The sequence below is a fragment of the Ursus arctos genome, unplaced genomic scaffold, assembly GCF_023065955.2.
Source record: "Ursus arctos isolate Adak ecotype North America unplaced genomic scaffold, UrsArc2.0 scaffold_19, whole genome shotgun sequence".
NCBI lineage: Eukaryota > Metazoa > Chordata > Mammalia > Carnivora > Ursidae > Ursus > Ursus arctos.
Window position 1 is genome coordinate 30164297 of NW_026622863.1, and position 288358 is coordinate 30452654.

The window sequence follows — 288358 nt, forward strand, 5'->3', positions numbered from 1 at the left end:
GACTTCTTGCCCTCTGTAACGTCCAGGGAGAATCCCCATAAGACTCATGGTGGTGGCCCTTCTCATGTCCATCAGGCACACCAGTGTCTAAATTGCAGTAAATAGTTTGGGGGTGATGCTGGAAGCAATTTCAATCAGGTACAGCAGAGGTGACAAACAGGGACAACTCCACCATAGAGGTCAGCAGGAGAATGTGTTCTTCTGGGACATAAAACGCACAAGTGAGAGGTAAATTGCAATTGTCTCACAGAAAAACTCCTCCCACCCACTAATGTCTGAGAAAGGATAGATTCTGTAAAAACATCTATCATCCTTGATCTCCATGGCGCTGAGGGAACAGAATGTTTCACCAGGGATTAATGGCAGAGAACACACCGAGTTCCTACCTGCCTTTGCCAGTTTGGAAGGTTCTGCAGGAAGCCAGAGTTTAAGAGTAGATAGTGAACCTCAGGATAGCCTGTGAGCCACACTTCCACTCCCACTCTTTAAACCTTCTTGAGATCAAGCCTCTGGCCATCTACCAGAGTGGGAAGCAGGAAATGAGTGACAGTAGCTGGGACTTGATCAGACTTTCAAATTATCCTCTTTTATTAGCTACATGCACCCTTACTTCCAAAAGGATCACCTATAACACTATTCATCTTTCCTTCCATGGGCACCATTCTTGGCATGGGATCCCGCAGCACGCCTTGGGAAGTCAAGTAAGAAACAGGAAAATATCAAATCCCATGGCAGCCACTTGCAAAGGGAAGGAAAGGAAATTTGACCCTTTTAGTGATGACAGTAAACCCTAGCCATATCATGGATCAATATACACCAAATGTAGGTATTCTGTGTCTTCCTTCAGGCAGAAAACTTGAGGCAGGTAAGGCAGGTAGGGAGCAGGAATCAAGCCTGAGGACAGAGGGAGCCATCATTCATTTACTCAGGACCAGGGATTATGTTTTTTTCCTAAACTTTTTCCTGTTTAATTTTACTTAGACTCTCAGCCTGATTTATAGGAAAATCAGATGCCAATTGAAGATAACTGAATCTTCTATGAGCATTTGATGTGCATGCCGGCCATTTTCAGTTCCTGTGTCCTGATCGACTTTTATATGACCCTGCTGACCTCACCATCACGAATGCATCGATCTAATATTGACAGAACATGAAAACACATATTTGAGATTCCTCAAAAGTTTTCCTTTAATTGCCCTGTGAAAAACAATGTTGAAATGAGTAAAGCCAGCCTCAAACTACCCTAGGATCCAATCCAAGACGTGTTTCTTCCAGGCTATGACATCTCAGAGCGGAACATTTATCATCTCTGTTCCTCAAAATACAGTGTTAAAATGAAAACAAGTAAAGCCCATGGAGGAGCATGTGGCACACATGAACAACTCAATATATGTTGCTGGTTTTGTTTTTATAAATCTTTGAAATAATTACGTATTACCTCCTCTTACTGCTGTTAAAAGGCCCTACAATCTTTGCAGTTTAAAATACCACAAATGTATTATCCTACAGTTCTGTAGGTCAGAAGTCCAAAACAGGTCCAACCAGGCTAAAACCAAGGTGTCCACAGGGCAGCTTTCCCTCTGGAGATCCTAGAGAAGAATGTTTCCTTGTTTTGGGGGATTCTATAGGACACTGTCATTTCTTGACTCTTGGAACTCTTCTCCATCTTCAAAACAAGCAACAGAGCATCTCTTTCATGTCCTTATTCCATTGTTTTTTTTAAGAGGTATTTAGTTATTTTAGAGAGAAAGCGAAAGCACAAGCAGAAGAGGCCAAAGGAGAGGGAGACAATCTCAAGCAGACTGCACTGAGAGCATGGAGCCCAGCGTGGGCTCGATCTCACCACCCTAAATTCAGGACCTGAGCTGAAACCAAGAGTTGGAGACCCAACCGACTGCACCATCCAGGCCCCCACCTTCTTCCACTGTTAAACCTCATTTTGAGTACAGCCAGGAAAGGTGGTTTGTTTTGTTTTGTTTTGTTTTGTTTTTTAGGATTCATATTTTCAGATTGGACCAACCTTCATAGTCCAGAGAAATTCCTCCTTTTAAAGATCCCCTTCTAAAGAACCTAATCACACATGCAAAATCCCATCTGCCGTGTAAGGTAACACTGACAGGTTTCAGGGGAAAAAAGTAGACATTGTTACAGGTTACTGTTCTTATTTTCAGACATTTTTTTCATGACAATTTATTAGGAATAAAATTGCAGCAGTCATGAACACTGCCTTCCAAATGAAATTCGGACTCATTTTTATTTATGTTTTTATTTTTTTATTTTTTTAAATTTCAAGTTGATTAACATATAGTGTATTATGAGTTTCAGACGTGGAGTTTTGTGATGCATCAATTGCATGTAACACCCAGTGCTCATCACATCAAGTGCCCTCCTTAAATGCCCATCACCCGGTTACCCCATCCCCCACCCACCACCCCTCCAGCAACCCCTCAGTTTGTTCCCTATAGTTCAGTCTCTTATGGTTTGCCTCCCTCTCTGTTTTTATCTTACTTTATTTTTCCTTCCCTTCTCTTATGTTCATCTGTTTTGTTTCTTAAATTCCACATATGAGTGAGATCATAGTATTTGTCTTTTTCTTACTGACCCATTTCACTTAGCATAATACATACAGTCTAGTTCCATCCACATCGTTGCAAATGGCAAGATTTCATTCTTTTTGATGGTCGAGTAATATTCCATTGTGTATATACACCACATCTTCTTTATCTGTTCATCCATTGATGGAGATCTGGGCTCTTCCCGTATTCTGATTCATTTTTTAAAAAACCTCCAAAGTATGAATTGTCTAATGCTACTTTACAAGAACATCTATATTTTTAAAGCACATCAATATTTTTAATTGCAATTATATAAATAAAAAGAATGAGGTGGGGAGAGGAATTGAATGAAGGTATAGATAGAATCTGTCAACAGGATGAGGTGTTGACATTCTTTGTAGCTTATTAATATTTGAACTTCCTTGAGTTTATTGATACATAATCCAGATAAAGAGTTGTGTGCCCATTTACACAGTTCAACAAGCCACCTCTCATTCATTGCAGCACTCAGACCAAGAGAAAGTCACGGGGAACACCCATACAGATAATATTTGAAGGGCTTCAGGTGGTTCGTGGGCTGTATGACTAAGTGCTCTTTGGGAGTGTCATGGTCTTAGACCTTCGGATATGCATGAGATGGCATGACACAAAAGAACTGGAAGATACATTCAGGCCTGAGACCAGGAGATGCAAGTGCTGGTCTCTTCCATGTGTGGGGGCACAGCAAGCCTCCAGGGAGGATGCTGACCGAAGGCATGTAAGCACCATAATAATCTGGGAGTGGAGTAACCTCAGCAAAGCTAACCCCTAACCCTCCTTCCCTGAGTCCTACTCCATTCGGAGTAGAGCGATGTGGTGAGTGTAAGCATACGGCACTGGGCCAAGAACAGAGAGAGGGAACGTTGTTCAGGTTAAGGGGTCAAGATACAGGGAAATAGGAAATAAAACCAACCCCAGGGCCTGGCTGCAGAAACTGGAGAGGCTACTCAGACTAGAAGATGTAACTCCTTCTTCTCTCACAAACTGCTTTCTGGACTTTGTTGACCTCTCTGCGAGGAATCATATTGTGCTTGGTCAAGTGCAATTTATTACTATCCAAATCACCACTCAGGAACAGACGCTATAGCGAAAGGGTCAGTACAGTGTGTCCAGATGTCCACTGACAAGCACATACTGCTCGGAGGTCATAGGTGGTCAGTCTCGGAGGCTCAGGAGCCCTGAAGCAGGAACAGACAGAGCCAAGAGCTGCCAGATTCATGACCACAGCCACCAGGGAGTGACTCAGTGGGTCGAATGCCTGGAGTGAGGGGCATTCTGGATGACTCGGTGCATGCGTGGGGTGCAAGATGCAGGGCTCCGTTGTGTGAGATAATATGACAAAAAACCTGGCAGAGGTCAACATACCCCGTGTGAGCAAATCTCTGTTGGAAAGCCAACCTCACTGGTCTTAGAATACAGAGTCACTGACTTAGCTCATTTGAAGATATCGTTTGTCCCTCAGGCCTTTTGATCATCTATAAGGAGAAAGTGTGTGGAAAAGAAAGTAAAGAACTTTGGGGGGGTAGGGAAAAAGATACTTCACTAGGACCTGTTGGATGCCAGGGGATCCCCTCTCCGCCAGCCACAGCAACCGAGGGGGTGCGTGTGGGGGATGAGGAAAGTGTTGATGGCATTATCCTGAAGCTGCATTTTTCACCCATTCTCCGATGTCAATATTTATTGATATATCGACACCAGCAGTGTATCAATGTAATGTGGACAAAATATAGACACTAGAGACTTGTAACAAGTTTCCATTTAATCACCCTGGGAAGAACAGTGGAGACAAGAATGGAGCTAGGCCTCAAACCACCCTAGAACCAAATCTATGTTATGTTCCTTCTGGGATCTTTCCTCAGGACAGGACATTCATCCCCTCTGTCCCTCAGATTCTTTAATGCAATATGAGAATAATTTTTCTTCCAAGATCATTGGGAATACAGTGTTAAATAACTTAAAGCACCTATAACACACAGAGCTGTGCCTGGTACATGTTAATCCCTCAGTGTGTGTTGCTATTATGATTGTTTTTATGAATTTCTTCCTATTATGTATTAGTTCACTCTTGTTATGTATATAACATACCACCGCAGCCTTAGCCACATATTTAATGCAAATTTGATCTCTTGCATTTCTGTATGTCAGAACCTCAACCAGACTATAATCAACATATCAGCAATGCTGTTTTCCCTTCTGGCGGCTCTACAGGCATATCTATGTCTTGCTTTGTGAAATTCAGAGGCTTACAGCTTTCCTTAGCCCTTGGCCTCCTGTGTTCATACTCGAAGCCAACCATATAGAATCTCTCTGACTCATTCCATTTTCATAACTATTTACGATTCAATTTGGGAAATGTTCTCTGCTTTTAAGGACTCACATCATAACACTGAGCCACTGGATAATCCAGGGTAAATCTCCTCAACTCAAGTACCGTCACCTAATTACATCTGCAAAGTTCCATTTACCATGTAGGCCATCTAGTCACAGGTTCAGGGGATTGAGATTGAGATGTAGGCATTTTTAGGGAACCATTATTCTCAATACTAGACATTATTAGCAAGTTTAGCATATTCGTTAGGAATAAAATTGTAGTGATAGGTGCGCCTGGGTGGCTCGGTCAGTTAAACATCCGACTCTTGATTTTGGCCCAGGTCATGATCTCAGGGTCTTGAGATTGATCCCTGCATCGGGCTTCACACTGGGGTGTGGAGTCTGCTGGAGATTCTCTCTCCCTCTCCCCCATCCCTCCCCTGCTCTTTAAAATAAATAAATAAATTTTTATTTAAAAAGGAATAAAATTGAGGGATAAATAACAAGAGTGAGAGTTTTGGTGACACTGGTGGGTGAAGATGGGGTTTAGGAGAGTTTATCAGATGGGGGGCATAGTGTTTGGGGAGGTTTTGGAATTGGAGACATTGAATGTTTTATGGAGGTTGATGACTTAAGCTGTGTTTAAGGGTTTGGTTAAATTGGTAAATTTGTATTTTAGAAATTTGAAGAAATTGGCTTGTGGAGGATGGTAAGCCTGGAAATGGGGCTAGACCTCTGTCAGGTGAAATAGAGAAGGCTATGAATTTTTGGTGCCATTTACATTGATTAGTTACATAGGGTAGGCCAATCTTGTTCAATTTTTGCACTTGATGGATGCAGGGCAGGGGGTGTTCCATTCAAAACTGTGTTTCTAGGAGAGCAACCAACACTTTCCTTATGGAAGAATGTGGTGACTGTAGCTAAGATCATCATTCCTCTTCTCCCTAGTCCTGTTCCCAACCCAGTGTGGGGGAGATAATAAGATCAGGGGATCAAGGTAGAAAAAGAAGAGGCAAAGAAGAGTGACAAGGTAGAGAAAGAAGAGGGAAAGAACTGGGTGAGGGAACAGGACCAAGGAAACAGAGCAGAGAACAGCATGATGGGGCAGGGAACAAAAAGTAGGAGCAGGGAGCAGTGGTACAAATCAGAGAAGAGAGCATCAAAGGGGATAAGAGGGCAGCGAAAAGAGAGAAGAAACAAGGAACAGGAGAGTGACAGGTAACAGGGAAACAAAGGCCACAAATGTTCCTGCACTGTGGGTACAACTGAGGGAGCCAATCACAGCACAAATACACTACAAGTTGCCTTGTTTCTACTCACAACTGTGTTCTTCTTCCCACTCCAATTTGCACTGTGTATATTCAAGTTCAATTTTCTAGCATTAAGGAAATCTAGAAAGAAAAGAACCCATGGCAGGAGGGTCATCACAATGTATCCAGATAGGCACAGGCAAGTTCCTAGTGTGGTTTACGAATTCAAAGCCTCAGTTCCAGAGGCTCTATCCATCTTGGGGCAAGTACAGAAGTAGGCATGGTTGTGCAGACCTGGGAAATATGTTCTCGTGACCTCATGAAATAAAAAAGTCCTTAGAAAGGGATGCTTTCCTGGGCTTGTGGGTGGAGTCCAGTATGGAAGTGTTTGTGCTGAGGATGAGAGGGCAAGTATCTTGAGATTGATCAACTCACCCCAAACGCAGAATTTCCCAGCAGAGATGTAAGCACATATTCTCCTTCGCAGTCATATAAATAAACTCAAACACCCTTCAGCTCCCTTGATCCTCTGTAATGAGAATTGAAGTTATTTGTATGAGCCCAGGGTCTTACCGTGTCTTCAAGATTCACTGGACTCCAGAAATTTACTCCCCTCTTGGCAGAGCTGTTTTTTAATACCTTGTATGTCGGTGGGAATAGGGATATGGGAAGAGTTGGTTTGTTTACCTGGTGATGTAGATTCATGAAAAAGCATATTCCAGCTGACGTGACAAGAAACTTGGAATTGGGCACATCACGCCGAGGGAAAGCGAGTCACAATTAGGGAACCCTTATGGGGAAGGGATGGAAGAGTTTACCCTTCAATTTCCTAAGGAGATAGTGATCAGAGATGGAGTCTGTTTCTCCTAAGATTCCCCAACGTAAATGGAAATCCTGCGGGCAATGGAGCTGGGGACTCCACTCCGCCGGTCCTCAAAAGCTTTGCCCTGTCGTGCTCTGGCCCAAGGAAAGAACAAACCCAGCTCCCGCACTTTCTGGGAGGACACCCTCCAGGGGGTGTGACCCCAGCGACGGAGGCGTTGCGCCTCCCCTGGCCCAGCCAATGGTGGCGCGCAGAAGCCGAAGGGGCATTTTCCTCAACCAACCAGGGCTCCTATGCCTTTCAAAGCCACGCCTGCATGCCCCTCCCTTAAGCCCGGACTCCTAAACCGCCTAGCTCGGTCCACAGAGCTGTTTCGGAAGTGAGGTCTACCCGGCCTTTGGCGGATCTGGGCAAACCCTGGGCAGCCTGCACAGCGCCTTCGTAAGCTCACTCCCCCCTCTCCATGAGCATGCCCACGGCTCGCGCTTCCCTTTTTCCAGAGGCTGTCGAGCCCTTTGCCTGACTGTAGAGAGATAACACGAATACGTCCTACTTCTGAGAAGCCCGCCTCTCGCCTCTATAGCAACCGAGCTCCAGAGGCTGGCCAGGCGGCGCACAGAGCTCTGATTGGAAGCGGGGACTGTCCGTCAGACATTTCCTCTCTGCCCAGACTACTCCATTTCACCGTCATCCCGTCTCATTTTCAGGTGGATTAGGGAGGGTGAAGGTGCCTCAATTCTGAGGGAGCACGCCTATTGAGCGGGCATCGGTATCTATCAGGACCGAGGCTGTGAGAGTCCTCGAGACTTCGATTGGGTCCGGGGATATGTCAGTCAAGATGGGCGGGTGCGATCGCAATGCAGCGCACAGTATTGGTGGAGATACCGCGCTACCAGAGTGGGTGCGAACCGCTGGAGGAGGGCCGCCTTCTCTTGATTGGGCCATCAGGAAGGCCCTCCGACTTCGGATTGGCTGAACGCGAGCCGCGCCCCCGTCACGCCGACAGGCGGCTGTAAGGGAAGCTGCCCGGCTCGCCTGTGTTAGCCTGGCGAGCCAGTGGGGTGAAGGAGTGCATAGGCGGCTGGCCGGGTCCCCAACCAGACCGACGTAAATCCGGGAGTGGCGCGCGTCATCTCAACGGTGAAGGGACACCAGTGGGCGGCGGGAGATAGGGCTCCGGTGCGGCGGAGAGCGAATAAAGCTCCGCAGCCGGAAGTGTCTTCAGAGCGGCGTCGTACCCGGAAGTGTGGCAAGACGGCAGCCGCACCCGGAAGTGTGATGCTACCGCTGATCGGAAAGTGATGGTACCCGGCCAGTTGGGATACGGGGTTAAAACAGGTGTTTATGTCTCTTTTTCTGCTGAAGCTTATTAGAACCTCCCTTTTCGGGAAATGTTGGAGGGTGCAAGTAGTTGGTCATGTTTTTGCTTGTCTCATCCTGTTGAAACCCGAGGGGAAACGAACACTAGGAATGTGTCCAAGGGGGCCAGGCTCTGTACAGGCTTTTAAGAAGTTTCCTTTGCTGCCTGTCACCCTCAATTCCCTTACCCCACAGGGATGTGCAGATGGAGGCTGGAGGAGACATTACTGCCCCAGCCCCTGGGGACGCGGAGGACTTGGAGGACACTCGGTTCCCCAGTGAGGAGGCTGGTGAGGATGGAGGGGTTCACGAGGACCCGCCAGATTCTGGAGACGGGGACCTGGAGAAAACAGGTATGCCTTCCCCTCACTAGGGTATTGGTAAGAATGCCTGGAAGTGTCACTGTTGGGGGAGGTCCCAGGGGGACCAGCGAGGAGTCTTTTGGGACTCAGGAGTTTAAACCATAGCAGGATCAGTAGAAGGCAGTTGTGGACACACAGTGTAGTTTAAATCGTTGAGGAATGGAAAGGAAATCAGTGGGTGTCAATGGATGTTCCCTGGGGCCTTGGTTTGAGTTCAGGTCTTTGAGGAATCAAAGAGATCAGTTGGGGTCAACGAGGGGCATTGGGGATTTAGGATGTTTAGGTCAATGAATGACCAAAGGAAAGGTAATACAGTCAAAGGGGAACTATTTAGAAGTCAGTGTCTTTTGAGGCTAGGGCGTTATTTAAGTCATTGAAGTGGGAAAGGGGATCAGTAGGGACCAATGCGCACTCAGTGTTTACATCATTGAGGAGTCAGTGGTGAGTTGTTGGTGGCAGTCTTTAAGGAACCAGAAATTAGTAGATGTTAATAGTGATCATTGGTGAAGAGGCAGTGGACATCAGTGAGATTATCTGGAGAGTCAGAGGACTAGTAGGAGGGTCTTTGAAGTCCTAGGTGGTTGTGTAAAGGTATTTGGTGGAGACTCAATGGAAGTCATTGGGGAATCAATGCTCTCTGATCACTTTGGAATGAGTGGATGTTGGTGGCATCATCGGGAAGGATGAGTGGACATCACTGAGAATAAAGGGTGGACGTGGAGGTTGTCTTTGAGAATTGGGAATTATTGGCAAGTAATGGCAGATTTTGGGAGGGAAATTGGGAGGACATGGGGGATCAGTGAATGTCAATCAGAGAATGAAGGAATATGAGGTCATTGGGATTTTATGGGAAAATTGTTGAAGTAAGGGTTGTCATTGGGGAATCAATGGACATTGGAATAAATGGGAGGGATGTCAAGGGAATCAGTAGGGGGCAGTGAAGTCGTGGGTTTTATTGCTGATTGTTAATGATAGTTATGAGGAAGGGAGGTAGAGTTCATTATTATAGTTCTGTGTGTTAGTGTATATTATGGTGCGTATTGTAAGGAAGGGAATGGATTATCAATGAGAATAAAAGGTCAAGGAAGTTAGAGGAGGTCACTGAAGTCCTGGATATTAGTAGAAATTAATAGTAGTCATTGGGAAGAAGGGAGAATGAAATAAAAGAGGGTCAGGGGAATCAGGAGATGTTACTTGCAGTCTTGGATGTTAGTAGACATTAATGGTAGTCATGGTGGGGATGGAGCGCACATGGGGTAAAACAGATTGTGTGTCAGCACAGTCATTGGAGGTCATCGAAGACCCAGGTATTAGTGATATTAATGTGGGGTCTTTGGAATGTTAGTGAACAGCAGTGCGAGTAAATAGGGCGTTAGGGGAGGCTTAAAGATCTGGGTGCTAGTGGATATTCATGGCAATCATTGGGAGAATTAGTGGTTATCACCAAAAATATACACAGGTGACCAGGAGAGTCAATGAGGTCATTAGGGATCAGTGAACATCCATGAGAATAAATAAGGGATTAGAGAGGGGTGGGGCAGGGGGAAGGATTTAAATGAGAGACTGTAGAGATAGTAGTGGATGTCATGATGGCCAATGAGGGGTGAGTAGATACTAGGAGAATACATGAGGGATCAGAGGTGTTAATGGGGGATCATTGAAGATGAAGATATTAATAATGGTCATTCAGAAGCAATAGGGTCCTTTGAAGACTTGGAAGTGGCAGTTGTTGAAAGGAAAATAAATAGTCTTTAAGGACATAGGGAGTTCAGTAATGACAGTGAGAGATTGGATTGTTGAGGTTTTAGGGGATCACATGGAGGTCATTGAGGGGCAGAGGAGATGCCTGGAGGTCTGGGTCAGCGCCAGGGGTTATTAGGGAGGGCTGGTAGAGATTTGGTAAGTCCTTGGGCACATGGGGTTAATGGGGAATCCACAGCCAGAATGACCCACCAGGAGTTCCCTTTCAGAATCCGAGACGAAGGATCAGCCACCTGGCCTGTTGTCACCACTGCCCCAGTCAGAGGCCCCATCATGCACCTGTGGGCTTTGGGATCCTGCAGCCTCCGAGAATAGTCCCATGGGGGGTCCCGAGACTGGCTCTGGGGGCCAGGGTGGGGACCCCAGTGATGAGGACTGGCGCAGCAAGCGAAAGCACGTGTTTGTGCTGAGCGAGGCAGGCAAGCCCATCTACTCAAGGTATGGTAGTGTGGAGGCACTGTCGACGACCATGGGCGTGATGACAGCCCTCGTGTCCTTCGTGCAGAGTGCAGGAGATGCCATCCGTGCCATCTACGCTGGTGAGCAAAGGAGGAGGAGGTAGAGCAGGGGATGGTGACAGGGAAAATGGCTGGCTGGCCGGCTGGCTGCCTGGGACACTATCCAGACATCCAGGGGTGAAGTCCGTGTATGTGGATGGCTGGCCAGGCATCTGTCTGTTGTCTGTCGCTTTGGCCTGCTGGGTTCTGAGTGATTAACCCGCCTGGATCTGAGTCACTGGCTGGATACTTCCTTGTTTATCTGAAAGCGTGACTTTGGGGGCTCTGTGGCTGAGTCGGGTGTCTCTGGGTTCTGTGTCAGTCCTTGCTGTGTCTTCTCCTATCCATGCTGTGTGTCTAACCTGCTTCCTTGACCATCCCATTATGTCTCTACAAATAACCCAAACTCCCCATGCTGGCCTTAGCCTTGTCCAAGTGTACCATGGAGTGACCATGTGAGCTTGGGCCAGGGGTGTGTGTGTTCAGGGAAAGAGCAGAAGAGCCCCGCCTGAGCCCTCCAGTCGCTGCTGACTCATCTCTACCCCTAATCCCCCTTGCCTCCCCCAGAGGACCACAAGCTGGTGTTCCTACAGCAGGGCCCACTGCTATTGGTAGCTGTGTCAAGGACTCCTCAGTCAGCAGCCCAGCTTCGGGGGGAGCTGCTAGCCGTGCACGCACAGATCGTGAGCACACTGACGCGTGCAAGTGTGGCCCGCATCTTTGCGCGCAAGCAGAACTACGACCTCCGCCGCCTGCTGGCCGGTTCGGAGCGCACATTAGACCGGCTTCTAGACAGCGTGGAGCGGGACCCTGGTGCCCTGCTGCTGGGCGCTGTGCGGTGTGTGCCTCTGGCTCGCCCCCTGCGGGAAGCACTGGGTGCACTGCTGCGACGGTGCACGGCGCCTGGCCTGGCACTCTCGGTACTGGCGATCGGAGGTCGACTGGTGACGGCAGCCCAGGAGCGGACTGTGTTAGCCGAGTGCCGGCTGGATCCAGCCGACCTGCAGCTGCTGCTCGACTGGGTGGGGGCCCCGGCCTTTGCGGCAGGCGAGGCATGGGCACCTGTGTGCCTGCCCCGCTTCAACCCCGATGGTTTCTTCTACGCCTACGTGGCTCGCCTGGACGCCATGCCGGTCTGTCTGCTGCTGCTCGGCACTGACCCTGAGGCCTTCCATGACATGGCCACCTGCCGGCGCCTGGTTGAAGAGGGCATGCACACCCTTGGTGCCATGCGGGCCCTGGGGGAGGCTGCCAGCTTCTCTAATGCCCTGTCAGCCGGTGCTCCTGCCTACAGCGTGCAGGCTGTGGGGGCACCCGGCCTCCGACACTTCCTCTATAAGCCGCTGGATATCCCTGACCACCACCGCCAGCTGCCCCAGTTTACCAGGTAGGCCTTGACCCTGGGGGCAGTTGGCTGGGCAGAAACGCATGAGATTCAGCATCCCATAGACATGAAGTGGGAGAAGCAGGCATTCTCTAGAAGGATAGAATAGAATGGGTGTCTGTCTAATGAGGGAGGCTCAGCCACCAACCTCAAGGAATCCCTTACTCTGATGAAGAAGAGGGCCCCAGTACCCAAGAAATCCCCTCGGTTGTTGGGCCAGCCAGGCCTCCAACCATCGAGAAACCTCAAGTCTAATGGGGGCCGCTGGGCTGCCTCATTTAATTGAACTCCCTAGACTGAGGGGAGGAGGGCCAGCCAAGCAAGCCTCTGACTGACCTTGGCCTCACCCCCCTCCCTCACTGCAGCCCTGAGCTGGAGGCCCCATACAGCAGAGAGGAGGAACGGCAGCGGCTGTCGGACCTGTACCACCGTCTGCACGCGCGCCTCCACAGCTCCTCTAGGCCCCTGCGCCTCATTTACCATGTGGCTGAGAGAGAGACGCTGCTGGCCTGGGTGAGTCTGCTAGGGTCTGTAAGAGTTCATTCCTGACTTCAAGCCTCCTCTCCCTCCACTCTATCCCCTCTGACCGTAACAGCCTCCATAAGGCACACCATGCCTTTGCCTGTGTTGCTGTTCCTGCTATGACCCATGTGTCTTTGAAACCTGAAAGGATTGCTCAGTCTACAACCCTCCGGTACCACTGTTCTTTTCATTGTTCCATTAGCTATCAGTACGGTGTCTTCGACTTAGAAAAGTCAAACCATCAGTGTGCCTGTTGCTTTCCCAGTAGCCCTGCCCGTGTGTGTCTGTCCGTTCAGTTTTCGCTCTGCGAGTCCCCAGCACTCTTGAACACTACAGGCTTGGTCCCAGGCTGTGCTTTCTACCTGGGGTGTTCTTCCCTGGGGTCTTCAGGGCTCCTCTTCTCACTTCCCATGGGTCGATTCAGGGTCAGCTATTCAGGGAGTTTGGCCAAGGTGACCGCATTGAAAATGGCACCTTCCCCCAGGCTCTGCCATTTGGCACACACGTATTAAATCATTCATTGTACGCTTACTGGGTATGGGGCATTGTACTCTCCCGAGGATTTTATTATTTTTAAATTTTTTTAACTTTCATTTCCAGGCAATTTTAGGCTTACAAAGAAGGTGCAATATAGTACAAATAATTACTATAAATAGGTCCTTCACCTGGTTTCTCCAGATGTTAACCACAGGAGCTTAATAAAATCAGGAAATTAACATCAATACAACAACATCTAATCCGCAGACTTCATTCGGATCTCACCAGTTGTCCCACTAATGTCTTTTTACTGGTCCAGAATCCAGCCCAGGATCATATGTTGGTTTATTTATTGTTACCTTCTTAGTCTCGTTTATTCTAGAGTCCTTTCTCCGTCTTTTTTTTTTCTTGCATGTCCTTGACACTTAAAGAGTACCAGCTAGTTAGTTTGTAGGATGTCCCTCAGCTTGGGTTTTTCTAATATTTTATTATGACTGAATTAAGGTCATGCCTTTTTGGCAAGAATGTCCCAAAAGTGAATGCTGTACTCCTCTCTGCACCTATCAAGAGATCCACAATGTCAGTTTGTCCCACTATTGATACAACTGAGATCTCTTTTTCCAAAAAAAAGAAAAACAAACAAACAACTTAGATCTCTTGGTTAAGATGGTATCTCCCAGATTTCTCCACTATAAAGTTAGTGTTTTCCCCCTTTTTAATTAGTAAGTATCTTGTGGGGATTATGTCAGGTTTCTGTTTTTCATCACACTTTCATCCACTGATTTTAATAGCCATTTCCGATTCTTGTCTGCAATAGTTCCTGGTCGGGCGTTTGCCAGGTAGTGAGTTTTGAACCCCACCATCCCTCCTACAGTTATTGGCTGAGGTTCCACTACTGTATGGAAGAACTTTTCCTCCCCCTCTTTATTTGTTGAATTTTAAATTTTATATCCATATGGTCTCGTGGGTTTTTCTTTAAATCAGTGGGCTACAAGCCTTTCTGTCATTTATTTTGGTGCTCAGACTATCTCAGTTTAGCCGGGCTGGGCCTCTGTCTTTTTATACGTCACCATCGCTGTTTAAGCATTCTTGTTTTCTGGCACACACTGTTCCAGGCTCATCATGTACTCTCTGCGCCAGTCCTGGAATCAGCCATTTGTCCAGGGAGCCCTTGTACCTTTTAGTGGAGAACAGCATTTCAAAACCAAGATATGGTAGGCCCAGGATTTTAAATTGGGTTGTCAGAGGATGACTCACTGAAGAGATGGCGTCTGAGGGGGAGGTGGCAGGCCATGTGAGTATCTAGATGGAGAGAGTACACCTGGCAGAGGGAAAGGACCGTGCAAATGCTGTGAGGTGAGGCAGAACGTGGTTACATTGAGGAGGAGCAGGGAGAGGTGAGAGTGGCTGGAACAGAGTGAGCGAGCGAGCAGTGAGAGGTAACACAGAAAGGTATAGTGACCTGGGCAGGTTAGGTCTCTCTGGTTGGTATAAGGATTAAATTGAATTAATCCTCCTATTATGCCCTATTAGGCTACAAAGGATGAAAACTGGTATGTGGAGCTTAGAACAGAACCTTGTATACAGTAACTGCTCAGTAAATGTTAAGCATTGTTGTTGTTATACCCGGTCCACAGATGAGCAAACTGAGATCCGGGAAGTACACGTGTGCACGCACACACACACACAACACTGCCAGCATTACCCAGTTGAAGCCACTAGATCAGCAGGTTCCTTGGCCCTACTGAAAACCCCTGGCCCACCATGACACAATATTAGTTTACCTGTTTTAGCCCAGTGACCATGTAGCAGCCGGTGGGAACCCTTGCCAGGTCGGTTTTCCAAACAAGAGACAGGCATGGGGCTAGGGTGGGGTGGACAGGACTGGGCATGGCCAGCTCTGGCCTAACTGACTCTGTCTCCTCTCAAACCTGCAGGTGACTTCCAAATTTGAACTCTATACCTGCCTCAGCCCCTTGGTGACAAAGGCAGGTGCCATCTTGGTAGTGACCAAACTCCTGCGCTGGGTGAAGAAAGAGGAGGATCGACTCTTCATTCGTTACCCACCCAAGTACTCCACACCTCCAGCAGCCCCAGCTGCCTCTACAGACCAACCTTCCCATAACGGCTTGTTCACTGGACCTTGAAAGGCAGAGTTCTCAGACTGGGCAATGCTGAGAACCACCACCTTTGGTTTTTACCTTCTGTCTCCACTCTGGAAATGAGGCAGGAGGGACTGAGGAAAGGCTGCTTCCCCAGCCCTGGCATGCTCCTCCACCTCTGGGGAAATCCTTAGACCACTCTGCCTCCCTCTCCCTCTGCCTCACCTCTTCCACTTGGATGATGTTCCTCTGCCAGGGGCTGTCTCCTCCAGTCCTGGGCACCACACCTTCTGTCCTGCATCAGGAGTCTGCCTCCTTGATGGGCTCTGAGCCCTGAGTGTCCAGGGTTGGCCAAGGTCCCTTTGGGTGGTCCACAGGGGCTCTAGAATTGGGAATGCACGGCCAGCCTTTATGAAAGGCTCTAAGAAAGAATCAGTACATAAAAGACCTAAAAGCAGTTCCCACAAGGACATTGCTTTGCCCTTCATGTACTTCATCCTCACCCGGTCCAAAGTGGCCACCAGTGTTCGCTGCTGCTGCTATCGGTGAGCAGGTGGTCTCCAGGGCAGAACACCTGACTTCACAGGTGGCTGAGATCCAGACTTTTTGCATGGGAGGTGCACTTGGCTTCTAAGGCTCATTGAACTCATCTGTGAAGTGCAGAAAACCTCGCATAGGCTGTTACGCGAGCATTTGTGAACGGAAGGGGACTCAAGTACCACCGCACAGCTCATGTATATTTGTCTCAGACTCCCACAGTCTGCACCACACAGCAACCTCGAGAGGGAAAGGCCTCCCTAAGTTCATATGCGTGTGCACAGCCCTCCCTCCTCAACCAACCAAGACCCAGTTCTGCGCTTGTTTTCCCTGCACTGGAGTTGGCGGACCTCGGGGTGTACGCATGCGCGCTAACTGTCGTTCAGGGGCTTGGGTCAGTGCTTGGTTAGAGCGGAAACCTCGTTGCTCCTCCGCTCTGGTTAACTGACGGGCAGACGCGCAGTGCACGCATGCGCGCTGCAGAGCCTGCGGCCCCTACGTAGTTTTTTGTTTTTTTTTTTGTTTTGTTCTTTTTAACTATTCGTCAATAGTTAAAGGCGCTCGCAAGCACAAACCCCGCGTTGGAAAATGGCAGCCAAGTTGGAGCCTTTGAAAATTGAGCCCTCCAAAGTCGTAGAGGAGGCTGAGGAGGCTGAAGGTAGGGAGGGCGAGCCAGCCTCTCCCTGGCCAGGGCAGAAGGGAGGGAGCCTTGTCCCATTACAGTAATGAAATATTAATAGCGGTACTAAAAAAGGTAAAAATTTAAGCTTTTTATAAAAACTTCACCAAAGGGGAGAAAAATAACGTGCTTATTCTCATCGTCTAGATTAACTCGGCTTTATCGGGTATATTGGTTTAAGTGTTTCGAAGAAACAACAGACTAAATATTTCAATATGCATCTCTTCAAACAAAAAACGGGGATGGATATCGTCTCAAAAATCACCGTGCTCCTGCCACACCGAGGAAAAGCAACAATGATTCCCCAGTGTCATTTCACAGCCAACCCATATCACACTTCACACGGACTTTTAAGTCTGAATCGAGAGTGGCCTCTCCCACGGACAGCTTCTTTTCTCTGGGGCACTTTGTCGATAATGACACCCCACACCCTAGTGCGGGGGAGGGGATTGCCCTAGAGAGAGAAATTGCCGCGTACCCTGAACTAAAAACTTCCCAACTTGGTGATCCACCGCTATGCCACTAACATTTTTGAAATGTACCAAAGTACAGCAAATAACATGGTGAAGGCCCCTGTACCCATCACTCTTGTTTCAATAGCTCTGGACTTTATGCCCTGTGATTTTTGTCCCCCTTCCTGCACACTCTTTAAACCACTGTATTAATAACATTTGGACTGCATCTTTCCAGATCTATCTATGCAGACATCAACAATAATTATGATTGTTCAGTAGTGTATTGTTATTTCTCCAGCACCTAAAACAAAGCCTGCTTGGCACATAGTAGGTGCTCATTTAAAAAAAAATTTTTTTTTTTTTTTTTTTTTTAATTGTATGAATAGTAACTTTAACACGAAGAGTTCCCTTAGGTTAGGGCTACGCATCCAGGGCCAGCTTTCAAAAGGACAGTCAGAAAGAAGACAGATGCATATAGATACTCATTTATTAAGCACTTACTATAGCACTTAAAATAGTAGCAACTGTGCTAAAAACTATTTTAGTATCAAGCTTTCAAATTAGTCAAAATTAGAATTATGATTAACTTCACCAGCAATGGAGAAAATTGAAAAACATATGTTATCATTTCTAGCCCATTGAAAATGGCTTTAAAAAGAGAGGGATAAATCTAGTATTGATTGCTCTGTGGGGAAGTAGGCTCTCTCTTGCCTCACTCAACTGACCAGTAAAGGCTTTGCTACAAGCAATTTGGCAGAGTATTTTTAGCATCTAAAATGCTATTCCATATCTTTAGTCACCATGGTTGGTAATCATAGAATATGCAGATGTGTGGACCATGAAGGATTATCAGAGTGTTGTTGATGGAAGCAAAACACCAAGAGCAATCAGGGAAATGTCTAGATTTAAATATATCCATGCCTATTGTGGAATTCCTATGTGGTGGACATTTTTTTAAGCAGTAGGAAAAAAGATATTAAAAATTAATTTTTAAAAGAGTAAGGTCATGGCTTATTGACACAACTTCAAAGGTGATCATACTTTTATGAAAGAAAAGCAAGTTGGGATTTAAAAAAAAAAAAAAAAAGAGGGGCAGTGTCAACTAGAGCCCTGGGTATGTTGCACGGTGTCTGAAGGCTTAAAAGCCTACCTAATGACTTTCAACAGGGGACTTAAATTTTTAGGAGTGTGCAAAGGTGGAGGCATTTTTGTGATTTTTTTTCTTTTATTTTTCTTTCAGGAAAATGTAGTGCTATATAATTTTAAAATAGAGAAAGGGGGAAATTTTTATTGGTATCCAAGGATCATATATTAATATTGATCAATATTAACATCCCAGTTTTGATGGTTATAACTGTGGTTACCTGGTAGAGTCCCCTTGTATATAAGAAATATACACTGGAATATTAAGGAATAATGGGCCATGGTGCCTGCAATATATGGTACAGAAATGCTCACAAATGAGAAATCTAATACAAAGGCAAACAGCACTGTGGCCTTTTTCTACCACTTTATGTACATCTGAAATTATTTCAAAATAAAATGTTAAAAGGGACTCATGCTGTACAGGCTGTTTTGTAATATAGGTTTCTCAGAAATTTTTATCAAGATGTTAGTCGGGTTATTTAAGAGATTTATTGATCACTCATGACTCGGACTAGAAATGAAGTGGAGAGGAAAAATACAGATGGAGCTTTTGCAGAAATGGTTACAAAAGCCAGCTGTAAAAGACATGGGGATAATCGAGAAATCACATTGGGCACTGGATGATATTACATGACGATTGTTAATCTTCTCAGTGTGATTACAGGATTGGAGTTATTTCAGAAAATGGCCTCAAGTAGTTGAAACCCTTAATGAAATATTTGGGGATGATATGTCATAAAGCATAGGGCTTGCTTGAAAATACCTCAGCACAGGAAAAACAGCTGAAGCAAATATGGATGAATATTAATGGTTGTCAGAACTTGGTGATGCATAATCAGTGTTCATCATGGTGTCCTCTCTATTTTCATGTGTGTTTGGAAATTTTCTACAAAGAAATAATTAAAATACTTCCCCTTGTTAAGAAAGTAGCTTTAATTTTTTTGTTTCATTTCCAAATATTAAGAATATTGTAAAAATGAAAAAGTCTCAAGAGGAGACATACCCATTATTGATTATTGGAGAAAGGCAGTAAGATTAAGGGCCAACGACAGAAGGGGAAGTTTCATTTTTAACTTTACATATTTTGTAGTGTTTGAATGTTTTTTGGGTAACAAAGTAAAAATTAAAACAATACATGAAACACATTACCTCTGGGAAGGGGAGTGACTCATTGAAGAAGGGACTGTTCCTGAGAGGAAGCTGTTACTTTTTCGTCTATGTTTTTCTACATTTGTTTATTAAATAGTTAAAAATTCAAATGCAAAATTAAATTAATGCATACTAATTTGTAAATGATTTGAGACAAGACATGTAAAGAAAGTGAACATACCACCAAACATTTTAACAAAACTTAATAAGCTCAGGTTAAAAACCCCTGATTTACAACATGATTTTTTAAAAAGATTTTTTTTTTTTTTAAAATTTTTGAGAAAGTGAGAGAGCGGTTGGGGGTGGGGGGAGAGGGAGAGAAAGTCTCAAGCAGGCTCTGCACTGAGTGTGGAACCCGAATGGGGCTCAATTTCATGGTCCTGAGATCACAATCCAAGCCAAAACCAAGAGTTGGACGCTTAACTGACTGCACCACCCAGGCATCCCTACAACATGATTTTTAATGGCTACAAAGGATTTCATCCTATGAATGTGCTATAATTAAAATATCTTTGGGTTGCTTCCGTTTTTTAAAATTAGAAACAATGAACAACTTGCCCACTGTCATTTATTTCCTTGAGATAGATTCCTAGATACTGAATTTCTGATCTAGAGGATTTGAGTAATTTTTTTGATATTTACTACCAAAAAGATTGAAATGTAATACTGGTTTTGCCTATCAGATTGGCAAAGATGAAGAAGTTGGAAAACATACTTGGCTGCTAAGAATACAGGGAAGGAATCTTTTATGGGCCTGCTTGAAACAAGTAGCAATTTCATAAAAGCAATCAAATTTAGTAATACACGTGTTCTTTGATCCAAGAGGTGGCCTAGTAGGAATCTATCCAGTAAATATACTCCCATACATGCACCAAAAGAATGTATTGGGATGGTCTTCTGGTTGAATTGTGTCCCTCCCCAAAATTTATGTCTATCAGAACCTAAAAATGTGACCTTATTTGGAAATAGGGTCTTTGTAGGTATAACTAGTTCCGATGAAGTCATCTTGGTTTAGGATGGGCCCTAATCCAATGACTGGTATCCCTATAAGAAGAGGGAAACTTGTGCATACAGAAATACACAGAATGCCAGGTGAAGACACACACACACACACAAAAGGAAGACCCATTTTGTGGTACTTTGTTATGGCCGCCCAAGAAAATTAATACAGATGGTCACTGTGGCATTGTTTATAACAGCAAAAGAAGGGAAACAACTGGAATATCCATCAGTAGGGGACTTCTCTTAAATTATGGTCTGTCCGTTCAGCAGACCACTATGAAGCCATTAAAAAGAATAAAAATATCACCAGTATACACTGTCAAATGAAAAATACAAGATGTAGAGCACCATTTATGACACAACACCCCTTAAAAAGCAAACGAGTGGTCTTGTGCTTGTATGTGAATTATACTATCTCCAACTACACAACAGATAGCTTGTAATACTAGTGATCTCTGTGAAGGGGAAGTGAGGAGCGTGGGGTCTGAGGAGGAGGGATTTTGCACTGTAACTGTGAGTAAGCATTTCTTCCTTTATCCTGGGGCTATCACATGCGTTTTGTGAGCTGCCTTTCATTCTCTCTGCCCAGTGTTCTTGGAGAGGAGTGGGCCAATGGACTTTGACCTGTGATCATTGATTTCAAGAGTTTAAAATGTTAACATTTTTCCTGTGTTTTGTTGTTGTTGTTACTGTTGTTACAATTTTAAAAGTAACACAGGTTCACGTTAAATACACGTAGAAGTACATATGGCGAAAAGTGTCTTTGAATCATGATCCAGTCCTTACAATTGAATGATACATGTGTCAAGTCTCTTTTAATTAATAGAGTTTCCCCTCTCCCTCTTTTTTTTTTCTTTGCAATTTATTTTTGAAGAAATCAAATTGTCCTTTGGAGTTTTCCAGCATTTGCATCCCCATGGTGTCATTTGACATGTTTCTCTGGCCCTTTTATTTCTTCTGACTTGGTATTTAGGTATAGAAACCTGGTAAGATTCCTGGGTTGTTTTGGTTTGGTTTGGTTTTTGGCAAGAATCCTTTATAAGTGGTGGTGTGTTCTTCCATGAGGAGGCTCATAATATCTGGTTGTCTTTTTTTTTATTTTAGCAGTCATTAATAACCATTTCCTGCACCCATCAGTTCTTAAGAATTTGGAAATTGTGACCCATAATGATTTTTAAAGAATTCATATGCAGTCTCTCTGCCCTACTACATCAGTTAGAACTTCATAGTGATTTTAAACAGCAGCAGCTGCAGCAGCAAAAGTGCAACCCCCTCTCTTACCCCGAGTTTTTTTCATTAAGAGGATGCCTGTGGTGTCCTTTGACCTCTTAGGAGAAGCTGACCATTAAGAGTCCTGATTTATCCAGCACACATCAGAAAGCTCCAGGGCAAGGGACAGGATCTGGCAGGAACCCTGCTCTGGCTGGAAACCTGCCCCCCCCCCCCCCAGCCTGTCCTCAGTTCCAGCTCAGGGGTTCCGTAGAACTCACTGCGCCTTTCTTCCTCCCTTCCCAGGTAGGCCTGGACCTTTCCTCCTGTAATTCTGGTTTTCATCTCCACAGGGCAGACCAAGTCTTTGAAGATGACTGAAGACCTGCTGGCAATGGTGAAAAAGCTGCAGAAAGGTCATGCGTCTCTTTATGTCAGAGGCTCAGCCTGGGGTTTTGAGGCGGGCAGATGTGGTTCAAACCCAGCCCCGTCAGCTCACAACCCTGGGAAATTATCCCATTGCGTTTTCTCCCTTTTATTCAATTTAATTCTTTGAACCAAAAGTACAGTTTCAAAATTCCAGAAGTATAAGGGGATGGAAAACCCTACTCTCTTACACACACAAACACTCACACACACCAGCCATCCATGTCCCTGGCTCAAGGGCTAGCAGCAACTATTTTGAAATTTATTTATATAAAATAGCAAATAGCAATGCGAATGACTGCACCTTGCTTCACTTGTTGAGGGGGCCTAGGAGTCAGTGTATGTCCCGGCTGGGGCAGAGTGCTGGCCAGGTTTGAGTTTCAACCCCCAGCCCACGCCATCTGCAACTTAAAATACTATGCCCCATTGGTCTGTTTGGTCTGTTTGAAATAAAAGAGAACCTCTTCTACCTCCAGCCGTGCACACCCTGTCCTCCGTGGCCACCTGCAGAAGTGCATTGGGGCTGCTGCCCAGGCTAAAATTAGGTAGAGAAATTACAGGGCTGGAAATGCAGAGTGACGGTGACTGTCTCCAGTAAAATGAAGACCCTCAGGAATGTGTTAAGTCATAATCAGCACCTTGGAGAGCATTCACTCTCCTAGAAGTCTAAGGAGATGCAATTGGTGGCCTCCGAAAATCAAGGGCTTGAGTTTATTAACTCCAGAACTCCAGAGCGTCAGGGGTTGGTAGTGAGACCCAGCAAGTGTTGGGAAGCTTTTGCCCCAACTCTGTGCTGCTGACCTTGACCAGAGAGGAATGACAAGGAAGTCTTCTCCATCTTCAGGAGCCCTGAAATTGGGACTGTGAGAAGTTAGATACAGTTCTCTAAAGAGAGAATGATCTCTCTGCCACTGGAAAGCTTTAAAGCTGCCGCCCACAAGATGAAAGAAGCATTTTCTCCCATTTCTCAAATGAGGCCAATACCAGAATCAGATGGACAGAAGTGACTGCTAGGCTTTTAACAGGGTGGAGCAGGTGGGAGATCTCTACCGGCTCCCACCACACTCGAAATTACATCTAAAGGCATCCACCATGTCCCAGGAGGCCCTGTGTGATCTGCCAACTCCACTTTCCCCCACCTTGCCTCCTGGTACTTTCAACTTGCTCACTAGACTCACATCAGCCACACCAGCCCTTTAGCCATGACCTCGGGCATGTGTCTCACTCACTCCCACTGCTGGGGCTCTGTACTTGTCCCTCTGCCCAGCATGGTTCTTCCCTTCATACTCCCCACCCCACAGAACTGCAGGATTCCCTCTCCTCACTTCAGGTGGGGCCCTTCCATATCAAGAAGCACCTTCTACCCTTTCACCCTTCAACCCCTTGTTCACTTTCTTTCCACCCGCAGCAGTTACTGCCAGCCACATTGATAGCATGTATCTTCGTTCAATGTCTATCTCATCCATGCAGAATGCAGACCCTGCAAGGGCCTCTTACAGAGCCCAGCAAACAGCAGGCACTCAATAAATGTGTTTTGATTGCTAATACCAGAGAACTGTACCAACACCCACCATCTCTGTCTGCCTTAGACAGCCAGCCATCTGTCTTCTCTGGCTCAATCTTTCTTTTGTTCTGCAGAGGGAAGCCTGGAGCCACAGATTGAAGACCTGATTAACCGGATTAATGAGCTTCAGCAAGGTAAATTCCAGGACCTAGACTTCCTAGCTAGCCCGGAATAACCTGGACTTTGAATGCCTCCACTTCCTCATCTATAAAATCCAGGCACTTCCAGGTTGTTGAAAGATGAGTGTGCAGTGTCACGGTGTGCAAGAGAATAGCAAGGTTAGAGGCAGCACTCACACAGTGTCCTCTTCTTTGGCCCAGCAAAGAAGAAATCCAGTGAGGAACTAGGAGAAGCCCAAGATCTCTGGGATACCCTGCATAAGGAATTGGACTCCTGTAAGTAGGACCAAAAGAGGGACCCACAGATCTTATGAGCACTGCTGATGTTCTCTGCACACTTCAGGGTCTTTGCATGGGCTGTTACCTTCACCTGCAATGCTCTTATCTGTATGATACCGATTGCCTTTTGCTCTCTCAAGTGACCTTTCAGCTCTCAGCCCAAACTTCATTCTAACAGATCTGTCTTGGTGGCCCCATCTAAATATGGGCTACCACCGTCCCTCTGTCACTCTGACTCCCCTGATTGGTTTGTTTCTTCACAGCCTTTATTTCCACTTGACATAGTGTATTTTTTCTTAGTCCTCTCTCCCATTGGTATAAACCCTGTGCATTCTTCAGGGTCTTCACTCCTTTGGCACTTCCAGAGAATGTGGACACTGAAGGGGAGAAACTGAATCAGGATGATCCCTAGTGGGAAATGGGTGCGGGTAGCAAGAAGGTACTTCCCCTGCCCTGGCACTGTGCTGTACCTTCTGTGGCTTTGATATGCCTTTCCATGAAGTTGCTATGTGGACACAGGATATGGCCTCTGGAGGCTCAAAGTGTCACTGTGTTTTCCAGTGAATGGAGAGAAAGCGCACCTAGAGGAGGTCTTGAGCAAAAAGCAAGGTATTTATCAGTTGCTCTGTCTTCATTTTTCTACCCCATTCTACCCACAAAAGCCCAGAGTTCCCAGAACAGCTAGAGGAATCCCACTGAAACCTGAGTCAGCATGCTTCCCTCTCTTCTCAGACCTTTCCCTGAGCTGCCACCTGACTTGAAGTAGACACTAAAGACCTCCAAGTGCCCTCCAATGTGTGATATGATGTGGGGCCCATTATCTCCACCCAATCCTGACTCCCCAGGAGGTCACACAGGGTTCCCTTGGTTCCTCTCCCCACAGAGGCACTGAGGATCCTCCAGCTGCACTGCCAAAGGAAGGAAAGTGGAGCTCAGAAGTAAGAGGTCCTGCTCAACTCTTCCCCACCTTACTCCCCAACCTGAAGGAGGAGGGATCAAGAGCTCGGGAAAATACACCTTGGACACACACTCCTTATTTTTCCTTTCTGTAAAATAGAGTAGCTAGACAAGAGACTTCCCTGCTCATCTTTGATATCAGATGGTGGTGTTGAGATTAACTCACTCGTTTGATCATTCATTGCTAGTTTCTTTATTAAATAAATTTCACTCACTGTTGTTATTCTAAATCTTCTTTTATTTGCTACCCAGCTCTTCCACCATCCATTCATTCATTTATATATCTGCCCATTTAGGCCTCCAGTCATCCACTTACCCATTTGTTCACCCACTCACCCATTAATCCATTCATCCACACATCTATGAAATCCTTTTCCAGCCAGCCAGACAGCCATTATGTCTCCAGCTTTCCATCTAGTCATCTTCCATCCATCCAATCATCCATTCACCCTCTCTCCATCTTTCCTATTACCCATTCATCTAACTATTCATTTTTTCACCCTGCCATCCATCCAGACATCTGTCCATCCTTCCAGCAATCCTTCCTTTATTTCACTGTCTAGCCATCATCCCTCCACTCATCATTTCTCCAACCAGCCATCATCTCTTCAGCCAGCCATTCACCCATCCAGTTACTGTCCATCCAACCTCCCCATCCATCCATTCATCTCTCCATCCTTTGAATCTTTCCCTAACATGTTCTTATGAACAGAGGTCTCACACCCTGGTGTACCATGATTTTAACTGTGTAGAAAAGCTTGATGATAAAGTGGGTGTATGCTTAACCACATCACACATACTGTCTGATGAGCAGTTCATGTCCATTTTTCTACCTGATCCTCACAATGACAATTATAGGAGTTAAGGGCTACTGTCACCTGTCCAGCACTATTACCATTTTACATATGAGGAAATGGACCCAGACTGGCTAAGTAATTTGTCCAAGGTCACAGTGGAATAGCAGATCTAGGACTCAAGCTGGGACTTTAGAATCTATTAAGCTACACTACCATGCCCCTCCCAGGTTTCTTGGGAAGGCATGGTTTGATGAGGGACAGGATGGACAAGGTGATCTCAAAACAGGCCCATAAAGTTGCACATTCTGTCACAGAAGAAGGGAGAACGATGACGGTTGTGAACAGACCACCACCATCCCCCAATGCTGCTGAGGGAAGTGGGGGCTTATTCAGAGAATATGACTAAGAGTTGTCTTTCTCCTTCCAGGAAGAACATGTTGCAGGAGTGCACGGAGAAAATTTCCGTCTATAACTCTCAGGTTGCAGAGAATTACAGACAGAAGAAGCTGGGGTAACTGCTGGGGGTAACCCCAGGTCTAAGGCCCAGTATGGTGCTGGTCAGGCATGGGAGTGGGGCTTGCATCAGAGAGTTTGTTGGAAGAGGAGCTATTGGAACCAAGGCTTGGAGGAGAAAGCCCATAAAAGGGCTCCTAATAGAGGGAGCACTGGGCAAAGATCCAAAAGCCCTCCAGAGGAATCCTTAGACTGGGCCAGGCTGGATGTCAGTCCTACCATGTATTCTCTCATTCCTGGGTGTTGGCCCTAGGTTGCACGTTGAAGAACAGCTGGAGAATTTGATGGGCCAACACAAGGACCTCTGGGAATTCCACGTGAGCCATCCTCATTGCCTCCAACCACAGCCCCTTCTCTCCTGGTTTCAGTGTCTCCACTGACTGGCTCAGTGTCCACCCGCTGCTCACCCCAACTCCATGGGATAGTCTTTGACTCCTTTCTTCCTCTTACCTACCTACTCAGCCCTTCAGTTTTTACCTTAAATTTAGCCACCTCTTACCATTGCCCCCATTGCCACACGCAGCATCTATTGCTCAGACTGTTACAGTAACCATTCCTGAGCATCCCACTTCCTTCCTGCTTACCTAGAGTTTGCTCCCCTTGCAGTGGCAAATAGGAACCCCGAAAAGGCCATGGTCTGATCATTCCTTCATTCAACTAATGTTGCTGGATATATCCAGGCAGGAGGAGACAGTGGGAAGACAAAGGGATCAAATATTTGCTTGTCCCCAGGATAGTTGGGTGCAGGGGAAGGCATACTCAGACTCAAAACAAAAAAAGCAGATAGATCATGGAATGTCAGTGGGGAAGGCCTCTCTGAGGAGGTGACATCTGAACGCAAACAGAGTAAGGGAGGAAAACATGCAGGTATCTTGGTACCAATGTCCTGGAAGAAGGAAAGGCCAATGCAAAGGCCCTGAGACTGAAGGGTGCCTGGGGTATTTGAAGAAGAGGAAGGGGAGGCGGATGGAAGATGGAGGTGGCGAGAAGAGATGAGATTTGAGAGGTATACGGGGAGGTGGGGAGCTTTTGGAGAGTAAATGCATCCCCACCCACAGCTGGAATTGCAGGTCAAGTTAATAGTTGAATGAATGAATGAATGAATGAATGAATGACATAATTCGGGTGAGGACTTGCTGAGGGGGGTGAGAGAACACAGACGAGTAGGTCTCATTTCTCGCAGATGTTGAAGCAGCGCCTGGCCTGGGAGATACGTGCCCTGCAGAGCAGCAAGGAGCAGTTGCTCACTGAAGGTGGGATGCTCCGTGCAGTTTTGGGGCTGAGGGGGCGGGGCCTAGCCCTCTGGGGCTCCTGGCCCCGCCCATAACGCCCCGCCCACCCGCAGAGAAACTGGCGCGGGCCAAGCTAGAGGAGGTGGAGCGGCAGCTGAGCTTGCCACCCGAGGTCGGGGGCGCCCGGGCGGTGAACGATGGGTGAGAGGGGCAGAGAGCATGGGGCGAAGGGGAAGGAGCAAGGAGGAGGGCAATGGGCCGACTCCCCCCACCCCAGGCACTGCCTCCAGCCTCGTCTCCAGCCTCCTCTCCCGCAAGGCCTGGTCCTGGAGCGGATCCGCGGGGCCCCTGCGGTGCCGCGCGCCTTGCACCCCAGCGGTTCGCACCCCGGCCGCGTGGCGTCTGAGGTCTATGTCAGGACCTTGGTGGCCTCCTCCCTGCGCTGCTCCATTCTCGTTCTCTTCTTCCTTTCTGCATCCTCTGTCCTCCAGGCTGAAGGCGGAGCTGGAGAAATTCGGGGGACAGGGTCCTGCCCAAATCCATTGCATCCCAAAGGACGAGGCCGGCAAAGTAGAGGTAGGCAGCCCGGCCATGCGGCGAGGGGGCAGAGACAGCGGGCAGGGGTACCCTGGGAGTCTCTTGGAGAGAACGTCAGTGGGGAGCAGGGCGGCCCCCCGGGACGTGCCCGACAGGGTAAAGGCAGCCACCGGGCCCCGTGCGCGGACGCCAGCGCCCTCGGGAGCCGGGGCCGGCAGCCTGACTCGCGGCTCCCGCAGGCTGACCCCGAGCTCCCTGGCGCTATCAGTGAGGACCTGGAGCCGCCCCCAGAGCAATAGGACCCGCCCGGAGACCCCCGCCCCCACCCTCTTCGAGGCGGGCCGAGAAATAAAGAGGATTTCGGACCTTCCTCCACCTCCTGCCTGACTCTGTGCTCCCCACTCCCCCCGGTGGGGAGCGGGGCCTTTGCGCTGGGGTCGGGGGGCGTGTCCAGGCACTCCGGGCGGGGCTTCGGCCGGGCTCCGCCTACCAGTCGGTGGAGGGCTTAGGAAGCTCAATGAATGTTCCTGAGCATCACGAAGGACACGTGGGTGTCGAATCCACTCCATCTCCTCGTCCTCACCTCCCTCCGGTTCTTAACTGTCGGTGTTACCAACAAGGGCTAGAGGGAACGTGTTAAAAACCCATGTGAAGTCCTGTCTGTCTCCTGTGGTTCAGAATAAATCCCAGCCTCCCAAGAGCCCCTGCATTCCCCACAGACTCCCACTGACCTTTTGGCCTTCCCCTGCTCCGCCTCACATGTTAGGTACCAGCCAGCTACTTTTGCACCCTTTCCAAGCACTTTTTCCTCTCAGGGATTTTGTCCTGCTGGGTCCTCATGAGGGGCGCCCTTCCCTTCCTCGGGGCAGCTAACAACCGCAAGTCTGTTAGGTATGTCAGAGGCCTTGGAGGCTGGCCCCGGGGACCCTATTTCAAAAGGCACCTGGCACCAGGGTGCTGTCATTTACTAAACACGTCTTCATAAAATGTCTGTGCTGCTTGTCTGCTGTGTGCCAGGCACTAGTGTAGGCCCTGAATTGAAATAGCATGGTCAGGGGATGTCTCACTGAGGGAGTGGTGCCAGAGCAGGGAGGTGAGGGGGCAGGTGAGGAAGGGAGCCCTGTGGGCATCTGGGGAAAGGTGCCCTGGCAGAGGGAATGGCTCCTGCAAAGGCTGTGAGGTGGGATTGAGCTTTGTTGTGTTTGAGGAACATCTGGAGGGAGCCAGTGTGGTGGAGCCCAGTGAGGTAAAGAGGGAGGGGGGATAACGCTGGAGAACTGCTGGGGACCCAGTTAAGTCAGGCTGAGTCTGCCTAGTCTTTGTAGTGTTTTGAGAAGGGGCCCTGGCCCCCAGCAAACACTCAGTATACGTTAACTATCACTTAGATCCCCTGGCCCACTGCCCGCCTGCCTTAGGCCAGCCTCCAAGGATCTTTAGGGAGCCTTGGTGTCTCTGTGTTACACAGATGGACAGCCTGGATATTCTGCTGACTTACCGTTTTCCTCCTAGGATTCAAATCCTGGTTTCCCTGCTCACTGGCTGAGTAACCTCAGCAAATTGATTAACGTCTCCCAAACTCAATTGCCAGATTTGCAAAATGATACCAACTGCACAGAAATTACGATAAACCTAGCCAACTCTTGCTCCTCTAGGAAATCTCCCAGATAAGGTAAACTGCCTCATGTGGGTACAGTATAAGGAGATGGTTGATTGTCTCCCAAACCAAACTCTGAAGAGTGAAGACTGACTGGCCTTACTTTGTCTCCCTGGGTTCCAGTAAAAGGCCTGAAAAACACCGCTGAAGACAGAACCCCCTTTCAGTTGTTGCCTTGATATTTTTGTACAAGCATGAAATCCACTGAAATTCCTTGGATCTCAAGGCTAGTGATGATTAATTGTTAATTGTTCCCGTGTGCCAGTAGTTATTATTCTTAACCATTTTTCTTCTCTCATATAAAATAAATAATGGCTTATTCCACATTCCTGGAGTTTCCCCAAAAGCTCATACGTTGAGGTTGCTTCTTTACTCTCACATACTTCCCTTTCTCATCTGCTTGTAAGTTAAGGGCAGTTGTCAAATTATTCCCCGAGGAGGAAAGGATCAAATGGTGTTCCTAGTCAGGGAGTTCTGTTAGTTTTTCCATCTTCGTTCTGTTGGGATTGTGGGTTTGAAAGGGGAGACTAAAAGGACAGGAGACTGGGACTGGGGAGTGTTGAACAGCAGCATGGAAAGTGCACCTTTATAAGATGGAGGGAGTCCTAGATGGGAGCTATGCTGACCAGCGTGACAACGTCGGGCCACAAGGGGCCGCAAGGGGCTGCCGAGCACTTGCAGTGCAGCTGCTCCAGAGACATGCCCCAAGTACAAAATCCACCCTGGATTTCAAAAACCTGGAACAAGAAAAAAAATTAAATGCATCATTAATAATTCTTATGTTTATTACCTATGTAAATGATACTATTTTGTGAATAGTTGTAGTAATATTTAATGAATACATTGGCTTAAATAAAATATTAAGGTTAAGTTCACCCTGTTTTTCCTTGTTTAATTTTTTTAATGTGGCTAGTAGAACATTTTAAGTTACATATGTCGCTCCCATTATATTTCTATTTCTATAGGACAGCACTATTTTATTAGAGGGTGTGGAAGGGGACTGGGCCATCTGCTGCGCCCCTGGCCCCTTTGTAACTGTTAACTGCATAACATAGCTGCTGGTCTCCCGGTGTCTTGGTCTCGCTTGGTGCCTTTGGTGCCAGGAGCTCAACACTGAGGACTGGAACAGTGTTTCACATGGGATGGGCATGCATGCAGGGCCCACACCCAGCCATCTGCATCCAGATCCCTTCTCTGTGTGTACATCTCAGTTTGTGGATGAACAGATCCCATAGTCTTGCATCTCAGAGAACATTGTGGTGCATTTGAAGGACATAATCTTGATGTACCAGATGTCCTTGCTCACTCAGGTGAAAATGCTGATTTTATCTCCTGAACACCTACATGAATATAACATTTCTTCTAATGCCATTAGCAAGAGGCTCAAAATGGCTGCACTACAAAATTACCAGGCTTCAGGAATGCATTTTACACAATTGTCATGCCATCAAAACTGTCAAATGGCTGGTGAGGAGCAGGATAATCACGTGTTCTTAAAATTTTATCCCACGGTTTATGTCTAACTCCAAAGGGGAATGTGCCTTTACAGTGGGGAGAGAGAACCGTCTGAACCAAGGGCCAAGTTGTGGGACCAGATGAGTGGGAGACACACATCATCACCCATGTGGGGTTCTTGATGAAAATGTTTAACTTCAGTTTAATCAGTTGGAAACTGCAGAGTGAGAAGTTCTGTAGGACAAACCGCCTTGGACATCTGGAACGGGTCAGTGTCATGAAGAATGGAGAAGCTCTGATGTATTAGTTACCTATCACTGTGGTGACAAACTACCACAAACTTGATGACTAAACAGTACAAATTTGTTACCTCGCAGTTCTGGAGGTCAGAAGGCCCAGTTCTGGAGGACTAAAATCAAGGTGTCATAGGTGCTGTGTTCCTTCTGGGGGCTCTTAGAATCTATTCCTTACCTTTTCTAGCTTCTCAAGGTTGCCTTCAATACTTGACTCCCACACTCAGACCTCTGCTTCTATCATCACATTTCTTCTGACCCTCCTGCCTCTGTCTTAAAAGGACCCCTGTGATGCCATTAGGTAATCCAGGAAAATCCCCTAACTCAAGGCCCTTAACTGAACCATGTCTGCAAAGCCCCTCTAGCCACGTTAGGTCACACACTCTCAGGTTCTGTGGATTAATGCACATCTTTGGGGGCCATTACTCTGCCCACCGCTCTGGAGGACTGTTCTGGAATGGGAGAGACCAAAGAGACCAAAGGTAATTCAAGAAACTTGATTGGACCCTGAATCAAGGCTGGGAGAAAACATGGTGGGGCCCTTTGGGGAATTAAAGAAATAGAGTGAAATTTGGATGGCACTGTGGAATTAATGTTGATTTCTAGCAATGGTACTGGCAGGTGGTTGGTCAGGCCAGTCCTACTGACGTGTGTTCTTATATTGGGGAGATGAGGGCTGAAATAGGTTCTAAGTTTCATAATGTCTGCCACCAATGCTTGGATGGTTGGGCAGAGTGGAAGTGTGTACATGTGTATGAGGGGGAGGATGAGGTGGGTGCGGAAAGGTAGTAGTCAGTCTAGGGGTTTATCATATGGTTCTTTTTCAAGGATTTGAAATCCTTTAATAAACCGAATAAGAGGAAAATTGGGGCTCCATTTCCATAGTCCCTTCCTGTGTCCTAAATGTCCCAATGAGAAGTCCCTGAGATGGCAGACTTTGTATTTTGCATGAACATACGTAAAACCAGACTTGATCTATCCCGAATGCCTAGGAGTGCACCCCTCTCCGTTCGGCCTCTGACTTTTTCCAAGGTGACTGCAGGTTTATGGTGTTCTTATTAGGTCCCAGCTCAACTCTGCCTTCTTAATGAAATTTCTTTATTGGTGTTTAGTCCCTTGGAAATGAGAAGTGCATCTCAGGCTCTTTCTCGAGGTCTTTTCATCTCCACCCAACCACCACTGCTCATTGGGAGATGTTTTGACCCTCTCCTTGGCCAGGATTTCAGGAATTACAAAGCGGGACGAAGCCTTCCTAGCCTACAGCAGCCTGCATAAAGAGGTGACAGCTCTCACACTGGTGGCCTTTCCTGGTTAACAACAAATCTGTGTCCTTTGGATTTTGATTTGCCATTTGTTTTCCTGGCCCAACTGACCTCCCTCTGCCCCTGCCCCCACCTCCTCTGTCCGCAGGGCGTGTTTATTTCCCGTAATTTGTTCTCAGAACTTTGCTTTGTCTTTCAGGTTCACAAGCGAATGACCCTGGGGGAGCTCACTGTTGCCAAAGGCTGAAGAACATCTTCAAGAACTGAGCTAGAAAGCAGCCAAGTGTGGAAAGCAAGCAGAAGAGCCAGAGGGACTTGAGGGGTTCCCACAGAGGGGAGGGAGAGGGAGTGGCCAGGTGACCTCAGTAGATTGGGGGGGGGGGGGGGCTTATTCCTTCCTCTGCCCAGGCAATGGGGCAGGCCTGGTGCCTGACCTACCTGGCTCCTGGGGCCAGACTGCCTCTCTAAGCAGCCCAGCTCTGCCACACACACCAGCTCTGTGATGTCACCCAGCTACTTAGCTTCTCTGAGCCTCAGTCTCCTCCCCTGTAAAGCACAGGGTTGTTGTGAGGGCTAAGTAAATGGATAATATAGAGAAAGTTCCTGAGACACGACTTGGCATGGCATGAGCACTCTTTTGGAAATAGCCGGCATCATCATGACAGAGAATTTTCACCGTCACATTTGGTCACAACCAAGCCGTCCTGCAGTGATCCTCATTAACACCATAGGTCTATGTCGGGGAAAGGAAACTGATGGTGGCTTAACAACCAGGAGAGAGCTCCTATTCAATCCCAGGTCTTCCTGAGTGGAGTCTAGAACTCTTACTTCTCTGCACTCCACAGCACTTTCCCAGTCTGCCCAGCTTTGTTTGCCTTTTTTTTTTTTTTTTTTGGCTTCATCTTTTAAAAAAACAGAATTCACCTGAATAAAATTCGAAGATCATACTGGCTTTGTTCAATGATTCCTGAATGGGGCAGCATCCAATCTAGCAGATAGAAAGTTGCCCCGAGGAGCTGTACAAAGGAAAGACTTGCAGGCAGAGGGGAGCAGGAAGGAGGAAGTTACACCAGGTAACAAAGCTGGTTGGTTATGCAAGGTCACTTTCCTTTAGGAGATGGCAGGGGTCTACCAGGAAGATTATCTAACCAGGGCTGATTTGCAACTGTCTTTTTGGTGGGTGCTCGATAAGCTCTTACTAATTACTACTTTAGTGATATGTTGATTTAACTTGATTTTTTATGGACTTTTGACGCCGGCATCAGCCAGTTTTCCCAGAATCCCTTTTCAGGCTCTGGAATGAGTGGGGGTGTCCCCGGGCTCTCAACCTTGTCACGAAAAACGGTAAAGAGGAAAAATAATTTTCCCTCTTCCCTTTATGGTGAGTGTTCGGCCGAGACCCCTTTCCTCTACGGTGCCGCATAAATGGTTAAGCTCACCTGTGGCTCCACTGTGGCCACTGTAACTCAAGGTTATCTTTGATATGTTTAACTGGCTTGTTTTCAGCCTTAAAATTTTATTCACCTGAGGCCTCACACTGGCCCCACTCCAGCTGAAGTAAGATCCAGTCCGCTTTTTAAGTCAGACCCGGCTCAATTCCTGTCCGGTTCCGGTTCCGGTTCTGGTTCCAGACCTTCTGGAAAAAGAGGTGCTCAAATAGGCAGCAGGCTCCTAACGCGAAGTCCCGGGGACCCAGGACCCCGGACCTGAGAGGGGCGCGCCCATCACCTCCAGAGACGGCGGAGCAGCGAGCCCAAAGGACCCAGCAGGTACCCTTCCTGGTTGCTCTTGCTCCTGGGGGACGTCAGGGGTCGCCTTTGGTTCCTTCTCCGACACCAGAACTGTTGAAAGATAAACTGAGGCACTTTCACAATTTGGAGTTTATTTGGGCGAAAATCATTTCGAATTGGGCAGCATCCAATTCAGTGGGTCGGCGGGCGCTCGGAGGAGGAGCCGTAAGACTGGAAGGACGTTTATAGGCGGGCGGGAGTGGGAACGAGGGAGTTTTTCTAGGCCAAAAAGCTGGTTGGTTATCGCGAGGTTATTTTGCGTTAGGGAAGAGCAGGGTCTAGCACGCAGATTACTGACTGGTGCCGGTCAGGTGACTGACTGGTTCGCGATCGCGTCTCTGAGAGCCCGAAGTGTAACCAAGCCTCAGTTTTGTGACATGGGGCTTAGCATCACGATTCCATTTGGGGCCTGTTGCCTTGTTTTCACAAAGGGTAGGGGCATTATCCTTGCTAAAAAGAGGGTGCGGGAGACATCCGGGCATTTGACATGGCAGAGGCCACGTTTTCTAAGTCACCTGGGCGCGTGTGGGTGCCACGTGTTCCTGCCGACCTGGTGAGAAATCCCGCTGGTTATTGCTTTCCTGCTGCACCTGAAGTAAGTTCTTGTTGACCATCAATACTTAAAGTACTGCTTTCATTTAGAAAGAAGCTCAAATCAAACGTGGTAGCTCTTTCCTGTTCAGAGAAGCCTCAGAGAGTCTAGTGTACGTGGGCGCATAAACACATCCCGCGGAAAGTCTTGGCTCAGCTAGGAGCAAGAATTTGTTATATTTGCCTCCTCAGTACTTCACAGAATTTATGACTAGCTTATGAATGGATACCGTGGGCACCTGGTGCACATTGTAAAGATGTTAAAAAGTTGCAATTATTATCTCATGGCCTCTGGCCAAAGAAACAAGTGTGTAGAACTGAGTAAAGGTGCTGCTCCCTTTCTGTTGCTAAACTCTGGATGGCTTTGTTCTTTCATATGCGTTTCTAAGTGTGTTAGTAAAAGAAATGGAAGGAAAGAAAGGGGGAGTAAGGGAGGAAGAGGGAGAGGAAAAGAGAGGGAGTGGAACAGGGAGGGAAATGAATGGAGAGGAGGGAAGGAAGGAAGAATGGGAAGTCTTGCGTTTGAGAAAGGGAAGGAAGGGCATTTGCTAGACACCCGGTGAAGGGTTCCCGTATTACTCCTGCTCTTAGGCCCCATACTATGGCTGGGCTCAGTAATCTCTTCAGGGTGACTTGGAAGAAGTACAAAACCAAAGCGGGGTCAAAGACCTCCCTCCCTCCTGGATTCTGAACTAGGACCTGCAAGGGAAGTCTCTTACCAAGGATTTAAGTGTATGAATTTGAAAAGCTGTAGAGGTCAATAACGCTTTGGACTTGAGAGAACTTTTTAACTCGCAAGACTTTATATGGTAGTAAGGTGCTTCTTATATCTAGGATCTCATTAAATTCTCCATAATGTAAATAGAAGAGGTGGATATGACAGAAACTACGAGGTCCTCTCCTCGGTGGAAGAACTCAAGGATGACTGCAGGGATCCAAGACCATGTGTAACTGATCCTTTTGATTGGGGGGACCGAGAACTATGACAGGCTATCACTTTGTAATCAGAGCATACCTCATGACACAGCTGACCTCAACAAAGGGCGATTATCTTCAGTAGGTCTGGCCTGACCTATACAGGGCGGCCCTTAGAACGGACTGGGTGCTTCCTGGCCAAGGAGACTCAAAGGATGGGAGGGATTCGACACATGGGATCTTCTCCCTTGCTGGCTTTGAAGCTAGAGGGGCCACATGGCAAGGAATGAGGTGCTTCTGTAGGCCCAGCTGACAGCCAACAAGGACGCTGTCCAGGTTCATTTGCATTATTAATATTTTCCATCAGTTCAGGAACACTTCTTATAAAGGGCCTGCTAGTATGTAGTTCAGGTTTTCCATCCACATACAGTCTGTCGCTGACCCAATTTCTTTATTCCTTCCTCCTCTATTTTAAAATGTAAAAAATGCTTAGATTAAGGACTGAACCAAGACAGGTGTGAGCTGGTTGGCCAGCTGCTGGTCTAAAGAATCAACAAAACAATGAATTGAGGCCTGAATTGCAGAGTTTGCCAATTTCTGTAGTGTAAATACACCCACTGTGATTGATTTCACGCCACCCACGCGAAGTTTCTTTACTGTCAGGAAAACATATGCAGTAGCATATCATTATAGAATATTTGCACACATTAACAATGGGAGTAAATAACCAACTGTAAGAGCGTAGACAGTAGTAAAATATAGTTATTTGGAAGGGTTGAGTTTTGAGTATCTGTGCCCTTGTTTCTAATATAAATTGTTGTGAATTTCTGTAATTGAATTTTAATGAAGGCTGTGTTTCACAACCAACTCATGTGATTGCTGAAAAGTTAAGAGCTGGCTCTGGGGCTGGTACTGGCCCCCTCGAGCACAACACTGCTTGTGCCCATCAGACAGGGGGGTATGTGTTCCAAGCCTTAGGATTCCCTCCCAACAGCTGACTCGGGGGCCATCTCTGCCCTGAAGACAAGGGGGGCCAGGGGAGAACAATAAGAAAGGAGGGGCCTGAGTCCCTGGCCCTTAGAGCTGCCAACCTAGGTGTCCCCTCTTATCCTAGTGTGAGGCAGAGAAGAAATCAGTTGCAACCTTGCTCAAACCCCTCCTGTTGGGGGTTTTGGTACAACTCATGGCTCCATATTCTAATGCAGCCTGCGAATTCCCTTGTTTGAGTGAGGAAACCAGTCCTGAGAGAGGTACCTTCCCAGCAACAGGGGGCTGTAAGTCCCATACTCAGCATTTTAAGCCACACCTTCTACCTGCAAGTGCATGGTGGTTTGTGTCATCCTGTTACAAATCCAGTCCCTCAGTCATTAATCAATACAGCACCAGCTCAGCTCAGACACGCCAAGAGGCACCAGACTGTGCTTGCCTGGCTTGTGGTCTCATTTTTGGTGGTGGTTTATTGTGAAGTACACGATGTCCTTTGGGGGAGGTCAACCATGAAGCCTGAGAGAAGGGCCTTCCTGGAGGTTGGGGAGGGGGACAGAGGTGGCAGCAGGGCCTTCTTGTATCTGAAACTGCGCTGAACACAAACGAGCTCATTGCCGTGCTACATGCCACGGGGCTTAGAGAAATACAGAGGGAAAGTAATCTGCTGTCCAGATAGTTGCGTATCCCACACGTATCCGCTGTGATGTCCTCCTATTGATATACTTGAGGACCGCTTTTGATGATGAGGGTCTTACAAGAGCACGTGTGCTCCAGGACCTGATTCATTCATAACAGACTGACCTGTAAACTCACTTTGTAATCATTTTCCAATTGAGATTCTCTAAGTTCTCGTAACACACACGTATTAATTAAAATACTGATATTCATACTATGCAGTTAAACAGGTGACCATTGTGGCCGCTCATTTAGCAGGGCTCTTCCCTGAAAGAAGCTCTTTCCTCATCCTGTGTGTAGGAATACCTTTCTATGTCAAAGGCTATCGTTAACTTTTCCCTCAAACTAACTACTTTTAGGCATTCGAAAGGTCTTACGTTCTCTATATTTTGTCTTAGTCCTGGCCAGCCTAACTTCAGTCCTTACTCTGAGGGGGTAGATGGACTTGATGTTCACTGCTGCTTCTCTGTACCGACACCAGCTGAAGACACATGGTTTGGGGGTTGCTGGTATTAAATATTTGGATTTTCATCTACTCTGTTGGGAGGACAGGTGGCTGTATATTCCAATAGCATAGATTCTGGGGTACCACAGCTTTCTCGTTGCAGGTGTGCAGGGTTATTTATCTTTTTCAGGATGTTTTATTGTGCTGCCACTTCAGTTGTCAGAACCTTCCCGTGTGACACAGATAAGGGTCCCTGGTCTCTTGGTCTCATTGTGTCTTGGGCTTTTGACTCCTTGTTTATGGACAGAGTTGCTGCTTTTCTGTCACCTCCAGACCACGGCCCCTGTGCAGTCCCCCACGAGCAGCGTGGGCTGTGTGGCCTTCCCCTCCATGGTGAATGCAGCCATGTGGATGGGGGACCCCGAAGCTCCAGCAGGCAGCTCCGGCCTGATAGACCTGCCAAGGCTCCGCTTGGTCCTGCCGCTCCTGCGCAAGCACGACGTGCTGCCATATGGTGCAGCCCAGTGTGCCGTCTGGCTTCACCGGTCAGTGTCCACAAGGCTCAGGTGACAAGAGCTGCAAATGGTAAGCCCTAGTAGGGAGAATCTTGACCAATGAAAGATGGGCGACGAGAAGGCGCCAGAGACACTGTCTCTGTCCTGATGTTCTGGTCTGAGGTGGGCTTGGCTGTCCACCAGCCAGCAATGTCCTGTGTGGCCCAGCGACCAGCTGCTTCTCCTGGCAACGCGGCAGGCTCCCGAGTAACGCACTGCTTCGTCTTTGCTTCCCCGCATCCCTGCCTCTCCTCTTCCCCCTCCCAGGCTTTTCTGTGTGATTACAGTGCCTCCTAAAATATGAGCATGTGTTGTTTGTTTGTTTTTTAAGCCTTGATTTTTAAGGCACAGATAACAGTGTGATCAGGAAATAATTCCTGAGTTTTCCATGTGAACATGGCACAAACTGAAAATAAGCATTTAATCCTTACATGATTCTATTTCCATTCATAGCGTATTGGCCTTTCTGATAGACTGGAATCCACACAGATTAGTAGAAATAAAAATACAAGCAAGAATTAAAGGAGAGAATCTAATAAAATGAATCAGGTGTATTACACATCGTAGGAATCAAGTGGCCCCATACGGGCATTTATAACGTGGGATTACGAGCACAGAGTGTGTGTTGAGAGACGGACTCGTTACTGTACAGGCCCAAGTTCCTGAACAGAAGCAGCCCCCCGAAGGCAGGAGCAGCAGAGCTGGCGTTCGTGCGTGTGGGACCGTCACACGCAGTCTCAGGTGCCGGTCAAGCAGGGGCGGTGCTCCTCGCTCCCGGTGGAACTGAGTGCAGCCCCACCCGGGTGGGAACAGGCAGAACCCACTGACTCACCATCTGCAGCAGGGGGGTCAGCGCCATCGTCTGCCTTTCAGAGGCTCCCAGGCAGACAGCAGAGGAGAAAAGCTCCAGGTGCAAACACCCCAAAACGTCTGGGGCCGTGGCTGGAGGCTGTGGGGCCTGGGAGGCTGTGGTGGGGGCTGACCCCCGGGGAGCACCCTCTGTATGAGGGGGGCTGCTTCCTCCTGTTGCTGCGGTGAAGCCTCTGTCCTGTGGGTCCTGAGTTGGAAGTGAGGGCAAAAATGAGGAAAATGGGCAGTTAAGCATCCAGTCCTGGGTGTTTGGGGACAGTTGCCGAAGGAATTGCTGTTTGGCTTCCTGGTGGGTTGTGGTGGATCGTGGGTGTGGTTCTTGGCCTTCCTGCAGTCGGTCCCTGCCACGGGTGTCCCGGGCTCCCGTGAGCTCCGGCTGTGGTCCCCCCCCCCCAACCCCTGTGCACTGTAAAGCAGACGTCCCAGAGAGAGACGGTATTGTGTTTAAGGGCTGTACGAATGGACGGATTCTAAATATTACAGCTGGGGCTGACCCCGGGTCTTAACCATTGTTTCTCTGGAGAATGATGTCCTGGATACCAGCGAACGTGGGTTTTAGGAAGAGGCTCTCTTGATACGATCTTAAATAAAAGGGAAGCGATGGGCACGGTTGCAGCGGCCAGGTGAAAAGATGAGAAGTCACCAGGATCATCCATCGGATGGAGTCTAATGGCTGCATGGTTGACAAGACAAAGGAAGATCCCATCTGAGATAAGACCCGGGGTCATGTGGTCTGACAGGCAGCTGCTCGGCCTTGAAGATACTGGAGAACTTCAGATAAGGCGCTGTCGTCCTCAGCCCGGGGAAGTCTGTGCTCGTGGTGCTGTCCTGTCGGGTTCAGAGGCTGGAGATCGGGGGGCCAGTGTAACTCCCTCCAGGGGTTTGGTTTGATAGGAAGGCAGGGAATGGTGTTTGAGGTGTTCAGTCCAACGGGTAACCCGCTCAGTGTGTACAAACGTGAGTTTTGCCCTCCATGAGTGTGCAATTCAGTTATTTTGAAAAAGGAGTGTTTGAATACAAATATTAAGGAGATAAATCAAGGTCAGGAGAGAAATTCTAGAAAGCGACTGCACACTGCAAACACAAGCAGCCTGCACACTGCAAACACAAGCAGCCGTAACCTCCGCTGTTCTGTTCACAGTTCCAGATGGGAGAGCGAGTTAATGCGAACACTATCCATGATCCTGCTCTCTCAGATTCTAGACTCACCACAGAGCAGTTTACGTGACCTGGATCGAGACACGAGGCCATTGGGCTTCGTGAGGAAAATGGTGTTCATGAGTACATAACACATTCTCTTCTAAACTGCGGGGGCGCTAGCTGCCTGGGCGGCTGTGACAACACACCCCAGCCCGGGCGGCTCAGCGCCGGGGCACCTGCTCCTTTACCATTCTGGAGCCGACAGGTCTGAAACCAAGGTGCGGGCAGGGTTAGGTCTTCAGGGGGCTCTGCGGGAGACACGGCCCCCGTGCTTCCCTCCTGGCTTCCGGTGGTGGTAGCAAATGCTTGGTGTGGCTTGCTGTGTGGACGCCTCCCTCCAGTCTGTCTCCTCCGCCTTCACGCTGCCTTCTTCCCTGTGCTTCTGGGCGTCCTCTGATGCCTCTTCTGCGGACAGCCTCACCGGATTTGGAACCTATTCTAATCTAGTATGGTCTTATTTCAACTCTTAACTAATTCTGCAAAGACCCTATGTCTAAATAAAGTCACATTGAGATATTCGGGATAGACATGAATTTGGGGGCACACTGTTGAACCCACTGCAGATGGATTCTCTAAATTATTTCAGAAAAAGAGCAGAGCGAGGCACAGCCAGGTTTATAGTTTGAAATCTGGCACGTTGCCTAATTGGAAATGGGACCTTAATCAAACTTGCAAAATGCCATGTCTAGATTTATTCACTTGTAAAATAAGTATAATATTGATCTATCAAAAAGTGTGGTTATGAGCTTTGAGTGAAATACTGATTATAAAAATTGGTGGCTTGGTTTTGTTGTTTCTTATCTCTGGCTCACTATCTCCCACTTTCAAATTGGTTTGCGACTTTAGAGCATTAGATTTTTAAAAACTGAAGCCTCTCTTCAAATCTGTAGGGCTTGTGTAAGCATTGTTGGAGATCAGTGGAGCAGATGATAATTTATTTTTGTTGGAAATGTTGTAAAGAAATAAGTATCAGCAAGTTTCTCAATTCATCAAAAACCTTGGTGATTTTAAGTCCACATTCAAGAGCTTAGTAAGGGACAGTGACATATTCTCATCCATCCTCCTCAGAGATAGTACATTCTAGATTTCTAATTTCGACAGTTCTAAGGCATAACATTCTGCTTCAAGATGATCCAGAGTTTATTACATCCGTACAAAACACCAGCAAGACATCAGAATGACCACAACAGAATCAAACACACCTGAAGAAAAGGTTTCCGTAAAGTAAGGCAAACAGAAAAAAAAAATGTTAATTCCCAAAATGATAGCTTCTTTCTTTATTTTATTTCTCTTTTTTTTGAGAAAGAGACAACAGGAGCGGGGTGGGAGGGGGTAGAGAGGGAAAAGCAGAGTCCCCTCTGAGCAGGGACCTGGTGGGACACAACCCCCCGGGGCTCCATCCCAGAGCCCTGGGATCATGACCTGAGCCGAAGGCAGACAGTTAACTGACTGAGCCACCAAGGTGCCCCCTTCTTCCTTTTTCTTTTTCTTTTTTTTTTTTTAAGATTGTGAAGTTTATACACACATGTACTAGTGCACAGTAATGGCTGTGTGCGTGCACAGGCGAAGGGTCGTCACAAACAGGCCACGGAAGACAAGGGCAAGCAGCGTTTTGTGCTGGGCACATAAGGAAGGAGATGGGAAGGCAAAAGGACATCGAGAGGACAGAAATACGAGGCCACTTGGCCTGGTCCACTCACTCTTGCTGTATCGCTCTGCGACTTTGACTGAGGGCAGTTGTTCACAGCCCTTTCCATGCGGTTTATTAAAACCCAGAAACCTCTCCATATTCTGCAGTGCGGCTGGGAGAGCTGTTTAGCTAGCAGTCTCATGCTCTCATTTCGTTAATGGAGACACATTCTTAGTGCTCTTTGCATTTCAGTTTCCGGAAACTGCTTTATTTCAGTGGCGGCTCTCTTCCATTCTAGACTCCACGATGGCACGTGATTGCCCTGTGTGTCCGCCCAAGGTGAATGTGACGCGTCCCAGCCTGGGGATGGCTTTGGCTTCATTTCCTAAAATGGGCTTTAGATAGGTGGATCATTTGGGTGATGATAACACAAAAACTCTGTAAAACTGACTTAAAATGTTGGCTCAGGAAAAGCAAGAATGCAGGGTAAAATTTTATAAAGGATTAGTAACAAAAGATTGTGTTTGATGATGTTGATTCATTTATTCAAGAGTATTTCTGATTGCCCTCCGTGTTCTAGGCACCACCTTATGCTTGGGTATAAGTGGACAAGTTTAAAAAAAAAAAAAAAAAAGGACCACTGCCCCAGGAACTCAAAATTTAATCTGGGAGGGAGTTCAATAAATCAGTGGACAAGTAAAAATTTGAATTTTATGTTGCATACAATGCTATTTGAGTGCTGTGCTAGAGAATCATTTCGTTGGGCTCCTATTCAAAAGGTACAGTTACGGAAAGTCCCTCAAGGAATTCCTATTTAAACCAAGACTCCATGACGGCCGGTCTGCCATGTGAAAAATGAGCAGTGTCTTTCCAGGGGAAGGAAGCAACCTGAGGAGAAGACTAGCGGTGGTCAAAGTTTTGCAAATTCAAGAAATGGAAAGGGAGTCAGGGTGCTGAGAGGGAGGCAGAATTAAAGCCTGGGAAGATGTAGTTGAGATGATTTAGGGCTTTGTAAATCCCGGTAAGGTGTTTGAAATAGATGCCCAAAATGGGTCAGTCTGTAATGCCATGCCTTCTTTAGTATTACTCCTGTTAGTCAATATAAGTTACTGAATAAAATACTATTATTATTCTGTATACATTAATGGGCGCCTACTTTAATGATGAACACAAACCATCCCAGACCCTCCAATGGAAAAGAACGGACATTGTGACAGGCCCGACGTGCTGAAGGGAAGGACAGGGACTTTGAAATGACAGGAACTGAGATTAAGTGGTGGAAGCAGATGTGGATCTCCGTTCATGTCTTATCTGTAACATGAATCTGTTGAGTTTCAGTGGATTAGAAAATAAATCGTGGATTTGATCATGTCTTAGGATATGATGTGACCCGATAAGCTGTTGGAGAAGATGGTATGTCAAGCAGGACTCGGGGATCGACGATGTCATGGAGATGGACTGGTGTTCCAGTCTGGATCTCTGTACTTCCAAAAGAAGATGGAAATGAGCAGAAACTTAAAATCTTGTAAAATGCATATGCTGTCACCCATGCAGGTGTCAAGAATGTCCCCAGTCTGCAGAGCATTTGCTTTACTAGAAAGGGTAGGGGAAACGCATGCAGGCAATATAGTCAATGTAGTAGATAGAGTTGCCCTTGAAAACGTATATCTGTAATTATTTGCTTGCTCCATCTTCAGCCTCAAAATGTATTTTTCCCTTCATGTCTTCCTGTCCCCTAGGCCCTTCCCTGTGTTTGAGTCCTTCCGACAGCAGGCAGTGTGGTATTACCCGCCCCCCCAACTTCACTCTTTCCTCTAATCGTGGAACACCCACCATGCTGGGCATAGAGGAAGGAAGACACTGTCCTTCCTCGTAAAATACGGAAACTAGATTCGTGGGAAGAAATTATATGGATAATTAGAATGCAGGTTACAGTTGGTGTGAGAGCCATTGGAAACATCTAAGGGAATTCGGAAGAGAGAGTAACATTGGGTTGGGAGGGAAGGTTGAACACATTTATGGAGGCAGCAGAATTTGAGCAGATACTTGAAAAATGGGCATTATTTTGCAGGCTGGGTAGGGACGTCTAGGTGTGGAATATGCTGAGCAGGGGAGAGGCGTGCTCCCTCTAATCTTGGGGAAGATGGAATGGTGGCTGCAAAGGGATTGTTTCGACACAAGCCGGTATTGACACAAGCCGTTCATTTGTGCCCTTTATTCATCCTCTTGGCACCATATGACTGTTGGTTATCATCAGAAATGAAGCCTACCTAGTAAGATAATGATATTGTTCTGATATGGCTCATTTATGTCTTACTGTGGGAGCCAGGCTCCCAGTGACTCACGCCTTTTTGCAGTTCACTCCCACCTTGCACCAAGGTTGGTGTCTGGGACCAATCTAATTCAGATGAGAGGATGGTGTGTCACTTCTGAGATGAAGTTATAAATAACTGCTGCTTGGTTGTGCACTTGCTCTCTCTCGGATTGCTCGCTCAAGGAAAAAGTTAACTGCCATGTCGTGGATAGCTCTAGGGAGGGGCATACACAGTGAGGAACTGAGGCCTCCAGCCAAGTCACATGAGTGGCCTTAGTAGGACATCCTAAAAGCCCAGGGCAGCCTTCAGATGACCAAAGTCGTGGCTGCCATCTTGCTGCCAACCCCATGGGAGACCCAGAGTCAGAACGCCCCAGCGACACTGCTCCTGGACTCCTGATCTTCAGAAACTGTTCGTCTGTGTTTTCTGTTTTCAGCTGCTGAGTTTTGGGGTTATTTTGTTAAGCATCAATAAATAAGTAGTGCAATTTCCGATACTTAGAATAATGCCCAATATATATAAATGATTCTCAGTAAAGGTTTAAAATACTTAAATGAACGAATGGGAGTATTCACTAACTTTTTATACTATGGACTATTTAAAACATTTTTAGATCTAAATATATAAGCCTCTATATAGAAATCCATTTATGTTAGAAGATTTTTTAAAATATTAATTTGCAGTCTTTGAATGAAGTATATACTTGTTTGCTCCCCAAGTTAGTCCCTGAGATTCAAATATCACTGTTGGCTGCAGGCTAAGATTGAATTTTGAGCAGCTGCTCCATCCCATATAAAAGGCCAGGATTCTATTTTTGTTTATCCCATATGATTTTTATTTTACTGTCCAGAAGCAAATTAGGAAAAAAAAAAAAAGGTTCATGAAAGGTTGATTCTTAAACGCAAAGTTCCTAGATAAATGTAGTAACATAATCAGGGACCTTAATTTTTTAAAAAATTATCTTTATTTTCATTGTATTTAAAGCCTCTTGTTAGGATACCTGATTTAAGAACTTGACATCTGTATAGGATCATAGTGAAATGGGGACTTGAGGTATTATCCTCCATAAGTCTCGATCAGTCCTTTAATGTTTTAAAAAATTATTTTAAAGAATGTTAAGTTTCATAGTGAAATTGAAGGGAAGGTATAGAGATTTCCTATGTAGTTTCTACTCCACATGTGCATGGCTTCCCCCATTGTTGACATCCCCCTATAATGGTACATGTGTTATAATTGATGAACCCATATTGACACATCGTAATGACTCATAGGTGGAAGGTGACATTAGAGTTCACTCCTGGTGTTGGGCGTTCTGTGATTTGAACAAGGGTAGTGACCTGTATCCCTCATCATGGTACCATACAGAGTATATTCACTACCCTGAAAATCCTCTGAGCTCCACCTCTTCATCCCTACCCCACGTGACCCCCTGGCAACCACTGATCCTTTAACTGATTCCATAGTTTTGCCTTTTCCGGGATGCCTTAGTTCGTCATACAATGGCTTTTCAGATGGGCTCCTTTCACTTAGACATACCCAATTAAGATTCCTCTGTGTCTCCTCATGGCTTGATAGTGCATGGCTTTTTAGCACTGAGTAATATGCCATGGTCTGGAGGGACCACACCTAGTGGAGGATGTCCTGGTGACATAACAAGCTTCGGCAGTTATGGATAAAGCTGTTACCACATCCGTGTGCAGGTTTTGTGTGGATATACATTTTCAACTCCTTTTGGGGGAAATTTCAAGGAGGGTAATTGCTGGATCCTATTGCAAGAGGAGGTTTAGTTTCCTAAGCTGCTGCCAAGTTGTCTTCTCAAGTGGCTGCCCTGTGTTCCCTCCCGCACCCCTGCCCCAGCGACCACTGGCACTCCTGTTGCTCCACACGCTTGCCAGCATTTGCTGTTGTCAGTGTTCGGGATTGTCCCCATTCTCACAGGTGTGGAGTTGTATCTCGTTTTATTTATTTATTTTCAATTATGGGTCCTTTGAATTTATTTTGTTATAATTTTAAATTATGTTAGTCACCATACAGTACATCCCTAGTTTTCGATGTAAAGTTCCATGATTCATTACTTGTGTATAACAACCAGTGCACCATGCAATACGTGCCCTCCTTAATACCCATCACCAGCCTATCCCAAATCCCCACCCCCCTCCCCTCTAAAGCCCTCAGTTTGTTTCCCAGAGTCTCTCATGGTTCATTCCCCCTTCTATTTACCCCCCCCCCCCTTCATTCTTCCCTTCCTTCTCCTACGGATCTTCCTATTTCTTATGTTCCATAAATGAGTGAAACCATATGATAGTTGTCTTTCTCTGCTTGACTTCTTTCACTTAGCATTATCTTCTCCAGTTCTGTCCATGTTGCTGCAAATGTTGTGTAATCATTCCTTCTGATGGCTGAGTAATATTCCATTGTATACATGGACCATATCTTCTTAATCCAGTCATCTGTTGAAGGGCATCTCGGCTCCTTCCACAATTTAACTATTGTGGACAATTCTGCTATGAACATTGGGGTGCATATGGCCCTTCTCTTCACTATGTCTGTATCTTTGTGGTAAATACCCAGTAGTGCAATGCTGCATCATAGGATAGCTCAATTTTTAACTTTTTAATGGACCTCCACCCTGTTTTCCAGAGTGGCTGTACCAACTTGCATTCCCGCCAACAATGTAAGAGGGATCCCCTTTCTCCACATCCTCTCCAACATTTGTTGTTTCCTGCCTTGTCATTTTTTGCCATTCTAACTGGTGTAAGGTGGTATCTCAAGGTGGCTTTGATTTGAATTTCCCTGATGGCTAATGATTTTGAACATTTTTTCATATATCTGTTAGCCATTTGTATGTCTTCATTGGAAAAGTGTCTGTTCATATCTTATGCCCATTTTTTGGATTGATTATTTGTTTCTCGCATATTGAGTTTGAGAAGTTCTTTGTAGATCTTGGATACTAGTCTTTTATCTGTAGTGTCATTTGCAAGTATCTTCTCCCATTCTGTGGGCTGCCTCTTAGTTTTTTTGACTGTTTCCTTGGCTGTGCAGAAGCTTTTTATCTTGATGAAGTCCCACAAGTTCATTTTTTTCTTTTGTTTCTCTTGCCTTTGGAGATGTGTCATGAGAAAAGTTGCTGTGGCCGATGTCAAAGAGGTTGCTGCCTATGTTCTCCTCTAGGATTTGATGGATTCCTGTCTCACATCGAGGGTTTTTTTTATTTTATTTTAATGTTTTTTATTATATTATGTTAGTCACCATACAGTACATCCCTGGTTTCTGATGTAAAGTTCGATTCATTAGTTGCGTATAACACCCAGTGCACCATGCAATAGGTGCCCTCCTTACTACCCATCACCAGTCTATCCCATTCCCCCACCCCCTCCCCTCTGAAGCCCTCAGTTTGTTTCTCATAGTCCATAATCTCTCATGCTTCATTCCCCCTTCTGATTACCCCCCCTTTCTTTATCCCTTTCTTCCCCTACCGATCTTCCTAGTTCTTATGTTCCATAGATGAGAGAAATCATATGATAATTGTCTTTCTCTACTTCTTTCACTTAGCATTATCTCCTCCACTGCCGTCCATGTTGCAGCAAATGTTGAGAACTCGTTCTTTCTGATAGCTGAGTAATATTCCATTGTATATGTGGACCACAACTTCTTAATCCATTCATCTGTTGAAGGGCATCTCGGTTCCTTCCATGATTTGGCTCTTGTGGACAATGCTGCTATGAACATTGGGGTGCATATGGCCCTTCTCTTCACTACATCTGTATCTTTGGGGTAAACACCCAGTAGTGCAATGGCTAGGTCATAGGGTAGCTCAATTTTTAACTTTTTAAGGGACCTCCACACTGTTTTCCGGGGTGGCTGTACCAACTTGCATTCCCACCAACAATGTAGGAGGGATCCCCTTTCTTCACATCCTTTCCAGCAATTGTTGTTTCTTGCCTTGTCAATTTTTGCCATTCTAACTGGCGTAAGGTGGTATCTTAGTGTGGCTTTGATTCGGATTTCCCTGATGGCTAATGATTTTGAACATTTTTTCATGTGTCTGTTAGCCATTTGTATGTCATCATTGGAAAAGTGTCTGTTCATATCTTCTGCCCATTTTATGATTTGTTTATTTGTTTCTCATGTATTGAGTTTGAGAAGTTCTTTGTAGATCTTGGATACCAGTCTTTTATCTGTAGCATCATTTGCAAATATATTCTCCCATTCCGTGGGCTGCCTCTTAGTTTTTTTGACTGTTTCCTTGGCTGTGCAGAAGCTTTTTATCTTGATGAAGTCCCACAAGTTCATTTTTTCTTTTGTTTCTCTTGCCTTTGGAGATGTGTCATGAAAAAGGTTGCTTTGGCTGATGTCGTAGAGGTTGCTGCCTATGTTCTCCTCTAGGATTTTGATGGATTCCTGTCTCACATCGAGGTCTTTCATCCATTTGGAGTTTATCTTTGTGTATGGTGTGAGAGAGTGGTCAAGTTTCATTCTTTTGCATGTAGCTGTCCAATTTTCCCAGCACCATTTATTGAAGAGACTGTCTTTTTTCCACTGGATGTTTTTTCCTGCTTTATCAAAGATTAGTTGCCCAAAGAGCCGAGGGTCCATTTCTGGTTTTTCTATTCTGTTCCATTGGTCTATGTGTCTGTTTTTGTGCCAGTAGCATGCTGTCTTTGTGATCACAGCTTTGTAGTACAGCTCGAAATCTGGCATTGTGATGCCCCCAGCTTTGTTTTTCCTTTTCAACAGTTCCTTGGAGATTCAGGGCCTTTTCTGGTTCCATACGAATTTAAGGACTACTTGTTCCAGTTCTTTGAAAAAATGTCATTGGTACTTTGATCGGGATAGCATTGAAAGTGTAGATTGCTCTGGGTAGCATGGACATTTTAACTATGTTAATTCTTCCGATTCATGAAGCATGGAATATGTTTCCATCTTTTTGTGTCTTCCTCAATGTCTTTCAAAAGTGATTTATAGTTTGTAGAATATAGATCCTTTATGTCTCTGGTTAAGTTAATTCCAAGGTAATGTATGGTTTTTGGTGCTATTGTAAATGGGATGGATTCCCTAATTTCTCTTTCTTCAGTGTCATTATTCATGTATAGAAATGCAACTGATTTCTGAGCATTGATTTTTGTATCCCGCCACATTACTGAATTGCTCTATAACTTCTAATAGTTTGGGCGTGGATTCTTTTAGGTTTTCCATATAGAGTATCATGTCATCTGCAAAGAGAGACATTTTGACTTCTTCTTTGCCGATTTGAATACCTTTGATCCCTTTTTGTCATCTGATTGCTGTTGCAAGGACTTCTAGTACTATGTTGAATAATAGTGGCGAGAGTGGGCATCCTTGTCATGTTCCTGATCTTAAGGGAAAGGCTTCCAGCTTTTCCCCATTGAGAATGATATTTGCTGTAGGCTTTTCATAGATGGTTTTTATGAGATTGAGGAATGTGCCCTCTATCCCTACACTCTGAAGGGTTTTAATCAGGAAAGGATGCTGTATTTTGTCAAATGCTTTTTCGGCATCAATTGAGAGGATCATATGGTTCCTGAGTCTTTTCTTGTTGATACGATGTATCACGCTGATCGATTTGTGAATGTTGAACCACCCTTACATCCCAGGTATGAATCCCACTTGGCCATGATGGATAATCCTTTTAATGTACTGTTTCATCCTGTTAGCTAGGATCTTGTTGAGAATTTTGGCATCCATATTCATCAGGGATATCGGTCTGTAATTCTCCTTTTTGATGGGATCTTTGCCTGATTTGGGGATCAAGGTAATATTGGCCTCATAGAATGAGTTTGGTAGTTTTCCTTCTGTTTCTGTTTTTTGAAACAGCTTCAAGGGAATAGGTATTATTTCTTCTTTGAAGAAATTCTTCTTTGAATGTTTGGTAGAATTCCCCGGGGAATCTATCAGGCCCTGGACTCTTGTTTGTGGGGAGGTTTTTGATCACTGCTTCAATCTCTTCATAATTAATCGGTCTGTTAAATAATCAATTTCTTCCTGTTTCAGTCTTGATAGTTTATAGGTTTCCAAGAAGGCATCCATTTCTTCCAGGTTTTTTAATTTATTGGCATAAAGCTGTTGATGAAAGTTTCTAATGAACCTTCCTATTTCATTGGTGTTGTTTGTGATCTCTACCCTTTCATTCATAATTTTATTAATTTGGGTCCTTTCTCTATTCTTTTGAATAAGTCTGGCCAGTGGCTTATCGATCTTATTTATTCTTTCAAAGAACCAGCTTCTAGTTCTGTTGATCTGCTCTACTGTGCTCCTGGTTTCTAATTCATTGATCTCTGCTCTAATCTTGATTCCCTGCTTTCTCGTGCATGGGTTAGGCCTGTTCTGTTCCAGCTCCGCCTTCTTGAGGTGAGAATATAAAAAAAAACTGCATTTTAGATTTTTCTATTCTTTTAGTGAGGCTTGGATGGCTATGTATTTTCCCCTTAGGACCATCTTTGCAGTGTCCCATAGGTTTTGGACTGTTGTGTTTTCATTCTCGTGGTCTCCATAAATTGTTTAAATTGATTTTTAATTATCTGGTTTACGCGATCATTCTTGAGCAGGATGGTTCTTAGTTTCCAAGTGTTTGAGTTTCTTCCAAATTTTTCCTTGTGATTGAGTTTCAATTTCAAAGCATTGTGGTCTGAGAATATGCAGGGAATAATTTCATTCTTTTGGTATTGGTTGACACCTGTTTTGTGACCCAATATATGGTCTGTTCTGGAGAAAGTTCCATGTGCATTCAAAAAGAATGAGTATTCTGTTGTTCTGTTGTATATAGTGTTCTGTATATATCTATGAGGTCCATCTGGTCTAGTATGTCATTCAAAGCTCTTGTTTCTTTGTTAATTTTCTGCTTAGGTGATCTGTCTGTTGCTGATAATGGAGTGTTGAGGTCTCCTACTATTAACGTGTTATTATCTATGTCTCTTTATTCTGGTTAAGAGTTGGCTTGTGTATCTAGCCATTCCCCTGTTGGGGGCATAAGTATTTATAATTGTCATATCCACTTATTGGATACATCCTTTAAGAATAATGTAGTGTCCTTCTGTATCTGTAACTACAGTCTTTAGTTTAAAATCTTATCTGTCTGATATGAGAATTGCTACCCCAGCTTTCTTTTGAGGTCCATTGGCATGAAAAATGGTTTTCCATCCCTTCATTTTCAGTCTGGATGTATCTTTAGGTTCAAGATGAGTCTCTTGTAGACAGCAAATGGATGGGTCATGTCTTTTTATCCAATCTGCAACCCTGTGGCGTTTATGGGAGCATTTAGGCCATTCACATTGAGAGTGATTATTGAGAGATACGATTTTAATGATGGTTGCCTGTAAAGTCTTTGTTTCTATAGATTGTAAATTTCTGTTCTGTATCACTCTTGGGGCCTTTTTACTTTTATAGAACCCCCGCCCCCTTAATATCTCCTGTAGGGTTGGTTTGGTGGTTACGAATTCCTTCAGTTTCTGCCGATCCTGGAAGCTCCTTATCTCTCCATCAATTCTGAATGACAGCCTTGCTGGATAAAGGATTCTTGGCTGCATGTTCTTCTCGGCTAGTGCTTTGAAAATACCCTGCCAACCCTTCCTATCTTGCCAGGTCTGTGTAGACAGGTCTGACGTTATTCTGATAGTTTTACTTCTGTACTTAAGGAATCTCTTCACCCTGGCTGCTTTCAATACTATATTCTTGGATCTAATATTTGCAAATTGCAGTATGAAGTGACGTGGTGTAAGTGTGCTGTGATTGACCTTGGGAGGGGTCTCTGCCTCTTGGACATGAATGCTTGTTTCCTTTGCCAGATTAGGGAAGTTTTCAGCTACAATTTGTTCAAATATCTCTTGTAGACCTCTCTCTTTCTCCACCCCCTTGGGGATGCCGATGATTCTGACTTTGGAACGTTTCATTGAGTCAGTAATCTCCTGTATTCTACATTCTTGAGCTTGGATTTTTTTGAGGCAAGTTTCTGTTTTAACTTTCTCTTCTACCATCCCATCCTCCAATTCACTAATTCATCTTCTGCCTCATTTACCCTGGCCGTCAGAGCGTCTAGTTTAGACTGCAATTGATTCATAGCATTTTTAATTTCTGCCGGATTCGCTCTCATTTCTGCCCTTACAGATTCTATATTCTTGTTAATATTTTCACTAATATTTTTTTCAAGCCTACACATCATCTTGACCATTGATACTCTGAACTCCATTTCTGACAATTTGGTTATATCCATATCCATCATTTCTGTGGCAGAGGCCACAGTCTCTGTCTCCTTTCTTTGCTGAGGGTTTCTCCTCCTCATTCTGATGAGGAGAGGTTGTGGGGATGCCCAGAGCCCAGATTATTGACCAGGAGCTAGGCAGTGTGCACTTGTTTTATCAGGATCTTAGGGGTGTGGGCTTCTTGATTTTTCAGCCTGCCTTCTGGGGGAGGGGCCTGCCGTACTGATACTCAGGCAACCCTGTTTGGGTAGAGTCTCCCTGTCCCCTGTGAGGGGGGTGGGGATGGGCACAATGTGAGCCAGTATTTCCAGGCTTTTGTTCTCTGGCAGCTTTCCCTGGCGGTTTGCTGTGGCTCTTCTGAGAGTCAGAGCAGCAGTGGCCAAATTCTAGCCTCTGTCTCAGAACAGAGAGATCGCAGTCCTCTATCCACTGAGCTCTTGGCCACTTTAACTGTTTCTGTTGGTGCTGCTAAAAACCCTGCAGCGTCCCGGGTTATGCACCCCACAGCCGGTGTCCCAGCCCTCACTTCCAGGGCCGGCATGTCTCTGTCCTTTGTGTTTCTAACACCGCCAGCCGCCCCCGGTTTCCATGCGCGCTCCCGAGCTCCTTGTTTCAGTATGGTTCGCGTGCACTCCGGAGCGCCGGTTTTCAGTCTGGATGCGCGCCCGCGCCCGAGCTCCCGGTTTTAGTCTGGTTCCAGTGAGCGCTCTGGAGCTCCGGTTTTCAGTCCAGTCCCACGTGCGTTCCCAGGCTCACGGTCTCAGTCTGCTCTCGCGTGTGTCGGTCTGGGAGTCTGGCCCGCTCCCCAGTGCAAGTGGCTACTGCTTCCCGGTGCCCGACTGCGGCAGCTCCTTCCCCCTTCCGTTTATCTTCCGATATCTGTGCGCCGATTCATGGCTCCCCGCTTCGTACCTCAATACTCAGCGCTGGAGATGTTCATTTGTAGAGATCCAGATGTATCTTCCTGCGTCTCAGGCTGGTTCCATGGTTGTTCAGGATGGTCTGGTAGATATCCAGCTCGACTCAGGGGACCAGCTGAAAAAGGGGTCCCCTACTCCTCCACCATCTTTTCTCCCCCCTGTATCTCATTTTAATTTGCGTTTCCCTGATAACCTATGATAGGGAGCGTTTTTCCATATGCTTATTTTCCATCTGTGTCTCTTCTTTGGTGAGGTGTCAGTTAGGGTCTGTGGCCCGTTTTTTAATCACGTTGAGTTTTAAGAGTTCTTTGTCTATTTTGGCTAAAGTCCTTTATCACCTGTGTCTTCGGTCAGTGTTTTTCCTCATCTGTGGTTGGTCTTCTCCTTGTCTGGACATTGTCCCAGAACAGAAGTTTTCAATTTTAATGAAGTCTAGCTTATCCATCATTTCTTAAACCCTTTAATTTTAGATACGGAGATAATGGCTACAGATGTGTTGTTGCAGGTTATCCACATAAGTTCATGCAGCAGACAGACCCTAAGAGTGATTCCCAAAGAGCCCCAATCCCCGGTGTTTGTGCCTTTGTGCGGTGCCCTCTTCTCGAGTGTAGGCAGGGCCTGTGCTGTGTTTCTGACCCGGAGACGCGGCAGACACAGTGGGACGTCGTTCCCGTGATGACATTAGCTTGTAGAAGGGTCTGTCGGAGCAGCCTGGGGCTACAGCCTCCCCTCGAGAAGCTGAGGGAATAGGTGGCCACGTGTGAGCGGGCCCTGAGGTGGGGACGTGCGAGAGGCTTCTGGGACCCGTGGGCCACCCCTGGCACCGAGGCAGCGTCCAGCCGCCAGCCCGCAGCGACCAGGCTCTCAGGCCGCGGCGCGGTGTGGCATTCGGACAACCACCCGAGTGAGCACCATGCAGGTTCTTCCCAGGGGGGGTCTCCGGATGAGCGCGCAGGCCCTCCGGTGCTGTGCTTGCTGCTCGGGGAGACCCTGAGCAGAGGACCAGCTCAGCTGTGGCCGGACTCCGGACCCATGGGAACTGCGAGAAAGGAAATGCGTACTGTTTTAAGCAGCTCCGTTTATGCTGATTTAGTACACAGCTAGAGAAAACTCAGATGCTTGCGATTTGTTACTTATCTTCCTAATCTCATTAAACCCATTTTTGTTTTGAAAATAACAAATATAGACATCTCAAACTATTTCAAATAAATTACAGTTACTTAAAAATAAATAATTACAATGGCAATCCAAACAAATCTTTTTCTTTTTCAGAGCACATTTCCCCCTGGATGTTTTCAGTAACACTCTGTGGGGAAGGGGTTGATGGGTTTTTCCTTCCCTGACCCTGAATGGCAATCCCTTCTGTAACACATAGTCACCTGTTCGATCATTTATCTGTGTGGGAAAAGGAAAGGGAAATGGGAAGGCAGGAGCATTTGCCGTTGGTCACTCATGCATTTTATTGCAAACAGATGTGCTCAGTGCGTGGTGCTAAGTCACCCCACGGTGAATAAGTGGGATCCATTCCGACGTGGGGGAGCCACCTGGCTCTGGTGCTGCCGAAAGGGCTGACAGCGATCAGTTGATCAGTTTTCCTCCTCCCTTAGCTCCTGTCTGCACTGAGGGGTGTGTGTGGAATGGCTGCTCTTAACACAGTCAGTTCACTGTGATTTCCAGTTATGCGACCCTCACTTCTTCTTCAGTCCCCTTTCATGTCCTGCACAGACTTGCCATGTCATTTGTAAACAAGAAGCACCCCCAGATGCTAGAGCCCATATACTCTGCTTTTGTGAGATGTCCAACAGAAACTTACCTTGATAAGTGTGGTTGGGAAAAAATTTTTAAATAAATACAGATAGGCAAGTCAGACTAGGGAGAGAAAATCACTGTGTGTTTCTACTTGAAGGTCAACGCCCTGACCCTAATCTCCCCAAGCCTGAAACCCAGCCCCATTTCCACACCAGGTCTTCTCGTGTGCTTGAGTTGTTAAGACATAAAACAGCTGAGCGAAAAACACAGTTCCCAACTGAATTAGTTAAATTCTCCAAGGTTGCACTCATTCTTCTGGGTTGTTTCATTTTAGCTGTGGAGGGGCTTGGTCCACGTGAGCACTGAGTATCTGTGACTTGAGGGCGGGATCCGTGCAGAGTTTATATTTGCATTTATCAGGGTGCCCCCTTCCCCCCAGCACTGAGCACTAGACCTAGCAAGATCCTGGCAAGTATTTGTGGACTAGTCCTGGGGGTGGGGTGGGGCAGGGGAATTACACAGAAATGGTGGGATTGGTGGTTAATTCTTGATGGGAGAAGGAAGGGGAGTATTGAGAGCCCATTTGGGACCCAGGCCCCAAAAGTCTGGGCTGTATGTATTTTATCCTGTGGTCAGGAGCAGCCATTGGAAGTTTCCTTGAGCAGTAGACTGGTCGTGGGCAGAACCACTCCGAAAACCTGAATGGAGCAGGAGACTGAGGTTGGAAGGATGATGTTAGAGTCTAAGGGAATAGTCGAGGAGGCGGCGGTAGGGGCCTAACCCAGGCAGGAGGAAGAGGAAGAACGAGAGGATAATGGACGGGTCTAAAGCTCAAGGGATGCCCGGACTCTGGGAAACAAATGAGGGCTTCAGAGGGGAAGAGGATGGGGGATTGGGATAGGCCGGTGATGGGTAGTAAGGAGGGCACGTATTGCATGGTGCACTGGGTGTTATGCAAATAATGAATCATGGAACTTTACATCAAAAAGTAAGGATATACTGTATGGTAACTAACATAACATAATAAAAAATTATTATAAAAAAATAAACAATTCTAGTTCCTTCTTTGAGCAGCTCTAAAGTATGAAACCCGAGTGAGTTGTTTTGTTATTTTTACTGTTTTCAAAAAAGAACATCCCGTTACTTTCTCTGGGTGGAAGCCGTGTTGAGTTGCGGTATCTTGGTGTGATGCCATGTGGCTTTCCCAGCACCTGCTGGATCCTCCTATTTGGGCAGAGCGTGGTGGGCAGAGAGGGAGTGCTCCCGTTCTGGTCAGGCTACCCTGACAAGGTTCCAACCCACGCCTGCCCACCTGGGTGACCCTCCCTGACCTCCCCGATTTAAGTGCGCGGGTGGTTCGTAGTAGGAGCTTACACAGCCACTGTGGCATTAAGGACCTGACCCCCAGTAAGTGCCGTGCCCTTAACCTGAACACGCACTGTTATCGGGGCACGCATTTGCAGACTTGTGATCACTGTACTCCGTGCACAGACCAGGGAGCACGCTGCCTCACTTAACATGGTCTGCCTGTGTGTATTGTGTTCTTAAATATTGGCCTTGCGATTATCTTTACAGTGGGGTCTATTAAACTTATTTTCTTAGCAACAGATGGGTATGCACTACCTACTATTTTCAGTGAACAAACTAAGAGATTCATTTTCTAACTTTCTTTTGAATAAGAGGAAAATTTCCACACAATGGGACATAAATTTCAGTGGAAGAATACCCTTGGGTATTTATAGTAGATAGCACACTGTGTTCTTAGTCTTCCGAAGGTGTGAAATTATAGTTAATTGCTTTGTTCTCAATTTTAAAGAGCAAAGAGTTCGTAAATAATAAGCTTGAGTGGCAGTTTGCAAAGGCTCTAAAACCTCTCAATGTGTTTCTCTTTGCCAAAGACGTAATTCTTCTGAGTGTTGATTATTCCCTGAATTTTAAAATATTTTAAAATACTCTACAGAGACTAAACAGATAAAAATTATCTCTGAATTCCCTTTAAATTGAGCTGGATGTATCAGAAGTGTACAACCTTTGGTTTCCTGTGACACGTGTGTTCCTTATGTGGTTACAATATTTCTTAAAAATATAATATAGGGTATGAGATGAAATGTAAATAATGAAATTACTACTTCCTGACTGCATAATAACAGAATTTTTTTAGAATTTGGGTTACCCGCTGTGTGTGTGTGTATGTGTGTGTGTAGAGTGAGAAAGAGAGAGTCTATATATTCAAATCTGGCAGCTACTTTCCCATTGAAAATACCAACCACTAAGAGACTGTGTTATCTACTAAATCCTAAATGCTTCTGGACTACAAATTTCACCAAACATTTAAAAATACATGCATCTTTAGAAGTTTACTAACCTTAAAGATGCAATGAATATGCTTCATATTTGGCCCATTCTCACCAAAACCCAGCACAAATAACCTCATGAAAACCACAACCATTTGAGGTAAACACAATTCTTGGGGCACCCCAGCACCATGAGATTGAGATTTTCAAGGCACTAACTCCACCTGGACATGGATCACTTTTCTCAGGCAGGAGTTTTCTAGAAAGAAAACAGTGTTAACAGTGTAAACAGAATCCTCTTTTTAGTGGCTGCATATGGAGCAGGTAACAGTAGCAGCAAATATATAAGCAAAGTAACCAAGCCAAGGCCTGAATAGAGCAGTTGTTTTACTAACTCAGCCCCCTGCCCTGGCAGCCCAGGACAGGTGGATATGAAGATTTGTTACACTAAAGTTACCAAGAATCCCATTTTCCTCTGGGTTCTTCATATCCCACCGTCTCCCATACAAGCATTTGGAAGTCAGGGTTGGAAAAAAAGCAAGATCAGTAAGTTGCTAAGTTTGTTTCTGAACTTGAATACAGTTTCATGTTAGATTTTGTCTTTGGGAAATTGCACAGGAAAAGTCTATTTTAGGTGACATCACACACGACAGTGTCTGTGCCACGAGAGCCAGGATTTTGCCGCAGGAAGTGCCCAGTATTCACGTGGTGAGTGGCGTTCGAGTTCCACCTTGACCGAGAAGAAATGTGCCTGCCCAGGCTGCGCTGTTTTCATCAGGTTTCCTGGATGAGTCACATGCTCGAGATAGTGGATTGTGAACGTACAGCGCTGTGCAAAGATGAACCAGCAGTTTTCCTTGTTTCCTAATTTCAGACTCTTTGAGGAGCTAGTTCAGCCCGAGTGGGATCCATTGTCGTCGGAGAGTTGAATATCATGTCGATACTACAGTCAATACTGATGCCCTTGGTGTGGACGGGCAGCCCTTCCGTCAGAGAGCCGGCGGGTCCGAGAGCACAAGCGCGTCCCCGCTGTTGGGGGAGACTGTTTTTAGGAGCCAGGCTTAGAAACTGCTGGTTGTCTCTTTCCCGTGATGCCCCGCGTTTGGTTTAGGCTGAATGACCACTCAGAGCACCGTGTGGAGTAGAGTGAGACTCAAAAGATGGTTGTACTACGGATTCCCTAAGATCTCCTTGAAAGATCCTCTTTGTGACAGAGGATCTCCCACACGGTGGCGGGCGCTCCAGAGTCACCAGCTCTCGTGACTGCATGACCGTCTTATGGACCAGAACCAAGTTGAAACCTTTCTCTTCCTCCGCTTGCATCGGCTGCCATCTTTGCCTCCAGAATAATCGGACGGTTGGCGCTCTGTGTTTTCAGGGAATGGGCGGCTGGAGTGGGAGCTGTGCTCTTCTCGATGTTTATCAGACGCTCAGCACAAAACCTTTCCCTGACCCCGTTCTCTATTTGTAGCGCTCCCATCATCCGAGACAAAAATACCAACTACTTAAAGGAAGGCTGTGTCTTTTAAAGCTTAGTAATCTTCCCCAATAGCTAAGGCTGTCCCATTTCCTTAAGTTATGGTGTGTGCATTTCCATGTGTCCCTGAACGTTCAGGATCTCGCAGGAGGAAAGCACTGTGGAGTAAATAGGACAGCCGTCTGATTTCCCTGAGCCTAGAGAACCTTTCAGTTGCTAGTTCACACAGATGGGCTTGGTCCAGCTTCCCCTTCCTCTCCGTGCCCTCCGGACAAGGGCTGCATTTGCAGCAGCAGAGAGATGATAGTGGGATTCTTCCCAAGAGCACAACTGTTCTGCATCGAGGGACGGACTCTTGCCCACACTTGAACAAGGTAGGGCTGCTGGGTGAACTCTTCCACTCCTAGTCTGTCAGTCTCATGTCGCGCCACTAAGGACGCAGGAAAGTTACAGTCTTGAAAATCTAATGGAGTTTAATACACGTTTCCTACATATCTAATTATTTATAAATGTTTTATGAAGTCAGAGAAGGAGGAATTCTGTGTTGGTAGCTGGGGTTCACCTGTGGTGATCATACATTTATTCTCATTCGGACCATGGTAGCTTCCTCTCTCTCTCTAGCTTGCAGGAGTTAAAAGCACACGCGACACTTTGATCAGATAATTTCTAGATACCGGCCAGGGGCACACCAGGACCCCCGTGCTGCTTCTCTGAGCTGCATTCGCGGGGACGGTCGTGGGCTTCCTTTGACGGTTAGGATGATGTTGGCCACAGGTGGACACTGTCCTTCCTGTAATGCCTGATGCAGTGAGGAGGTTATGTTCCCACATCACGACTGTTCAGGGGGGTGGTTGGCTTGCAGCTTGGTTGGCCAGCCTCTCCCTGACCTCTTCAAAGACCTTGCTGCTTTCTCTCTCTCGGCTCCGTCTTTTGCTTTTCACCTCCGTCCATGGGCTGCTTGCCGGCGCCGGAGATTCCAGGCATCAGGCAGTGAAGGTAATGATGAGCCAAGAGGAAAGGAGTAGCCTCCCTTGAGGCATTTATAGTTAGAGTTAAGTGACCTTTGCTCCCACCTGTGGCAGCTGCCCTTCCTGGGGCCCCCTAGACACAGCGTTCTCACCTGTGTTGTCCGGGCATCGCCATCCCTGCTCTGAGCAAAGCCTTTCTAGCATTTCCAATGGTTGTTACTGTCCAGCATGGCAGCCTCTGCCTGTCTGTCTGGACGTTAAAATTTACCTCCACAGAAGGAGATATATTTTTGTTAGTAATTTGGCAACAAAGTTGTATAGCTTTGGGAACCTGATTTTTCCCATCAGCATTTTTACTATTTTTCACTTTGGAGACAAGTTGCAAACATCATGGAAATAATAATTTTAAGGAATAATCTTTCTGTTGTAGGCAAGATTGACTGATGGATGCCAAAGTTAGGAGTAATCTCTGATCGTGAGATGGAGTTCTTTAATGAGATTTGCATGTTTTACATGCTTCAAAGACCTCTTGTGTAATCTCCAGCCTTCTCTCTCCATCCCCTCCTCCCCTGAAGGTTCCAAACTTTGGAACATGTTTCTTCAGCTGTTAGCTGCTTGACACTCTCCCTCCTCCCTGTACATTTTTGATTGTGAATGGACCATGTTCTCCCCATCTCTAATCTAACTTCTGTAGTTCTTCAGATCTCAGCGGAGAGGTCACCGCCTCCTGGAAGCTTTCCCGGATTCCTCTAAGGTTATTTCCTCGTTCTCATTCTGGAACAATTCCTTGCTCTACTTCCCTTACCGATTTTTCATACACAGTTTCCTTTCACCCTTATTATTTCTAAGTAGTTTTAAATACAAATATCAGGATTCTTAACCCTCAGCGTCCTAAATTCCTAATGAAAACTGAGAAGAAAGCAATGGTGGTCTGTTAGATTGCATTCTGTGGATTGGCAAATTTATAAATACATTCCACAATTTCTGGAAGTATATTCTTCCTCACAGTAAATTTGTCAATGTGGCACAAACATGTTTACGAATAGATCCAAATATCTTTAGTGTCTCTGTAAAAAAGGAAGTAAAAAGTGGAAAAACCTGTGTTCAGCAATCAGTGTTTCAGTATTTTACCTTATTTGGAAATGACCTAGATAGCCCATAAATGTCCCTAATTTATCTCAGTACAATTTAAGGTTTTAAGTTACCAAAAAGATTTTGGAAACTGTGTATAAGTAGACATACCCTAAAGCCTAATTCTGTAGCAAAGTTCATTTGTAAACTTTTCTTATGTCTATGTAATTCCCTAGTTCTTAACAATTATGTTTAGATAAGTCGGGATAATTCACAAGTCATTAGATAGCTACCTGTATCTTAAAGTATCTTCCTGGCAGTTTCTGTAACAGAGATTTCATGAGCTCATTTGACTTTAGTAATCTTAGAGTAGAAGTGCTGTATTTAATGCTTCTAACTCTAAGGACATGCCAGTTTAAATTAAGCCAACAAACTTAAACTAGCTTTTATTTACCAAAGATTATCCAAAATCACATGAATTTGGATTAGTTTCTATTTTTGAGCCTATACTTGATTTCTATAAACACTTGTTTGTCCTTAAGCCAATTAAAAAGAGCTCTTTACAAATTAATTATGGCAATACCATCTGGAGTAGAAAAAAAAAATCAAACTTTTATAATATATACACATAGACATACCCAAACATACAGACAAATGTAAACCGAGATCTTCTAGCTCTTGTTTTAAAATTCTAGCTACGAGACATGAATGATAATGCAAAACTCTCTCGCTTATGAAAGAACAGTTGTATCCAAATTGTATGTCTGGCAGATGGAATGTCAAGGTTATCTGCTGGACGGCTAAGGCTTGTTACTACTATTTGTGGAGCAGAAACTTAAGGTTTTTCATTCACCTAATTTCCAAATAGTCCCCCCCACCTTTTTTTCTCTTCTGGTAAGAATTATCCCCCTGAAGTTTGCATGTGAAAGAGGTGGCCTGGATAAGAATTTTTGAAGACCATAGAACCTTTATATCTCAAAAGCATGAGAAATAGTACAGTTTCCTCTAAGAAGATCTTCTGTTTCTTAAGGTTATAATTTTTATAGTATCTACAAGCTTTTTGAGGTGACGGGGAGGTTTGGGGATTGGTAAGAAGGCTAGGTAGACTTTGGTTTGCTCTTAGAGCTGTATTTCTGTTCTTCCAAATACTCAGTTGTAAGACAAAGACAGTTTAATTTCTCAAATAATTGGGTTGCAATCCGAACGACTTCAAAAGGGCTGACCTGTCCATTCAACTGCATTATATATTTATATATATATAAATATATATATATATTTGCTTCTTTGTATCAGAAAGATCTTCAAGATGAAAATCAGAAGATTCCTGTGTTCTAGATTTAGAGCTTTGTCTTTGGAGTGGTGTTCTTTCTCTCCGGGTACGTTTAGGTTGGGGAGAAGGCCTCAAAAAAAATTCCTATCCAGCTCTGCATATCAGTTTCCAATTTGGCCAATTTCAAACTATAGAGTTACTTACATCCTTTCAGATATTTTGTCAGGCTTCAGTTGGGACACATTAAATATTCCTTGGAGTATTGAACAACCCCACGGACCCAAGAGCTTTCCCCAAAGAGAGTGCAAAGGGTATTCCTACCCAAAATCCAGAATCACACCCAGAGATAGCCCCCCAAAAGACAGTTCCCCCCGAGAGCTGGCAAAAGGTAGGATTTCAACCACAAATGGAGCATGACCCTGATTTCTGTCCAGCCATTCCTGGGGGCCCCCAACCTGACGGTTACCGAGCCATGGTCTTGGGACACAAAATGAGACCTATAAGAAGGCAGTAGCTGTCCCTGGAAGGAAAAGGATCAATAACCAATGAGTCTGGACTTAGGAAGGAAGGGACAATGTGAAATTTTACCTTCTTCTCCCAACTGGGCATTACAGATCTGGAAGAGCTGACCTGTAAGAATCCTCACCCTTTGCCAGCTTCTGCCAGTTTTCTGAGAGTCCCTTCTATAGGCTCTAGAACAAGTGGGCTTTAAAGTAGAGTGTGTTCCAGTGTTCAGCAGAATTTGGCAAGGTTTTCCATTATCTTTAGTTTCCTCTTGGCTGTTTAAGGGAATAACTGGTAACCATTTATAGGAGAATCCCTTTGAGTTCCATCAACCCTTAGAGGTAAATATTGGGCCCATGGGGGGGTCCTCCTTCTAGGGTAAATATCGGGTCATCTGTAAGGCTGCTAACGTGGTGGACTTCTTTTTTTCCTTTTCTCTCTCTTTTTTTTATAGTCTTGTAGTTTCTTCAGAATGGAAAGACCGTTCAGATGCAGGATTAGTAGACTGAGTACATGAGGAAAGGGTGAGAGAGGGGAGTAGCAGGAGTTCTCTCAGTTTTGTGGTCTTTTGTTCCAGGTACCTTTTGTGTCTTTAATTTTTCATTAGCCTTTTGCAGTTAATCCTTCAATGAAGCTCTTTTGGAATCTTGAAGTCTTGTGGAGCCTTGTGCCTGCCAATTAGGTATCCCCTTCTGTTGGTTTGATTTCAGTTGCCCTTGCTTTCAAGTGTGCTCCGTAGGTGAATGGACTTGTCTAGTGGGAATGTTTGCCAGAGTGGCCGTTGTGTTTCTACATGGTCTTAGTAAGATTTGCCATTTTTATAGATCTCTGCAGCTTCTGAGACCAGAGTTCTTAGCCATAGAAATAAGTATGCTGGAAGGTGGAGAGCTCAACTCTTTGAAACTTGAGGATTCCATTTCTCTGAGCATTAGGTTTTTGGAGTCAAATTAATCTGTCAGAGGGATGAGCCACTGGCTTGGAGATTATGTGGTGTTTTACAGTGTACCTCCTTACGTGGAAATTTTCAGACTGATGGGGAACCTGGTGTCCATCTAACTCATTCTCTGACCAATTTGTCCTCGTATGAGTTATGAGTTTCTTACAATTAGATGGCAAATGCTCTAGCAGCTATGAAGTGCCCAACCTGCGCCCACCAATTTGGTGGGTTTGGATTCAGAGATTCCCATTAATAATAAATCTCTTGTTCCTTTATGTCATGTGCATGTTAACAGAGACCAATAGTAACCAAGAAAATAGTAACCAAGAAAGAGTAACTAATAGTAACCAAGAAATTAGAACTGTGGATACAAGCAGTAAGCAAAGAGATGGTACTATGGATTGGCCAAGAGTAGGCCTTAGGTGTACAGGACCAGCAGTTCCTAAAATAGAACTATGGTTTGAACCAGCAGACCCCAACAAATGGGGCTGTGGAATGAATCAAGGGTGATGGACTTGGGCTCCAGGGAGAAGCATTTGCTAGCCCAAGCTGACCCACTAAGCCTTGGCCTGGGGACCGTGGACTAAGCAAGGGCTGAGGGCTGGAGCTCTGTTAGAACCTCTGCCAGTCTAGACTGACCTGTTAACCTGGACTAGAAAGCCAGTTAGATTTGGAGCTCAACACAAGGATGGCAGAGCTCAGAACCAAGAACTTACCCTTGGAGACAGTGAGGAAGACCGAGAACTCAAAAGGCTCGTAGGTACCAGCACCTGCTTTTCCGTTGGCCCTGAAGCCATCAGAAGTCTCCTTTGGATCCTGTCATTGCCACCAAACTTAAAAAATGAAATTTTCTGAATAAATTTTAAATCTCTTATTGACTTTTATTCAACAATTCATGAATTGGGCAGTATCCAATCTAGCAGATGGAAAGGAGCTCCAAGGAGCTGTAACAAATGAAAGGCTCTTATAGACAGAAGGGAGCAGGAACAAGGTATATACTGGGCAAAAAAGCTGGTCGGTTATTATAGGTCACTTTCCTGGAGAGAATAGCAGGGCCGGGATCATTCAGTAAGATGACCCAGCGAGTGCTGGTTAAGTGATTCCTGATTGACTGGTTTCAGGTTCCATCTTCGGGAGAACCACAAATGTAAATTAAGTCTCAGTTTGGTGACGTGGGGCTTAGCATAAGCGACTCCATTTGGGGCCTGCTGTCTTGTTAGCAGTCTTGGAGTGAATAAAGGTTACAGTCCATTTGACTTCATTTTTCCAAGTTCAGTGATTCAACTCTCATTTATTGACTATGCCATGTCCCTGGTACTTTATGTTAGTCTTTGAGAAAATAATGGAAAATGTTATCTGTCACAGGTTCTGCTCTAGAGGAGGTTACAAACTGATGGGGGGAGAAAAGATTTACATGGTACACAATAACAACCATAAAACCCTATGTTCACATGAGAGAAGAAGAGTAATTTTCCCTTGACCCTTTTGGGTTCCAGCTTGAGATCTCCTTGTAATAAAAAAACAGATTAACAGGAGAGAAACAGAAGTTTAATATCATGTATACCTCCTCTGTGCGTGGGAGATACCCAGAAAAAAACTGAGTAACCCCTTGAAGTAGCCCAGGCGGCCACCTTAAATAACATCTTTAGAGAAGAAAGAAAAAAGAAGGGGTTGGGGAGGGAGAGGCCAGTTAGGGGAAGTTAGTGGGAGCACCGCACCTGGGAGCAAGTCTGTTGGGTAACTTTAAATCCTTGCCTTCCTCCTTGATAAGTTTCTTGAGAGGCGGAGTCCTCCTCCTCTTCCTAGTTTGGAGAAGGAGGCGCCCTAACACAGAGAGATTTCCCTTATAAATGCAAATATGACATTTACATCCCAAAGGGTAAGTGCTGGAAGGGTACCTTCTCCTCAGGTGTCTGAGCTTCTCCAGTGTCTGGACGCCTCTTCTTAAAAAGAACTCAGCTCAAACTAATCAGTATGCCAAAGAGCATATTTTGGGGCGGCTGTTCTCCCCTTCACTCATAAATGGCAGTGGGGCCAATAGGAAGAGCACCGGGCTAGGGGGTTCCTCTCCTGATCCCGCCCCGGGTTCACTGTGCCACCGTGGTGGGAAAATAGAACAAAAATAACATCTCCTGCCAACCCAGAAAACCTCTCCGCAAAAAGTAGAAGACAGTTTCATTATTGAATAAGCATTAAATGAGCATGAGATGCGTATCCCAGGCAGTCTGCTAAAGAACAGAGAAATCTCAGGGTTTCGTAGAGCAAAGCAGATACCGCCCATTGATAAACAATAACTGTCTGCCAAATAGACTTGACAGCAGCATCTGTCTCGCGTCGGTCATCCTGAATTCATGTGGTAGTTGGGGTGACCATCTGTGCGAGCTAATTGGCTTTATCCAAAGGACAATCAAATGGCAGGACGTAGTTTTGGAGCAAGGCACCTGCGGAAGTCAGGCTGCTGCCTTCCCACAGAACCTGGGAGATGGGGGTGCTCCCTTCCAGAATGGTTACATTTCAGAGATGGCTGCCCCAGTCCGTACAGCAAGCAACGCTTGATCTTGGGGTCATGAGTTCGAGCCCCACGTTGGGTGCAGAGATGACTTGGGGGGGTGGTTTTCAGATTCTTGAGAAAGACCCTCATGGGTCACAAAGGTAGTATGAGGCTTACTTAGCTTTTTAAAGAAAGATTTATATAAATTTCAAAGGGAGAAAGAGTTGACAAGTTTTGTAAAGTAGATGCTCTAAGAATAGGCCAGCCGGCCAAGTGTCTTCCCTTAGTTTCAACAGCGACCATTAAGCCACTTATTTTAATTCATACTTGCCAGTACGATGAGGACATGGAGTACACGTGAAGTTCAGTGGGGTGGAGTCTGGAGCCGACGACCAAGAAAGAATTCTTGAGGTGTCTTTGGTGCAAAATTGGTGGTTTATTAAAGCACGGGGACAGGACCCATGGGCAGAAAGAGCTGCAGCACTGGGGTTGTGAGGGGTGGCTGATTATATACTATGGGGTTGGGGGAGGTAAGGAAAAAGGGGGTTGAGAAAGGACTTTCATATGTTAAAGAAGACTCACAGGATACCAAGGCCTTGCCATTGTCAAGTCAAGGCCATTTACCCCTCTTGTAAGGCATTAACATGAAGATAGTTGGGAACTAGTTGGGAGGCTGCAGACTACAAGGACATTCAATTGTATCTACATTCCCTTCTGGAAGCTAGGTTACTGACAGAGATGCTTCGTTCTTGTAGACTGCTAAGACATTTGTACACTTGCAGGATTGTGGTATCTATAGGTTAAGTATTTCTTTGTCCTTGAGGGCAGCCAGGAGTGCCTGAGGAATGTCACATACATCCCATGGGGGCGTGGGTAGCAGGTGTCAGTTTCTGCTTTGTCCTCAGCTTGCCTTCTGTTCCCTCATCAAGTACAGCCTCGCATGTCTCTTCATTTTTCTGGGCCTCCTTTTCCTCCCTCGTAGAAAGAGCGGGAGATCCCTATGCATGTTCATAGATGACTTGCCCACCAAGTTTGAGAAGCACTGAACAAGGGAAAGGGAAAGCTTCCAGATTCTTCCCCTTTTTCATGTCTCTTCTTGGGGTGGAAAAAACACACACACCCCTAGCCTTTGAAGGCAGAACATGTCTGGCTCATGTCTCCTCACAAACTGAACATGGGACCCTGCACAAATGATTTTCTCTTTAATCTCCAGTGGCCTGACCTGGAAATAGAGAGGAAGATACTGGTGTCCGTAGTCATTGTAAAGATGAGCTGGGATGTCAATTTCCCTGCTTTATTAAGGGGGTCACTGCTTTATAATATGCAGTGTCTGCCTTCATGGGAATGATAAGCACATCTGTGTGTTCACACTGAACCCCAGCTTGGATAGCTAAATATATCCGCCCGGGTGTGATACTCTTGACCCGTGGCTCAGAGCAGTGTTTCATCCGAGCGTGGGACTCCCGCTGCTCAGATTGCTGTGGCCCCGGGGGCTCATCTCATGACACTGAACCACATACGGATGATGTCATTCTTTCAGAAATGGTCACAATGGCTAACTATGTTAAAAAATTTTTCATTTTGATTTAAAATTCATCCCTGAAGCTGCTAATGCTACCCTTTCCTTGCAATAACACCTTTGGCCAGCAGCTCTGTTTTTCTTGAACTTAATGTATTTGTTTAGCTTTCCCTCTGTTTTTGGATTTTCTGTCTAAAGACAGCTAGTGCTAGATTTTCCTATGATAACAAAAAGGGTCTTTTAAATAAATGTAAGTAAAAAATGAATGAGCTTATTTAAAGAAATATTTAAAATGAAGTGAGTGGGTTCCACAGAGTTCTGACCAATGAGAACATGCATCAAAGGCAGTAAATACTCAGATTTCAAGGACATGAAACGGAGCCACAGCCTTAAACTGTCCCGATCAGAGGGAGAGAAGGATGAGTATAGGGGAGGGCGGTGCTTGAAACCCTGCCATCGCATAAGTGTGAACGATTCTGTTGCTGAAGGACCAGGGTCAGTATGAAGAAAATTTAGCCGACTTTCCTGTGAAAGAAATCTAGATGACATGGGGCAAGATATTTATTATCCATTCAAACCATGGTTTTGCATCTTTAAACACAGTGCTACAACTCCAGTGTTCAGAGCAAGGAGATCATGGTTCTGCGGTTTGAGCCTTGCTCCCGGCATTTCATAAAATTCGGGTAAACTCGGTTTGAGATGAAATTAACAAAATGAAGCACATTCAGTGGGAAAAGTATGACAAAGATTTTGAAATCTGTCATGAGAGCTGAGACTGAAGAATCTATGAATATTTTTCTGGGGCGCCTGGGTGGCTCAGTCAGTTAAGCCTCTGACTCTTGGTTTCGGCACAAGTCATGGTTTCCGGTCTGGAGATCAAGCCCCACGTAGGGCTTTGCGCTCAGCGGGGAGTCTGCCTCCCCTTTCCCTCTGCCCCTCCCCCTGCTCATGCATGTACTTTGTCTCTCTCTCTCTCTCTCTGAAATCTAAAAATATTTTTTCTGATGAACAGAGAGCTGGATACTGAAATCTATTTTGTACATCTGAACATTTACTTCGTGTAAAGAACCAGCAAGACAAACAAGGATTTGCTAAGAAATATCACTGTCCAGTGGTAGAGTCAGCAGCCACGTTGGGTAGTGAGAGCTCTGTCAGCAGAGGTAATCAAACAGGTCAGGGAGCAACTGATGAGTGTGCAGTCACAGTTGTGTGCAGTGGTTGATACACTAAGGTAAGAGGCCTGGTTGGGGTGTGGTGTGTTGTGATGGGGGTTAGAAAGGAGTTTGTATGTGAAAAATACCTGCTACGTTACAGGCTTTTTACCAGTACTTTGGATCATCTGTTTCAGGGTATGAACTTATAAAACTTACTTTCTGATGAAGTTGCTTAATTCTCACCAACAACAAAATCATCCTATAACAATGATGCTGTGGAATCATTCCTCTTGTAGAGAGCCTTCAGAGCCCAGAAAGAAAACTCTGGGCCCGGGCTGGTTTGCAAAGTGCAGCAGCAGAAATGTGTGTAGGGGAAGATGGGCCCAGAGTTGTTTGGAAGTCATCTTGGGCTCTGCTAGCAGCCAGCTGGTTTGTCCTTTGTGTTTTCTTGCCTTCTAAAAGCGGAGTCTGGGGGTTCAGCTGAGAAAAGCCCAGCTTCCTTCCTAGAACAGTGAACAGTCTGACACTTGCTACATGTGGGTATAACCAGCAGATGGCAGCATCTGCCCAGAGATCACCCAGCGGCCGCCGCCAGCTCCAACACCTTGGAATGGAAGGAACACAAGAGGGCTCCAAGCTCCCACTGCTGGCTGGAGAGCTGGCTGGTTCAGAGGATCTCCCTGTTTCCATGTTTCTACCCCTCTCCCCGCCCAACACACTTTCCTATGCCTGTTCACAAAGAGGGTCCCGTGGCTGTCAGCATGGGTATGATTGTTCCACACACGCTCACACACATATGATTCCCAGGCTGAGGCCCAATGAGCTACCAAATCTCAAAGTTCCGTTTTTTCTTTACCTGCTCTTGTACATTTTGGCACTCACAGCAACTGTTCTACTCAAATATGTGTTTCAGTGGTGGCATTTCTTAGACTCCAAGGTCAACCAGGTTACCAGACAGACAGAGGTTGTATCCAGGAGGACACACTAGCAAACAAACAACTAAGACTAATGTGTGCTTGTGTGTCGGGCACAGTGATCATGGATGTGTCTATCAATTATATGTGTATTATATATACTTTTATACATATTAATATGCATAGCATAATCTATGGAGCGCTTAATTTTGCAAGAGAAGTATTTTCATCCCCCCTTGTACACTTTAGTGTCTCTTCTTAGTCACATCTCCAATGTCATAAACTATCTGGTGGAAGGAAGGAGAGTTCATCCTGAATTTATCGGCTTCCACACACGCTCTTCTTTGTACAGCCTCTAACTGCTTCTCCTACAACAGGGGGACAACAGGAAATATTCAGTCCTCTGAAAGCAATTTAGTGCCACTTGTAATTGTTTTTCCTTTTCCAAATAGGATACAGGTGAATTAAACAAAAACTTTTGCCAAGTGCTACATAGAGACTTTTCTACCAAAGGCGAGTTCTAAGTTAAATGGAATGTAACGTGGAATTCTGGCTCAGTATAGATTTGCAGGAACATTGCATAAAACGCAATTTTCTGTAATCACAATAGAACCTGAAAAGCCCAGTGACCGTATCAATTTGAAAACAAGCCTAAATGGAAATTGCTGTGCTGGTTCTCTAGAATGTTTGTAAATAAAATCAAGAGCATATTCTCAGGTCAAGGTGAGACGAGAACGAACATGACCCAGATGCCTTTTTCACACAGGCTACTTACTGGTGGCGGCAAGGCCATCATAATCTGGACCATGCATCTGTCCAGTAAAGCTGTATGAGCACGGAGTGGCATTAAGAACAGAATAAAGTTCTAATCCACGAATGAGATAATTTTCCTCTGCTCTGCCTTGGTCAGACCACTCCTGGTGATGCCAAATTCTTGTTGCAGCATTTTGGCAAGAGGACAATGGTCAGGAGGAGAGAGACTGGAGGGGCAGGTACTGAGTGCCCCTGGCCAGACATCCCCACTGTCCTCAGTTGGTTTTTACACCGTAGGCAGAGGGGAGATGATTTCAGAGAGCAGAGCACCCGTGTTCAAATCTGCAAATATGCGGGGACATGTTTTGGGAGCCCTTGGGGATCAGATGCAGGCCTGGGAACAGAAAGCAGACACAAGGGTGTCTCCTTGAAGGGAAAACATGGCCACACATATGACCGGCCCACGGGGGCCTGGGTGAGGGCACCGGTCAGCGTTTGGTGCGCTGAGCTACATAAGCAGGAATCCTTCCCGTGAATGGAAGTGGAAACCAGAGCCGGGAGCACCATGGCAACAGGCCTTCTCTGTCCTTGCCTCGTTGAGCCTGCAGTCTGATGCGGAACCCAGGCATGACCACCTTGGGGGATGAAGGGCATGATCACGGAAGAAGGCGGAGCTCAGGAGCCCATCGGAGGAGCACCTGCACTCCTCGGGGGAGACGGAGAGCAATTCCCAGAGAAGGCTGTCTAACTCGAGACTTGAATATAGCAGTCACTTGGAGAACGAACGTGGGAGAAGGAAAGTTTTCCCATGGAAATAATCCATTTTCCCAAACATAAATGTGCCTCCAGTTTTCTGTGCATATATGACTTTCCCAAAACACAACAGAAAGTGTCTCGCTGGATCCTCCCTTATCTATCACTGCCTAACCAACCACCTCAAAATGTTGTGTCTTAAAACCACGTATTTGGCGATGGTTCTGCAGTTTGGGCTGGGCTCAGGCAGGTGGCCTTCCTCCTGGCTTGTCTAGAATCACTCACGGGGCTGCAGTCAACCATGAGCTTGACTGGGAGGATGGTCCAGGTGGCCTCCGGTTTCTGGCAATTGGCGCTAGCATTTTCTGGGGGCACTTTGGTTCTTCTCCACAAGGTTTCACTTTCTCCTAAAGAAGCCTAAAGACAGGCTTCTTTATATGGTGGTCTCAGGGCAGCACTTCAAGAGGGCAAAGGAAGACATCTCAAGGCATCTTGAGAACTGGGTGGTAGAACTCCCATAGTATCACTTCTCCTGTGTTCTTTTAGTCAAAGCAAGTTTGAAGCTAAAGAATGAAGAAATGGTTCCTATTTTTGGTGGGATTTCCGTCTACAGCAGTCGTGCTCAAAAATCCCAAAGTGGGGTCTATTAATGGTGACTCCAGAGAGCTGAAGCTTGAGCTTAAGGACAAATCAGATTTGATTAAGGAGAGCAGAAGAGGACAGGGCGCAGCAGGGAGAGAGGTTGGAGAGCACGGATGGACTGTTTGGAGGAGTTCACTGGGTTTGGCCCCAGAGGGTCAGGGAAGCGATTGTGGGCAAAGACACAGCAGGAGAAGAACATCATCACATCTGGCAGTGTCCCACAATGCATTGGGTGGCCTGTGTAGTGACCAGCCAATATCGATCCTCTCTGGAGAAGCCTGATTATGAAGGGCCTCGTATGATGAGAGTAGGAGTTCAGCAAGAGAACGTTTCCCTCAAGAGATTAAGACAATGAGTTTTGTGTCCTTTCACAGCTGCTGCATAAAGTAGCCTTGGAATTATTTGCTGTGGATTTGGTCAAAGTCCCAATTATTGGTACTTGCTGTGTCCCCTGGCTGGGTCATCTCTTCCTGCTTCCTGGTTTTGGTCATGTTACCTTACCAGGAGTAGAGAAGACATGCTGTTTTCTTAGCTGGCTTTAGAGAACCCCCCTGGCTTCATTGTGGAGGCTGACACCGGTGACTCCGAGGACCGTTAGGAAAACACGTGGACTTCAGCACCTGAGGGGAGAAGCCATCTAAGCCAACACCCGTCTACTGCCAGTTGGATTGCCACAGGATTTTTTTCTCCTGTGGATTTATCTTCAGTTGGCAAGGCGAAGACATTTTATTGCTGAAGGGTCTGGGAGAGGAAGAAATGAACAGCCATGAACTTTTTGGCAAAGCCAGAGAGCGATGACTTTGATCACCAAAGGTCATATGATAGCCAGATGACCTAAGCCACTGGGGAAGGATAGCAAACGTTTCCTCACATTTTTGGTGACCCTGTGGGCAGGAACAAAGTCTGATTTCAAAATAAAATCCCAGCCCTCTCCTTTGAGCAAATCCTCCTGTCACACTGAGGCAGTCTGGCAACCACCTAACCTTTTTGCGCGGAAGGTCTTTTGAAAATCAAGTGGAGGCACATTCTGGAAGCAATAGCAAGGATAACAAGTGTCTTCCGCTTCCTAAGCATACTTCTTTGTTCCTTGAAACCCAAGGAGCATCTATAGAAATACAGCCCAAGCATCCAGCCAATCTTGATAGTTACCAGTTGGAATTTACGTTATTTGGCCAACCTTAAGGCTGGCAGAGCTCCTCCTTTGTTTTGCTTGGGGGAGAAGGGAAGTCTCGTAGAGGTGGCAGGAATAAAGTCCCGTGGGTTCAATGCATTCTGTGTTTGGTGAGCAAGATTCTGTAAAATGACATGCCCCTGCACCTCAGGTTGCCCATGTTTTGCTAAGATAGGAAGGATTCCCTCAGGGACAGACAGGCCTGGGGCTAATTATGCTGTAGGGTGAATTCATCACTAAATCTTTTTCACTAACAAAGACACATTACCTCATACGTTTTACAAGGCCCTAAAAAATTAGGTGAGTGAATCTAACGTCCAGCCAACACATGAACACAGAGTCAGCAAATGGCAGCCTGCCAGAGAGATGACTCCTCGTTCGTTAGCATAGACGGAGATGGGGATAGGTGACCGTCACTGAGCATAGAGATTACGAGGTCTCTCAGGTGCCGCGATCTTTGTTGAGGTCGTTGAGGAGGCGGTGTTATCATCGCCTCAATTTGCAAATGAGGAAACTGCGTGAGGATATAGTCAGAAGAGGTTGGGTTCTAGAAAGGACACCTCTTATTTCCACTTGCTGTGTGACATTGAGCAGATTTTTAAATCTCTTTGAGGCTCCGTTCTCCTCTTTATGATGGGCAGGACACTACCTACCTCATAGGCTTGTGACAACGGAGAATTCATTCGCTCTTACGCAATGTATGTGCCTCGAAGTTGCGTATCAGGTGGTTACTCAGCGGTGGGCGCTGGGGTCGGACAACCTGTGTTCAAACTCTAGCTCTGCTACCTGCCAAAGGTCATAAATTGAAGAACTAGTTTAGCTTCTCTGGGCCACGTTTCCTTATTTATAAAACATGGACGGTAATAACAGTTGCCCCAGTTGGGAAGCTTGAAGTTGATCATAGTGGGTAAAGTCAATTATAAGCACTATGATGATGACGACGATGACAGTAACAATAGTCGTGACTGTTACCTCTCAGGTGATTTGCCCAGGGTCTGACGGCATGTAAGTCCTGAGCTAGGGCACAATGCCAGGGCCAACTTAAAGTTCTAAGGTTTTCCATTGTAAGACAGGAACATAGACTTAAGGGCAGAGATGGGAAATGATCTGAAATCCCAAGCCATGGGATTTCTGTGATGGACTTGAGCAACTCTGAAGAGACAACAGAAGTGTGGGAGGGCTGGGCTAATGCTTTCCTTCTGGCCAGGATGGGTGTCTCAGGCTGTGATCAGAGAGGCTCAGGACGACGCTACATGGCAGGACCTGTATGGCCTCTCCAGTCCGCACGAACTGTTGGTCGTGGGACTGAGTTACAGACCTGTCGCATCTGGGTGTGGTCTTCAGCCCCAGTTCGAGGGCAGGATCTCTGCTATGGTCAGAGGGAAACCATACTCCTTTATTATTGCCTTTATTCCTCTGGCTGCTGCTTTTTGGGGAAGGATCTGGGAGTCGTTTAAATCCATAGTAGTGTCTTATCCTGTATCATTCATTCAATCATTCGTTTGCCTTACACATGCTACTACTTGCACAAGGACAGCTAGCTGGTGTGCTAAGTTTCCACATCCTTATCTGTAAAATTGGTAATAGGAGTATCTATCCCTTAGGATTTTAATTAAGATCCTATAAAATAATGCAGGCAAAATACTTCAGTATTTTTATTAATCCCTGCCTTACCACTTGCCGATAACTCTCTTGGAAACACATTAGGGATAGAGCAACAGAAAGGGATTTGGTCCTTTGGCTGTTGCCTGAAGGTCTAGTTTTGAGTCCTGGTTCCAGCCACTGATGGCTAGTGTGACCTAAGGAAAGTCAGTTTTTCTCTGAGACTCTTTTTTACTCATCTGTAAAAGTAGGATATGGGAAAAGGTCAACACTTAAAGGTTATTTTCCAAGAAACATTTGTCTCATGAAATTGTCCTTTGCGTGAAAAGGGCTTCAGTGGACATGTAAGTCTGGGAAAGTTTCTATCTTGCATTCCTCTTCTAGAATGCCTCAGTGCACATAACCATAGTGAGGACCCCACATAAGGGAGTCCTTTAGTAAAGAAGCCTGTTCGATTTGGATTCAAGTTTCCTAAGCCATTTGACCATAGGAGTTTTCGCCTTTATCACAACAAATCACCCTCCCGTGGATTATTCGTTCTGACATTCTGGACTGGGTGATCCCCTAAGAGCCTTCTCAACTTCGGCAATCTTTTGTCTCTACCAAAGTCCTCTATGTTCCATATGCCTTTCTATGGTTTCGACATTAGGTAGAAGCGGAGATCCTTTCCTGTTGATGGGGGCCACATCTGTCAATCCCAAACCACGTGGCACAGACAGCTGACAGGTCTATATTTACACAGAGCCACAAGGGTAAAATACACACCCATCAGTGCATGCACAAAGAAAACAAGAATATGCACAGTCTAAAAACGCATTTCACAACATTCTTATTGCTGCCAAAACTGGTTTTCAGATTTTTCCACTGTTCCCTGGGTAGTCTTTTCTTTCGGAATTGTGTCCCATTTTTCTCACCCAAATGGAAAGAAAAACTTGGAACCAGAAGCCTTTCATTGTCTTCTGAGGAGCTGAGCCAAAGGAGAGCAATGGTCTGGAAACCAGAAAGTTTGGATTCTCATTCTGCCTGTGCCATGAACTTGGCCTCAATTTGGAGAAAGTCACCTGTCCAATCAAATCCTGCATTTTCCCACCTAGAAGGTGAAGAACCGGAGCTAAACTGGTCTCTGTAGTGTCTCCCAGCATGAGATGTGGTTTCTTTTAGATCAGTGGCATCCAAAGGCTGCTTTGGACCCTGTAACCCCATAATCTGTCCCTGCAGCTTCTCTAGTAATCACCAGATCCTGCATGGTTTCCATTAGCCTCTCTCACCAACAAGCAATGCCAAGGAAGGGAACAACCCAAGCCCACCTGTCTCTTTCAGAAGGGGCTATACTTCACTCCCCATGTGCAGATGCCCACGCCGATGTCACCCTTGTTCTTTGGGGAGATGCTCTTTTTGTCTATCAAGACAGCATGTATCCACTAGACCAGTGGTCTGGATTGAAAGGATTTGGGGGGGGGTTCTTTCTTTTTTTATATTACAGCAAAAGAAATACCGTCAACACAAACCCTGATTTCAGTTATGTGAAGGATTTTACTTAAATCCACAAAAGCAATGAGAACCAGACCCAGGCTTGCAAGTAGGGCCAGACACAATGGCTTAGATTAAGGCACAGGGATCAGCTTCAGTGTTGAGGTTAAAGACTGTTCTTTCTTTTGTGGCTCTGTCAGACCCTGAACATCACTTAAGCATAATTGATTTGGGGGAACCGAATGCTGTGAATGTGTACATTGGCTTCTGTTTCCCCAAAGTCATGCTTGAAAGGAGCTCAAATTCCCTGAACTACTGAACACAGAAGTCCAGTCCACGGAGAAAGCCTCAGGTGTGGCTTCTGAGGTTGTTAGCTGCGCCCCTGTCCTTGCTCCGAAGGCAGTCTGCTCTGGGCTTGGCCCAAGCACCTCAGGAACCCCCTGGGCGGGGGGCCTTCCTGTACTTACAGGTAGAGGGGCAGCAGACACCTGGGCTCTATCTCCGGGGGGCTCGGTGACTTTATAACTGTGACCTTGGGCCAGGCATTGAACCGCTGTGGGCCCCACTTGGCTTCGTTTTCTGTACAGCAGGGCAGAGAGTCCCTGCCCGGAGCCCTTCATGGACCGGCTCTGCTGGGGCGCCTCTCCCTTCTTCCCCGGTTTGCTCTGTAATATCTGTAGAAGATCGTAACTTTGTCTCACTCTGCCGTGCTCTCTGGCGTGTCTCAGGCTCAACACGGGCTGCTGCCTCTTCGGGGAACACCTACTTGTTCTTCCAGAGTCCAGTGTTTCCTCCCCAGGTGGTTGCTCTGGACGCTCCAGCTGGATGTCCGTGCTCTGTGTGCCTCTCTGACATCTGTCACAGCTCTTAGCAAAGCCCAAGTCCCCACCATCAAAGATGCTCACAGACTTGTGACACATGTGTCCCACTCTTCCACAGCTGTATGTCTCCAGTATCCCCTCCCCCTCTCGGTGGTTAATGCAATTCTAGGCATATCACAGGTGGTGCGTGAAAGTGAAGAATGTGTCTGCTTTTTACACACCAGCGGTCCTACTGATGAGCTGAGTGAAGGGGGAAAAAAAAATCTTGGTGAGGGTGTCCTGAGAAGCCGGGATGCTGTATGTATGCTGCTTCATTTAACCTCTTCAAATTCGGATGATGCGTGCAGTAGCAGTAGGATGTGAAAGATGAAGAAATTGAATCTCGGAGTTCAGTAACTTTCGCTGTCGGTTATATCCTGTGGGGATGACACGAGGTGGACTTAGGAGTCCAAATGGGTTGTTCTGTGGGAGGGGATGAGGTACAGGTTGAAAGCTAAAAGAGGGAAGAGGCAGAATTGAGCAGGGAAATCCTCCAGACCTCAGTGTGGATCTGGCACCCGTCAAAGCAATGAGCAGGGGTTGGGGGCGGGGAGGGACGGGACATGGGCTGTGGCAGGGAGAGCTGCAGACCATGATGCACATTTGATGACGCATTGGTCAATACAGCCAGGAGCTCCAGAGCAAAGGTTGCCCTTTAGAGATGTCCCATGATGAGCAGAAATGGTTGTCCTTCAGTATCCCCACTGCGTGCAGAGCTGAGGTGAGTAGTGGAGGGGGTGCAGCTGGAAATTCTCAGCTAACTGGACTCCTTGCCATGTTCGATGTAGATGTCCTGACAGTGTCCTGATTTGAAAGTGAGTCAGTCTGACTTTAAGGTCCATTTTCACTACACTACACTTCTGAAACTTACGGGGCCTCCTGTGATGTGTCTTGAAATAAAGTTTCAGAGACCAGTGAACAACCCATATCCGCACAATACCAACATAAATATGACATTCCGGGTTAAGCTGCTCTGTAAAACCAGATGTAGGATGGCCTTCTCGTTCACAGTCTTGCTTCCATTCCTCTGTTTTCTCTCTCTTGAAACTGTGTTTTGGCAGGACCTACAGAGATCATAGAATATACTAAGTGATTAAGTTATTAAAGCCCCAGATAATTGACTCTTCTGATTAAGCAACCGTGTGGACATCCAGATCACTCAACAGGGCTCTGATAGCCGCCAAGTGCTGTGACCCTGGGCTGCAGAGGCAAGGGATTTACACAAGCTGGACAGCTTCTCATGCTTCCTCTACCAGGGCTTAGTCTGAGCCACGTCGTGATTAACCACGACCTCATCTACATCACCGACACCCTGGGACTGCAAAGTTCGGACCACCTCCATCCATGGCCACTTGAGAGCCATCAGAGCGGGATGGCATAGGCTCCATTGCTACAACAACTCTCTGGCGTATTCAGAAAGCCACACATCAATACAAACCCTCTTCTTTCAATCCAGTGTTTTAAAATAGTTGCAAAATAAGATGTCAAGTAGACAGACTGAGATGTATTCAGCTTTTTCTCAAGTGATTCTGTTGCTTAATTTGGTAAGGCCAGGTCTAGAAATGGTGGTAAGGGTAAAGTCTCTATTCCTCTACTTCTCAGACCCCAACCTAGCGTTAGTAAGTGACTCTGCAGTTATTGCTTTATTACTGATCTATGTGAGCTCATCTCAAGAGAATGAGCAGACTAGTGGCAGGCACTAGAATCTTGAACTGTATCGAATCCGCACTGATCTTAAAAGTTCTAGTCCTAAGGCCACCAGTTCTTTAGTGGGCGAGACAAGTCTAAAACCCAGTCCAGTAGTCCATTAGAATTATACGTACAGCTTTTCAAATCAGCCTTTTGGCGACTGGCTCAACTGGTGGTGAGTTCCCCATCCCTGGAGATATTCAAGCAGAGGGAGCAAGGTCGTCTGTCAAGTAGGCTGTCGATGAGAGTCTTAAAGAAGGAAGGAGGTGGAAATCCGTAAATTCTCTTGCAAGTCTGAAAATCATTCTTTAATAAAGGTAGACACAAATAATCCAGTGTAAAAAATTCCCAATAATTCATGCTTAATATCCTGTCTGCCAACACCTTCCTTCAGCTCGTGCTCTAGTGTCTAGGTGTGTATTTTCTAACTCACACATCCAGTTGCATCACTTCCTTGCTAAAATCAACAGCCGTCCACTTTAATAATTCTCTGTGGTCCATTCTGACTACGAAACCTTTGCAGTTGGATCTTCCTCTTTCCCTTTGGCCCTCATCCCTTATCATTCCCCTTCTTATCTCAGAGCATGACATAAACTTGGATGCCACCTGTATCAGCAATCTGTTGCAGTGTAACAAATTATCCCCAACCGTAGTGGCTTACAACAATGAAGATTTATTTTCTCACAGGAATTCAGAAGTGGTTAGCTGTGTGGTTCTGGCTTGGGGTGTCTCATGAGGTTGCAGGAAAGATGTCAGACAGGTCTCCAGTATCTGAACACTTGGCTGAGCTAGGGAATCTGCTTCTGAGATGGCTCTCACATGGTTCTGGTTGCCATTAGGAGACCTCAGTTCCTCTTCCAGGGGCTTCTCCGTGGGCTGTTTGAGCATCGTTACACCATGGAGACTGACCACGGTATAAATCCAAGAGGGCACAATAGAGAACCCACAGTAGTTTTTATGGTCTTGCCTTGGAAATCACACACAGTTATTCTTGCAGAAGTAAGTTGGCTTTTATTCAGTATTAGAGGGGACCATACAAGAAGGGGGATGAATACCAGGAGACAGAGATCATTGGGGGCTTTCTGGGAGGCTCGCTGTTGTACTCATAACTCTGAACATGCTGTTCCTTTTGCCTCAGCTGCCCTTGCCTCTTGTTTACCTGGTCCTCTCCCATCCATCCTTCTAGAATCTTCTCAAATGCCACTGCTTTTGTGGAGTGTTTGCCAAATCCATTAAGCAGAACTAACGATTTTCTGCTTTTCCACAGCACTCTGTAGGTACTTCTATGTTATTTCATAAAGAAGATGCATTTTATTGTAAAGTACAATTTTATCTCTCTACAAAAAGATATACAAGAGAAAGGGTCACATCTTATCTGGCATTTCTGGTATTGACTTAAATTTTGGCAGATAACGGGTAATTAAGGACTAGATCAATGATTTCCCTCTTCTCATCAACCCTAACCTACTTTTAGGGGCCAAGATCAGTGCCAATGAAGTAAAGTACAGAATATCACCCAGGGTAAAGTAGAAGGCAACACATGTTATTTTTTTATTTAAACACTAAACCTCAGTACATTTTTCATAGGAAACAACTTTCTGTAGGAGAAGGCTGAGAAAAGATGGAAACAGCTCTTAGAGCAGGAAAAAGCCTTAAAAGTTACGTTGCCCAAATTTCTCCTTTTGGAAATGGGAAAAATCTAAGCTCAATTTTAACACCTATTTTTTTTTTCATAGAAGAAACCAGAAGAGAGATCACTTGCATAGATTTGGTTTTTGTTCTTCTATACCTTTCATAATCCAAAATGTCTAATGTCATCCCCATAAATCTTTTGGGAGAAAAGCCGTAGAGTTTGAATTGACTGAATGAGTCAAAAGGGACAGAGAAAGCAGATATTAACTCCACAGCGTTAAGACGAGGCTCGGGTGTCTGATGCCAGATATAGGTAGAGGAGAGCTCTTTAATAAAAGAAAGAACAAACTTGGAGGAGACCCCGTTCACCTCTGCCCTGGGCTCCAGCATTCTCGGCCCTTAATGCAGAACCCTAACTTCCAGAGTGAGGTAGTTTTTCTCTGGAGAAGGGAAAATAGATACAGTGGTTCAGGCTTGTGAAGTAAGTCCTGACGATCAACATGCAACACTAAAACTTGAGGAGTAGGAAATCAAGGCAGTTGGAAAGAGAGAACACCGCCTTTTTCAAATATAAGTTTGAATTTAAGCTTTATTTTTTCCCCCTGCATAGATCAGGGCTCCTTTATGCCCCTGTCCCATTTCCTTTGTGACCTTCACCATCCAAAAGGTACAAGTAGTTCTCATTCAAGAGTTATGCCATTATCACTGTGAGTTTTCAGTTGTTCCCGGGTGAGGAGAAGGAAAATAAAGCATTTGTGGAACCAGAGAAGTCAAGTGCCCCATTGTACCAAATCCACCAGTATAGCATCTTGGTAACAGTGATCTCTATATAAAAAAGTTTTGATTTCAGTTTTCCAACAACAAGCTCCCCGAGGACCACTTCCCCATCCTCATTGTGTCCCGTGTCACTGCAGCAACCAATACTCAGCACAGATGTTTTTAATATTTGCTCGTTGAACCCACCCAGGGCAGATAGATAAATTGCTTTAGCAATTGTAGTTTTCAGGCAACTTACACAATAGGGCTGAAGTCATTCTTAGATTTTCAGTGAGAATGGAAACCATCGTAAAATTATGGAAGATTCAAGGGCTTGGAAGAGCCCTGAAGTGACTCATCTACAGCATTGTTGGAATTAAATCACTGGTTCCCAGCCCTGCTGAATATAAGAATAACGTGGGGGGCCTTGTAGCTGTATCCCGAATCAATGGAATCAGAAACTATGGAGGTGAGATATGGGCATAAAATTGTTTACCTTCTCTCCGGGTTATTATAACGTACATTTAGGGTTGAGAATCGCAAGATCCAGTGATGTCCTGGGCTCAAGGAAGATAGGAGAAGAAATCAGGTTCATCCAAGAAATTGATGTAGAGCAAAGTCTAAAGCCCAAGTTTTCTGCTTTCCACTGTGGTCTTCTTTCCAATGCACTTAGTAAGTAATGCACTTAGTAATGTCTACTTCGTCAATTCTGGGAATGGAGACAGTAAATCTTAAGATCTCTTTCATGAAGTAATGAACCTCAGGCAGCCAAGATCCTTGGTCACCAGAATATTGGCTTCCATTAATCATTGCTGAGAACTGGGCTGGATTTATTACTTTTAAAGAGCAGCAGAGCTTGTAGAAAGCAAGTCCGGTAAAACTGGGTTCTAGTATCCGCTTCACCGTAGACGGGCTGTGCAACTGAAGTTGAATACGTTCAGTCTGGGGCTGTGGTTCTCTATCCTGGCTGCGAGCCAGAATCCCCTCCGTGAGCTTGAGAGTGCCAAAAGCTCTGCTTCCGCTCCCAAAGTATTGTATTACCTGAAACAGACCTGCGTTCTAAACCCTGTAACATCAGGTTTTACCCTGTGACCTTAAGTGAATTATTTCCTTTTATGGAACCTCAGTTTCCTTATCCTTAAACGGAGGTAATGATAACAAGGGATTTGATGTGAGAATTAAGGAGAGAGTACACACAAGTGCCCAGGACAACACAGGGCTCCCCACCGGGGCTTAGTGAATATCAGCCCCCTTTTCTCTGTGTGGCAGTAAACCCTTTGGAAAGGAATTAAACGAGCTGCTATTTGGCTAGTGCATTTGAAGGCAGTAAAGGCATCATCTGAATTATCTAGGTTGATAAGATTATCTAGATCACTGCTAAATCTCCCTGCCACTTTGTCCTGGGGATACTGAGACACCTAACTCCCAAACCATAATCTTGCAAAAAGCAATTCTTTAGATATTGCTTTTAGAGGGTGACTCTGAAAGACTCTTTGTGCTAGCAACACAATACCCACAGTGTGCCTTCCAGATAGACACTATGGTAAAACAGCATGTTAATCTTCCCCCCAAATCCTGCGTCCTGTCTTCCGGACCTTGCAGAGGGGAGATGGCTGGAAACAATCAATCCATTGAGAATCACAGGCTGACCTCCAATTCAGACCTCTACCTGGGTGAGTAAATTTGGATGCAGAACAAGTGATTTGGCCCCAGCCAAAGGTTGTTTCCTGCTCCCTGCCTGAGGCTGGCTGCAGTTCAGTTAGGAACTCGGCTAGCAAGACTGCCCCTGGAAAGGACGTTCCAACTGCCCACCCAGTCCAGGATTGAATCAATAGTCGTGCAGGAACCAACTTCCTCCCACTTGGGGAGGAGGCGTTTGGCAGCTGGCCTTTCCCAGGCTGCAGGCTCTCGGTGCTTGGAGGACACCGGCCGTGCACCTGTGCCAGACGGCTGGCCGCTCAGGGTCAGGTGGTCTAGCGCCTCGAGATGTGTCAGCCCCACATGAACCTGCTTCTCAAGCCAGTGCCTGAAAAGCTTCAAAATCATACAACGCTTCTCACACCCTCCAACTCTCCTTTGCTGCCGCCTTTGCTGTTCTGTGTTCTTTTCTTGTCATTTTCGGAGTTACCATTTGTTGAGTATTGCTATGTGCCAGGCACTCCCGTTTAGGGCACAATACCTTCCTGAACATTCAGACGATTCTAGCTACTACAGTTACTCCTGATGCGGGTGATCACTAGTGAATGAATGGCATCCTGGGTCAGCGCCGGCACAGGGTGCGTGAGGAGTACATTTCCAGGCACTAGTGGTTTTCTGTGCTTGCGGGCAAAGTGGGTGCTGGCAGCGAGAGCATGACCTTGGCAAAAGATAGGCAGGTGCTGGCTTTGGGAGTAAAACCACACCACAGACTGGTGTGCAAGAAAATGACGAAGGCTTCCAAGCGTGAATGGATAGGACACCATATAGCTTCTGCTACGATCATATACCTTTTCTGCTTAACCCTCATCATGGTTGTCACTTCGTGTTTGTCTATGAGATGACTTGATTGATGGCGCTCCCTGTGCATGGATAGTAAGCCCAATGTTGGCAGAACCTTGTTTCTCCTCACTGTGTAGCCTCCAGCCCAGTGGCGCTGACTTTCATTGAATAAATGATTAAAGTCCTATTCCTAGAGGAAGAAATTGAGGCTTAACGAGATGAAGTGCCATGGCTGCCGACCAGATGGATTTTGGGGGGTACCCAGGATATGGACTTGAGGTTCGTGTGGTTGCAAATTCCTAGCTCTTAACATAATAGGCTTTCTGTGACTCTAATGTTGTTGTATGAAATGTCTGTGAGCCTTGGTTCATTTGCAGAACTAGGAGAGTTAATAATTTATTTCACGTGTCGTTTTGAGATTCAGACAACTACAGAAATTCAGGGAATGCAGGGAAAATCCCTTGCACGTAGCAGGTATGCATTAATGTCAGCCATCATGACGTCATCATCACCTCTCCCCACTCTTCCCATTCCTATTGCTAATCTTTGGCAACTCTAGTATCATACTACATTGTCGTTATTGGTTTTCCAAGTAGGTCCCAGGAAAATCTTACAGAAATAAACAAAAGATGTAAATTTTACCAGATGATTCCTAAAGCAGATTTAAAAAAAAAAAAAAAGGTCTTTCATAGAATCCACCAGATACTAAAGAATACTGTGTCCAAAATGCCTTCCTATAGGTATGCCTCTTTTTAATGTGTCGGGTAGAAAGGAGGGAGTAGTATCAAATTCGTTTTTCCTTCCCTCCACCCTCTCCAGCCACAACCTTATTGAAGATACTTTTTTCCCTTGGGAGGGAGGTTGCTACAAATGCAGATGGAATGGCTCCTGCCTTGCTCTTGAAGAGTGGGGTGATAAGGTGTAGTGCCAGTGGTAGGGCCCGATTCTCCTGTTTTCTTTTCTTTTTTTTGTGCTATTTTTTTAAATTATGCACAGTTAGCCACCGTATAGTACATCAGTAGTTTTTGATGTAGTGTTCATTGATTCATTGTCTGCGTATAACACCCAGTGCTCATCCCCACACATGCCCTCCTCAATACCCATCACCCGCCTACCCCATCCCCCAACCCCCTGCCCTCTGAAACCCTCAGTTTGTTTCCCGGAGTCCATAGTCTCTCATGGTTCCTCTTCTCTGATTTCTCCCCCTTCCGATTTCCCTCCCTTCTACTATGGTCCTCTGTGCTGTCACTTACGTTCCGCCTATGAGTGAAACCATAGGATAATTGTCTTTCTCTGCTTCACTTACTTCATTTAGCATCCTTCCCTCCATTTCCATCCATGTTGATGCAAATGATGGGTATTCCTCCTTTCTGATGGCTGAGTAATATTCCATTGTATATATGGACCACATCGTCTTTATCTCTTATTTTCTGCAACTAGAATTCAGAACTTCAGAAGTATTTCCAGCAGAAACAAGCGTGCTCCTGACAAGGTCCTTATCCTTTGGTGACATTATTATAAGAATGAAGGATTTACTTCCAACCTGGTTTATATCTTTCTATGATCCAGTCAGGGGCAGGAGGATTTAATTATTGTTTCAACTGTTCTATTGTTCTTTGTTTCTTAACTGAGCAAACATAGTAAACCAAACTACTCTTCTAACTGGACATATATGGACATTTAAAGCATATAGGTTCATGACATCATTTGGCTCAAAAACCATGTTTACTGTCTAAGCCCTAAACCTTGATTCTGTGAATGTTTCTCCATTTCAAGAGACTGTAGGGAACTAATTTAGAAAACTTTAAAAACAAATGGTAACATTAAGATTGTCTTTTTCATCTCAGTCATCAAATTAAATATTCACAAACAAGAACTTTAGGAACAACCTCACATAGTGTTCTTTTTCTAGCCCCACAAAAATTTTCTTTCATAGAGGATTTTAGTTGTTGTGAAAATGCTCCTTAATTTTCTGAATCCCTTACTAGACTGTAACTGTGAAGAGGCAGAGAGTCTGTCTGTCTTGTTTCTCTGTGTATCGTCCATTCAGGAGATTCTAGGTAGCAGTGATACCATACTGAACAAGACCAAAAAAAATTCCCCTGCCTTTATGGACCTTGCGTTCTAATTGCATCTTCAGTACCAAGGACAGTGGTTGAAAAAATTATCATTTTATGGTTATTTGTTGAGCAAAATCATAAATGGGTGAATAGAGTTGCACCTTCTGTAATAAAAATTTCTTTGGGGCTCTATGTTGCCCCAAGTAAATATCTCCAGTGGGGTGCGAACAATGTAGGAAGAATTGATGCTGCTTAGAAAAGCTCCCATGTAACTGTAAGTGTGAGCATAGACTGTGGTCATTTTAAGCATATTCTTTTTTTTATTGAAGTGTAGTTGACATATTCGTTTCAGGTGTACAACATTCAGGTGATTCAACATTTATATACAGTACGAAGTGACACTGTGGCAAATCTAGCTACCATCTGTCACCATATGAGCTTGTTACTATATTATTAACTATATTCCCTATGCTGTATATTACACCCTGTGGCTTATTTATAACAAAGTTTGTAACTTTTAATCCTCTTCCCCTATTTCACTGGTCCCACAACCTCCCTCCCCTCTGGCAACCACCAGATTGTTCTCTGTATCTATGAGTCTGTTTCTGTTTTGTTTGGTTTGGTTGTTTTGGTTTTTAGATTCCACATTTAGGTGAAATCATATGATATTTATCTTCCTCTGTCTGACTTATTTTGGTTAGCATAATACCCTTTAGGTCCATCCATGTTGTCCCAAATGGCAAGATTTCATTCTTTTTTATAGCTGAGTAATATTCCATTGTGTGTGTACATATGTATACAATATATAATATATGTATATAATGTATATTATAGTACAATGTACAATATATATTATATATTGTATATACATGTACACACACACACACACACACTTCTTTATCCATGCAGCTTTCTGCTGACACTTATATTGCTGCCATTTCTTGGCTGTTGTAAATAATGCCGCAGTGAACATACAGGTGCCTGTATCTTTTTGGATTAGTGTTTTCATTTACTTTGGTTAAATACCTGGAAGTGGACTTTGCTGTATCATATGGGAGTTCTAGGTTTAATTTTTTGAGGAACCTCATACTGTTTTCCATAGAGGCTGTCCCAATTTGTATTCCCACCAATGGTGCATGAGGGTTCTTTTCTCCACATCCTTGCCAACACTTGTTATTTCTTTTCTTTTTGATACTAGCCATTCTTATGGGTGTGACATGATTTCTCATGGTGGTTTTAATTTACATTTCCCCAATGATTAGTGATATTGAACATCTTTTCATATGTCTGTTGGCCACCTGGATGTCTTTTTTGGAGAGATGTCTGTTTGGCTCCTCTGTCCATTTTGTAATCAGAGCATTTGTATTTTTGATATTGAGTTGTGTGAGGTTTTTTTTTTTTAAGTAAATTTTGGAAATTAACCCCTTATCAGTTACATCATTTACAAATACCTTCTCCCATTCAGTGGGTTGCCTTTTTGTTTTGTTGATGGTTTCATTCACTGTGCAAAATATTTTTTTTGAAGCTTGAGATTTAGTGATTTTTATTGAAACTGAGAAACATGAAACAAACATTAAAATCCTGTGCAAAAACTTTCTAATTTGACATAGGTCCATTTGTTTATTTTTGCTTCTGTTGCCCTTGCTTGAGGAGACAGATCCAAAAAAATACTGCTAAGACCAATGTCAAGGTTGTTAATGCCAGTGCTCTTTTCTAAGAGTTTTGTGGTTTCTGGTCTGACATTTAAGTCTTTAATCCATTTTGAGTTTATTTTTGTGTCTGATGTGAGATACTGGTCCATTTCATTCTTTCACATGTAGCCGTTCTGTTTTCCCAACACCATTTGCTGAGGAGACGGTCTTTTCCCCTATCATATGTTCTTGCCTGCATTGTCGAGGAATAATCGAGTATATAAGTGTGGGTTTATTTCTGGGTATTTTATTTTTCTTGATGAAGTTATAAATGGGATTTCTTTCTTAATGATAGTTCACTGTAGTGTATAGAAATGCAACAGATTTATGCATGTGAATTTTGTATTCCTCAATTTCCTTTTTTTATAATAATTTATTATGTTAGTCACCATACATTTTATCCTTAGTTTTTGATGTAATGTTCCATGATTCATTATTTGCGTATAACACCCAGTGCACCATGCAATTTTCTGAATACATTTATTCTAATAGTTTTTTGGTGGTGTCTTTAGGGTTTTCTATGTATAGTATCATGTCATTTGCAAATAGTGACAGTTGTACTTCTTGTCCAATTTGGATGTCTTTTATTTCTTTCTTTTGTCTGATTGCTGGGGCTAGGATTTCCAATACTATGTTGAATAAAAGTGGTGAGAGTGGGCGTCCTTGTCTTTTTCCTGATCTTAGAGGAAAAGCTTTCAGCTTTTTACCATTGAGTGTGATGTTAGCTGTGCCTTGTGTTGAGATATGTAACCTCTATACCCACTTTGTTGAGAGTTTTTATTATAAGTAGATGTTGAATTTTATTAAATGCTTTCTCTATCTCTATTGAGATGATAGTATGATTTTTGCCCCTTTTGTTGTTGTTGTTGTTACTGTGGCATATCATGTTGATTGATTTGAGGATATTGAACCATTCTTGCATCCCTGGAATAAATCCTACTTGATCATGGTATGTGATTCTTTTTATTTGTTGAACTTGGCTTGCTAGTATTTTGTTGAGGATTTTTGCATCTACGTTCATCAAGAATATTGATCTTTAATATTATATTTTTGTGGTGTCTTTGGTTTTTGGCCTCATAGAATGAGTTGGGAAGCATTCCTTCCTCTTCAAATCTTTGGAATAGTTTGAGAAGGATAGGCATTAACTTATCTTTAAATGTTTGGTAGAATTCACCTGTGAAGTTATCTGATCTTGAACTTAGGTTTGTTGTGAGCTTTTCAATTCCTGATTCAATTTCATTACTATAATTGGTCTGTTCAGATTTTGTTCCTTCCTGTTTCAGTCTTGGAAAATTGTGTTTCCAGGAATTTATCCATTTCTTCTAGGTTGTCCTCTGTGTTGTCATATAATTGTTCTTTGTAGTCTCTTTTTTATCAGTTATAACTTCTCTTTCATTTCTGATTTTTTTTTTTTACTTGGACCCTCTTTTCTTGATGAATCTGGCTAAAGGTGTATCAGTTTTGTTTATCTTTTCAAAGAAACAGTTCTTAGTTTCATGGATCTTTTCTATTTTTTTAATTCTTTATTTCCACTTGGATCTTTATTATTTCCTCCCTTTTACTAACTTTGGGCTTTATTTGTTCTTCTTTTTCTAGTTCCTATAGGTTAGATTATTTGAGATTTTTCTTGTTCCCTGAGTATACCTGTATCACTATAAACTTCCCTCTTTGAACTGCTTTTGCTGTGCCTCATAGATTATTGACTGTTCTATTTCCATGGACTGTTGTGTTTCCATTTTTATTTGTCTCAGGTATTTTGTGATTTCCTACTTGACTTTTTATCGACCCATTGGTTGTTTAGTAGCATGTCGTTTAGCCTCTACGTGTTTGTGGTTTTTTTCTAGTTGTCTTCTTATCATTGATTTCTGGTTTCATATCACTGTGGTTGGAAAATATGCTTGGTATGATGTTAATCTTCAATTTATTGAGATTTGTTTTGTGGCCTAACATATCTATCCTGGAGAATGTTCCATGTGTACTAGAAAGGAATGTGTATTCTGCTGTTTTTGATGGAATGCTCAGTATATATCTATTAAGTCCGTCTGGTCTAATGTGTCATTTTAGGCCAAGGCCTTATTAATTTTCTTACCCGTTGATAAGTGGGGTGTTAAAGGCCTATACTATTATTACACAATTGTCAATTTCTCCCTTTATTTATGTTAATATTTGCTTTATGTATTTGGGTGCTCCATGTTGGATGTATTGATATTTACAAGTGTTATATCCTCTTACTGGATTGATTCCTTTATTATTATGTAATTCCCTTTTTCCTTATTATGGTTTTAGTTTTAAAGCCTGTTTTGTCTAATGTAAGTATTGCTACCCCATTTTTATTTTCATTTCCATTAGCATGGAATATCTTTTTCCATGTCTTCACTTTGAATCTCTATGTGTCTTTGGATCCAAAGTGAGTTTCTTATAGGCAGCATATAGATGATATCCATTTAGCCACCCTATGTCTTTGTTTTGGTAGTTCGTCTCTGCTTCTTTCTTCTTCTCTTGCTCTCTTCCGTTGTGATTTGGTCACTTTCCTTAGTGTTTTTGTTCCTTTCTCTTTATTTTTTGTATGCCTGTTATATGTGTTAGGTTCGTGGTTACCATGGAGTTTGTGTATAACCTGCTATGTGTATGATAGTCTGTTCTAAGTTGGTGGTCGCTGAAGTTCAAATGCATTCTCAAAGCACTACATTTTTGCACACTGCCCTGTTTGTTTTTGTTGTCCTACTTACATATTATTATTTTGTGTATCCTCGACTAATTATTGTAGGTCTAGATGATTTTACTACTTGTGTCTTTCACCCTTCATACTAACTCTACAGGTGCTTGACCCACTACCTGTATATATGCTTACTTTTACCAGTGAGATTTTTTTCTTTCATAACGATTTCTAGTTATGGCCATTTCTTTTCAGTTTGAAGTGCCTTAAACATTTCTTGTTAGGCCACTTTGGTGATGATGAACTCCTGTAACATTTGCTTGTCTGGGAAATTGCTTATCTCTTCTTCAGTTCTGAGTGATGACCTTGCTGGTAGAGTATTACTGGTTTTAAGTTTTGTTTTTTTTCTTCCTTTCAGCACTTGGAATATATTATGGTACTCCCTTCTGGCTCATAAATTTTCTGCTGAACAGTCAGCTGATAGTCTTATGAGGGTTCCCTTGTATGTATCTAGTGTTTTTCTCTTGCTGCTTTTAAGATTCTCTATCTTTAACTGTTGACACTTTGGTTATAATGTGTCTCGTTGTGAGCCTCTCTGAGTCATCTTATTTGGGACTCTCTGGTTCCTGGACTTGGATATCTGTTTCCTTTGCCAGGTTAAGGATGTTTTCAGCCACTCTTTCTTCAAATAAGTTTTCTGTCCCTTTCTTTCTGCTCATTCTGGAACCCCTATAATGCGAACATTAACTATACTATAGCTCCTTAAGCTATACTCCTTTTAAAAAGTTCTTTCTTTCTGCTATTCTGATTGGGCGATATCCACTATCTTGCTCCCAAGATCGCTGATCCATTCTCCTGCATCATCTAATTTGCTGTTTGTTCTCTGTATTTTTCATGTCAGTTTTAGTGTTCTTCAGCACTGATTGGTTCTTTCTTACATTTTCCATTTCTCACTGTGTTCATCTATTCTTCTCTCAAGTTCAGTGAACATCTTTATGACCATTGCTTTGAACTCTGTATTTGGTAGATTGCTTACCTCCATTTCATGTGGTTCTTTTTCTGAGGTTCTTTCTTGTTCTTTCATTTGGAATATATTCCTCTGTCTCCTCATTTCGCCTTGCTGTCTGTGTGTTTCTATGTATTGGGTCAATCACTTACGTCTCCCAGTCTTGAAGGAGTGGCTGTGTGTAGATGGTGTCCTGTGGGGCCCAGTAGCACAGTTCCCCACCTTGTCACTTGAGCCAGCTGTGTTCCCTGTGCATGCCCATGTACCCTCCTGTTGTGGTTGGCCCGTGATTGATGCAGACCCCTTGGTGTGTGGAATTGTCTCCCCAGTGTGGCTGTCTGTGAGGTCTGGACTTGACCATGCAAGGTTGGCTGGCTGAAGTGGGGACTGCATTGTGGGGGAACATCAGCGCTGGCTGAGGCTTCCCACTGGGCGTGGCAGTGCAGGAGGCCCATTTGGGAGGGGCTCGGGCCTAGCTGAGGTTGCCTGCTGGGTACAGCGTGGTGGGAGCCACTAGAGAGTGGTGCCCTCCAGGGCAGGCCAGTTGGGCAGGGCAAGTGGTGGCTTACACAGTAGATGGAGAGTGTCAGAACTGGGCCCAGCGAGGTAGAGGGGGAGTAACAAAACACGGTGCCCAGCAGCACTTCTGTCCCTGGTGAACATTCTAACAGGTCCCTCTGGCACATGCCCTAAAATTAGCCAGTGATGCTCCTTCATGCATAACCCAGGTGTTTTTCAAACTGCTGCCCCCGCCCTGGAACCAGGAGCAGGATCGGGGAGATGCACTTTGACAGCACTGTACCCTCTGGCTGTCCCTGACATAAGCCCTGCTGGTTTTCAAAGCAGATGGAATAGGGGCTTGTCTTCCCTGTGCAGGTTCCCGGGGCTTGGGAGCCTGATGCATGGGGCTCGGATCCCTTGTTCCTTAGGGTGGGCCACTGCAGTTGTGATATCCCTTGTGCTTGTGGGCTGCTGTGCCAGGGGCATGTGTCCTGATGAGACCGGGTCTCTGCCCTCCCCGCCCATCTTTATATCTACCAACTGTTCTACTGGGTTCAGTTTGTTCTCAGAGACCGTTATTCTCCATGCGGTTATAGTTCTGGTGTGTCTGTAAGAGGAGGTGAGCTTAAGATCTCCCTCCTCCACCATCTTGATCCCACGTTGCATATTTTTTAAAATTCAAACAGCTTTATTGAGATGTAATTTACATGCCATAAAATCTTCCCATTTAAAGTGTCCAGTGGTTTTTAGTATATTTGCAGAGTTTGTGACCTTAAACATTCTTCTTAATTCCAGGCTCAAAGCAAAGCAATAGCTCCATTCCCTGGGATACCAGACTATTGGAAAGGGAAAGGGTCAGATGTTTTAAAATTGGTACTTTCATGAGGCCACCTTTGCTGTATATAGAGGAAATATGACAATATTTGTTAAGGTTTTTATGGTACCAGAGTACATATTTCTTTTGGGAGAGGGGAATTTTAGTTAATACCATAGATAGTGCATGAAGTCAGCAATGTTTCTTATTAGGTTTCTATTTGAAATTTACTACTTATTAAAATTGTCCTTAAGTGTAATAAAAGTGTTTACCTATTGAGTAAAAAAAAATCAGTAAATATTTTATAATCCAGTGAAAAGTATACTTGCATGAAAATTATTACAACTGGCCTTATACCTAGACTTACCATTAACTCACTACATAATTTTAGGAAAGGCCCTCAAGTATTTCTCTGTCTACATCTGTGAGGGAGAGAGAATGAAATAACGAAATCTTCTTCCATTTCTGAATTTCTTTTTTTAAAAAGATTTTATTTATTTGAGAGAGAGCAAGAGACTGAGAGAGAGAGATCACGATCAGTGGGGAGGGGTAGAGGGAGAGCAGACTCCTCGCTGAGCAGGGAGCCTGACTCAGGACTCGATCTCAGGACCCTGGGATCATGACCTGAGCAGAAGGCAGACTCTTAGCCAACTGAGCCAGGTGCCCCGTTTCTCAATTTCTATACAATAATTTGCAAATGGGCCACTCTCTTCTTAATGCCATATTTTTATGACTTTACTATTTTCGAAGGGGAAGAGAAGTCTGCAGTCTGCACGATCCTCATTTGCATGTGGGACCTTATCATATTATATGTGACAATAATACAAGCCGAAAAACACGCATTATCAAATATTGACTGGGGAGAATGTAACATTGAGGAATTAAAAAAAAAAATCTCAGGACTATATAACATTGGACCATTGCCCGATTGCGTGGATACACATCCCGTACTTTCAAATCCCAGTCCCTTTGGGGCAGGAAGAAGATCCGTTTCAGTGTTTGCATCTCACAGCGCAGTTGGTGCTCAGTAAAAGCTGGCTGAAAGAACAAATGTGTTTTGGATAGCAAGAATGCAGAAAAAAAAGTTAGAGTAGGCAGAGCTCACGGAAGGCTGATCGAGGCTCTGTGCGTCAGAGAGACTTCTAGCATAAAAGCAAATGCTAACCTCTAAGAAAATGTGAAACGTTTGCCCCCTCAGCAGACCTGCAAGTAATAAAAGCCCTAGACAACGTGGGCATCCTAACGAAGGGGAAAAACTGTGGAGTACAATAACAATTATGCCTTTATTGGTTTAGGACCACGCAGATACATAAATAGACAGACATGTTCATTTTAAGTATCTGGGGCCAATATATATGTATTTTAAAACCCTGTAAATTAATGAAATGAGCCACTGAATGAGAAAAATTAGAGTCCCAGAACAGCACAATTGTAGGGAACATGAAATTACCTTGTTTATACTTTAGTGTGGCCAAAAGCATCATTCTAGCTGCTCTTCCCTATCTTTTCAAAGCCGTTGTTTCTTTTTCTTCTGTTGTACAAAAGCTTGAAGTAACAGTTTTCATTCACTCGAGTCAGCCAGTGCATTTCTGGCCATTTCTAAGCAAGTGACAGTTGGCCTGATTCATGAAAGTGATTAATTCACCTCTTGGCACCCAGAGTCCTGGCAGGAAATCGGATGGAAGCCTTCATTCTGTCTTGCCTCTGGATCTCAGGAGCACAACGGTTTTTTCATGTACTGTGGGTTTCTCCATGCACACACAAGGCTGTGGAGTAATTTGCCAAAAGACACTTTCCGATGGGGATTTCACTGGCTTCTCTAGTGAATGCTCCTTTTTTTTTTTTTTTTTTTTTTTTTTTTTTTTTTTTTTTTTTTAGAAAAACACAGTATACTAATTCTTGCATGTGGGTGCTTGACTGAGAGAAATGGCCAGTTTCCCTCAAATATTTCCACAGCCTGCCCACCAAACCCTGCTGTCGGCTACCGACGTGGTTGGGAATAAGAAACTGAGACAAAGATGGCCAGGGAACTGCTCCTTGCCTGTGAGTCCTCTTCTTGACCCATGATGTACAGCCCCAAGTGTCCCAGGAGAATTCCGTATGGAGGATGACAACAGGCAGAGCCCCCTTTCTTAGTTCAGAGCCCAGCAGAGCTGTACCAGAGGGCATGATAGCAAGGGAACTCCTTCGCCTACGCAAGGAAGACAGACGCGTGGTACTTTCTTTATTTGCCCGAGACCAGTGGTTCCAAAACCAGGTTTTCCTCGGAGAAACTTGAATGCCTTTTAAACTGTAAGTTCCCAGGCCCTACTCCCAGAATTAATTAATTACACTTCTGGAATGGGGCCTAAGAATGTATAAAATATCCTTCAGGGGTGGTTCGCGCAGCTAATTCCTTAGAAACTATTGTCCCGAGACTTACTGTAGAGCCAACCTATCTTTCAAAAGGGACGGGGCAGGGTAGAGAGAACCTTCTTGCCAGGGAAGGGGGGACACTGAGCCCCACGGTAGGTGGAATGAGTCTGCAGAAAGGGGAGCACGCAGAGGAACGGTAGAGCTGGCTTGGCCTTCTGACAAGAGGGGGCTGCCCGGTCCTTCCTGTGCTCCAGCCACATAAAAGGAGAGACAGGAGGGGAGTCAGCGGGAGAGACATGTCTGGGCCTTGTCTCCAGCAGGAACAGCCTCTGGCCCTGGTTCACCTTCAAAGACCATCTCTCAAGGGCTCTGACGGTTAAGTGTATACAGTGGAAGCTCCGCTCTGTATGGCGCGCTTGCTTTAGAAAGCGCACTGGCAGGAGGATGGAGGGGGAAGGAGTACCATGTGCTCATCCTGTGTTTTCTGGCACGTGTGCGGGCACCGTGGTGTAACGCCAGGCAGTGTCCGGTGCTGCCCTAACCTGGGCGGGGCGTGCTGCCCTAACCTGGGCGGGGCATAGGCACGCCGCCACCTTTATCTTCAACCTCCTGATGCGAAACTGAACGCTCCCAACGGAGTACTCCTGAGGAGCTCTGCACAGCTGCCCTATTCTCGCTGGGGAATTTTTTCCAGATAGGAATTCTGTAAACCACGTATAGTGATTATTTTTAACTAAAACGAACCATTTAAATGTTTATATTATTTATGGAGCTCATGTTTATGGCTACCTCGGACGAAATATGTGATCTCTCTGAATCCCAGAGTCCTCATCTGCAAAGGGAAAAAAACCTAGTATCTTTCTAACTAGAGTCTTGTGAGGATTAAAAGAAGTAACATACATAAAGAGCTTGGCACAGTCTCTGGCACCCATTAAACACCAAACACTAAATAAGTGGTTGCTTTCATTAATAAATATTTTATCACCCAAAGGCACAAGGACACCTTCTCTTCTGCTATTTTATGTGCCATCTATTCTATTTTTCATTTTTTAAAAAATTTTTATGTTAGTCACCATTCAGTACCTCATTAGTTTTTGATGTAGTGTTCCATGATTCATTGTTTGCGTATACCAGTTTTTTTGTTGCCAAATAGCAGTAATTCATATAAAAACCCTCTTAAATATATCTTAGATATCTGCATGCATAAATGAGCCACAGTGTACACATCCACTCACATATATATATAGGACATATTCATATACATATAATCACATATGGAGGGAAAAATATTGTATATTCAGGTCAGCTGGACTGACTTTGCCCAGACTCTTTTTATTCTCCACTGGTCTGATGATTCCAGATTTGGAAAACCTGAAATAATTGCCTTTTAATTTGTTTTTTCTTCCTTTTTTCCCTTCCTTCCCTTCCCCTCTTTCTTCTTGCAAAAGGATTATACCAGAATGTCATTCAAATGGAAAAAATAAAGGAGAAAGCCAACTACGCTTAGGGTAGGTTTATCTAACTAACTTGGATGATTTCCACAAAGGTTGACAAAGCATTAGAGCAGGAAAAAATAACTCTGTATCTCCATAAGATGCTAAATACATCCTTCATTTCACCCTGACTTTTTGGGTGTGGTGATTTTCTCAGACAGAAGCAAGAAAAATCAATCAGTATTTTATCTTATCTTCCCAAATTTTCATTGAGAAATTACTGAGATTCCTAATCAACATTTATACAATTAAATGATCTTGGAAGTAACTTCTAACTTATTCAAGAACTTAACAAATTTCAAAGATAAAGAAACAGAACACTTTATTATAAAACTTATAAAATAATTAAATATTACACATATATTTTGACTTTTCTCTATAACCCATTGTTTTATTCAACATTTTTCCTCAGAATTAATATCACTTACTCAGAGAAGCAAGTGGGAACACATAAGAATAGGCTATTAATAAATTAATTTTTCCTTAAAATAATAAAATGATCATTATATAAAGAAACAAATAACTTGCAGTTTTTCAGAGGGCAAGGGAGTAGGTGATGTGGGATTATGTGTTTCTGATGATAAAATGGCCACTACTCTAGGCCAAGCCAAGTGGACTGAGAGACTATTCCAATGCTATTTCTCTGAGATTCGAGAACGCATGATTTTAATTAGAATGGGAACAAAGGATGCTCTAAATTTAACAAACCACTGTCTGGTTGGCTGTGCTGAGCTGGCAAATCCCTGTTTGAACTGAGACTTTATAAAGCAGTAAAATTGGGTTACATTCATCAAAGAAATTGAGGAATAGAGTAGAATTATATAAATATGCCCTTTTTAACCACATCTCAAAAAATTACAGAAGGACTCCGTCTTGCAAGTTACTTTGGTTTTGGCAAAATAGTGTGGTATTTTCCAATTGAGAACAATTTTAAGCTCATTAGTGCCTATCAACAGCTGGCTTCTGATGACTGAAAATATCATCTGAAAGATTATAAAATATTGTTATTCATCGAAGGATCTTGGCTTATTATGGTTTATTAATATTAACTTAGCAAGAAGACAGATGGGTTTTTCTATTGCCACTCTTTTTCCTTGTTAACTAAATCTTAGGGAAAATTTAAACATGACAGTTGGTAGGAAAAGACCACAAGTGGTCTTTAATTTTCCAAGCAGCTCTGATAATATGTAGGGAGCCTTATAAATGATGGCCTACTCTCCTTCAAAACACTGCTATTTTGCTGTTTAAGCTCCTCCTAGATTTTTACCAGAAATGAACATCTCACCAAGTTTGCTTCCCGAAGAGCAGACTAGAGGCTCCCGTGGACTTGTTCAGCCAGCACCAAAAGTTACGAGGTTGATAGACTGTGTAGGACATCAGCGTTTGCCTTATATGTCAGTTTGTGGGCTTTTTTTCCAGAGTCTGAACTTCAGTCAAAGGCAAATCTTAAGTAGTCCATGTTGCCCTGTTTTCACAATATTCCTTGGAATACTTTTCAAGTTGTGAATTTTAGTCTTGGAGACTCTCTTTAAGCAGAATATACTCTAAACGAAATAATAAAAACAACACACGCACACTAGATAAACGTAACACGAAGCTTGCTAGCCCAGCAGCAAGCACAGTCATGAGCACCATTTGGCTTCCTGGGTAACTGCTCCTTCGGGCCGTCCACAGTGTCCGCCACACTGTGAGCTCCAAGTAACAGGCAGGCCAGGGGTTCCGTCCGTATTTGATTGCTCCAAGGCTCCGTCTTTGACCGAAGTCTTCAAGGACCTTTTCAACACACAGTTCTTTGCCATGGAACCCTCTCACGTTCAGAGGGGGAGTCTCTCCCAACGTTGACCAGATTCCCACTTGGTCAAGATTAAAATGTGACGTATCCCAGTGTGATTCATCACTTCTTCCGTTGTAACAGTGCAAATCAAAGTTATTTTGTCTTGTCTTTTGGAAGTCCGATTGGTCCTCGCTTCCCGTGTTCAAGTGCTTCGGAGTACCATGTGCTTCGGGGACGGGGGGAGGGAGCCTGTCCGTCCTTGAGCGCCGGCTCCGCAGACGCGGTGGCAGCGCAGGGGCAGTCTGCAGGCTTCAGCGTTCAGTATGAAATGTGGCTGGTCTCTCCAGACGCGAGGGGGAAGACCCCGGCCCTCGGGTGTTGGGGGGCACCGAGATCAGCTCTTCCTCGCGCATGACTTGCAGCACTGCTGACCGTAGAATTTGTGGTTGCAGACGCCGTGTTGAGGAACTAGGTGACACCAGCTGAAGAGATCGACACAGGATGGGTCCTCTGCAGGGAGAGAAGACATACCGAACCCCTTAGGAGGAAGCTTAGCCTTTTCCTTAAGGTGAGGGCCTCAGGGTCAAAGACCTCGGGTGCTCCTGCTTCATGCCTCTGAGTGGTTCTGCTCATTATACACCAGCACTGTGCCGGGAGGGTGGGGAAGCAGGATTAAGACCTCAAAAAGGACTATGACCCTTAGCTAAGTGTTAACAGGAGGGGGGAAAGTGGATGTTAAAAAAAAAGTCCCATCCAGCCAGAGATTGATGTCTGATCCTCCCCGATAGCCCGGGAGCCATTCTGTTGCGTCCCCAGCACAGCAGGTGAGGAATCCCCGGGGATCTTGTTAAACCGCTGCTTCCGATGCCGACGTCTGGGGTGAGAGCTAAGGTGCTCTGTTTCTAAAAAGCACCCAGGGGCTGCGGCTGCTGCGGCTGCTTGCGCCACGGACCTGACTTTGGGGAACAGGAGGCCCAGTGGCAATACTCCATGTCGATTTAAATAAATCTCCAAGCCAGTTTGCAACTGAGTGAATTATTTAAGTCAACAGGAGTCTTGACTTCTTTTGTTGACAGATGGGATTATGGACTGGAAGCAGAACGTTGTACGTCAGGGATTCGCACCCAGAAGGGCCTCTCGAGACACAGAACGCAGGTGAAGTTGTAAGATTTTCTTTCTATAAACCTCAGTGCACATTTTAAGAGTCAGGGCCTTCGCTGTTTTACTGGATTGTCAAGGAGTTTTGACTTCAGAAGTGTTTATGGTCTACACTATACATAAATAAGGCTTCTCATTCATGGTTGAAGTATTTTCCCCTTCCTCTATGCAAGGCTCAAAAGTGACTTTACCTTCACCTTGCCCAGCACCCCCTACTGCCCGCAGGCACCCATCTACCTCCCTTTTAAAATTATCCTTAAATAGCTCTGCTCTGTGTCCTTGGACGTGGCTTGCAAGGCTCTCAGCTCTCCTGTTTCTTTTCCTGCTGTTCCTGATTTGAATCCTGCCTCTCTCTGATTGATTCATAACTGCCTACAGTTCCTTCCCATACTTTTGTTCTTCTGCCTAAAATATACCCCCCCATCTCATAGTAGCCCCACTGATCCTTTGAACAGATAAGTCGGTTCATGTCATGTCTCAGCCCCAAACTCTCCCTTTGGGCCCTGCATCCACCCAGGGTGAAAGGTTTACCTTATAGTGGCTGACAAGGCCCTAGGACCTGGTTACCCCACTACCGCTTGACCTCATCCTCCTCTTCTCGTCCTCTCCCTGACACGGCCACATGGCAGATGCCCTAACATGCCAGGCATACTGGGGCTTCCCCCAGACATCCACATCCCTTCTTTTCCTTTAAGTCTCTGCTCAAAGGTCACCGAGAGTAGGGCCTTCCCAGACTCCCCCATACAAGCAGCGTGTTCCGTGGCCTCCCAGAAAACACGCCCCACTCCCCACCTTCCTTTATTTTTCTACCTCGGGCCTGTCCGTGCTCACCCTATGCTGTGCTGTCTTATTGTCTGGCTCCTCTCTAGAGTGAGTCTCCTTGAGAGCAGGTTTTTCACCTACTGTCCTCATTCTTTATGCCCAATGCTTGGTGCCTGTCACAAAGTAGCTGCTCAAGAAATATTTGCTAAACCAGCTCCCCTGTAACCATCACGGCTGAAACAACCACTGTGAAACCGACGGTGTCTCGACTTGCGTATAAAGGTGAACTAAGGGGCATTTTTTTTTTCTTTTCAATAACTACTGGAGATAGAGTCTAGAGCATTTTCTGGCAGGTTGTTAAAGTTATGAGAGGGAAAAGAAGGCCCTGAGCATCGAGGTGGTTTACTGACGTGGCCCATCACGGGGACAGGGATGGGGCCCGAGAGAAGGGTGTGGGATCTGTTACCGTAGAGAAACAAGTTGCATGTGAGGTGAACACTCGTCTAAACTGTTTGCCTGTAATCTGTGTGTCTGTATTTTCATCTCCGGTTCCTTTCAGTATACACTCGAACAGCATCTTCTCTCCCAGTCAGTCAGCACGTGGCCTAACCAGCACGCACATCTGAGTCCGTTTCTGTTTAAATTGTAGAGATTATCCTCTTGCTGCAGTGGAAAGACTGCATCAGGATAAGAACGGATCCCTAAAGCCATGGTCCTAACTGCACTGTGGTATCGACACCCGTCTTGAGATAGGAATAGGGTATCAGCCGGCTTCTGCTGCTTGTGCTATGAGCTAACTAACTGTAAGTAGGGGAGCAGAGGGACGTGTACCGTGTGCCATCAGTACGAGCACTGTGTTTGGGGTTATTCTAATGATTACTAATAGCTGGTTATTTGAACTTCTGTTGTCAGTCACGTATTTCATGTGTGCTCCTGAGGATGACCTTGGAGTCCCCTTTGCCTCACATCCTGCATGCAGACAGTTGACAAATATTATTTATAAGCTCAGTCTTCAGAATGTACCAGCACCCAGCTTCTGCCACTACAGCCGCTGCTCTAAGGGAACCTCCTCCTGACCAAGAGTAGACAAGTGCTCCTTCCGCTCTGGGCCCCTCCGCTCTTCTCTAATCTTCCCACAAGTCAGATCCCACTGCCCCTCTGCTCCAGGTTCTCGATCAGCTTCACCTCACTCAGGGTTAAATGTGAAGTCCTTACAAGGACTGACAAGGCCTCTGGGACCAGCTTCAGCTAATCACCTAACCCCTGTCCACTTTATACATCTGACTGCAGGTGTCTTGCTGTTCCTTGATCAGATTCACACATTCCCACCTCAGGGCCTTTGCATGTGCTGTTCCCCCTGCCAGGAATACTCTCCTAGATACATTCATAGCGCACCTTCCTTTAGGTCATCTTCAGGTCCCTGCTTAAATATCACATCATCCAGGTGGCCTTGCCTGACTAGTCTGTTTAAACTGGTTTTCCCACCCCGCCCCCAGTCCTCCTCATTCTCTATACCCTGCTTCCGTTTTATTTTCTACTTTATTATCTGACATTGTATATTTATTGGTTGGCTTGTTGTCTATTTCCAGATACAAGGTGGAAACTTTGCCCATTTTGTTGTCTTATCTACAGTCAGACACCAGAACAGTTCCTGGTTCATGGTAAGTACTGAATGTGGAAAAATGGAATCCTCTTACTTTATACAGTACCCGGGCTTGTGGCTTTCATATTTGCCTTCTTACTTTACTACCCTACAAAAGAGACCTGATTTAGCCAAGAGGCATGGAGAGAGGTCCTTCTTCTAATAACCCTTTCTCATCCCGCCGTCTTTCACTGTCTGCACCCCTGTAACCCATGAAGAACTGACCTCCATTATAACACGGTGACACTCTATCACTTACCTCTGTTGTTATGTCCTCCTTCTCTGAGACACTGACTCCCTGTGGTGTAAGAACAGGATTTTGCCTTGTTTTCTTATCCCTAGAATTCTTCTAGGGACATATAGCAGGTGCTCAGTTACCTGGCTTTGAAGGAAGTAGAGAACCTCACAGTGCTTCACCCACGGTCTTACACTTAACACGCAGTGAGCACCGACAGCGTGCCGGGCGGGGTGCTGGATGGACAAAATGATACCACCAGTGGCCTCCCCCATCTTGGATCGAATGTGTCTTGGCTCTGCCCACCTTGCACTCCTGCCCAGGAGATACTGCTGAGCCATTTTCGTAGTTTTCCCTTGTCCTTTAGCCTGTCTCCCGGTAGCTAGGGGGAATGCACTTCTCACTCTTGGCATGTGTGGGCTTGTCTGGGGCCACCTGACTGAAGGGGGGAAAGAGAAGTCACCGAGGGGGAAGAAGGGAGGAGACGGTTTGCAAGTACATGACCACTTGCTCAAAATGTGTGTCTCTTTCCCCATAAGCTTTCTGCCGAGAAGGGCTGCAGGTCTGGAGAATTCTAGCATTGCCGTGGTGTGGCTCGGAGCAGCTGCTGTGGTGCTGTTCTCCTGTCCCGTGCAGGCCTCAGATAAGGAAGGAGGGCAGAGCGTGGAGCTAAGTCTCTGAGATGTAGATAAACAAACGAGGACAACAATTTGGAAACGCGAAGTGATGGGGACAGGGGAGAGCCCGTGAGAGAGGGTCCTGAGACTGACCGACCACAAACTGGAAAGCACGGGGTAAGAAATTAAACCGTCTTGGCAAAGCCATGACTGCATGAAAAGAAATGCAGCAGGTACAGGGGAACATAATTCTTTAGCACCAGGAAATCTGAGTGGGGCGAGGAGACCTCTCCTGGTGTGTTCGTCGCATTACTTTGAAGTGAGCCGGGCTAGTGAAACACAGTGTAGTTCACTCAGATAATTGTTTCCCGTTTTTGCACCGGCACGCGCTGCACTCCGTTGGAACGGACGGTAACTCGGGGAACACGTCCGCCCACCCAGCGGTGTAACTGAGCCGCTCCTCAGTGAACACGTGGCTTCCCCGCGGGCCGTTCCCTCTCGCGCGCCCACGGAGGAGCGTCACCTGGGGCGCCTGGTGCTTGCTTTGTCATTGGCTTATTCAGCTAAAACAGTGTTAAGAAACGGAGTTGCGAGAGGAGGGTTTCCCCTCCGAAAGTAAGAATTAATGGCTACAAAGCCTTATCGTAGAATTAAATGTCCCCTGCGTAGGTGTGCACACGAGGTCATTTTGAGCAGGAACCCCCCCCAGATCTGTGCTTTGTACACCTGTGGGGAGCACTGTTCACAGTGGTGTGAGGGGCACCCCCTGCAGTTGTTGCAAGGAATAAACTGCACAACCACACAGGATGGGGTTTTGAAAAGTTCTCCCAAGACTAGCAAAACTGACTGGGGTGGGGGGCCCTTTACCTCTCTTTTCAGGAGCTGGACAGAAGTTTGTGTGACAGGCTCGCAGCACCGGGGGTTTCTGATGGAGCAGGCAGCTGGTGGCCGGCCGGCCCTGCTGAACACAGTGGACCGAGCGGGTCTGGACACCCCCTCCGCAGGTCACCGTGCACTGCAGGAGAGCAAAAGAGCAAGGGGTCAGCAACGCTCAGCTGGACGGTGTCCCTTCGGAGGTCAGTGATGTCAAACAAACAGAAGCGATCTCCAGGCTTCAGGACGTGACCTGGGTGCCCTGTTGATGAAGCAGGGCTTGGCCAGAGCCCGGCACGTGTGCTCACATCCACAGTCTGAGGCACATGCTTATCTCGCCCCAGAGTGTGTGTCTCCAGTTAAGTGACTCATAAAGAAGAGAGCTTCCAGAAATACAGAAGCCGCCATAAGGACACAGAACAAATCATCACAGTCTTTAAAGAATTCCAGATAATCCCTGCAGATGCAATAGTGGGGGGCAGGGGGTGGCTCAGAGTTAGGACAGCAAAGAAATAGTACTTCATCCCGGCAGCTTTGGCATTCTGCCCTCGGTGCCCGGCCACATTCCCAGTTGGCACGGTGGGTGTGGCACTTCTAGAAGTCAGATTTCGCTGTCCAGTTTAAAAAAAAAATAGATGACGAACAAGGACTACCAACTTTTTCCCCAAACACAGACATTTTATGACAAAAGAAACAAACATTTTTTGTTTTGCTTTTAAAAATTCACATTACTTTTTTTACTTTGCTGCCGACAGGTGAAGCGCGCGTCTTGGACAAGCGTCATTATACGGGCTGGTGTTTGAGAGGGAACAATGCGGGGATGGAGGGCAGATAGGACTGTTATCTAAACCAGGAACTGGCAAATTTTTTTCTGTAAAGGTCAAGATGGTAAATATTTTCAGCTTTGTGGGCCATGTGGCGTTTTCTGCAACCACTCAGGTCCGCCTTCAACGCACCAAAGCAGCCACGGGCAGTGTGTAGACAGAGAGCATGGCTGTGTTCTAATAAAACTTTATTTACCAAAAAAAAAAAAAAAAAAAGCCCGGGGATGCAAGATTTGGCCTGCTGGCAGTTGTTTGCTGATACCTGATCTAAATAATCTTAAAGCAATTTCCAAATCTCTTAAATGAGTAAGATAGCGATAAAAAGTTGAAAAAGTCCATGGCGATGTAAATAGCATCTAGCATGCTGTCTGGCCGATGAGAGATACACAATCACACTAGTTCCCTTTGCTTTCTTCACGGTTTAGTTCTCAGATCCTCCCCAGGACACACAGGCGCCACCCATAATATATACATACATACGTGTGCATGTACGTGTACTTACATAGACACCTATCTATAGACCTCCGTTTGTGCTCGCCCTGCGTTTAGTGATGGGCCGGGCAGCACCTCGCAAGCCGGCGAGTTCTTTAAAGAGCTCCGTGACATCTGTTGGTTGGACAGGACAAGGACCACAACACACGACACAGCTTCTCTCAGGCTTTGCGTCCCACACCAGCCCAGCCAATCAGAACCAAACCACTGTACCCAAAATCTCAAAAGCGTGCCTCTAACATCTGACACGTTTAGGAGCTGGGGGGTCCTGGCCTGAACTGACCAACTCTGAGCTTTCCCTGCCTCCCCTACAAAACAGGGACAAAATTACCCACTCACAAGGCAGTTTCAACAAATGCCAGCTATTACTACATCATTCAGCAACAGGACAGAAAAACCAAAGGAGTCAAGACAGTGTTTCTAGAATACAGAAGACTCGTGGGGATTTTGAGAGCAGCAGCAACAGTGAACGTGAGGCACCATGTGACCAGCCTGGTCTAAGTGCTTTACGTTATCTTAGGTGCTTATGAAAAACATCAGCTCTTCCGGACATTAGAGTTTCTAGCTGTGAAAGCCGAGGCTCACAGGTGTCGGAACCGGCTCGGGGCCACACAGGTGGTGGCGCTGGCCAAAGATGGCAAGTCATTCGGCCTCCGGAACCTGAGCTTCTGCTCTTTACGTCCGGCCGGCTCCCTCACAGCAGCCTTTGGAGGGCTGCCCCCGTTCGGGGAATCTCCCGGAAATCTGCGGGCGCTCACCTGCTGCCACGGCGATGGGTACCAGCCAGCTGCCACGCCGAAGCCCGGACGGGCGGGACAAGCCCCTCGCTGGCAGGTCTCTTCCAAGTCGAGGTTTGGTTTCTTAATGTGGCGGCACCTTCGCTCCGGGAAAGTGATGAGCTTTCCCTGGAAGGGCTTCTCGCTGCATTTCATCTCCCGCTTCCTCACACCCAAACCGCAGGTCTTCGAACACTAGGAGCCAAGAAAGGAGGCGTTAAGTGTGCGGAGCTCCACGGTCAAGTCCGCTGAGCCGAGGCACCACCCACATGAACTTCTAGGAGTGGGATCCCGGCAGGTCCACCACACGTACTCAGGGATCCAAAACATAAGGCAGCCCCGTCCCTCGTGCTGCTGCAAAGAAACCAAAGGCTAGAGAATTGGAGGAACTGTCCCAGCGTCTCAGAGCTCGTCGGCACCGTGACACACACTGGGGCGTGGCCCCGCAGCGAGGCTCTGCCGGGGTGAGTAGGTAGCTCAAGGTCACATCTGGGGTGAACACTGGAAGGAAAGAGGGAAGTCTGATTTACCCGCACATTTAGCCGTTAGGCTCTAACGTCTCAAAGAACATGGGTGGGAAGAGAGGTGGACGCTTTGCTCTGTATGTTACTTATCACTTAGAACAAAAGGACACCGACGGCCAGACCCAGGGGTTGCTGCTTTTACTGCCCCACACTCTCCCCACTATTGATCTGTTCCCAGTCCCGGCCTTGGTCTTCCTCCCCGAACTGCCATCTCCTCCAGAGCAGAGACCTCGTCCCATCAGTTACTGATGCAGACTTCAGGCTGGGCTCCTCGGCTCACAGTTCCGCTGGCTGCGCGTGCACCCGAGTTTCCCAAGCCGGAGATCCAGGAGACATCTTCACGGGTCCCTCTCGTCTCCACCCACTTATGTCCGAAGGTGGCAATGGCCTCCTTAGGAACTCAAGAAGACTCTGCTTCTCTCCCCTCCTGAAACACGCATCTGCCGTCCCAATCACAGCACTCTCCCGGTGAGCGCCTTGCCCGTCTCAGGGGCCGTCTGCTTTATGTGGGATTGTTCTAGGTGCGCCTTGGTGAGGTTTTCAGTTTCCACCACCCCCTCATCCCACTGTACTGGTTGTCACCTTCTCTCCCCTCTCCCTTGTATGGGGCACACCTTTCGTCTGGAACAGCCTACCCCCTACCCAGCTCTTGCTCAATTCTTGCTCATCCTTCAGACTCAGACTCCCAGAAAGTCTCTCCTGACAAAGACGCCCCCTGGTGGCAAGGCCGGGGGACCACAAGCTCCCCAAGGCATTAGAGATCCCCACTCCGGTACTCTGCGCGCCCTACCCGGGGTGCCACCATACATGCGGGGGGTGGGGGGTGGGGGGTGGTAGAGGTTTGCACTTCCACGCTCAGTGCGATGGGCGCGTCGTCAGGGTTTGGCGAAGGATCGGGTGGGAAGAACGGAGAATTAGTAGGCACCTGCTGTGTGTGTGCAACAGGAAGGCGGTCTGAGCACCTGGGGTCGGTGGGTGAACTGAGCATTCACACACACAACCCAGCAGGACCAACTCGCAGCTCGTACCTCACTCCAGGAGGAGACAACCCACTGCAGCCGGGTGTTTTTGGGGCATCGTCCTAGCACACAGCCCTCCTGGGACTCTGGCCTCGGGCTGCTGGAGCACAGGGTCTCCGGGACCTTCTCTGACGGCGGAGGGCTTTGGCACAGCACTTCACGCTTCCTCACCCCTCGCCCGCAGGTCTTGGAACACTGGAGATGGGGAGGGAAAAAAAGTCATTTGCATGCTAGTTTCAAATGATGTTCTTCCAGGTGAACGCTGAGCACGTATTAATGAGGTATTCAACAAACTTTGTCAGCTTTGAAACCAAATGCCCAGTAAAATCCCTTGCAGTCAGTAGGAGAAATCGTTCCTCCCTCCAGAGGCCTTAAATGCAGGTTAGCATTCACCTTCGACATCTGAATGCCCAGGGGCTGCTGGGTGCCCGGGGCCGGAGACGAGGCTTTCTGTCCACGGCACACGTGATTACCGGGAGAGTGGTACGTGGCCGGCTCTTATTGTGCTCCCGATAGGAAGTACAACACAAATAGCTGTGTAATAGCAAGAGACTGTGACATTGCTACAAATGGGCTGAGGGTGTCCACCTCTTGTTCCTACGCAGCTGCTGCCCCGGAGGCGGGCTGTGTGCTCACCACAGGGGAAGAAGGAAGGAAGCACTCGGCCAGCGTCGGACTGAACCGCGCGTTGGGCCCGTCACTGCTGCACTCTTACTCTCCGGCCCTGCCCGAGAACTCTGTGGGACAGACGAGGCGGGGAAGAATGTCCTCACTTTCAGATGAGTAGTTAACTTATCGGGGTCACTTGGAAGGTGTTGGCTCCAGGTCTGAGTCTGCCCTCAAGGGGCACGTCCCCTCCCCGGCCTTGGTTTCTGATCAGAAGGGCCATAGGAGATGTGCCCCTCGTGCCTTGGCTCTTTGTCAACATGCAAACATCTGGGCACAATTCTAAGCCTCCTCCGAGGACCCACATGACTTCTGGCTCTTCACATCCTTAAGAGAGAGGGATGTTGGGGACGCTATTATCATAATCTGCAAACACCGCAGCAGACGAGTTATTTAACGCCTTCCGTGTGATGACACATGCATGTTGACTTCTAGCCACAGCCTTCTGCCCACCCTCTGAGCTCACGGCTATCGTCCCATTCTCCAGAAGGGCCATCTGAGACTCGGAGCCGAGAGAACGTGACTGAGATCAATGAAACAGCTGTCACGCAGCAGAGGTGGGCAGACAGCTTGGTCTGGTATCAGACGGGGAGATGCATGGCTAACAGGTATCATCCTTCATTCACAGTCAAAATGTCTCACTGGCTGACCCTTACTCAATAGAATTCTTATTTTATGTCTTCATGTTTTTGTCCTGTTTTTTAAATTATTTATTATTATTTTTTAAGAATGATGAAATATTTTAAAATTGCTTCCCAGAGGGTTTTAGAGACATGGTCTCTAAGGGAAGAACAGGTTGAGGTAACATTTTGAGGGTCTCCTTTCAAGTTTGTCATGAAGATGTTCCCAAAAGGACACATTTGATCTTAGTAAACAACAACAAAACAAAAAACTAAGGACGTAAAATACTCGCTCAAAATTTTTCCATGTCAAATTTGGGGCAAGCTCTGAACCAAAGCTCCTTTTCATGAGGTTGCATTTGGAACTGTTTGGCCCCCCACTTCTTTTCCTGAGGCCTACCACACACATTTGGCTAAAACAGCCCTTTAAATTTTCCTCTTGGAAAGTGAACCTCCTTACTTGCTGAAAAAGAGACCAGACATAACACCATATCCTATTTAGACTGACCTGCTGTAAAGGAGTTCCTTCATTTTAAAGCATAGCGATGCGTGTCAAAGGTACTCTTCCCACTGCTGGCTCCTTGTGCCCCTACCAGAGGGTAACATTAAAAAAAATCCCACGTCCTATAATTACAACAAAAGCCTTGATCTGAACTCTGCTGGGGATGTGGCAGAACACGGCTACATTAACCAGAAGTCCATGCTCCGGGATAATGGTCCCTAAAGGAAAGCACGGTAGAAATGTGATCGCGGACTTCTCCCTGGCTTCACAGCTCAGGTGACGGAACCCCTGCATCTTTCTGATGTCTCCATAACACTGGCTGGACATCCGTGGTTTAGCAGAGCCTGGGCTGCCACAGAGCAGAATCCGCACCGTCGTCAGGTCTTGGACCAGATAAACCTTTGTTTCGGGAGGCCGGCCCCGACACTGTGGAATGTTTCTACCAAATAGATGCCCACAGCGTCATTCCCCCTGAATTGGGATAGTGAAAACGCTTCCAGACACCACGTGACAGGACCTTTGACAACCTCAGCCCCCACAGAGCACCTCTGAGCTGTGAAGGGCAGGCAGGTCAGGGCCTCTTCTGACTTTATACTTTTCTACCTTTCACTGAGGGTTTGTGATGACAGGAAGCTTTATGCCCGACTCCCCTGCGGATCCCTCGAACACCATGGCTCTTTCCCCTGAAGCAAGAGCTGAATATGCTCCCTATGCCTCCTTCTCTGTATTTGTGTTTTCTAATTGCTTTGGAGAACTCAGTAGCCGTTTTGTCTGCCAATCCACCAACACTCGGATCCTTTCTGGCTGTGCTCACTAGCCAGCCTCAAGGGCCCCGACTCTGCTTTCTCGACTTGAGGAAGACTGCGCTATTGTGCAGGGCTTCCCAACCTGCAGCTTGCAGCAAAATCACCAAAAATACAAATTAAAATGCCTTGTCACAGTAACTCCCTGTGATCCCCGGGAAAGCATCAACAGTGGGGGGTCCCACGGGGAGCAAGGGTACCACCCATATTTTTGCCACTGTCTTTGTCCAGCAGGAACAAGACTCGTGACTCCAAGTGTCGCCCAGTTACCTGCGACCACGGCCCGAGGCTCCACTGCGGTGGGCAGGCGTGGCTGTTGCAGGCTTGCACCTGCGTGGGTGTGCTCACTGGGCAGAGAGAATGCACCACTGCTTCCTCCTTCTGGAAGGCCTTCTTCTGCACACACTGGATCTTGCGGCTCTGCTGTCCCCCGGCACACGACCTGCTGCACTCACTCCATTCGCCGGGCTTCCAGCTTGCAGTGAAAAACAAAATTACTTGCGATGAAGCTGAGGCTTTGGCTCACCCCTTCCGAAGCACAGACGTTAGCCACCCAATGAAAGCCTTTGATCGATTTTAGAACCGATAAGGGCGATTCCTAGTAATTATTCTTCTATGGGTTTCAAAGCCTAATGCGAATGTGGTCCAGGGATAGGGAGTCACATGTAGTCACCACACAGTTCTGGGCAAAAACACATTCCTGCTCTCGGCAAGGGAAGAAACATGTGCCATTTGGAAACCTGAGTGATTCATTCATTCGGCCAAATCTACTGGGATCTTCGCTGTGTGCCAGGGACTCTCCTAGGCATCGGGGTTGGAAAAATGAACGAGGCAATGTTCTTTCCATTAAGGAGCCTACATACAACACAGTGATGAGGTGGATACGTGAACAAATAAGGACAATACTGTGGGGTAACTGCTGTACTAGACATTAATACGAAGTACGGTAATGAGACCGAGGGGAGAATTTTCAATGGGAAGGGAAAGAGGGAAGGGGATGGGGGGATGGGGAGGGGGCACATTCCCTCCCTGCAGGAGGGAAGGGCACATCCAGCGGCGATCTTAAGAGAAACTATTTCCAAGGAGGCAGTTCTCCCAACTATTCTGGTTATTCTTCAACTTTATGGATGAGTTAGAGACACAACCTCGTGTTCTTTATTGAAAAGTTGCCAGATCACATTTTTCACGGTGTTCTGAGACCTGGTGTGCATGTGAATGAAGGGTGATGCAGTGAAACCTACTAACCCTTTCCAGCAACCGCACTTGACCAATTGATAATGTAGGAATGGAAGGCCTGGCATGAACAAGATCCCCCAGAGACGACCTTATGCATTTCAGTCATAGGAGCGATGTCTGAGACTGACCTTGGTTTACCAGTATTATAAATATCATGTCAAGCAACAAAACCTCAGTGAGACCAAGTACGTTTTTGTTTCACCTTGCATTCCTGCCACCTTTACCAGTCCTGTAGTTTTCTCCCCTGGTTCCCCCCACCAGCCTGAGTGTGAAGATAGAAACCTGGCCTTTCGTCCAGAGAGTATGACACATGAGTTCTGGATGATGTGGGTTCTAAAACATTGCATAACCCATATTCTCTTATTTAAAGAAAAATAATACAAAATAGAATAATTCCTTATTTGTATAATTATTTGTGTCTTGTAAGATGCAAAGAAAACATACTTAGTATTATGGGATTATTAGTTTCACCATTTTCCTATAAAGACGGCATCTTTGTCTACCCAATTCAAGTTCTTCCTTCAGCGACAAATATGAGTCCGTGAAAGTATAGAAAGAGCACACACAGGTAGACCTTTTGCATGCCAGGCACGGTTCTGCACCCTTGGGCCCAAGGCTTACTCCCCATCTGTCCTCAGTCCCTAGCAACCCCACCTCAGAGCCCAGCTCCTACACTGTCCATTCCCCCCCCCCCTTTTTTTTTTACACATGACCTCTTCACAGCACAAATCTCACAGCCTCTCAATTACTTCCTTACACACTCCTCTTTTCCCCTTGATTGTGAGTTCCCTGGTGGCAGGAAGTACAAGTGCTCCAGATCCCCGTCGTCAGCCCGAGGCTGGCATCCAGCAGGTGCATACGACATGGTTGTCGCATGGGAAGATAACGGAGTTAGATGGGATGAACTCTTTTGTCCTTGTAACTCGAATAACCTAAGACCTTATTTCCAGTATTATGTCTGGGGACCAAAAGTCCCTGAAGGTCCCATTATTCCAACAGAAAATACAAAGATAAAAATGATAAGGTGGAGAAGAAAGGAAGGGAGCAACAGATCCTGCCCATTTTGCCACTCCAATCCTGCAGTCCTTGTGAGGCCTGTTCCACTTTTCAATAGCCAGTAGCTGGTTACTGCAGAGTATCATTTCTACACAGGGTCATCATGGAAATTCTAGAAGTCGGGCACAAGCTAGGCTCTCTCCCTTTTCACGGATTGGCCTATGAATAGGGTCCTTTTCTTCACTTGGTAGAAATAACCAGCAATGCAGTGGAGGCTTAAAATCACAAAACATCAGCTTGCCATTCAAGCAGACTCACAATCCCCCCCCACACACACCATCTAAAGAAGACATGACCCCACAAGCTTCAGTAACACTGGTTGGGAATCATGTCTCAGAGCCACTAGGTATCTTTTAGAATCAGATATTTCCCAGCAAAACAGAAAAGTCCACGGAAGCCCACCAACTTTCCATCTACTCTTTGTGTTCGGGACACAGCTGGTTCCAGATTCTTGGAGAAAAACTAGGTGGACAATGGGGCATACAGGATTGCTGAATAGCTAAAGCCTCAAACAATGATGACTGCACTATTACAAGGAAAAAACACATGCATGTGTATAAAAAGATTGTGCAATATAATTGCATCACCACAAAGCAAACACTACTTATTAAGATGGTCTGAAACATTAGGGAACACAACACTGCTTTAGAAGAAACTGTCGATTCTATATAAATACATCTGGCAGAAGATAAATCACACAAAAGACTCCATTCGGCTGGGAAGATTACTTTAAAATTAGCGTCCAAACAATAGTGTGGCTAAAATCCATCCCCAAACACAGCCGCCGAGCTCCCCATAGAGTGCCATCATCAGAAGCCGAATACCACTTGGCCTCTACCTCTTTCTTTTCATTTTGTGTCTTGCTACTGTGTAATTTGCATTTGGGGTTTCATGGTCTGCATAGTATTATGATTTTTAAATTCTTGGATGACTATATGAAAGTTAAGCACACAGCCACATGTAAATTTAACTAATACGGGATTTTGTATTATTTAACTGTCTGTTTGACTTAGTTCAGAGGAAGCTCTATGTAAAGATTTAAAAATAAAAAAAATTTTTAAAAAGACACGTTTAAATCCCAGGGTTCGGTTTGCATAGCTGGAGTCCAATGAATGTCTAAAGCAAATCTGTGTTTTTTTTCCAGTTATATATTTTAACCTCAATTGTCTTCTTTTCCCTGTTACTTTTTTTGGGCATTCTGTTTGTCTCTGGGTCACTTATGAGCAGAAGCACCAGCAGTGGGTTTTAATTTTCTCATATCACCAAGAAGAGCATCCAAGTACAAATATAGCGAGAAAGACATTTCCAGATGACTTACTAAGCAGGGCAGGAGAAAGCATTGCATATTTTGGGTTCAGTTGCTGGCTTGGTCCTTGCATTGCAGAACGAGGAACTGACTTGAGTGTTTTGATCTCGTAAGCAAATGGCCTTTACACTTATGTAACCTAGTAAGACATCAAAAGTTACAAAGTGAAAATTACGGATAACCAATTCAATTTCATTTCCAAGTGCAGCTTCTGACTTACCACGGTTCTGATGTTTAATTAAGGTACAGAATCCAAATACTGTGTTGAGAACACCTCCTTTGGACAAAATCTGCAACTAATTTGAATCCCATTTCCCCCCGAGATAATAGTTTTCATATTTTAATAATTTTAGTGTGTAGTGTCTTAGTTTTCAAGCCCGCTGTGGATTCTTGAACCACGAAGTGATAAATACAACCTTTTGAAAACAGGGTGGCTATACACGGGAACATCCACGAACTTTAACTCACATTGCATCCATCTACTGGAAAATGTTCTTCAAAGAAAACCGTTGGTAAATTATACAGGGAAAGTCTAATATCCTGCTTTTCCATGAGGCATCTTCTACTTCCATAAGAAGTAGATACAAACAAAAAGTGGAATTCTCTGAATGCGGATTCGTACCCGTCAGCTAGGACTCGGGGCTTTCGGTTTTTGCTTTAGTGGCACCTGCTGCCTGGCTTGTAATGTTTGTCTCCGGACTTCTCATCAGAGGCACGTATTTTTTATGTGTGTGAATAATTTTGTCAGCTCTCCAAATAGGATGCTGCCTCCTCTTTGAATTCTGTTTATATTTACATGGTACTTTTCCTTAAAATGGAATCTGAGAAACAATGAAAAGTCACTCCTGTGATAATGACCAGTTTGCCTGGAGAAGGCACGTACCACCACTGGGATTCCCTAAAGCTAATCGTTTACTTGTGCAGCATTTATTCATTTGGACTCTCCTCACATGCCTCGGACACACTACGGTCTGGAAGTCACAGGAAGGAATCGCTAAATTGGGGCAAGGGGAGGATCTCACAATGCATTTCTCCAGCATCCTGCCTTTGGTGGGACTCATTCCCCATAAATGGCAAATGGATTGAATCGCTCTCCTTCCCAAGGAACTGTGCTCTCCCTGGAATACCAGGAAGTCATTGCAAATGATCTCAAAGAGCATTTAATACATGAAAAACTGCTCGTAATTTAAGAGTAAGTGACAAAGAGCATATTGTAAACATGTATCAATAGCATGGTTTCTGTGCAGTTAAAAAAAGAATACAAAATGATCTGTGTGGTGTGCGTCTGAGAACATCCAACACATGTGATTTTATATTTGCATAAGGAGGCGACAGAATGACACAGACAAAACTATTACCATTGGCATGTGCTGATTAAAGCATGAGGGTCTTTTTCTTCTGCATAGCATATTGCCTTTAAAATGTGTATTACTAAAAATGTGTTACTTCTTTTGGTAATTTTACATTTTCTTCTTTCTGTGTAACTAGCATACAGCGTTGGGTTAGTTTCCGGTGTATGACACGAGGACTCGGCAGTGCTACGCGTTACTCAGGGCTCATCGGGATACGCGCACTTTTAGTCCCCTTTACTGATTTCTGTAAAAAAACTACTACTTCTCAAGTATGTAATATATTTAACAAAGAAATATGTCCTTGTATTTTGTTAATTAGCATAAACACCTGAAGAAGCCGTACAGACCTAAGAACTTCTTCATTTTCTATATTTCTGCTCGTGGCTGGTTCAGGGTGCCCCCGTGTGCGTGGGGGGATGGGCACAGGTGGGTAGACCCACGGTCACCAGGGGCTCTGATAATGAGAAAACGAGTGACCAGCCTTCATGCTTCAGCTTTATGGATCCGTTTATAGACTTCCGTTCTTCTTCTCGCAGGGGCAAGGGGAACAAGTACCGACTTACACACAAATAGATGGTACTTTTGGATCTAAATAAAATGCTTGCCTTCTACTCGCTGAGAAGATGGCTGTTGTTTTCCCTCCCTTAGGAGGGTAATTTCTCAGATTTACTACACTTCCCTCCTGAGAGAGACTTTGCTGGCCTCACCCGAGGGGATGGAATGACACAACACTCGCGTTTCAGACAGACGTGTTACGTTTGCCTTGCGTGTGTCCTCACTGGTGTTGACCCCATGTTCCACAAGCCTCAGTGGGAGGTTCTTACCCGACGGAAAAGTCAGGATAGAGAGAAACTGAACTATAAGCTGAAAAGAAAAATATAAATAAATAGGTATTTTGTCTATCCCCCCCCCCCCCACATTCAGATAGGTAACTCTTGAGTCCTGGTTATGAATGACTTGAATGCTGAGACTTGGTTCCCTTGTACATAGGAAAATCCTTAAAGAGGACAATAGTATTTGCTTTTAACAAGGATGGTTCCCAAAAAAGACAGCTCTTTTGTTGCTTATTTGAATCATACAATTCAAAGAGGTCTGAGATCGATGGACCTGTTTTGAGAAGACACTTGGAAGGGCGAACTGGAAAATCCCCTACCTCCCCCACAAGAGACGGAGCACGGAGACTGCACTGTGGTCCAGGCATGGCTGTGTCTTTTTGAGGCCGGCTGAGTTCCATTCGTGACCTTGGGAAGTGCATACTTCCAAGCTATCCCCGGATTTTTGCCTTGCATCAGGACCTGGACAGCGTAGATACAAACCAGAGATGAAGAGACAGGTCAGACCCTGGAATTCCAGAAATCTCACCGAGCATTTTAAAGATATTTGTATGACATTTTGACCTTCAAGTTGGCTCACGCCATTGTTCCCAAGTATGTTTTATGTTGGTTTCAAGTTTTCCCTTGATACTTTCAAATGTGTGTTTCCATATCATCAAAGCTGTGATTTAGACGGATGCTAAATAGGAAACATGACTTGACATTTGCTGTAAGCCCACAACCCTCAACTCTATGTATATCCATTAATAACGCAAAAAAAATTTTTTTACAATATATTGAAGGCAATAAGGTTATATTATGAGGTCTCGACCTTCCCATTAAGCTTGAAAGCCTAGCATGGTACGAACACACAGTGGTGCCTCACAGAAATGGTTGAAACTGAATCTACATATATCTATTTTTAAGATTTGTCCTGGGCCACAATTTACAATCCTTCTCCTGGGCACGAGGGAGGCACTCCAAAAACCACAGAATACCCCCCTTAGAGTTACCTATCATCAGTTTTAGAATCCAAGCAGGTTTCCAGTAGGATTTCCAAAGAGAATCTGTCCAAAGAGAATGTGTCTGTTGATTTTGTACCAGGATGAACAGGTAAGACAAAAAGAAAGAGGATCAGAAGTAGGGATTGGTAATGTATATACTGGAACAGATTTAATCTCAAAAGGACTTAGGATACGTGAAAAGATGCCCAACGTCACAGGTCATCAAGGAAATACAAATCAAAACTACAATGAGGTATCACTTCGCACCTCTCAGAATGGCTAAAATGAACACAAGAGACAGCAGGCGTTGGCGAGGATGTGGAGAAAGGGGAGCCCTCTTGCACTGTTGGTGGGAATGCAAACTGGTGCCCCCACTGTGGGAACAGTATGGAGGTTCCTCAGAAAGTTAGAAATAGAACCACCCTATGATCAGCAATCACACTATCATTCACCCCGAGAATACAAAAATACTAATTCAAAGGGATCCATGCACCCTATTGTTTACAGCAGCATTACCTACAATAGCCAAAGTATGGAAGCAGCCCAAGTGTCCATCAGTAGACGAATGGATACAGAAGCTGTGGTGTATACATGCAATGGAACATTACCCAGCCATACAAAAGAACGAAATCTCGCCATCTGCAACGACATGGATGGAGCTAGAGAGTATCATGCTAAGTGAAGTCAGTCAGAGGAAGGCAAATACCATATGATCTCACTCATATGTGGAATTTAAGAACCAAAACAAACGAGCCTAGGGGGCAAAGTGAGAGAAAGAGGCAAACCAGAAGGGGGAACGAACCACAAGAGACTATAGACTCTGGGAAACAAACTGAGGGCTTGAGAGGGGAGGAGGGTGGGGGAATGGGACAGGCTGGTGATGGGTATTAAGGAGGGCACGTATTGCATGGTGCACTGGGTGTTATATGCAAACAATGAATCATGGAACACTACAGCAAAAACTAAGGATACACTGTATGGTGACTAACATAACATAATAAACTAAAAAAAAAAAAAAAAAGAAAGAAAAAAAGAGGCAAACCAAGAAAGAGAGTCTTAACTCTAGAGAACACACTGCGGGTTACCAGAGGGGAACTGGGGGGTGAGATAGGTGATGGGGATTAAGAGGCGCACCTGTCTGCTGAGCACCGGGGGACGGATGGAAGGGCTGAATCACTGTACTGTACGCCTGAAACTCACATTACACTGTATGTTAACTCACTGAAATTGGAATAAAAACTTTTTTAAAGGGGTGCCTGGGTGGCACAGCGGTTAAGCGTCTGCCTTCGGCTCAGGGCGTGATCCCAGCGTTATGGGATCGAGCCCCACACCAGGCTCCTCCGCTATGAGCCTGCTTCTTCCTCTCCCACTCCCCCTGTGTGTGTTCCCTCTCTCACTGGCTATCTCTATCTCTGTCGAATAAATAAATAAAATCTTACAAATAAATTCCTACAAGTCTACAACATAGCTGCTCATTTTTTCATTGAAAAAAACTGACAAGAAAGACCTTGTATAGGATCACACAGGTGACTGCTGAATAAGCTTAAAATAGGAGTAGGACCGCCAACAAAATGTGCCTAAATACTGCAATCTGTCACCTTCTGTCTGCGGCAAACATTATGCGTCTCCCTTCCTGATGCTCTCTTAAGTATTGCTTTTCCTTTTTTTCCTTCTTTTAATCTCAAACATGAGTATAAATAGCTGTTTCTCTCCCGCCCCATGAGTCTTGCGGAAAATTCTTTACCACTAGGACTAGGCATTCACGCCCCCAAAGCAAAGCCGAGTTCCAGTTAAAAACTAGGAAGGCCCGGCTCTTTCCCTGTCCGGTGAGACCCCACGTCAGGTAGAGCGGGGCGGGTGGCAGCGGCTCAAGGCCCTTCGGCTGCTCAGGATGCTACAAAACGGTTTCCACTTCACTGTTAGCTCCAGCGTCTCCGGGACGATCACGGCGTACCCTGAGGAGTGCGTAGTGTGAACACCGTTGGTTTTACCACAAAACGGATCCTTGGTGCCTCCCAGAAATGACATGCTGAGAAATGAGTCTTTTCTCCCCTCGCCCCCATCCAAGACAAAACCCAAACACAACAGGTGGTAATACCATTAAAATGGACAAATGCCAAATTCTCGTTAGTCCCCAGTGGAAACCTCAAAATCAAGGTCCTAGAGGTCTTATTTTTGAAGATCCTTCTAGTCTTTTTCTTCTTTTTATGGCTATTTATTGCTTATTAAAACTGTTGTTGATATTAAGCACACAATTGAGAGTTTTATTCACAATCAAACTAGAATTTGGAGAGAGGTTTTACATTCTGAAAGGAATCTTGATGCTCATTGATATTTCAACTCAGTTCCCCCTTCAATTAAAGTAGTATCTCATATGTAATATTTTGAGTTTGTTTTCTTTGTGCCATATCTCTTTAAGCAGAATCTCTTGGTACAGAGATCTCGCGAGGAGAGAATAATGCCGTGCACCCGTCCACGTGTGGCAGTAAGATGTAGGAGAAGTACATGGAGTTGTTTGGGGAGCTGTAGTGAGCAATAAGGCTCCCAAGGGCAGGATCATTTTATAACACATGGAATTGTATCACACACACGAGTAAGGGAGACAAGTTCAAGTGTTAAGCATGACAGAGAAAGAAATCCACTTATCTCCATTTCCTAAGCCCACCCCATTCTCTGCCCTTCAAACTAGATCCTGGTTTTGGGGTCCCCAGTGGAAATGCACAAAATATTAAAAATATTAGTTTTTGCCTTCTGAGCTCGAAAGACTTACATTCTGGTGATTTGAGAGGGGCTTAACACACTTTCAATGGGCACTGAAAATATAATCGGTTTTCACCTTTTAGACAGACTCTAGAATCTAAGCCACACGTGGACTGTGATTTCACCGTAAAACATTTAAAAATGTCGCTGTGAATAGCAGGGTGTGTTCAGGAAAAAAAAAAATTAAGTACATCAAAGTGTCATTACTATTAAACACAACCAATCAAGATGTCAAGTTTCCCTCAGCCTCCAGTAAAGCTAGCCACAGAGGATCACCGAGGCCACCAGCAAGAAGAGAACGTACGCGGTCCCCCCGTGACACTTCTTACTCCATCGGTACTCGTGAAACTCCAGCTCTCGCACCCTCACCCAGGACGCCCGACCCTAGCTCCTGTTTGGTCCAGGTTTTCCACTAGGCTCCAGATCCCATCTGCCGTCACCCACTTACGGAGACCGCTACTACAGCCGCCCCTTATTTGAGCTTCACTCAAATTTCTCTCTTAGGTCTTTCCCATCAGTCCAAGCATGCTATTCTCTCTCTCTCATTTTAAAAAAATCTCCACACACGTGGGATATATCTCCACATATCCCTCCAGCTCAGATCTAATTTCACTGATTCCCTTTATAGGAAAAATCCCTCAAAGAGTTGTCTTTACTCTCTGTCTCCATATCTTTTCTCATTCACCCAGGAGCCTTCTGGCTCAGGCGTCCCTCGCCAACACATCACCGAAACCGCTCTTTCATGGGCACCCTGCCAGATCCAATAGTTGATGGGCCTCGTCTCATTGGACACAATCGATCACTTCCTCCTTGCTTTGCCACCAGAAGCCCATTCTCGCAGTGCTTTTCCTGCCCCACAGAACTTCATTCCTAGTTTCTTTGGCTGAATCCTCCATATCTCCTAACTATTCATTATCAGAGTGACCCCCAACCTCTTGACCTCTCCTTTATCTGCACACGCTCCTTCATGTGATTTCATCCAGTGCTCTGATTTTAAGTACAATCCGCATGCTGACCACTCCCCAATTCATCACTCCACACCATATTTTCCAAGAGAACATTCTACAGTGATGACTCTACTCTAATCCCATGTTGCTCCGTATGGCAGCCACAAGCCACATGGGGCTACTGAGCATAGCATAGAACCATGGCTAAATAAACCTTTACATTTAATTTAAATCTAAGCTTAAATAACCACGTGTGGCCAGTGGCTGTCCTATTGGGCAGCAGAGCTGGAGATGAAGCCCGTGCTCTGAGGCCCATATTCACACATCCAGCTGCCTATGGAGCTTCTCTACTTGAATATATAAAAGGCATATCGACATTCAACGGCGACCTCATGATTCTCCTCCCTGTACCCTGTTCTTCTTAATCCCATGTAATAGCAACCAGCCCTTCCAATGGTTTAGGCCCAGATAAAAAGTTGGAAGCACCCCGATCTCCTTTTTCTCACACCCTGCATCGAATCACCCAGGAAATGGAGTTCTCTTCACGTTCAGTGTGCCTCCAGTCTGACCGTGTTTCACTTTGTCTATCGCCACTGTTGCTTCCTTGGTCTAAGCTCATCACCTCTTCTCATTTCCATGCTCATGGCGCCCTAGGGACGAGGAGAAGCCATATTCTTCACTAGAGGAGATAAGGCCGCACCATTTTAGTATTATAAAAATCATTCACTGACTGTTACTGAAGGGATGAAAAACAAACTGTCTTAGAACCCGCAAAGGAAAATCAAATGCTGCTGTGAAATTTGGGGGAGGGGGGAGGGCAGATCACATGACTCCCTAAAGCTTTGTAGCGCTCATTTCTTTTTTTAAGATTTTTATTTATGTATTTGACAGAGAGAGAGAGACAGCCAGCAAGAGAGGGACACAGGCAGGGGGAGTGGGAGAGGAAGAAGCAGGCTCCCAGCGGAGGAGCCTGATGTGGGGATCGATCCCAGGACTCTGGGATCAGACCTGAGCCGAAGGCAGACGGTTAACAACTGAGCCACCCAGGCGCCCCTGTAGCTGTCGTTTAATTAACAAAGTATCTTGGTGACGATTTCCACAAAGAAGCCACCAAAAAAAAAAAAAAAAGAGAATTTCAGTTCTCTTTGAGGATTTCTATTCCCCCCCCAAAGGGCAAACTTTTATATTGAGTTTCCCAACTACCTTCCCTCACAATTTAAATAAAAATATGTAAGGATCCTCCGAATAGTAAAACTTTTTTTAATTAAAAAAAATTATTTAAATTCCAGTTAGTTAACATAGTGTGTAATATTAGTTGCAGGTGAGCAATACAGTGATTCAGCCCTTCCATACGTCCCCCGGTGCTCATCACACAGGTGCCCTCCTTCCTCCCCATCACCTATCCCCCCCCATCTCTCTTCTGGTAACTCTCAGTTTGCTCTCTATAGTTAAGGCTCTGTTTCTTGGTTTGCCCCTCTCTCTCTTTTACCTTCTTTGCTCATTCGTTTCTTAAATTCCACATATGAGCGAGATCATACGGTATTTGTCTTTCTCTGACTGACTCATTTCACTTACCATAAGACTCTCTAGCTCCAGCCATGACATTGCAAGTGGCAAGATTTCATTCTTGCTTATGGCTGAGTCATATTCCATTGTAGGTATATACACCACATCTTCTCTACCAATTCATTAGTTGATGGACCCTTGGGCTGTTTCCAAATTTGGCTATTATAGATAATGCTGCTATAAATATTGGGATGCATATATCCCTTTGAATTAATATTTTTGTATTCTTGGGGTAAATAGTAGTGTAACTGTTAAACCATAGGGTAATTTTAACTTTTTGAGGAACCTCCGTACTGTTTTCCACAGTGGCTGCACCAGTTTGCATTCCCACCAACAGTGTAGGAGGGTTCCCCTTTCTCCGCATCCTCGCCAACACCTGTTGTTTCTTGTGTTGCCGATTTCAGCCATTCTTACTGGTGTAAGGTGTTATCTCATTATAGTTTTGATTTGTATTTCCCTGACGATCAACATTGAGCATCTTTTCATGTGTCTGTTGGGCATCTATACATTTTCTGTGGAGAAATGTCTGTTCGTGTTTTCTATCCATTTTTAATTGGCTCATTTGCTTCTAAGGGGTTGAGCTCTATGAGTTTTTAAAATATATTTCAGATACTAACCCTTTACTGGGTATGCCATTTGCAAATGTCTCCCATTCTGCAGCCCGCCTTTTAGTTTTGTTGATAGTTTCCTTCCCTGTGCAGCGGTTTTTTATTTTGATGTAGTCCCAGTAGTTTATTTTTGCTTTTGTTTCCCTTGCCTCAGGAGACATATCTAGAAAGATGTTGCTAAGGGCAATGCCAAAGAAGTTACTATGTTTTCTTCTAGGATTTTTATGATTTCAGGTCTCACATTTAGGTCTTCAATCCATTCGGAATTTATTTTTGTGTCTGGTGTAAGACAGTGGTCCAGTTTCATTCCTCTGCATGTTGCTGTCCAGTTTTCCCAACACCATTTGTTGAAGAGACTGTCTTTTTCCCACTGGATATTCTTTCCTTCTTTGCCAAAGATTAATTTCCCGTATAATTGTGGGTTCACGTCTGGGTTTTCTATTCTGTTCCATTCATCTCTGTGTCTATTTTTGTGCCAGTACCATACAGTTTTGTTCGCTAGAGTTTTGTAACATAACTTGAAGTCCAGAATTGTGATGCCTCCAGCTTTGCTTTTTTTCAAGATTGCTTTGGCTATTCAGGGTCTTTCCATACAGATTTGTACATTCCATACACATTTTAGGATTGTTTATTCTAGCTCTGTGAAAAATGCTGTTGGTATTTTAACGGGGATTGCATTAAATGTGTGGATTGCTTTGGGTAGTGCAGACATTTAAACAATATTTGTTCTTCCAATCCATGAGCATGAAATGTTTACTTCTTTCTGTCATCTTCAATTTCTTTCATCAGCATTTTATAGTTTTCAGGGTTCAGGTCTTCTACCTCTTTGGTTACGTTTAGTCCTTATCTTACTATTTTTGGAGCAATTATAAATGGAACTGATTTCTTAATTTCTCTTTCTACCGCTTCATTACTGGTATATAGAAATGCAACAGATTTCTGTATGTTCATTCTGTATCCTGTGACTTGACTGAATTCATGTGTCAGTTCCAGCAGTTTTGAGGGGGAGTCTTTAGGGTTTTCTGTATATAGCATCGTGTCATCTGCAAATAGTGAAAGTTTTACTTCTTTCTTGCTGATCTGAGTACCATTCTTTTCTTTTTGTTGTCTTATTGCTGTGGCTAGAACTTCCAGTTGAATAACAGTGGTGAGAGTAGACATCCCTGTCTTGTCCTGAACATAGAGGAAAAGCTCTGTTTTTCCCCATTTAGGATGATATTAGCTGTGGGTTTTTCATATACGGTCGTTGGTATGTTGAGTCATGTTCCCTCTAAATCTACTATGCTGAGGGGTTTTATCATGAATGGATGTTGTACTTTGTCAAGTGCTTTTTTGGTGTCTAGTGAAATGATCAGATGGCTCTCATCCTTTCTTTTATTAATGTGATGTATCATGTTGATTGATTTGCAAATATTGAACCACTCTTGCAACCCAGCAATAAAACCCACTTGATCGTGGTGAATGATTTCCTAAATGTTTTGCTGGATTCGGTTTGCTAGCATTTTGTTGAGGATTTCTGGCTCTACCTATCGGAGATCCTGGCCTGTAGTTCTCTTTTTTAGGGGACTCTTTATCTAGTTTTGAGGTAATGCTGGCCTCATAGAATGAATTTGGAAGTTTTCTTTCCTTTTCTATTTTTTGGAATAGATTGAGAAGAATAAGTATTTATTTGAAGAGTAAAATTCTTGAGCTAAAAGTAGAAACAGCAGCAAACAGAAGATTTGATTCCAAGAAGGCAGCTAATCCATTTCATATTATCAGTGCAGTAAGTTTACTTAGCCAGCCAAAGCAAGAAGAGAAGTAACTTACACACTTTACTATAAACATCCACAGGATTCTATGAATGTATTCATAGAATCTATGGCATATAGGACATATCATTTATATTTTATTTGCTGAACACGTTAATGCATTTAGTGAGCACGTAAATGCATAAAAGATGCTCAGCTTTAAAAAATGAGACGACTTAGGCTTGACTTAATGTCTATGTAGCCGCAAATTCACATGCAGAGCCGTGTGCACAATCGCGAAGGCTGAAAGACAATATTTGTATAAACCAGCAGAAAGCTGATTGAAGAGTCTAACATCAGCTCATACAGGCCTCTGAGAGACAGCAATTATTTAAACAAATAGACACCAAGGCCAAGTATATAAAAGATGAGTATTTGCCAGTTACAACATATTATTTGCTTCTCGATGATAATTAAGGTGTTGTCTGCCCTTTTCTTTATCCTGTATTGAGGAGCAAAGTGACCACGAACAGGATACGCGGCAATCATCTCGTCTCTCACTATTTGATGCTTGCAAATAGTCGATCCTTTGGAAACAGGCTGTCTGCCTAGCTAATGGAATCTCTGTTGGTCACTCTTTCACCCTATTCTCAGAGACAGGACTTTGTTTAAAAAAAAATCAATCCTACCCTAAAGAATAGCTACATAAATGGTGGGGCCTGATGCAAAATGAAAACACAAGGCCCTTTGTTTAAAAAAAAAAAATTATTGGGATGCCTGGGTGGCTCAGTTGGTTAAGTGTCTGCCTTTGGCTCAGGTCATGATCCTGGACTCCTGGGATCGAGCCCTGTGTTGGGCTCCCTGCTCAGCGGGGAGCCTGCTTCTCCCTCTCCCTCTCTCTCTGCTGCTCCCCTGTTCATGCTCTCTCACTTTCTAATAAATAAATAAAATCTTTAAAAATTATTAAAGATTTCATGTTAGTGACAGCAGAGCATTTGACCGAACACAGAGTCCTTCTGAGCCTGAGGCTTTGTGGATGTCACAGGTCCCACATCCATGAGGCCAGCTTTGCTGGACCTGTAGGTGGTCACATGCGCCAGTTTTAAGACACAATTTTAGATTTTCCAAATTCTTAATGACCCTGTGGTCTAACACTGATGTCACCTGCCCTTCCTATATGGAGACTAGCACCTCTGGGCAGGTGAGCCTGGCCGTCCCTTGGATCACAGACTGTCCCAGCCGAACCTGGACAGCAGCAGTATGACAACCACACAGCTGAGACCCCACCTGCCCCCGTGAACGCCGAGGAACTCGGCCGGGACAAGGGGCAATTTGAACACGATCGTTCCTCCACTCACATCTATTTTAAAGCATTTTCAGTGACCTTGTCGAAAGCAGTCAGTAACTGTTCTCGGCACTAGCGGAGAACACAGACTCCCTCCAGGTCACGGGAATGCCCCCCACCGCCCCCCGCCCGTGGCGCAAGATCACAATTCTGTTTCTGAGCCACCCCGCACTGCATGTCAGCCTGCACGGCGAGCTGCTAAATGCACACATTTAGAGAGACCGCCAGCGATTCAGTCTACTTAACTGGACCGAGTCCAGAGAATTTTCCAGCCAACTGGCACTGGGTCTCTAATTTACAGCTGGCAAGCAACCTCTGTAACTACTTCCAGGTCCTCAGTAGAACTGTTTAATGTCTACCTTTAACACGCGAACCACCTGACTTCAGACACAACATTCAGCAGCTCTGACGGCAGGGTGAAGAGTTATAAAATTTACGGCTTCTTAAGTTGGAAAACCACAGCAGGGCTGGACTCTACCAAGTACCCTCTGAAGGAGGGGGGCTTGGTTTCTGCTTAGGGCACACAAAGTTAAAACAAAGGACACACTGAGTCATCTTGGGTAAACGGCTTTCTTTCTTTTGCTCTCACTTTTAATTTGTAATGTTCGAACTACAAATGCCTTCCACCAGTTTTGTATTTTTTTTCATTGAAGGCCTTTTATTTGTTTATTGTAATTTTTATTTTTTAAAGATTTCATTTATTTCGAGACAGAGAGTGGAGGAGGGACAGTGGGAGAGGATCCCAAGCAGACTCCACACTGAGCATGGAGCCCCAGGTGGGGCTCGATCTCAGGACCGAGGGATCACCAGCCCAGCGGAAATTAAGAGTCAACCCACTGAGCCACCCAGGCACCCCCCATTTAAGGCCTTTAAAAAAAAAAAAAAAGGTGTCCTAATTCTCCCAAATGAATCAGAGAGTTACAAATAGGCTTTAAAGGCTGGTCTTTTAATTAACGCAAGCTAGAAAGCTGGTTTCTTGTCCTCAGTGACGTGTCTGACTGCCCTGCGATGACCGCAAAGCTCTTGGGGTTATTCTATGCCGGCGCAGTGTACGAGCAGGGGCTCATGACAGGGCACTAGCTGGTAAGGCTGGGACTCAAGTCTCTGATACTGTCTGACTCCAAAACTTGACGTCCTATCTCTTACCACACTCTTTCTCCAACCCCGAAACACAATGTCTAGGACCATACTGTAAAATTCGAAAAACTGTACGAGCCCTGGGAAGTGTTCTATCCCCGGGACTCAACAGCGGGCTACAGCATCCACCTCGGGCTTTGGGTTCAAACCTGGAGCCTGTGTTTCTGACCATGCGAACGTCTGGTTTCAGCATACGTGACTTTTAATCTCCTCAATCCATTTTCCCCTGGGCTTATTTAGAGGTTTCACTGACCCTGCTGTTGCGACAATTGAAAGAGGATACGCTTTGCAGACTGGCCCTTCCAGATAAACTGGGACTCGCACGGGACCTTACAGGTCGAGTGGCGCTCAGGGAAGGGATGGCTCTGTGGGGTGGAGTCATGTTTTTTGTAAGGTCCTGTAATTTCTGGAAGCCTCTGTGATGTCACAACTCTGCCCGTTGTCTTTGCCTCCTTGTTTGCTTCCAGGTTGGAAGGCCACCCCAGGGATCCTCAGGGCTAGTATGGGGATGGGGGGCTTGGACAAGACACAGCAGTGCAAAGACTCTGCCAGGAGCTGGGAAATGCATCTACGAGGCAGGGTCACAGGAGGGGGCGGACGACAGTTCTCATTCCACCGGCCCGCATTCCTCGGAGTTTAATGAAGAGAATAAATAGTGTTCTCTGACCCGTCACACAAGTATTTGCCATGAATTAACCGGGGGCCCAGGTTGCAAATAGCAAATGGCAGCCTCTAGACAAATGAGGTGGCATCACAAAAGCGCCTCAGAATCGTCCTCTGGAGCCTGAGCTTTCTCTCATCTGTTCCAAATTAATTCTCCATTACTTCTTTGCCTCTTTTGTGTTTCGTGTCTTCACTCAAGTCCGTGCTACTTGGCTAATCTCCTCTCCCCGCCACTGATTTTATCCTGCGGCACATCTTCACTCACGCCGGCCCCTTCCCCGTGGGGAGAGTTCCGACGGCAGGGGCACGAGGCAGGAGCTGCCTGAGAAGGTGACACTCCGCCCGTGTCACTGATCAATGGGCCTGTCCACCTGCTCCCCGCCGCGCCGTCGCCTCCTGGGGCTGCCGTGTGCAGGAAGTTGTTTATTACAGTAATTTTCCGGAGATGTCTTTTTCTGCCTTGAAACTGGCCTGCGGCTCACTGATTTCTCACTTACTGGCCTTACCACGGCTGCTGTCGCTGTCAGCGGCAGGACTCTCCCCTGTTAACGCTATTCAACGCCACGGGCTTCCTAAGAGTTAAACATCCCTTGTGCGGCTTCACACGGACGGAAACAGTCCTCAACATACAAGAGAGCTTGTGTTTTCAAGACTTTTCATAACGGAATGAACGCCGTCAGAACACAGGTGATCATATTTCATTCTTCGAATAGCAACCTGTGTTATCATGTCATCCTGAGTCCTGTTGGTAACACGGGGCTGAGATGACTGTATAATGAAACACTCACGACGAATTTCCTCACCTTCCCTCCCCCTGCAGGGCGGTTTGATACAGAGTATGACTCGGTTGTTGTTGTTGTTGTTGTTGTTGTTGTTTGTGTGTGTGTGTGTGTGTGTGTGTGTGTGTGTGTGTTTGAGAGAGAAGGAGACAGAGATGGAGAAAGAGAAATGAGGGAGACACAGAGACAAAGTGGAAGAAAGAGCCAGAAGGGAGAAGAGGAAGAAATGGGAGGGAAGAGGAGAAGGGGGAAGGAAAGGATGCATCAACTAGCAAAAAAGCTCACTTTCAGTCACTTCTTAAAAATGTGTCATCTCAAGGGGCACCTTATCATGAAAAAGTAAATTGTGTGTGTGTGTGTATGTGTTTTAAAGATTCACTTATTTGTTTTGGGGAGAGAGAGAGCACACATGGGTGTGACTAGTGCAGGGGCAGAGGAAGAAGGAGAGAGAGAATCTCAGGCAGGCTCTATGCTGAATGAGGATCCCAATTCGGGGCTCGATCCCAAGACCCAGAGATCATGACCTGAGCTGAAACCAAGAGTCAGACGCCTAACTGACTGAGCCACCCAGGTGCCCCAATGTTTTGTGTTTTTAATTCTTATTACCAAGGTCTCTTAAAACTCTGTGTTAAACAGGTCTTCTGCACAGTGCTTGCACAAAGTACAAAGTCCGTAACCTTACGTTACCTCTATCTCAGTCTCGACATGGAAATATATTTTCAGCTATCCTCAAAAAGCCCAACATATATCTGTATACCTCAGATTAAATGACTGTTTTTCAACAAAACCATGTGTAAATTTCAACTCTGATGTTCAATTTTCACATTTCTGTGAAACTGTTCAAATATAAGTCCTTACACAACACCCCCCTCACCCCCAATCCAGCTACGTGGGGTATAGAAGTAACACGTCTATCTTTTCTCATGTTCCCAAAGCCAATAAAATAAACATGATGTGGTATGGTCCATACATAATGTCCTAAAGACTTAACATACAAGCTGACTGTTCAATCCTTCAGATGACTAATGAGCATACTAGTTCAATAAGAAATTCTTTAGACTTTATGCCAGATTTACGTTGTGGGGAATACGCTGATAGAAGAAATATGTGGAAATTATCTAGTTTATAATAACTGTCTCTGTAGTGATCTCAGAAAGCTTATGATTGCCAAATCAATATTGATTTCTTTTTTTTTTTTGCTGGTGTGTGTGTGTGTGTGTGTGTGCGAGTGGTTTTTCCCTGGGCAATGCAGAAATTTAATACAGGGTCCTGAAAATTAGCTCCTTTTCTTCAAGTCATTTACAAGTATATGTACGAATGTACTTCAAAATAAAAACTTGATTGATGGACTTAAATAATGCCTTAAAAATTTAAGACCTAAGACAATCATATAAATCCTCGATTACCCTTAGGAGTTTCCCTTGGCCACCGAGGAAATCAATGGGGCCAGCTCTGTTTAAATTGACATCCACCTGTTGCAAATGTTGAAACATGTTGAGTCAAAGTTCCAGGGAGAATGAATGTTTGTAACAGAGACTGCATTTTAAATTGGGTGACTCAGTGATAGAAGTGAAGGTCTGTTTTCCATTTAGGTTAAACTGAGCTTCCCTATGAAGACATTCTAGAAGGTTTCGACATGTAAAAAGAACCAGACGCACAAAGCACTTCTTTTTGGTGTCAGGCCATGTGCTTATTTCTTAGGGTTAATGGACAAGAGTCAGTTATTCCCAGGATTGCATTACCTTTGCCTTGCACTGCGCTATGCCCAGGAAAAAAAAAAAAAGTGAGATCTGGTAAATCCACCACCCTGGGAGGGCAAGTTGCTACTCTCCCAAATTAAGCTAAATCTGCTGTGAACTAACTGGTCAGCAACTTCTTATGGGCAAATCATTCACTTTGGGAAAGGCAAGCATTTTAGGAAGCATATTGATTCCTCAAATGCAATTTAGGAGATCAAATTTCAATCCTCTAAGTGCTATTCACTCTACTTAACTTTAAACTGTACAGTTTTAAGAGGAGTCCTAAGAGATGATGAAATCCAGTGGCTTTTAAAATGTGTACCGCACAAGTTCAGACCTCTTCAGAGAACTTGGGATTATGACCGTGGTGTGGCACAGAAGGGGCTAGAATGAGAAGGAGAAGGCTGGCTACTCTGCCTGTCACTCCTGACTTCGGTCAGAAGCTCTCGTTTCATTTGCTTTCTTAATATTATTATTATTTGGGCATAGTTGACACACCATGTTATAATTGTTTCAGGTGTATGACATAATGATTCAACAAGCTTGTTCATTACGCTCTGCCCCCGCCAAGGGTAGCCACCGTCATTTGTCTTATTCATCACCTGCATGTATGACTTCTCAATTTGGAAAGAAGGTTCTAGTCTTGGAACGAATGAATACATTTTTTCAGTGGATGTCATTCATTCAGTAAACATTTTTGGGGGGCATCTACAATGTCCCAGATATCATGCCAGTTGTGGACGACGATGAGCAAGTCCTCTTTCTGCTACTGGGGTCTGGGGTGATATAAAGGCATTTCGGGACACTGCCATAGCATATAGTGGAAGACATGAGCTCAGCCTCATGTCTCAAATGAGAAGACTGGGACCCAGAGAGTCTAAGTGACTCATGCAGAGTGGCATAGGGAACAGCAGAGCCAACTAATTTATACATAGTTTTATGTATATTTATGTTCTAACCCATGCTGCTTCCAACAAGAATGGGATCCACATACAACACTCACTCTTCATGGACTACGATGTTTTGGCAACCTAATTTACGTCAAAACCATTGGTGTATCTCCAGTGTTTCATAGAGGACTGGGCATAGAATGGGCACCCAATGGATGTTTGCTGAATTTTCTTTCTATCAGACATGGAAGTGAAGAGAGGAGAACTGCTTTGAAGGTAGATATCTAGATCAGTACCACGGTGGCTGAAGACGGGAGCCAGCTAAGATATTGGGAGGACCTGATGAATACATACGAAGCAGAGAATCATTATCCCCCAGTGCCATCCCCATGTATTTTGACAAACATACCTTCTGCTAGATTGTACACTATAATAAGAACTTAGCGAACATTCAGTAATTTTAAGAGGCCAAGAGACAAAGTGCTTTCTTTCACAGACTTATACTTTCTGTGGAAGGAACAGCATTTTTCATTTTGGTAGGTTGGTTCCCACACTTTGATTCCAGCATCCCACAGGACTGTTAAAACACATTCAACATTTTATATTGGAGTGAACATATTTTTGGCTCCCAAAGTACTCATTTTGGTTCAATCCATAGCTGTACGGAAAGGCACGTGAACTTTATTTAACTTCCTTTAAAGAATATAGCCATGGATTACTTGGATACTGATATATAGTTTCATTTTGGAAAATGAACGTTACTGCTTATTGTGATTTTAAGTTTTAAAAATCACTGTGTTCTACTGAGTCTGGAAAGGTATGAAAATGTGATAAAAACTGACCAGAAATTTGTCGATGTCCCCCTGCGAGCAATAAAGTATAATTTAAAATTAAAGTCATTAACCCAAATTCTTTTAAAAGATAAAACAGACATAATACTAGGTTTCTAGATTTGATTTTCTTTTTTTTAGCTGCTAACATAGTTGCAACTTTTGAATGAAACCATAACTCCTTTAAAAATACAAGCAAGGCATGTCCAATTAATCATATGAGTTTCCCTCTAGATTGTTTTCAGACAGGCCACATTCCTAAGATGTTAATTAAAGCTTTCTTTCAATCTGTAAGTAGAATGAGTCCATAAAATAAGATTCTGTACAACAATAGCTAAACAAATGTGACCTTAATCTACAGTGGCAATACTACGACCCATATTAATAGATATTACTATAGTTCTTATTCTGTTCATATGAGAATAAGAAATTATTTTTAAAAAAATACATATCTGGTTGAACCTAAGGAAGACTTTGTTTTTATAATTTTATTTAGAGTTAGCCAATATTTCTCCTTACATTTTGACCTATTTGCAAGGAGGTGTCTGTATTGCAAGGAGACAGATGACGGACCTGGCCAATTTTGGAGAACTCCATCTCCAATTGAGGTCCTCCCACCATTTCTCAAAAACAGCTGCATCAGGAAAAATTGAGGATCTGGTGAACACTCCAAAGATGTAGGGGTCGGTCAAGGCGACACAATTCAGATGAATGAAATAAGGAGTTATGTTTAAATTAAGCAAAACATAAACAAAAATTCTTAGCCCCAGGCTGGGTGCACTGTTCAGTGACAAGGTGTCCATTATCTGGTTGATCTGATCAAGGCAGACAATGCCAGGGGGTATTTTAGGTGCCAAAGATTAAAGCAAGAGGGAGCTCTGTTATCCTGCCTTGCCCGCTCCGTCACTTCTCGTCTTATTCTTTGTTGTGGTTCTCCTGTAGATATATATTTAATGGCAAACCTTAAATTACAGGCAGAATTGTGAAAGCCCTATTAGAAAAGCTTTGTGTTTATGAACAAGACTGGAGAGAGAAACAAGGACAAAAAATGGTTGCTTGGCACGAAGTAGTGAAACACGTCTTTCTCCCCGGGTATGCTGCGCGCTCTGTTCTGACGGCCGTGGCAGCCGCCGTGAGAGGCACCTACCCCACTTGGTGACTTAGGTCGTTTTGCAGCCACAGACCGTGGTTTGTGTGCATTTGCTCAGAGCCCGATCAAAGGCCTCTTGGCAAAACTACTGAAGCATTGCTGCTCTAAAACGAACAGCTTGCAAGCTAAACACAACTCTCCGAAGAAAAGGGAACTTTCCTGAAGAGAAGGAAAAGAAGTTTCCGGCTCAGATGCTTGATAGGAAAAAGAACATTAAAAAAAAAAAAAGTGTGAAAAAAATATCCAGAAACCTTGAATCAGAATTCCACCTCTGTGCATTAGATTTAATGAAAGTGTAATTTCAGGGGCTGGATCCATTGCTGAGCTCCCAACCACCCTCAGTCCAGGTTTTTTTTGTTTTGTTTTTTGAGATTTTATTTATTTGAGAGAGAGAGAGAAAGAGAGAGAGAGAGAGACAGAAACAGAGCGTGAGCAGGGGGAGGAAGCAGAGGGAGAGGGAGAAGCAGACTCCCTGCTGAACAGGAAGCCTGAGGACCGGAGATGGTGACCTGAGGCAAAGGCAGACTGACGCTTAACCAGCTGAGTCGCCCTGGGCCCCTTTAGTCCAGTTTGACTTGGAGTTCCTGCTGTCCCTCCTAAATGAAAGAGTTGAGCGCGCTGGGAGAGTATTTCCTAACTACAGCTTCTCTCTGAGTAAGTGATGTGAGATCTCTGAGGGACCTCCCACCACACAGACAGAAGTGACAGGACCTAATATCTCAAGTGACAAGATGATAGGAATTTAAATGAATTTAAGTCATGGTCACCATCTAGAACCAAGGCTGCAAACTCAAGTATCTACCGGGGCCACAAGTTCCGTGTTGCTAGGCGATACCCAAGTCTCTATTTTTATACGACATCACGTGACATTACAGCATCTGTCCATTGTGTTTCTGTATTACACAGACGCGGGAGCTGGGTGTGGCTGGCAGTCACCAGTTTGCTGGCCATGGTCCGAGCTTTAGATTTTTACCAGTTTATGTATTTATTTCTTTTAAGCAGGCTCCACACCCAGCATGGAGCCCAATGCAGGGCTTGAACTCACGACCCTGACATCAAAACCTGAGCTGAAATCAAGAGTCAGATGCTTAACCAACTAAGCCACTCAGGCGCCCCCTTGAGATTCAGACTTTTAAAAAATATATATGTGAAAAGTTCGGAAGGCAAAGTGATAAGAATTGTTACATGGCTGTGACAGGCGCTTTGTAAGCATTGAACTTGTCTTCCATCATCCTTATAATAACCCTAACACTTAGCTAGTATTGTCTGTCCACTTTACAAACGTGGACATTAAGGGACACGGATGTTAAGAAATCTAACCCGATAACTTGTTCACATTATGCAGTTAGTTAAGAATCTGTCCTCTTAACCATACTAGGTGTACGACATCTGATTTAGAATCCAAAGTGACATGTTTTTTTCCAACGGTCTTCTACTCATCTTTCTTAGTAAATGTTTAAAGGCGGTGCCTTAAATAATAATAGTTAAATTAAGCTCATGTTTCCTTCATTTGAGAAGAGAGCAGCACGACCAGACTGAGTGGAGACATCATACTTGCAGAGGGAGGGGCGCCTGGTAATCTGGTACCTCGGGGGTCTGGTAATCTCAGCCCTCAGCAAGTGGTAGCCAGCGTGACTTCGACACAACCTCAGGCAAATCGACTGGCTCTGAAAGCTGCGATCGGCCCCACTTTACAAACAGAGAAGGCAACCTCAGAGACACGGACGAGGACAAGGAAAATGAACGTGTGACACTTGTCTCGCAGAATCCTCTGCAGGTACACTGGCTGATTACTATCCATGAACTTCTCTTCTCTTCCCTCCAAGGGAATGACAACTACACAAGTAAGGTGGTTTGCTCTGACTCAACCTTTCTTGGCGTTCAAGCAAGCGTTCTTTCTCCTCTATCATCCTACGTCCGACGCCAGGTTACCGATGTGAATAGCTACAGTGGTCTATCCAAATGGCAGACGCAGACACTATGGAATTATCTACAACGTGTTCCTACTATATTCCTTAGCATTCATGGCAGTCAAGTGCAATGCTGAGAGGCAGGCATCTAAATTTGAAAATCTGTGCATTCTCTTAGAGACCCATTGGACTCCTGCCCTTGTCCCCAAAATGGAGATGCTGTCTCTTCCTCTTTGCACTTTGCAATGTAGCTTATTAGGAAAGAAATCTGAACTAGAAGGACAGGAGTTCTTCAAGCTAGCTCAAAGTGGGGCCGTCACTATAAATACAGCAAGATGCACCGAGCAATAAACAAAGAGAAGGAGCTTACTTCAACGACCAGTGTCTCGTTGGTGGGTCCTGGTGCATACAGACGTTCTGGGTGGTTGAAGGCCCGCTGGTATTCAAACACGGTCCCAGCAAAGGGGAACTCCCCAGGCCAGTCGATGCTCCAGCCCCCCGTGAGGTAATACTTCTGCTCCAGGCTTCTGACCGCAAGGTAACTGGAGGAGAGCTGCAGCTCCTCGATCTCAATGCTTCGGGCCCCCGCTGGAATGGTGACTACTGGATAATATTCTAAATGGGAAGAATAGAACAGTGCTGTTTTCCATGTTGCACACTGGAGAAACAGGGCTAAAAATGCTCTGAGACATAGTGATGTCCACTTTTACAGAGTGGGGTTGTTGAATCATGAACAGACATTCATCCCTACTCTATGAAGTGCAAATAAATGATCAATTATTCCATTTTCCCAGTGGAAGGAACACCAGAGAGAAAGTGTGGTTCCCTTCCTAAGCACGTGTGTGTGGACAGAAGATACACTCTTCTTTCCAGAACAACCAAGGCCACGAAACTCAAGAACGCATTTTAGCATTAATATACTTGGAAGAAGTCTAGAGCCATGGTCCTCAATAGCGATATTCAGGAAACAGGGCTCCAGGTTTCATTTTACTCAAGATTTGTTTAGATAACGGCTACAAATATTCATCTGATGTCGAGAGTGTGGATCACGATTCACGTCCTGAACTGTAAGTTTCAAAGTCCGTCCTTTGTTGAGCAAAGGCCTGTGGGACATCGGACTAAACTGCAAAGTAAAAGGCATTTGATGGACACATCTCAGAGCTGCATGTGTGGACGGAACTCCTCTCACTGAGAAACCACCCACCCTCCCTTGGTCTTGCAAGGTGTCATCGCCATCATCCCGTGTGTGTCACGCGAGCTGGTAAACGGCTCGACCATGGCCAGCTTGACCTAAACGTGCTCGGCAGCAAACCGCAGCAATGAAACGGCATGCAACTCTTACCGTTGGCTTTATGCTGGTTGAGGTACAGGCCTTTATAAAACTTGCAAGTTGAATTATCCCCTTTGCAAACACCACATGCATCCAAAACTGCTTTAGAGCCAAGTTCATGATCGCATCCCACTGGCTGTGACAAAAATAAAAAAATAATACCCACAAAGTGAGAAAAAAATCAGAAAAGCCAGTGGCTAAAAATAACCAAGAGGTTCGTGGGTCTCTGCCTTCAGAACATTAGGAAGCTAGTACAGCTTTAGGGTTAAAAGCAGCGTCTCAAGTTTGGGGGTTCAAATCCCTCCTCTGCCTTTACCAGATGTGGGACTAGGGAAGTTATAGAGTTCATCTAAAGCTTGCTGAGACCCTACATCCGGAAAACTGGAATAAAAAAGTCACTGCTGTTACTAATGGCAGGTGAGCTGATTTGGGCCAGCTGAGCCCCCCACACGATTTCCCCCCCCCCCAACACACAATGCAATTAAAAGGAAGACTAATTGGCAGGAAATAGTACTACGGTGTCAAAACGCATCTGTGAGGCTGTGACCATATACTGAACATACTTAGCAAACATGCCATGGAAGCTTACTACTATTTTTTACATTCTTATTTAATTTTTGCAACTACGGCGTGTAGTAGAAATGCCGTTATCTCCATTGCATATGCGCAGAGCCGGGTGAAGAGGAATTAAGAATGTCGGATGGGGGGGCGCCTGGGTGGCACAGCGGTTAAGCGTCTGCCTTCGGCTCAGGGCGTGATCCTGGAGTTATGGGATCGAGCCCCACATCAGGCTCTTCCGCTATGAGCCTGCTTCTTCCCCTCCCGCTCCCCCTGCTTGTGTTCCCTCTCTCGCTGGCTGTCTCTATCTCTGTCAAATAAATAAATAAAATCTTAAAAAAAAAAAAAAAAAGAATGTCGGATGGGGTCTTGCAGAGAGTCAGTGGGGATGTTAGAGATGGCGCACATATCCAGTTTGCAAACATTGGCCTTTTCCCCTAAGCTGCCTTGTCTCCAGACACAGAATCTCTCGTACTACTTCTCACGGTGCACATTTGATATGAGGAAACACAAGCAAGACCACACATTCCAAAATAGAAATGGCCTCTTACTTCACAAATCCCGTCAATACAAACGTCGTGTTTGTTTGGGGAGCAAGGAGTTCCGTCTTTCACCTTGCCGGACATTGCAAAAAAAAATTCAAAGTTCTCAGCCTTGCAGTACAGTTTACACCGATCTGCCTCTAGAAGCAAAAAGATCAAGACAGGACGTGATCAGGAGGAAATCACAGGAAAATGCATGATGGCCAAAAGGATGAGATAAACTTATTTAGAAAGCTATCACGACTAAAATGGGAAATGTTACACCATTTTGGGTGTGGGTGTGGGCGTGCATGCATGAAGGCACATACCCATGCTTATAAAAACAGGAATCCCATTTGCAATTCATATAAAACTGCTTTCACACACAAAAGTTTAATTTTTCTAATTCTTAGTAATAGCCACAAAACACACAATTGATGGGTTAATACAGCTACTTTCCTTGGTTAGCAAGTATTTTAGGCTTTACAGGACTTACGGTCTGCTAGTGACAAGATATAAATGAAGGAACATTTCCGTGTTCCAATAAAACTTTATTTATAAAAACAAACAAAAATTGGTCAGATTTGGCCTGCAGGCCATAGTTTGCTGACCATGATGGAGGACAGGGATTACTTCAGATATTTATTCAGGCAGTTAAAAGAAAATATTTCAGACACTTCGGGGAAAAAAAAAGGAGGGCATATGGTTTATGTTTATAAAACATATAGAGAATAATCATGTCATGAAAAGGAAGAGGAAACAAATAAAGTAAACCTAAAGGCTAAAAAATGTAACTTTTATTGACCATAAAGTCCCTGAGAAGTTTCTGGTATCACAGGCAAAAAGAAAAAAAATACTGTATTTCTACGGAGCTCGTTATCAGAAAGGAGTTATGCCAATTTCCCAAACACAAAGCGTTCTTCTTGGCCAGCAGCTCCAGATGACATTTCTCACGGGAGCCCGTGCGTGGGCGACACCACACAACGGCCCTGACAACAGTGTACAACACACGTGTAAACAGTTTGCAAATCGCTGTGCTTCATAAAACCTCTCGATACAAGACAAAGTCAAAACTTAAATGTGAAAGCCGTTAGATTATCAGGATCCAACTATGCAGATGTGTCGATGGAGGAAAAGTTTCTCCTTTACCCAGAAATTTCTTTTAACAGCTTTATTAAACACTTTGTAATTTTTGCATCGGAGATTATGGAAGACGTATCTATACCCTTTCTTTTCTCCGTCAGGCCCAGGCATGAACAAGTTCTAAAAAGTTCAGTTTTACCCACAGAGGCTCTGGGGCAAGTTTCTCAACTGGTCTATTGGAAACACAGAAGGGAGAAAAAGAAATCTCACTACTGTTAGACAAAGACTGTCTACACTTACAAATAGTCTTCCCCTGTTCTTTCCCAACCTGCAGGAATGTCACCAGACCTTCAAATCATGGTCAGTGTTTCCCGATTCTAAGTACGTATCAGAAGGAGAAGAGGGAGAAACAAAAGGCCTTAATTTTTCCATCTCCTATGCTAGCATGGGAGCTTCCCGGACTGGGTCTCTGTTCCCCCATGTCTAGCAGAATGGCTCCCATGCAAGAAATGCTCAGTGAACATCCGTTGAGCAAATTAATGAACTGGCATGTTCCTTACTCAGTAAGGCTGCAATTATATTAGTGAAAATCTTTTGAAACCGAAAAACATTTCTACAAGTTACAAAATCTATTTGCTTCACTGTTTCCTCATGTACTCAACACAGAAGCTATTTAAAGGGTGATCACAAAACACATTCTGTAAACACTGTGTCTGAATGAAAGACACGATGTGGGAAAGACCAAGGAGAATCCAAGAAAACAAAGCAAGGAACAGAAGGGGAAGTGAAAAATGAAGGACAGCAGGGTCTGGGGGAAAGAGCCATATGTAAGAATCACGGAATGATGGGAACGTTCAACCAAGGGAACAGAAATTTGAAGACACGCTGGACTTGAAAGCAACTGCAGGTGTTCTATCTAATTGTCCCTGGGAACCTGTTTGAGCAGTGCCCTTCCTAGATAACGCTCAGTTCCTGGTAGAATGCCTCCAATGATGGAGAGCTGGCCACTCATAGAGGGGAAACACATCCATTATGGACAGTTAATATTTCTTTGTTCACTCATTCATTCTGAAAATTAGTATGTGCCAAGGGCTGTTCTCAGATGCTGGAGGTCCGAGCATGCTCCTAAAATGGACAAAGGCTTCGTCCCGTGGAACGTAAATTCTTACGGGGAGAAAGAGAATGAATAAGTGACTATATGATATAAACTCACGCCTGGATAAGAGCTATGAAGAACAAAGCAGGTTAAGGATTCAGAGGATGACATGGAGAAAGGATATTCTGGATCTTCAAGGATAACCCTTGAACTAATCCTGTCCTCTGAAGTGGTTTCAAATAAATCTAAATCCTTTCTAGTTATTATCTCTGAATGTTTGTAGGTACCTGGTTTCTTTTCTCCTTTCCTTGGTAAGTTTGCAAATTATTCTATTGGAGAATTTTTTTTTTTAATGACGGTATTCCCAGCTTTATCATTGAAGTCCAAGAGAAAAATGAAATGGCCTTTAGACGAGCTAACTTTGCAAGCACACATTTGTTCCATAAAGCAAGAAAGAGGCGTACCATGAAGTCTCACTTTAAAAAATGGTTTAAAACTCATTAAGAAACACCACACCTATTATCTCTTAGTGCAATTTGAAACACTGGAGATAATAAAGGGCTGAGTTTCTATTTTAAAAAAAGAAACACATATAAGTAGACACTTATAGATTGCTCATTGCAATTGCAGAATTTTCATGCCTGTCTCTCTCTGTGCTTTTGGATAACCAGTCGTGACCCAAAAGCATACAGTGCTCCCACGATGGCTGGGCTGGCAGTGGGGAGAGCGGCACTCCCACCCCGTTCTGTGCTGTGTGCGGTCTCTAACTCCGCTGGCTTCTCCGTGGTGATTGACAACACGGGTTCACTTTGAGCCTCTGCACAGCTACAGCCCTCAGTCTTATTTCCCATGAACTGCCACTAAGTTCAGCGTCTTCCCGTTCTACCCACGTGCCCTTAGGGCCCCCAGGAATCCTTTCTCAAGGGAGGATGGCTGATATTTGATAAAGCAAGGGAATAGAAATAATAGAAAGCAAACAACCAGAACGGTGACAGCATAGTCTGCAAAGGGAACAGAAAGTGCATTAAATGTGCACATTACAACTAAAATAAATGTTTTGATACTTCGGTAAAATAAAAACAATTCAATTTAAAAGGCAAAATACAAGCCAAACTTTAAGTAATAATAAGTACTAGGAACCCAGTATGGAGACATTTTGAAATTCACGGCTGTGTGTGTGTGTGTGTGTGTGTGTGTGATGCCCTGCAAACAGGCCTTCCCATGCATGTAATCATCTAACATGTCAATTGCTGAATAGGGCATCTCTATGGGGCATATATGGTTTCATGGGTTTCTGGTCTGGACAATTCATACCAATTCCAATTAACATCCCTGGGAGACTTAATTACTGAAATGTCAAAGGTAAGTTTAGAAACGTAAGTACATTCCAAACACACGAACCCTTTGACTTACAGATGTGGGGGACAAGGGGTGTCTTGTGGAAAAAAAAAAGTATGGAAAAATAAACAAAACCTATGGAAGTGAATGAAAAACTGGGTCAGGACGGGTCTAGGCGGTGACGTCAACATCAAAACTGTTACATAGGCCGCGATTTCTCCTGTGTTCGTTCACATTACTGTCCACATAGAGTCCTATTTGTTGGAGGTACAGAGACCAAATTACCTTCCACTTTGGTATAGGGTTTCCACTGGTAGAACCATCCACGGAAAGGTTTGCTGTTATACTCTGCACACTGCTGGGCTCGGAAATCCAAGCTATTTTCATTACAGGGGTCAATATTGCACAGCTGATAGATACGGCTAGAACCTGGACAGAATTTGCCACCATATTGAGGCCTAAAAATAAAATGAAAGAGCTTTAGTGCAGACAGAGGGCTCACTACCAGGCATGAGCAATAATACAAGGGGGGGACGGTCAAGATGAACATTGGCAGAAGGCATGCAGTGTAAACAAGCTACAACAAGAACGGAAATAACGCAGTAGACGACATGCCGTGTCCCTTCTTGAGTCCACGGCAGGAGAAACTGACAATCAGGGACTTGCTCTTTCTTTTCCCCATATGGCCCTTGGGGAGGCACCACCACCGCCCAGCAACTGGAACTGCCATATTAGCTAAATCTGATTTGTCATCTCTGATCCCAGTGTCACATTCTGGCCGTTTCCTGAAAGAATGATGAAAGCATATTCCTGGCACTCCTCACGTTACCTGTGTTAGGGAAATCTGTAAATGCACGTAAATGTTCTCATGAGTGTAGACAGATGTGTGTCTGTGTGCTACACACACCCCACCTGGTTTCAAAGCTCTGCAAATGTGCACCCAACCTACTCCCAGCTCTCCTCCCATTTCGAAACACCCCCAGCTTCCTACAGGGTGCCGTCCGCCTGCCGCTACGTAGAAGGTCAGGACACTGAAGAGAAAGAGCAGGGGGCCCCATTTGCCATGTCCCCCCATCCAGCTCTGTCAATCATTGAGCCGATGTTCGGATTATTATCTGACTATTCTGTATTTTACTCCAGTTGATCCTAAACTGTGAACAAAAATTCCCTTGTTTTCATCTGCATAATCACTTTTTAACTTTGTAGGTGGCCTACTCCTCTCCTGCCAAGCACAATGGGAAATGGATTTCCAGCGTAGGGAATCCCATTAGAACATAAATAATTATGATCTAATGGCCGGCTCTTTAAGCTCTTGCTAGGTAGACTGCAAAAACCAGAAAGCAACATAAAGGGAAAAAAAGGAGCATAAACCAAACTGAAAATGACCAATAACAGCTTATCCAGCTTCTTCCAGGCACAAAGCAATCGCTTTTTCTCATGCCCACTTTTTTGTGCTTTTCTCCGAGGGCTAAAACCCAGCTATGGATCATCTCATACAAAAGCTCAATGCAAACGTGTAACATGAAAGAAGCCTCCAGGTTAATAAATTTATGTGATTAAAATTCCTTGTCTCTTTAGGAAGCACAAGAATGCTATAAAACACCCCTGGATTTGCTTCAGCATATTTTATCAAATCCTCGTGCAACTGCACGCTAAGATGAATTCAACAGAACCGGGAAGTGTCACGCTGCCAGAATGAGATTTTTTTGCTATTTCAAAACACTCTGGAGCAACTACTTAAACATTCAGCAGCCATTGTGCTAGATCAAATCCCTGACGACTTCTTAAATCATTATCTGAAAAGCACTTAGAAAAACCTTAAAGGGCCCTACGATAGCCTTATTATTCCTGGTCATCTTTACGAGGCATATTTAAAACTCTTAGTTAAAAACATTCTGTCTGAAATTTTACAAATAACGTTCCCTGAGACTACTCAGATTCAACAAAGTGCAAGAGGACCACAGGTGTCACTTTTTCAACTCAGAAACCATAACATGGAAAAGATCTCGAAACTTCCACAGCAACCCCTCATTTTGTAGATGAGGTGAAAGACCGCTGAGAAGGCTCATGAAACTTGCTGAATGGAGATCACACAGCCAGCAAGAGACAGGGCACGGCTACGCCCCATATCTTCGACTCCCCGGGATCCTTTCCCTGACCCCACTCTGCCTGCGTTTACCGGAGTGAGGCAGCGGGGGCCAGCAGGGAAGAGGAAGACAGTCAGGCATAGTGGTTAGGGAGCTGACCTTTTATAATGAGGCCGATCTGGATTTAAATATTCTCTGCCTCTTCCCAGCTTATCTTTAAGCAATTGTGGTTAACCTCCTGACCTGTAAAATGGGGGCAACTGGGATGATTAACTGAGAAAATGTTTGTAAAGAATTTAGGGCTGACGAAGTAAGGAAGCAGCCCAAGTGGCCATCAGTAGAAGAATGGATAAAGAAGAGGTGGTGTATATACACTGGAATATTACTCAGCCATCAGGAAGAATGAAATCTTGCCATTTGCAGTGACGTGAATGGAGCTAGAAGGTATTGTGCTAAGCGAAATGAGTCAGTCAGAGAAATACAGAGAAATATGAGCTCACTCATATGTGGAATTTAAGCAATAAAACAAACGATCATAGGGGAAAAAGAGAGAGAGACAAACCAAGAAACAGACTCTTAACTCTAGAGAACAAACTGATGGTTACCGGGGGGAGGTGGGTGGGGGGTTGGGGGGATAAGGGCTGGGGATTAAAGAGTACACTTATCATCATGAAAAAAATACAGTAAAATGATTAAAAAAAAAAACCAAAGGTCACAAAATAAATGAGATACAATTTTCAAAAAAAAAAAAAAAGAATTTAGGGCTGAGTTTAGGGCAGAGTCAGCACAAATCAATCATAACTGTAAAATGCTTTTTGCTTTTAATGACTGGCAAGAATTTGTACTTTTCCATCAAATCCTCAAAATACAGGTACATTTTTCTGCAGCTCTAACCAGGAGTGTTAGGATAAATTGACAGAAAATTCTACCATGACATCTTTGGGTGTAACAAGATTAAAAACAAAAATATAAACAGTCAGAAAATCAATGTCTGGGAACATGATTTTGTCCTTATATTAGACCATTATAAAGGATACTCATTTTTACTTCTGCATAATTTATCATGTCCTGGCTACAAATGGTTACAATATTGGCTGGCTGATCAACAGAACCAGGAAGGGAGCTCTGTTTAAAAAAAAAACAAAAACAGAAACAGAGAGCCAGACAGACAGATGGACTCACTCCTGGGTCCCTCGACTTTCTCAATAAGAATATATGATGGGAAGACACAGAAATCAGTGTTTTTTAAAGCACACTTGGCTATTTTGAAAAATCACCTGAGCCTGGAAATTACTGGCTGAAAAATGCACTGGAGATTTGAATCAATTATTATTCTAGAGCCATGACTCTAGTGGTCTATTATTTTTTTCTCAAACAGACTTGCATTTTAGGAAAGTTCTAGAATGCCTTTGCATGTTTCATTTTCACTACTTAAATTTTTGCAATTAATATTTTTGACCGGACTTTAGAGAAATTCCACTAGGCTCCTCCAGACTGTAATAATTGAACAGTCAGGGAACCAGAAAGTCAGAGGATTAAAACTGTGGGCTCCTGGTCTGACTCCACCACTACCAGCTTGGTGACCCGGGCAAAGATCGCTGCTCTGGGACCCTCCGCCTCCCCTGGTTACTCATTCGTCAAATAACCCGATTAGACAACAGGGTGCCACTCACGCATCTGTTGTAGGTAGACTGGGAGGGAAGGCTGGAGAGCTGTTTCGAGGTTCCTGAGGCATAGCAGAGCTCAGCAGAAAAACGTCCACTTCAGGGGTGCCTGGGTGGCTCAGTTGGTTAAGCACCGGGCTTTTGGTTTAGGCTCAGGTCATGATCTCAGGGTCATGGGAGCGAGCCCAACATCAGGCTCTGTGCTGAGCATGGGGCCTGCTTGAGACGTTCTCCCTCTCCAGCTGCCCCTCCCCGCACTTGCTCTCTCTCTGTTTCTCTCTCTCTCAAAATAAATAAAAATAAAAATGTCCACCCCAGACATGGGAAAGAGAAGAGCCATACTTGTGTGGTACCAGACACTCCAGAACAGATAACCTTTAAACACTTTTGAAGTTGGATCAGTCCCCGAATCAGCCAGAAGTAGTTCATTTTTATGAAACAAAATACATTCTGGGAAAACCATCATTATGTGAAATAAAAGCTCCTACTGCTTCTCACATGAGAAAATGAAACTAGTTAGGTGGAGTGATGTGAACAGACCACATGTTTGAACTGAAGCAAAGAAGAAATCAGTGATTTAAAATGGGGGGCGGGGGGTCGAACCCTCAGTTTTACTACAACAAAGTGAAATAAGAACAGAAAACAACTAATTCAATTGCCTTGGGACAGCTGTGAATGTACTTGTTTTATTTGTGAGACATAATTAAACACTATCCTGAGGAGCCTTCATCTTGTTGAAAATGATAAAACAGCACCAACTGGAACTACATTAGTGATGCTTTTATTAGGCATTTCTAAAATTACAATATGATATTTCCATGAACAATGCCCTATTACAATGAGAGTTCTCAATCCCACAGATACGAGAGAGGTTTTAATTTAAATCTCAGGGGTGTCATTCACGCACTTTACCAGCACAGCTATGAAATTAGGTAATCTATTTCTTTCTTGGGAAAATACTGAGCTGTAAAATGTTGTGATGTATGAAAACCAGATCCATGAAATTGGCTGAAAAAATGAAAAGTAATATAATGATTTTAAGAATTCTTATCCAAAATAGGGGCTACATTCGAAGTACGAGGAGGGTGGTTTCAGTAATCGGGTATTAGCTGGAAGTGCATCACAAGCCTGTCTACCGTCCCACCTAGTTACCGGATCCGAATAAACCAGTGAGTTTCAGCTGGGGATGGCTTTGCTTCCTACAGGACATTCATTCAGTAGTCTCGGGACAGATTTGGTTATCACGGGGCTGTCGGGGAGGGAGCACCACCCTACTGGCATCTAGTGGGGAGAGGTCAGGGCTGCTGCTAAACATTCTGCCATGTCCTGGACAAATCCCATAACAAAGATTTTCCAGCCCAAAACGTCAATAGTGTCAAAGTTAAGAATACCGTTAGCCTGATATCCCAAGGAGCGCCTAGTAAACCACGGTCAGAGCGTCTTCCGACCCTCTCCTATTTTGGAACAAACTGGCCTCTTGAGCCAGCTCAGGCTGCTGACTCAGACGAAATGCCAGGTCTTTTAAATTTTCCTTCTGCTCCAGGATCATTATTTATTTTAATTCTCAATCCACCAAACATTTATGCGATGCTTATAACACGCCAGGCACTTTGTAGAAGTGCTTTGCGAATATTAACTCAGTTGACGTAGGCACTCTCCTTATCCCATTTTTTACCAGGGAGGAATCCAGAGCAGGGAGAGACAGTTGTCTTGGCCACACAGCTGGAGAGAGGCAGGGCCAGAAGGCAAACCTAGGGTTCTGGGATTAGGAGCCTGGGTTCTTGACATTCGCACTATACCACCACTCAAACAGGGCTGTGGAGTGAAATTCCTATTTTCCGAGGATCCCTCACGTTCTCCTCTCTCTACCACATTCTCCAAAGTCCAGTTTCGTCAGTAAGGCCTGTCTCCCTGCTCCCCTTGCTTTCGAGGACCCATCCTCAGCTACCCTGTACTCCTACTCGAGTTTAGGATGAAAGTGATAAAAGCCACATGGACCCGGGATCTGTTTGTTGAATGCCCACTGGATGCTCCCCGGTATGTCAGGCATTCTGCAGACCCAATGCTAATCCCCCCAAACCTTCAAGGGGGCATCACTATCTATCTCCATCTTACACATAGACTCAAGCTCAGAGTTCAAGTGAACTTCCCAGAGTCACATAGTGAATAGGTGGCAGACCCAGGATTTGCAGTCCCATCTCGCTCTCAGACCTGGGCTCTGTCTACATCCCTGTGCCAATCAGGAAGTGTGCATCTCCCGTGGGTTGCACAAGGAGGTGAGAGCAGAGAAGAGCAACATAAAACCCCCTTCGTTTTAAAACACAGATGGCAGTTCAGAACCCCGGTACACCCGGGCCAGAGCGTGCCCGCAGGTGATCAAAGGCCAGTCTCCATCTGTAGACATTGCGATTAGCCCTGTGTTCTGTTTAAAGAAAACGGAATTTGTTGTCGGTATCTTAACAGTCGGGAAATTTCACACACATTTTTTTGGGATTTCTGGTTTCTCTTGAAAAGTCAGGCAGATCTGTCAACACGTGTTGATGTACATTCCTGCAAGGCAAAAATTAGCATACTTTCTCCAGTTCATCAGTTTGAGACACACACACACACACACACAAACACACACACACACACACACACACACACACACACACATTCCACTGGCCAAGCTTCTCTGCTCGACAACACAGGCATTTGATGGTGTGACTGTGCGGCTCGAGTTCAGATTCAGAAAGGAGCTCGGACTATCACTAGAGTCTCTGGTCCTCCTAGTCACACACTGAGTAGTTCCTTTGTTGTTTTGGGGTTTCTGACCGCCACACCCCCACCCCCCCTAGTTTGGTCGCGATTCACCGGAGGGAAGGAAGCTGCGCTTAAACCCAACACGCAAGCAAAACAAAAGCAAAACAGTGCATTCTTGCCTTTTCCGAGTACGGACTTTCTTTGGAGGCTTACTTGGGGTTATTGCAGTGTCTCTCTTGATACTTGACTCCTCCGCCACAAGTTCGCGAACACTCTGACCACTTGGACCAGGCAGACCACTGGCCGTGGACGGGCCGGGGCCCGTGCTCCCCGAACTTCACACACTGGCCTTGCCGACACCACTGCGGAAAGAAGGTGTGACACGGTTCCTGTCAGAGTCCACGTGCGGACAGGAAGGAGAGGCAGACACCTGCCCGTTAACGGGGAACACGAGCATGTGGGCAAATGGGAGGGCGCAGGATACCCCGGCAGAATTCCCTGGCCGGCCGCACTTTGCCAGCACCTGGTCACTCTGCACCTACCGCGTGCGATGTGAAAGGCTGGCATCTAGAGGAGGGGGCACCTGTCACCAGCAGGCGAGGATCATATGCTTTGTGAGCCGTTGAGGTGAAATGTTCAGATAAGATTCCACCCAACAGCCAAGGGAGTCAGCGCAGGCACAAGGACCACGGAGCCGCCCCTGACATCGAGCAATAAGGCTGCTTCAAGAATAATGTGGGTCATTCACTCAAGGAGAACCAGGCTTTTTCAGGTATGAGCACGGAATTCATCATTCTGATGATCTCATCATAAAAAGAGATACAATTATGCAGGCATTTTTGTTTATCCCCAGCCATCCCTGTGGAGCACTTCTCAGGGAGCTCCAATAGCTCTCGGTCCAGGCAAATTGCGCTCCTAGATAACACCCTTTGACCTTGTGTCTGTATGAAAGATCCGTATTCCAGACCCTCGGATGACTGTGGGCTCTCTGAGTGTCTTTTATGAATTAGCTCTGGGTCTTTCATTCGCCAAGGCTCTGATTGAGCCAGGGCAAGACGGTTTTCTGGGCTAACCTTTCCATTTGTTTTCCTTTGCAATATATTCCAGGCTTTGCTGGTCATCAATGTCCTTGGGGTTTGCATAAGCCTCTGGTAGTGGTTTTATTCCTGCGGTGCTTTTATTATGAGCAAGTTCTGCGTGACTTAGCGTAACAGCACACTTTCCTAAAAGCCTCTGCCATGAGATCCAACGGGTTGGGGTTTGGACCACGCTGGGTTCTGCCGAGGAGTGGGGCTTCAGTTACAGAGTTAGGGGGAGGTGGCTGGACTTTCAAATCTTCACTTTCCCCCCGGGATACATTTGGCTCCTTGGCTGTTTATTGCGTTGTGAGTGCACTTTGCCCAGGTCAAGATACTGCTTCCTTTCTTTGAATTCTTGCCGCGTACGGATTGCTTCTTGTGTTTTTCATTTGTCTTTTCCCTGGATTAACTGTCATTTCAGAGTTTGCATGAACTCATATAACACCATTGAGCACTTTTAGGGGGAAAGCAATTAATTGGTCACCCGAGGATTTTGTCCACTGTGAGCAGGAATGAGAATCTTCCCGACCAGGAATCCCCGGGACTCTCCTGGCTGAGCTCAGCGGCGGACACAAAATGACAACAGCCAACAATAACAGCAGGGGCTGCACTTCATGAAGTTGCTTCCAGGTGCCAGAAGTAGTGCCGGCCGGGGGAGAGGGAGGACTCCCCACGCACTTTCTAACGTAATCCTCCCCAAGCGCTAAGGAGTTAATAACTATTTTCTGGATGAGAGCAATTTAGCAAAGAAATACTAACACAGCTACCCAAGCAGCCACACAGTGAGCTGAGGCTCGATTTCAACTCCGTCACTGAAGCTCCTCAACAGGATACGCATACTTCTCGCCTCAGAGGCAAACGCCCCCCTCTAGGTCTTAACCCTAATTTCTTTTTTTAAGAAATACGGTTTTTAGATCTGTTCCAAACCTTCAATTAATTTAACTTTCTTTTATTTCCAGATTCATCCTAGTATTGGCTTAGGTTGCTAGCAGATTGTCTCCTCTGGCTTTTTCATTCAGTATAGAAATCAGAAATAAATACATAAAACACACACACACACACACACACACACACACACACCCCCTCTTCGGATCTCATTGCAGAGGCTTTTAGGAAAGTGTGAAGTTATGCTAAGTCACGCAGAACTTGCTCATAATATGCATATGTTAAATACGGTGTGTGAATACACACATGCAAAATCCACATTTACAAAATTCTACATATAAAATTGTACCTGTCCATCCATACATAGATATGCACGTCTTCGAATTTCAAGTTGAGTGGCCGTAACTGGGCTTTTAGGACCGACAGCAAACACAAGGCTTTCTTTCCTTGCACGTGTAACCAGATGGACATGTGGTTGTTCACATCCTCACATGTTTACTGAACATTCATGGTCCAAATATCATGAATGATCAGGGACTAGAGAGAGATGGGCAAAGACTCAGCTAGGTCCCAGCTACAAAGGAACAAAACACGGAGTAGCTGCTACTCTGTAGGGCCCGTGAGATAAAGCATGAGGCACAGTCCTGGCCTCACGGAGTGTGTGGTCTAATGAAGAGCCAGTTCCATCCCCCAGCGGAGGGAGAGTCCGAGGACCTTCCATGTGGATGCTGTAATAATTAAACTGGGGTGATGATGGACAGAACTCATCTGAACGCTTTCTGCTGGTCGGGGGCATCCCCCATGCAGTCAAGGGGCGTTCCCGCAGTATTTAGAACTGCAGGCTGGGTCTTTTAAAATAATGAGGTGGGGGAGTGGTGTGAGGACATCTGTTTTCTAACTTCTGGCCTGATGTGTCTCAGGTTACAGTAACTGCAGTCTAATCCAGGGGCATTTTCATGCCCATGGACCCACATCCCTGGTGTATGTAGGTAATACAACTTTAGCCCTATGCCACTTGGCACTTACTCTCCTTGCTTAGTATATCAATCTGTTCTTGTACACCCTCTTATGTTTAATGCTGGTGCTTCCATGATGAAAAAATACCCACTAACCTTTGAGTGGCGAGTCCTAAATCTTGATGCCCTAAAAATAAAAATGACAGGGTGCCTGGGTGGCTCAGTCAGATGAATGGCTGCCTTCCTCTCAGGTCATGATCCCAGGGTCCTGAGATCGAGCCCCTCATCGGGCTCCCTGCTCAGTGGTGACCCTTTTTCTCCCTCTCCCTCTGCCCCTAAACCCCCACTCATACTCCCCTTCTCTAATAAATAAATAAAATCCTTAAAAAAAAACAAAAAAAAATGACTTGAGCAGTACTTATATGTTCAAGGAATTACTTCACTATTTCACCTCATCCCACCTAGAACATTCTATGCACATTGTCAATGAGAATCCTTACTGGAATTTCCTAAGACAGGTAGCTCTGATGGAAAGTTGCACATAATACCTCCATTTTTTAAAAGCAGCTTAGTTTAAAAAAAAAAAAAAACCAGAGTTTAAAAATGCAAATCTTTTAGGAGATGTTGAATAAATGACTCAACAGCTAGTAAGCATTTTGTGAACACTCGTCAATTTTTGCGTGCCTGTAGTTTTGCCTTTATCGTTAGCCTCTCACTGGAAGCCCCTCTCCCATCCAGATGAGGAGCCTCAGTCCACGCTCCGACACGCATCCCGGTGTACGCACTCACCGCACTCCATTCTCAGTGCACACCTGACCCCCAGCACCGACGGCAAGTCGGGGCTTAAAGGAGGTCCGTTTAAAAACAAAGTCAAGAGTTACTGGCTTCTGCACAGGCTTCCCCACTGGACTGGGAGTTCTTGAAGAGATAAAACTGAATTTTGTTCGTCTATGTATCCCCAGAGCTTCCTGTCTCTGCTATCTAGCATCGGTAAGTTGTGCAACCGAATTCACTTTAAGTGACCGAGTCTTCTCTACGGGCTCGTGCTGCCTCGAGAGAGCCAAGAGCAGAGGTCAGAGAACCTGGAGCATCTCCACGCTCCCCTCTCTCACAGCTCTGGATCATGGTCTTTCAAAGGAATGCACCAAATCTGGGTCACTTACTGCTCCATCAAGTGTGCCTCTCCTTCCACATGCTACTAGGAAAGGAGAAAAAATGCCAGAAACTAATATACGAATGTTCTTCAGCCAAAACACAGAAATCTCCCATATTGGAGATGGTTCTGAGGGTTGACCGTACTTGGTGGCTGCTTTCTGGTACAATCGAGACAGAGACATGGCTTACCCTTTGCTAGGAGTCCCGCTAAGTGACGGGACTCCACCGAGCATGTCAGAAACTCAGTGACGGGTCCTGCGAGGTGAGCAGTAGAGGCCCTGTATGGGGGAACAGTCCTTCCTTTGCTATAAAGGGGACATCTGCTCCCTGACGCTTTTCTATACTGAATCAAGTTTAAAAGGCAAACAGTATACAGTGAGAGCTTCCACCTTGTTGAAATAGAAATATTTCATCTAAAAATGGAAACCAAAGGCAGAAAAAAAAAATCATCCTCAACAATTGAGCCAATTGGGTGACATTAGCATTGAGTTTTTATAATAGCTGCAAAATAATTTTGGTTAATTTAAAGACAAGTCAGAAAATGTATGCGGCCAAGGCATTCCATTCAGGGGTCCCAGTACAAATAGTTTGTACAATGGTTTGTTTCTATGCATTATCGTGTTTCCAGAACTAAAAACTAACAAGTACGCAGTTTACCATACTCAAGCCACAAACGGTCCCTTCCGCCGCGGGCATAAACTTGGTCTCACACCTGTGGCCCACTCGATGGCACCAAAGTGACTTGCAAATGTCCTGAAAGGAAAGAAGCAGCAGCTGGTAAGGGTGTTGATACAATAAAAACAAAAATACCCAAAGCTTTTGTACACGATATTGTATTTTGAGGTGGCTGAAATGAGACGTGATCCAGGAAGTAGAGGCAAGTGAAACTGTAGCTGCAAGGTAACCAGTAATGGGTTGTAGCAAATATATCAGCAGGAAGTTTCTATGCTACCTGCATACTTGTTTAGTCATGATGGGGAGGTAATAATAGTTCACTCGGGACCATTCGGCTTGAAACTAAGAGACCTGGTTTGTAATCACCACCACCACCACCACCACCAGTGAAGCAGGAGAGGTCGAGACTGGAATCAAGCACATCTGATTCAAATCCTTGCCCCAGAATTCCAGGTTCCGCGCCCTATGGACCTGTTCTAGAAGTCTCTGATGTGCAGTTTTCTCCCCCGGGCAAACAGTGATAAAAGGAGCTCTTGGCTTTCCAGGCTGGTTCTCAAGGATAAACGGTAGAAATGATCACCATCATCACCTTCCTTCTCTTTATATGAATTTTCAGGCATTTTGACAATTCTCACACTAGACCATGAAAGAGTTTACCTCTCATGCCAGACTGTGGTGGGCAGAATACTGCCCCCCCGCCAAGGGACCACATCCAAATCGCTGACACCTTTGACTTGCAGTTACATAGCAAAGGAGAATTAAACCTGCAGATAAAATTAAGGTTGCTAATCAGTTGACCTTGAGATGGGGAAACTATCTTAATTTTCCAAATGGGCCTAAGATAATCACGAGGGGCCTTAAATAGGGCAGAGAAAGACGGAAGAGAACCAGAGAGAGGACAGCGGGAGGAGGACGAAGGGGGATGTTGCTGCTTTGAAGATGGGGGGAAGGGGCCATGAGCCAAGGAACGCAGGAGGCTTCTAGAAGCTGGGGAAGGCAAGAAAATGGCTTTTCTTCCGGAGCCTCCAGAAGGGACACAACCCTGCCAACACTTGATCTCAGCCCCGTGAGACTCATTCCAGATGTCTACCTCCAGAACTGTAAGAAAATAAATTTGTGTTAAGTCACCAAGTTCATGGAAAGTGAATTAGAGCAGCCGTAGGAAACTAATACTCTTACCAACACCATTTAGTGGTGGACACTAGACTAATTCCCCATATAAACTAATTTAGATGACGGGACTGAGCAAACTACGGACACGTTCAAAGCCGCCAAGTGACACAGCTGGAGGCAAAGGCAGGACTCGCACTGGCCTGATTCCAGCCAGAGTCCTTGACCACTGCTCCCTGGTCCTGGATTTGCCAAAAATGGCAGCTGGAAAGCTCTCAACTTCTCTGAGCCTCAGGTACCCATCTATAAAGCGAGGGGACCGAACCGGATTCTTTCCAGCTCAAACAGCTGAAGTTGCTACTCAGAATTATGTCATTAAGGGAATGTCAAAATCATGAAATGTCAAAATGATTCCACTTTGTTTTCCACAGTCTATTTACTGGGATAGACGTGTGAACGTGTACACTTGGGGGGAAAATATTAACAACCAGGGAGGAAACAAAATGACTTTTGTGGTTACTTGGTGTGGCCCTGAAAATTCCACTAACCAGGCACCCAATTCCCCAAGCCTTCCAGTTAATGTAGATTTCACGGTAAGACAATATGGCAAGAACAAGCTCAGGGGTTATTTCACAAAGAAGTTTCCACAGAACCAAGATGAGGAAACACGGGGAAACCAGAGATGTGTGCAGTGAGCCCGATCTTGCAGACCACAAAGCCCTTCCCCCCCAAAAAGAGAATGGAAGGGCATTCAGGCCGCTGCTGGGGGACCACCACCCACCTGTGGCCCCAGACATGTGCGCCACACATACCATCACAGCACTTTCAAATCTCAAAACAGCTCCTAAGACACAACAAGTCAATGTTTCCCACAGACGTGGACCTGCCACTGACATTAGTAGAAAGCATGAGGCAGCCTTCCAACAAGTGAATCAGCTGCCTCCTCTCTGTGTGCTCTCCTCCATGTATCACCCTGGGCCTGAGGGGAACAGCTTAATGTGGAAAAAGACTGTTGACATCAAAATGGAGAAATGAGAGGTAACCATTGAAACCCAGCCACAGTTAGAAAGGCTTTCAGAATTAAACCGTTTCCCTCCCGACAGCCAGCAGGCAGCCATAACCCATACCCCTCGCCGATGTGGCAGCCGCCGAAATGACCCCGGGGCAGACCCAAGCAAAGGAGACCTGGATTCCACAGCCAATGCCAAGCCACAGGGCTAAGGAGAATGGGCAGCTGGAGAAGACCGGGAAAATGAGGCAAAACACAAAAACACAGGATTCCAGAGTGAAATCAGACAGGCTGTATGAACATGTTATTTCTTTTGTGGTGAAGTACATAAGTCAAACGTAATTATAGCCAACTACATGCTTTGACGACCATGAGAGTCCTCTGAGAAAGCTCCCTTTCAAAGTAAACAGAAATGGGAGTTTGCACTTTTTTTGCTTGCTCTTCCCTCTTTTTTCCCCCCAGCACATTCAACTAGCTTTTTCTTATCTGTAATTCCCTAGACTGAAGTCATAATTTAAGGGAAAAAGAAATAACCACAGAGACTCCAGGTCTCGTGTTGCCTGGATGTGATTTTTAAGGAGAGTCTCCACACTAGGCATTACTCTGTCCTGTCAGTCATCGACCATGTTGTCCTGTTGTAATCCAAAGACTCTGAAGGATGCCCCTTCAAGCGAAACCCGATGTGCTAAAAATATTAATGGTCTCTGCATATCAAACTTTATAAACTACCGAACACATCCAAAACTAAATTCCCCATCTGTCCCCCCAAACCTATTCAGCCTCTTCCAGCTCATGTTATGACACCCCATGCTTCTGGTTGCTCCAGCCAAAAATCCTAGAGTCATCCTTGACTCCCCTCTCTCTCCCAGAGAAGTCATTCACTCCTGCTTCCTTGAGGAGGAATGAGAAGGGGACAGATGCAAAATCCTCCACTTTATGAAAAGGGGGGTGCTAAAGAAATGTTTGCTTTAGTGACCACTGTAAATTCAGTAAAGGATTCCGGTTATCTGCCAACATGGCGGGTACACGCTATGTATCCGCCATCCACGGAGGCAAGAGGCACCCCTAGTCAGTTATAATACGGTACCACAGGTTTATTATGGTCCATAGAGGGTGCAGATGGAACCTGGGGGAAAGGAACATTTAAATCTGTTGGGGAAAATAGGAGGTAACACTTGCGCTGAATCCTGGACCACAATAAAAGATGATTAGGTATTTGTCACATGGGTGACCATGCAGCATTCTAGGGTGGGAAGCATGTATACAAAGACTTGGAGACATGAAAGAGGGAACGATTTGAGAAAATACAAGGACATTAACATAGTTGGAACATAAGTCCATGGGGGAAGTTAATAAAAGATGAAACCTAATGTAGTCAATTTATTAGATTGCCAAGCAGGTACAATTTTAAATTGTAATTTTAGATTACTTTAGATTTAGATACTAGGAAGTTTCTCTTTATTTTCCTTTTTTGTGTGTGTGTCAGAGAGAGAGAGTGCACAAGCAGAGAGAGCAGCAGCAGAGGGAGAGGAAGAAGCAGGCTCCCCGCTGAGCAAGGAGCCCGAAGCTGAACTCAATCCCAGGACCCTGGGATCATGACCTGAGCCAAAGGCAGATGCTTAACCGACTGAGCCACCCAGGCATCCCTATTCTCCATTCTTGTATCTCAAGGTCAAGTTCTTTTTTTAAAGAATTTTGAAAACTGAGGTATAACTGACAGGTAACACTATTAGTTTTGGGTGTACAATACAATGATTTGATATTTGTATATATTACACAATAACACCACAATAAATTCGGTTAACATCTGTCCCCATACATTGTTACAATATTTTTCTTGTGAGAGGACTATTAAGATCTACTCACTCAGCAACTTCCCAATATGCAACAGAGTATTAACTATAGTTACCATGCTGTACAATGCATGTCCGTGACTTATTTTCTAGAACTTTGTATCCTTTACGTCCTTTATGCATTACAATGTCAGATTCTCAAAAGAGAAAATACATGCTCATCCTACTATTTTTGACATGACTTTTCTTCCAAAGGAAGCATTCTCAGAGGTGGTGAACGCAAACATATTCACTAGAATTCAAATACCCTCCCCGTAATTCCTATTCTGCTTCAAACCCTCTTGGTGCATCTGCAAATGAACATTTTCGGAGCTTTTGCTATGTGACAGCAACGGCTGGCAGCTGAAGTGACGGAGTACAGGCTACTCGCTGCTGACTTAGTAACAGCAGCCTCAGAAGCACTGACCAGAGTCTCATCCAGAGCTTGGGGCACTGGGGCAGACAGTGTCGATTCCCTCACTGTCAGTCAGCAGGTAACACGCGTGTAATAACCAAATGCACGGTCTCCCCAGTTGCTGTGGGAGGGGACCTTCCTTTATGTGTGTCCAAACAATGTGGACCCATCCGTTACCAACTCATTTTCCCAAACACTTTGCAAGGGAAGAGAGATCATGCTTGATACACCGAAGACAGAGCAGCCGTGGCTGGGAGAGGAGGGAAGATGAGGCGGGGCTGGGAGACAGCCAGCTCCAGGCCCCGGACAAGGGAGCCACTGGAAGAGAGGAGCCTGGGACGGTGATGCTCCCGGGGACAGGAGGGGGAGAGCAGGGAGGAAAGCCTGGGCATTCGTGGAGGGGTGCCACCGTCCCAAGAGCTGCACCCTCACAATTACCAGGGAAGAACTGTCCTTACGTTACAGATGTGGACACAAAAGCCAAGGGAGGTTCAGCCATTTGCTCAGGGTTCTAGGACACGATGGAAGAAGGTTTTAAACTTGGGTCTACGCAATCCCAAAAGTCAGAGGGTGTGTGTGTGTGTGTGTGTGGGTGGGTATATAAAACTGAAGACTGCATAATTCAGCAGTGCCCAACCTTGAGCATGCATCAGAATCACCTAGAGCCCCTGTTCAAGCATAGATTGCCAGGTCCCACCCCCAAACCTTCTTATTCTTTAGAACCAAGATGAGACCTGAGCATTTGCATTTCTAACAAGTTCCAGGGGATGCTGATAACTGCACCCCTGTTCCAAAGACACTTGAGATTCTTTCCTTTTTCTTTTTTTCTTTGTGTGTGTGTGTGTGCTTCTAACAATTACGCAAAACTGCCTTTTCAGGAGGCATACAGTTTAAAAGAAAAAAGAAAAAGAAAAAGGCAGTGAGGAGAATAGGTTTATAAGGGAAAGCAACGACAGGACAGTGAAGACCCTGAAAACAAACACCACCATTTTCCTGTGCTGCTGGAGATGGGTCTACACTGTCCAGACCAGCAGGGCGAATGGGAGGTTTGCTTGGGAAACCCCTCCCACGTAGGGCCAGACAGGAAGTATCTGTGATTCTCAGAGGTAATGCCATGGCTGGTTACAAGCAGGTATTTCCCACCCCCTCGGCTGTGTGTGTGTGGGGGGGGATTCCGCATTCGGGATCTGCCACCTTCCCTGTCTTACCTCGCAGTCATCTCTAATCTCTCCCTTAAGCGAATCTCCCCGCCCCTCCAGGCATTCTCATCCCTGTGCCTTCCTCATTCTATCCAGTCTTCTAGTCTGTATTTCCCACTTCCCTCTGCTCCGCTCCCCAAGGGAGACCATCACACTGAGGTGCTGTCTCTCGAAAGTATGGTTGGTTCCAGTAAAGTATCTGGCACTGAGGAGTGGCTGTTTGAGCCCCGCACGCTGTCGGACACGGAACAGGAGCCCCACGTGTTTGCTGAATGTCTGATCCTGGAGGAATGATAGTGATTTTTAAAAACTTCCTTTATATTTCTAGAGAAAATCAAACTCGTTACCAATTCTGTATTTGCTGCATAGTAAGCGCTTGATAAATGTTTGATTCATGAATGTGTAAGCTAGTGAAACCTTTAGGGATGAAGGGAAGAGGAGACCGAGCTAGACAAACTTCGTCAACAAAGTGAATGTCTACTGACTTCTGCCAAACACAACAACTTAACAGGCAATTAGAAACAGTTATAAATTAATTATCGTATACATGATACGCCAGTATTTGCCAAAATAAGGTCCATGTACCATGGAGGATGCACCAAAAAAATTGTGGATGGGGTGTGGGTACATACTTCTAATAGTTACACATTTAAAGAGCATTAGAAAAGTATGTGGTCCTCTATCAAAACCTGTGATTTGGTGCTTCTTAGGACTGGACTTATGTATTTTTAAGTGAGTTTATTTATTAACAAAGCAGCACATGATACAGGGCATCTGGGTGGCTCAGTCGATTAAGCATCTGCCTTCGGCTCAGGTCATGATCCCAGAATCCTGGGATTGAGTCCCGCATCAGGCTCCCTGCTTAGGGGGGAGTCTGCTCCCCCCTTCCCTCTGCCTCCCTGCTTGTGTGCTCTCTCGCTCTCTCTTTCAAATAAATAAATAAATAAATAAATAAATAAAATCTTTAAAAAAAAAACACAATACAGAGGCACAGCACAAAGAATGAAGGTAATTATCAATGACTAAATGTTGACGTTCGTGACTGAGGCGTAGGAAACACTCCTATTACCTGGAGAGAAGGAAGCTTAACATCAGTGTGATGGGCAGGTTTAAAAGTTTTGAGGCTTTGGGCAAATGGAATACACATTCTCTGAGCTCCGTGTAAAAAATGATAATTCTCCTTTCAAAAGGTCTTTGTGAAGATTGAGGAGAAGTTAAATAAGTCTCCAAGGAGATGCCTTATGTGGAAGAGGCTCACGTGGCAAGTGCTGGGGGTGGTGGGAGGGCCAGTGCTATCCACAGTGGGGATAGCTGGGGCTGCAGAAGGAGGAACAGACAAGATGGGGGAGGGGAAGGGGGAAGAATAGGAAGAGAGTAGGGAAAAGGAGCTATAAAACTTTGTCATTTCCCAGTTTCCAGATACCTAGAACTTCCACCTTGCTCTCTGGATACCAGGCAAGAGAGACTTAAAACCGATTCCACTTTGTATCGAAATTGAGACGGCCAGTGATGGAGTTTTGGACCAACTGGTCCAATGTTTCTCCCATTTCTACATCCTGGACCTCTGCTTTCCCATCAGTGTTTCTCACAATAGTGAAGGGAAGACTGGACACACGAAAAAGCTGGCTGTCAACAATTAGTTTTCAGATTCCATGAAGGCATATGTATACCTTTTGAGGTTGTGATGCTTTTTCAACGTATTACGTTAAAAGGGAAGATGAACACAACAATAATAAATGGAATGATGAGAAGTAGGTAAACGTGATTGTACCCAGATTTACTACTTGTGATGAAATCCTCATCTTCCCAGGAGGGATTTTCTCCCAGGGATGCAGTCGGATGGTATTTAAACCACTCATTGACAGTAAAACTGCCACTTAATTATCATGCCAAACAACTGACATTTTAGAGATAACCCAGACTCTGACCCTTGGCCTTTGCAAACCAAATGTTTATATTTCTGTTAGGGACACAGACACATCGCAGAATCTTAATGTAAGTTTGAAATCACAAGCAAACATACCTTCACAAAACCAAGGCTGCATAACTTGGCTTTTGCTCCAAATTGCCACTTGCACTGTGTGTCAGCGTCATAAATCTGTCCTGGTAGTTTGTCCGGATATTTATACTGTCCTGTTTGCTTGGGCTCATCCACCAGACACCCAGCCTGAGGTGTGCTGCCGTGGAAACACATCCTTGTTAATTCCTGTGTTTATCTGTGATCTTTCCACATAAAACAACACACCTCTGAATACACTCACGCAAAGAAAAATATAGCATGGTGAAAGATACAGGTAATAATGGAAGTTAAAATGTGTATTTTTTTTTCCAGAGAGTGAGTCCTGTCCAAGAAGATGGAATTTACACAGCTACGGATCGTCTCACCCGGCACTGGAAGTTATAGCTCTCCAAGTGGTTTGGTTTGGCCAGCTAGATGGGAAAGGTCAGTATCTTTGAAAACTCTCCCCAATGATCTCATCCAACAGTATTCAACGAATTTTTATTGGGTGCCTACCGTGTGCTGAGCACCAGGCTAAGTGCTAAAGGTACAAAATGAAGTAGACGGCGTTAGTACATGCCTTCATGGAGTTGAAAGTCATGCTGCATCTTTTAGAAATAATGGGGCAGTGGTCAAAGATGTATTTTCCCTCAAATAATCTTTACAAGCAAAAAATAAGTTAGGTTTTTTAAAGCATCAGGAGAAAGGATGCATTGGGGTGATAAGCAGAATAATTCCCCAAAGTGTACTCAACCGGGATGTGTTAAGAAAAAAGATCAGTCTGGATGGTGGATATGGTTAAATAGCGCCTTTCCTCCATTCACCTTAAATAGGTCAACTAGGATATCAATGAGAGGCAAAATAGCATGGTGGTTAAGGATGATTCTGGAGGCAGACAGATGAGCATTCGAGTCAACCATGAGACCAAGAACAACTCTAATATACCTCATTACTGACAGTGACTTCCAGTAGGAGTTGAACAGATCCAACAAGAAAACGTAATGTGTTTAACGCAGCAGAGTAAGCATTCAAAGTCAACTGTTGCTAACTTCACCCCAAAACATTTAACTGTATCATATTAACGATGGAAATTCAATCTGTATTTACAATATTTTTATTCCATTCTCACATGAGATAGAAAAGATAACTTCAAGCCCCACATCATAAATTTATAACTAATAAGATAATCTTCTATTTGATAAAACTTACCGTTAGCAAAAGGCTTGTCGAGTTTTTACTGTTCTTTGGGATATTATTTGGTTAGACACCTTACGTTTAATCAGCTTTGCCTATGTGTATTACTAATTCTGTAAACATCTGAAAACAGTATGCAATAGTACAATTTAAGAAAAAAGCATAAATATTATCCATTCCCAGAGATAGTCTGTTAGTTTCCCTAACATTTGGTCAAAGGGAGATGGGATTAGAACTTGAGTGTTCTTATGAGTCAACATAGCATGATGAGATATATATTAACAACTGGAGTGCTATTGTAATTACAACGGTCAAATACACATTGTTGCTAAATAAAATTAGAGGAAACTTCAAAGAATTCCAACTTTGGGTTCATCATGATTATATATGAATCACATAATGCTACCTTCCTAAGTCCCATTTTACTAAAGCCATGTAGGAGTTTTGAGTTTTCAAATGGATTTTATATACCTATCATCCCCTTTGGACATCTTCTGGACATACAGCTAGCTCATGGCCATTTTAAACAAAATAGCTAAGCAAGACAATATTCCATTCATTATAAAACATGCACACCATTTTAGCATTTTTAATGCTCTTCTGACCAAATCGATTGACCAGATTAAAATAATTAGTCACAGTAAAAAGTATATCTAGCAATCTCTGGAGGTCATTGAGGGGAGACAGTTATAAGCATAGATCTTGGAGTCATAGCAGACCTAAGTGTGAGTCTTATGTCTACACCTTAACAGCTGTAGAATGTTAACACAATTAACCTCCCTGTGACTCAGTTTCCTCAACCAGACTAAGGATCATAATAGGACTGCTATGAGGACTGAATGAGGCAACATGTGCAGAGCATCTAGCATGGTTATTAGATCTTCAGTGTAGTTTTTCAATAGCAATGATGACAGTATCATTATCATCATGATCACCAGCACAGCATCCCCATCCCCATCCCCATCCCCATCATCACTATTGCTATCACCACCATCATCACCAATCCACTGAGTATTTATTTTAAACATCTGTTGAGCACTGTTTGCTGTCACCACCCTGGGAATACCCCTGCTTTATTTTGTCTTACCTAAGGAATTTCTTGAGATACTGCCGGCTGCACGAAGACCAGGAAAACACCCCATTGTTCCCTGTCAGTGTGGGAGACATGATATTGCCTTCAGCCTTCCTGCAGGGATTGCCTTCCCCATCGTGAATCATGCCAAAGCTGAAATAGAAAGGAGAAAACAGAAAGCTTTCTGTGAAGCTGTTTTCCAAATTATAATCAAAGGAAGAAGATACATGGACAATCAATGAACCCAAGTGAGAGACAGAGTTATCAAAGTTGTAAGAAAGAAGAAAGACAAAAATGAGTTATCCTATACAATTGACCTTTGAACACCATATTGGTTAAGGACACTGACCCTCCCCATCTGCAGCTGAAAATTCAAATGTAATTTTTATCTCCCCTAAAGCTTAACTACTGGTAGCCTACTGCTAACTGGAAGTCTTACATTGATAACTTAATTGACACATGTGTTGTATGTTACATATATTACATACTATATTCTTACAATAAAGTAAGCTAGAGAAAAAATGTTATAAAGAAAATGTAAGGAAAATACTTAATAAAGTACTGTATTGTATTTATCAAAAAAAATCTCCATCTAAGCGGTTCTACACATAGTTCAAACCAATGTTAAGAGTCAACTGTAGGGGCGCCTGGGTGGCTCAGTCGGTTAAGCACCCGACTCTTGGTTTCAACTCAGGTCATGATCTCAGGGTCGTGAGACTGAGCTCTGTGTGGGGCTCTGTGCAGTCTGCTTGCTAGTCTCTCTCCCTCTCCTCTGCTCCTTCCCCTTGTCTGCATGCTCCTCTCTCTCTAAAATAAATTTAAAAAGCTTTTTTTTTTTTTTAAGAAAAAAAGAGGCAACTGTAGTGTTGTAAAATTCATGTAGAAAATTCTAAAGAATACTAAGGGTTTTATTCTATTATGTCTTGGCCACAAAATCAATAATGGTATGTCTGCTATATATTTTAAGGATGAGAAACTTTTGGTCAAGATATCTAAGCTAAATTAAAATGATGGGATAGTCAAATTCTTTTATTTCAAGTACCACATTTTTTCCCCCTTGCCACCAATTGTGAAACTGTGATAAGGAAGTTCAGGGTCAGTAGGTGACAGGTACAGACACAAACTTAGATGTTTGACATTCGTGTTCCTTTCCTGCTCTGTACAAAGGGGCCTTGCGCCGAGTAGGCATTTTTGAACCAGTGTTCACAATAAAATCGGTTGATTCATACGTTGCTAAGAAAGTGGCTGTGTACATACATGATTCAAATTTCGTGAAGATAACATGCTCATAAAAGACACTAGCACCAAAATATTCAAATATAATTACAGTTGTGGTGTAGATGATTTTGCTTTTAAGTCAGAAATCACTCAGATGCTCTGAGAATGAGCGCTCAACATAAATGGTGAACACGATGCGCACGCGCCAGCGCTCCGAAGCTCATCTATCCAGAGAGCTTGCCCTTTGCAACAGTCATTTTGTAAAGCAGCGTGCTGATTCCAACGTGGGTGCTGCGCTCAAGGAATGTTTGAAAATCCTCTACAGAACCGCGCTGGCACCAGATTTCGTGCCTTATAAATTCAACTCAGTACTCTTAGGTTTCTCATTCCTCATTCAGAGCTCTGTTCTCACAGAAGAAAGATTTAGTAACACCAGTGAAGAGAATATCACGTACATGCAATGCCACCCATGCAAGAACGTCCAGTGTGTGCACCGAAAGCCTTTGAACAATCAACATGCCGTTACATTCTGCGAATTCACACGTCTGCCCGATTACTTCCTCGGTCTAATGAACTAACAGGACCTTCACTGCAGCAGAACATGGAAGACATTCCTAAAAGACCAGGGGGTCCATTGGATGACTTGCAGTCCATCTATGCCCACAGTGTATTTCTGTGCAGCTGTGAAACAGTGTTGTTTTAAAAAAGCAACACCCACGATGACTCGCTTTTCTTGAGCGAGCTCTCCTTATAGTCAGGTACGATTCTAAGCTTCACCCCAGATTTATCTTATCTATTCTGACATGACCAACCATTATCATCAGGGAGATGCCAATGAATCACCCAACCGGTTTTCATATAAAGTGGTGAATCCCGGGCTCACTCACTTGTGCCCTGACTCATGAGCGATGGTGAAGGCCAGGCCGAGCCCCGTGTCCTCATTGATGGTACAACTTCGGTACTTGCTGCACATTCCACTGATGGGGGCAAACCCTATTGAGAGAGCAACTTCAAGGGTTAGTCCAAAGGGCACACATACAGATACCCGATCATTTCTTATGGCTTCAAAATGTTCTGCACAGTTTTAGTTTCATTGATTAACATAATTAATTTCAGTTTAATTGATGAATGTGTTTAGGTTTTTTTTTTGCAGGAAAACCCTAAAGGTATAGGATTATTTGTCCTTCCCAGATAAACGCAGTATTTAATATTTTTTTGTCATCAACAGATCCTTTTCACAACCCTGTGAAGTCGCTATGAGGTTGTTTCCATTTTACATACAGAATAGGAAGCTGCAGGACATTTATATGCCTTATGTAAGTTAAACCAGTGCAAAATGTTCACTTACCAGGCTATTAGCATTACAGCTCAAGGTGTATTTTCTAAGAGAACATACATCCTGGTCTTTTTCTGAAGCAGACAACATGGAAAGGTCTGAACGATGTGAACAAATTAAATGCATTTTTCTCCTCTTCACTAGAATGTGATAAATGCTTCTGTTTTCAAAAACGACTTCCTTCTAAGAGCAGCTATAAAATCATTCTAGCCAGTGCTTGATTCTATCTTGAACCACATTATACTAGGTAAATGTCTTTCTTCCCAGTTTTGGGTCCTCATACGCAGACCAGGAGTATGTACCCAGTTAGTATTAAATACACACTTGGGGATGGACTGCACCCACTTTGCTGCTCTGAGGCTCAAGAGATGATCTGAGAAACTTAATGTATAGGCATTTAGCATCAGTGGCACCATCATCACCACCACCACCATCATCAACACTGATCTAGGCGATCATTAACTCATCAAAACAATTGGTGAGTTCCTACTGTATGCAATGGAATATACTAGAAAATACAGTATAGATGCAGAAGACACAGTCCCCACTCACTGTCCTGTGCATGTATAGAACAGCTGGGTCCTTTAAAGGTCAAGTAACTTTCTAAAGGATGCAATACTACCCAAGGGCACAGGGATGCACCATGGACATCAGTCAAACACTCTTCAGCGGCCCAGGTGTGCTTATGGAATAAACCACAACTCGTCTAGTTAAATAATTTACCTCAACGATCACCAACAGAGTTAATAAAGAAAAATACAAAACAAATAAAGGAAATGAGTTCATCATTCCACCCTGACTTCAGTTAAAGAGAACGACATTCACCACAGGGTACAGAGAAGATACCACTCCACAATTTAAATATCAGGTCTCCTTATTAAGGATCCTTAGGGCCGCCCACCCAGTAGACAGTTCCCATACTGTGTTTTCACAGGTGTGAGTGAAGCATCCATTCATACCTTACCTAGAGTGTCACATGGCTCATTCTTCCAGGAACAAATGTCAAATCCCGTGAGTAGGATGGCGTGGTCATGCCTCTTGCCATTCTTTCCAATGAGGGCAGACTGCCACTGACAAAAACTATTCAGAGACTGGTCTGCATGATGGTTGATCGATAATCCTCCCTAAGGGAAACCCACACAAATCAGAGTGTGAATTTGTCAGAGGTGAGAACGTTGAATCATTCCACTTGTAGAGGCAAACACAGAAACATGTTTCTAGGGAGAAAGGTCAGTAGAGGAAAACACTTGAGCTAAGGTTGGAGACAACTGATTAAAAAAAAAAAAACAAACCTAAAACTATTTCACAATACTTAAAGTAATTACAGAGTTTTAGTAGTATACTTTATGATTAGTTCTATTTCTATAAAAAAAATAATAACCTGATACCAGTTAGGAATATCTATGTTCATCTCATGTTGGTACCACCTTTATAAAACTGTTTTAGCTTTTAGAACCTAATTATAAGTTAATGGTGATAAAGTTCAATGCCTTCTTCAATACAGCATGAGGAAGGTAGTGACCACAACTTCCTTCCCCCAAGTTATAATTTCCAGCAAAGGGCTTGGCACATCACAGACTAAAATCAATCCGTCCATCAATCAATAAAATGAAAGCCCACTGAATGGATCTAGAAACAAATAATTATAAGACTCTGAGGAGGTAAGACAGGACCTAGCTTTAAGATAATTATTTACCAAAATCTTTGCTTAAAACTACTGACTTGGGTCAAGTTGAGGGCTTTTAGATGAGGTCTTTAATTACACGTGAATTAGGATGCCTCCGGCTTCCACGTCCTTGGGCAAAGTCTAAGTGGCAGGTTAAAGGCAAAAGTGTCTCCCAATGACACACACCCTCCTTTCTACCTTTCTAAAATTCCAAGAGCAATGTGACAGGTTGTTGACCTCTGTATCTCTACACACCTGGACGATGAGATTAATTTTTGTCTTGTCTCTGACTCCTTGCTTTGTACATTAATTACCGGGGTTACAGATGAAGAAGAGAAGCCACGGGGGACTTAAAACACTTGGTAATCTCCACCCCAGAAAAATACAGTTTCAGCATCAAAACACTACAAAGCAGTGGGTGCCATGCAATTAACACTTTATTATATGTTCTGGTTTTATGATTTACTCCATGCCTGTGTCCTGCACCTCAAGGTAATCAATTCGAGGACAGTTAAATACTCCTTATTAATTCCCTGTAGTACCTAAGATGCTGTTGGGGAGACAGCAGGTTTACTACAAGAATTTTCTGATGACTTATTTTCAGTATGTTTTCAAAATATCTTTTTGCATCTACCTGTAATGACCCAGCATATCCAATGTGCAAAATCCAACTAACCCTTAAATCTATTATCAAATGCACCTTCCCTGCGAAGCCTACATAAAATGTGTGTTTTTATACGTAATGTAATATGTACACTATATATGCATATTTAATCATATTTATGCCATTTTATATATAATATATATAATAATATATAATATATATTATGTATATACATATATACATATATACATATATACATATATACATATATACATATATATACATGCATACATACATATACGTATATACATATATACATATACATATATATAATATATATTATAACATATATAATATATATACATATATATATAATTATTTTGTGATGTTTTGTTATTTGAATACACAATCTTATTAGATTGTACTTTCTTTGAGGACAGGGTCAGCCTATTTTCCTGCTGGAATTTCTAATGACTAGTTCACGGATCGGTACACAGTAGGTATTCAATAAGTAGATGCTGAATGGCGGAATGAATTAAGAAATAAGTGAAGTTTGGCACATACAGGTTCTTGTTCCAGCAGAATGAGGCTCACCACAACAATGTTTATGTCACTTCCAATGGTCCCATCTTTAAATAGGCTAGAAACCTGTTGGAACAATTGAAATCAAACAAAAATAAACAAAATCTAAAAATTTCCAAAACTCTGTGTAACAATCAGACATATTTATAACTATGCAGGCTTCAATTTTACAAAATTGAACGTACGCATATATATGTATAAAACCAATTTCCTCAAAACTCAGTTTTTTTCCAATAAAATTATGTGGCTATATCTGCTATCCAATCCGTACAAGGATATTCTATGATTTTTGGCTGTTCTGGAAAACCAGAGCATTGGAGTCCTAACAAACTCCCTTACCATGTTCATGACTGTGAGGATGTACGTGGTGACGTTTGCCTTGCCGTGCTTTTCCACCATTTTCTTGTCTGCTACCACAAGGGTTTCCACATTTAGGCCCTTTTGTGATTTTCCTGCTGATCTTCTGGGTCGCCCTGCACTCCCATATTCATCAAACCTGAGATAAGTGTCCTCTGTGGGAGGCTGAGGGGCATCTACAATGAACATAAGAGCATTTCGAAGGGATTGTCAGTGGAGAACATCTGGGTGAGACAGAAAGAAATCTAAACAGGGCAGGGGGAGAGTCCGGAACCCACATGGGACTGATCTACTGATAAATGATGACTGTGGTGCTTGTCCTGGGGCTTTGCACCTAGTCTGTGGTCAAGAAAGATTCATTCAAAGAGGCTGGTGGATTAATATACTCAATAACTCAAAAATACTCTGAGTAAAAAAAAAAAAACAAAACAAAACCACACACCCCCCCCCAAACAACCTACAAATCGAGTTGGTAGAGCAGGTCAACAAAAATCAATTCTGTCGGAATAGTCTTTAAAAACAGAAAAATGCTCATTTTATTTTAAACACTGCAGAAATAGACATTATCCTTTGCATCTGAATTCATAACACTTTATATATTATTTTCTAAATAAAATTTAGAAATAAACATCCTACAGAACACTGTCCATGTCTAATATCCTTGTTTCATCAACACAAACTTGAATATAGCACAAAATAAGTGCTCAATAAGGACCCTTTGGCCTAATTTTGAGTTCGTTTTTGGGGAAATAGCATAGTCAGGGGTGATATTTAAAATGGTATTAAATATCGTGCAACAGGTAAAGTGCAGGCGCCACCTCAACAGAGTGGATATTGGCCGTGGGCTTTGAGAAGAGAGCTGGCAGTCTCAGGACGCTGGGCCAGGCACGATCCCTTCAGTTAATGGGGAGGGACAAGTGCAAGGATTGCTGGGAGGGAACGGGGCATTTGGAACTGTAATACTAACACAGTTATTTTAATACTTCAACAACTAGTAGAGTCATAAGACTGAAGTCATTCTAACTCTCCATAGAGTGAAATTAAAAGATCAAATTATGTAGACTTAGATATAAAACCTCAAGTTGGCCACTTTGATAAGTGACCCTGAGTCTCAGTTTCTTTATCAATGAAAAGAGCCTAGTACCCATGATACCAATTATAAGGCTGCTCTAAAGACCGGCTTTGATATCGCCTATCAAATGCACGTCATTGTCACTAGGAATAGCAGTACTAGTGTTAATATCACTAATATCATGAATCCATGCCAAACTGATGTTCCTGAAAGAGGATATTTCTGTTAACTCTCCAAATCCCAAAGACCAATTAAAATGGTAGAAACATGGCATTTCATTATTGCTCCCGATCAATAGCTCAGGGATAGCAGTTCCCCTTCTCCTTGGGCGAACTGGCTGCTGTGTCCAACTTGGCACTCGCATGCCATTCATGGTTACTGAGCCTTTGAAATGTGTCTGGTGCCACGGGAGAAACTGAAGTTTTAATTTTAATCAATTTCAATTTAAATTAAGAAAGCAATACTTGATGAGTTATTGAAAAATAAGTTTGGAACAACTTGAATATGCAAATCTACCTTAAATTTTATGAAATTCAAATACAGATTAAGTATTTCTGATGAGAATTTGTTGTCTACGTTGGAATTGTGCTCTAAGTGTCAAACAAGGACTAGATTTCCATCTAAAAACTTAATATAAAATACCCGATTCATAATTTGGTATACTGATTACATGCTGAGATATTTTGTAATATGTCGGGTTAAATAAAAAACATTATTAAACTTAATTTGCCTATCTTTAGTTTTTCAAAAATGTGGCCATTAGAATGTTTAAAACTACTTGTGGGGCTGCCATTGTATTTCTATTAGACACCAGCGGTCTATGAAGTGCAGAAGGTTGTGCCTGGGTCACAAACCATGCCCAAGGGGCCCTGTATCTCACTGCCATCTCCACATAGGTGCCAATGTTCTCATTTCCTGTGATGTTGTCCTTCAAGAGCTCAAAAGGAACCAACATCCAGCCACACCTGAGGATTCACCTCTGACTTCTGTCATCATTGGAACACTGGGCATCCTTCTCAGGAGCACAGAAATCAAGATAATATGGGGACCCATTGACTAAAACAAAAGCATATAAAAATCTGTCCTAGTTTAACCTAGAAGAATTGAGAAGTGATCACCCAATTTTTGCCTGACAGGGATGAATACTGGTCCATCTCCAAGAATAATTTCAGGGGGTGCTTAGGGTAGCCCCATTTTAACCTGCAACGTCAGCACACCCGACTGCACTCAAGAGAGCCTATTGAGGGCCCACCTAAGAACAGAATAAGAAAAAGTTTCCTTACATACATTTCTTGCGTCGTCCACAAAAATGCTGCTTTTGCAACCTTGGGTGGTGATGCTGTCTTTCTTGACTCCGAGATGTGTAGGGAGTGTGAGTTGGGGAGTGACCGGGATAATGCCCACTGGAGCCCGGGTAGCCATGGCAACGCTGGACCTTCTCCTCAGCCGTCCTTTTGTACAGTACGTGAGGATGGTGTCCTGCAGGTGTGCTGTAGTTATGCTCCTGGGCCAGCAGCTGAGGTAACGGTGAAATGAGGAATTCGTTTTTTCGTGTCCTTATTAGACCTGACTAAAGAGCCAAACACACGGAAAACATAAATGATTCCAGGCATCCCCTGTTTATGTGGTGATTTTCAACAACTGCTTACTGGCTACTTTCTGTGTGCGGGCACTGTGTTAAGTAATTGATGTGTATTATCTATTTCACATGTACCATTAGCAGTTACAACTTTTTTTTCCCCCAAACTTATTTATTTGTCAGAGAGAGAGAGAGCACAAGCAGGGGGAGCAGCAGGCAGAGGGAGAAGCAGGCCTCCCCCTGAGCAAGGAGCCCGACGTGGGACTCAATCCCAGGACCCTGGGACCATGACCTGAGCTGAAGGCAGACGGTCAACCGACCGACCCACCCAGGCGTCCCAGCAGTTACAACATTTTTATCCCCATTTTACAGAGGACAAAACTGAGCTAAGGTAGTAAATAGGAAAGCTAGCACTAGCATTGTAGGGAAGGAAAAAATAATTTTCCCTTTACCCTTCTAGGTTCTTGGCTCCGACCCCATTGTAATAAAAGATTAACAGGGGAAAAACAGACTTTAAATAACATGTATACCTTCCATATACACGGGAGTTACCCAGGAAAACTGAGTAACTCCCCAAAAGGGCCCAAGACACCACCTTATAAATACTGTCTCCAGCTAAAGATATAAGATGTTGAGGCAGTGATGGGGGATGGGGGAAGGGCAGTCAAGCAAGGTTACCAGAAAAAGCACAAATCAAAAGAGATATGGTTGTTATGCAGATTTAAGTCCTGGCCTTCTGCACAGACAAGTTGCTAAAGATTTGGTCACCCTCCTGTTCCTGGCACAGAGAGGGAGGTACCCCCACAAATGGAGATTTCTCTTGTGAATGTACAGTCGTAACTTCTACTCAGGTCTTCAGAGCTTTTCTTATGTCTGCTGTTTCTTAAAAACAATGAGCTTAAAATAACCCTTATGCCAAAGAGGCAGAGTTTGGGGCACCTGGAGCTCTCTATCCTCGGAAGCAGTACCCTTAGCTACTGTTCCAGACTCTTCACTACTAATCTTGATGTTTAGGGACTCTTGTGACTGAGGGTAGAGCCACATGATGTCCTGGAGCCTCTGCATCTATGACTCGGGGGACACAGTGGCAAACACGGGGCAGGGGGGCTGTTTCACAGCAGCCCAGCCCTCAAAGGACCCATAGTATGGGCAGGAGAAACGACGACATTCCATCCTGGTTTCACAAGTGCTAAATAACAGGGCTAGCATGGGTGGCAGAGGGGGGAGAGTGGTTACGGTCATCTCCATGTCGGGGCCTGGGGTTGCGTTATCAAGAGACAGATCTGCTAAATGGAGAAGAAAGAGTGAATGGGGACTTCTACCCCCTCCACTCTGACCTCAGTCTGTACTTGCTAATTGATTAAATTCTTCTTTTCAGGTTATCTCTTAACTCAGGCAAAAGACCCAGCTGGCAACGCATCCCCTGATGGAGACTAAAACTACCCCCTCAAGCAATAGTGACTGCCCTGAGCCAGCAAGACCCCATGTGACTGACACCAAGATAATGACGGACCTGACCTTCACTGCCCACCTGCACGTACGGACTAACCTTTGCTCCACATTTTCCTGATGTAAACCTGGAAGTATTTTCAGCACTTTAGAGACAGGCTTTGAGATGTGAGTCTACTGTCTTCCCAGTGTCGGCCTCACTGAAATAAATCTCTTCCTTGTTTCTCCACCACCCATCTCTCTGTCTTTGGATTCTGTCAGCAGCAAGTGGCCAGATCTGGTCTGTTTCGGGACCCGGAGCCAGACGCTCTTGCACCCCTGCGCCCCCCGCTATAAAAGGGGACTCGGCAAGCCCGTCCAATCCCAATTTCACTTTCCACGTGCATGGCACAAAGTGTGTATCTTTGTACCTGATATTTTAGCCGCAACGCACCCCTGCCTTCCCTTCCACACCTCTACCCTTTCTCTTCCTGCATTTGGTTCAGAAGCTCCTGGACATCTGGGACCATAAGCAACGATGGTCTGCTGGCCCTGCAGCTTCAGCCCACCCAGGAGCTTGTTAGAGATGCAGACGCAGGTCTCACCCCAAATCCACGGCGTCAGAGTCTGCATTTTATTTAGACCCCCACATGATTTGTGTGTCTGTGAAAGTCTAGAAGCTCTGATAGAGGCCAGCAACTCTTAACCTTTGCCAAACATCAGAAACCCGTGGGGAGCCAAAATGTACACATGGACTCCCTCACTCCCAGGCACAGTCCCACACCATCAAACACCAGATCTCTGTCCTTGTGACTCAGGCATCAGAACTTTTGTTCTGAACTGCTCCAATGACTGACTATGGCCATGCACAAAGGGCTTCGTGGGCCAGTCTTTTGGCCTCCCCTTCTTCTCACAAAATGGGGAGACTCCTCCCCTGACTACCTTACAAGGGGAGATAAGATAACCATTGAAGAAGCCCTTTATGCACTCTCAACTACAGCAATCTACGTGGCTAAGGAGGATGCGTGATTGAACCCGCGCTCACTGAATGCCAGGGAAGTGCCAGGCACACCTGTGCAGGAGACACACAAACAGACCACGTGGTTTGCTGGGGAGCCAGACACCCAGAAATTTACGGATGGTACCAAATGCTAAGGGGCTGTCGGGGTGAGCACAGATTACTATGGGAACACAGAGGCGCTGGCACCTAACGCCCCCTGTGGGGTGGAGGGGTTGCCGCAGACGGGCTCTGCGCCCAGGCCTAATTTGGGCCCTCTGTTAGGGTTCAGCTTCTCGTTCTTAGGAGAAGTCCCAGAACATGTGGTTTGGTCCTGATTTTCCTCCCCCTTCAGGAGGGTGCTGTCTTCTGAAAGACTGCCTTACTGACTTGCAGCACTGACCTATTATCTAGAATCGGGACACAGACAGATGCTTTCCTTGGCTCTGCGAACGCCCACTGAGCACCTAATTAGCAGGCCTGTTCCAGGTGTTGGCATAAAGCACGGAGGCACACAGCAAGTCAACAGAACAGTTCATATTCATGTTCTCATGGAGATTACGGGAGAAAAGAAATCGTTTGGCAAAATAAATATTCAGATAAGTAAAATCCCACACTCTAGGAATCCTGTCCATCAAAGCTTCAGGCTGGAGCTCAGAGTAACCACTCTTCCCCTCCGAACCCAGTGCCATGCTGGTAGAGGTTTCCATCCCTCATTTGGACACTTTCTGTTTAGTCTCCCAAAACCACCCACTTCCTCTCATATGGTCTCTTCACATTGGCCAGAGTCCTTGTCCAAAGTAATCAAGTCTTTCCATGCACTCCAGTATTCATCTCAAATCCAAACCCCTTTCCCTGGCCCACAGGCTCGTGCATGACCTGCTATGTGTGGAGATGGGCAGTTTATCTGCCCCCTCTCCCTCCCTCCTCACCATTCTCACAGAACATTTCACTTCTTGAATCTGCTATGTTCTCTTACTTGAAGGGGAGCAGAATTTGCCACCCCAAAATATGCCTCTTTGTCACAAGGATTATCTTGAGCTGGGGATTTTTAAGAATCAGCCCACACAGGGGCACCTGGGTGGCTCAGGTCATGATCTCAGGGTCCTGGGATCCAGCCCTGAGTGGCACTGGGTTCCCTGCTCAGCGGGGAGCCTGCTTCTCCCTCTCCCTCTGCCTGCTGCTGCCCCTGCTTGTGCTCACTTTCTCTCTGTCAAATAAATAAAATAAAATCTTCAACAAACAAATAAACAAAAGAAAGAAAGAAAGAAAGAAAGAAAGAAAGAAAGAAAGAACCAGCCCACATAGAAGAAGCTCTGAAAACCCAGAGAAGTTACCCTTCTGTAAGAGACGTTCACGTTTATATTCCATTTATAAGAGTGTCTCCCTCTGTGTACCAGGAATAGGAAGATGACTAAAGGTCTGGAAACTCTTCTCAATGGAGAAGGTATGGACTTAAATCTGCAGAACAACCATACCCTCCCTGACTGCACTTAGCCTGATAAGGTCCCATAACTGCCCCCCTCAACATCTTCTTTTGTCTTTAGCTGGAGATGATATTTAGGGTGGTGTCTTGGGCCCTTTGGGGGAGATACCTAAGTTTTCCTGGGTCCCTCCCATGTATGCAGGAGGTATACATGTTATTAAACATCTTTGTTTTCTCCTGTTGATGTGTCTTTTATTACAAGGAGATCTGAGCCAAGAACCTAGTAGAGTAGAGGGAAAATGATTTTTCCTCCCCTGCACACTCTTACACACTTTTTCTTTGACCTATGATCTCCTGCTCCCATCGACTTGCTTGGCTTCTGGGGCTCACTGCTTTGTCACCTTCCCCTCAAAGAAACTACACTCACGGCCCTGTTTCTCTCCTATGTCCAAATGCTGTGATGCCAGTTTCTTTGCTCACGTCTATCTACAGTGACAGAAACAAACAGAATGCCACCCTCTCCCCACCCCCGAGGACGTATAATTTTAACATACACTCTGTGACAGCTGGAGCCTCTCTAGCTTCCCTGTTGTGTGCCTCACATTATCAGCGAATCGGCATTTGTTTATTAGACTATAAATGTTGGTGTGGAGTAAGGGAATGAAAGAGTCTCCGACCACAGGCTTGCTGAGCACACGCCAGCACCCCCTCCCCTCTACAGGGGACAACACCAGAGGGGGTAAGCGACACGTTCAAATACATAAAAACCAGGCACTCCTTCTGAAGTCCAGCTGTGAAGCCCAGAACACTCCTTGGGGTGCTTTATTTGAACCTCAAGACCACCCTGTGAGGAAATCTCAGCTGGTAACCCAGGTAGAATGCAGTCCCTGATGTCAACCCTGCCTTCCCAGCGCCCCCACCTCTTCCACAGGCGTGAAGACAAAAGACACCATTTACAATCCCCAGCAGACAGAGTGAACAGTTAAAGGGGGGGGGGGAAAAGCAGTGCTTTATCCATGAAAGCCCTCCTGCCTTACTAACTTCCTAACTTGGTTAAACTAATATCAAAGGCTTAAGCCACTTAAGTGCCTTAACTGGACTAACCGGTTGGGAAACTTTTTCTCTATTCTCCCTGTTTCCTGAGCACCTTAAGCAACTCAAAGGCACAGTGAAAGCTTCTGTATTGAGAAAGCATTTAAAAAAAATTGTCATCCTATATCAGGACAAACACACTGGCCCCACACGGCCCTCTCTTTTTCAGTTCAGAGTGACAAGGATAAAAATCTAGAATAATTCTTCAAAACAAAAAAAGAATTTTACAGCGCCGGATATTAAGGAAGAAACACTCTGTTTTGGGTTTAGTTTGACAAAAAACATTGGATTCTGACCAAATAAATGCATTTTATAGTTTAAAAATCCAAACCCAGCACCTCCAAAAGGAGCCATCTGTTTATTTGGAGAATGTGTGAAGCATCTTGAGTTACTGAACACACGCAACGTTCTGGCTCCAACAGTGGTGAGCAAGATGGAGCCGTGGTCTCATGTAGCTTCCAGTTAAATGGGGGAGGCAGGGATTAAACAAGATCACGAATGGGTATGGAATATTCCTTTGGGCAAAGTATGAAGAAAAAAAGTGTTCTACGAGAGAAAACAAGAATGAGGAGAGTGGGAGATCGGGAAGGCTTTCCTGAGGACAGGCATTTCCAGGAGACCAGAGCCTTTTCGTGACTCATGCGGGGGGGGGGGGGGGGGAGGACGTTGGTGAGAGGGGACAGGAGGGGACAGAAACCCAGTGGACTATCAGAAGGGGATGGAGCCTGAGGATGCACTGAGACTTCCCCTAGGCTAGGGAAGGACAGGAAAGGCCTCAAGTCCCTGGGGACATGGGTGTGCTACACTGAGAGCTGCCCCCACCTCCCCAACCAAGGGGACTCCTCTCCCACAAAAGACAGAGAGAGCCAGTGAGACAGGCCTGGCTGCTCCCCCTTCTGGACTGAATATTGTTCCCACATTAAATGTCAACCTTCTCCAGTTTCAAAGACCTAGAAAGAAACCCAGTCACATAATTTAACTGCTAATCTTAAAAATGTAATGGATACAGACCAAGAGTTTATATGCTACGCAGACCATAGTTTACCTCTTTATACTTTTAGAATGGAGAGATTATAAAATAATATACTTTGTTAGCCATTATTTCCCATTTTAGATTTCAATGGTCAAATAGTACATCAAGGATTCACGGAGGGTATGAATCATATTTCAAAAAGTTGCCCTTTAAAACACCCTCCCTCTAGGTCATATTTAAATTCTATCAGAGGCTTTAGATTTAATGTAAAGGGAGACTGCAGATTCCAGAAAGAACAAAGTCCTTGTCTTGAGTGACCTATATCCCAGCACTTATCCCTATTAAATAATTAAAAACCGATTCAATGGATTAATGATGTTTGCTAAAAGTGAAATGATATACCTAAAAGAAAGGTCTTGAAGCAAAAAAAAAAAAAAAAAAAAAAAAAAGAACCACCAGGGGCAGCATCAACATTCTATTTACCTTCTTTTATGTTTTTAGGAAAGGCTAATAGAACAGCAAAGTAGTTCCCATGAGGCTGGCTGGAGAAAATATTGGCAAAGATATATATTTGTGGTTACCAAAAATCCATTGATTTTTCACTTTTTTTTTACCCATTGTCAACAATAGTGACAAAAAGAAAATACTGCAATTCAGTCAAGATGTCACATTCTTTTTCTAAAAAAATATTTTGTCCAAACAACAGCACTAAATAACTGATTTGTTGCCCAACATGTACGAGGATACCCCAAAGAAGAAATCTCAGTTTAGAGTGAGGGAAAAGCTTAAGGAAGTGTACATAGTCAGTATGAAACAGGAGTCCATGGTCCAGGGGTTGAAGAAGGAGAAAGCAAGCATCAGAGAAGCGAAGGACTAGGGACTAAGAAAGGCTGAGAAAGTCTCTAATGGAGGAAAACCATCCGCATGAGGATGTTTTAGAATCGTGTGAAGAAGTGATAAAAATTAAGATAACATGGAATGTCATAAAGGCAATGAAGTTAAGGAAATCCTCAACATAAAAACAATAGTTAAGGGGAGCGCCTGGGTGGCTCAGTCTGTTGAGTGTCTGACTCTTGATTTTGGCTCAGGTCACGATCTCAGGGTCATGGGATCGAGCCCTGTGTCAGGCTCTGCACTAAGCACGGAGTCTGCTTGTCCCTCTCCCTCTGCCCCTTCCCCCCGCTCTCTCTCTAAAATAAATAAGTAAATCTTAAAAAAAACAAAAAACAAAAAAAAACCTAAACAGTTTAGATATGAACTTGAGGCTCAACTGCTTGCTAGCTGGGCTTAAGCACCCTGAACTTCTGGTTGCCTTTTTTCCCCTACCGTGAAATGGAAATTAAAGGATCCCCACTGATCCTTCTCACTGATCAAATAAGTGAGTATTTATTTATCAGGCAACGTGCTAAGCTGTCAACTGCTCAGTAAGTATTAACATAAAACATCGACCCATAGCGACTTTCCAAAAGGAAATCAGAAGCTTGAGATTACAGAGAAACCATTGATCAGGCTGTGGAGACAAAGTCTGACATGATGCTGAGAGCATACAGACGCTGGTAACGTCCTCAGTTGTCTACAACGCATACAGCTCGAAGACACCAACACAGAATTTTCTGCCATCTGCCTCTCTACATGCAGAGGTGGTTCGACAGACAACTTGGACAGGCCCTCACACGTAGGCATGCCTTTTGAAAAAAGTAAACGTATATTCAGGATCCCCTATTACTGTCAGAGCAGGAAAAAATCTCTTACATTTTGGGAGGAAAAGCCAAAAATATCCATGTCAACAAAAATCTGGCGTTTCCCATTCATTCATAGATAGAAATATTACCGTCAACTATACTACAATACAAATATGATTAAAAGGAGATTTAGGCTTTCCAGATTCATATACACAGTAATCTTCCTTCAAAACACTGTAAAGCCCCCTCAGTGGAAATTTCATCAGATACTATCAATATCCCCAAATTTCGTGGCAAAAGAAGGGACCGTTGGGGCACCTGGGTGGCTCAGTCAGTTAAGCGTCTCCCTTTGGCTCAGGTCATGATCTCAGGGCCCTGGGATCAGCCCCACACAGGGCTCACTGCTCAGCGGAGACCCTGATTCTCCCTCTCCCACTGCTGCTCCCTCTGCTTGTGCTCTCTCGGTGTCAAATAATTAAAATCTTAAAGAGAGAGAGAGAGAGTGAGAGAGAGAGAGAGAGAGAGAGAGGGAAGGGACCATGAAGCCAAGAGCCACAAAGTTTTTCCAATTCCGCAGTGGTTAAGTGACTCTCTCATCCTTTCCCTTACTCCTAAAGAAGTTTACAAACCGCTCAGATACTCCAGTCCCTGATTTGTAAAATGGGAATATCACTTCCCTTAGAGGATTTTTAGAGGCTTAAATGAGTTAATACTTCTGAAGTGCTAAGAACAGAGCTTGGCACAGAGAAACATCCAGTACATGTTTATTATTATCACTATTCTATTTGATTATCTGAGGGAACAAAACAGAGAAGTCATGCCGTTTTCTCGTAGCGTGTTGCTATTATAATTTTCCCCTTCAATTAGACCAGAAATCCTGGGAGGTGGCATAAGCATTCTGTCTACTGAGAAAATAATGAAAGGACTACACAAGACTTTAAGACTGATGAAGAGACATATTAATGATATTCTTGCAAATGTAACTGAAGACATTTAAAGACAGAGGAGAAATCATGGATTTTTCTATCTTGGAGAGCTGCTTAACCCAAAGGTTCCAGGTTTTAGTTTTGACTTGTTTGTTGGTTTCTTTTGATGGGGATGGAAAAGACAGATGGCAGGTAGAAAGGAAATTGCTAAGACTGCTCCTCTTCAATGACCCTTTTGGACCCTTAACTTCTCATCCACATGTTCACAGGTTAAATGTGAACCCCAGCCTTGGTCCACCCTGAAGATCCAATCTCTTATCCACCTGCCCTCTACTGAAAAAAAAAGGGCAGCATCATAGGGAAAAGGACACTTTGGCCATAAGAATAAATGGAAGGTTACTGCTGGGAGAAAAAAAGTGAAGTTAACTTTCTGGAGAATATGGCGGACCACTCCAAATGGACCTCACCAAGCACCCTGCCTGCGGTACACACAGGTGCATCACCGGGCAAGGAGCAGTTCTCCCGGCGACCCCTGACCTCTACTAGGCAGGTAGAGTCTCCGTGTACCGTCAGTCTCTGTGGTTTTCTAAGTCATACTGATAAGGATGGATTAGAAAAAAGGTCTAAAAAAAATCTTTCGGCAGAAGTTCTTAAAATTGCCTGGCTTTTTTCTTTCCTGGCCTGGGATATTGGGCTACTTCTTCAAATACTCCAGTAGGCTGAAAATGAATTATCCTTTGCTTTCACTAACACTAACCAAATTTGGCTCTGAGACAGTATTAACTGACATGGCTTTGACCATGTGCAATGGTTTAAGCTACTGACACAAAGATGAATCGATTCTTTCCTCAGAGAACTTAAAGTACAACCGTCTGTACTGGTATAGAAGACGTGATACTAGCAGCTCTTCAAAGATATTAATAACACACTGATGAAACCTATTTATTTGGCTAATTAAAAATATGTCTGTTGAAATAAACACTTAATGACTTCAACAGCCCAAATCTCATGAGACCCAGAATACAGTGGTTCCCAACACAACACTGGGTTGGGAGGTATAAGCCCATTCTGTTCTAATTTATGCCTGTGCCCGTTCTCAGTAGGGCACAGACCTTAAAAACTCTTCTATTTTTCTAAAACAATGTATTATACCAAAATGGTATTAATGTTTACCATGGCCTATAGTCTATATTTTAGCATGAATTCCAAAAAATTAAATGCCACTCATAAATGCACACAACTTTTATAAGCAGTCTTATAATCAATGGTTCAACACTTTTTAACTAATTAATTAAGTGGTTAATTATGATCAATAGAGGTTAGGGAATTTCTCTCCTCCTCTCCCTTCCCCCTTCTTTTATTGCCCCACCTGGAGGAATTTCTGGTTTCTTATGCACCAGACACTGTACAAGATATTCTATCTGCAAAATCCCACCTGTCACAAAGCTCAATTTGATGGGTACTTTTATTAGCCTCTCTGTATCTCAGGGCTATCTTACCACACAGCCTTTTCTCACTCTTAACCACACATGCCGTTTAGATTCAGGAAAAGTTCCAGAAACACTGTATTGTTTAACTGAAATCTACTAAGAGTAGAACTCAAATTTTTTTCACAAAAATAAACAAATGAATATATATGTGAGCTGAATGATGTCTTAACTGACTCAGTGAGGGGGGATTGTATTGTGTATATCAAATCGTCATGTTCAAATACCTTACAATTGTATTTATCATACCTCAATAAAGTTGAAAAAAAAAAAAAGAAAGGTTCCAGAAAGGATATGACTTTTGGGGGTGTAGGGCAGCAGCCCAAATAATGGACTCTTAAGCACTAAATACTTCTGAGCTGGCTTAAGGTAGGTCCTAACGTCCTGGCAATGACCTTTTCCTGCCATTTAAATGGATCCAAAGGACATGGAGGAATACCCACGAACTCAGATCTCCAGAAATGAAGGCTGGGCTCAAGTGGCACTGAAATCAGCCATCCTTCTGGCCTCCCCTCTCAATTTTCCCACCAAAGGGGTGGGGGGTGGGTGTTCAACAGTGTCACTGAGGAAGCTTCTCAGTGGATCTGGAGGAAGTGGCTCTACTGTTCTCTGGAATGTGGCCTTACTGGACATGACTAATCTGGCTCAGATTTCATTCTGCAATGCCCCGGTTTCCATCTGTCTAGTGTATCACACGTACTTTCAGGGCAAGGCTGGGACACCCTGCTTTGTACCAACCACGTCATGTCCTGTATGCCAGGGGCACTCCACACATCTTTGGGAGAGATCTACACACAAGGAGGAGGAAGAGAAACCCCATCTTCCCAGCTCCTCAGAAAGCTAAACAGACCTTGACAATCACCAAGAACAGACGTCAGAGCTGAAGGACCCTTACAAGCAGTTTGGTCATGAAGACTTTCTCATCTAGGGAAGATTAAGGAGGGAGCCATTTGACAGCCTTGTGTCATATGATCCTCTTTGCTCCAGCCTCTTCTTGAGAATCAGATCATTTCAAAGGAAGCTTCAGGATGGACGTCATTTGGGAAACACATGACTACCATCATGGCTGTTGGTTAATCATGAGGGACCAAGTGGAGATAGCTAGCAGGTCTGGATTTAATAGAAACCAGACTCTCTGACAGTTTTGCATGGGACCAGGCAATCGGCCTCACCCTCTCGATCATTCCAGGCTTTGGTGCTGTGTCTGCTAATAAACAGTCTTCCTTCTTCACGTGTCATGTCAGCATCCTCTGGAGGGAGGGGTGTGCTAAATGTCTGAGAGGAAATGGTCATAACTCATATCCATCAAAGTCGTGTTTTTTCATGTCAGTTTCAGAATCCAAACTTAGGCATCCAACCTCCCATCCTCACTTTCTCCGACAACATCCTACGGAATGTGGCATTATGTGGTTAACAATGTTGACAAATTTCAACGCACAGTTGATCTCTTGAGCTCCTAACACTGTCCTGCCCTCTGTTCTCATTCCAGTTTGGTCATGTATTGCCGCGGGCCTAAAATAAAGCAGGGGCCTCCTATCTTGTCTCCCCGTTGGCAAGCCCTACCCTCTCTCGCTCCAAAGTTATTTTTCTAAAGCATCACTTAAAACAGGTCACATTCATGCCCTATTACTATAAGATAGTGCCAAACCAAGAAATATGGGTTTCAAAGCACTTTGCAGACCAGTCCAATCCAAATCCAGCCCCCGGTAGCCTCTCTAACCATCTTCAACCCTTTATTGCTAAACTCAAGGTACACTGGATCCATTCACTCTCCCATCATAGACTTTTGCGACTACTGTTTCCTGCATCTAGAATGCTCTGTCCCCAGATACCTCACTTCATTTTGCCCAAAGGCCACCTCTTCAAACCATCCTATGAAACAAAGCAAATATTGTCGCTCTCCATCTCGGTCGGCTTTATTTTTCTGTATAGCCCTTATCATTACTTGATGGTCTCTCCTGTAGCTGTTTGCTTTTGTGTTTACTGACTGTTGCTTCTGTTAGCTCCATAAAGCCTGGGGCTTGTGTTTCTCTTGCTCATCTCTGGCACACGGTAGGTGCTCTGTAAATATTTGTAGAATTAATGAACCAGAAATAAGGCAACATGCTTGGGACTCAGAGAGACCTAAAAATAGGCAAGGTATTGATGCCTGCACTTAAGGATGCTTCTCCTTTGGGAGACAAACACATAACCAATGAATCAGATACATTATGTTCCTCTCCTGATTCATCGTTATGATTTACATGCTTCTCTTGCAGGCTTATCATCTTGCACGTTAGTACAGCACTTACCAAAGGGAGCTAGAGAACTTTGTTTTTGGAATGTAGAATCCCTGCAAGTAGAGATAATCTACTTTGACTTTATCCCCTTGGCACTCGGGTGGCATTGGCATGACACTCAAATCATGCTGCAGGAATGAGGGAATACACAAAATTCCATGGGAGTGCAAAGGCAGACCACCTCTGAGGATGATATCAAGCTCTTGTACAGTGAGAATTGGCTGAGGGTTTGAAGGGAAAGCCGGAAGAACCCATCTCTGTTATAGAAAAATGGCTGGACGAGTGGTAGGGACTCTGCCACCTGTAACAGTGAAGGACATGCTAATTTTTTAAAAGATTTTTATTTATTTATTTCAGAGAGAGAGAGAGAGAGAGTGAGCAAGCATGAGTGGGGGGAGGGGAAGATGGAGAAGCAGACTCCCTGCTGAGCAGGGACCTGGATGCGCACCTCCATCCCAGGACCCCAGGATCATGACCTGAGCAGAAGGCAGACACTTAACCGACTGAGCCACCCAGGCACCCCAAGGATATGCTAATTTCACACTATATAGTCTGCCTGCCATTTTGGTGAAATATGCCAAAAATTTAAACTCGAAAATGGTAATATTACATATTTGGTAACATCCAGTTTTTCACCGCATTATACCATCATTGCTTCAGACTGCTATCTCAAAGAGCCTAAGCATTCCAGATCTAGGTATTCAAGTACTGAAATTTAAACTCTCAATATCAAATCAATCCAGATAAATATTTTCATGAAAGTATTGCTATCAAAAGTCTAACTCCTTGTATCTGAAAATCAATAATCAATAGGTTATTGGTCCCTCCCACTATTTAAATTCTCACCATCCAAGTTTATTTGGTGTCTGAGTTTGGAGAGTAGGGAATGTAGGTGGCTGATGTCTCATACGTGTTTGCTGAAAGTAGTGATTTTCCTAGAAGGAACAATTGACACGGACCCTGTGACTCAGCTGGAACGGCACAAAGAGTGTCTGCTGTATCTGCAAGACAGTGCAAATCGCTTCTTTGGAATAAATGATGCTGCTCCGTCCCAAGGCTGCTGCCCACAGATGCACGGCATCGGGAAGACATATGTTTTTCCTTGTTTCTGTAGTGGTGATGGGTTATGTCAAGCTCTCCACCCCACCTTGCCCTGCCTCCCTTGGAACTGACAACATTCATTTGTTTCAAAGACAGCTGGAGCTGGAAGCCAAGCCAGTAACCAGCTGTCAGAGATGTGACGAAGTATGCCACGTGGCATCCACTCATTGGATAGCTGCACAGAGGGGCTGGGGGGCTGACCGGACTTCCCAAGTCCTCCCAGGGGTGGTGTGGAAGAGCCAGAGATGAACACCATGTTGGAAACGGCTGGTCCCAATTTTCTTCAGTTATTTATCTTCTCCTGCTCTCCCTCAACCCCGTCTCAAGCTAAAACCAAGAAAATAATCATAGGATTATGGGTTGTTAGCAATTGTGTACTCCATCCCCCAATTTTACAGAGAAAGAAAATGGGATCCAGGAAGAACAAAGACATTGCCCAAAGCCTCACAACTGATCAGCAGCTGATCATTTTTGCCTGGCGTTCAGTTTTCTCATCTACTTAACAAAGAGATTAGACTCGATCATTTAAGGGCCTTTCCACATCTGGAATTCTATTCTTTCTCTCGGTTGGGATGACCTGCAGGTAACTGACTGTGGTGCAAAGTACAATCTCTGTACAGGCAGCAAGCCTATTTGAGAGCCTGGTACACACTGTTCGTTGACGGTGCTGTGTAACATCAGAGCCCAGTTACAGGCACGAGAGCCGGTCTTTGACCTGGCTGAACACCAAGCTTACGGATGTAGCTCCCAACTCAGACCTTCAGAGTCCAGACTTCCAGGGTTTGAAGACCAATTTTCTAGAACACAGACTACAAACTGAAGTCCACAGCTCCAGCCTGGCTCTTGGTAGGGTTTTTCGCAGCTTTGTTGAGGTGTAATTGACAAATTAAAATCACATACATTTAAGCTGTACAATGTGATATTTTGACAGACATATACGTGGTGAAATGATTGCCACAATCAAGCTAATGAACAGATCCATCCCCTCACAAAGTTACCATCTATTTTGTATAAGTATTGAAAACTCCAAGATCTACTCTCAGTAAATTTCAAGGATATAACACAGGATTAGTAACTATAGTCGCCACGCAATACGTTAGATCCCCAGAACTTATTCATCTTGCATAACTGAAAGTTTGAACACTTTGACCAACATCTCTCCATTTCCCCCACTCTCAGTCCCTGGCAATCACCGTTCTACTCTCTGATTCTACGGGTCGACCTCTTTAGATCCCACACAAATGTGGTCTTTGTCTTGCTCTGCCTGGCTTATTTCACTTAGCATTAATGTCCGCCCAGTTTATCCAATTGTTGTTTCAAATGACGGGACTGCCTTCCTCTTTCATGGCTGAATAATATTCTATTGTTAACATATACCACAGTTATCTGCTCATCCGCTGATGGGCACTTAGGTTGGTCTCACATCTTGGCTATTGTGAAAGATGCTGCAATGAACATGGGAGGGCAGATATCTCATTGAGATCCTAATTTCATTTCCTTTAGATATATACCCAGAAGTGGAATCGCTGGATTGTGCGATAGTTCTCTTTTTGTTTGAGAAACTTCCATACTGTTTTCCATAGTGGCTATACATTCCCACCAACAGGGTACAAGTGTTCCCTTTTCTCCATGTCTTTGCCAATACCGGTTATCTTGCCTTTTTGATAATGTCCATTCTAATAGGTGTGAGGTAATATCTCATTGTAGTTTTGATTTGCATTTCCTTGATAATTAGCGATGTTGAATATTTTTTCATTTACCTGTTGGCCATCTGCATGTCTACTCAGGTCCTTGGTCCATTTTTTAAATCCAGATATTTGTTTTGTTGCTATTGAGTTGCCTGAACTCCTTATATATTTTGGACATTAAACACTGATCAGATGTACAATTTGCAATTTTTTTTTTCATTCCATAAGTTGTCTCCACACTTTACCATTTCCTTTGCTGTGCAGAAGCTTTTCAGTTTGACACAATTCTATTGGCCAATTTTTGCTTTTATTGTCTGCACTTTTGGGGTCATATCCAAAGATTCATTGCCCAGACCAATATCCAGAAGCATTTTCCCTATATTCTCTTCTAGTAGTTGTTGAGAAAGAGACGATTGGCTCCCGAATAGAGTCACTTATGCTCAGCCCCATGTCCCGAAACTTGGACCCAATACTTAATTACAGTTTCAGCCTCTTTCAAGAATGAAATCTTAAACTAGTCAATCAGTAATTACCTAGTCAGTACCAAGGACATAATCTTCCTGAAAGATCCTGCTTTTCCCTAAAGGATGGTGGCCTCACCACAACCAATCCACATTTTGCCAATTTAACTTTCTTATCCTGCTCCCTTCTGCCTATAAAAGCCTTCCACTTTATATAGCTTCTTGGAGCACCTTTCTATCCACTAGATGGGTTGTTGCCTAATTCCTGAATGGTGGAACAAAGCCAACGAGATCTTTAAAATTTACTCAGTTGAATTTCTGTTTTCTAACATAGTTTCACAGTTTCCAGTCGTATGCCTAAGCTTTTAATTCATTTAGCTGCACTGTTGTAAAGGCATTTTCATGCACGGCTAGCTGTTCAAACTGATGCTTCTACGAGGGGACAAGCGCTGGAGACTTCTCCACCTTCTTGCTGACGGAACTCCCTACTTGGTGGGTTTGTTTTTCAATTCTGTGTTAATGTCATTTCATCCAATTTTTCAAGGGAAGTCAGAAATTCTGTTTTGTCTATACAGCTGTTAGACAGCAGGTAAGGAGTGGCTGTCCTGTAAGCATATAGGATATGCTCTCACAGCGTCCAACCTTCCCCACTGTCCCATGTCCCTCATTACATGACTAGTCTGGTGCCTGTGGACTTGTGGCTTAGAGACCTCTGCCTTAATTCAGCCCTCTCTTTGATGCACTGCTTATGTAAGAGTCTTGTCTCATTATCCAAGGCATTTTTCCTTTTTCTGTATCTGCCAGATTACCCAGCACAATGCCAACTCCACATATGTGTCACACGCAAATGTAATTATTTAGGAAAAAGGATCGGGTTATGAATGGAGAGTCTCTAGTGAGCAAAGGGAAAAAGAACCGGGATTTGGAGTCTGGCCGTAGATTCAAGTTGGGAGTCCACACATTAAAATCTTTGCAACTTTGCACCGTCTGCCTTCCTTCCCTTAGCCTCAGTTTCCTGAACTGTATAATGAGAATAACACAGAATTCTATTTTTTATAGCCTCGCTTGGGATTCTATCAGGAAATGGCTGCCAAGCACACTGCTTGGTGACAGACAGTCACTAAGACATCACCGAGCGGTCACTGTTTGCATGAGGCAGGTAGATAAATACAGCGTTCTTGGAAGGTTGGAAAAGCAGCCTAGTTTATTTACCTTGCAAAGTCTGGGAGTTTGCAAACACTGGTGCCTTCCTGCAGAAACAAACTACAGAAGCCTGCCATGGGTAAACATTTCTGTTCTGTGACCCAAACTCGCCTTCTCCAGTATCCAGATTACTACTCCAAACAGATGCTGGGACTGGAGGAGGGGAGTCTGGGGGGGCAAAAATAGCAAACGACCTTTTGCATTAAATTAAACTAATACCCTCCATCCAGATTGGGCTTCAGAAAGACATAAATAAGACCGGATGTTAGACAAACACATATGCTGTTAACTCGTTAACATGCAACGGAGGGATTAATTGAATGTGTGCAGCGATTTCGAAGTTTCTCTTTATGCTCTCACAGATTTCCTTGGCTCATCCAACTGTCATGTAAGTTCTCTTCCTGTTACAAGCACAGTGTGGCCGGAAGATGAGAAGCGGCTTTCTTGCCAAACATTGGGTCACTTCCATCTGATATCAATAGTTACATATTAGTCTGTCATGGGTCACGGATCAGTTTACAAAGTTGCTCAAAATGTCAGATGGCTCAGGCCACCCTTGTCCTAGGATAAATTGTATTTCAGGAATCCGAGTATGTGTAGGCTTCCAGATTACTAATACAAATGGACAGCTAGTTCTTAGAAGCGATCGTAAAACGCACTATTCAAGAGTATACTGACGAAGGAAGCCCTATCGTAACCCAGCTGCTCGTGCCACATACCCCTGCTTTTAACATAAAGCATTTTAAAGGGAATTGTTTCTGCTGTCAAGTCTCTCCTTTAATCAGAGGTTACACCCTGCCTATCAGTGGTTCGCCGTGATCTTACTGAGAAAATCAGCAAGATGTTGAGTTCTTTAACTTTGGCCAAAAAAAGGGTTTTGTTTGATTCTCCAACCATAGCTAAGATAACATGCGAACTGAGACGACCGCCAATATCTTACTTTTAATCCATCAACGATCAAGACTACGGGTAAAATGGTACGTTTTCCATCTAGTAGTTGGTGTACTTGACGACTAGGGCCCTGGGTCGTGCGGGTGCTGCGGATCCATCCACCCAGCCTGAGGGGGAGAGAGAGTGCCAGCTCGCTCTTGCAGTCTCCCTGGCTTTCTCTCTCACCCGCGCCCCCACCCCCTACCCTCCAAGACTTCCTAAGCAGGCGGGCCTTCCACGGTTCTTTAAACTGGCCAGACCTGTTTCTGACTTTCTCCAGGAGGAACATGGTAAACCCCAAGCTCTCTGTAAGGCTGGATTTACCTTCTCAGAAAACTCTTCCCTGACCATATAATCAAAAACACCGCTCTTTAAGTCATGACTGGGCAACACCCGGGTCATGCCACATACCAGAACCAAATGCTTGCCTTCAGATTCGAGCTTCACTACTTGTTCTAAGACTTGCGACCCTGGCTGAGTTACGTGACCCTTTGGGCTTCAGTTTCCGGAGCATAAATGAAGGTGATAGGCTTGCTCTGAGTATTAAAGACAATATATGTAAACCGCTCAGACGGTGTCTGACACACAGGGAGGCCTGGCTGGCCTCCTCCATGTGCTGCCTTGCTGCCTGAAAGTATCACATTTCTCCACTGACTCGTTTATCTTTTTCCACTAGCATGTGGGGTTGTCGAGAGAAAGGCCCTTGGATGCTCTTGTCCCCTCTTTTATCCCTGGCTTCCGGGCACCAAGAGTGGCGTCTGGTGCCTGACAGACTCTGAGTATTTGTGGATTGAAGGACTGATGTCCCAGCGATGCTTTTGTGTAGAGACAGCAGCCACTCAGGAAGCTGGCAGGAGTCAACTAAGTAAAGAAGTTAGTAGTTGGAGAACCGAGGACGTGATTTAATAATGAATAAAAGCAAGAGTATCCCAAACTTTGCATTATCCTGTTCCACAAAACATATATAAGATTACAGCCTATTACGAGGAATTTGGCTTTACTTTGCTTGTTACTTTTTTTTTTTTTTTTTGGAGGTGGGAAAGTGAGGGAGGGTTTGGAAAATTCCCCACATGACAGAATATGACCATCAGATTCATTCACTGAACAAATATTTGGTATCTCTAAGGGGTTCGGCACTGACCTCGGCCCTAGGGAAAAGGAATGAGACTGTTCGGGCCCCTGCCTCGGGGTGCTCAGGGTCTGACCGAGGAGGCCACCTGCTAAACAGACATCACAAGACAGCCTCCTTCTGCCCCACTCCCTATCCCCCCACGGAGCTGGGGAGGTCACTGAAGAGGCATCTAACGAATTCTTGGAAAGATTTCTTAAAAGGGGAGATACCTAAGCTTAGTCTTTAATGAGGCTCGCTAGTGTCAACCAGGTGAACAGGGCGGGGGAGGGAGAATAACCAGCTGAGGGGGCTGGCAAGGTGGGTGGGGAGGGAAAACCAGGTGAGGGAGCAAAGGTGAAAGGCTCAGTTGCCACAGCTGTTTGACTCGCCAAGCACAGAATGGTTATGTGCACTGGCATGTATGTGCCCTGGGGGGGGGGGGGGGCGGGGGCAAGAGGCAGATTTTTTTAAAAGCCCTAAATATAAAAAGATACTGTGTAACCCATATGTAATTAGGAATAAAAATCACATGGTTAGTAAAACTTACAATCAGCTGACATTGAAACAGCCAGAATTTCACAACTTGAGAGAAAACCCTAAAAGCCATTAAGCTCATTAAAGCTGGCAACTTTGAACTTTATCCTGCGAAAGTTGGAGTCATCAGGGATGTTAATCCTGAGGAGAGTTAGTGTAGCTGAAACGTGGAGGATGACTGAAAGGAAGACAAGAAATCGAGACTCCGAAATCCCACAGAGGCTTTGCCTGGGTTTCTGCAAGACAGAAACAGAAACCCAGCAATGATGGCAAAGAGGGAGTAAACACATTTTTAAAAAATTCAGAATGGAGACTTAGGAGGGCTTAGTTGTTGAGAGTGGGTAGTTAAGGAAGTTACTCAGATCCTTTCTGTGGACGATGAGCTGGCTCAAAGACAGAGAATCACTCAGCCTTGCTTACTTCCTGTAGATAACCCCTTGCACCCATCAAATTTATACTGTCCAAGACGATAGCCACTAGCTACGTGCGGCTATTTATATTTGAATTGAATTCATTAAAAGGAAATAAAACTGAAAGGGCAGCTCCTGAGTCACACTAGCCACACGGTTTGAGTGCTCATCCACCACATGGGGCTAGCAGCTCCCATACTGGACTGTGTAGAAAGTTCTATTGGACACACCATGCCACCGTCCTCCCATCCACTGTATCCAACAAATTGTCCCTGATCTTACACATTTATATTTTGTTTTCCTTTGAAGTCTAAAAGATGTCAGGCTACTTGTACACATCGGAACCTCCATCTGCCTACAAACATGAATTAAATGCCACTGTACACATGCATTCGGAAGAGTGATGTGGTAAGAGGAGAAATCAACGTTATATGATTTCTCAGTCTTAGATCAGTATAGAAGAGGCTTACTGCAAACAAGGGGGAACCTGGCAATGTCAGATAACAGCAATTCGGGTGTTCCTGATATAGTATCGACAGCCATGGCGAGGGGAGGAGCCTACAATAAGGTTCTATCTATCTCCCATCTCTCTCTCTCTCTCTCTCTCTCCCCCTACCTACCTACCTATGTTTTAAGTAGTCTCCATGTCCCGCATGCAGCCCATCACAGGGCTTGAACTCACAACCCTGAGATCAAGACCTGAGCTGACATCAAGAGTCAGATGCTTAACCGACTGAGCCACCCAGTTACCCCCCTCAATCTCTCTTTTAATATCTGCAAGGAGCTTTATGAACAATCTATAATCTGCTGGGGTTAAAATAATAGGAATTACAATATCCAAAAACAATAACAAAAACTACTACAACTGTATTTGGTTTCAAACTGAACAGAGAAAAAGCTGTTGTTTTCCTCGTGTGGAGGGCAGGCAAGGGGGACTCACGAGTTCATCACAAAACAACAGACACCTCACTTTCTGAGCTTCAAAAGAGCCTCACAAAGGGATAACGTGGCCTGGTGGATTAGACAGAGGTGCTCCAGCTTCGAGAAACATAAACGTAATTCACACTGCTACTGATAAAATATCTTCCCCATTGACTACCTATGTTCATAGAAACTTCAGTACCACAAAAGCCCCCCTCACACATGGGCTAGTCATTGTGTAGGAAACTGAAGAGAAGTGATACGAATCATTGAATCAAATCGTTGACCGCATGCTATATGCCAGGCACAACTGGTAATGTTGGCCTCAATCTACCTGTGGCTAGTGAGAATAGGAATAGCCTTCCCTCATCAGTAGAGCTTCATGGTAATCTTCTGGTTCAAGCAGGTCTGAGAAGTACAGAGTGAGCCACAGCACCAGAGGAGACATAAGGAAGGCTTATGAAAGTCACCTTGGGGGAAGCTGGAAACCATACTTATGTCTTCTTCCCAACTCAATCATCAGTTAGTAAATGTGATTTGAGATGATTAGAAGGTGAGGAGGAAGAGTGTTTATGGGAGAAGCCAAAGTTCTCTGAAAGCCCAATAAGGCCCGTGGGGTCTGGCCCATGCCTACTGCACAGCCTCACCAAGGATGGGCTTGGCCAGTTGCCCATCCAGTGTGGCTCCACCACGTGGCCTCATTGGCTCCTAAGGCGAGCCATCTTCCTCCTCCTACAGAAAATGTGCACAAGCCATTACCTCCTTCTAGTTAAGATGTCTTTCCCTTACCTCTCAGCTTAACCACTGTGTAGGGCTATCTCCTCTCAATTCCCCTCCACCAATCGTGTCTTCACTGTGCCACACGCCTTTCTGTTGAAGCACTTACCAACGTCACCGTGTATCTCTAGGATTCGTTAATGGACGTATCTCCATTCTAGCAAGGTGATAAGCTATAAATTCCACAAGAGCAGGAATGTTCCTTTTAAAAAGTCCATCATTCCATCTCTAGCCTCTACCAAAGGCCCTGGCATTGAGGAGGAGTTAAAAAAAATAAATAACCAAAGGAAGGAATGGACAGTGGTCAATGAGAGTTTGGAGAAATCTGGATTTGGAAAAGCCTTTTGGCATTTTTAGACCCACTCTAGAAAAATGTGATAGATAGGATTACTGCTATTATTACTACCATTGTTACTACAAGTACTGTTACTGCAAGCAGCAGTGTTAGTAGCGGTACTCTCTCATATTTAGGAAGCACTTACCGCTATGAACCAGGCAGGGCGCCAGGCCACTTAACTGTCCTAACAGCACTCTAGGGTAAGAAAAATGCCATTAATATTTTGTAGATGAGGAAACCAAGCCTCAGAAAAAGTTAAGCAACTTGCCCAAGGCCACCCAGCTGGTATGGGAAAGCCAGAATTTCCACCAGCCACCTGAGTACGAAGCCTGAGCCCTATACCGCAAGAGTCTCTAACTCTCTACCATATTCCATGGAAGTCTTACAGAGAATCAAGGGAATTTTAATCTCTAGATATGCTAATGGGGTAAACAAAGCTATTGCCACTCGACAGTGATGGAAGCCAAGAGGTTAATCGACTTAATGTGTTTGCTACAAAGGGAAATTTGAAATATCAGCAGAAAAAAAAATCAATATGGCTTCAAACTGCCACAAATTAAAAACAGATCGCAGCCTTTTTACAAAAATATGACTACACTTCAGCATAAAGTCATTTAAAAATAACTGTTTCCAGGCGCCATATGGGTTATGTACCAGTTTCATATGATTAGTATAATTTTTGAAGGAAGTTGTTATCAGAACCACAAAGTCGAAAAACCATTTTCAACCAAACCGCAGGAAATATTCAAAGGTAAAAATCTTAATGAAAAAACAAATGTGGAAGGTAAGACAAGTGGTCAAGAGAAAACCTGCAAAGAACAAGTTCTAAATTCCAATTCCAGCACACAGGGGAAATCTGGATTTCAAGAAAGCGTGTACGGAACGGGGACTGGTTTATTTTGTAAACCAAAGTCACACATCAGGTGAATTCCAAAAACATTACTGTTTGCAGAGAGCTGCCCACTAACGGCTATCCCGGCTTTGTCCTCTAAATACGGACCAACCTGCATGGCAGGTTCAAGACACGCCTATTCTTCCAACTCTAATACTGTTAATTCCACAAGTGGAGTAAAGAAGAAAAAATCGTTTCCGAATCCGTTTTAGCCAGTGAAAAGAAGAAAAACCAGCCCTGTGGAAAAGAGGGGCTCCGTGCATTCAGGTCTCCCTAGGTGGGGAAGGAGAAAGGGGCAGAATCCTCATTTTTTCTGTTTTCCCCAAAATAAAAAATCCCCAGGAAATGATGGTATTCAAGGTAGAGGTGGCCACACGTTGCTAGCACAGAGAGGTGCTTTGTTTTGTCTACATAGAGTGTCTTACATAGAGCTACCTACGTGAAACACGGGAAGATTTCAGATCCAAGATGCATGGCTTGTCTAGAGAAGCGAGAGAAGCTGGAGGGCAGCCCTGTTTGCGGCAGGCTCCCCTGTGCCCTCCCACGTGCGTCATGCATCGAGATCGCGTTACTTATGTGCATATCCTGCATTTGGGACACCAGGTATAAAGATAGACGGGAGGGGTAGGGGAATGGGGTAGCCGGGTGATGGGTAGTAAGGAGAGCACGTGTGGTGATGAGCACTGGGTGTTATATGCAACTAATGAACGGTTGAACACATCAAAAACTAATGATTTATTATGTTGGCTAACTGAACATAATACAATAAATAAATAAATAAAGTTGTTAAGATAGGCCAAAAAAAAAAGAAAAAAGAAGAAAAGAAAAGAAAGAACAGTAATGGTAAGGACTGGAAAGAAGCTGTCAAAAGAATACCAGGACACCACGGGTGGTATATAACATATTCCAAGGAAATGGAGGGTCCGTCATCAAGATTGTCCAATATGTTTAAAAAGTCAGGTAATCTAAGGGCAGAGAGCCATGTACCAGTTTCAGGAACAAGGAGGATATGAGAACTGACTTTGGTCACAACAGTTTTAAGACATTTATCTAAGCTTGGTTTCTCAGATTCTGCACTTTTGACGCTCTGGGCAAGTCTGTCGTGGGGTCTTTCCTGGGCATTACAGGACTTTTAGTAGCCACCCTGACCTCAGCCGAGCCGCTGCCGGCAGCATCCCCTCCTCCCTGACACAGGACAACCAAAAATGTCTCTAGACTTTGCCAAACGTCCCCTGGGGGGCATAATCGTCCATGGCTCAGAACTCCTGTTCTTTTTTTTTTTTTTTTTTTTTTTTTTTTTTTTTTAAAGATTTTATTTATTTATGTGACAGAGAGACAGGCAGCGAGAGAGGGAACACAGCAGGGGGAGTGGGAGAGGAAGAAGCAGGCTCACAGCGGAGGAGCCCGATGTGGGACTCGATCCCGGTATGCCGGGATCACGCCCTGAGCCGAAGGCAGACACCTTAACGACTGCGCTACCCAGGCGCCCCTCAGAACTCCTGTTCTAAGTAGAAAACAGATGGAAAGGGGCCAAGAAGAGATGGTTCAAGACCCAAAGAAAGGGGGAATTGAAAATCTGAATCTAGAAGTTTGGGTCTGATGAGGAAAAAAGTCATAGAATGCTGCAGAAGGATGCTGAGTGTATAAAAGGAGCCTCTCTGTTTACGTACGTACATGGAAACCGAGAGGCCGTGAACCCGTACCGCAGCCGCCAGCATCCAGACCTGGCCAGCTGCTCTCCTGGGCCAGAAGCCACTGCTCTCGGTGGGAAGGCACCTTCTACTTCATTTTTGTTGCATGTGGGTCCCATGTCACCAGGACCCACCACTAGCTCTGAGGGCCGCTACTCTACTTGGGTTTAGCAGTAAGGCTGTCTCCATCCCAACGATGAGAGCCAGCCCTGTGCCCTTGGCGGGATCTCACACGAACGAGTCTGGTTTTAGTCTGAGATTGTTAAACTGGGGGAAGAGTAGCACCTGCTTGTGGCCATCCTCGCTGCCACTGAGGGAGGTGGAGACACCCAAGAGATGGAGAGAGGCTAGCACCTGAATCCAGCACAGCCCAAGCCAGACTTTCTTGTTTCACCTAAATCAGGAGAATCAAGCTTTTCGCTCTTGAAATGGGAGCTTCAGGGAAGCCAGAGGGGGTTTTAAGTCTTTATGCATTTTCTTTCTCTTTCTTTTCTTCCTCTTCTTTCTTCCTCTTCTTTCTTTCTTCCTTCTTTTTTCTTTTCCTTTCCTTTTCCTTCTTTCCTTCTTTCCTTCTTTCCTTCTTTCCTTCCTTCCTTCCATTCCAGAAGATAAAACTAAGTGATGTCTGTGGTTTCCTCTAATTCTCAGTAGGAGATTCCACTCCTTGCTGGTGTTCGGATGCTGGGAAGTTGCTTAATCTCTCTGACCTTCTGTTGCTTCAATCATGAAATGGGAGAGATGACACCATATACTCACAGAGCCATCTAGGGCTGAAAGTGAGATGATGCTGTCAGGCCCAAAGTATAGTGCCAAGCACTTCATACATAATACATGACCAGAATGACTATTCAGTATGCAACCATGACTCAGTGACCACCACTAATTACAACTGGAATCACTTACAGCAATTATGGAAAACTTTGCTATCTACAATCTAAAAGCCCACGTGCATCTATCTCTAAGAAGAGAGTGGCTCATATGAACATCTGGCCAGCTTATCTCTCTTTAAAATAAGCAAGAAGACTTTCTATTACCAAGAAGTATCTGGTGGCGCTGGTTAGAGTGAAGCGATGCCTACAGATCTCTCAAATAAGCTGATAAAGTTTAAAATGGAACTTCCGACCCTCTGATTCAGGTCCTTCTAGGAGACCTCCCTACAGCCCCCTCTGGTTTCAGCCCCAAATGCAATGAGCAGATCAAGGTGGGCTCAGACTTATATCCAGCCAGCCACATCCCACCTCAAGCCAGCACTGTCTTTGCCTACCTGCCCTGTGGCCTTCCTCTACTCAGAGGCCCACTCAGCCTCTAGCATTGAGGAAGGAGTGAGTTAAGACCCCCAGGGCAACCCACAACTAATGGAGGATGGGACTCCGTGAAAGCCACCTTTCACGGGGAGTTCTAGAAGGCATTCCTGTGCTTCTTGAGAGATCTTGGCAGACCTGAGCTCACTATGCTCACAGATGAATCTTCTAGAAAGCACCCCAATGGTGTTGTTTTTGCTTCCTTATCACATTCTCCCTGTTCTCTCACTTCTGCTTCCTGGGATCACCTCCCAAATAAACCACCTGCACCTAGATCCCTGTCTCAGTTTCTGCTTTGGGAAAAACCAAATTAAGGCAGAGCCAGGGCCCAATAACCCTTGCTAATAATAGCAAACATGTTTCCTATGTGCCAGATGCCACATCCAGAGCTTTACTTAAATTCGTTCTCCAGTCCTTTGAAGTCCGTGATATTATTGACCCTGGCTTAGAGGTGTAGAAATTGAGGCACAGAGCGTTCAAGAAAATTGCCATCAAACGGTGGCTCTGAGCTTTAATCACGGTGCATTTTGTCCTCATCAGACACTAGAACATACAAACTCTGCCTCTTTCTAGAACAACTGAAAAAAAAACACAGGTCTAGAAGAACTTCAGGTATATAATGAGATACCCAGTTTTCTAAATTTCCTGATACAGCACAAAATATGACCCACTGTTTGCTTCCCACCCAAAGAAAGGGCTATTCCACTGAGAGATGCCCAGTCCCCCACCTCTGATCACTCTTGCCCTCTTCCTGGAGACAGCCCTAGGTGCCAGCAGTTTTCCTTATCCTGACAGTTCTGGGGACACCTTTCTAAACACAGAGACTAACACAGAGGGGGCTCTTCCAGGTTCCTGCAGATCCCCGTGTGGGTCCAGGAGCACTCGAGCATGGGGAGCGAGTGAGAATGGAGCCCACTGCTGAGTGCTGGCTGAATTACTACCGGGCCTTTAAACTCAGAGTCTATTTTAAGTCCCAGATTTAAGCAGGATGTAAACAACTTAAAAAATCAACTTTAAGTGGGAGAATGTTTATGTGCCTCCTTATCCCCTTGATATATGAACCTGCATTTGATCAACAAGGATAATCAATCTCGAGACTAACAATAGAAAATGCATTTTTACAAAACAAAGAAAGTCAGGCTGGATTAGCACTGCTGGCCTCCCAAAAACGAGGGTTTGAGTTTCCGCTTCTTATTCTTACAAAATGAGCCTAACTCTAAGAGTTAGGAGTTCTAAGAGATGCCTGGCTCAAGACCAAGAACTCCAGCCATGGTTGAATGCCCTGAATTCTTTACCTCTGCATCTGGCTTTTTCATGGGACAAGCCCCACGATGTCACAAAAACACAGTCTTTATCAAGTGCACATGGAGCAATTGCTGGGCCGCAATCACACAGTGCTACGCTAGTAATAATGATTATTTTTAGCAATATCATTACTATAAATTATAACAAAGCTACTATGTTAACTGCTTCTCCTGTGCCAAGCGCTGCCTAAACCTCTCTATGTGGATTAGCCCAATTTTATTTTCAACGGGACTAGGAGGCAACTGATAATAATGTCAACTTTATAGTGAAGACAACCGGTGCACCAAGAGGCTAAATAGCTTGCCTGAGATCACGCAGATGGTCAGAGGAGAGCACACTAATTCGTCATCAAGAAGTGCAAGTGCCATTAAGAGATGTGCTAATAAATGGAAATTCCTGGGCTGAGATGGGACACGACTGTGAGTAATCATGGCAAGCACTTATTGAGAATGCTTTCCTTGAGTCCCTTCATTTAATCCATGATACCTGGACGTAGGGAGTATTTTATCCCCATTTAGAAATGAAGGTTTAAGCAATTTTCCCAATGTCACAATGCTATCAAATAACAGAAGCAGGATTTGAACTTAAGATTGTCTATGCTCAGGGCCTGTGTTTCAACCCACCACCTCACACTACGGTATGACTATGGAGGCAGGGAAATGGGGTGGGGCACTGGGAGGTCTTAGGGACCCAGAGGGTTAGAAGTCAATAGGTCCCTTGTTTCTGGATATCCAGTTCCCCCTGCGTGAAATACAAACTGTTGCTGTCTGAGTTAGTGTCTGAACAATGCGTAAATGCTCTTCATGTCTCAGCAGGAGAAAGAGAGAGTCATTCATTCCATTCAAAGTAGAGATGGGGGGGGGTATCTGTAGGTCAGATATTGTGAGCAAAATCAGACACAGTCCTGACTCAGTTCTTGAGGTCTAGTAGAAGAGATAACAATGACCACACAACCACACAATTAAGTGTACAATTACCAATGGAGAGATGTCATCTGCAAGGAAGAGACACAGTGCTTTGAGAGTATAAAATACAGGAAAACAAACCCAACTTGGGAAGAGGGCTTTCCTAAGAGAGTGACCTTGGAACAGAGCTCTGAGGGACAACCGGAGTTATATTTGGGGCAAGCTTTCCTCAGGCTGGGGCCTCTGAAAATTCTTCAGATGTGGTTCTTGTGAATCCAGGGCCTTGACCTTTAAGAATACAGCAGTCCCCCCTTAGCTCTGGGGCGGGGGCGGGGGGGGTACATTCCAAGACCCCCGTGGATGCCTGAAACTGCAGACAGTACCGAACCCTATACAGACCTTGTTTCTTCCTATGTGTTACTACCTATGATAAAAGTTTAATTTATAAATGACACATACCAAGAGATTAACAATAACTTAGAATGAAATAGAACAACTGTAACAACGTGCTGTAATAAAAGTGATGTGATTGAGGTCTCTTGTGATGACGGGAGACGACACAGTGCCTACGTGATGAGAGGAAGCTCTGTAGGCGCTCTGACGTAACGTCAGGCCGCTACTCACCTTCCGACATGATGTCAGAAGGACGGCCATGTGCCTCTGGACCACAGTTGACCGCGGGGAACTGAAACCCCAGAAAGTAAATCTGCCAGTACGTGGGGACAACTGTACTGTGTCTCCTAGCAGGAGGAGGAGGAGGACGTAAATTCATTTGTTCATTGTGAATGAATGAATCCAAAGCTTGAAGTGATTCTGTGCTCTGCTAAAATGATCATAAAATTCCATGAGACAATGGATGCATGCCTGTGACCAAAGAGAAGGGGGTGCTTCTCGGAGAGACAAGAAAATAGATTCGGGGGAAAACTTCTCAGGAACACAAAAACCTAAGTTTCAGAGGAAATGAGTGTGGATGGAGCCTCAGCTCCATCCTACTCTATTATCACATGGACTCCGGGCTCCTCTGCCAGTTAAAAACCTAACCAGTGACAGCCATAAATGATAAGAAAAAAGAAAATCATGGAAAATTCACTTGTAAACTCCATGGCTAAATCTTGTTTAAAAATCCACATGGAAAATAGTAAACATACTTTGACTCTCAACTACTTGGTAGATGGGTTAATACGGCTGGTGCTTTTTGTTTGTTTCTTCTATTTGTTTATTCTCAAAGCCCAGTCCAGGTCTTCCCGCCAATCTGCTTTTCTGAAGTACTTCGTACACAGTCCACTCTGTGATTCTTTCATCTCGTGTGATTGATTCCATGCCAGATTCTGAAACTGCAAAGATTATGATCTGGTCTCTTTCTTCAAGGAGTTACCTATCTCGTGGGTATGATGGCCAAGAAAATAGGTGATTGCAGCACTGCCTGATGACAAAGGTAAGTGCCGGGGGCGCAAAACAGGGGCCCTTCACTCCGTGTGGGGGCATCAGAGGAGACTTCTCAGTGAAAAGGATATTTGAACACGTCTTAATGAAAGAACAAGGCCCGAGCCTCCAGAAAAATATTTTTAGCACTGCTGTTAATTGCCCCAGCCATTGGCAAGGAAAAACTTTCGAGTGGTTTTGGGCCGAGCAGCTCTAACCAAAAATGACACTGAAATCCAGACCAGGGGAATGCAAGAGATTTCACGTAAGGCTCTGTCTTGAAGCAATATTTGGCCGCCCCCGGGCTGGGACTGGGGGGAGAAAAATCTAGACACCTCAGTGGTGTGTTGACAGCGAAGTTCAAATTCATGTCCAGACAAGCAGACCTTGGTCAAATGCATCCCAAATTTTTCAATCCTGAATGAAAACCAGACTGAAACAACAGAATTTCTTTTGCTAGCTTGAGCACCTCTCTGACGCACCGGGGAGAACATCTTGTAGTGTCCAATTCAGAGTCTAGGACAGCCCTGATTTCACTTGTCGAGAGAACAGATCTGAGGCTGTAAATGAGCAGACTGACTATAGTCAGGCTTCAGCTCTAACTAACGTTGAAGAATACCGCTTAGGAAATGAGCTCTCCGGGTGTGTCTTAAGCACGGCTTTCCACAAGCAAGAAAGCAGTATCGCTCTACAAAGGTTCTTCCTCGGCCTCAACACATGACAGACCTTGACTGATTAACCTCCGCAGTTCCTTTGCTACGACCGACATAACGAAATTCCACAGACCAGATGGCTTAAACAACAGAAAAGTATTTTCTCACAGGTCTGGAGGCTGGGGGGTCTGAGATCGTGGTGTCAGCGAATTCAGCTCCTGGTGACAGCGTTCTTGCGGGCTTGCAGAGAGCTGCCCTTTTGTGGTGTCCTCACATAGAGGAGAGAGAGTTCTAGCGCCTTTTCCTCTTCTGCTAAGGGCACCATGTCAGATTGGAGCCCCCACTCTTAGGACCTCGTTTAACCCTTATTACCTCCTAGCAGGCCCGACCTCCAAATACAATCCCCATTGGGGTGTAGGGCTCCAACATATGGATTCAGAGAAGCGAGGGGGACACAAACATTCAGTCCATAACACCCCTCTCAGTTTCTCCTTCTGTAAGATGGTGATAATAACGAACCTCTGTCATGTGTGTATTATAAGACTTAAACGAAGAACAAAGGGAAGCACTTGGAACATATTTTTAAGAAGAAGTAAACACGGTTAGTAACAAATGAAAGGTAGTACAGTATAGCGCTTAAAATCTTGGGCCCTGGACCAAGAAAAACATTTTTAAACTAATTAGGTATATGTAGAAGGAATTCTGATAAGGGAAGGGAGTATCCTACTAGCTTCTTAAGTACAACCCTTCATAAAAAATCAAGTGGCAGTACGAGCAAACTGATGACACCTCTTAATCAATAGGCATATGGCTTCTTTGTATCTCCATCCCTCACAGTACCAGGCACAAAACAAGGGTGCAGAAGTTCGTGCTAGCTGTTCCCTTCATTCCCAAATTTTTCTCTTCTCTCTTTGCTAGTGCCCTTAATAACTCAAAGGTATAACAATAAAGACAGAAATCAAGACTATCTTGCAGTAACCCATTCTTGCCATTGAGAACGAGATAAACTTTGTAAGATTTCCACCCCCTCAAAAGAAAACCAGTTTGAAGATATTAAATAACTATCTAGATATTCAGGACCAAAAGGGTTGAGATCCCAGAGTGAAGGGAGACACAAGTAGGTGATCTGAGCATTTGACATTATTGTGCCCTCAAGGTGTTCAATGAAGAGGCTGAAAAGTCCAATTTAAAACAATTGCAAAAAAAAAAACCCTAAACAAAACAAAACAGAAAACCCAGAAACCTCGGTGTGATTCTTTTGATTCAAACTAGGAAAGGTGGAAACTTGTGTTTGGCGCTACCAAATTACCGAGGACTAGAAGGGCCAAAATCTCGTAGAGAAAAGAAGCCAAGAGTCTGCATGCTTATCTCTCTGGGAATCTGCTACCTAATTATGGCATGGATCCAGACAAGCCAAGCAGAAAAGTGACAACCCCAGATTCGGAGGAGCCAAACCAGGGCCTTGGCAGTTTCAAGGGGAGAGAACAAGAAAACTGACCAAGGAAGAAGAAACACTGGTGAACACCTCCAGTCTCCACCTGAGACCCCAGAAGGAATATTGCCTGGAAGTGTAGGAAAATGAGAAGGAGACCACACTTTACAAAGACTGAAGTTCAGCCTCAAAACAGCGGACCGGATTAAACTGATTTACCTGATAGAATCCACTCTCACCTAACTGCCTCAAGAAGTTAAAGGCTTACCTAGAATCTCTCTAATTTTTCATACATAATGTTCATCGGTTAATGAAAATCACGAGACATAACAAGAAACAGGACCAAAGAGGGATGATGCAAATATTGGTGGTGTTGGCCACAGACATTAAGTACTTGTGGTTAACATGCTCAGAAAAATAAGTAACAACTGAGAAAATTCATTAGGAATTGGGACAGTGAGAAAGTTTACTAGAAAATCAAAATTTATTTTAGCATTCATATTTTAGAATGGAAGTTATAACAAATGAAATTAAGAATTCAGATGGACTTGGGGCGTCTGGGTGGCTCAGTCGGTTAAGCGTCTGCCTGCAGCTCGGGTCATGATCCCGGAGTCCCTGGACCGAGCCCTGTATTGGGCTCTCTGCTCAGCAGGGATCTGCTTCTCCCTCTCCCTCTGCTCCTCCCCCCACTCATACTCGCTCACTCACTCGCACTCTCATTCACTCTCTATCAAATAAATAAATAATCTTAAAAAAAAAAAAGAATTCAGATGGATTTAACAAAAATTCAGACACAGCTAAAGGGGGAATTGAGATCTTTGAAAAACAGGTAAGTAGAAAATGTATAACATACATGTTACTGGTTATCTGAAAATATGTGCGTAACGCAAATGCAATTGGAGTCTTAGAAGAGATGAGACAGCATAAGACAGAGGAACTGTCTGAAAAGGATAATGCCCACAAACACATTCCAAGACTGAAAATGACTTCAAGCCACATATCCAAGAAGCACTACAAGTGCCAAGTTCATTTATTGATTTATTTTGGAGTAGTCTCCGTGCTCAGCGTGGAGCCAGATGCGGGGCCCCAACTCACGACCTCTGAGATCAAGACCTGAGCTGAGATTGAGTCAGACGCTTAACCGACTGAGCCACCCAGGCACCACCCCCCCACCCAAGAAGTTTAAATAAAAAAGAAAAACATACCTAGGCACATCATAGTACTAGCACTGAAGACCAAAGGTGTTAAGTATTCTTTAAAGATCCAGAGGGAGTTTTTTTTTAAAGCTGTATGACCTTGAAAGGAACAACACCAATAATGGCAACGCGCCACCTGACAGAAAGGATGGGAGCCAGGAGGCAAGAATTACCGTCTTTAAGGAGCTAAAGGCAAACTTGGAATTCTAGACCTAGTGAAGAGGAAGAAAAATTAAGGATATGTCCAAACAAATGAACACTGAGAGAACTATTTGTCACCATCAGATGTATACGGAATAGTAATGAAATTTCTTCAGGCAGAATATGGATTAATGAATGCACATTCCCACCTGCCCCCCCCCCCATATTTACTCCCTGAAGGAAGAATGAAAATAAAAGAGAATGAACGACAACAAAGGGAACACGGGAAATCTAAATAAATATGAATTCTATAAGCAATAGTGATATCTTGGATTTAAATATAAAATTAAAATATGTGGCAACAATAATCTAACAAAGTGAGAGTAGGTGAATTTCAAATGCCTTACTTTTATGACATTGTAATCGAAGTGGTAATGGTATCCATTTTCTTTAGACTCCAACAAATCAAAAACAAATGGGTACTAAGTTTAATACCAAAACATCTAAGTAATCCTCTTAAGAGTATATGGATAAAATACTCCCTTTAAAATGCCAAGAATCAAAGCATGGATTTTCAAAGCTCCACTGTATGCTGTTTATAAACGACTCACCTTAAAACTGAAGACAAAAGGTTACGTGGAAAGATGGGACAAAGTTACGCCATGAAAACATCAACCAAGATGACACTGTTACTATAGTCATCAAAGCCGACTTTAGGGCAAGAAGCATTACTAGAGGTAAAGCAAGATACTGCATGTTTTAAATGGGGATAACTGACCAGAAAGAGATAATGAAACTAACAACAAAAAAAAATAGACAACTTTACAATCATAATGGGAGACTTTAATATACATCTCTCAAAAGCTAATGGATCAAACAGACAGAAAAATCACCAAAGACAAAAATAGTCTGAACAGCACAATTAATGTACTTGACAACATTGACGTATAACACACTGTACACATAAGGCCTCGATTCACCTTCATTTCAAGGGCTTATGGAATATTTATCTTCACCCTAAATACGACCACATTGTAGGCCAGGAAGCAAGACTCAACATATTTCAAAGGGCTGAAAAGTGGATGGATGTTCTCTCACCACTGTGAAATTAACCGAAATCAAAACCAAAAAGATAATCCCGAATGGCTGCAAATTAATCAAATCACTTCTAAATAATCCTTGAGTTAAAAAAGATATCCAAAGGGAAATTACCAAATGTTCTTCATAAATGGCAATAAAGATTTCACATAGTAAAACCTGTGATATGCAGCTTAAAGTCATGCTTATATGGAAATGTTTAGACTTAAAACCATATACATTAGAAAAGACAAAAAGTGCAAAAGCAATGAGCTAAGATTCTACATAAAAAATAAAGAAATAACAAATTAAACCCAAGGAAAGTGGCAGGGGAAAACAAAAAAACAAAACCGTTTTCAGTTCATTTTATGAAGCCAGCCTAACTTCAATACGCAAACTTGGTAAGAATGCAGTAAGAGAATAAAATTACAGGCCAATTTTTCTCATAAACATGCATGGGCAAACCCAAATAAATACGTGCACATAAAACCCAGCAATCACTAAATTGATAGTGCGTCATGGCCAAATAAGGTTTATTCCAGAAAGGCAAGGTTGGCTTAACATTTGAAAAAAAAAAAAAAATCAGTCAATATACTTAATAGGGAAAAAAAGTAGAAAAATCATATGCCCTTAATAGATAAAGAATTTTTCACAAAATTTATTAGCAAACTACAAATATAAGGGAATGTTACCAATCTGATGAAGTGTATCTACAAAGAAACCTACAGCTAACATCATACTTCTCGGTAAAAGAGTAAAATATTGCCCCCTAAGATCAGGCCTGAAACAAAGATGCTTAATATGATCACGTCTATTCATCACAATACTTAAGGTCTTTGACTTTGCAAGAGTCCAAAAAAAAATTAATAAAGATTGGGGGGGGAGGCCGGGAAACTGTCACTATTCACGGAAGATATGATTATATATAGAAGCATCAAAAGAATTTATAAGCAAATTTCTAAAATCGATAATGAAGAATTTCAAGATAAAACTCAATACAAAAATCAATTTCATTTCTCCATAACAGTAGCAAAAATTTAGAAAACAAGGGCAATTATTTCATTTTACATACCATCAAGAACAGCAGTCAAGAGAAAATCTAACAAAGGATGAGCAAGATCTCTCTAATGAAAACTACAAAACGGGAAGGAATTTAAAGACCTGCAAATGAGATATACCATATTTGTGTATCAAAAATACTATTGTAAAGATTGACCTATAAATTCAATGAAATCCAAGTAAATATCCCAGCAGCATTTTGGTAGGAATTAGCAAACTGATCCTAAAATGCATGTGAAAATGCAAACCTCGTATAGCCAAGACAGTCTTGAATTACAAAGATGAAGGACTTAGACTACTTGCTATCGAGACCTATGATAAAGCTACAGAAATTAATAAAGTGTGGTATTAGGACAAAGACAATTTTTAAAATGGAATAAAATAGAGAAATCAAGAACAGACCAACACACACACCATCACCTGATTCATGACAAAGATAACACTGCAGTGCAGTGTGCTTAGAAGCACCATCTTTGAAATAAATGGTGCTATATCCACTGGATATTTACTTGGAGAAAAAAAAGTTATCTTTTTTTCTCTTTATGATATGTTAGTCACCAAACAGTGCACCATTAACTTTTGATGTGGTGTTCCATGATCCACTGTTTGCGAATAACACCCAGTGCTCCATGCAATACATGCCCTCCTTAATACCCACCACCGGCCTGTCCCAATCCCCCACCCCGCTCCCCTCTGAAGCCCTCAGTTTGTTTCCTGGAGTCCATAGTGTCTCATGGTTCATCTCCCCCTCTGATTTCCCCCCCTTCATTTTTCCCTTCCTTCTCCCAATGTCCTCCCTGCTATTCCTTATGTTCCACAGATAAATGAAACCATAGGATAATTGTCTTTCTCTGCTTGACTTATTTCACTTAGCATAATCCCCTCCAGTTCCATCCATGTCGATGCAAATGGTGGGTGATCATCCTTTCTGATGGCTGAGTAATATTCCTTTGTATGTATGGGCCACATCTTCTTTATCCATTAGTCTGGTGAAGGGCATCTTGGCTCCTTGCACAGTTTGGCTATTGTGGAAATTGCTAGCTATGAACAGAAGTTATCTTGATCAACTCCTCACATCACTCACAAAAACGCATTCCAAGTAGATTGTAGGCTACCCATGAAGGTACAAATATCCATAAAGCTTCTAGAATTTTACACTGAAAAATATCTTTAGGATTTTGGATACAGGAGAGGGCTCTGATATAGGATGCTGAAGACTGATGAACTGGGAGACATTAAAGTGTCCATTAAACATGAGGAAAATCCCTCCACCTCTTTAGTCATCAATGATATACTATGTACACTCCATATTTGTGAAAATGAAGACAAAAAACTTCCAAGTGCCGGCAAAGATAAGGAATGAGACTGCTTGTGAGAATGTGGACTGGTAGATACCACTTTGAAAACAAATTGGTAGAACCAATTTGCATGTGCTTTAGGACTCAGAGACTCCATTCCTAGAAACCCTACAGAAATGAGTACATCTTTGAACCATAAGACCTGCAAAAGAATATTCACAGCAGCATTATTGCTAACTGCCCAAAGCCAGAATAGTCAAATGTCCATCAACAATCGAAAGGATAAAGTGTTGCGCTTTATGCAATGGGATGCTTTAGAGCAATAAAAATGGATCAGTTACAGCTATGTCCAAACACGCTGTTGAACAGAAGGAGCTGGTCAACTAAGAGCGTTCTGTGGATTGCATCGATGCAAAGTTCAAAAACAGGCAAAACTAACCTTCAGTGATTGAAGCCATGATAATGGTTATGTTGGGAAGTGAGACATTTAGAAACTGAGAGCAAGCAGAAGCAGGGCTCCGGGGGTGCAGGAGATATTCTATATTCTGGTCTGGTTGGTGGTTACATGAATGTGGCCACTTTGGAACAAATAAATGAGCTCTCTACTCATTCCTCCTCCATCTTTCTGTATTTGGGCTAATTCAATTGATTTTTGTTTAAAGCAGAAATCGCAACATTCTTGAAGGGAGAGAGGTGGTATGCAAGATTTCAGAAGCACCTTGTGAGCTGAGTGGCCCTGTTAGTCAAAAAACAACAAAACAAAACAAAACAAAAAACCCTAGGCCAAAGCTACATTCATTGCCTGCAGCCCTGGCTACTGAAGCAGACACTGAAGAAGGCAGAGATAAGAAACTTACATTAGAGTCAAAAGTAGCATTTAACAGGGGACTGGCTTATTCCGCAGAGAGTAACAAAAAACTGTTGACCTAAGCTGATATGACAGGATAAATAGTACCACAGACATTCCGCTCTCAGTAGCTGACTCAACAGTGGAGGCTGACAGATTTACAATGGAGAGCTGAATCCTCAGATCAAAACCCATGTGCTCTGTTTGGGGCTTGATGACCTACAGTATACACTGAAACCCTTAAATCAACAGGTTATGGCATTTATGGTGAAGCCCTCTGACAGGTCTGCTTCATCAAACAAGCCTTGTCTTGAATCTGGGCTCAGCTCAACGCTGGGCTATCAAAGGCAAGCATTTGCTAACATGAGAGGGAAAATGCTCCATTTCTGTTCAAATACTTAATGGAAATCTTTCTTGTGCTTTGGGGATAAAGAAAAAGAAATGGCACAAATGTATAGAGAGGTGCATAATCATTAAGACCTATCCGTGCTAGAAAAGATTTATTTATTCAGTGACTCCAGAGCTCCTGCCAATGTCACCACAGTACGATTCTCAATGTTTGTCCAGGTTGGTGTTAAGTAGCTCACACCATACAACGTTCCCGAGGGACGACTGCACAGACCACACCACACATGCATTAAATATGGATCCTCCATGACATATCTCCTAAACCACCCTGACTAAAAGCCGGGTCCAAAGCATTAGCGTATACACCTCCACACATTTTATAACGTGGCTCAGTAAACACACGTACACACCCACGCTGCAAAATTTCTCAAAATACTTTTCCTAGATAATAATCTGGCATTGTCTAGACTACTCTATTTTACGCTTCTCTGTATTTTCCTTCTTACTAGTCACCGTGACTGACTAAACGGATCCATGACCCACTGATCAGTTGTAACCCCGAGTTTGAAGAGGACATCTTATATAAGGAAGCAGAATTTTTTTTTTCAAATGTGGGAGTCAGGCTTTTTTTTTTTTTTTTTAATTTCATAGATTCTCAAAATTTGATGAACATGGGAATTACTCAAATGCAGATTCCGGGGCACCTGGGTGGCTCAGTTGGTTGGGTGTCCAACTCTTGATTTTGGCTCAGGTCATGATCTCATGGTCATGAGATTGAGCGCCCCACTCAGGCTCTGCATCAGCGTGTAGTCTGCCTGGGAGTCTCTCTCTCCCTCTGCCCCTCCCCCTGCTCATCCGTTCTCCCTCTCTCTCTCTCTCTCTCTCTCTCTCTCTCTCACAATAAATAACATCTTTTTTTTTTAAGTGAAGATGCCAAGGGTCTCAGTGACAGAGATTATGAGAGTTGGAATGGGCCCTAGGGACCTGAACTTCTGTCAAGCACTCCAAACAATGCTTCTGCAAGTGGACTAAGAATGACAGTTTGATAAATGCTTCTCTAATCCCATCCCTTCATTTTCAGATGAGGAAACTGAGGCCCAGAGACGTACAAGATTACAGAGTAGCTAGTAAGAGCCTTGGGACTAGAACCAAATCTCCAGAGTCCCAGACCATCTCAGCAGGTAGTCAACAATCTTTTCCCCCATTTTCACCTCTGTTGAGAAAGTGAACAACAAAACTGAGCATTAGCAGGGAAGAAGGCTAATAACATAAGAGGTCCGTCTGCAGAAATTAGCTAGAACCAAACCCCGTATGGAGCACGGGTAGCTGACAAACCTGTCTCCCTTCTAATCAATAAGGCAACACAGTGTCCAGCACAGTGAATCTCTCCAAAACCTTCTTTTGATCCTCAAACCTCAGAATGTGGCCAGAAATATAGTATGCTGGCTTTTCAGATACTCTCTGTTTAGTCAGCAATTTTGCAAGACCCACACATCATTTTAAACCGGTTCATTTATTCCAACTGAAACCCTGATTTTCCTGCAAAGCACCAATGAAGCGTAAATACCTACTGCCTACCTGTTTTAGGGGATGGGCTGAAGACAGTGCATGGCAGCAATGATTCATTGTGATGGTAGGTGCTCCTTGAGGATTTGGGGCTCCCGGAGCACACCGGCCACTCCCACCCACCCGAGGGCATTCACATTCACCGCCTCTCCTCGTGGGGTGCTCTTCCCAGCACAGCCGCACCATGGCTCCTCTCTGTCCTGGGGTCTTGGCTCAACTGTCAGTTCATCAGGGAGACCTCTCCTGAGCACCCACCAGGGAGCCGCAAACGCCCCCTCACCGGCAGGCAGTCCTTACCTCCCTCACCCACCGTAGGGCACTGGGACCTTCCAACATACTTTATGTTCCCTCATTTGTATGTTTATTGTCTCTCTCCAGCATTGCGATATGGGTTTTGCATGAAGAACGTAAGACTCACCACAACCGTAAGAGGTAGGTGATCTTATCCGTGTGTTACTGATGAGGAAAACGAGAAACACACAGAGGTCAATGTTGCCCAGAATTTGCTGGCTCACAAGCACAGGTGCCGAGGTTCACGGGGGAGGCAGGACGCTAATGCCCTTCTTCAGAACTACCAGGCTCGATGCTCCTGGACACGTCCCGGTCGGCACTCAGTGCACACTTGATAAGTGAGGAAATTCACTTGAAGAAATAATATTATTTCATTGTATTAATATATAATGTGGAGATGCAGATTTGCATAGATACAGATTTCCATATATGCACTTCAAAGAGAGAGAGTGTGAATGAGTGAGTGCCAGGCACTGGGACAGATGCTTGAAACACAATGATGAGGGAATAAAAACTGTAAAGGTGGGGTTCATGCCCTCGTGACACTTGTCATGGAGCGTAGGAGACAGGCATTACTGAAATAATCACATTAGGAAGCGGGGCAGCACGACCGGAGCACGTTACGAGAAGCAGAGGCGCAAAACCGACTGTGCCCAAGGATGGCAGACAGACTCCACGATGACTCATGTTATGTGTCAGCTCAACCGGGCCCAAATATTTAGTGAAACATTATTCTGGGTATGTCTTTCTGGGTGTTTGTTGTTGAGATGAACCTTGAATCAGTAGATTGAACAAAGCAGGTTTCCTTCCCCACCGTGGGTGGGCATCGCCCAGTCACTCACGGCCTGATCAGAACAAAAAGGTGGAGGAAATGAGAACTTGCTCCCTGCCTCATGGTCCTCAAGCTGGGACACTGGTCTTTTCCTGCCTTCAGACTCTGACTGGAACCACACCTTCAGCTCTCTCGGCTCTCCAGCTGGTCAAGTGCAGGTCTTGGGACTTTCTCATAATATGTGAGTCAATCCCGTATTTTATATACATATATACATACATATATATGTATATATGTATGTATATATGTATATATATGTATGTATATATTTATATATATGTATATATGTATGTATGTATTTATATATGTGTATATATATACACACACATACATGTGTGTATATATGTATATGTAACACATATATAATTTTATCTTTTATAATTATATATACATTTCTTTTATTATATATATAAATTTATGTGTGTACAAACACAAGCACACATATGTATACATACATATAAAAATACACAATATATACATTAATATGTTTTTTATTGTATAATTAAAATTAACCATATATTAATATCTAATATAATATTGATATCAATATATATTAATACTACATATGTAGAATATATATAATATACAATATCCACACACTTGCTCTGGTTCTCCAGAGAACGCTACCACAGCCCCAGGCATGCTCAGTCTACCACCATGAATGGAGAGCGGAAGGGGGCTCCCCTGAAAAGGACCTACCGCCCTTTCGCTAGACTGAGGAGTTCTTCCCTTCTGCAGAATAAAAGCCCCCAGGCTCCTCATTTCAAGTGCTCCTGAGAAAACTCTCCTCCGCTCTCTGGCCTAAGGAAGGCAGGGCCCAGCAAGAGACTATCACACTGACGCCACAGTCCGGCAGCTCTGGCCACAGGGAAGGGTGTGAAGACTCTCATCTGCGGGTTGATCTCTCCCGCCTCTCCGCGGGGTTGCCAGCTTCCGTGAGCATGGCCACCGACAAGGAAAATTGGCTCAGGTATCACCATGTGAGCAAAAACATAACAAGATAACTACATTTTCTGATACATTAAATATGACCCTGTCAGATACAATGCATTTTTGATTGTTTGCTGATCTGGGTTATTTTTGCCACTGAACCCTTCTGTTCAAGAGGGAAATTCATAATATAGTGTGACATTACCTCTTAATGTCATGACCTGACTATGGATCTTTTTAAAACTCTATTTTGCTCTGATTTCTACATATGTTAATGAGCAGAACTCTGCAGGTTATTACAAAGATCCGAAAAATGAGACCTAATAAAGAGGTTTCCACTTTTTAAAAAAAGCAGAAATTAAACTACCAAGTTTTACTCCGATATAATTAGAAGAAAATCCACGTGTAAAAACCTAATACCTTCAATTACCTTCAAAAGAAATATTTCACTTTATCTTACATCTGATTTCCACCACCAGAATCGTGCAACTGTCTAGGGGACTACATGTATAATGGCAAAGGGCCTCCAAACCCAAATATCAACCTGTTCATAGCAGAGAGTGTTCAGAAGACAGCTAAAGACACTGGGGAAGTACTCTTTGGAAGATATGCCATCTTAGCAAACTAGATAAAAAGGGAATCTTTCTTCTCTACTCATTTACTTTCAATGTATACGTCCCAGGAACTCCAGATAGGAGAGGACTAGAGCTGTCCTGTCTATCCTCTGTGCCTGTGCACTTGGAGTGTGGCTGGTCTGAAGCAAATGTGCAGGAATTATAAAATGCACACTGAATTTTGAAGACTTGTGTGTTAAATAAAACCTATCTCAATTGTGGTTATTGATTCTATTTTGAAATAACATTCTCAATACAGGAGACTAATAAAATATACCAACACAAATTTCACCTGTTTCTTTTCACTTTTTTTTTTTTAAGTAAGACTACTAGAAAATTTTAAATGACGTATGTTGGTTTGTGTTACGTTCTACTGGACAGCACTGTGCCACAGCAAAGAGGAGATGGCATTCCATACGTCATAAAAAAGAAACAGAGCATGAGGGAGAAAAAAAATACACACACACACACTTCTGTTGTCATTATTTAAAAATAAAAACCCACTGCCTACTAAAATTAGATTCATTACAATAAATATCTTCAAAGACGCAAATGAGCTGCATATGAATGTTGGGCAATGCAATCCATCAATAAGCATTCTTGGTTTACAACATTTCCCCACATAACATCGTCCAAACAAATCAAAAAAATCAATTAAAAGTGGTTATGGAGTGTGAAGTCATCCTCTAAGCCAACCGTGGAGAGCGGTCTCTCTCCAACTGCTCACTGACAGGCATAGAACGTGCTCGCTTGTATTTGCTCGGTCAAATGCCTCTGTAGTTATTGTCGGCAGACATGGAGAGGTGTCTAATAACAAGACAATGACAAAGTAGTGAATCAAGAAGACAGATGATGCCTCCAAGACACACCGTCGTGAACAATGATTGACAAGGGTAGATGTAGTCACACTCCGTGCAGTGGGCTCTGCACCCACGAAATGTCAGTTCACAAAATGTGGGCAAGGTGTCACTGCATTTACGTGTCGGCCGGCACGTGCTGAATGCCCTTGCTGCATTATGCTTGCCTGCTTCCCCTGCGAGACCTGGAGATTCTTCGCAGAAAGTGTCCATAGCTTCTGTGTTCCTATCACAGTTAGGACTTTTCATTTCGGAGTGACAGAAACTAACATTAAACTAGATTCACAAGAAAGGGGGATAGGTTTCATGTGAGTGAAAGGCCCGGCATACTTTAACTTCGGGCATCAAGACTGTGATGGGCTATTCTCAGGGGACATAAAGGTGGCCAGCAACTCTGGACTTTCGTTCCATCCTCTTTGCTACTCCCAGGTGTCCCAGAGTTTCATTTCATTGGCTCTGATCCCCTTACATGTGAATCACTACCAACCACTGTAGTCAGGGATATCTAATATTCTGACTGGTCGCTATGAAAACATGTCACCTCCACCCCGATTCCAAGGACTTGAGGCAGAGGTGGAGAAGGTCAGTCCCCAAGGAAAACTGCAATGTTTTTACCAAAAGACTGGGGAAACAGATGCTGGGCAGACAAGAAATCACAGGTGGCCACTGCTCCCTCTGAATCCCCATGGCTAACCTGCACATGAGGATACCTACTGATGAGTTTTTCCAATGAATGAATGCATGCATGGATGCATAAGAAAAATCCAACTCAGGATGCATGCCAAACAGAAATGATGTATGTATCTCTAAATGACCAGGATGTCAATTACATACGTTCATGTAACAAATGTTTATTGAGTATCTGCCATTTACCAGGGTCTGTTCTTGCCACTGGAGACACAGCCGTGAACAGCAGAGAGGAAGTCGGGCCCTCATGAAGCCACTATTCAAGCAGGGAGGGTGGTCCATGCGAGACAATAAAGTGCTTATTAGATGAGTGCTAAATAGGATGAAGAAGAAACAAGCAAGATAAGGGGGTGGCGGAGTGACCAGTGCAGGGAAGAACTTTCTGCAATGATGACAGTCACATAGAGAACTGAAGTGCACAGGATGGGAAGGAAGGAGGTAGGTGACTATTTGGGGGAAGAGCATCCAAAGAGCAAAGTCAATGGAATAGGGGCATCTGGGGCCATGAAAGGTGACAGAGGCCAGAAGGGCTGGAGGGCAGGGAGTGTACGATGGTAGAAATGACAGGAAATTAGGCCAAAAGAGCCTGATCACATAGGGAGTTGCAGGCCGTGGTAAGGAATTTGGATTACAAACTATGAATCATAGAAAGCCATTAGCTGCCAGAGGAAAAAAAGGTGAAATAATCTGGCAAGTTTGAGAAGCATAGGTTATTAGGGACACAAGAGACGAAGGAGAACCATCAGACTAGAAGCTGCTACAAGAATCCGGGTGGGAGAGGAGAGCGGCATGCCTCACCGTGGTGGCAGGAGAGGGGATAACAAGTAGTTGGAATTGGGTATATTTTCAAAATACCCAATTTGACTGACCCATGAGCAATGAAATGTACATGGACAGGTGTATAAAATCACCTGCTATTTACGCACCTGCATCTAAGCTGCTTGCCCACCATATTAAAAAGTAGTCACTCAACACTTATTTGTGTTCTCACGGTGCTTTAAATGATACTTTAATATTAATTTTGTTGCACTGCCCTTATGTGTTTATATTCCTGTCACTATTACTCTCCACCTTCACACTGGAGTATCTTAGAATTTAGGAACCATACTATCATTTTTGTATTTCCATCATCTATCATAGCACTAATGCACATAGTACTAAAGTACTAGTAGGCTGAAAATAAATGCTTTGGGTTAGAAGGATGGGTGGGTGGAGGGGGTGGATGGGTGTAGAGATGGGTGGATGGTAGGTAGGAAGACGGAACAGAGGGAAAAGAAGAAATGTCAAGCAATTAGCCAGGCATACAAACCTCCAAATGACCTTAACTTTGCTCACCCATTACATTTACAAAGAAGGTGGGTAATTTAAAGGATGTTGTTATTATATGGTAGCAGGTACCAATGTACTATGCACTCTCTTATGACGGGTCTACTCAAGGAAGGGATGAGGCGATGGGTTCAATAATCAGGTGAAAGAATTAGCTTCCTTATGGTGCATTCCAATTAAAACAGAACTCCTTGAACCTTCAAATACCGTGAACTTCAAGTATGCCCAACTACACGTAGTAGATAGAAAAATCCAATATACATTGAGAAGATTCTCAGGCTTGAGCATACATTCATAAAACACACAGAACATTCCAGATCTCATTCCAGAGCTGCCCACTGCCCCCATTGTTATAGGTCCGCAGGATACAGAGGATGTTTAAGTTTTATATAAGGTTGGCAGCAAACCCAGAAATGGAATCCACATTTCTAATCTACATCCACATGGATTGACTCCCTGCCTCCTCCCTCATAAGAATGCAAGGGTAAATTTTATTATAAATATATCTCTGTTTCTATGGGGCGCCTGGATGGCTCAGTCGGTTAACCGTCTGCCTTTGGCTCAGGTCATGATCCCAAGGTCCTGGGATCGAGCCCCACTTTGGTCTTCCTGCTCAGCGGGGAGTCTGATTCTCCCTCTCCCCCTACCCCTCACCCCCACTCATGCACTCTCTCTCTCTCAAATAAGTAAATAAAAATCTTTTAAAAATATATGTTTCTTCAGAGATCCATTTATTTTCAGCAGCCCGAGTTGGCATGCTGTGAAATTCAAAAGCAAATACAGATCTTTAAAAAAATTTCCAGACTGTCTTTTGCTGCCTTCCAATCCACATCCAGTCCCCATGCACCATTCATACACGGTCTCTCCAGCGACGTGCCTCAAAAGTAAAAATCATTATTGAATCATCATTATTACTGAACTCATCGCTCTTAATGATTCTGAAATCAATAGCAAGTATACTCCCGGAAAAAGACACACTTACATAAATGCATTCTATTAAGGAAGCCAGCTTGTGATCAGGCGCTGTCCTTGATCCTTAGCTGGGGACGATCACACCCCAGGGACACCTGGTCGTATCTGGGAGCATTTACCAGTCATAACTGCGGGGTGCTACTGTCGTCTGCTGGGGTACGGTCAAGCATCCTAGAACACACAGGACAGCTCTCACAGGCATCCATCCATGTGCGTAGCGCCCTGCTAGGAAACCCGGTACTAAACTGTAAAACAATTTCCTAAGCAGTTTTTAACATGGGCTATCTACGGACACTTGCTGCTTCTCCTTGAACCCACGGTTTCAGGTGCCCCATGAGGTAGCAAGAGTGGTTGGGGAATGATGTAAAAGGACCATGGTTCTGGAAAGACAAGGCACTTACTAGGGGACCCGCCTGCTGCAGAATCAGCACTGTAGAACCTTTCTGTGTTAGGTTTTTTACCGCTGCATAACAAATCATGACGTATTTAGCAGTTTAAAAATAACACCCTTTTGGTAGCTCACAGTTCTGCAAGTCAGAAGTCTGGGCACGGTGTGACCAGGTTCTCTGCTCTGGGTTTCCCAAGGTCCGAATCAGGGTGTCAGCCAGGGCTGCATTCCTTGCTGGAGGCTCTGGGAAAAAATCCACTTCTAAGCTCATTCAGGTTGTTGGCAAAATTCAACTGCCTCCAGTTGTAGGACTGAGGGGCCCATTCCTTGCTGGCTGCCAACTAGAGGCCACTCCCACGTCCTAGGGGCCACTGCATTCCTTACCACGTCCACGTGGACCCCTTGATCTCCAAAGCCAGCAATGGAGACGCTCACATGTCAAATCCCTCTAGCTACGGACCGCTTTGACTTTATCTGATTCTGCAGGATCATAGGATTATCGGGTCAAACCTACCTGGAAAATCTCCCTATCTTAAGGTCAACTTATCTGAAGCCTTGGTGACATCTGCAAAATCTCTTCCCAGCAGTACCTGACTTAGCGACTGGACCAGTAACTGGGAGGCCCTGTGTGCTAGATTCCCAGAGAGTTGATAATTTCCCAAAGTTGAGTAAAGAATATATGGGAACGCTCTGTATTATTTTTACAACTTGTGAGTCTAAAAGTATTTCAAAATGCAATGTCTTCAAAAAGAATAATTCTGCCGAGATCACACAACTAGTAAGTAAAAGCGATGGGCTTCTAAAATCTCACGCATTCTAACATGCCATCCTGCCCTCTTCAACTACCGCACAAGGCATTTTTAAGGTGACAGCGCCTCTGAAGCCCTTGGCATTTATCTGGACCAGGGGTTCCCAACCTGGACTGTGCATTAGAACCAGCTGGGGAGCCATTAAAAAATACACATGCTCGGGCCCCATCCCCAGATATTCACCTTCAACTGGTCTGGAGTGGGATCTGGGCACCATGTTTTTTAAATCTCTCTGCGCTAAGAATCACTGATCTAAGTGGAATTTAAGAAACAAAACAGAGCATTATGGGGGAAGAGAGGGGAAAATGGGGCGGCTGGGTGGCTCAGTTGTTAAGTGTCTGCCTTTGGCTCAGGGCATGATCCCAGGGTCCTGAGATCGAGCCCCACATCGGGCTCCCTGCTCTGCTGGGAGCCTGCTTCTTCCTCTCCCACTCCCCCTGCTTGTGTTCCCTTTCTCGCTGGCTGTGTCTCTGTCAAATAAATAAATAAAATCTTTAAAAAAAAGAGAGAGAGAGAGAGGGGAAAAATAAAACAAAATGAAATCAGAGAGGGAGACAAACCGCAAGAGACTCTTAATCATAGGAAACAAACTGAGGGGGTTGCTGGAGGGGTGGGGCAGGGGGATGGGGCAACTGGGGGATGGCCATTAAGGAGGGCACATGATGGAATGAGCGCTGGGTTGTCTACAAGACTGATGAATCAATGAACTCTACCTCTGAAACTAATAATACATTATATGTTAATTAATTGAATTTAAATTAAAAAAAGAATCACTGATCTAGACATGATTTAATCATTGTTACATATGCAGGATTAAACAGAAATTGGTATTTGCTTTGCACAAAAAAGAATCCCTTTAAAAGCATGGAATCATTTTGCTTCTATGCATCTCATTGAAAAACAACGTCTGTAAAGCCCTGAGATAAGACCAAGACATAGGAAAATATAGGATATACATATATGTCTGTATATATATTACATATGTGTGTGTGTGTGTGTATATATATAGAACAAGAGTGCATTTAAGAAGTCTTTTCTCTCCACCACATCGCTGCGCTGCCTAAAACAGACCTACACTCCATAATCAAGGTAGGGGAATAATTGTGTTGTTTACCAACAGAGAAATTAATTTTGCGTAACTCTTCATTTGCCTCCTGGAAGTGGCAAAGGACACTATGAAAGGGAGGTGAGGAATCGTAAAATCACAGACTGAACCCACAGACACTAAAAATCAGTCTGCTGGAGAGAGAACTCGGGAACTCTCCGGAGAGATAATCTCCTTTTACTAGCTTATGTCAGTCCCTTTCAAGTGCCGTCTCTCAAATAAGGGTAGCCGACTTCCAGTAAATGAGTGGTGTGCATTATATAATTTATATTAGAACGCATGCCCCCTTGACTGGTAGTGGTAATAAGGGCAGATAAAATATTCCAGAGCTCAGCGGCATGAATAAGCAATGAAAAGAATTCAGCTGCACATGAAATCCTTGGACACATCAAAGGCATCCCTTCAGGAGAGGTGAGCGTGCCGTCCAGAAAGAACACTCTCACCAGACTTGTATTCCGGCATTTGAGTGTACCCTCCCTGTAATTGCATAGAGAAGCCGTGGGAATAGGCTTTCATGGAAATAACTGGATATAACTGAAAGGGAACTCCTGGGTTAGTGGACAGAGATGGGTAGGAAGCCCAGGCAAATCGTTTTGGTCACGAAAGCCTTCATGGTGCTCCTTGGGCCTGTTTCTATTTGGACTTCAGGAATTAATCAGCACCACTTTCTCTTCAATTGTTTATTGTCGATGGTGGGAAACCATGCAATTTTACCAGGACATCTGCTCCACTGGACAGAACCATTCTCCTAAGTGACTTTCTTAGGCTCATGGAAAACAAAGGTGAAATGAGTTCACAGGAACTGTATGACTTACCACCAAGGTGATAGCCAGTGATGTTGGGTGGCCAATGTCAGTATCAGCAAGGAAATTCCTGGCCAGAGCAAATGTCTAGTATGTGTTTGGCGCCTCAGTTTTTCACAAAGTAGGTCTCTCAGTGTTTCTCTCTTGCATGGAACATAGAATTGCATGCAACTAAGAAGACCCATGTATATACATGTTCTCTCCAGAGACAGCAAAAAACTGGAAACCAACACATTAACCAGGAGGAAAGGATTAAATATGTAGCAGTTAAAAGAATAAGATAGATGTACCTATATTGATAAGGAAGCAACTCCAAGATATACACTATTTTCAAAAACTCCTCCTTTCCATAAAAAAATGCTTTGGGAAAAGTGTTGGCTAATACAATTTTTGGACATTTTAAATGTGCACACATGCATGCAGACACACACACACACACACACACACACGCACACACACACACACACACACACACACACAGACTTAAACTCTGGTTTCAAAAGGAACCTCAAAGCAGTAACTGGAATCCTTGGTTTGCTGCACATCACCCCTGACTTCCCTCCATGCATTAATTCACATATCAATACATAAGGGAAGACATAATTTGGTCTCGTTCGGATATACAGATGAATTGAGTGCGGCCCCCTGAGGCTTACAGAGGGGAGAAGAAATAAAGTGCAGAGAGCCAGACACATGCTCTCACGTAGGACATAGGTTACAACTGCGGTATCGCTGCTGAGTAAGGCACATGGGGCACCAGGCACCCAAGGAAACGCTGGCCCCCTCCCCGGAACGCAGGAGGCCCTGCCTGCAGAGGGAAGACAAGCAAGGGCAAAGAGCGGGGTCAGACAAAGCCTACGGCAATGACATCACCGGGCGCAAACGAGAACAACCTGCCTTTCGAGTCACACGAGCCAGCCCTGGCTGTCCCCGTTAGCATCCAGGTCGGCTGATGGGAGTGAGAGCACGGACAGTCACACTCACACGTCGTGATGCATTCCATAAAGCAAAACCAATTGCCCCAAAGAGGTTCCAGCAGTCCTGTTACCCCCAAGAAGATTCTTCAGGGATACATGTAGGACACTAAATCAGTCAACAGCACCTGCTGCATTGGGACCATCTCTGACGCTTTTTCTTTCCTTTCCTCAAATGGACACGTAGGCTCTACCCAGGACCCATGGAATTCTCGAAGGGCCTCAATGGAGGATGCTGGGGGTTTCTTTTGAAGTGCCTCGGTCGTTTTGAAATGCATGGAGGAAAAAAATGCCACTTCAGACCTTGAATACCCATATACTCACTGGCAGTTAAATGTTATGAAGGCCTCGGTCTATGTCTTAGCTGAATTCTCCTCTCCACGGCTCCAGTTTTAATAACTCAGGAAGTGCTCAATCAATAGAAACTATTATTATTATCTTGGCTAAAACTTTCCCGCCTGTGGGTGGTAAGGAAGATTGGCATTAGCCAGCTTTGGAAACGCCTTTATGGAAGGAGGTTTGCAATAATGATGATTATTCCTCTCTTGTTACCACTACTAACATTATTACTATGTTCTAGGCACTGTTTTAAGCATTGCACGTATTTTTCCTCCAATTTAGCATCCATAAGCCTCATTATCCTCATCTTACCAATGAAGAAATTAAGCACAGAGAGCATCAGGAATTTGACCTGAGTTGTGCGGTTAGTGGAGGCAAGAGCTGGGACTTCTAAGTCTGAGCTCGAGGCCAGTGCACTAACTGCTGGACCAAGAGCATCCCGACCCAAACCTTTATGGATTTGTCAACCCCTGCTGTTTGATTCCTTATCTTTCTCTCGTTTCCTTTCTTCAGGGTAGATAACGTAGTGCTGACTTTCCTCCCGCAAAATCTGCAAACATCCTCCAACATCCTGATGTTACCACCACCCGGGTGCCCTTTCCCTGTTCTGACAGGCTTGAGGCGGCTCCTGAACGGAAGCCATGTCCTTCCCAGACCCCCTCTTAGTCCAAAGTCAAGAGTAATCAAGGACAGAGCGCTCAGTGTGTGTCAGGCTAAGCGCCCTCATGAGTCATCGCAGTCCCCCGAGAAAGAGAGAGAGAGAGAGAAAGACATACAGTCTACATTACAGATGAGGAAACATGTGTAGACCCAGGCAGAAAGCGTGGTACTCACAGTTCTGGAGCCTGGGGGGGGGCGGGGGGCACGTAACTCCAGGGGCCATCCTCTAACAGGCAGAGAGCACAGGGGAAGGGTCAGCCCTTCGCCCTCCTATGTGAGCACCCCTCAAATCAGCCTCGGGATCCTGCTCTCTGGCAAGAACCTCGGCTAGGTTTTCAAAAAAGAGATTGGCTGGCACTTTGCTAAAAGTATTGCTATGAGCAAATAATTGTCTTCACAAATCACCTCTGAGGAGTGGCCAGAAAAAAAATCTTTTTACCCTTGATGAATCAAGAACCTAAGAAAACATCTCTGATTTGGGAGAGCCTGTATCCAAAAACTTATCAGTACGGCCCAGTCTAATCCTTAATTTTACACGATCCTCTCAAGTGATTGAAAAGTTCCAAGGGGGTGTGTGGAATTCAGCAAAACTCTGCCTTACTAACAAGGCCCCACAAAGCAGGACAGCCTGGTCTCTTTCTGCCTGTCTGGACTAAGGTCATTTAACTTCAACCCTTTTATGAATGGAAATCAGCTTTCTAAAGACTGCTGGGCAGGCAGTGGCCAGCAGCAGACTCAATGGCCGAGACTTCTGAGTCATAAAATACTCCTGAAAAGGGGAGATCAAAGCTTCCCTACCGCCTATTGAAACCCAGCTGCTTCCAAAGCTCCTCACAGGGACCCAGGCTCGCTGGAGGCTGGGTCCCTGTAGTTGCAGTCTAAAAGGCCACCACGAAGAAAGACACGAGGACATTGGGGCAACCAGCCATGCAGGAGAAACACCCCTTACAGCTTAATTGTTGGGGACAAAGAGAAAAGAAACGAAAGAGAAACTCAAAGACACAACTAGATGGTGTGTCAGGAATAGAGGCTGGAGGCATCTCCTGCAGCCTTGATCATGGCACACTTTCCATTGGGCCCCTGATACCGTGCTGAGGCTGGGGTCCTGATCAGAGACGACCAGAGATCCCAGCAGACCACTCCGCCACTCTTGCCAGCTGGGCGTTCGCGGAGGTTATTCATCAAAGGTGAAGTACCAAGTACCCGTAGTACAGATCTGGCCAGGAAAGCAAGGCCGTGGCAGTTTCTGCCTGCCTTTTCTCTTGCTCGTCACATTGTGAATGGAGCTTGGTGTTAAGAGTTTGTTAAGCAAGGGGTGCATTTCCCCAACTGGAACCTCTGGTGATTGGGTTTATCAGGTACCAATAAAGTGCAATTAATCTTAGATCTAGAAGTTGCTCTTTCATGGTAAATGCCGAAACCTGGACAAATTGCTGATGGAAGTGTGCCTTAAAGAGGGGGGAGCAGTCCAATTAGTATTACAATTCCCCCTCTTGGAGCTTCACAATCCACATTAGCATATTAAAAGGTGTGAAATGTACCACAGAGAAGACTCTGTCTAATTGCATTTAAAACTAAAGTTTCTCTCACTCTATGGGAATATCCGGCCATGAAACCACTTAGAAAGTCATGAAATCTTTTTCTCCCTGGCGCATCTCGCACCAATTAGAACTCAATACATGATGTATCTTTTTTGGGGGGAAGCATCACTTCGATTTTCTTGTCACTACCAGACTGTGAAGAGATCCTCTTTGGGAAAAAAAAAAAAGTTTCCAAGACCAAATAAGTTCGGAAAGTTCTAGGTATAAACAAAGGTCTTTAATGTAGGGCATTTCCATGTTGTTAACATGCTAACGTGCGTGGTAAAGCTCAGAGAGGTAACCTTAGCACCTATTTGACTATGCTTCCCCCATTTTTTAAAACCGTATCCATGAACTTTTTCTATGAACTAGAGTATGGCATCCAACTTGTTTGCGACTGTATCCACCATGCCCTGAACAGAAGATCATCAATAGTTGTTGAATAAAGTAATCATTCAATGCGTCCTTCCAGTCAGCTCTTGAAATAGGACATGTCTAAGTTTCAGAAATGGGATCAGTATCTCAAAGCAACAGCATTTTTTCCCCCAATAGCACTTATTAAAACAATTTGCCTATACGTTCATTGTCTTGAGCCAATGGTTCTCTAACATTAGTGTGCATTAGGAATCATATGGAGAATTAAAAACACACATTCCTGAGCTTAACCTCTTTGACCTTCTGTTGTGGGTAAAGAAATTCAAATTTTCAACACCTCAGGCACAGTTGAGGGAGCCGATGGCACGCTGAAAAACACTGTCCTAATGAAAAGGAGGGTGAAAGAGTTTTGAGCAGAAAGGCCTTTTGGATCTCCAAGTACATAGGAAGATAGACACAAGTTTGTTCTAGCACCTCAGAAGACAGAACTAAGAAACACAGGGGAAAGTCATGAGAAGGTAGGTGGAATTTCAACATCAAGAAGAAACTCCCAACAATGGCGCCGGCCTGCTGGAGGTACTCACGCTCTCCTCACTGTGGTAGTCAAGGAGAGGCTAGCTAGAGAAGGGATGTACATGGCAGATGATGATTAGATTAGGTGAATTGTGACCCCAAGATTCTGCAACAAAGGCTGCAAACCCAGACACCTTTCCCCAGAGTGCAAGGCAGTCAGATGTAGGGGGCAGTGGTGAGCTGGAGCGCACGCTCCTGTGTAAAGGCATTCAAAATTAAAAAAAAAATAATCCTGCCGAGACGTCAGGATTGGCAGGATTCACTCCAGGAAGTTTGCAACTTCTGTTTTGGCCATTACTCTAAATAAATAATTACCTGCTCAACTCCTGAATGAACTAAGCCCTGTCGGTTGTGGGGAGGGGAGGGTGTTTTAAGAAAATATTTTAAGCACAGTTTAATTCTGAATTATTGAAGCAAACTCCCTGCTGGAGAAATCCTCACTGGAACACGTAGGTATACAGGTAGGCATGTCTGTCCCTATACGTGTATTTTACTATTATAACCCTCCTACGCTTTCTCATTCTCTCCTGGGGCTTCCCGAGCAATCAAGGTCACGGTTAGTTTTCCCATGGTTATTTTGCCTTTGAAAGGTGACCTGCTCTCCTGATACACACTGCATGCACTCCAGGAGGTCGCTAAAATGCCCTAAAGGCATTCTGATGCCACCCATCCAGCTCCGCTGCGGTAGAAATGCTGGTGTAGAGACTTCTAGTGGAAGAGGCTCTACCTCTCAGTCTCCTTCATCTCACATCAGCTTCTGGATCAAAGGAAGAAGAGTTGCTCATCTCCTTTAGCATGTTAACCCTGAGGAGTCTCTCCAAAAAGCATCTAGTGGTTTGTCTTCTCTTGAACTCTGAAATCATTCACTGTTCCGAATTTGTTACAGTAGGTCCAAATTAACATATTAGCAAAGGTATGAACCCCTTGTTTGGCCAAAGAAGCAGGGCAGTGTCTATGTGTTCTAGGTGGCTAGAAGGATGAAGAAATTCTTCCTCCTGCCATGATTATTTCTCCATCACCATCTCTCAATGTTCCTAGTCAAGCGTCCCCTCACTGAGCTCAGATAATCTCACAGTGTTCACTGCTGCTATGTGATAGGGTTTCACAAGTAGATCAGTGCATTGGTAGAGATTCAGAGCCATAATAACAGAGATGATAAGTTGGCAAAGCAGTGTTTTTTTCTCAGAACTCCTATTTCTATTTATAGAGAGAAGGAAAAAAGCACCACTATGTAGGCTGGAAACATTTATACCACCTGTCCGTATGATATGGATGGATCACAAAAGAGAATATACAAATGGCCGAAAGGCATAAGAAATGGTACTCAATTTCAGCAATCATTAAGACAACACAAACTAAACCCATATAATGGGATACCACTTCACACCCATTGATTCAGTAGCTAAAATGGAAAATACAGACAATAGTAAATGTTGGTGAGGATGTGGAGCAACTGGAACTCCCATACACTCTGAGGGCAGTGCCAGTTAGTACAACCAGACCTAACAGCTCATTATTAGGTAGACTTCCAAGAGAATGCGTCCATATGCTCACCAAGAGGAATATTCAAGAATGCTCAGCAGTACTCCAGAACAGCCCACACCAAAAACGACTTAAATGCCCACCAGCAATTAAATGGAAACACTGTGAATAGTCCTACAGAGGAATACTGTATAATTTTACACATACGTAAAATATTCAAATGGGCAAAATGAAGCTAAGAGATCAGGATAGTGGTTACCTTCTGGGTGGAGGTGACTGGGAAGGGGACACAGCAGGGTCTTGTGGGGGCACTGGTAATGAATGTCTTGTTTCAAATCATTGGTGGTCACATGGGTGCAAACGTGGTGAAAATTCATTAGGCCATATTCTGTGTTTTTGCCTTTTTCTGAATATATATTTTACACTTTTCTGTATATACATTATACTTCAACACAGGTTATAAAAATTAATTCCAAGTGGAGTCCAGTTTCTCAGTTGTATTGCTATTCTCTTTCATGTTTTTTCTTGTTGTTGTTTTCTTATCAAGGATGGGTGTATATGTTTCGCAGTTGTTTGGCTGGGTCATGGAGAGGTCGGTAATGCAACGGGGATAAGCTCGATTCTCGCCCTACCCCATAGCAAGCGGGCCTGTCCAGGGTCAACAAATCGGATAATCAGAGTCAGATGCCTAGAGGTGGCAGTGGTCTGAGAAATTATTTTACATGATTCAGGAGAGAAAACTGAGACCTAGAGAAGTTATTTAGCTAAGTACATGCAGCTGTTGAGCAGTGTGGACAGAATCCGAATTTCATGATTCCAATTCACATCGGCCTTATAGACAGGCAGACGTGGCTGTCAGTTACTTCTTCCACATCCATCACAATTTTTACATCACGATGGAAATTTTTCATTTGCCTCCTTCCTAGGTGTTCAGTGATCATTTGCTCCCTGTGAATCTCCTCCTTAGGAGAAATAACCTGACATCTATTAATATGAGGCAACTGATCAGATTTCCTATCATTCGCAGAGTGGAATCCCAAGAGAAATCAACATAAGGTGGCTAAGCTTGGCTGGAACTAGGACAGCTATAGGGTGATTATTCCCTGCTAGGAACTATTTTCCATGGAAGCATCTTCCATGGAAGAAGTCGCTTAATCCCCACCGCCCTGTGATGTAAATCCTCTTGTTATTCCCATTTTGGAAATGAAGACACTAAGACACATAGAGGTTAATACCTTGCCCAAGGTCCTACTAGTGAGTGCTGGGGTACAATGGTCCTGGACGGACTGCTCTTAACCACCGTGTCATGTGGAATGCGATCGTTTCAGCTATGGTGAGATGCCCGACCTCCTGAGAGGAAGAGGGCGGAGTACGGGGGAACGCCCAGAAAAGAGCAGGAGACTCATCACAATCAAGCCAAACCAATGAGATCCCAGGGTGTGTGTGTGTGTGTGTGACCATGTCAGAATACACAGGTCATTAGTGAGTCATAGTGATTGTCTAAACTGATCAAGCTTAGTTGAGAATTGTTAAATCTTTGCTTCTCTCTATGCTTCGAAGATTATGCCAAAGAATCCCAAAACTCTGTGATGAAAGATGTTAGCTAAATTTCAGGCCACGATGTGAAAAAGAAGTTAAATAATAAAGTTTTGACTCAGCAGAGAACATGGGAGTTTTCGTTCACCGGCACCCACACCAGACCCTCTTGCTCTGATGTACCATGTATGTTACCAACTACATCCTCAAATGGGCTTTCTCACACTTTCCATCTTCCAGCCAAGCCAGAGCATGGCCATGATGTGTCTCAAGAGACACATACTCTGATGTCCGTTCAAGACACTTGTCAATTGCAATGCAAACCCAGAACCCTATTTACTGCCTCACAAATTTGATCGAATCCTGAGACAAGCATCTTTTACACCAACACCCTTGGCCTGGAGCTCCACTGTTGAGGATTACACTGAGACGAAAGAACTCTTGTCCCAAATCCTTTTTAAGAGCTCTGCATCCCTGGATGCCACACTCAAGCCTGCCAGCCCTCAAGCACACCATGCCACATTCTAAAAGGATGTCTTATGTGAGCAGGACACGAACAGATTCGTTAAAAGAAAACAAAAGGCCTCCCTTCTACAGAGAAGGTTGGGCTTCACGGGGCGGCTGAACACAATTTTGCATTGAAATACAGTTTTCCCATTTCAAAGCAATGTAGAGGCATGCAGCTTGTTAGATTTATATAATGCCTGGGTCTCCCAAGACTTTACAAAGCGAATGGCATCCATCAAATTAATTTCCTTGGGGATCGTCTCAAACATGGAGAATAAAGAGGCCCAGACCATTAAACATCAAAAGAATGTTCTAAATGGTAATTAAAGTTCTATTATATTTTCTTTTTCTGGGAGCAGATTAGATTAATTCAATTGAGAATATTAGAAGTATCAAAGCTGACAGTGTGAATGTGTCGAGTTGGCTGGAAGAACACTTAATATTGCAGACATCTGTTCATTCAAGTTACACAAAACACACGAAAGAGGGAGTCGACCCAGAGTGTGGGGTACTTACCAAGCCAGCACACGTAGACACAGCGACGGAGGAGGAGCTGTCATTTCTGATAAATCCCTGATAGAAACATCTCTGCACTGCAGGCTCCCGGGTCTCTGTAGCACCATCCCTTCCAAGTACCTGGACACTAAAGTGACTGCTCAAAATCGCCGAGGGCTTAAGTTCTAAATGTAGTTCCTGTCCAAATGCTGAAAATCGGTAATGCAGGGAGCTGCCGGCACTCGGCGCCGACCGCTTTCTCCGGCCGCTGTGCAAAATGTCGTGTGAAATATATGACCCGCCCGAGTCCACTTCCACTGGCGTGACAAAGACGTAATCTGCAACGGGAAAGGGTTAGCTGTCAGCACCCAGCACCCACAGGGCCAAAGGGTCACTCTCCGGCAGGCTGGCAGGGAGCAAACGCGCAGCTCAAAGGTGGTGGTGTCCCTCTCGCCATGCACCTAGATTCACAATTCAGAGCAGCTCCTGAAGAGAGCTCTGTGGCCTTCGCGATGAGCTCTGTGACAGTAATTCCTACAAAAGCGAAAAGTCAAGCCCAGCCTTCGTGAATGCCAAGAATGTTTGCGGAAAATGCCACAACTCTCTCTCATGGTCTGGAGAGAGACAGATGGACTTAGTCGATGAGTCAGAGCCTTCCATACATAAAAAGTGATTTTTTTTAGAGACAAAATAAATGTAAAACCACAGAAGGAGAGAAAAGAAAAGAAAATGTTTTTTTCGAGGCGATTAATATCTTCGTGTTTCAACCGAATTGGGAGCACTTGGGGAGGCCGAGCTTAAATTTCAAATGATAACTCACGGTGCTGAGTAACTTGAGATGACATCCCAGATAATGAGAGCCTAGCGGCAGTTTCATATTTCCGATATTAAGTGTATGTGATAATAAAACCCCAGCACTTGCATGGCTCTGAACATTTTACTCTGAGCTTTTACAGGGACAATCCCATTTCACTGTAAACATAAAATATAGTGGATGCATAAAAATGCCTCAAAATTGTCAGAACTTTCCTATAGAATCTGATGTTTAAAATTGCTCAGACATGTTGGTGGGGGAGTGTCAGTCAGGGGACACCTGGAAAGGCATGTTTCAAAATACTTTCCCCATTGCTCTCTAGAGCAGCACTAATTGCTGCTTTTCTAAAGGGAAGGAGCTAAAAAAACAAAAAACAAAAACAAAAAACCCTTTTTGCTGCTGGAAAATTGAAGCCGGCACACTGTTTTCTATTGCAAAACGTTGAAACTAAAAAGTATCATCACAAAATGATTTGGAGCATGCCTTCCGCGTGTTCAAACACACTCTGCATTTCCACTTTCTAGGCACAGAATGGGAAACTAATTTGGAAAGTGTTTAGAAAGATTCCGAATAACTAAGAGGCATGTTTGAGTCACTTGGGTCCTTGGTTACTGGAGGGAGGAAAAGAAAGAGGAATTTCCCTTTTCCCAAAATAGTCAACAACCAAATAAGAAAAGCTCAGGAATGAACAGAAGCCCTGTAGCTAACAGGGATCAATGAGTGATACTCTAACTGAGCCTGTGTTGGGGGGGGGGGGGCAGATCCCAACAGGATCATAACTTTCAACTGTTTTCTTCTGGATGAACCATCTGTGACTCTTACTGCTTGAGCAACTCCCATTCTCACAATGGACTTTAAGTCTTGCCTCTCCCATTTTCTCCTTGTTTAACCAGCAATACTATCTAACTGACATGTATATTAATAAAACAACTGGAAAAATTGTCTCCTCTCTTAACCTTAAAAAACAAAACAAAACAAAACAAAAAACCTGAGCAGGCCATTCATGATTTCTCTTTTAAAAATCTGCTATGTTGGGGCGCCTGGGTGGCACAGCGGTTAAAGCGTCTGCCTTCGGCTCAGGGCGTGATCCCGGCGTGATGGGATCGAGCCCCACATCAGGCTCCTCCGCTATGAGCCTGCTTCTTCCTCTCCCACTGCCCCTGCCTGTGTTCTCTCTCTCGCTGGCTGTCTCTATCTCTGTCGAATAAATAAATAAAAATCTTTAAAAAAATAAAATAAAATAAAAATCTGCTATGTTGCTTTACAGGTATGCAGCTCTTGATTAAATGCAACTTTTTCTTGGCAAAGAACCATCTCCTTCCTCCACCATACTAAAACCTAAGTGTGAAAACCCTGCCTGCACGTGCTCCAGTCTCTGCAAGAAGTTGCTTCTTACCTCCTTGTCCAAACCCACCCGAAACTCTGCCGGCTCCTACTTAAGAGGCCATGTGGTAGCCTTAACCAGCCAACCTTCCATACCATCAGCCCACGAAGCCATCTGTGCCAGACACAGCTACTAGTTTGTTTCCAAGGGGAGAATGAACAGGTGGGTGGTAATATTCAGTCCTCGACAGAAAGAGAGGCAGTCAGAGCCTTCTGTAGAGAGTGATCTAATCAGTCAGCTCAGGGGTGACTCAAGATGCGGTCCTTACAGGTGGTGGCTGGAACAGAGAGAACTGTATGTGGAACAATGAGGGGTTGTTTTAGAAACTGCAGCCAGCCTCTCTGGGTGGACAAAAAGTGAATTTCTCAAGAGAGTCCTGGCCCCTCACTCACCCACATCTTCCCAGCCCTTACTTCATGACTCTGCCAGGCCCCCACCCCCCCAATATGCCTTGCTCTCCCACAGCAGTGGGAGATAACCCTGCAAGGCTAAAAGTTCTAGGATCAGGGTTGGACATCAAGGTGTTGCTAGACACTTGGATCAGCTATTCTCCTGTAGCTGGTGGGAACAATAGCACCAAGGACCTTCCACTGGGTGCCAAAAGAAGTTAATAAATGACAGGAAGGGTGTTCTGGGACCCTCCAGTTGGGAACCTCAGAAGAGATAAAGGCCCCAGAAACCTCAAGCTACCTGCTCTGCTCTCTCTAAAAGCAGTGTTTGGGGATCCATGACACAAGGGCCGGTGAAAGCAGGACAGCAAAGGAAGGTCGGGAACACAAACGAACAGGAAAGTGAGGGGGAAAAAGATGGGGGAGGGGAGAACTCGATTTTTTTTCCATCTCCCCCCAAGAATTAGTTCCTGCAGGCTTTCCCAAAAGAGGAAGGAAATGAGGAAGGTGCCTTTTGATAGTGACCATCTAGTCCACTTCCTAATTTCTCACCACAGTAAGGACTTTTTTTAAAAAAACAAGCCATCTGTGAACGAAGGAAAGTACTGTTTTCTCATTTATGGGATTTACAGCTTGAGGCATTGATTCTTTTGATTAAGTTCAGAGTCCTTGCCACATCCCCACCACCCCCCTCTCCAAACAGGAGTCCTGTCCAGGACGCGAGCACACCTGCCAGGTTGGGGGGTGGTGGAACGCGCCTTTCTACGTCTCCCTCTTTGAGGGGAAGGAAGGGGCAAGTGCCTGGAAAGGCCCGTCGGGGCGTGGGGAGCAAATACGAACCAACGTTTAGTCCGCTGCCGCCGCGGCTGCTGTCACTGGCTAAGGCTGCGGCGACCGACGCACAGCAGAGGCAGCACAGCTGGAGCGCCTGCAAGAGAAAAGGTGACACCGCGCGTGAGGGGGCGCGGCGGGGCTTGCGCCCGGCGCCCCCTGCCACCCGCTCTCGGCGCGCCCCTCGGCGGGCACCTGCCTTGGCCACGCGCCCCAGCCCCGCCGGAGCCCACGGCGGACCCGAGCGGGCGGCGGGGAGGGCGCACGCGAGCAGGAGGGCGCACTCCATGGTCAGGTGCGGGCGCGGCGGCTGCGGGCGGCCGGACGCGGCGGGCGGAGCGCACTGGCGGCGCGCATTCTCCCCGCCGGCCCGGAGCGCGGCGCTCCAGGTGCGACGCCAGGTGGGAGCCGCCGGCGCTCACCTCGCGGCCCGCGCGCGCCGGGGCCTCCCCTCCTCCGGCCGCCCGCGCGCCCTCCCTTCTGCCGGCGCTGGCCGGCGGAGCTGCCTGCCTGCCGCTCCCGGGGGGCACGGGGGCTCCCCGGGCCCGGGCTGGCGCGCGCCTCTGAGCGCAGACGGCCGGCGGACTCTGTCCGTGCCTGCCCGCCCGCTTGCCCGCCAGTCTGTGCGTCTGTCTGTGCGAGCGTCTGAGGCTCCCGGGGAAAGCAGCGCCAGCTGGCTCCCCCAGCGCGCCGAGCCGAGCGCCCGCCTCTCCACCGCACGGTGATTGGCGACCAGCGGCTCCCGGGCCCGTCCGAGCCCCCGGGCTGGTGCAAGGGCGTGGGATCCCCGGCTCCCGCTCCGAGGGAGGAGGGGGAGGGGGAGGGGAGGTGGGGGAGTGGAGGGAAGGGAGGGGGGAGCGCCCTGGGTCAGGCTTGGAAAACGTAATTGAAGCGCACCGCGGGCTGAGCTGAGAGGGGGCAGGCTCAGGTAAGTGGCGCGACTCCTCTCGCTGCCTGTGCAGACTTCTCTTGCACAAGTCTTCTGGCGAGACAGCTAGGTATTCAGCGTTCTGAACGCCTCCCGAGTGCCAGCGGCTATCCCCCGCTTTATCTCATTTACCTCCGGCCCTATCATTGCAAGGTGGGGATTATTAACCCCTAGAGAAAGACGAGGAAACTGGGCTCAGCTGGGCTCAAGACAGCCTCTCTACCCAGAGAAACCCGGGGGCTGGCAAATCTAGAGCACCCTGGAGGGCTGGAACCCTGATCCTGGTCACTGCCTGCAGCGCAAGGCAGGCTGGCGGTGGCCTAGCCGCTTCTCACCGTTCTTCTCCCTGTGACCCTGCCTCCAACTTCTTAAGACAATCCTGGCCCCAAACACCACACCTCACAGAACTCAACCACCAGGCCCAGGGCCGCCATCACCTTGAATGTGCACTCACTTGCCGCGTGCCTGTTCACCTACTCAGTACGTTTACTTGATCTTTGGATCCCTACTGTGTGCAGAGATGAACGGAATAGACTCTCCTAGGCCAGTGGGAAAGACTCATGGGATAACTCAACAATGCCAGAACCCAGATGACCACAGATACTATAAAGGAACAGAAAAGGCTCCGAAATTAGCCTAACAGCTATATCTAATTCAGCTGGGGGTGGGGATAAGCGTGTGTGTGTCTAAGATGTCTCTTCAGAGCTGACATTTCAAACAGACCCAAGAGTGTGTGCTGGGGCTTTACAAGGGAAGAGAGGAATAAGGTCTTGTGTGTCAGCAGAGGGGACACAACAAAAGGTCTTCAGGCACGAAAAATGCTCGCCCTGGTGAGTGAGTTACAGGCCGGAGGGTGACGCAGAGAGCAAAGCACCAAGTCGTCAGGACCTTGTAGGCTGGGGGAGGCATGTAGGAGTCTGTTAGATTTAAGATGTGTGTGTGTGCGTGTGTAGGACAGCATTATCTCTAATACAGAGTCTCAGATTGTGCGTGGATAGGGACTGGTGGTGCAGAGGTTGGGCCAGAGGGGAGCAGGTAAGCAAACTTGCTAGAATTAAGGTGACTAATGACGCATCCTGGACCAGGATGGTAGCAGGAGAGGGGGTCGTGTACCCTGTTCCAGTCCTCAGGTACCGAGGTGGTTAAGATGAGGTCCCAGTCACAGCTTAGAACAAGTGACAGCTCAGTATGCGTAGTCTGTTTCCCTGGACGCAGCAGCGACAAGGTGACCTCCAGGCTGCCGACGCAGAATACTCCTCGAGGGAAGGCCTTTGGGAAAGGCCACACAGTGAGGAAGTCCAGGTTGAGCAAACCAGTAGGGTTTCCCAACATAATCTGTTTCAGCCCTAGTGGCCTCCATTGTATAATCTGTAAAATGGGAATAAACATGATGCATCAGAAGGATAGCTCAAGGATTGACTATGATTTCTGAGCACTTTATATGTGGGCCTTAAAAGTGACAACAAAGGATGACTTCATACATCTGATGTCTGATTTTGATGTGCATCAAGATCACCTGGAATGCTGGCTTACTATGCAGATTCCTGGCCCACGCACCATGGAAATTCTGATTCAGCAGGTTTGGTGTGGGGCCCAGATATGCATTTGTAGCAAGCACCTGTGGGTGTTTCTGATACAGGTGACTTCAGTGGTCTCAGAAAAGAACTGGACACCAAGGGAGTGGAGGCCTCCTCTTGAACCTGATGTAAGTGGCTTCTCCCCCACGGGTTTTCCAGCTGTTCAACCACACCGTAGTAAACCTTTGCACTCTATAGGTCCCTACCCTCCATGGTTTGCTACAGAAACCAAGCCATTTCTCACATGCGCATAGCTGGAGAGATCACAACTTCCATTTCCATCCATTTGCGGATGACTGGGTCCACTGGCTTCTGTACAGCCAGTACATAAACATGGCAAAGCCAGCTGAGATGATTGATTCAATATTCCCAGAACTAGCCCTGCAATATGTATAAATTGCCTCTAGATGGTGACAGAGAGTCAGGAGCGCAAGGTCCAGCCCTTCAGCTGTGAATTGCATAGCACTCAGCTGTGAATTGCATAGCAGTCATCTCTAGGTTTTTTGGAAATACCAATCTTAGCTGATTTGGGGGTGCTTGGGTGGCTTAGTTGGTTGGGTGTCTGCCTTCAGCTCAGGTTATGATTCCAGGTGCCTAGAATTGAGCCTCGCGTAGGGCTCCCTGCTCAGTGGAGAGTCTGCTTCTCCTTCTGCCCCCTCCCCCTGCTCGTGCTCTCTCTCCCTCTCTCTCAAATAAATAAATAAAATCTTAAAGAAAAAATCTTAGCTGATTTTAAAACTACAAATCTAAGACACTACAATGAATATCTAAAGGTCATAGTCTTTTCAGGCTGCTGTAAGAAAATACCATAGCAGTGGCGACATAAACAACAAACATCGGGGCACCTGGGTGTCTCAGTCGGTTAAGCATCTGCCTTCCACTCAGGTCATGATCTTGGGGTCCTGGGACTGAGCCCTGGGTCACTGGGCTCCCTGCTCAGAGGGGAGTCATCTTCTCCCTCTCCCTCTGCCCCTCCCCCCACTTGTACTCTCTCTCACAAGCTCTCTCTCAAATAAACAAATAAAATCTTTTAAATAAAATAAAATAAACAAGAAACATTTCTCTCTCACACTTCTGGAGGCTGGGAAGTCCGAGATCAAGGAGCTGACAGATTTGACGTCTTAGAGAGCCTGCTTCCTGGTTCATAGAGTGCCTTCTTTTTGCTGTGTCCTCACAGGGTAGAAAGGGCAAGGGAGCTCTCTTCCATCTCTTTCGTAAGGGCACTGACCCAATCATCATGGCCTAATCACTTCTCAAAGACCCCGTCTCCAGATACCATCGTCTTGGGTATTAGGTTTCGACATACGGATTTTGGGGCCTGGGCACAAACATTCAGTTCATCACATAAACCTAAGGGGAAAAAGAAAAAAAAAAAATCTTGGTGGTGTATTCTGTCGACCTTAGCCCAGAGCCTGGCATGCAGCCGGCATTCAATAAATATTTGTAGGAAGGAGGGGGGAAAGAAGAAAGGAAGGGATGGGAAAGTTTGAGACAGAGAGATCATAGGGTTTCACTCTTAAGTATTTAAATACTTTCCCTTTTTTCCTTCTTTAATATGAATGATACAATTCTAGGTGTTGGTTTTTCTTCTTTCTACATGGTCATAAGTTTAACCTTTTTTCAATAGAATGCACCTTAAGCCATGTACCTCCTCCCGGCCTGCGTTAAGAAACAATGGCATGCCTGTTATTCAACCACTTTTCCCTTGGTCTCTGTTTTAGGAAGATGCAAGTGTCTCTTTCATGGAAAATAAGAACATTTAATTCTTTTCCCACCACCACTGCTTTCTGTGCCATGGCCAACCCCTTAGTTTCTCCTCTCCTTTCCGTGCAGAGAAGAGAAGGATACTGTCCTCTGGCATTTCAAAGCTGTACTGAATAGTTCATCAGGTTTTACCGAACAAATCCCTGACTGCATTTTCATGTCCGAAGAGAAAGATCTCTGGGGTGCCCAGGTGTCTCAGTCAGTTAAGCGTCTGACTCTTGATTTCGACTCAGGTCATGATCCCACCCCATGATGGGCTCCATCCTGGGTGTGGAGCCTGCTTAAGATTCTCTCTCTCCCTCTGTCCCTCCTCCCTCCCTCTAGAAAGAAGGAAAGAAAGAAATAAAGAGAGAGAGAGAGAGGGAAAGAAAGAAAGAAAGAAAGAAAGAAAGAAAGAAAGAAAGAAAGAAAGAAAGAAAGAAAGAAAGAGGAAAAAGAATGGCAGGTCCAAACTTTTTCCATTTTCTTTAGAGATAACCAGAAAGACAAGGTGCGTGCCACACACACAGTGAAATTCAAACAAGTGACATGCGGCCAGTTTTGTTTTTTATTTGTCAGTGACAATATAGGAAGCAGAACCTCTTAGCTTAATAGCTAGCTTTGGAAATAGATTGTCATCAAACAGCATTTAGCAATTGTCAACTGTTCTCCCCTCTAGCATTACGTTTCAGTCTTCCGTTGCACTTTTTAGGACATGGACCTTGATTTCTTTGCTTTACCACCTGCACGTGTCCTAACTTATCTGTGCGATGAGACTCCTCCACTCTGCTTGCCTCTGTTGATCCCGCCCTGGCTACACATGCTGCTCCCTTGTTCTATTTTTAGTGCTTTCCCGAGACCTACTATTAAGAGTAGTTTGTTTGCCCGAGGCCCAGGAGGTTGTACTGGAACTAGACTACTTATTTCCACAAACGGACTCAAGGCCAAGTTCTGAGCTCTCTGCACAGTGCAAGAGTGGAATAGAGACTTTGCAAAAGCTCCGGGAAAAAAAATCAGGCCGTCGAAGAAAAGGAAATAACTGTTGTCTATGTGACCTGTTCTCTCCTCCTTCTCCACCACCAGGATCTCAGCACACATAGGGCCAGACATCTGCCCCAGTGATTCCCACGCTCGCCTCTCTAAGGCCAGCGAGTCCTCACCCAGCGTGGAGGGCCAGGGAAGTATTCCTACAATCCAAAAATCTCCTGGGGAATTGTCAGAACCATGCTCTCGGGCATCGCTATGAATATTCCAGTTAAGTGGGTCGGGGATGAGGCCCAGCATCTGTCTTTTAACCAACACCTGGTTGTTTCTGATGTCACTAAATGTATTAGGAACAGTTACTTGTGGCCCATGGTACTTATACCTTCTCTGAAATGCCAGCACTACTTCTGAGTCAACAGGATCTAAAGCTTCTGGGATGCCTTTGAGTCACTCCTTACTTGGGGAGGAATCGAAGTATAAGAGAAATCATAAAGGGCAGGCGTGGGACTGAATCCTTGCTGTAGGGATGAGCAGGAAGAATTTGTTGCTTGTTTCATTAGATTTCTGGATGGGAGAGGCTAATTTGCCTTCTAAACATTTCCATCTCCCTCCTTCTGTTTTTTTTTTTTTTAATTTTTATTTTTATTTAACAGAGAGAGAGACAGCCAGCGAGAGAGGGAACACAGCAGGGGGAGTGGGAGAGGAAGAAGCAGCCTCCCAGCGGAGGAGCCTAATGTGGGGCTCGATCCCAGAACTCCGGGATCAAACCCTGAGCCAAAGGCAGACACTTAACGACTGAGCCACCCAGGCGCCCCTCCCTCTTTCTGGTTTAATCCATGATTTAGACCTGCCCAAACATGTCACAGCACTTTTTGGGGGCCAAAATTACTGGCCTAGGAAGTGGGATCTGGACTCAAGCGTGACCTGATAGAACCATGCACTGGTGCTTATCTACACCATTTGGGAGAACGGACCCATCTTTCAGCTGAGGTTGTCACAATGTGTGATGACAGCCTGGATTTGTCAGCAGCCACACCCCTCATCTGCAAAAGCGAAACTCCTCGACTAGGAAGGAGGGAAATAAACAGGCTCCAGTCAGAGGCCATGATTCTTGTACCCTCTCCTTGAATCCTTGAAATCACTACCATTTAAGCGAAGAGATCTCTTTCCAACTCTCCTTCCCCCTTTAAGTTGGTCTGTATTGGGTTTCCATCAATTTCAACAAAAGTCGTCCTAGTGCTTTTTTGCTCTGTGACCTTAGACACCAAGTCTTAATGTGCTCATCATCGTTCACATTGAGAAGCCAACCCCTCCTTCATCTCTTTTTATTTTCATCAGAGTTGAAGGGAGCAACATATATGAAATGTCTGAGGCAGAACCCGGAACCATCAGTGCTCAACAAACGGTAGCTCTTCTCCCTTTTCTGACCTTCCTTTGAACCTTATCCCTGCGGCCACTGCACTTCCTGCAGCTGTGAACTCTTGCTTAGAGATGGTGTTCATCCGAATGTTCCTTCAACCAAACCCCAGACAGAACCCCTAATATTTCTCATCCGATTTCAGGGCTTCAGCTCTTGGAGCCAGTGCCCAGGTATGCATTAGAAAATGATGTTCCCCTGTAGAGCCATTGTGGAAAACAGTATGGAGTTTCCCTAAAAAAAAAGTAAAAAAAAAAAAAAAAACAAAAACAAAACCAGAGCTACCAGATGACCCAGCAATTCCACTGCTGGGTTATGTGCCTGAAGAAAACAAAAACACTAAATCAAAAAGACACATACACCCTTGTGTTCATTGCCGCATTATTTACAATGGCCACAATATGGGAACAACCTAAGCATTTGTCATTGGATGAATGAATAAAGATGTGGTGTGTATACGATGGAATACCACTCAGCCATAAAAAAGAATGCGATCTTGCCCTTTGCAACAAGGATGGACCTCAAGGTATTATGCAAAGTGAAATAAATTGGACAGAAAGCCAGATACTGCAAGAATTCACTTATGTGTGCAGTCTAAAACACAAAACCAAACCCAGACTCACAGAAACAGATTGGGGGTTGCCACAGGGTGGGGCGGACAGGGGAGCAAAATGGACGAGGAGGATTAAGAGGTACAAACTTCGAGTTATAAAACAGTCATGGGGGTGTAATGTACAGCATGGGGTCTATAGTCAAAAACATTTTATTAACTTTGTAAGATGACCGATGGTAACTAGACTTCCTGTGTTGATCATTTCACAATGTATACGAATGTTGAATCACCATGTTGTAACACCTGAAACTAATGTAATATTGTATGCCAATTATACCTCAATAAATTAAAAAAGAAAACAGGGGTCCCTTCTGCAAAGGCAGGCACATAAAAGTGGCCAAAAGTTGGAAGCTATGCAAATTAGGACAAGAGAAGCCCCACTGGGACAATGGCATACTTTGGGGACAGGATTTAGAAGCCTAGGATCTAGGACCTAGAGGATTACATTTCAATTCAGCCCCCAGGCAGGACACAACCATTCAGGGTGCCCAGCTTGGGGTGCAATCTCCTCTTAGGCCTTTTCTTATCTTGAACTGGGAAACTGACTGGAAGCAAAGATTCATCCCACTTACTGCTATGTACTGCTACTATTTCTAAATCACCCATTTTTTAAAAATCATATGGATATTTTTTTATTGTGAATATTTTTATAATAATATTTTTTTATTATGTTAGTCACCATACAGTACATCCCTGGTTTCCGATGTAAGGCTCGATGATTCATTAGTTGCGTATAACACCCAGTGCACCATGCAATACGTGCCCTCCTTACTACCCATCACCAGCCTCTCCCATTCCCCCACCCACCTCTCCTCTGAAGCCCTCAGTTTGTTTCCCAGAGTCCATAGTCTCTCATTAAATCAACCATTTTTTAAAAAAGATTTGATTTGTTGAGAGAGAGAGAGAACTCGAGTGCGTGTGAGGGGTGGGGGGAGAGCAAGCACAGGAGCAGGGGTGGGGGAGAGGGGGAATCAGGCTCCTTGCTGAACAGGGAGCCTGACATGGGGATTGATCCCAGGGCCCTGGGATCATGACCTGAGCTGGAGGCAAACGCTTAACGCTTAACAGACTGAGCCATCCAGGCGCCCCTCTAAATCACCAATTTTATCATTCCCCACATTTACCCAGCATCCCTCCCATGTGTCAGGGAGCCCTTCAAAAGGCTGGGCTCTGCAGTTGAAGGCAAATACATCGTGCCCTTTAGTCAATTACCCCTCACTTGTGCCCCAAGTCCCCTCAAACAGTCCCCAAGGTGGCCAGATTCCAAAGGATAATTTCATAATTGTGGAATGAGAATAAAGCTATTTAAAAATAAATAGAAATATAAAGATGTAGACCTCGCTCCCTGCACTCAGAACCATTAAAAATGTTCTAGAGAGGGAAAGCCCTTGGCAGGGTTTATCTTTTTAAAATAGTTATAGCATTTGAAACTAACAATCACTGCTTCCTTCTCAAAAAGCATGCATCTCCTCAGCTGCCAGGTCATTACTATATCCTGGGTTTTTGTTTTTTCTTAATTTTTACTAATTATTTCCCTTCCCTTTTTGGGTCCCTTAAATATTGGTGCTCCCCAGATTTGCATCCCTGTCTCTTATCTTTTCTAATTAGATCATCTCTTCCCCTTGTGCACTCAGATCCCATCGGAATGGCTGACAACTCTCCGAGAGTCACCTTAAACTCAACCAAGCACCAAGCAAATGCCATTAGTTAATCTCCAGCGGTTGCCATCTGTCCCAGATCCCAAGCTGGGAAGTTTGGGAGCCTCCCGGGATGTGGGAGAGAATGGGGGACTCAGGTGGTCACCAAACCTGCTTTAGAAATGCCACAGGCTCAGTCCCCCACATCCTCATCGCAATAGCCTTTGTTCAGGCCCTCAGCATCCGGGACACACTTCCCAGATCACCCTGGCTGAGGGGTATGGGGGGGACTTGTTAGCTCCAGGAGACAAGTGCCATAGAGGCCACGGCCCCGCCCCAACCACGGCTGTCTCCCCAGCTGCCTAGGATGGAGTATGCCTGGCCATCTCTGCCCTTTCCATTTCTAGTACCGAGCACAGGGCTGAGACATACATGTTTGGAAAGACGTTGAATGGAGCCCTCGATGCCCAGAAGGAAACTGATCCAGACCACCGAGACAGGCACTTTCTTTCCCCTCTTCCGCCAGCCCTGCCCGGGGAACCTTGCTTGTGTGGCCTCCTGTGAGGAACAGGCCCCACAACCAAGCAGGTCCCACAGCTGCCTGTGAACGAGCTCCAGCTGTTTTCACTCCCTCCCTCACCCCCCAGTATGGCCCATTTTTATTTCTTCCCTCACCCTGTAATACACAGTGGTCTTTTCCTCCTTCCCTTCCTGCGTTTTGTTGCCCTAAAAGTCTCAGTGCCTTGATGCTCGCCCTGGGCTGAAGCCATACCACTCCCCACCTTGCCTGATGTTCTCAGCCTGGGTGCTCAGTGGTCAGGTCCCCCTCATCCTGAGATTCTGAGGCAGGGGGTCTTGAAAGGTTATCAGCAGTATTGTCAGAGCCCCCTGGCTGCAGGGGAATGGGATGTGCGGCCAGTTGAGGCCCCACCATTGTCTGGAGCCTGCACACACACAGGGTGCTCCCCAGGCCAGCAGCCACATCCTCTGGGACCCCATTAGACATGCAGAGTCTCAGGCCCCGCCCCAGCCCTGAATCAAAACCGGCATTAGATCAAGATTCCCAGGTGACTGTACGCCCACTAAGTTTCCCAAGGGCTGCAGGAGAGTCAAACAGGCAGGACAGAGACACTAGCTGGATGAACTTAGTCTCCTCCCCGCAGTAAGGCTCCGTTTCCCTCAACAAGATGGGAACAGCAGTGACAGTGCAAGCTCCTGGGGACGGGGGAGGGGGGAGAGGTATCGTCCTGCTCATCAGGTTAAGGGCCAGATTAAACACTTGATAAGCAGTAGCCTCGTCACCAACCCCTCTTTCCTCATCCCTCTACCCTCGGCGGTAGGGGAGGGCAGAGCAAGAATAATCCTTATTCCCAGGACGCTGGCTGTGTTATCCCGGGAAGCACAGCCAATAAGAAGCTTGCAGAGGCCACAGTCACATCCAAATTAAACATTTCCAACGTGAGGCATGTAAAGAGGTCACAGCTCCCTTGACTTATCTGCATCATCCAAAACACCACCACGATCTGGCCTAGACGCCCTGCCTTCCCCGGTTACACAATCCCCGTCCCGCTGGGAGTGCTGTATGGGGTCTGCACCCCATTACACAGGCAATTTGTTTCCAGAAGCTGCGTAGTGACTTGGCCCCACCGCGCTCGAGGCTGGTGTTTCCACTAGACTGCAAGGCACAATTTCAAGAGGCAGATCATTTAAAACCAATTATTGGAACTCAACCGGCTTTTGCAACGAATTAATTTAAGGAATCCGAGGTGCCAGAGGGATTATAGAAGAAGGGATGAGAGGGGGTATTTCTTATTTTTAAAGCAGTCTGGGATCTATTTAGAGAGGTTCCAAACATCAGGGGTTGTGTTCAGACTGCAACCTAATACTTTATATTGCTCTCTTTCTGTAGAGTTCTCGCAGCCCCCATGATTGGACAGAGTCTCTCTGAAAAGCTAACATTCAACTGGGACATAATAACAGCCTCGGCACATCAGAGCCCGCTTGCTCCTGCCCTGCAATACTGGACGTTTTAATGTGCGTTACGTTAAGAGCTTCCATCTCTCCGGACAAAGGGGGGAAGCGCTTCCATGGTGGGTGGCCCCAATTAAACCCTGTGCCCGGTGAATTTCCGCCCAGGCTCCCTGGAAGGCATCCAGGGCTGATTAGAAACCAAGTACCTCAAATGGCCCAGTGCTGCCATAATGAAAAGCACTGGAAAACTGCTAAATGACACGGAGGAAAATCATTACAATTGAAACTCCCCCCCACCCCACCCCAGGCTCCCTCCTGCCTTAAAAAAAAAAAAAAAAACACAAACCCATTTTTTTCAGAATTGCCTAAATATTGCTTTGTTCAATGAGTTCACTGTACAGTAAATGAAAGATCTCTCACAGACACACAGCTTTGAGCGCACTGCTTTAATTATAAAAACACTTATTTGGTTTAAAAGCACATAAAGAGAATCCAGACAAAAACAAAACAAAAACAAAAACACCCCCCGCCCCGCAAAAAAAAAAAAAAAAAAAAAAAAAAAGCAGATGCATTGCCACTTACGCTATGGAACTGGCAAAGTAGGTCTACTGCAGAGGGACTGAAGAAATTACTGAATTTAAAAGTAGTAATAGGTACCAGTACAAGCTCTTTCTGAAAGTCTTGGACAATAAAGAAAAATGGAATAAAAGAAATGGAATCATTCGTTATCCACCCCTCGAAGATGACCACAGATAACATAGTATCTTCCTGCTCTAAGCACTACTGTACATAGTTGAGAGTGTGCTGGATACACTTCTGTGTACTGCTTTGTTTGTCTAGAATTATCTATAGACCGTGTTGCAGGTACGAAGATGCCCTGCACCACCAGCGTGAATGGCTGGGACATAACCCATCAGAGGAATGTAACAAATCATGGCATGGGGCGTCTGGGTGACTCAGCTGGTTAAGCTTCCAACTCTTGATTTCCTCGCAGGTTGTGATCTCAGCATCATGAGATCAAGTACTGGGTCGGGCTCCACGCTCAGTGCAAAGTCTGCTAGCGATTCTCTCTCCATCTGCCCCTCCTCCCACTCGCACACGCTCGCACACTCTCTCTCTCAAATAAATAAAATCTTAAAAAAAAAAAACAAATGAAAAACAAATCATGGCAGCAACAGGGACATCTGTATCACTGCCCCTATAATATGGAAGGGAGGTGGGGAGTCCAAGTGTTACTTGTCTCAGCCCATGCACAAGATAAGTGCCCAATGAATACAGGTTGCATAAATCCCTTTTATATAGGACTACCATCATTCACATACCCAGGGATTGCACCCAAAAACATTAGATTCATGAGGTGGTATCTTTTCCTAAAAGCCACATTTTAAAATTCAATTTTGCATATTAAGGATAGCATAGGCTTAATCAATTATGTAGAACTAGGAAAACAGAGACACCAGCATACATATATCTCAGAAAGTCCCACTGTAGATGAGAGAGACTCCAGTTGGCTGAGAAATGAACAGTCATGACAACAGCGATGGTGAAAGTCACTCCCACTCATTGATTGCTTCCTTGGTAGTGGGCCCAGCACCATGAACACTGAAAGAAAATGTGCATCAAAGTACTCTGCAAAATAGTTTCCTAAACTAAAAATGAAAATAAGACCGTCCAATGCACAAAGAAGTTGGGAAACTACCAGCTGACAAAATCTAGCCAAGTGGCAGTGGTGGAAACACATGTGAGGCCCATCTCACCATCCTGTCCTGGGGAGCATGATGCATCAGGCTGGGGGTACAACCCACCCCAATCATGCCAGCAGTAGCTGAGGTTTCCAGGGAGTCTTTATGGGAAGAGAAACCCTGTACTCCTGGAGTCCACCAGCAGATGTCTGTGCAGCCATCCCTGAAGGCTTGACTGGACCAGCCCCCAGCTGGGAATGAGAGTGTTTGGAATTCATTCCTAACTTTCAGAGTTACACCAAAAAGGACCTTCCTAATTCACACGGGCTATCCCTGTGTGTCAGAACGCTCACCCAGGAAAGTCATAGGCCGGACCCAAGATGGCATGTATATCCTTAAATTAGAGGGGAAAGGAGTTAAGAGAGGCAAAAATCAGGGCATGCTGGAGGGAGGAGGACATTTAGAAAGCTAAAAACTTAAAGAACAAAAACCAAAGACAATAACTATCAAATGGATATAATTTGAAGGCCAGTAAACCATTTAACAGATTCAAAGGGAGAGAACAGTGTGGAAAGGTAGCATCAGACATCAAAAATCGGTATGTATTAAATTTGTCTAGCTATTTAACTCCGTTGACCCTTATAACAGCCCCATGAAATCAGTAATATAAATACCAACTGACAAGCCCTAAGCTAGGACATAGATTATAGTCTTTTTGAACCTTTTAAGTTCCATCTTTATGGAAGAGAGATGGTGACTAAATTCACCCCATCCCTTAAAATGGAACGTAACAGGTATGGTCCCTAGATCCTTGTACTATTGGACATCTAGCAGCCTTGCCAGAATTTGAGGGACTTCCTAGACATGCGCTTTCTCATGTATCCCCTGGCTCCACTAAACTCTCAATGTCACCAACTGTCACCTCTTCCACTCTTCTCTCTGTCCTGCACCAGCCGGACAAAGAGCACCATGCCTGGTTTGTCCCAAACCACTCAAGAATGCCATTTGTGTCCACAGCAGCTGTTACTAAAGTGTGGGACTCAGATGCTTTTTATTTTTGGTCGTAGTGAAATACTGTCTTAGCGTAGAGAAACAGAGCCAATAGGAACTTTGCGGGTATATAGAAACATAGCTCTTAGCAGGGGTTGGTACACCTGATTATGGAGGCTGAGAAGTCCATGGTGTGCTATCTGCAAGCTGGAGGCCAATGCTGTGGTTGCAGTCCAAGCCTGAAGACCTGAGAACCGGGGGAGTCCTTTGGTGTGGTTCTGGTCTGAATTCAAAGGCCTGACAATCTGACGCACTGATGTCCAAGTGCAGGAGAGGGTGGATGCCCCAGCTCAAGCAGGGAGAATGAATTCATCCTTCCTCAGACTTTTGGTTCTTCTATTCAGGCCCTCAAAGGATTGTATGATGCCCGCAGGCATTGGTGAGGGTGATCTTCTTTATTCAGACTGTCCGTTCAAATGCTGATCTGTTCCACAGTCTGTTCACAGACACACCCAGAAATCATATTGTATGAGTTATCTGGGCATCCCTTAGCCCAGTCAAGTTGACACATAAAATGAACCATCACCAATACACGTAACCTAAAGTTTACCATTTCAACCATCTGAAAGTGTACAATTTGGTGGCATTAAGTGCATCCCCGATATTGTACACCCATCACTGCCATCAAATGGGTTTACAGCGGAGACTAAACTGATTCAAGGCGGTGTCAGATATCCCTTTCTTAGAAGTCATTAGGCCACCCACCATGTTGTTGGAGGTCTCCATAAACCCAAAGACTCTCCCTTCCTCTCCTTTTCCCTTGCTTTTTATGCAGAACTATCTAGCCTCCATGCCTGCCCAGATCCAGGCCTGTCTTAGCCTATGAAATAACTCACCCATGGGCTCTGCAGAAATAGGAGGCTGTCCATCCCTTGCTTCCCTCATCAGTAGTGCAGAGCACCTAACAGAAATGCTGGTGTTCCAGACCTTTCTGCCCACCCAGTCTCCCCAAGTGAAAAGAAGCTGAAAACAAAGTGATTTCCTCAGATTATGGAGAGCGCCTCCTCCCTCAGAAAGCAGAGATTTTATCTTCGGTTTAGGTGTAAGAAAAAAAAAAGTGTTGCTGTTGCTAAACTTAGAAATAAAACTGCCAGTTATTTTACCAGCAAAAAATGAGTTTCTTTGGGAATAGCAGTGAATGGCACGAGACAAAGGCTAAGCTAGGCAAAACCACAGGCAAGTCCACAGCATAAAGGAGATGACCGCTCTTTTATAGAGGCTGTTGGAAACAAAAATGCCATTGGAGTTCGGGAGTTCGAAGTATGGTGGCTTTTCATTGGCTGAACTGTAACTCTCTCTCATTGGCTGGGTGTTGCTGGGGGAGAAGGAAAGCCTCTCTTCCTAGGGCTGGGATTGTAAAGCAGAGTCCTCCTGCAAGGGCCATCTCTTCTATTCCTGTTGGGTCTGCAGTTGAGTGCGAGGTGGGAGAGCGCCCCCTGCCAGCCTCCCAGCCCCATTCTAAAAGGCGCTTTCCTTTTATTTGTTTTCACGTTGCCAATTTCTAAAATGTAAAAGCTGGAATACATACTCTCCACCATAGAGCTAGAAACCAAGCCAGATCTCATCATGAGTTCAGACTGACCTAATGGGTCCATTTGTAAAGGTCAATCCAACAGACCGTAATTGGCATGAGCCTGAGCTCATGGGAAGCAAACTACCCTCAAATCCTCCAAAATGGGTCAATGATCTTTCTCTGTGCTCTTCAAACACTCAGTATTTTGTTCTGTCACAGGACAGAGGAAATTAAACCAGAAACTAAAATAATGTGGGATAGCTTCCCTGCTGGATTTTAAGCCTCTGAGGTTAAGGGGCTGTGTTCGTTCTACCTTAACTGGTGGTTTTCAACTGGGGGCATTCCATGTACCCAAGGGAAATTTGGCAATGTCTGGAGACATTTTGGTTGTCATAACTGGGACAGGGGTTGCTACTAGCGTTTACTGTATTGAAGCCAAGGACATTGCTCAGCATCTACACTGCACAGAACAGCACCCCCACAACACAGAGTTATCCTGTCCAAAACACCAGTGGTGTTGAGGTCGAGAAGCCTTATCTTAAAGAATATTCATTTAGCAAATATTTATTAAGCCCTGTCTATGTATCACACCAGGTGCTAAGGGTTGGAACCACCATGTGCCTGCTTCATTACCATCACTATTTTTGTAATAATAATAATAGTAAGCACCCAATAAGCATTAAAAGGTATAGGGCCCTACGCTAACTCCACACATGCAGAATATTATCTTCTATAGTCTTCACAATAGCTCTGTAATGTCGCCATCTCAAATGACAGAATGCAAGCCCAGAGAGGCTGAGTAAGATTCCCAAGGCAAAAGAGCATCTGACTTCTGTTTCCTGATTCATAACAATTGCACACAATTGCCTACCAGATAAAAAGCAATTGGGAAATCATTGTATATACATCATAGGGCTGTTAGGTTATTTCACTCTTTGTATTTTATGACTCCACAAACAGAGTAGGTTTTCAGGCTAGAACCTTGAGGATGACCTTTGCTATGGTGGGTGATTTTTAGAGATGCTAGATTGTCAGTTGAGGCGAGAGAGAAGATAAGAAGTCTAAAAAGGGGTCGTGAATGGAGGGGATCTTGAATGCCAAATTATTCTCCAAGGATGATGACCTTTGTTGAAGACCCTCTGCAGGAGAATGTGTGTGTATGTGTGTGTGTGTGTGTGTGTGTGTGTGTGCACAAGCATGTGTGCAGGTGGGTGTATGTGTGGGTGTGTCAGGAGAGGGGAACATAAGAGAGGGCAGAAAACAGAGAGAATCCAGGAAGATGATGTGCATAATGAGGCCCTGGAACAAGGGACGAAAGAAACATCTCCATTTCTTAGAACCTCAATCCGCCCCGGTCAGTAAAAGTTTCCTGTTTCCTCACCCAGGTGAAGAATAAATATTCTGTACCCTCCCATCTCACCAGGATGCTCTGTGAAGAAGAAACTGTGAAAGAATCTTGGGGGTAATGTTTGTGAGAAGAAAGGGGAGGAGCCAGGAAGTCTGGCTAACCGACCAGTCCATGACATGGGTTTGACCCCCTGTGAAGGTGAGAGGGAACAATGGTTGGGGAGAAGCATCTGCAATGTTAGGAAGGTTCTAGAAGCCCACTTAAGTGACCTCAAGCCAGAGTAAGCCAGCAGAGGAGTCCTGTGTTTCCTATCGGTGTGTGTGTTGGGGGGGCGGGGGGGTTGCCTTAGCACGGCTGCTGTTCTCACTCTCCCACTGGCTAGGAGCAGTCCCCCGGAAGCGTAGCCAGGACACAAACACAGCCACGGAATTCGGGGCCCAGCAGCTGGGCCTTTGGTCCATTACCCTGCCTGAAGTTGAGTGTTTGTGAGGCATTCCCATGACCATCACGCTAGGTACTTTCAGATGTGTCCTAAAACAAGCCCAAACCCTCTGCCTTCGATTCAGCTAGACACGCATGCAGTCAGACACATGCCCTTCGGGCAAACTGTGCCTGCCCTCCGCATTGCACTTGAGCGTAGCTTTGTGCTGCCAGTGAGCTCATCTGCTTGCGGGACATGTTACAAATGCCCTTCTCTATGCACACTTGCTCTTTTGCCCCTCCACCCCGCTTCCCTCCCAGGACGTCCTCTTCTTTTGTTTCTTATGAAAACCTGTATCTTAGCTTTGTTGGTCTGGCCCTCCTGTTTCTTTCTGCAGCCACTAGGCCCAGGATAATAAGCTCTAAACACTCTAATCATGTGTAAACAATACCTCTCTGAGGTGAGCGCCAAACAAAGAAGGTGGCCCAGTTGTCATTCCTCTCCTGCCGGTCCTGCCCGTCCTCCCCAAGGAGGCACAGATGATGGGACGGGCGAGCCTGAGCGGCTGGACCCCAGCCAGCCAGCTGGGAGTCCTTCTGTGGGATGGGAAATAATCATCAGGCAGGGCAGATGGAGGTGAGGGGCTTTCAGGATCCTACCTGAGTGCTCCGTAGGTGGCCGCAGGGCACTTGACTCAGATCCAAGAGAGGCACCTGGCTCCAAGCTGGCGTGGGGCCAGTTTCAGAGGGTAAGCTTGCTATGAATGATGGTGTCTGGGCTCAGTTCATGCTTTATTGTTGTGTGTCTCATTATAACTAATTCCTCAGTGAAAGATGTTTGAAACCTAAGCCTCCCCCCTCTCCCTCCCCATTTTCGTTTCAGTTGCAGGCACTTGTCCCTGTTGAGAATCACGAAAGCCCTGCTAGTGAGTAAATCCCTGCTGGAAACTGAATCCCTGAGCGATGCCAGGCCCGGCTGTTGAAATACAGGAGCTTCTCTGAACGGGTAGAAATGACTAAGGAAGAGCAAACCTGTCCATTTCCTGTAGCCTCCTTGGCTGTCCCTAGCACATTAGATGAAGAAGGCGTGATTTCTCAAAAATGTATGAACTATATTCTAAAATGTATATGGGCTTGTACAATGGTTCTCCAACTCTGATCTCCAGACCAGCAGCAATAGTCTCACCAGGAAACTCATTAGAATTGCAATGTTTCGACACAACCACACCTACTGAGACAGAAGTACTGGGGGGTGGGAGCCAGCTTGCCCAATAAGGTTTCCAGGTGATTGGGATCATCACTGATGTTTGAGAATCCCTCCTCTAGACACAGAGATTGTTTTCTTCACCAATAACTAGAACACAAGATAGTTTAACCGTGTAATAATCCTATTGCGCCTTATCACGGTGTACTTACTGAAATATGTATTCAACAATTACTAGGTTCTAGGCTCTACACTAGGCATAGGGGGACATAATGGTATATATGGAGACGTGGTCCTTGTTCTCATGAGCTTATCTTCTGGTAAAGAGAACTGGTATCAATCAAATAAACACACAGATAAGCGTATAGGCACTTAAAGTGTTTTGAATAAAATTTATGGTAATGATCCAGTATGGGCAATTAAGAAAAACTTCAGTGAGGAAGTGGTACTTGAGCTGGGAAATATAGGCAACATAGACATTATGGTGGTCAACTTTGGAATGGAGGTGGTTTTTCAGGCCATCAGCAATGTGTCAAAGCCTTGTATGTGGCTGAGGGTGACTCACTTAAGGACCTGATGGAGAATCAGGGTGGTCCGAGTGCAGAGATCAAAGCGCAAAGACTCACGAGATGGGATGCGTAAGAGAGACTTGGAACTGTGTTCGAATACTGGTCTGTTACCGGATCCATGCATTCCCCTGAAACGTTTGAAGACAGGGGCAGGACAACACCAGCAGATTGACATTTGGAGAAATCCCACTGTGGTTGACATGTGGAGAATGGACTGGAAAGGGACCAGGGAGGAAGACCAATTTGCAGGGCAGTGCACTTATCCAGGCCAGAGATGAGGTAGGGGGGTCAGAGTGGTGGACGTGGAGACCCACGGGAATTTATCATAAGTCCTGAGATGAGGGAGATGAAGGTGTCAGGAGCGAGTGTGGTTTCTGGCTCCCACGGCTAGAGGGATGAGGAGGCCATTCAGTGAAGCAGCATCTCTGAAAAGCATCAGTTTGGGACAAGGTGGGTGGGGGGTGAGATGCAAAGAAGTTACCTTTTTAGATGTTGAGTCTTAGCTGTCCTCGAGACTTACGGAGGTCAGCCTGGAGTAGGAGCTGAGAGAAAAGATTTGGGCTGGAAATATCAAAATGTGAGGCAACACCCACATTGGTGTCTCAGGGTCGAAGTGCACCAATGAAAGAGTCTAGAATGAGAAGACAGTAGGTCTCAGGGTCCATCCTAGAGGGACTCCAGGATGTGGGACTCGATAGGTAGGGCTCCATAACACTTTGTATAATAACATGAAGAAGAAAGGAGGAAAAAGGTAGAAAAAGTAAGAATATCCTAGAAGGCAGTGGTGCTGCCATCCAAACAAGTTACTCATCCCTTGCAAGCTGGTTCCAGTGTGAAGAGAAGCGTGTTCCTCCATCTGTTACATGGGGGGAAAGTGGTCTGTATCTCATGTATGTATTTCCAGGATTCTATGATGTCACATTTCACACACAGCAAACCCTAATGATCGTTGCCCTGTGCAAGGCACAGGAAAGACCCTTAATGTTATTTATGGAATTCTTAAATGAATGAATCCTGACTGAATACTGTTCTCCATCTCCTTCTCATAGAACTGTCTTTTTAGATCCAATGTGTAGTAACGGAATGGGGGGGGGGGCAGGAAAGGGAATGTGTTTGAGTTTTGCATTCCAGCCAGTACGCTTGGGCATCCACTTTGAGCCTCCATCCTTATTAGAGAAACTGCAAAAGACTGAGGCATGATTTCATCCTAGCAAAATTAAAAAAAAAAAAAAGACAGATTAAACTATCTTTCTTATGTTGTTTTCTCTAAGGAAGTGTTACCTCGTATTACATGTATCAGGATGGATTATGCCAATTGCTTCATCTGACCTTTCTCACCCTACACACTCACTCATCACTTTTAAAAATGTGTACTATGGGGCGCCTGGGTGGCTCAGTCAGTTAAACGTCTGACTCTTGATTTTGGCTCAGGTCATGATCTCAGGGTCATGAGATCAAGCCCAGAGTTGGTCTCCTCACTCAGTGCAGGAGTCTGCTTGAGATTGTCCCCGTCTCCCTCTGCCCCTTCCTTCTGGTCCCCAGCTCACACTTGCTCGCTCTCTCTAAAAAAAGATACCTATTACTTTGGAAGATCTCATCTCTTTCAGAACTATCATCTGTAATACACTGTTACAATAAAATTAAAAGGCAATTATCAAGAGTTACACGAGACTCCAAAATAGCTGGACAAATGGGTATGTTTCTAGAGGGTGATCTGGGATCTGCTTTTTAAAAACAAAAAAAAAAGCCAGGATTGATACAAGAAGGCAAACTTTTAAAATGGTTAAAGGCATTATTATATCTTTGGTTACAAATAAGTATATTCCTGGGATCAGCTGAAGGAATTTCACTTTCTCTTTGCTTAGCCCTCTGAGAACATGGGACCAGTATGCCATGAATGCCATGTCCGAAGATACCATGTGAGGATTATTAATTCCAAAGATGTCCCCTGCCAATGACCATGAGTGGGAGGAAGTCTCGGAATCACGAATAGCTCCGGAAATCGCATCAATTACAAGGGGATAATCCTAACGAATGATGCAACCTGGCAGGGGTTTATAAGGACTCCAAAACTTCAGTGTAATGACTTCACACACCACCCCTCTGAAGCACACTTCTCTTCACATTTGAACCATTGTGAAATAAGGTGTTGTGGAATTAACAGCATCTTAGAAATGTGATAATGGGAAGAATACACAATAACTAGAATTTAGCGGGTACTTCCTGTGTGCTGAGAACCAAGCATTTGTATGCATCGGCCATTAAATCCTCTCAATAATCCTACAAGGAAGGTTCTGTTGTTCTCCCCATGTTACGGAGAAAGAAACTGAGGCACAGAAAGATCAAATAACTTCCCCCAAGGCCACTTGACTAGCGAACAATGAAGCTGGGCTTAAGATAAAGGCTTATCTGACTTCAGACTAAGCTCTCTTAACACAAACCGGGAAGCAGTCTTGTAGGTTTCTCTCTCCCCCTCCCTCCAGCCAACAAATAACTTCCTCCTTATTAAAAAAAAAAAAAAATTAAAGGAAGATCATACAGTTAAATAGATACAAAAGTTGTGTGAATTTGAAGGAAAATAAAGCATTAGGTATCATATCACCGTTTTTGTTAAGGAATAAGAAAAATGCTATAAAGAGAAAAACTAGAAATGGTAGAAATTTTGGAAACGGAGTCCAATGGTTCTTTGCTACCTCATATTTTTTTCTCTTTCTTGTTAGCCAAAGCTATGTACCACATGAACTATTTACTTATATTTATGTAACTTGATTCACTTTACAACTTTACATTGATTTTAGCAAATGTGAATATATTCATCGTTTAAAACATCAAGCTGTAAAAGATTTTAAAAATATTTTAAAATATTTTACTGGCACTTCTGGAGTGCCAGTAAATGAATGCATCCCCCACATCGGAGACTGGAGACTCAGGGCAGAATCAAGAGGAAGGCAGGAGAGCAGACAAAAGAAAGCAAAACAATGGCCTGGAGACCTGGAAGCAACCTCAAGGAAGTCTTTGTTGGGAATAAGAATCAACAGAATAGAACACTTCCAACCCGAATGGCTGCAGACCTCTCATCTCCATTCTCTTTTTTCAACTTCGAGGAATCCCCGGAGGGCACAGACTCGGTTGCCTGGGAAACTCTGGTCTCAGAACCTGACCACATGTCATCCTGTGACATATGGAAGGCCTGGCTAGCCACACCAAGGACCTGTCATAGACATGTGACCTGAAGTCTGAACAGTTCATGGACCATGAGCTCTGAATTTCAACTTCAAAAAGTTACCAGCAAGAAGAGAAGGGATGGCCGAATAAAATGTGAAATGTTTAAATTCAACAGTGGATTTAAGAATATAGAACACTGTGGTCTCATGTATATTGGCAAAAAAATGCAGCCAAGTCCAAATATTTAGGTACAGAAAAAGGAAATATCTAGTCAGTTCTGCTCCAGTGTCTTCTCTGTGGTCCAATTAATCAAATCAGAATGGATCCAAAACTGGTAGCCACTTGCCAAGCTTGGGGAAAAAAAGAAAAAAGTCTGATTCTGATTATTAAATAAACAAGTCCCAAAAAAGGAAGTGTTATGAAGAAAGACAAACATTTTCTTCCCCTGAATTGCAGCGTTTTGAATTCCTCCCACGAGTTGATGGTAGGAAAAGACTAAACTCATTAGAAATTGAGGTTGTATCAAATCATATTTTATTCCAAATAAAAGATATCAAAATGTCTAATTTGCCTCTTAAAAATTTAAGTGTAATTGCTTTGTCTTACACTTTAAAGAATTATGACACATTCTTGGATGATTCAGGTTTGATTATATATTTCTTTACAGAGTCCTATAAATCAGTTTTCTCTTAAATGCGAAAGCTTCAAAGCAAATACTAACGAATTCAATTTTGATTTCATAATCTTTTTCATGATTCTTTGTGCCAGAAGCCAGAAGTCTGGTTTAAGCAACCAAGGAAGCCTGTGATGGGATCAGAATCAACAGAGTAGAACGCTTCCAACACGAATGGCTACTCACTACCTGTAGAGTGTTCCACTCTGCCTCTCTGCTCTTTACACTCATATGTAAAGTGGTATCACTTCCTAGGATTGTTGAGGCTATAAATGAAATAGGGAAGTGGAAACTCTTTGTGGTTGGATGGAAATAGAAAATCTGGAAGGGTAACGCATCAAGTTCTCAAGCAAGCTCTCCTTTAGGGAATGTGTACGTGTGGAGGTATGTGCTGGGGCTGGGCAGGATGGAAGACTCCCATTTTGTATTTCACATACTTCCAAACCATTTGAATCCATTAAAGATGAACATGCCTCATGCATAAATGTCAATGATTAAAAAGACATTTAAGAATGAAAATAGCAAGAGAATAAAAGGTGGGAGGGGTTCTCGGTCCTTGATCTGTATCCTGAATCAAGGGATACCAAGTGGAATTCAACGTCTGTGTCCTTCCCCCGAACAGCTGGCACCCTGCCAGGGGCCGACTTGATCCTACGGAAAGTGTGCAGTGGGGTAATAGAAAAGATAGCACCTCAGATGTTCTGACCCATCCAAGCCTCAAGTTGCCCCATGGAGGAGCCTGATATCCTTGCTTGAAGAATTTAAGAATACAGAAGAAAAAGAAATGCAAGTCACTCTCCTTATCATAACTATCATCATAGTACTGTTACTATCAATCATTAAGATTTTGCTGTGATCTAGGAATAGTGCTTAGTATTTTTTTTTAAGTGAATGTCTCATTTCTTGTTTGCACAACCTTTGAAGAAGGCATTATTCTGACCTCTGTTCGCAGGGTGGGGGGGAGATGATGGTGGACCAGGTTAGGTCTGTGGTCACAGGGCTAGCAAGTTGCAGAGCTGGGAGCTAAATCCCAGCTGTCTGGAATGCTGCGTGGGATTAAAAAACAGGAACTCAAAAGTACTGAAGCAGAGAAGTTGGCATATTGATCCTTTCTAATATACTTGAAGTTCTTCCGGGCTTGACTTATAGATTCAAGAGTTTTTAGCATTGGTAGGGATGGTGTGGGTCTTTGAGCTCAACCTCTTTCTCAGAAAGAGATTAAGGAATCTTTTCCACATATCCAGGATAGATGACCCTCTATTCTTTGCTTAAATAGCTCCAGTCAAAAGAAATTCAAGATTCATGTGGACAGATGTTTGCACTGTTGGATAATTCTACTCGTTAAAACTTCTTCCTTAAATCAAGCAGAGTTGGTTGCTCTAAGAAATTATGCCAAAATGCCTTAGTTCTTGTATGTGGAAACCCATATAACTGCATCTTTTTCCTCTTCTATATGCTAATGCTGGAAATATATGAAGACAATGCTTGTGTTCTCAATAAATTTGGACAGTTTTCCTGGAGAAGAAAGTAGTTTAGGTTTAGGCAACTTAGAGTCCTGGACTCAAATTTCAGTTTGGCCCTTTGCTAGTTATTAGTCTTTGGGCAACTTCCTTAAATTCTGAGTCCTAAACTCACCTATAAATTGATGAACACAGTGTCTATGCCATAGGGCTTTTGGGGAGTAAAATATAAAGTTCCCAGCAAAGCACAGTGCCAGGCACAGTATAAGGATCTAGTATCTGTTGGCTTGCTTTCCCCTTTCACCCTACTGTTGATCTTCCTCTGATTTCGCTAATTTTTTTAAATGAACCTCTTGAAATGTGAGGCTCGCGTCTAGACATAACACTCCAGACGAACCTGATGCAAAGGCAGGTAGAACTGTCAGACTCCAGGCATAAACACTGACTTTTTATTTAAATGTCCTTATCATTCCAAAGATCCTCGTTTGCCTTAGAAGTGGATGAAACAAAACAAACAAACAAACAAACAAAAAAATCACACCTGTTTTCTCTAATCTTCAACCAAGTCTCATGTCTCCTATGGTAAACTTACCAATTTTACTACTAGTCCAAAAAGTAAGACTTTCTTTTCTCCCTGTTACATTTCATTGGTGAACCCTGTTCCCACCTGTTGATTTCATTGTGTACTCGGTTCTGTCGTCTACACAGTGAACAATCCCTCCCCATGTTGTGGCAGCTGAAGATGTGATAAGCACATACTTTCAACCCAAGTGGCTGATAAAAAATAGACAAACAGGACAGACCCGGGGAGTGATCCCCATGTCACTCCGCAGCAGACCTCCCACCAAGCTGACAAGAAGTCATTAATCAAGCCCCTTGGTCATGTATGATCGCGTTCAGAAGCCCTACAATCTAGTTCCCATGTCATAATCCTGCACACACGACTATGGGGGAAACATCGTCAAATGCGTGTCCGAAACCAGGATGCAATGCCAGGCTCGAGGCAGAGTCATCCACATAGGATGTGGAGTTATTTTGGCAAAAAAATACAAACCGCGTTAGTTTCAACACGCATTTGTAAATGCTCGTCAATTCAACAATCGGCATCAGGCTCTTTAGACAAGATGACTTCTCTTTAAAAAGATCCAGTACCTTCTTTGGTTTTCAGAAGTGACTTAAATAATCTCCGTTTTAGAACATTTGGGTATTTCTAGTCTAATGGCGTCCTTCCTATTCTCTAATAAAATGCAAAATTTATAGAAAATGACACTAATGAGACTTCAGACCCTAGAATTGTTTTCACAAGCCCTGAAGGAAGTATCTGCTTTTATGCATGTGATCACTATCTTCTTTCCTATCTAGGAAACTTGCCGCTTTTCAAAAATTTATTTGATCTTTTCTTTGTTGTTAGAAGACAAAGTGATAGAGCTTCATTTCAGCCCAGCAAGGGAGGAATGGACATAAATATAAAATAAGTACCTTATTTAAAATAAATACTTTATAAAAATAAATACCTTTTTAAAATCAAACCAATCTTAGTTCTTCTTCCTTCTGTCAATTCTAGTTTATTTATCTTTTGAATTGAGAAAATTGGCTTACAAAGCGTTAGAAAGAAAATCTTTACATTTCCACAAGCTTCTTGAATCAGTCACTTCAGCCCAATAACTACAAGAAATCAGTTTTCGTCTCTATGCATGAATATTTTACCTATTTGCAATCACTCATATGCTTTTACATTCCCATTTAAAACCAGGATCAAAACATATCCTAGTTTGTGCTGTTACCTCTTCCAGTGGCCACATTTAAGCAAAGTGTCATGTATCAGCTGCCTAGACTACACAGTAGATCTTAAAACTCTGAAATGCTAACAACCACATAATTTTTAAATTTAATTTTTGGGTAAATAGAGAAAAGGTCTCGTCTATACAGATGGTTGTTGACTTACAATGATGAAGCTTAGGACCTTTTGACTTTACAATGGTGTGAATGTGATATGCGTTCAGTAGAAACGGTAGAGTCTGGGTCTGTCCCTGGGCTGGTGACAGGGGGTCTGACGCTGCTCCTGGGTGTTTTCACGAGGCTCACGATGCCGAGCGGTGGCTGCTGCAGCTCCGCACCAGCCACGCAACCACGAGGGTGAACCACCAACACGCCGACAACCATGTGCACTCAGACAGCCTTACTGTTTTTCACCTCCACTACTGTATTCAATAAATCCCATGAGATAGTCAGTACTTTATTATAAAATAGGCTCTATGTGAGATGATCTTGCCCAACTGTAGGCAAATGGAAGTATTTTGAGACTGTTGAAGGTCGGCGAGGCTGGGCTGGGACATTCAGTGGGTTAGGCATACTAGATGCATTTTTGACTTACGACATTTTCAACTTAGGATGGCTTTATCAGGATGTCACCCCATCCTACGTTCAGGAAGATCTCTGCTAGTAAAGAACTGCTTTTTATCTATTGGAATTCTTTCCTTGATATCGGTTTCCATGAGACAGAGAATTGAGTCAAAGTGAATGAATATTTTCATTACTCTTAATGGATATTACTATTTATGCCTAAAATAATTAGGGGCGCCTGGGTGGCTCATTTGGTTGGGCATCTGCCTTTGGCTCAGGTGATGATCTTAGCATCCTGGCATCGAGCCCCGTGTTGGGTTCCCTGCTCAGTGGGGAGTCTGCTTCTCCCTCCCCCTGCTCTTGCACTCCTGCTCCTGCTCTCTCTCTCTCTCTCTCCCCCTCTCTCAAATAAAGAAAATCTTAAAAAAAAGAAATAAAATAATTGATAGTGCTCCCACTCATGCACCATATATGTTGTTTAAAACTACAACTGCATTCTATGTACTGTTACTTTTCCCCGCGTCGAGTTCTCTTAGAGAGGCTTTTCTCTTATATCGTCCCATCAAGCCTTACATTTGTGGCTGTAGGTATTTGGGCAGTCTACAAATTGTGACACTTGTTACATCAACCTCCCCGACGGTAAACTGAAAAGGAACTTGTTCTATTTAGTTTTATTCCTCTCCTTTTGAAATAGTGCAATTAGATCTTGTGTTGTGGCAACCTTACATCATTTTTTCTATAATATCCATCCAGTACGTTTATCAGAGTTGGCTCTCGTGTTAACATTATTACAGCTCTGCATAAGCCCACAGCAGCAGCTCTCAACTTTATAAAAGTACATGCAGAACATGAAACAGTTTCCAAAATTGACTAAATTGCCCCCCCCCAAAATTATTGAGAATATATTTATTCCAAGCATGGTAGGTGCTGTGGTACCACAGGCAAAGATGAGTAAAACATGACACTTACATCAGAACCATGTAACTGAGGAAAGGTAATAAAGAAAAAAAGGACAGACATTGGGAGAATATGGAAAATGCCCTGAGTGTGTGAAATGCGATGGACAGAGATTGGAGAAATGAATTTGGGATTTAAAGTTCCCTGCGTGGGGCAGGAATGGGAGGTGGGGCTCCTGGTGATAAAGACTTATCAAAACCCCAAAGAGATGGTTTCTCTGCTGCTGTTAGAAAAGAGTGCCAAATAAGGCCAAGTCCTAGGGAATCAGAAATAAACTCTTCTCCCTAGAGAAGGGTCTTCCCCTACGGTGTGTTTTTCAAAAGTTGAGATTGTGCTGAGCAATGCAACTCTTTGGGAGCTGTGCTGTGGGAGAATGCAGTGTTTTGGGGGCATGTTTGCTTTTGGGTGGTGCTTTCCCAAGGAGAGTTTGGTCTGGGGTCCAGAAGGACTCTTGAGAACTGGGCTGGGTTTGTCGCAAGCCTATAGGAGTGGAATGCGCCTCGTACACTGGGCCACCACCGTGTTTTGTCATCCCACACTAGGGACTGTGAAAGACGGTTTGTCATTTCCATGTTCATCAGGCAAATCCACCCAAGACCAAACATCTGCAACTTCTTGTTCTCCGTGGCAACCCAGAAATCCCACCGTGGCCGGCCCTGGGTCTGGAGAATGGAAGGTATGCGTTCCATTCCATTCCAGGATAGTGTGATCGCAGTGCCTGCCACCTTACCCAGCAAGCAGTGTTGTTTATTGATCTTACATAATTCTGGGGACCTACATGCCAGGGCAGCTTGTCAAAATACTGGTCAAATTAATACGTCATTTGATTACCCTCTCATGGCTGCCAAAAAAATCCATACATTTGACGAATCAATCACACACACACCCCTTTTTCTTTAACCTTTAGCTTTTCTCTCACTGCTGATAAGATATTGAGTCACTCAATGTGGCTGATTCATCTTGAAATGCATAATACAATTTGTTTCAAAAGTTAGTTGAGAGACCTGGATGCAAATCTTGGCTCTACCACTATGAACATGGGTACTGGCTTCAAGAGTGTAGTTTCCTATGTAATGACACTGAATTTTCTCCCAGATCTTTAAATAACTGGTCCTTTCTAAACAGGTGCCGGTGAAATATCAAGTTCTCTGGGAGGACTTCCCTGATCAATGGATTGAAGTACAGTCTCTCTCCCCCACTCACTCTCTATTCTCTTCTGGCATTTCATTTTCTTTTTTTTTTTTAAAGATTTTATTTATTTGACAGAGAGAGAGACAGCCAGCGAGAGAGGGAACACAAGCAGGGGGAGTGGGAGAGGAAGAAGCAGGCGCATAGCGGAGGAGCCTGATGTGGGGCTCGATCCCATAACGCCGGGATCACGCCCTGAGCCGAAGGCAAATGCTTAACCGCTGTGCCACCCAGGCGCCCCTCATTTTCTAAATTTTATGTTTCTTTTTATTTTTCGTCATAGAACTTGTTACTATCAAATATGATCTCATTTATTTGTTTCTTTTTTGTCTCCTTTAACAAGAAAGAAAGCTAATTCAGTACGACTGGTGTCCTTAAAACAGGAGGAAATTTGGGGCACCTGGGTGGCCCAGTGGGTTAAGCATTTGCCTTTGGCTCAGGTCATGATCCCAGGGTCCTGGGATCAAGACCCATGTTGAGCCCCATGTCGGGCGCCCTGCTCAGCGGGGAGTCTGCTTCTCCCTCTCCCTCTGCCCCTCCCCTCCACTCATGCTCACTCATGCTCTCTCTCTCTCTCAAATAAATAAATAAAATTTTAAAAAAGAAGAAGAGGAAATTCGGACACACAAAGAGACACGAGAGAGGAGAATGGACCATGTGTAGAGGTGATAAGATGGAAGTCATCTGCCAACCAAACAACAAGGCCTCAGAGGAAACCAAAGGTATTCTTGATATGGTGAAAGAAAAAACCAGAATGTTTTGTGAGGGCAGCCCTCGCAAGCTGATACAGACTCCAAAAATACCTACAACAACCCAACAAATGAACAGATGAAATGGATGTCTGCAAACTTGAAAACTTGGTGCATCAAGGACATTATCAGGAAAGTGGAAAAAAAACCCAACAACCCACAAAATGGGGAGAAACATTTGCAAATCATGCAATAAAGTTTTAATATCCAGAATGAATATATATATATATATATATTCCTAAAACTCAACACCAAAAAGGCTAACAACCCAATTTTTAAAATGGGCAAAATACTTAGACATTTCTCAAAAAATATACAGATGGCCCATAGACATATAGGAAGCACAAATCAAAAGCACAAAGAGATACCACCTCATACCCATTATGATGGCTATAATTTAAAAAATGGCAAATGACAAGTGTTGGTGAGGGTGTCGAGAAATCAGAAGCTGCCTACACTGGGGAGAGGAAAGTAAAATGACGCAGCTGCTGTGGCAAGTGTTGCGGACGTTCCTCAAAAAGCTAAATACAGAACTGAGGTCCAGCAATTCCACTACGAGGTATACACTCAAAAGAACTGAGAATAGATTCAGACACTTGTTCACCGCAGCATGATTCACGATAGCCAAAGGTGAAATCAACCTGAGATCCACAAACAGGTTCAGGGAGAAACGAAGGCGGTCTATCCACACAATAGAATATCATGCAACCAGCAAGAGGAATGGAGTTCTGACATGTGCTAAAATGTGGATAAACCTGGAAATGTCACACCAAGCAAAAGCAGGTGGACACAAAAGGACGGATAGTGTACGGTGCACTTACATGAAATATCTAGGACAGGCGAATTCAGAGAGAGAGAAAGCAGACTTAGAGGTCACCAGTGGACAGGGGCAGGGAGAATGGGGAGCTATTGATGAAGGGTTACAGAGTTCCTGCTTGGGGTGATGACAAAGGTTTAGAAATAGATCGTGGACATCGCAGTTTAGCACTGTGAATGGAGTTAATGCCCCTGAATTGTACATTTAAAAATGGTTAAATGGCAAATGTTACATTTCCCACACAAAGGAAAAAAATGAATAAATGATTTATAACAGCACCATTTATCTTCTTCCCGCTTGGACGTCTACTATCGATAGTTGATACAACTGATGCTATATTTAAGAAGCTTTTTTGGGAAGGGGCGCCCAGCTGGCTCAGTCAGTAGAACGTGTGACTCTTGATCTCGGGACTGTGAGTTCAAGCCCCATGTTACATGTGGGGATTACTTAAAAATTATAAATCTTTAAAAAAAAGAAGCCTTTTTTTTTCCTACTTCGATTTTATTTCTAATATGACTTTGGAGGTATGTCATTATGATTTTATAAGTTGGGGACTTCTGACCCTGCATATACTCTCCCTTGGAAGCAAGCCTCAAAATTGTCTTTGGGGAGCCTTCTCTAAAGCCACAGACTAGGTTCAGCTCCCCGTGCAAGTCTCCATAACGACTTGCTTTTTCTTCATAATGCCCATTCTCGCTGGCATCGCTATCACAGTGCATGGCAGATAGTAGGTGCTCAATAAAAACCTATCGATGGGTAGAAATAGTAAATGTAGCTTGAGTATCCTAACACTTCTAGGGCACGATGCCAAATTAGAGCAATTTAACTTCATAGAGAACATCAAACTTCCACGATAAATCATCACCTCAGAGTAAGCGTTTTTTCAATCTTCAGTAGGTAGTCTCCATGAAAAATATATTTAAAGCTCCAAATCTTCAAGATAGCATGTATTTCTTTGAGTTACTACATAGGAAAATGTATAATTTTCAGTATGGTTTATTCAAACTTCAAGGAACCCTAGTAAACTCTTTCCCCTTGATCACGTGTAGTCTCAGGATTATGCATGTGTGTTTAAGGAGGGTATAAGTGTCTTGGAAAAATAACATTTTGGGGTTGAAAAGGCTCCAATTGAGCTTCGAGCCAAAGCACACGTGGCAGGGATGAAGGGTTTTCCGACTCATCCTGAGAGCAAATTGGTGCTGAAGATTTCTGGGAATGTGATGGAATGAGGCTGATATGGAAGACTGAGCTCCCTCCTCAGAACTGACTCCACAGCTATAGGCATCCTGATGTCTTTGGGCTTCAGAGTCTTCATTGTCAAGTGGAATCATTAGCTCTAGATCATTTGATCACGGTAGGGGTTAAAGGAGACAATGAGTAAAAGAGCTCCCATCGCAGGTGGTTCATTAAACTCTCCTCACCACCACCACCAGTGCCGCCCTGACACACAGAGGACTACTGACCCCGTAACCAAGCCCCTCGTGCCTCAGCATGGAAAGTAAGCTCATCACCCTGCGAGACAGCCCCTGATCTGGGAGCAACCACTGTCCTAAAGATCCAGGTCCCTGTCTATAAGAAGTTCATTACCTATCAACAGCATTTTGGGGTGCCTGGGTGGCTCAGTCGTTAAGCATCTGCTTTTAGCTCAGGTCGTGATCCCGGGGTCCTGGGATCGAGCCCCACACTGGGCTCCCTGCTCAACAGGGAGTCTCCTTCTCCGTCTCCCTCTGCTGGCTGCTCCCCCTGCTTGTGCTCTCTCTTTGTCAAATAAATAAATAAAATCTTAAACAACAACAACAATAAACAGTGTTTCCTGCAGCACCAACACAGTGAACAGTGTCCTCTTTCTCAAGTGCCCACCAACATACTGATATTAAAATTTACTGGTTTTATTTTATTTTTTGAGAGAGAGAGAGAGAGAGAGAGAATAAGGGCAGAGGGGGAGAGAGAGAGAATCTTAAGCAGGCTCCACACCCAGTGCAGAGACCTGAGCTGAAGAGTCGGATGCTTAACCAACGGAGCCACCCAAGCGCCCCTAAAATTTACCGTTTAAAAAGAAAAACAATTGTATGAGTCAGACATCAGAAAGGATGAATACCCACCATTTACATCGACATGGATGGAACTGGAGGGCATTATGCTGCTAAGTGAAATAAGTCAAGCATTGAAAGACAATTATTATATGGTTTCCTCATATGTGGCACATAAGCGAAAGCACGGAGGACCACAGGGGAAGGGAGGGAAATCTGAAGCAGGAGAAATCAGAGAGGGAGGTGAACCGTGAGAGACTCTGGACTCCGGGAAACAAACTGAGGGTTTCAGAGGGGAGGGGAGTGGGGCATGGGCTAGCAGAGTGATGGCTATTGAGGAGGGCACGTATTGCATGGAGCACTGGGTGTTATACGCAACTAATGAATCACTGAACACTACATCAAAAACCAATGCACTGTACAGGGGCTAACTGAACATCATTAAAAAAAGAAAAGAAAAAAGAAAAAGAAAAACGGATTTTCCTACCCAACCTCTCCACCTTTACATTTTACTGCTGTGCTAAGTATTTCGATCCACGCGGACTTGCTCACGGACGTTTTGTGTGGATGGGAATAGCCTGACTTCCGCAGCCGTGTCTGAGTATAAACTTTATCAGTTCTCAAGAAGCTTGACTTTTCTTTTTTCTTTTTTTTTTTTTTGAAATATTAACTAGTGCCAGCTTGACTTTCCAAAGTGGGTAGGGGGTGGCCGGGACGATGCCTGGTCCTAGTTGCCGAGGGTTCTGCTCTGTCACTCTCCAGGAAGGACCGGACAGGGCCGGTGTTGTGTGAAAACAGTTTATTTTTATGGAAGACCTGTTTAAAGCTTACACCAAAGCAGACAGCGGGTCCTGCCCTTTGCAAGGAAATCTCTTTACTGGCCACGACTGATTTCAGCGTACCCAGCAGGAGACTGCTTAGGCAGGAGAGAGCCTACATTCCCCACTCCCGGGTGCAGAAAATGCGAACCCGGCATCGCTGGGAGTTGTGGAGGTGGTTTTCGGAAGCACATGAACAAAACAACAATGAAATCTCGGGGGCTGAACATCACTCAAAAGGGACGCACTTTCTCACTTGCTGATTACATCAAGAGGAAGTGTTTTGGCTCAGAACGAGTAGGTCTTTAATACTTCTCTATTAAAAAGAGAGATTAGCAAGTATTAAGGAGAGAACAAGCCTGGGGGCTAGAACCTTTGGCAGGCAACAGTATCTAATTAGCAGGTAATTGGAAAAAAATACAATGAAAATAATACAATGTTTTAAAATTGTTATTATGGCAAGTGATATAAAGATTCCTTTTTAAGGATTTCTGTTTGGGAAAAAAGTGTGAGTTGGCTTAAAGACAAATATTAAGGAAATATTAGTACACAGGGTCCTTGGGATATGTGCTGAGGGATTCTGATGTTTCTCTATAATCTACTTTTTTGCCCCTTTATATGCAACCTGATGGTAGAGAATAAAAAAGAGGAATTTTTAATCTCCTGAAAATTCCATGTGCAATAGAACAATGGTCTCTTGGATATTCCCTTCATTTTGAGAGCCATAGCTTGTTTTCATTAGATGATCTCTAAGGTTTCTTCAGGCTCTAAGTGCTTACTTTTTAGATGAGCCTCCTGGGGCACAGAGAGGTAATGGAATTTGCTAGTAAGCGGCTGAGCCAGTGCAGGGACGTATGGTCCCCCGTTCGCCATCTGCTGAATGAAGCTGCCCAACTGGGCTTGGGGCAATAGTCCCCTCTTCGCGGTTCCAAATGTACTTTCTTTCTGCGAACTCCAGCCTGTAGGTATTGGCCAACTGGGACAGGAGGAGCTTCAGCTTGCCAACTCCAAGGCAGAGACCATCTGGTGTGTGAGAAAGACATGTGTGATGATGACCTCAGGGAGGGGATGACACCAGCCCTGAAGCCACTGGAGACCCCGCAGTTCCGTTCTTCCGAAGAGCTTAATGATGGTCTCTTCCTTCCTATGACATGGGAGTCTCCCCTGTGTTTACTGTTCCCACAGCCCAGACCCAGGGTGGGCCTTCTGCGATTGCTTCCCAGCCCCACCCTGTCTAAACATGCAGCCCCTACCGAGCTCTCTTCTGTCGGCCCAGCAAAACTTCCCCAAACCCAACTGCTGATAAAAGCCAAAGCCATTGCAGAAAATGCCAGAGGTGTCTGTGTCATTCTATTTGTTAGATTCCGTCCCACTGATTGTTGAAAACCCACTTGCTTTCTAACAAAAAGAATTTCAAAGGAAAAACTGCCATAAGGCAAATCACCTCCTGGCCTCACTTGTCCCAACAGGCATCTGTCCCCCTAGAGTGACATGCATCCTCTTGAATCACAGATGGATTCCGTACACATTCAGAGACTGAAAGTTGCAAAGTCCGTGCTGGCTCCCGTTTTTTCCCTTTGGGCTCTTCTGTTCTCATTTATTTTGTAATCGGGGCCACTGGGAAGTCTGTGAAACCAAGTGCTTCCGTGTCATTGAAGGAAAAGCACACCGATTCAGCCGTTCAGCAGGAACTGCGTGTGAATTCTGCTAGAATGACACCTGAGATGGGATAGTGAATCTTTCTGGGAACTAAGGTGAAGGATAGTCCCTTGTGCACCCGGGGTTCATGCTCCGCTATCTTGACCAGCACTCCCTGAAACCTAGCAAACATCAAAGGAGGAATCATTTGGATAAAGTGTGAGAAGACAGCTTTACAAGAGGGGAGCAATCCCGTTCCCCTCTTCCTCTGCTCAAAAACACGACTGCCACCAGCTCTGTCATCCTTTGGGGTGAAATCTGGATGAAAACGCCTGATACAGAAGAGAAATTCAGGCTATGCTGTCAGAGACTGGTCAAAGATCATTTCCTGCTGTCACCTGGTGCTCGGGCAGAAGGCCGTCAATGCACCAGTGCAGGGGCAAGCAGCGGTCAAGTACAGGGCTGAGGAGGCAGGCTGCCTGCATCGGAGAACCCTGCCTCCAACGCTAACCAGTTCTGGACTTGAGGCACTTACATTCTTCAAGCCTCTGTTCCCTCATCTTCCAAAGGGAGACTATAAGATCGTCCCCACTGGTTGTGGAAGGATCACGTAAAACCCTCAGAGTGTGCCCAGCACAAAGTCTTCATGATGGCAGCCTGCATGTTCCAATGACAATAAAAATTGTTAGTAGTGAGCTGCCTTTGCTCACCCCAAGGGGAAGAAATGGGGCCCTAAATTCTCTCTCCTGGCTGGTATACTTGACATAGAATGAGTAGAAGTCTCATCCTGCCTCCCTACAATTCAGGACCTTGTACTGGGTACACCACTTTCTCTCTGTATTTACTAGGACTCTTTTGGTTGTCAGTGACAGAAACCCAACCCAAACCAATTTAAGCATAAAATAGGATTTACTGGATTGTGCAACTGGGGAGTCCAAGCACTGGCTTCAGGTCCACTGAGATCTGTCGATGATGAATGACTAAACCATGATGACCTCCTTTTTTCTGACGTATCACCCCCTCTCCCCACCCAGCCCCACTGTACTCCAATTCTTGCCTGTGTTTGCCTTATGTGTTGTCTTACTCTCCCCTACTGCACGCAAGGTCTTTACATGGTTTGGTAGATGGCTCCCAGATAGCTCTGACTCATGCCTTCGTATTCTGTATCCCAAAAGACAAAACTCCTTTTCTTTTGGCCCTAGATGAACAAAGTCCTGGGGAAGAACTTGGAGTGACCCAGCTTGGGGCATGGAACTAAAGGCTGGCCCAGTCGCCATGGTTGGAGACACATGGCTCTGATGACTGGCTGGGTCTGCGGTCTATGCCCAACCATGTCTCTGCTGACCCACATTGAATGCAGTGGCACCTATCCACAGAAGAAAGGGGGTATTGAAAGAGAGCAATAATTATACGCTTTCACTTGGAGAATGAAATTCTCTGTATTGAAGAGTTTTCTCTCCGCAATTCTCACTGGGGCACATGCCAGAACCTCAGGAAAGAAACTAAGTATATTAATTTTTAATCTTTATTTTCTCCAATTTGTTGTTGTTAATAACTCAAGACGTTGTATATTCTCCCCAACCAAGAGTTCGTTTATTTTCAATGTTGAGACCTGCTGAGCTAGAGGCTCCTACGCTGGGAGACAGGAGCATGGTGACGGATACCAGGATGGTCCCCATGTCTCACCCACATGTTCTGATTTCTGCCCCAACTTAACTTACATCCTAAAGGGAGCAGGGAAGTGGTCTGCTGTGCCCCAATGAGGGTTCTGTGCTCCTATTTTCAAGCCCTCTCCTCCCACTCTCCCCTCCCACCCGAGAGCATTTCCAGTGAAGGGAATGCAGAGCACAGGAAAGAGTATAAACAACTATTTTCAAGACACAAACTTGGGATGAAATCTGGGCTTGACCACTGACAAGCTGTGTGAGCTTGGACAAATTATGGTACCTGCCGGAAGCTCACCTTGCTCCCCTGCAAATAAGGATAGGTTAGCTATTTCAAAACCTTATTAATAAGGTTGAGTAAGATACTGGGAAGCATATCTTCTGCTTCTAGACAAGATAAATCAACAGATTTACCTGCCCACCTGAAACAAACTGACAAACGAAGAGAGGGAAAATACAGGGAAAAATTATTTTCAAGACACTCTGCATCAAGCAACAAGAGACTGTGATCCCTGAGAGGTGGAGAAAAATGAAGCCAGCACTATGATTGCCCCAGCTCACTTCCTTGAAGAGGCCTGCAGTCTGTGGCGTGACGAGGGGAGCCCAGGGGGAACCTGGGAGCCTCTGTGAGTTGAATCATTGAGCTGAGTATCCAGGGAGACCGAGGCAGCTAGAGTGTGCAGACTTCTGCAACCCGAGTATGCAGGACAGAATTTTGGAGAGGAAGGAGCGGCACATGGAGAGAACCCCAAGGAACCGCAAGATGGTCCTCCCTGAATACTCAGCAGATTCGTGATCAGCACATGCATGGGAGGAACTACTTAAAAGGAGGGGGGGAAATCATCCAAATGGATTAAAGGGAACGTTGTCTGGCACTCTCACAGGACCAGGGATAATGCCGTTTTCCCTAGCTAGACCGCTCATTTCGTGGGCACTGGGGAGAGTACTCAGGACGGTCTTCCTTCAGTAGTTGGGAATAATTAGCTCTGGGCTGAGCACTGCTTCAAACCTGCCTAGCAAATCATACATGCGAAGATCCAAAATGATCAAGCTCTTACCAAGAAACCTCGCTGCATCTCAGGACAACCTCAAAAGCGTTTATTGAGGTGACATTCACCACAGTTAGCATCCCAACCTCAGCAGCCATCCCAACCAGAAAATACTACCCAAGTGGCAAATAACGAATGAGCTGAAACTGATTCAGAACTGACACAGATGTTAAAATCAGCAGACAAGAACATTAGAACAATTATAACTGTATTCCGGATGTTCGAAAGTTTGACTTTAATTGAAGATGGCTTTGACTTAAAAAAACATAAAAGGTATTTCTTTTTTTTTTTAAAAAAAAAGATCCACACTGAACTTCTAGAGATGAAATGTATGGTGTGTAAGATGAAAAATACACTGCATGAGACCGACTCCAGATTAGACACTGCAGAAGAAAAGGTTAGTGAACTTGCAGCTATAGCAACAAGAACTATTCAAAATAAAACTCAGAGAAAAAAGAAAAGAGGATCAGTGAACCAAAGGACAATTTCAAGCAGCCTAATATTTGTGTAATTGTATTCCATGAAGAAGAGAAAAGGTGTGGGCAGGAAGAATATTTCTAGAAATAGTGGCCAACCCCTCCCCCTCAATTTTAAGAAAAGCTATACACCTATAGATCCAAGAAACTCAATGTCTTCCTAGCACAAGAGACATGAAGATGTATATCAGAAAACCTGCTCAAAATCATCAAAATCATAATTGAAATATGCTTAAAACCAGTAATAAATAGCAACTCTTAAAAGCAGCCAGAGAACAGGAGACATGTTATGTACAGAAAAGCTAAGATAAAGATGAAAGCAGCTTTCTTACTGGGAACAAGGCAAGGAAGGAGACAGAAGGGCAGTCCAGAGCGAGACGTCGGCCACGCCTTCTGTCTTCTTCTGTACCATCTGCAAAGAGCTGACCCCATTCACAAGGGTGATGCTCGTTTCCCAGTCCACGGGGAGAGCAGAAAAGGAAAGAGAGTTTGTTCTAAGAAAGGAACCTACCTGACTTGGAAAATGCACACCCCACTGGCCCCAGACTTAGTGCCAGGGCCATCCCTGGCGGTGAGGCTGCCACACTGTAAGCATAGTCTCTGAGCTCCGGTGGCACGGAAACAGAAGAACAGGTACACATACAGCGAGGTGATCGCCAGTATTTGCCACACCGCCCTGTTCCCATTTAATCTTTATCCCTCGGCCCCTTTATTTGGCCAATTAGCAAATGTGTGGCTACCTCACAAGACGTCAGTCTCCACGAGGATAGAAACCAAGTCAATTTGGTATACTCCTGCCCAAGACCTGGTTTCACTGTTGTTGTCATCTTGGTTTTCTTGCTTTCTCTTTTCTTTTTTTATACTGTTTCTCTACATTTTTTAAAAAGCAGGCTTATGGAGATATAATTCACACACCACACACCCATTTAAAATGTATAAGTCAATGTATTTAAGTATATTTGCAGGACTGTGCAACCATTGCCATGATCTAATTTTAGAGTTTTGGTCCCCGGAAAGAAACCTCCTACCCATTAGCAGTCACTCACTCTTCTCTCCCCTGTTTCAACCCCAACCAACAAGCCCTCGACCTTCTATGTTGCAAATGCACAAGAGAGCTCCGTTCCCAGCACCGCTGTGTGCTGGGCACTCCATAAACATACACTGGACATAGTTAAAATCTTTTTGCCGGCAGCACACATTCTCAAATTAAAGATTCCCCCACTCAAGGATTTTTCAAAATACATATTGTGAACTTTATCACTTTCCTCTTGGTGCCCAGAATAAACCAATAAAATCACACTATCCGGCAGCTGGTAATGATCTCATTTTGCCTCCGCCACAGACATCTGTGAAGGGAACGCTTGTAGCCCCCATTTTACAGATGAGAACACCGGAGTCTGTCTCCCCTTCACCCGCTGGCTGATTTCGAGAATTGTGGACCCATCTGCTCAACACAGATCTGAGAGCTTAGCTTTAGCCAAGACAAAAACGCAAAATCCCCAAGTCTGAGAAAATGTTGTTTTAGCAGGACTTATTTCGGCCTGGGTGTGTGACCTGTTATATAAACAACATTTGTTTTTAAACTGAACCTCACAACCTGCTGTCTGATCTATAACCGCCAACCACCGTCCTATCAGGCATCCTGCCTGTGCCATCATTTTCCCCAAACTGACATAAATATCCACACCAACACTCAGGAAAACTGGACATCCTCACAGACAAGAATTTTTCTGTTCCTTAAACTGTTTCCCAGCTTGCTCTCAAGCTGGCAAGATGCCTCTGTTCAATCGCTTGATATTCTGACTTTTCTTACAGTAAACTCCACAAACAACCAGAAGCACGGGCACCCTCTCTGACTGTGTGGGTTCTGGGCATGTGGAAACAGGAGGGCATTCGGGGCCCTGGTTTCTCGTGGGAGGTCCTCACAGTTTGGATCTATTGGCTTTATTGGAATTTAGCCACTTAAGGTACCAACGCGAAAATAAAAATTGTTTGAAGTATCTATTTCATAGCTCCTGGTCCTCGCCCCCAGCCACAGAGTTGCCAAATGTTGCTGTCTGCACCATCTCTCCTTTCCAACTGGTCCTTTTTCAAGGAAACAGTGGTCTTTCTTTCCAGACACCTTGTGGAAAGGATGGAGGAAACAAAGCGAGGCTGGTGAGGGCGGGAGCTGCCTGGGTCTGGGGCTGAGTGGCAGGCTGGTGCGAGTGTCTGGGAGGAGGGCCCCCGGAGCCCCGCTCCTGTAGACTTTGATGTTGTGAAGGCCTGTGGACGGCAGCCAGGGAAACTGAGATACACCGACCCAGTAATTGATTATGCAGCTGTATCTCAGAAACACCCAGACTGGCAGGGGCCGACAGCTATTGTTTCCTTTTGCCGCCTTTGGGGGGGGGGGGAGCCAAGGAAGTGTGGGGCAACGACGCAGCCTTTGGGGACAGGCATGGAGGTAGGAAGTCATCCAGCCCGGAAGCCCATTGTTCAGGTATTCGCAAGCCTCCTTTTCTCTAATCCAGGCTGAGATGGGCAGTGGCGTGAGGCAGAACCTGATAAGAAGGGAAAGACAGAGCCACAGATGCATGGGTGGAGAGCAAGGAAAATGAGTGCAGACACTATGGACACATGGAATTTTTGTGGGCTTAATGATTTTTCAATTCTGTGTGGGGTGGGTAATATGAATGTACCGGAGTCCAGTGTGTGCACAAGTTTTTTCAAAGATAATCCTGATCCACCATGTTTTTGTTCCACTACACGGTGACCTTCACTTATTTTAAAATATACTACTGAAAGATCTCATGAAATTTTATCCCACTGTTCCCCTCAATGCAATTTTCTTGTTACTTTTTGACAGATGAACAAATGTCTATGATAATTTTTGAGTAATAACTTCCATTGGTTGTTTTTCATGAGCATAATGGGCAAACATTTCTAGATTTGGAAGAGAAAAGTCAGAGGCTGTCTAGGACAGGGATTTTAACTTGGTGTGGATGAGTCTTATGGGGAGGGGAGAAAATGGGAAAGTACACATCAGATTTTCCCAGGAGAAAATTCATGCACACACTTAAAAATACTTTAAAATCATCCTACTGCTTAGATTTAATGTTGTTCAAACAAATTAATCCATTTTGGAATTTCAAGGGCTTGAGCTGTTTATGCTTATTAAAAAGGGAGCAATGTTGACTTAGTAACAACCTCTCATTTACAGACAGGGAAACTGATCCCAGAATGACTTGCAAAAAGCAACCCAGCTAGTGGAGGTGGCAGAACTGAGACTTGGAACCCATTGCTGTGATTCCAAACTCAACTCCTTTCTTATGATATTCTTGGGTTTGGTGGCTCGAAGTACCTGTTTTGGTATCTGTCCCAATTTGCTCTCTGCTAAAGAGAGGAAAATGAGGACCCTCTGAGTGACAGCTGATAACGCTACTAGATATAGTAAGTGTTCAAGTAGACGTTATTAGTCTGAGCTAATCATAGTACTAAGCATTTTATATGTATCATCTCCTTCAAACCTCATAACAATACTGTAAGCTGGGTACTACAAATAACCCCATTTTGCAGGTGAGAAAACCAGGGGAGAGAGAGGCTCGATATTTTGCACAAAGTCACACAGTTAACAAATGGCTGACTCTGTATGAGTACTCATGACAACTGAATGCAGAACCCATACTCCTAATTGTTGGCACATAGGAATATCTAAGATCACAGTTGTTTGGGTTCTCAATGTGGGCTCCAGCTTGAGTAGAGTTTGAGTAGAATATGACCATTACTCCTTCTCAGTGTCTGATGATAGCCTGGCCGGCCTCATCATGTAGTTAGCTGCACATCACAGAAGGAAATCAAGTAGGTATAGAATGTCCACTGAGAGGGGTACCTGGGGGGCTTAGTCAGTTAAGCAGCTGACCCTTGGTTTCAGCTCAGGTCGTGACCTCAGGGTCCTGGGTCGATCCCCGCATTGGGCTCCACACTCAACTGGGAGTCCGCTTGAGGATTCTCTCTCTCTCACTCTATCCCTACCCCACCTCAAATAAATATATAAATCTTTAATTTAAAAAAAAATGTCTACTGAGAAAAGATGTCTCTGATCCAGAGTGAAGCCATTGACCTGAGATCTTTTCCAATATTGGGTGTCTATGATGCCCATGACTTGCCTCTTAGCTTTTGACCCATCAATCTAGGCTCTCCCACTCATATCTCTCAGATTGTGGTGCGTGTCCAGCATCCCTGCCACAAGCACGTCTGCTGCAAAACTAATTGGCCATGAGGCAATTTTGCCATAAAAGATAAAATCATGACAAGTAAAAGAGGGACATTCATTTTAAAGGACATAATGAAACACGAAAAATGAAGAACATGGGATGCCTGGGTGGCTCAGTCGTTAAGCGTCTGCCTTTGGCCCAGGGCATGATCCCAGGGTCCTGGGATCAAGCCCCGCATCGGGCTCCCTGCTCCGCTGCTTCTTCCTCTCCCACTCCCCCTGCTTGTGTTCCCTCTCTCACTGGCTGTCTCTCTCTGTCAAATAAATAAATAAAATCTTAATAAATAAATAAATAAATAAATAAATAAATAAATAAAAATTAAAAAAAAGAAAATGAAGAACAAAATTAAAGGCTATTGCAAAATACCAAATATCTGAATACATTCCAAATGTATAATGTATATTCGTGGCCACACTGCAAGTAACTGATTTTATTTTGTGCACAGTGCCTAAGCATTTGTCTTCGAAGTCTTTAATACATGGTATGCATTTTTTTTTTTTTTTGCTCATGGATTCATCTTCTTGTTCAGCATTCCACTTATTTTTTTTAAGAGAAAGAGAGAGAGAGCACACAAGCAGAGGGAGCAGCAGGCTCCCTGTGGAGCAAGAAGTCCGACGCAGGACTTGATCCTAGGACTCCTGGATCATGACCTGAGCCGAAGGCAGATGCCCTACAGACTGAGCCACCCAGGTGTTTCATTGCTGTTTCTTTTTTTGCTGAAATGTCTTCCCTCATTAACAGAGGTATCAGTTTCCAAATACTATGCTGCACATTTGCAACTGAGCTTTGTGTTGTGCTGCGGAAACCTCTACACTGTTGTTTGTTCTTGGCATACTGTCTGTCAGTAGAATTCCAAAGTTCTACAAGAAATGTGGATTCAACACTGCACCACTGTGTGGACCATTATGAGGGCTGAGATTTATATAACATAAAATGAAAGTACTCTGTCATTGGAGAAAGGAAACCAAATTGTCAACCAGTTTTTTTTTTTTTTAATCTTTCACAGCAATTCGTTGTGGGGCAAAAGTGCTCCTCAAACTCAATAAACGAGAAACAGATAAATCATAAAATGGGCAGAAGATATGAACAGACACTTTTCCAATGAAGACATAGAAATGGCTAACAGACACATGAAAAAATGTTCAAAATCATTAGCCATTAGGGAAATTCAAATCAAAACCACACTAAGATACCACCTTATGCCAGTTAGAATGGCAAAAATTGACAAGGCAAGAAACAACAATTGTTGGAGAGGATGTGGAGAAAGGGGATCCCTCCTACATTGTTGGTGGGAATGCAAGTTGGTACAGCCACTCTGGAAAACAGCATGGAGGTCCCTTAAAAAGTTAAAAATTGAGCTACCCTATGACCCAGCCATTGCACTACTGGGTATTTACCCCAAAGATACAGACATAGTGAAGAGAAGGGCCATATGCACCCCAATGTTCATAGCAGCTCTGTCCACAATAGCTAAATCATGCAAGTAGCCGAGATGCCCTTCAACAGATGACTGGATTAAGAAATTGTGGTCCATATATACAATGGAATATTACTCAGCTATCAGAAAGAACAATTTCTCAACATTTGCTGCAACATGGACGGCACTGGAGGAGATAATGCTAAGTGAAATAAGTCAAGCAGAGAAAGACAACTATCATATGATGTCTCTCATCTATGGAACATAAGAACTAGGAAGATCGGTAGGAGAAGAAAGGGATAAAGAAAGGGAGGGTAATCAGAAGGGGGAATGAAGCATGAGAGACTATGGACTCTGGGAAACAAACTGCGGGCTTCAGAGGGGAGGGAGTGGGGGAATGGGATAGGCTGGTGATGGGTAGTAAGGAGGGCACATATCGCAGGGTGCACTGGGTGTTATACACAACTAATGAATCATCGAACTTTACATCAAAAACCAGGGATGTACTGTATGATGACTAACATAATATAATAAAAAAATATTTTTAAAAAAAGTGTTGTGGCAAAGATGGTTATAGCTAAACTCTCTAGAACGATTCTGCTGTCTGTGGGCGTCACCAAGGTGTCTATGGTCCTGACCATATTCCTAAGTTGCCTTCACGGGTAGGTGAATTCTGGATGGAAGGATTTCTGAGAGTGCAGTCATGTCTTTTCTCAGCCCAGTGAATCAGGCAATAAACAGCATTGAAAGTGCAAGACTTCTGCTTGAGTCCCAGCTGGCACGACCACACGACGCAGGTTTGCGGAGAATGCTGAAACCATACAAAAGTGATCACTCTTGGCTTGCAAACTGCTGGCCACACAGACACCTAGCAGCATGCTGGAAGCACAGATTATATGAACAGGAAAGGACTCAGTTACCAAATAAAAGTTCACCTTCATTTTGACCTATAAGAAAAACCAGAGAGAGCAAGCAAATTGCTCTATGTCACACAGCAAGCTGGTGGTAAAGTCAGCACTAAAACTTTGACTGGGATACCTCCGAGATCTTCCTGAAGGCTCCTTCTAACCATCTATCCATCAATCCATCAAACTTCTATTCAAGGTCTTCTTTGATGTTGTCTATACAAGATGATGGTGTTTGAAAGATGAGGACACGCCATTTCCTGTTTTGGGAGCTTATAGTGCAGCAGGGAGAGAAACATGTATCCAACAGTTACAGTAACTTGATAAGAACTGCAATAAAGACATACAGATTCTATAGAAACAGAAGAAGGTGGCTGACTTTCCAGGGAAGGCATCCTGGAAGGAGTTATGTTTGAACTAAACTTTGTGAGATGAGTAACAGTGCATTAGGCGAGAGAGTGGGTAATCTACAAAAACGGCGCAGATATGTGAGTGGCTCTGTGGAGATGAGACAGAGAGCCTTCACCTCACATGGATGCTAAAAACAGAGGTGGAAAAAGCTTTAAAAAATAGAAAAAACGGCTACCTCAAAAAATATTTGAGATGTGGGAAACCTTCTACCAGAGGAATCCATGGAAATGTGGTCAGTCTGGAATAACTGTCTTAAAACAACCTAAAATATCTGAGGACCTACCTATCTAACTTGCCCTAATTCCTTTCACATCAGTGTGATCTTCTAAGATGGTCGTTGGCATCGAGAAGAAAGTGGGGCCCCCTCCCTATCGCTTGTGCCCTCTCTCTCTCCCTCTCTCTCAAAATACATTAAATCTTAAAAAAGAAGAAGAAAAAGAAAGTGGGGGAGGAACAGGGAAGCAAAGCATTTTTTCAACCTTACTCTTCTGCAGAGGCAGCTTATGGTTATGGTCGAAGCCGTATATAATTTAGGCACACCAAGAGACACCGTAATCTGAGAGAGACAGCGGGGAAGCCAAGACTAATGTCTCAATAGCCAAGAAGGCAAGCTATAGACACCAAGTCTCATGAACCATAGTTGTTGGTTCCATAGGGGGGCAATATTAGTAACTCCACCTGACGATCCAAGAGTTCTTTTAGCTAGGCCCACCCATCTATATGGAAAAGGCTCATTTCAAGGGGGTCCAAGGATTGCCATGAGTGAAAAATATGTTCCATGTGGTTAGGGTGGTAACAGAATGGATATGTCACTGCCCACTCCGAGAAGGCCCACATCCCTCAAGGAACTGACAAAGCTAAATGGTCTCTCCATCAAAGCTGTGGCATGGTGCCAAGAAAGCCAAAATGAGGAGTTTACAGTTCCAGAAGGGGTCACGTGTCTCTTTGAGGAGAGAGTGACTGGATTTTCTTTCTCTTTAGCATGTCTCTGCCTAGACATGCTTCTTTTTTTTTTCTTTTTTTCCCAAAAGATTTGCTTCAGGTCAGCCGGAGAGAGGAGTTTTGCTTAACTCAAGATTTGGCACAGACAGCTGGAGTGGAATAAATTTTGAAAGATCCAAAATGTGGGGTCTGGAATGACCAGCCAAAATTATTCAACTTTTTTTTCCACATAAAGTCAGTGACTACTGAAAAGGTCTTAGTAAGTCCACACTGCCTATAATTATTTGACACATTTGAGGAGCTACACAGCTCCCATTTTAAATACATATACATTGTGATGGTCAACTTTATATGTCAAAGTTGACTGGGCCACAGCGCCTAGATATTTGGTCCAACATTATTCTGGATGTTTCTGTGAAGGAGTTTATTGGATAAGATGGACAGTTTATATTGGTAGACTTTGAGTAAAGCAGATTACTCCCATGATGTGGGTGGGCCTCATCCAATCAATTGAAAACCTTAATAGAACAAAGACTAACCTCCCCCACACAAGAAGGAATTCTGCCAACTGGCTACCTTTGAACTGGAAGTGCAGCTCTATGTGGGTCTTCACCCTGCCAGCCTACTCTAGATTTTGGGTGTACCAAGCCTCCACAATTGCATGAGCCAATTCCTTAAAATAAAGCTCCCTTCAATCAACTGATAGATAGATGATAGACAGACACATCCTGTTGGTTCTGTCCTCCGGAGAACTGTCATGAACACACACACACACAGGCATAGTCATACTAAGGACCAGCTATACATCAGGCTATATGGCAGGTTATTTATATCCATTTAATCCTCTTAAGTACTTTCCATCGTATCTATCATAACCTCCATTCTGCAGATGAGAGAACTGAGGCTCAGAAAGATCAGATAACTTGATCAAAGTCTCACAGCTTACAAGAGACAGAGCTGGAACTTGAACTCAAGTCTATCTAACCACAAGACTGTGCTCAATTCCTGAAGTGATGACAACTAACCAGGCAAAACGCAACAAATTAAGTGGCAGAACATGTGAAGGGAGAAGACCCACAAGTGTGGAATCACCTCCCAATAACCATCACCAGCGAAATCATCTGCAATTGGAAGAGACAGGCTGCTGGAAGAGACAAGGCTGCCCTGGCAAAGGGAAGCACAATCCAGATCCCACTCGCTCTGTGTCTCTGCCCATTCCCCACACTGCTGTGATGTGATGGGTGTTTGCTGGTTCTGGACGTGCCCTGGACATTCGTGGCAGCCCAAAAGGACTACAATTAGGTTTCACATTAGCTTCCCTCACGACTTCATCACTGACGATTTTTCTCTGTTGAAGTATTTTAGAAAATTATCCCAGACAGATTTCTGGAATACATAGGACTTGGACATTTTTTAAATGAAGGACGTTCCACTGAGAGGAAGCCTAAATATTGACTCATCCGAGGAAGTATGTTCTTGGGGTAATACTGATGGGTACTAGAAGCTGAATCCCAGCTCTGTGATTTTAATTGGGATGGACATGGATAGGGGTCAGTTCCCCAAGTTTCTCCCCAGATCCCCAGTGTCTGGCTTAGTTAAGGGTAGAAGAGGATGATGAGTCAGCCCCACTTCCTCTACCCTTCCTCTCCCTGGCCATACTCTTAACTTTCCCTCAATACACAGTTGAGGTCTGTCTACCAATATGACTGGGAAGCCTTCACCCAGCTTTGATTGGGAGTGAAGGTTGACCATTCCTCTGCTCAGAAGTAACCAACTCAGAGTGACCAAGGATGGAGCCACTGGGGGCACCTTTGTACCTAGAGACACAAATTCGATTATTTCAGCATTTGCATGATGGCCCCCCATTCTCCATGAGCTTAGATAATCCAGTATTGACCAAATGATTGTCCCTCTTGCTCTCCATAGTGTGAATGTTTATTTCCAGCATCCCCCAGATTTCCCACTGATGTGTTTGCATCCCATACGTGTCTCAGTGTTCTCCAGCTTTGATTCTGTTTTTATTTCTCCCTTTGTATAGTCTTTAAGTAGTCCCTGATGGTGTGTGTATGTGATTTCATATCACGAGAATGGTGTGGCCATAGCAATGAGGCATCAGGGTGTTTCATAAATCAACCACAGTTTGGGGAAACGATGACAAGTGTGATTTATAGGCTATTTCAGCTCTGATTTCCATATAGCTTTTCTCTGATTCACAATTATTCCTTGGAGGAGTAGAAAGTAAAAGAAAGTGCAGTGTGGGTGGTAGGTTCCCTCCCCAGAAATTCACGAGAGTCATCATCTCCATATAGGAAAGCAGATATTTATGCTTTCCAATGGATGAATGTTGTCCATGGCAACTGGGAAACTCTCAAAGCTGGAAGAAGTGAGCCAACTGAAGTTCATTTTCTCTTGACCTGGGTAAAGCAAGACTAATTTTACAGATTGGTCAAGAGAACTAGAAAACTACCAATACTTTATGACATAGCAAACCCTCAGAATGTAACTTAACTATCAGTATATAAATTGAATACGTAAATGTCGATGACCAACTTTTGTTAAGGTGGAAGCAGAAAATGTTATTGAGTTTACCAAAAGACACTTTTTTTTTTTTTAAACGCACATATGACTTTTGGCCTATTGGCCTAAGCTTGAGTGGACTATCTAATTTATCTTCCAAATTAGGGTCTTTTTAAAAGTGAAGAGGGCTGGTTCTAATTATTCTAGTCAACAGAGGCAGTCTCTGCCAACCTGGAACCTGCTGTGAGCCTTATCACAGGTCATGGTGATCACTGCGTCCTCAGCCTCATCACTAGATCCTTGAAGAGCAGAGGTCGAGAAATCTGGGTTGTCTTGATTGAGACGATGTTTTATTCTTTGCTAGGGACTAGAATATGTTTGCATTGAATGAATGACACACTGAGGTTGGAAATACATTCACCCAGGTGCCTGGCGTAGGTAAACGTTCAACAAATTATACTAAGAACTGTATTTTAAATATAAATAGGAATATCATCTGCCATGGTATAGATGGCCAGCATCTTTTGCAGGTGCTCAAAATGGTTTTGGGGGACACTTAAAGATTTTTTACTACTTTTAATAAAAAATATTTTATAAAAAATAATATAATAATTTTTTAATAAAAAATCTTTATTATTTTTTCTTACTGTGTCTCTGTTTGTATTTTCCAAATGTAATCTTACGGAGAACCCCAATATATAAAAGAGATAAAAGCAAATATGTGCGGCTTGGAGAAATGCTCTTTGGCAGTTGCAGTACTCCCCAAGCACAGCTTCAGATCCCAAGACTTCCCCTAAGCAAAAGTCAAGCTCTGTAAGTCTAAATAAACCCTGATTAAAATGTTAAAATACCAACGAAACACGATTTGGAGGAAGAACCCCAATATCTGAGGCAAGTTCAGAAGGGCGTTAAAGGAGAACCAAGAAGAAATAATTGGCATTCGTTGGGCTTTTGGTTTTCTCTAACGTCCAATGCATATGACACAGCAAGCTGAGTCCTGAGTGATCCCTTCAGCTGAACTTCAGGGGCAGAACAGAACAGAAAGAAAAAAAGACCATAGCCATGTGCCGCGTTTGTCTTCAGGGTCTTTCAGACCTAAGAAAACATTCGGTGGAAAACAGATTTTCTGAATGAGCTCTGTGATAGTTTTCTGAAACCTGTCCTTCTGTCTGTCCTGCCAAGTCCTTGCTTCGACTGTGTAGGCTATGTTGAGAGCGGTTGTTCTTCACGATAGTGGCTGAAATGTTAAGTAGGTGCTTCCACTTCAGAGTGATGCTGGAAGATTCCACCTGGTGTTCTGTCAGGCGTTGTGAAAGCTGAAGCTCAGATAGGGGCTCACTGACTCACTCGGGGAGAAGCCTCTTGTCCAAATTTCACACAGCCAGAGTTGTCTCCAGCAGGCCTACCACAGGGCCACCCCCAGAAACCTGCCAGGCCCAAGGCTCCAGGATGCGGCTGGCCAATGGCTAGGCCACATGGGGGCTTCTTAACCATCCTACATACTCTCTCTGTGTCAGTGGATCTTAGAACGTCACTATTGCTACATAACAAATTACCACAAACATAGAGACTTGAAGCAACATGTATTTCTTATCTCATGTTTCTATGAATCAGGAGTCCAGGCACGGCTTAGCTGGGCCCTCTACTTCAGGGTCTCTCACGAGGCTTCAATCAAGGTGAACCAGCCAGGGCTAGTACTCATCTAAAATTTCAACTGGAAAAGGATTGGCTTTTAAGCTCATGTGGTTGTTGGCAGAATTTAGTTTCGAAAGCTTGTTGGACTGATGGCTTTAGCTCTTCTCTGGCTTTTGGCAAGAGGTCACCCTCAGGATCTTACCATATGGCCTCACTGTTAGGGCAACTCCCAACATGGCAGCTTGTTTCACTGAAGTGAGAAAGCAAGTCAGAGAAAGAAAATGCAAGACAGAAATTACAATCTTTTGTAATAGAACCTACCTGAACTTGGAAGCGAATGCCACCATATTGTGTTGATTGGAAGCAAGCCCCAGGTCCTACCACATTCAATAGGAGAGTATTACACAAGGATGTGAACACCAGGAGGTGGGGATCATTGGGGGCCATCTATGAGTCCACCTGCCACAATCATACTTTGCTGTTAGGGATATCTTGGAAGCAGAGGGAAAATTAGAGGTCAATGCATTCCCAACCAAAGCATTCAATCCTGTATCTCTAAACTACTCTCCAGCCTCCTCACATGCCATTCCTCTTGCATAAAGCAAAAGGCATAAGCCTTTCCTGTCTTCTGCAAACACACCAAGTCTACCAAGCCTTAGGCCCTTTGTGCCTGCCTTCACTACCTAGAAAGTTCTTCTCTGAACTCCACCCAGACCCCTGTTGAAATATCACCTCTTCTCAAAGACTTAATCTTAATACCTATTGAATACTTATTTATTGAGCTCCTACTGTGTGTTAGGCGTTGCATGGGACTCTCACCAACGCCCCCCCCCCAAAAAAGTAAAATAAGAGAAAACTAGAATCTGTGACCTCAAGGAATTCCCCATTTAGTGAAAGGGACAAATAAGAATAACTAGCACTCAGCACACCCCATTGCCATTTGCTGTGGAGAAGTAAGGGCAGAGTGCAGAAGCAGTAAACTAGGACGTGTGACTTGGTTGGGAGAAACCTACTAATTTGCCCACTAGTTGAAACCAAACTCGACGTCGCACAAAAACCTTTCACAACAGATACCTTCTCACCTGTCTTTCTTCTCACTATATAATGCAGTCACAAAGAGGAAAAAAAAGACAGATGTGGTGTCCATGCTGTGGGTGTCCCTCCTCCCTTCCATGTGTTGTTCCCTCTGCTGAAAACATTCCTTCTTGCTGTTGAACTTATAGACATCCTTAAAAGAGTCAAATCCAGGGCTATGCAGGTCCTAGTCTGTTTGGGCTACTACAGCAAAATACCATGGACTGGGTGGGCTACACAACAGACATTTATTTCTCATAGTTCTAGAGGCTGGAAGTCCGAGGTCAAGGTGGCAGCAGATTTGGTTCTTGGGGAAGGTCCTCGTCCTGGCCTGCAGATGGCCACCTTCCTGCCGTGTCCTCATATGGTGGTGGTGAGAAAAAGCTCTGGTGTCTCTTCTTCTTCTTAGAAGGGCCCTAATCCCATCACAAGAGCCCCAGCCTTGTGAGCTCATCTACACCTAATTACCATCACACTGGGGTAGGGCTTCACTGTATGAAGTTGTGGGGGGGAGACAGACATTCAGTCTATAACAACGTCTTTTAGGAAGCCTTCCCCAAATGCCTAGAAACTCAAGCAGATGCATGCGCTATGCTTCTGTGACCTTTTGTCCTTAACTTGGATGGGATGCAGAGCACGTATTATCAGTGTGACAGTGACTCTCTTACGAAGCTGTGAGCACCTTGGTGGCAGACTGTGCATCTTTACTGCCATCTCCTTAGTGGGTAGGGGGCAAGGAGGGGTGTCACCCAGCAGTGGTCAGTGAACACCTGGGAAGAGCGCAGAAAGGAGCAGGGCGGCTCTTGCCTAACTCAGGCTAGTCCTTGCTCGGCTCCACCTTTCCTTCCAGCTCACGTGAACGCCAGCTCGACTTGGGGCTGCCTGAGTCCCAGCAGGAATGTTTGCAGTACTCGGACATCCCATAGTCGGTAAGAAGTTCCAACATGTCCGCCCAGAAATTAGAAACCCGAACACCCCTGACACTTCACAGCGTTCAGTATGTTATGGTTTTTGAACCACAGTCTGAATTGGATACATCTGTCTCCCAAAGAACTTGAATTCCAACATGAAAGTCCAGGAGGAAAACAGTGTCCTCACATTTACAAGGCGGGTTCCCGAAGCGTGCATTTTTCCGTCTGGTTAGGAGTGCTTCCTTATGGTTGGGACACCCAGGCTGACGCACTCGCACTCCGTCATCAGTGCTCTTAAAGGAGCGGCTTCGTTGCCAAGGTTCTCTGTGAGCTTTAAAGCGCAAGTCTGCATTACGATCATTTCTTATACGCAATCTCCAAGGTCTTTCAGTGTAGGGAAGACATGACTTCTCTAAAGCTTTAAAATAAAACGTAGCATGTTTTAGAAAGTATTGATTATTTCTGTGTTTTCAACCGGCCCCTAATACTGATAGTGATAATAAAGACGGGACAACGATGGTTACCATTTGGAGCACGGAGCATGTGCCAAGAACTATATGGCAGGTGCTTTCTATACAGATGTTTGCGGGGCCTTTTTGCATTTGTACTTCGTGATACCATCTGAGGCTGATGCAGGTAACGTAATTGACAAACGAGAAAATTTAGGCTCAAAGAAGTGTCTGGGGGCAGGCAGAGAAGACGTCAATTTTAGGGGAGCCTGGAAGAGGCCCTCCGGTCACTGCTGACTGTCGGTTGGAAGCCACCTCCTGATTTTCTACCCCCTTCCGTCTCCTGACATATAATCCTTGGCGATAAAGTCTTTTGTTTCCAATGAGAAATGAAGTAAGCGCACACGAAGCTGCAGAATCCGCGACTTACGATCACAGTAAGATACAGGTGACCAAGAATTATGTCTTTGTGAGGATCGATCGCAATAGAAAGAGGTGGAAGGAAGGACAGGCGTGGGGAGGGATGTTGAACCAAGGACCCCGGGTGACTGAAGGGGAAGGGAGACATCATCTCTTCCCTGGTGAGCAGATGGCTCCAGTGGTTAAGGTTTGTTGCACTCAAGAGAATGGTGGATTGGAACTGTGACATTGTCCTATAGCCTGGTCCTGTCGTTTATCCCTTCATTCCTTCAGCAAGTGTTATTGTGTCTGTCCGTTGTCTAAGATTAGAAAAAATGCCTAACAAATACCCTTCAACAACTCGTAGGGAAGTTTTTAAGAATAGGAATGCTTCAGTAAGTCACCAACAGCCCATTCTATTTCTATACATGCGGCTTAAAAAAATCTGCTCAATACAAAAAATGAACTCGTAAATCGTCATTTCACAATTTTGCAAGGCCTCAGGGTAAACCCCTGTAGGCATCTCAAACCCTCAGACCCCTTTCTTTTGATGTCACTGAGGCCACGCAAGCCCACCCCAGGCTCTCAGACCACTCCAAAGCCATTGATAGAAGAATTGAAGGAGGCTTCCGTTCAATACATGATGATCTGACCCTACTCAGAGACCCCGCTCTGAAAATGAGGTGTTCGCGCTGCCCTCTGCTGTGAGCCAGCAGCCGTGGTCCAGCTCGGTTCTGATAAAGACACGAACCCCCCACCGCCAGGACTATTGCCATGCCTTTTGATTTTCCCGTTCTCCCTCTTTGCAGTGGCTCCTCCTGCTTGTCACGCCTCTATGAGGCCCAGTGCCTGTGGGTGTCTGGGTATTACCTCTTCTCGTGAGAACGCACAGTGATGTGGGATCGTCATCACATCCCCTGCTTTCATTGAAAATAAAAAAAGAGTAGAGATGTACTCTGGGCTCAGAGCTGCTTTGCATTTTTTCCTTTGAGCAAAAACTACACTTTCTTCTTGAAGGGGTAAAGAAAAGCTTCCAGAAAAATAAAAGGTTCTGAATGAGACTTCTAACAATACCAAAATTCTTATGGCCAATGAATATTTGTTAGTACTGATCCGAAACCCACAGAACAAATATTCCGTGTCCATAAAACTTTGAACCATAAACATTCTCCTCATCAGGAAAGAAATTTGAAAACAAACAAACAAACCCAGAATATACAGACACTCATCCTCAATGTCAGTTTCATTCAGTAACATTTAGGTCATCTGAAATAGAATGTCCAATATCAAGATAGATAGACAGACAGACAGACAGGCAAGATAGACAGACAGAAAGACAAATGGTGCTGGGTGGGTGGATGGGTGGATGGTTGCATGTGTAGGTGGGTGGATGGATGGATGGATAGGTAATGAATGATTAGTTTTGTTTGAATGAGCTGACATTTTCCTTCTCCATCACTCCCAGTACTTGAAGTCATCCTAAAAGGGGATCTGACATGACACATCAGCTAAATATCAGAAAAGAGATTTCAGTACGAGGAACTGTGTCATTCTCTGCACATGCAATCACCAACCAGGATGGTACTATGGAAACTGGGAGAAAGATGCTCTTCTCGTGGGATAGGTGTGCTCCTCGCTAGGATGTGGGTGGAATCAGAACCCTGGTCATCAGTAGTCTTCTCACTCCTCTTGACTCTGGACCATGCAAGGAGCCGAGGCTTTATTTAGTTGGCTTTCTCTGCCTAAGACATCCAAACCCATAGAAACTCACAGAACAGGAGTAAGGGAGGAATTCAGCTACCTGTGTCCTGAACGCTGAGCATGGAGGAGTATGTCTGGCTCCCTCCTGACCACCCCATCCACCCCTCCAGAGGCTGGCCAAGGCCCGTTTGGAGTGAAGAGAGACAGAGTCACCGGGAAGGGAGGAGGAGGGGCTGACAGTGAGTCTTAGCTTGCCTACACAGTCAAAGCGGCAGCTAAGGAAAAAAGCTGAGAGGCAGGCCTCGGGGAGGTGAGGATTATGCAGAAATAGGCCAGGGAGGGCAGGGTGGGAGTGTGGACGGTGTTTTGCATCAGATTAATAGAGGCGAAATGGAAAACATAAAGGGATACACACAGGTCACGGTTGAGGAAAGGCTGGCCCGCTCACGAGCCTCCCACCAAGATGACATGTGAGCTTTCTTTGTAAGGAACCCGGAGGGAAGCTTGGGCCAAGCAAGCTCCCATTTGTGCAACTTTGCTCAAAATAGGTCACTCATGCTCAGGCTAGCCTCCACTCTGGTACCATTTTTGCAGAGACATAAGCACCCAAAGTTCATCCTCCTCTTTCAAATGACCCATGCCAAGAATGCAATCACATGACAATTCGAATGATAAATAAAGGCAGGATTCTCTAAGCACCTATCACGAGCCAAACATTTTCACCTTGTGAGGCAGACACTCTTATCTCCATTTCACAGATGGGAAGATTAAGGCTCAAGGATAAGTCTCTAGGTTTCATAATGAATCAGAAGCAGATCAAGACTTTAATACCAGTAGCCCCAGCCACGCCAAGTTCCAAAGACTGTGTTCTTCCCAACATAGTCTCTACCTGAGTTAAAAGCAGGTGGGGGCTGAGAACAAGGGAGGAGAGCAAAGCGATGTGCGGCAGTTTCTGAACTACGACCAGTGCTCTATAATTTTAATGCAAAATAGCAATACATAGTACTAGCAGAAGACAATTTTGTGGGGCGCCTGGGTGGTGCAGTTGGTAGAGCATCTGGCTCTTGATTTCAGCTCAGATCATGATCCCAGAGTCCTGGGATCAAGCCCCATGTCAGGCTCCGAGCTCAGCAGGAAGTCTGCTTGAGAATTCTCTCCCTCTTCCTCTGCCCCTCCCCCTACTCACGCGCGCGCTCTCTCTCTCTCTCTCTCTCTCAAATAAATACATAAATCTTAAAAAAAAAAAGAGAGAGAGAGAGAGAAGACAATTTTGTGTGAGTCTTACACATTCCTGCACATCCTGTGAACAGAGACACCGACTACCCTTGTTAGGTACGATCTTTTTAAGGATGTGTAGCAAGCAGCCTTGGAAAACAGAGATAGTACCTTCTTCTGGAGCAGTGGGCAGGCGTGCTTACCTTCCAGCTTAAAGACTTGGGTGCCCTAAGCTGATGGTTCCTCTTCTGTGACCCACCCTAGAGCTTGTGTGTGGCCCCTCTTTGCATTGCACTGTGGGAGCCGAGGGAAGGGAAGCTGACACAAACACGAGGCTTATGCTGTTGCCGCGCCTAAAGTAATACAGTTCTTTCTCCCTGACCCCCGAGTCTCCTGTCTCCAGCCAACATCCCTGAGTCCTTGGCAGACTCACTCATTAGCCTGCAAGTAGGGTAACATCTCACATCCCACAACACCGGATGCTTCCCCAGGGAAGCAGGGAGTGGACAGAGAAATCCAGATGTAGATCCTGTCTACCGGCACCAAAACAAGGTCCAGATGCCCTAGTGTGGCACATCAGAAAGCATTCGGCTATCCAGGGTACCCTCCGGCAACACAGCCACGGCAGCATCTTGGATAGGGACAAGCCACGGCACCGGGCCCCGGGTCCTGAATGAACATCATTCCTCGCTGGGCTGCCGTCCATCTACGACACCAGGAGGGCACCAGAGGAAGGGCTTAAGAACAGCCCACACTTCTGAGAGCTTAATGTACATGACTGCATATTTCATTTCACAATAACTCCATAAAATAGGAATTACAACTCTCAGAAAGGTAACTCGTGTGGTTCACAAGCTGGTGCCCAAATCTATCCGAGCCCACGCCCGCCATTAGCATTCTAGAGGACTCTTTCTCTGCCACCAGTGAATTCAGTAGTCTTGAAACATACTCCCTTTCCATTCCTTAAAAAAAAAAATTCTTTAGACAAAGAATGACATGCTAGTAAGAAGAGGCAATTGCCATTCGGGGTGAGGAAAAAAAAAAAACCCACCCTGTTTAGTTAATGAGGAACACTTGTTCAAGCAAAGCAGCTCTCTGGGGCAAATGAAACTATTTTTTTTCCTTAATTATCTGAAGTCCACGTTAGGGTAATCCAAACCTCCCCACAGAGAGGATGCAGTCTGTATAACCCCATTCCATATTTTTCCCTTTTTCCAACTGCAGGACATATGAGGACCTGGGAGTGACCCTTTTGGAGCAAAAGAAGACAGGACTCCAATAAGCATAGACAGTGAGAGTGCCTGTTGCTGGGCCAAGAGATATAAGCAAGACTTCAGTTCATGCTACAGTCAGAAGTGAGGTCAAGGTGCAAATGTGGGCCTGCCCCCTGCTTATGTGACTTCCAGTACAGTGTGCCGACCATCCTCAAGGTGTCCGGCCTTCTGACAAGGCCCACTTTGCGAAGCACTATGCAGCTGTCTGCAAGAGTGGAGAAAGCACTCAGCACTGTGGTCAACAAGGTGGGCTCCCTGTGGGCCTGTCAGCAGCTGAGGGAGGCAGGAGAAGCCCCTCACCCCCTCGGAGATGCTCACGTCAGGAGCAGGGGCTCTCAGCGTTTGTGATCAATTGGGGGGATCACTGCAACTACCAAGCTACTGTCTTAGTCTCCTAGGGCCGCCTGTGACAGGCGCGAGTAAAACAGCAGAAATTTGTTCTCTCACAGAGCTAGGGGCTGGGAGCCCGAAATGAACGCACTGGCAGAACCATGCCCCGGCTCCCATTGCTCTCACGCAATGGCTGGCCATCCTTGGCCTTCCTTGACCAGCTTCTGCATAACCCTAACCTCTGCCTCCACCATCACACCATTGTCTTCTGTGTCCCCCAACCTCTGCCTCCACCATCACACCATTGTCTTCTGTGTGTGTCTTCACGTGGCCTTCTCCTCCCTGTGTGTCTGTGTCCTTTCTTCTCTTCGAAGGACATAGATCCTATTGGATTCGCGCCCCCCCAATCCACTATGACCTCATCTTAACTTACATCTTAATTGCACCTGCAAAGGCTGTATTTCCAAATAAGGTTACATTCACAGGTACCAGGGGTTAGGGCTGGAATGTATATTTTGCGGGGACACAGTTCAGTGCACAACAGTTATTAAGGATAAAGTGCCCGTTTGGGAGCAATAGAATTATCCCGCATCTATTACAGCAGAACAAAAAGAGAATAATGTCATTTTCATGCACTTGTACTCTCTCATTTTCTCCTACACTACAGGCATGCCGGCCTCCTTTGACTTCCTTAAACATGCCAAGTCCTTCCAGCCTTAGGCTCTT

At 44.7% G+C, this 288358-nt stretch overlaps 3 protein-coding genes across 7 annotated transcripts; 2 read left to right on the forward strand and 1 right to left on the reverse strand.

Annotated features, from left to right (window-relative positions):
* The first annotated feature begins 7964 nt into the window (after nucleotides 1-7964).
* On the forward strand, nucleotides 7965-18667 carry MON1B (MON1 homolog B, secretory trafficking associated). The gene is made up of 6 exons (XM_026495276.4): nucleotides 7965-8315; nucleotides 8532-8689; nucleotides 10669-10998; nucleotides 11524-12343; nucleotides 12706-12853; nucleotides 15277-18667. Exons 2-6 carry the CDS (start codon nucleotides 8542-8544, stop codon nucleotides 15484-15486), a joined length of 1656 nt encoding a protein of 551 aa, XP_026351061.2. The 5' UTR covers nucleotides 7965-8315; nucleotides 8532-8541; the 3' UTR covers nucleotides 15487-18667.
* SYCE1L (synaptonemal complex central element protein 1 like) lies at nucleotides 16567-28411 on the forward strand. Its single transcript, XM_057314307.1, has 12 exons — nucleotides 16567-16636; nucleotides 21972-22034; nucleotides 23683-23742; nucleotides 23929-24003; nucleotides 24568-24615; nucleotides 24890-24944; nucleotides 26188-26271; nucleotides 26527-26590; nucleotides 27457-27526; nucleotides 27619-27706; nucleotides 27997-28081; nucleotides 28282-28411. The coding sequence occupies exons 1-12, from the start codon at nucleotides 16567-16569 to the stop codon at nucleotides 28339-28341; spliced, it is 822 nt and encodes a 273-aa protein (XP_057170290.1). The 3' UTR covers nucleotides 28342-28411.
* Nucleotides 28412-96840: 68429 nt separating this feature from the next.
* ADAMTS18 (ADAM metallopeptidase with thrombospondin type 1 motif 18) lies at nucleotides 96841-234261 on the reverse strand. Of its 5 annotated transcripts, none has more exons than XM_057314296.1 (24): nucleotides 234089-234261; nucleotides 232555-232809; nucleotides 230523-230610; nucleotides 227117-227433; nucleotides 169773-170055; nucleotides 167396-167589; nucleotides 167069-167122; nucleotides 165169-165328; nucleotides 163756-163861; nucleotides 161666-161803; nucleotides 159409-159562; nucleotides 151803-151898; nucleotides 147284-147432; nucleotides 140863-141035; nucleotides 137091-137221; nucleotides 135994-136117; nucleotides 135022-135266; nucleotides 115935-116076; nucleotides 113442-113568; nucleotides 110102-110306; nucleotides 107250-107435; nucleotides 105680-105892; nucleotides 103600-103747; nucleotides 96841-98828 (listed from the first exon to the last, which is right to left on the reverse strand). In XM_057314296.1, exons 2-24 carry the CDS (start codon nucleotides 232771-232773, stop codon nucleotides 98713-98715), a joined length of 3768 nt encoding a protein of 1255 aa, XP_057170279.1. In that variant the 5' UTR covers nucleotides 232774-232809; nucleotides 234089-234261; the 3' UTR covers nucleotides 96841-98712. The 5 variants fall into 5 exon arrangements, with proteins under 5 accessions (XP_057170279.1, XP_057170280.1, XP_057170278.1 ...); XM_057314297.1 differs by having other exon boundaries at nucleotides 167039-167122; nucleotides 169773-170001; nucleotides 234089-234260; XM_057314295.1 differs by having other exon boundaries at nucleotides 167039-167122; nucleotides 234089-234260.
* Nucleotides 234262-288358: the final 54097 nt, after the last annotated feature.

Excerpts from the sequence above, each read along its gene's own strand:
- MON1B (XM_026495276.4), top strand. The coding sequence starts at position 8,542 with ATGGAGGCTGGAGGAGACATTACTGCCCCAGCCCCTGGGGACGCGGAG. Across the intron at positions 8,690-10,668 it reads CGGGGACCTGGAGAAAACAG|AATCCGAGACGAAGGATCAG; the intron begins GTATGCCTTCCC and ends GTTCCCTTTCAG. Across the intron at positions 12,344-12,705 it reads CAGCTGCCCCAGTTTACCAG|CCCTGAGCTGGAGGCCCCAT; the intron begins GTAGGCCTTGAC and ends CCCTCACTGCAG.
- SYCE1L (XM_057314307.1), top strand. The coding sequence starts at position 16,567 with ATGGCAGCCAAGTTGGAGCCTTTGAAAATTGAGCCCTCCAAAGTCGTA. Across the intron at positions 16,637-21,971 it reads GGAGGCTGAGGAGGCTGAAG|GGCAGACCAAGTCTTTGAAG; the intron begins GTAGGGAGGGCG and ends TCATCTCCACAG. Across the intron at positions 27,707-27,996 it reads GCCCGGGCGGTGAACGATGG|GCTGAAGGCGGAGCTGGAGA; the intron begins GTGAGAGGGGCA and ends TCTGTCCTCCAG.
- ADAMTS18 (XM_057314295.1), bottom strand. The coding sequence starts at position 232,773 with ATGTTGGGAAACCCTACTGGTTTGCTCAACCTGGACTTCCTCACTGTG. Across the intron at positions 165,329-167,038 it reads TTCTGCTGGAACAAGAACCT|GGAGGATTATCGATCAACCA; the intron begins GTATGTGCCAAA and ends GGTTTCCCTTAG. Across the intron at positions 116,077-135,021 it reads ACGAGACACTGGTCGTTGAA|GTCCTGATGCAAGGCAAAAA; the intron begins GTAAGCTCCTTC and ends TACGCTGTCCAG.